This window comes from Carassius carassius, chromosome 8, assembly GCF_963082965.1.
Source record: "Carassius carassius chromosome 8, fCarCar2.1, whole genome shotgun sequence".
NCBI lineage: Eukaryota > Metazoa > Chordata > Actinopteri > Cypriniformes > Cyprinidae > Carassius > Carassius carassius.
Window position 1 is genome coordinate 29,248,245 of NC_081762.1, and position 216,970 is coordinate 29,465,214.

At 38.5% G+C, this 216,970-nt stretch overlaps 2 protein-coding genes and 1 pseudogene across 11 annotated transcripts in view; 1 reads left to right on the top strand and 2 right to left on the bottom strand.

Annotated features, from left to right (window-relative positions):
• Window positions 1-6,446, top strand: part of LOC132145693 (nuclear receptor subfamily 1 group D member 2-like) — a 16,167-nt gene extending 9,721 nt beyond the window's left edge. For both annotated transcript variants that reach the window (XM_059556896.1, XM_059556897.1), the window contains 4 exons: window positions 3,412-4,049; window positions 4,123-4,308; window positions 5,033-5,243; window positions 5,680-6,446. In XM_059556896.1, coding sequence (XP_059412879.1) covers window positions 3,412-4,049; window positions 4,123-4,308; window positions 5,033-5,243; window positions 5,680-5,876 — 1,232 coding nt within the window. In that variant the 3' untranslated portion in view covers window positions 5,877-6,446. The remainder of the gene's footprint in view (window positions 1-3,411; window positions 4,050-4,122; window positions 4,309-5,032; window positions 5,244-5,679) is intronic.
• Window positions 6,447-10,112: 3,666 nt separating this feature from the next.
• On the bottom strand, window positions 10,113-14,386 carry LOC132145697 (tripartite motif-containing protein 16-like; annotated as a pseudogene).
• A 23,589-nt stretch (window positions 14,387-37,975) lies between these two features.
• Window positions 37,976-178,563, bottom strand: LOC132145695 (thyroid hormone receptor beta). Of its 9 annotated transcripts, XM_059556904.1 has the most exons (14): window positions 178,376-178,563; window positions 102,314-102,469; window positions 100,297-100,357; window positions 80,557-80,623; window positions 70,184-70,235; window positions 69,997-70,061; window positions 67,751-67,801; window positions 54,579-54,679; window positions 54,117-54,264; window positions 52,716-52,921; window positions 51,059-51,145; window positions 50,227-50,373; window positions 43,747-44,005; window positions 37,976-39,103 (listed from the first exon to the last, which is right to left on the bottom strand). In XM_059556904.1, the coding sequence occupies exons 6-14, from the start codon at window positions 70,001-70,003 to the stop codon at window positions 38,862-38,864; spliced, it is 1,248 nt and encodes a 415-aa protein (XP_059412887.1). In that variant the 5' UTR covers window positions 70,004-70,061; window positions 70,184-70,235; window positions 80,557-80,623; window positions 100,297-100,357; window positions 102,314-102,469; window positions 178,376-178,563; the 3' UTR covers window positions 37,976-38,861. The 9 variants fall into 9 exon arrangements, with proteins under 9 accessions (XP_059412887.1, XP_059412886.1, XP_059412888.1 ...); XM_059556903.1 differs by lacking the exon at window positions 102,314-102,469; XM_059556905.1 differs by lacking the exon at window positions 100,297-100,357.
• Between the last annotated feature and the right edge of the window lie 38,407 nt (window positions 178,564-216,970).

Sequence of the window (216,970 nt, forward strand, 5' to 3'; positions counted from 1 at the left end):
GATAGATAGACAGACAGACAGACAGATAGAGAGCTAGAGAGAGAAAGACAGACAGATAGAGAGCTAGAGAGAGAAAGACAGACAAATAGAGAACTAGACAGACAGATAGAGAGCTAGACAGACAGACAGACAGACAGATAGATAGATAGATAGATAGATAGATAGATAGATAGACAGAAGATAGAGAGCTAAACAGACAGACAGATAGACAGACAGACAGATAGAGAGCTAGAGAGAGAAAGACAGACAGACAGACAGACAGATAGAGAGCTAGATAGAGAAAGACAAACAAATAGAGAACTAGACAGACAGATAGAGAGCTAGACAGACAGACAGACAGATAGAGAGCTAGACAGACAGGTAGAGAGACAGATAGACAGACAGACAGACAGATAGTCAGATAGAGAGCTAGACATATAGACAGACAGACAGAAAGAGAGACAGATAGAAAGATAGACAGAGAGACAGACATACAGACAGATAGATAGACAGACAGACAGACAGAGAGACAGATTAGACAGACAGAGAGACAGATAGACAGACATACAGACAGATAGTCAGATAGAGAGCTAGGCATATAGACAGACAGACAGACAGACAGAGAGACAGATAGACAGACATACAGACAGACAAACAGACAGATAGATAGAGAGCTAGACAGACAGACAGACAGACAGACAAAGAGACAGATAGACAGACATAGAGAAAATAGATAGACAGACAGACAGACATACAGACAGATAAAGAGCTAGACAGACAGGCAGAAACACAGACAGACATATAAAAACTAGACAGATAGACAGACCGACATACAGACAGACAGACAGACAGACAGATAGACAGATAGAGAGCTAGAGAGAGAGAGACAGATAGACAGATAGAGAGCTAGAGAGAGAAAGACAGACAAATAGAGAACTAGACAGAAGATAGAGAGCGAAACAGACAGACAGACATACATATAAAAACTAGACAGACAGACAGATAGAGAGCTAGAGAGAGAAAGACAGACAAATAGAGAACTAGACAGACAGATAGAGAGCTAGACAGACAGACAGATAGAGAGCTAGACAGACAGATAGAGAGCTAGACAGACAGACAGATAGTCAAAAAGAGAGCTAGACATATAGACAGACAGACAGAAAGAGAGACAGATAGAAAGATAGACAGACAGACATACAGACAGACAGACAGCCAGACAGACATATAGATAGATAGAGAGATAGACAGACAGACAGACAGACAGACAGACAGAGAGACAGATTAGACAGACAGAGAGACAGATAGACAGACATACAGACAGATAGTCAGATAGAGAGCTAGGCATATAGACAGACAGACAGACAGACAGAAAGAGAGACAGACAGAGAGACAGACATACAGACAGATAGACAGACAAACAGACAGATTGATAGAGAGCTAGACAGACAGACAGACAAAGAGACAGATAGACATACAGACAGACAGACAGATAGAAAATAGATAGATAGGTAGACAGACAGACAGATAGATAGATAGATAGATAGATAGATAGATAGATAGATAGATAGATAGATAGATAGATAGATAGACAGACAGACATACAGACAGATAGAGAGCTAGGCAGACAGACATATAAAAACTAGACAGATAGACAGACCGACATACAGACAGACAGACAGACAGACAGACAGACAGAGAGATAGATAGATAGATAGATAGACAGACAGACAGACACAGACAGATAGATAAATAGATAGATAGATAGATAGATAGATAGATAGATAGATAGATAGATAGATAGATAGATAGATAGATAGATAGATAGATAGATAGATAGATAGATAGATAGAGAGCTAGACAGACAGACAGACACATAGACAGATAGATAGATAGATAGAGAGCTAGACAGACAGACAGATAGAGAGCTAGACAGACAGATAGACAGACAGATAGAGAGCTAGAGAGAGAGGCAGACAGACCGATAGAGAGCTATACAGTCAGACAGGCAGGCAGACAGACAGACAGACAGATAGAGAGCTAGAGAGAGAGAGAGGCAGACAGATAGAGAGCTAGACAGATAGAGAGCTAGACAGACAGACAGACAGACAGACAGACAGACAGACAGACAGACAGACAGACAGATAGATAGATAGATAGATAGATAGATAGATAGACAGACAGACAGACAAACAGACAGAGAGCTAGAGAGAGAAATACAGACAAATAGAGAACTAGACAGACAGATAGAGAGCTAGACAGACAGACAGATAGAGAGCTAGACAGACAGATAGAGAGCTAGACAGACAGACAGACAGACAGATAGTCAAATAGAGAGCTAGACATATAGACAGACAGACAGAAAGAAAGACAGAAAGAGAGACAGATAGAAAGATAGACAGACAGACAGATAGACATACATACAGAGAGACAGATTAGACAGACAGAGAGACAGATAGACAGACATACAGACAGATAGTCAGATAGAGAGCTAGGCATATAGACAGACAGACAGAAAGAGAGACAGACAGAGAGACAGATAGACAGACATACAGACAGATAGACAGACAAACAGACAGATTGATAGAGAGCTAAACAGACAGACAGACAAAGAGACAGATAGACATACAGACAGATAGACAGACAAACAGACAGACAGACAGATAGAAAATAGATAGATAGGTAGACAGACAGACAGACAGACAGATAGATAGATAGATAGATAGATAGATAGATAGATAGATAGATAGAGAGCTAGACAGACAGATAGACAGACAGATAGAGAGCTAGACAGACAGATAGACAGACAGATAGAGAGCTAGAGAGAGAGGCAGACAGACCGATAGAGAGCTATACAGTCAGACAGACAGACAGATAGAGAGCTAGAGAGAGAGACAGGCAGACAGATAGAGAGCTAGACAGATAGAGAGCTAGACAGACAGACAGACAGACAGACAGATAGAAACCTAGACAGACAGACAGACAGACAGACAGAAAGACAGATAGAGAGCTAGACAGACAGATGGACAGACAGACAGATAGAGAGCTAGACAGACAGACAGACAGACAGATAGAGAGCTAGACAGACAGACAGACACATAGACAGATAGATAGATAGAGAGTTAGACAGATGGACAGATAGCGAGCTAGACAGACAGACAGACAGACAGAGAGCTAGACAGACAGACAGACAGATAGAGAGCTAGACAGACAGATAGAGAGCTAGACAGACAGACAGACAGACAGATAGACAGACAGATAGAGAGCTAGAGAGAGAGACAGACAGACAGATAGAGAGCTAGACAGACAGATAGACAGACAGACAGACAGATAGAGAGCTAGCCAGACAGACAGACAGACAGACAGATAGACAGATAGATAGATTCAGCAGAAGTGTGCTGTAGTCTGTGAGCTGACCATGTCTGTGCTCCTCAGCTGTGCGTTTCGGACGGATTCCCAAACGAGAGAAGCAGCGCATGCTGCTCGAGATGCAGAACGCCATGAACAACATGATGAACAACAGCCATGGTAACCAGCCGCTGAGCGACCAGACGTCAGCCACCGATGCAGCTTCAGAGCACAGCGGCTCGGGCCCTTCCTCCTGCTCCCCCTCCACCTCCCCCAGGAGCAACCGATATGAATCCAGCCCTGACCCCGAGCTGCTGAGTGCCATGGATACAAGTCAGAGCTCAGTCTCTTCCAGTGCCACTGACAGCGGGGAGGAGGAGGTCATTGGCACAGTGACTAGAGTGCACCAGGAGACCTTCATGTACAATCAGGAGCAGGCCAGTGTGCCTTCAGAGGGCCCCAACAACTACAGCCATTGCTCAGAGAAGACTCAGGAGGTCTGGAACCAGCAGAGCAATGTCTCCTCAGAGAGCGAACAGAAGCCTTCATCAGCCAGTGCTCCATGGGGGCCTGAAGACTCTGGCTGTCCTTTCAGACTGCCCAACAGTAGCTCCACTGGACCGTCTCTGCAGAACCTCTCTCTGAAAGCACATAATGACAATGAAACATATGTCAAAGGCAGCTCTAGTGTCCCAACATTTGCAAGGGTTAACAGGATGCACCTGGTGAGTTACACAGAGAACCCATACCTTAATTTCAGTTGAAGTCCATACAAGTACTCATGATTCTCATTCAAAGGTTTGCCCCATGAACACATCGCCCTATGTGGATCCTCAGAAGTCCGGTCACAGTATTTGGGAGGAGTTCTCCATGAGCTTCACCCCAGCTGTCAGAGAGGTGGTGGAATTTGCAAAGCGCATCCCAGGATTCAAAGAGCTGTCCCAGCACGACCAGGTCAGCCTGCTGAAGGCCGGCACCTTTGAGGTATGAACAAAATACAACACAATATCCACACAAGGGTCAGACTTTAATGAGGGCTTGCGCCAAAAACGCCTAAAACATGAACAAAAATGCCCCATAAATTCAAGACGAAGGGGCAAAAAATTTCCCCTGCACTATTAAACAATGTATTACGGTTGTTGCAATTAAAATTATTTGTGAAAATGTATAAAAAGTGTAAATTAAGATTTAGATCCACTCACACACTTTATCAGATTGTTTTTTTTACATATTGTTTTGTGCAGCGTTGAGCCTCATAACCAATCACACAGATTTCTGTTGAACTTAGGACTGCATTGGCTGATCAGAGGCACTGAGCTGTGATAAGTGCATGCTCGCAACTTTCCTCATCATAAACAACAAAGTGCAGATACATAAATACTGAGATACATATAATTACAATATAAAGAGCAATAATCTACAATAGTGATTTTGGTCATATTGCAGCCCTATAAGCTTTTACTTTTTTACATGTATCATTTTGATTTTTTTTTATTATTGTAGCCTATTGTTACTGACAACAGTTTAAAATGTTGATTTAAGTGATTGGGTATATTTAAGTATTTGACATTATAGACAAATATTGCCCTTTAATGGAGAAGTTAATTTCTGGCCCTACACTGAATGAAATAGTCTAAAATCATTCCTAAGAGTCCTGTGAATCGACCGGATAGAATTCAGTTTGACTGGTTTCTTGTTTGGTCTGTAGGTGCTGGTGGTGCGCTTTACATCCCTGTTTGATGTGAAGGAGCGCACGGTTACATTTCTGAGTGGCAGGAAGTACAGCGTGGAGGCGCTGCGCTCGATGGGTGCTGGAGATCTGCTCAACTCAATGTTTGACTTCACAGAGAAGCTGCAAGCGCTGAACCTCAGTGAGGAGGAGATGAGCCTCTTCACGGCCGTAGTGCTGGTGTCTGCAGGTATTAACGCCATACCATTATAAGACCATAGTGGTGTATCTGAGATAGGGTTGGGCAATTAGATATTTCACCAAACATTAGAATTACATCTTAACTCTCTGGCTCTCTTCGTTTGGGAGTCACATTTGGCTCCTTAGTTGTCAAAAGTGACCGAAGCCTTGAAATGTAAATTCTTTTATTTATTTTTTCAGGAAAATCTATTTAATACATTTTTGTTCAATAATATTTTTTTATTATTATTTAGAATTATTTCTAATTAGCCAAATAATTATTATTTTTTTAATAAATGGATTCCCATTGTTTTTTAGACATAATGTCTTCATTTTATTAGGTTTTGCTTGTAGATATATATTTAAACATTATAAAAAACTACTTATCCCTAATCTGAGCTGATGTCTTGACTTACTGTGTGTTAAATTAATTATGTTTCCCAAAGATCGCTCCGGTCTCGAGAACGTCAACTCGGTTGAGGCCCTTCAGGAAACTCTGATTCGAGCTCTGCGCAGCTTGATCACCAAGAACCACCCCAACGAAATCGCCATCTTCACTAAACTGCTCCTCAAACTGCCGGACCTGCGCTCGCTCAACAACATGCACTCTGAGCAGCTCTTGGCCTTTAAGGTCCACCCCTGACCACCCACCAGCCCCATAACTGTGGACCACACCCCCCATCCATCTCCAGAGCCTCCTTCCTGCGGCCCGTTTAGCCAGTGGGGAACTGTTATTACTCAGTGCCCCTTTTCTGACACTTCTCCCCATGACTTTCAAAGCACTGCTGGTTAAATATGGAGGTGGAGCGGGGATACAAGAAGTCATTGTACTGTAAAACGCCTGTATTGTACTGTAAAATGCCTCTGCTCATGCTAAAGCACACGTCTCGCTGACACAAACTGGAGGGTTTTCGTTGTAGATGCTTACGAGAGTTTGTACGGTTACACGGTTTGTGTGTGCGCAGAGGCACCTTGAATTAGTTTTTAGATTTATAAATCTGCCTGTGCAATAAGTGACGCGTTCACTGGTTTTGTGATTGTTCCTTGTTGGTCTTTTAATACTTTCAGAGAAGAGCACGTAAGGTATCTGTGGCACTTATGAATGCTTTGTGTTGCTAAAGGGAGATTATGAATGGATATTCCCACAAACAAATGGGAAAATAATTACATAGTGCACAGTTTGGCATCCTTTCTAATTCTGAGAGAATAAAAAGCAAAAAGCACCTACTAAGAAAAAGAAGAACGTGGAAGAAGAAAAGCTGCTAATCTAAGCTTTTTTTGGCAGAAAGACACAGGAATGTTTAATGGATAGATCTATTTTTATAGTCTGTTTTCTGTCTTAAAATCTGTAGTTAAATGCAGAGGAAGCCGCACTTAGGCCTGAAACATTTAGTAAGTATGTGAACGCAAATGCTTCTTGATACAGTGGATGGCTGCGTTCCAAAATGTGTTAAATTCTGTGTGCAGTGGACACTGACAAACAGTCTTTTTAGTTTTCTCTTCCAGGTAAATGATGAAGCAACAGTTTGAAGAGAATCTTGCTGAGCAATTTAAAGTTAGTTCAGCTGGTGACACATTTATAGCTAGCTACCTGACTAGAGATGCATTTGGTTTATTGGCACAGACATGATGTCCGCTTGAGCGTTTGTTACCGCCAAGATTCAGTCAGACCACGGGCTTGGCCAAGCATTTGTATTCTTGCATAGAGTATGTGTCTGATTGCGTATGGTGCATCAGTGTAGATGTCCTGATTCGTAGGGCTTTTAGTAATGACAAAGTGTGTGATGATGCTTAATGACAAAAGAGGAGTAGGACAGAAGGCGTATTATCACTATAAGGATTGTGAATGCTGATGGGACTCAAAGCCATCCACAAAGATGTCATAATGTCTGCATATATAGCTCTTCATTTCTCTTTTCTGAATGATGTTTTTTGTTTTTGGGCAAGTCTGTTCAGTGAATGTTCTTGTAGAGTGATTGTGTCTGTGTGATCAGCTGCAGTAAGCAAATAGTGTTGATACTCAAGCACCGCTGGACCAGACAGGAAGAGGAATTAGGAAATGGCCCAAAACGCCACTGAGTAACACCGTCAACGCCTCTCATCACCCTGCCAGCTCTGGGCATCTGAACTCTTCTCGGGTCGGTTCTGATATCAAAGCTGCTGTAGATGAATAGTCACCAAAAGAAGTATGTTTGTTTGGTGTTGGTGTTCCTCACTCAGTGTCATTGATGTGTTGCCATACTCCAGTCTGTCAGTTTTCTTCTTTGAAAGTTAGATTTCTTTATATCTCTCTATATAAATATATAATATAATTAAATACATATAAAAACAAGAAAATAAACAGATAAATGCTGAACTCATTCTTTCCATGCGTTGTCATTTTTGCACCTGTTTGTCAGACGTACAAATGTACAGACAAACCACTGAAGTCAAAAGAACAGACATGCTATCATTTTAAAATTTGAAATCTTTAATATGTTTTCATGTTTTTTGATGAAGTCTCTTATGCTCACCAGGGCTGCATTTCTTAGATTGTAAAAAGAGTAATATTGAGAATAATTACAGTTTAACTTAACTCAGCATTATTAATTTCACTTGTAGCACCCCCTGTTTTTTGATGTGTGTGTGTGTGTGTGGGGCGGGGGGGGGGGTTGTTGTGCTCTGAGATCTATTTCAAGTTTCAGTAAGTTTGGATGTTACTTTTTGCATTATCACCGACTTTATGTTAAGTCAGAATATTTAATTTTCTACTAGCTTTGCAACTCTTAACATATCCAATTCTTTTGATTGCTGTCTTACTGGTACAAAAATACCATTTTCAGAAAATTAAAAATAGTTGAAATTAAATCTGAGATATATTTAGTATTTTTGGGATTTACAGTAGGATTTAGTTTCTTGTTCCAGAGTTTGTGCTGATGATACCTAAATCTATTTGCAGACCGACAAAATGATACTCCGGCAATAAAATCTCTATTCATGTAAAATAAATAAAAATATCCTTAGTTGAAGGTGATTTTTGTTATTCCACAGACAATTTGCAGGCCACCAATATAGATAAAATTGTGATGGCACAGTGCCTCGGAGCTTCAATCTCAGAAACGGCGCACCTTGTGGTTTGTTCACACGCTGCTATAGTGAATATGGATCAAAAGTGGTGCACGGACGGCCAAACGACAAACTGTTGTCTACAGCTCACTGACATCGACCGCAGGGGCACAGTGCAACAAATCACCAGCAGCTACAACAGTGATGACCAGGACAATGTGTCCCAATCAAAACATGGGTTTGTGCTACATCACCACCACCCCACAATGTATGGGAACTGGAGCGCCTGCATTTTGATTTTTTTATTATTTATTTTAAATTAGATACTTTAAGAGAGTCCTACATTTAGAAATTCATGATACTATTAGGTATTTGTTGATAAAGAATAGATACTTTTTTCTATTTCACCAAAATCTATTTTCAGCTATCATTAAAAAAAAAATTACAAAAATAAAATAAAATAATATATATATATATATATATATATATTACACTGAGTGAAGTCACATTCAGCTCTGCTCCGACTGAAGCATCTGCTTTAACCAACGTTCATCAGCTGTTAAAACTCTTGATTTGATCCGTTTGGAGAGAGATTAGTGATTAGTGAAGATTTCAAGCTGAAACATCTTCAGACTGGACGTTTATGAGTTCAGAGAGAAAGAAAATATCTATATATTTCATCTTGCAGGAGGAATATGAAGACTCCAGCGGAAACGTGGTCAACAAGAAGACTTTTGAGGATCTGAATCGACAGGGGCTTCTGTAGCTCAACAAACAAGAGTCTGAACACACAAAACACTCACAGCGTGAATACTGAAGCAGAAATGAGAAAGAGTTTAGTCCTCTTGTGTTTCCCACAGTTTGGGAGGAATTTGATTTGTCTTTTTGAGAATGAGCCGTTTGTACATTTGTATTACTCTTTCATTATTCCTTATTTTTGCATTTACTGTCTTAAATGTGAAACAGAGACTTTCATTAATCAATCAAGTTTAGTACGATGTGTGAACAATGTTTTCTTGAGCAGCCTGCTGTTTGTAACCAGTCTGGAGACTTTAAACCTGCTGTAGAATAAAATCAAACCGTGAGATGGTTTTACTTCAGCAGCATCTGTCACTAAAATATATTCAGACCCCTTCATTTTATGTTGCAGTCTAATGCTAAAATCCTTTATTTTTCATTCACATCAATCTACACTCCATACATCATAATGACAGAAAATCAGATGTGATGACTGCAAATGTGTTGAAAGAAAGAACAAACAGAAAAACAGTGTCACATTGACTGAATTTAGTTCAGAAGCACCTCATTTCTCTGAATCGTCGAGATTAAAAATACAATTATTAAAATGCAGATTTCTGTATTTCAATGTTGAGTCCATCTTATTAAAGCTCCTCTTATGTGTAATAAGAGCACAGCTGTATCAGATTATGAAAATACAAAGCCATTCCAGAGACAAAGAATTTGACTTAGTTTATAATCAATATTAGATTAATCTGATGAAAAAGTATTCGCTCAGTTATAGTATTGTATAATTTATGTTACTGTCAGTGACAGAAGTTCAGCTCTAGTTTTGTTTTAAAGGGGTAAAGACATATATATACATATTTTTTTTATTGTTTTTTTTATATATGTACCTTGAGGTTTACTTATAATGTTTTGCACAAAAAAAAGATAATTGTTATTTAAGTCTTATTCTGAACCTCTGTCTAAAAAACATGTTTTAAGGGGTGGGTCCTTTAAGGTTTATCACCCACTGTAACCTCCCACTGTTATGATTGGCTAACATCATTGCACAGGAAACAGTATCAACACCCCTCACTATCACCTGTGAGTGTTTTGCCCTGGAGGTTTATTTACCATGCATCTCAGAGTTGCCATATAACTGTACAATGTGTAGATCTCTGTATAATCTAGATAGTTATAATAGTTTTGCTGATGATTGACGACTCCAAACATAAAACCCAGGATACAGCGGCTGAGTGAATGTGGTCTGGACTGTGTGGATGAGGTTCATTGGACTGATCATTACGTCCAAACACACACTCGTAACCAGATCCCTTCCTGCTGATGCTCTTATATGACACTGATATATTCACACCAGTCCCACTCCACTCAAGCTCCCAGTAACAGCGTCCACTCACACTCTCTCTACACAACACCTGACGATAACCATCAAATCTGTCTGGATGATCAGGATACGGCTGAGCTGTGCCAGTGTAAGTCACCAATCTGTTCCCTTCAGACAGAGAGAGATGTTTCTGTGCAGTGTTTGGATCCAGAGTGAACTGATGACGATCTGATGAAGAAACAAAACACTGTAATCAAGAGTTGTAAAAGATAAGCTTCTATCTTATTTATATCTTATCTATTCTTATGTATTTATTTTAAAGAGTGTTTTGATCTATCAGAGTTGTGTTATGATGTTCATGAATTCACTTCAAAAACTGTTCTTCTCACATTGAAAGTTTGCATCTGGAGTGTTTCATGTCCAGATTTCGCTTCTCTCAACTTACTTTCACGTTTATCCCAAATTTCTTTAGCATTGAAGCCAAATCCTTTTTTTTTTGTAGCTGAACTGTAAAAACTATTTGCACAGATTTAAAAAAAAAGTGCTTTTATCAAAAATTTATTAATTTTGTTCAGTAATGCGTTCTTTCTTTTACATAAACACAAATGCAAACACATTCACATGTTGGGCTGCAATTCACACTAACGGACAAAGATATCAAGCTGTATTTTTAGAAATGTACAGGATTGGTTGTTGTAATGCTGCTGGTGATGGATGAACTGTTGGGCATCATATGTTTTATTCGTATGCTGGTTTGTTAAATGAGTGTTAATTATTATTAATAAATAATCTGATTACAGCTTTAGATTAAAATAAAAGGAGTAATTCACAGTAAACATCAGTATGAATGTATCTTCTGTCAAACTAAACTAAAAGTGAGTGTGATTGTGTTTGTTAGTGACTTACATTGTAGGAAGTCCTCTCTGCTCCTGGGAACAATGTTACTGACTGAGAAAATAACAGATATAAACACTTAGACATTTCTCACATTTTCTTTATGATATTAGATGATGTTTGTCTCGTTACAGAGAGCAGATGAATCTCTAATATTTTACCAGATATCTTTTTCATCTCCTCTTTGCAGAAATCCTCCAGTTTGAGTCTCAGCTGACAGACAGATTCTCTCACTCCATCAAAAGAAAAGAGGAAACTGACAGAGATGTTTTCTGTAGATTCAGGAGGAGCTGAGAGAGACTGAAGACTCTGCAGGAATAACAACACACATGACTCAAAGACCTCACTATCTCACACTGTCCTCAGTAACCTGCTCTACAGTTGGGTTACCTGCAGGAAATGGATGTGATCGTCTGTGTGTGAAAGCTGCTCCAGCTCAGTGTTTCTCTTCTTCAGATCTTCAATCTCTTGCTCCAGTCGCTCCATTTGTCCTTCAGCTCGACTCACTGCAGTCTTTTCCTGATCTCTGATCCGCTGTGTCACCTCAGAGCGGCTTCTCTCAATGGAGCGGATGAGCTCAGTAAAGATCCTCTCACTGTCCTCCACTGCTGTCTGTGCAGAGCGCTGTGAGACACACATCACAATCAGCTCTTACTGCTTCTTCACAGCGGCTTCAGTGGGACTGAAAGAGGAGTCAAACTGAGTCTCAAACTTCTCTTCTTCTCCAAACTCACCTGATGAGACTCCACAGCGTCTCTCAGCTGCTCAAGATCTTTCTGTCTCTGCTGGATTCTCTGCTGGATTTCACAGTGTCTCCTTCAAGTGTTTCTGGAGGAGACATTCAAAACAGCAAACCTCACATATCACACAAAGCTATCACAAAAGCATGTAAAATTGTGCCTGTTTGATTAAAAATATCTTCTCTACAGTGTTTCTCAGAGTTTTAAGATAATTAATTGAATTTAGTTTCCATGAAGTCCTCACATATGAAGGAGGGCATATGTTTATTATCATCATTATTCTGCGATCAAGAATTAATGTGAGGGAATGGACAAAAACAATAACTCTAATGGATGCACAGTTATAGCAGAAATCTTGAGCGATGTGTCAAAGGTGAGTAAAGTTGAGCTCATGCTCTAATGCAGTGGTTCCCAAACTTTTCCATTCCACGACCCACCTAGACAAGTGTAATATATTTCACGACCCACCAAAATATTAAAAAAAAAAAAAGAACAACGAGTGAAATTACTTTAAACCTAATCTTACTTAAAATTTTTATGACAGAAATTAAGTATTTAAGAAAAATAACCATTTTATTTTAGAGTACAACTGAAAATTTCACTACAAATTTACAAGTTTTAATTTTTGTTTACTGGCGTTAAAATATGTAGTGTCCATAAAAACGTGAAGCAGGCTCACTCCAGTGAAGTGTGATCTGCGCTGCTGTGTTTTGTTGCATTCATGATCCTTCCGTGTGTGTCGGCGAGAACGGAGCACAATCCAACACTTTTTTAGAAAAGCATAAGAAGCAAAGCAGAACTATCTAAAACAGTTTGGAGATTAAAATAATTGTGAAATAGGTAAAAAAAGACCGATTGAACCTTTTAATGACATTGCTCTGAGACCTTCAAAACACGCAACGCACACGGACTTAATTGCAATTTGAAAATCACACTAAGGATATTGCAGTTCATTATTAATGTTGGTGGGCTATATCGTTGTGATGAGTGGGTTCCCAGTTCCCGCCTCCTTCTTCCTGTGATTGTGAAGATTTTAATGTTTTACACTGGTGCCGAAGCCAGGGAGGAAGGAGGGGCGCGCTGCCGAAGATCCTTCGCCGCTGGGGTGAATCCGCAGTGCCATCGAGCAGGGCGAAGGAGTCTGCCGCCGAGGGTGCTCGATGTGGTGGGCTGGAGTGAGTTGCCGGGGGGGGGGGGGGGGGGCGAACTCACTCCAGCCCACCGCCTCGATGACTCCTTCGTGGAAAGAGGTGGGAACCGGCGGACAATCAAACAAAGTTTTAATAACCAAATAAACACAAAACAGCGCGACAGCCCCTCTCGGATGACTGCCGTGCACAAATAAAAAACAAACACAAAATAAAACCCAGGCCTGGTCCTCTCTCGTCCTTCACTGTCATCGCTCCTCTTTTGTATCTTTCCGATCTCCTCCGTGGTTCTTGAGACCGGTGAGTGTTGCTCATTTCCCAATCACTCCACCGGCCTAGCTCTGTTCCCATGGCACTAGGCCCCGCCCCACTCGTCACATTCGTGCAGCCCTAGACTGAACTGTGTTAGTGTCTGTGTGTCATTGAAACGCAAAATTAGCTGCAGCCAAGTGACTTTGTGCGACCCACCTTGTTCCATTCCGTGACCCACGAGTGGGTCGCGACCCACAGTTTGAAAACCCCTGCTCTAATGCACAGAGTCATGTAGTAACTCCCAATGGGAGAGTAGATCACATGATGCACTCATGATACAGCTGGAGACTACAGTGAAGAGAAACACTTGAAGGGTCAGCATTAAATGTGTGATTTCAGGTCATACCTCTTTCTCTGTCCTCTCTGCTGCAGTTGACACAGTCTCGTGGTTTTTATGTTCATCCATTGCACACAGCATGCAAACACATTGCTGGTCAGTACGACAGAAAACCTCCAGAAGCTTCTCATGTTTCTGGCAGATCATCTGCTGCAGTCGTCCAGTAGCATCAGTCACTTTGTGTCTCTTTCCTGAACGAAACTCTTCATGACGCTCAAAGTGAGTTTGACAGTAAGACTCCAGACACACCAGACAGGACTTGACAGCTTTGTGTTTTCTTCCAGTACAGATGTCACACTCCACGTCTCCAGGTCCAGCAGGAACAGCAGCTTTTAGTTTGGTCTTCTTCAGTTTCTCCACCACTTCAGCCAGCATGGTGTTTTTAGCTAAAGCAGGTCTTGGACTGAAGGTCTGTCTGCACTTGAGGACAGCTGTAGACTCTCTTCTGATCCTCTTGATCCCAGCAGTCTGTAATGCAGCTCATACAGTAACTGTGTCCACAGGGAATGGCCACAGGATCCTTCAGGAGATCCAGACACACTGGACAGCTGAACTGCTCCACTGAAAAAACACTGGCTTCAGCCATTTCACTACAGCAATACGGACACACAAACAACAGCTCAACAGCAGAACAGTTTCAGTTTCTTTTAACTGAGTTTCCTGGTTCTGTGTTTGAGAGACGTGTGTGTCTGTAAATCTGAAAACTCACATACCGAAATGTCCACTAGGGGTCAGTCTCATACAGAAACTCAGAGTTAGTGAGAACACAAAGTGGGATAAACACCTTTAAAAATAATACTGCATCCAAATTACTCAGCATTATTAGAAAACTGAAGGCAGGAGAGTTTTATTAGGGCTTGAGCTAAACTCTACAAGACCAGAGCTGCTCTGACATTCAGAAAAATATCACGTTAAATAATTAGTAAGACCTTAGAACACTGTTCCATCGTTAATGGATAACTACACTATAGCTGTTTTTTATTTTCTTTGTTATACCAGGCCACCATACTGACGTGTGTTCTCTTGCCTCGATGCCCCTGATGTAGACTTCTTCTTGTATATTGCCAGGTATCACATCATCCAGCAGTCTTGAGCCTAGCAGACTAACTAGTGGCTTGTGATCAGTCTTGTACACAAAATCTAGTCCAAGAAGTTTGGAATCTTTCACTGGCCCAAGTGATTGCTAGCACCTTCTTTTAAATTCTTCAAGTTTTCAGCTTTAAGCAGGTCAAGAAAACACTGTAACAATAATTTTTCCACTGATTAAGAAATATTTTTGTTTGCTTGGGTGGTAGGCTAATATTAGGTCTATTATATTAATAAAGAGGGACCCAACAAGTTGTTTTGCCTTTGTCATGAAAATTGTTCAATGAAGCCCTGAGAGCAACTCGATCAACTCCGAAATGTGAAAAAAAAGCTAAATGTGGACATAAAGGTGAACCCTGATGTAACAGTGTAAAATAAACAATCACTTCACAATTTCGGGTAATTTTGATGCATTTATATAAATTATACGTCCCTGAAACTTTCCAAGAAAGAGTTACACTGATCTTACATTTTTTCTTTTTAAAACATGGCAGACACAAATCCCATGTTTCTATGGGGAGATCTATTATGTGTAACTACACAATGATCTAACAAATTTTATTGAAAAAAAAAGTGTCTCTTATTATTTGCCACTCCATCTTAAAGATCCAGCCGCTCTAAAAATAGTTTTTTTATTACAACAAATCTTAATCTAAAACTGCTTGAGGCTTCAAACAGTCAGGATTATTAATTAAAGGGTTAGTTCAGCCAAAAATGAAAATTAAGCCATAAATTACACAGTCTGAAGTCATCTTAGGTGTACATAACTTTCATCTTTCATTAATAGTTATAAAAAAAATTGTCTTTGATCTTTCAAGCTGTTTAATGCAACTCAGCGGGTATTGCATTGCATCGGTCCATGAGAAGTTTAATAAAAAGCTCATCCATTTAAAAAAAAAAAAGTGTCTCACATGGCTCTGGAGGATGAGCAATGGCCTCATTTAGCGAATTAATGTGTTTTTGTATGAAAAATATCCATATTCAGAATGTAATAATCACTTTAATCTAGCTTGCGCTCACAGTTGTAAACGAAGCAGTTCTGGGGGAATGCGTATGAGGTCAGATTAAAGTTTTAAAAAAAGTCGCATTTACAAAAACAACTGTTACTTACGTACTTGCGACATCATTAGAAGAATGGCATCTACGCTAATATTAGTCTGTTTCCCTCTTATTCCGAGGTCACCGTAGCCACCAGATCCAGTCTGTCCATCTGATCCATTTTCTGGAGCGAGTCTTGTCACCAAAACTGCCTTTCTGAGGTTCCCAGACTGGCACCAAACTCTGTCAAGATTCCCGTCTGTTCCACGCTCATCGAAAGTTTAGAACCTCTGGAGAAGCCAACCATTCCATCTGACTACAGGGCATTCCAGGATGGTTTCAGCAGCAGGCAGCAACCTGTTTACCAGCTCATCGGTCATGAGACTGTGCTATTGACCTGCTGCCTGGAGCTACACTCCCCAAGGGTAGAGTTGTCCATCCCGGAGTGCAAGGCGATGGAGGACCACATCCAGGAGGCTCTCCAGTAGGGGTTCATTCAACCATCCACATCACCAGCTGCTTCCAGCTTCTTTTTTGTGTGAAAGAAGGAAGTAGGATTGAGGCCCTGCATCGACTACCGTGCTCTGAACTCCCAAACTGTCAAGTTGTCTTATCCACTTCCCCTGGTCCCTGCTGCCCTTGAGGAACTATGTGGAGTTTGCATATTCTCCAAGCTGGATTTGTGAAGTGCTTGCAACCTCATTCAGATCTGGGAAGGTGACAAGTGGAAGACAGTTTCATCACTCCATCTGGCCAATATGAGTCTCTGTTTTACGGATGGACAGAACAGTTGAGGCTGGTAAATCCAAAGGTGGAGGAGTGTGTTTCATGATTAACAAGAAATGGTGTGACCCCAGGAATATCTCCACTCTGTTGCGCTCCTGCTCACCTCATCTGCAACATCTATCCATTATTTGCCCCTCATTCTATCTGCCCCGGTAGTTTTCATCGATCATTGTTACTGCTGTTTAAATCCCACCCCAAGCAGACACAGACACTGAGCTCCACGATGTGCTCAGAGGCAACATCAACAAACATCCTGACGCTGCTATTATCATCACGGGGGATATTAACAAAGCCAACCTTAGTCATGCCGATCTTATACCAACATGTATCCTGTCCAACCAGAGGACCGAATACACTAGATCATTGCTACTCTCAGTTTAAGAATGCCTACAAAACTCGCTCACTACCAGCTTTCGACAAATCAGACCATTCCGCCATTTTCCTCACACCAGAATATAAACACAGGCTCGTTCAAGAACCCCAGGTGCAGAGGGTGGTGACAAGCTGGAACATGAGTGAGTACAAAACATCAAGCTATGCTCTCCGACAGGCACCAAACACCAATACAGGGAATGCATAGAGTCACATTTCCAGCTAAATGACTCCTGACACATGTGGCTAAAACTAAGAACCATTTGTGCCTTTGGAAACAAATCATCTGCAGCTGTGATAGCAGAACCGTCGCTGGCTGATGAGTTAAACTATTTCTACGGCTGCTTTGAATGCAACCGCGGCAACGTGAGTCTGCCGATCAGCGCGTCAGGAAGCGGCAGTCAGAACAGTGATAATCATGTGATCACTGTGTTCTGAAGACCTGTGCTGATCAGCTCGCTGGTTTGTTTACATCTATTTTTAATTAGTCCATTGCTACCTCAGTGGTTTCCACCTCCTTCAAAAAAATCTGTCATCATCCCTGTGCTTGAGAACAATAACCCCTCTTACTTGAATGACTCTCGTCCCGTTGCCCTCAAGTCAACAGTCATGAAGGTCTTTGAGAAACTTATAAAGAACAACATCTGCTCCTCCATCCCTGATACTTTGGACCCTCTTCAGTTTGCCTATCGTCCCAATAGATCCACTGAAGATGTCATCTCTCACAACCTGCACTCTTCTCTCAAATACATTGACAGCAGCAATGGGAACTATGTAAGCCTGCTATTAATCGACTACAGCACAACTTTCAGTATTATAGTCCTCATAAAGCTAGCTTCTAAACTCATGGACCTCAGCCTGAATTCTTCACTATGCAACTGGATTCTTGATTTCCTCACCGGCAGACCTCAAGTGGTGAAAGTAGGCCAGTACACCTCCAACTCTATCACCCTGAACCTAGGAGCCCCACAGGGCTGTGTCCTGAGTCCCCTGCTCTACTCTCTCTACACACATGACTGTGTGTCTTCCCACAGTGGCACATCTATTATCAAATTTGCTGATGATACTGTGGTTCTGGGCCTCATTTCAAACAACAGTGAAGCTGCATACTTGGATGAGGTAGAGAAACTCACATCATGGTGCCAGGACAATTGTCTCACTATGAACGTGAGTACAACTAAAGAGCTGACTGGACTTCAGGAAGAGACAGCAGCAGACTTACAGTCCTCTTATGATCAGCGGGATCCCTGTGGAGAGGGCGAGCAGCTTCAAGTACCTTGTTGTAAACATCTCAGAGGACCTGACTTGGACTACCCACATTCAAACTCAGGTTAAGAAAGCCAGGCAAAGACTGTCCCATCTGCAACAGCTGAGAAAATTCAGGGTCTCACCAGCAATCCTGAATACTTTCTTTACAGGGGCCATAGATTGACATGGTGTATCTCATTGTGGTATGGGAACAGCTCCAGTCAAGACTGCAAAGCCCTGCAGAGAGTTGTACGCTTAGCTGAGCGCTTCTCAGGATCTGCTCTCCCCTCTCTGCAGGACATCTACCTCAAACCCTGCAAAAGCACAAATCACAAAAAAAGCACAAAAAAAAGGACACAAATCAACCTGGTAAATCACTTTTCATTTAGCTTCCATCTGGTAAGTGCTTCTGTTGCTTGATGGCAAAAACTGACTTAGGAGGAGCTTCTTCCATCTTGTACATTCCTGCTCATCTTAATATTTTTACAGTACACTGTCCTGCAAATTTTATTTTAAAAGCTTTTTATTTTATTCTTTTTTTTTTTTACTTTTTCCATATCCTATTTTTTGTACAATTTTCTTGTGTTTGTATTCTTTAATAATTGCACTGTTCATTGAGCTGACGTGTATTACATTTCACTGCTGATCATATGCTCTCCATATAACCATGTATGTGACAAATAAAAATCTTGAATCTTGAATCTTGAATCATGCCGTATGGGCTAGCAACCTCTCCATCAGACTTCCAGAGTTTTATGAACTAGGTATTCTGGGAGTTTCTCCACCAATCTGATGATGACTTTGACACTCCTGAAGTGTTTCCACTTTTGTGTGCCTTATGCATCAGACAATCAGCCAACAGTCCGTGGGCTTGACGTCTGAGGCCGAGACTACTTCTCATCAAGCTCCCTATACCTCTGCACTCCTCCCACTCTCTCATCGCCTGGTCTACAGTTTACATGGCTGTTAGTCCTGGTTCCTCACCTGCAGCTTACTGGTGATGCCTACCCCTGAGAAACTCCAATAGTCCACTGCTCCTCCGTTCCTGTGGAAAACCTGCCCAATTTTCATCCATTATCCTCTGCTTTACAAAAAAGCTGTTGTTGTGTTCATTTACCTCTGAGTCCCAAGTTTGATTGCTGACAGTGTCTTATTTATTTATTTGGAAATTTATTGTGGATTTCGATTCAGTTCTGTCTTTTAAATGATTTAATAAATAAAAACAGCTAATAGAAAAAGAATAGAGCAAGCTAGTGTTTTTTTCTTTTTTGCTTGTGTTAGTTGTATAACAAATAGAATATAAAAAGATTAGAAAAGCTAAGCTTTTTTAAAAAAAGAAGATTAAATAGAGATTGCAAGAGTTATAGGGTCAAATAAAGATGAAAGAGATGTGTTAAGCTGATTCTTGAAGATGGCTAAGGACTCAGTTGCTCGGATTGAGTTGGGCAAGTTTATGAAGTTAACTGTTAATACCAAATCTGTAAATCTGTAAAAACATTTTTTTTACCTGCTTTTCAGAAAAAGGTGATGGAACCTGATTTTATTTGTACTGACTTTCTAAATGCTGCAAGACTGACCAAAGTGCAAGACACAAGGCCACAGTAAACAAACAAAAGTTAGAGCTTTAAAAAACAACATCTAAGGTTACGTATGTAACCCTGGTTCCTCCAAGGAACGAGACGGTGCGTCGATTACGTTTGGGGAACGCGCCCAGCGTGACGTCTCTGAATAATGTGTATAATCAGTCCAAAGGAAGGGCGAGACGTCATAGGCGGGTGACGTCAGAGACCAGGAAGCATAAAAGCATGAGCGGCGAAGCCGGTAATCAGCCTCAAAGGATGAAGCAAGCGCCGGCCAGAGATGCCGGAAGTTTGGCACTGCGACGCAGCGTCTCGTTCCTTCGAGCTGCGTCGAGAACGTTTGGGGAACGAAAATGCCCACGCCGCCAGACTTTCAAATCTCTGCCTAGTGTGGAAGAGCACAGCTAAAGCAAGAGAAGGAACATGACAGAATTCGGGGACAACCCGTCCAATGGCCAAACTTCAGAAGGAGTGAGTCTTGACCCCCAGGAGAGGGGAGATCAGAGGACTCGAGGCTTAGGATAACATCCTGATCACCGCTTAGCATAAGCTTCTTCTGGCCGGAGGCCTCAGCCTCAGCACACCATGGAGGAAACATGTAACCAGAGGGTTTCTGCCCACTGACTGGCCACCGAGAGGGGCGCGGTAGGCCACCATGGCCGCCACGTAGACCTTCAGGGTGGAGTGGGTCAACCCTGCGGAGAGCCTGCAGGAACTCCAGCACTGTACCATACGGGCAGTTAACTGGGTCGAGCTGGCGGTCTCCGCACCAAGAAGTGAAAAGCTTCCACTTCAAGGCATACAGTTTCCTCATTGAGGGAGCTCTGGATTTGAGAATGTTCTTACAACCTCGGTTGAGAGACCGGAAGCTAAAAGTTGTGCCTCCTCAGAGACAGCACCTACAGCCTCTAAGCTCCATGTGGGGTGCACCCCCGCCTGCGAGAGGAGATCTCTCCTGACGGGAATCTCCCATGGAGTGCCGTCCAAAAGAGAAATCAGGCCCAGGAACCATACCCGGCCCGTCCAGAATGGGGCTACTAACAGCAGCCGGACTCCGTCCCGGCGCACTCTCTCCAGAACTCCCGAGAGCAGAGCAATTGGGGGAAAAATGTACAGATGAAGCCTCGGCCATGTCTGTACCATGGCGTCCAGCCCCAGTGGAGCTGGATGAGTCAGAGGAAGCCAGAGGGGACAGTGCGATGTCTCTCGAGTCGCAAACAGATCCCCCCGAGTCTGGCCAACATCTCTAACTCTGCTTCATCACCTCAGTGTGAAGCCGCCATTCCCCAGGCCTCAGCCCCTGCTTCAACAGGATGTCTGCTCCCATATTAAGATGCCCAGGAATGTGAACTGCTCTGAGCGAGAGGAATTCGTCCTGGGCCCACACAAGGATCTGGTACGCTAGTTGTATAAACGGCGTGAGTGCAGACCTCCTTGGTGGTTGATGTAAGAGACCACCGCTGTTGCTGTCGGTGCGCACCAACACATGGTGACCTCTAAGGTCTGGGAGAAAATAACGAAGTGCATGAAGCACGGCCAGCATCTCCAGGCAGTTGAAGTGCCATGTCAGATGGCGACCACTCCACAGACCAGGGGCAGGGTGGCCACTCATGACCGCTCCCCAGCCGGTGAGGGACGCGTCCGTCGCTAGCATCATGCGGCGACAAGGAGCTCCCAGCACCGGGCCCTGGGACAAGAACCAAGGCTTCCTCCACATATCCAAGGCACGTAGGCAGCGCCGCGTGACCTTTAGCATGCGAAGTGGGTTTCCACTCAGGGAGAACCCCTTGGTCTTGAGCCACCACTGTAGGGGTCTCATGTACAGCAGGCCAATAGTATTCACGTTGGACGCAGCTGCCATCAGACCCAGCAATCTCCATGACTGCTTGACAGTGAGTGACCGGTCATCTCTCACTCATGCGACTGCAGTGAGGACCGACTCGATCCAAGCAGGTGACATACGTGCCTGCATTGTGGTCGAATCCCACACCATGCCAAGATAAGTGGTTCTCTGCACTGGAGAAAGCACACTTTTCTTAGCGTTAAGTCTTAACCCCAGCTCTTTCATGTGAGCGAGAACGACACCTCGGTGCCGAACCGTCATCTGCTCAGATTGAGCTGATATCAACCAATCGTCAATGTGGTTGAGTCTTGAAAGTGTGGAGTGAGAGTGCAAGGCCAGTGGAAGATCCGTATTGGTAGGCTTTTGCCCCCAAAAGCAAACCTCAGGAACTTCCGATGAAGAAGGATGGAGATAAGTGCATCTTTTGATAGATCGTGACACACTAGTCCTCGGACTTGGCCTGTGCAGGCGTGCTAAACTTCAGTCCCTTGACTGAGAGGTTCAAAAGCACAGATCTAGAAAAGGACACAACACCTCATCCTTCCTCGGAACAGTGAAATACCGGCTGTAGGACCCAGACTCTCCAACCCAAGGAGGGACCACCTCGATGGTCTCCGTCCTCAGAGAGAGTCTACTTCTGTTCCATTACCAGAGCCTGCTTGGGGCCCACCAGAACTGTATTCTGTGGCCTCTCACTACAGTGTGCAGGACCCACTGAGACACATTTGGCAGTAGTTTTCACGCTGCAATATAGTCTACTAAGGGAATCAGCCTCTCAAAACTGATCTCTGGTTGCATCAGAGCAATTAGCTTGGTGCCCTGAAGCGGAGCACTGGCAGGAGGCGGCTGAACTAGCTGCTCTGGAAACCTCCCAGGAGGTCGCGAGCCTCTAAGCACTGCTACGTTTCCAGGCGGTAACTGAGAGAAGCGCTCGCTGGAGACCGCTGCGCCCTGGAACACCGGCAGGGTTGGTACACCGCTCTTCCCCAGAGGGGCCTGCCCTCCGAGGTCCTGAGCCGCAGCATCAGGACTCTCGTAGCTGAAGTCTCCTAAAACGACGGTCCTCAGACCCACATCGTCTGCTAGGAAGACTAGACCAGAGCCTGCTCAGGGCAGGACCCCGTGAACCCCATTGGCAGGGCCTCCCACACCGCCATGTGACCTCCTAAGGGAACCAATCTCCTGAGGGCACTGAGGAGAGACGGGCACCGTGTAATGCGGTGTACACCACTCTTCCACAGAGGTAGCTGGCCCTCAAAATGTCGTAGGTCTAGGCGTCAGGACGTTATGATGAAGGCTATCCAGCGAAAACAACGGCTTTCCACTAGAAGCCTTCGGCCTGGGAGCGCCACTTTGACTCTAGCGTCTGCGGAGTACAAAAGTGACACCCCCGGCACGTGGGGCTGGAACACGGTTGGGACTGCTCCGCCCAGCAGCCCCTGACTGCCTCAACCTCCTCAGAGGAAGAGCGGTACACACGTGTTCTCACACAAGAAATCACATCCCTAGAGCCCCTGTACATCTAACTTCACATAGTCAGATAAATATGTCATTTTATTCCTTAGAATTAAATGTAGTCAGCATCCAGACTAGTCAACACGGTCTGGTGTAGAAAAAACTCACATAAAAATAAAACAATGTAATACACGCGTTGCCTTGGCAGCGCTAATGTCTTTTTATAGATATATATTTATAGATATATATAGATATATATTTTTTATTTTATGCTACTCAAGATACTACTAAAGATGGATGCTGCAGCGAGCTGTCTCAGAGGGCGAAGAAACTGCTGCGCTGGTTTCCAAGCTTCGAGAACGAGCTCTAGATCTAGTGAACATGGGTGGAGATAGGACGAGCCGTCTCCAACCCGTTCACCAGATCATGTGCGAATCCTGCTATCGCGGTCGCCGCCGTGCCTCAGCAACAGCGCGACCGCAACTGCAAGATCGCATGCACGGACACAATCCTCGGAGCGTGCCCGGCGAGAGAGCATGCAGCAGCAGCAGCGAGCTGTCTCAGAGGGCAAAGAAACCGCTGTGCTGGTTTCCAAGCCTCTAGAACGAGCTTTAGATCTAGTGAACACGGGTGGAGATAGGAGCCGTCTCAAACCCGTTCGCCAGATCATGTGCGATTCCAGCTATCGCGGTCGCCGCCGTGCCTCAGCACCAGCGAAACCGCGACTGCAAGATCGCATGCACGGACACACTCCTCTCCGCGAGAGCGGAGCGCTTAACAGCGAGAAAAGCACAATCAGCCCCCCGAGAGCTGACTGCGCGAGCTCCACTCTTCATTAATGCTGCTTATGTTAATATTAATATGCTTGTGTGACTGGTGCTTGTGCAACTGGCGAGCTTATCGACGCCTTTCCACATCAATCTCCTCAGAGAAAGACAGGCAGCGCGTCGCGCCCTCTCATCGGGGAGGAAGTACCGCAAACGTGGGCTTCCGACCACCGAGAGCGGGCGCCGGATCTGGTGGCTAAGAAAGAAGATACGGACTTGCCCGTCTTACATTCCTTCCAGCAGATCTGAAAGCGAATCCCGCGAGCACAACCACCGTTCCGCCTCGGCGAAAGCGGGACTGGCACCGCGAGAAACACAGCTCTCTCCTCAAAGTGAGCCTTCTGAGAGTGAACCAAAGACTCGCATCGCAGCCGTCAACTTCCTCGAGAGGTGACACTGTGCGCTTCACTGTCAAGCAGACAACACACGAGCTGCATGTGTCCCTACCTTTTATTTTTTTTTTTTGGCAGGGAAAACAAATTCTCAATTCTCTTGATTGAAGCTTTGACAATGGAGTTTATCAGTGGACAAACGACACTAAATAAGACTCACAAACAGATAGCAACTGACACACACACAGAGCGCTTGCTGAAGACACAAGGCTGATTACCGGCTTCGCCGCTCATGCTTTTATGCTTCCTGGTCTCTGACGTCACCCGCCTATGACGTCTCGCCCTTCCTTTGGACTGATTATACACATTATTCAGAGACGTCACGCTGGACGCATTCCCCAAACGTTCTCGACGCAGCTCGAGTTCCTGAAGAGGAACTTGCTATGTGTACTGTGTTAGGCTTATTGAGACTTCTCATAGCACTTATATATCATTGCTCTTTTGTTGATTTTTGATTGCTTCTGTTGTCCCCATTTGTAAGTTACTTTGGATAAGAGCGTCTGCTAAATGTAAACGCAAACAAATACATTTCTGTAGTGCTTAGTATTTGCTTTCTTGGTTTCTCAACTTTCAAACAGTATAATTAGTGTTACATTCATTTACTGGCATCAACTTTTTCTTTTTTTAAGTTGGCTGTCATAAAATTATTTGAAATAACTATAAAAGACAACCATAAGAAAACAAGATCTGGAATCAAAAATGAAATATTGTATGATGTTTTAAGTTGACCAAAAAACCAGTCATGGTTACATTTTTGTACAAATTGAGACATATATATCATCTGAGAGCTGAATAAATAATCTTTCCATTGATGTATGGTTTGTTATTATAGGACAATATTCGGATGAGATACAACTATTTGAAAATCTGGAATCTGAGGATGCAAAAAAAAAAAAAAAAGAAAATCTAAAAATTGAGAAAATAACCTTTAAAAGTTGTCCAAATGAAGTTCTTAGCAATTCATATTACTAATAAAAAATAAAATTACAGTAGGAAATGTACTAAATATCTTCATGGTACATGATCTTTACTTAATATCGTAATGTTTTTGGCATATAAGAAAAATCTATAATTTTGACAATGTATTTTTGGCTATTGCTACAAATATACCCCAGCGACTTAAGACTACTTTTGTGGTCCAGGGTCACAAATATATGAGTTAAGTATTTTCCTGTTAATAACACACAAGCTAACAAAAGCCATACCACACAGCTGAGCTTAAATTCAAATTCAAAAGAACCAGTGGACTGAAATGGATAAAAATGAATTTAATTTATCTTGTGAAACAGGCTAATTAGATTTCTGATAGTAGCAGTCTGTTGCTACATGAATTTTTAATATGACGTTATTATTTTCACAAACATTAGCTTTTTCCCTTTATGTCTTTGTGATACATCATGTACACTGAAATCAGTTGATTTGAAGTGTAAACTAGGTGCCCATACAGTATTTCCAAATACTGCCGCTGCTTCGTTATATCTAAAATCATCTCCATCAAAAACTATGAAGTCATTTAAATGACTAGAGCAGGTGTTCACACTAACGCACTCTTACACACTCCGCTGATCAGCCGAGCTGCTCTGATAAAGATCCAGGTCAGGAGAGGCTCTCAGAGGAAGCGTTTTTCTGGTAAAGAGTAAAAGTATTTTCCTTTTCTTTTTTATTTTGTGCTCTGAACATGCAGATATTTACAGATATGTATTTGGCAGGTACATTTATCCCAAGTGACTTAAACTGGCATTCAAGGTATACATTTTATAAATGCATGCATTACTTGAGAATTGAAAACAATGGCTCTAGTGTTGGATTTGGCTCAACCATCATGTGTTTATAGCTGCTGTATTTTAAGCTTTAGAATCATTAAACTTCAAATGGGATTTTAAAGCAAATTTGGAAGCAAATCTGCTTAGATTTGATGATGAATCATCGATCGTCATTAAGTTAAATAAAAAGCAAAAAATGACATGTTTTGGTAGATGGATTTTAATGTGCAGCATTATTAATAAAGCGGTGAAATCAACTTCATGAAGATGTCATACCAGTTTCTTCCCCCAGGAAATATACCTCATGAACAGTTAAATGTTCCCCACTTATGCAATAAAAATGTGCAATATCCTTATATTTATTTGTTACTCCTCCATCCTAGTACATCCCTGCATCTTACTCAATTGTATTCCATTATCATGTATAGCACAATTGTTATACACTTATTTATTTGCCTAATTTATTTATTTATTTATTTTTTGTCTGTGTGTTGTTGTCTCTTTGTACTGGAAGCTTATGTCACTAAAACAAATTCCTTGTATGCGCAATTATTGGCAATAAAGCTCTTTCTGATTCTGATTCTAATTGTACTATTTTTCTGTCATGTCTTAGCAGTAGTCAGTAGTGTTCTAACATGCTATTCTGAATTCAGCTCGAGTCTTTCTTTCACATGATTTAAAACAGCTGATTTATTCAGGAACATACCAAGTCAAAGTCAAAGTCAAAGTCACCCTTATTTATATAGCGCTTTAAACAAAATACATTGCGTCAAAGCAACTGAACAACATTCATTAGTAAAACAGTGTCAATAATGCAAAAATGATAGTTAAAGGCAGTTCATGTCAATGTCAATGTGAATGTCAATTTTATTTCTATAGCACTACTAAACACAACACCAGTTGACCAGTGTGCTTTACATCAATACAAAATACAACTATAAAAACAATACAAAAATAGTACATTTCATCTTTAGCCATATGCTAAATCAAAAAGATAGGTTTTTAGCCTAGATTTAAAAACAGTCAAGGATGGAGCAAATCTAATACTAAAAGGTAACGCATTCCACAGTCTTGGAGCGGCCACTGAAAATGCACGATCACCCCTGCTTTTCAGCTTTGATTTCGGTATACATAATAATCTCTGGTTTGATGACCGGAGAGACATAGCTGGACGATGTTCTACCAGTAGATCCGAAAGATAAGTAGGGGCCACACCATTTAAAGATTTAAAAACCAACAGAAAAATTTTAAAATCCACACGGTATCGTACAGATAACCAGTGCAAATGACGTAATACTGGAGTAATATGGTCCCGTTTTTTAGTACCTGTTAGAAGTCTCGCCGCCGCATTTTGTACCATCTGCAACCGGGATAAAGCTGATTGGCTGATCCCATAATACAATGAGTTGCAATAGTCAAGTCTCGATGTCAGAAATGCATGAATTAGTCTTTCAAAGTTATTAAAAGATATAATTGTTTTTACTCTGGCTAAAAGACGGAGCTGGAAAAAGCAGGATTTGACCACTGAGCTTATCTGCTTGTCAAATTTCAAACCATCATCAAACACAACACCCAAGTTCTTTACACAAGTCTTTGCAGACAGTGTTACATTACCTAGGGTTATTTGAGTAAGAGTATTTGATGAGCCAAACACTATCATTTCGGTTTTATTTTCATTAAATTTAAGAAAATTTAGAGATAACCAAGCTTTCACATCAGATATACAGGCCCTAATTTTTTCCAGTCCATCACAATTTGATTTTAGGGGTAAATAAACTTGAGTGTCGTCCGCATAGCAGTGGAACGACAACCCATGTTTCCTAAAAATAGACCCTAATGGAAGCATGTATAGCGAAAAAAGAATTGGAGCTAAAATGGATCCCTGCAGAACACCACAAGACAGAAAAGCAGCCTTTGACGAATATTCCCCAATGTTAACGCTAAACTTCCTATTTGACAAATAAAACCTAAACCATTCTAAGGCAGGACCTTCATCATTGGATTCAGTTATGTCATCTCTGTTCAGTTAAATAGTGTCTGTGCATTTATTTGCAATCAAGTCAACGATATCACTGTAGATGAAGTGTCCCCAACTAAGAAAGCCAGAGGTGACAGCGGCAAGGAACCAAAACTCCATCGGTGACAGAATGGAGAAAAAAACCTTGGGAGAAACCAGGCTCAGTTGGTGGGCCAGTTCTCCTCTGACCAGACAAAACCAGTAGTTCAATTCCAGGCTGCAGCAAAGTCAGATTGTGCAGAAGAATCATCTGTTTCCTGTAGTCTTGTCCTGGTGCTCCTCTGAGACAAGGTCTTTACAGGGGATCTGTATCTGGGGCTCTAGTTGTCCTGGTCTCCGCTGTCTTTCAGGGATGTAGAGGTCCTTTCTAGGTGCTGATCCACCATCTGGTCTGGATACGTACTGGATCCGGGTGACTGCAGTGACCCTCTGATCTGGATACAGACTGGATCTGGTGGCTACGGTGACCTCGGAACAAGAGAGAAACAGAAAAATATTAGCGTAGATGCCATTCTTCTAATGATGTAGCAAGTACATAGGGTGTTATGGGAAGTGTTTCCGGTTCCGGTTTACCTAATTAATGCAGCCTTTAACGGATTTGGATATTAAAAGCATATTAGTATGTTATGTGTATGCCAGGTTAAAGAGATGGGTCTTTAATCTAGATTTAAACTGCAAGAGTGTGTCTGCCTCCCGAACAATGTTAGGTAGGTTATTCCAGAGTTTACAACCACCCAATAAAGCATTACAATATGCATGGATTAACATTTCTGCATTTGACATTGAGAGCATAGGCCGTAATTTAGATATATTTTTGAGATGGAAAAATGCAGTTTTACAAATGCTAGAAACGTGGCTTTCTAAGGAAAGATTGCGATCAAATAGCACACCTAGGTTCCTAACTGATGACGAAGAATTGACAGAGCAACCATCAAGTCTTAGACAGTGTTCTAGGTTATTACAAGTGGAGTTTTTAGGTCCTATAATTAACACCTCTGTTTTTTCAGAATTTAGCAGTAAGAAATTACTCATCATCCAGTTTTTTATATCGACTATGCAATCCATTAGTTTTTCAAATTGGTGTGTTTCACCGGGCTGCGAAGAAATATAGAGCTGAGTATCATCAGCATAACAGTGAAAGCTAACACCATGTTTCCTGATGATATCTCCCAAGGGTAACATATAAAGCGTGAAGAGTAGCGGCCCTAGTACTGAGCCTTGAGGTACTCCATACTGCACTTGTGATCGATAGGATACATCTTCATTAACTGCTACGAACTGATGGCGGGCATATAAGTACGATTTAAACCATGCTAATGCACTTCCACTGATGCCAACAAAGTGTTCAAGTCTATGCAAAAGAATGTTGTGGTCAATTGTGTCAAACACAGCACTAAGATCCTATAAAACTAATAGATAGATACACCCACAATCAGATAAGATAAGAGCAGATCATTTGTAACTCTAAGGAGATCAGTCTCAGTACTATGATACGGTCTAAATCCTGACTGGAAATCCTCACATATACCATTTTTCTCTAAGAAGGAATATAATTGTGAGGATACCACCTATCTTGGACAGAAAAGAGAGATTCGAGATTGGTCTATAATTAACTAGTTCTTTGGGGTCAAGTTGTGTTTTTTTGATGAGAGGCTTAATAACAGCCAGTTTGAAGGTTTTGGGGACATCTCCTAATGACAATGAGGAATTAATAATAGTCAGAAGAGGATCTATGACTTCTGGAAGCACCTCTTTTAGGAGCTTAGATGGTATAGGGTCTAACATACATGTTGTTGGTTTAGATGATTTAACAAGTTTATACAATTCTTCCTCTCCTATATTAGAGAATGAGTGGAACTGTTCCTCAGGGGGTCTATAGTGCACTGTCTGATGTAATACTGTAGCTGACGGCTGAATGGTTGCAATTTTATCTCTAATAGTATCGATTTTAGAAGTAAAGTAGTTCATAAAGTCATTACTGCTGTGGTGTTGGGAAATGTCAACACTTGTTGAGGCTTTATTTTTCGTTAATTTAGCCACTGTATTGAATAAATACCTGGGGTTATGTTTGTTTTCTTCTAAAAGAGAAGAAAAGTAATCGGATCTAGCAGTTTTTAATGCTTTTCTGTAGGATAGGTTACTTTCCCGCCAAGCAATACGAAATACCTCTAGTTTTGTTTTCCTCCAGCTGCGCTCCATTTTTCGGGCTGCTCTCTTTAGGGTGCGAGTATGCTCATTATACCATGGTGTCAAACTGTTTTCCTTAACCTTCCTTAAGCGTAAAGGAGCAACTTTATTTAAAGTGCTAGAAAAGAGAGAGTCCATAGTTTCTGTTACATCATCAAGTTGTTCTGAGGTTTTGGATATGCTAAGGAATTTGGTTACATCAGGAAGATAACTTAAAAAGCAGTCTTTTGTGGTAGAAGTGATGGTTCTACCATACTTGTAACAAGAAGTAGAATTTACAATTTTGGCTATATGAAGTTTGCACAAAACTAAATAATGATCTGAGATATCATCACTTGGCTGAATAATTTCAACACCATCAACATCAATTCCATGTGACAGTATTAAATCTAGAGTATGATTTCGACAATGAGTTGGTCCTGAAACGTGTTGTCTAACACCAATAGAGTTCAGAATGTCTATAAATGCTGATCCCAATGCATCTTTTTCATTATCAACATGGATATTAACATCACCAACTATTAAAACTTTATCTGCAGCCAGAACTAACTCGGATGTAAAATCACCAAACTCTTTAATAAAGTCTGTATAGTGCCCTGGTGGCCTGTAAACAGTAGCCAGTACAAACATACAGGGGATTTATCATTAACATTTGTTTCTCTGGATAATGTTATATGAAGCACCATTACTTCAAACGAGTTATACTTGAAGCCTGCCCTCTGAGAAATCCTGAAAACGTTGTTATAAATTGAAGCAACACTTCCACCTTTGCCTTTTAGAAGCGGCTCATGTTTATAACAGTGATCTTGGGGGGTGGACTCATTTAAAATAATGTAATCATCAGGTTTTAGCCAGGTTTCTGTCAAACAGAGTACACCTATATTATGATCAGTGATCATATTATTTACAAAAAGCGATATCTGATATTCAATAAGCCAAGCTTTATCATTTGTTTATCCATATTGCTTCTGTTTTTTATTTGTTGAACCTCAATTAAATTGTTAATCTTAACTTGGTTTGGACGTTTTTTGTATTTTCTAGTTCGGGGAACAGACACAGTCTCTATAGTGTGATATCTAGGTGAAAAAGTCTCTATGTGCTGGGAATTAACTGACCTCTGTGACGGGAGGCAGCTAGCAGACGGTCGGTTTAGCCAGTCTGTCTGCTTCCTGACCAGGGCCCCACTTAGTCAAGTATAAACACTAAGACTATTTGCCATATTTTTAGAGAGAAGAGTGGCGCCACCCCAGGAGGGATGAAGACCATCTCTTTTAAACAGGTCAGGTCTGCCCCAAAAGCTCGTCCAATTGTCTATGAAACCTATGTTATTCTGTGGGCACCACTTAGACATCCAGCCATTGAGTGATGACAATCTGCTATGCATCTCGTCACCACGGTTAGCAGGGAGGGGACCAGAGCATATTACAGTGTCTGACATCGTGCTTGCAAGTTCACACACCTCTTTAATGTTATTTTTAGTGATCTCCGACTGGCGAAGTCGAACATCATTAGCGCCGGCATGAATAACAATCTTACTGTATTTACGTTTAGCATTAGCCAGCATTTTTAAATTTGCCAAGATGTCAGGTGCTCTGGCTCGCGGTAAACATTTGACTTTGGTGGCTGGTGTCTCTATATTCACGTTCCGTACAATAGAATCACCAATAACTAGAGCACTTTCATCAGGTTTCTCAGTGGGTGCATCACTGAGTGGGGAGAACCTGTTTAATGTTTTGATCGGAACAGAGGAGCGGTGTTTTGACCCACAACTTCGCTGCCTCACCGTCACCCAGTTGCCCTGCTGCAGGGGCTCTGTTGCCGGAACCGAACAATGTACAGGAATCCCTGAGCTAGACGCATCCAAAGCCGTATCTAGAGCCCTAACATTCTTACTGTCCTCAATTAAAGTTTGGATGCGTGTCTCTAATTCTGAAATCTTCTCTGTCAGCCTAACTATTTCCCTGCATTTATCACATGTGAATCCCTCATCAGCGACAGAGATAGATAAACTGTACATGTGGCAAGAGGTGCAAATAACAATGACGGGAGAAGCCATTACTCACCGTGCTTGATGAAATATTCTTGCTGCGGTTGTTTGATGAACTTGTGAAAAACACTGAGTCTTTTGTGAACTGTTGTTCAGCTGTGGTTTTCAATAGTCAAATTATTTCAGCTCATCGTCATCAAAACAGTTACACACACACACAAAGATTTATCTTTCATTTAATCACACTGAATGCTCACAAAAAACTGACGCAGTCATCACATTTTCAGACCATTTCAAGTTTTACTCTGCTGTGACACAAAGTAGTGATATCTGAGCATGTGCGCTGTTTACTTAATTTATAATTAGTCAATAACACCATCATTTTTCTTCATTCAGGCCGAGAGGCTGGATTTATCGTATAACCCAATCATATTCAATCATATCCGATCATATCACGATGGAGACATTGCCTCCTCTCACATGACTTTCCTCCCATTTATTCTCAATTAAGACCCAGAGAGGTCAAAAGGGTCTCTGTTGAAAGTCATTGGGCTGAAGGGAGGCAAGCCTTTGCTGTAACTTTACCTGCAGGTGTCGCTGTTGGACAGTGTTACTTTATAAAAATGTGTGATTTTTATAATTTTATCATATTATATTTGCGATATATGTTTGTAATATTGATTATTTAGTCATCCAGTGTTTTGATGAGACACAAACACTTCTTTGCCTCCTGCTCTGGATAAGTGAAGGCCATCGACAGGTGTGTGAGACGTCAGGTGCTAGATAAGAGGATTGTTGAGAAGCACATGCTTCTATAACAACTCAGGATCAACTGTTAGGAAAGCGGTGGTAATGCCACCAATACAACATATTTAGTAGGTAAAGGTATGGCTTCATTTTAAATGTGTGTGTGATATTGTCCAGTAGATGGCCACATGATGGCCACTAATCAAATCAAACAGCAAATCTAGCAAGTTTTGTTTTTCATAAACAAAAAATAAAGGACAGATTTTTTACAATTAATTGTACTTGCATATTAAAAAATAATCTTAACTTAAATAGAGGTTATTTCATTTAAGTATAACTTTGGGGCTAAAATTAGCTTTGGAGTTGGTTTTTTTTTTAAAGCTTTTAATTGATTGTATTTGTGTCATAATATCCTAACTATCAGAGGCTCTAGGACACATCAAATATTAATGCAAAATTCTGACACCTTTACCCGAAATCCTGCAGCGGCTGATATTATGATTGTCTTACATTTAATATAGGTATTTATAGAGTTTCATCTTTACCAGTGTGTTGTTTTGATTAAACACTTTGGTTGTGATCATAGTGTTGCGGTCTGGTCATATGTTATGGTCATAAGGACAGATGAACATAGCTGTGACCAATCACATTCTGCTGAAATTGTCATCATCGGTGCATTCACTGAAGGTCAAGTTAAAATATCCGAGTGCAAACTGATTGGCTTGTCATGCAAAATATTTTGACAGTCTAAATGAAACTCACATTTATTATATTCAATAAAGACTGCTATATACAATAAAAATTCATTAAGGCCAAAAAATGCATAGAGTCTCACAAAGAACAACAAATATTGCAGGGGTTTCTCAAAACCATCTTTATTCTCCGATTCACCTTAGGTGCATTTGTCATCACTGTAATCATCATCATCATCATCATCATCTTTAACCAAATCCAGGATTATTTTCTAGTGCAATGTCTCTTCCAGGATGATCCAAACTCTAATTCAAGGCTCCACTGTCACACAGCAGGCTTGTGCAATATGTTCGTTTTGGTAAAAAAAAAAAAAAAAAAAAAAAACTGAAGAAGAGAGAGAGTAAATTACATTTTATGTCATGTTGGACAACTGATTCACATTCAAAATTCACTTAATCATGCCACCAGCATACTGTGGACACACAGAAACAGAAGTACATGTGCTTTAACTGTTTCAGTTCAGCTTGGTGAGATCTGGTCGGATTTTGTTGTTGTTGTTGTAATTATTAGATAGCATATATTAGTTGTCATTACCATGGTTAAACAATGAATTTGGAATGATGAAACGCACACTAAAGAGATCATTAAAGAGAGATTATTAAAAAACAGGTCTCTGGTTTCTGTTTGAGGATGGTGAGAGATTTTTGAGAAAAGATAGTCTTTTTTTTCCTTGTTGTAAAACTGCTCAAAAGTGTTCATATTGTGCATATAACATGTAAAAAATATCTGCAGTCTGAAAAAAATACAGCCTCTTTCCTTAACACCATAAATATCTTTATTTTTGTAGTGCGTTTGTGTATTTTTTTTACCTATGCGCTCCGAGGAAATAGTATTGACTCCCAGCGTGTCTGTGCATGCATGTGTTGATCTGTGGCCAGGGTCCAAAATGAGCATTTGCCAAGTGCTGACACAAAGAAAAGAAAAGGAAACTTGGCTTGTCAAGTACATAAGACAATACACATAATGTATGATTTAAATCAAATTGTAAAAACAGATATTCTGAATCTCACATGTGTGTGAGAGATTAAAATCAAATAAATATAAACTACTACAATAATTATTATAATAATCTGTCACAGACTGTGGTTTTCATGTATTATTTTTTTAAACTAAATTCATTTGTGTGAAAGCTGTAAATGAACTTTTACACAATTACTAAAACACAAATGTTTGTACGGGAGATTCTGTAAAGCTTGTCTGAGCAAACAACCATATACAGTGATGAGGAGCTTGACGAAGAGTAAACTGACAGGTGTGGCAAAGTATTCATTTTGGACCCTGGCTGTGGCCCTTTTACTCCCCTCTTTCTAAAACACTCTCTGTGAACACATTGATTGTCTGTGCAATGACTTTGAGTCTGTTGAATATCTACGTTGGCGTGTACGTTTGTATGTGTAATCCAAAACATGTAAAACCGCTGGAGCAATTCTATTGCTTACAAAAGGCATCACTATAACAAAACACTGATTGAACATGCTCTGTGTTTTGAGGTGAGAATCTGAATTCATGTCCATCTTTCAACAGTAAAAAAAAAAAAGGTCTGGCGGTTCCTGGTAATCAGTAGAGGTATGTGAGATTCAAACTCTCTTGCAGCACACAAGGACGTCTCTAGAAAGATTAAAAACTACAGTAAAAGAAGAAAACCAGAACAGAAACGGCTGAAACAACAATCACAGACACATCCGAAAGCATCCCCGTTTGTTGCAGGGTTGACCACTGACCTCAGCGTTTTGTGTATTTGGGCTCATCATTCTCCAGACGATTCGGAGGTTAACTGACAGCACTCCCGGAGGTAAAAATCGGCAAACTCATAGCACCAACAAGTTCAAGCAGAAGCATTGCCTTGGTCTGTCGTGTGACAGCTATAGAAGAGAAGAAGCGTTCAACTGAACAGAGTTGCATCCCTGCGGGTCAGAGATCTAGAGACAGATGGGTAAAAAATCATGACGTCAAGCTCCTCCGAGCAGCTCGACACAAGACCAAACAGAGAACGGATGTTTTATGGAGGTTTTTGGCACCTTAATAGAGGCATAATGAGTTAACGTTAGTGGCTGCGGGCTAGAGGCTATCTTCTTCTATTATATATTCTTTAAGAGCTTTAAGAGAGTTGATGGAAAGCAAAAAAACATAACATAAACAATTATGAATTTCTTCAATATGTGAACTCTAACTGCGGTATCATGAAGGTTTTTGCCTGTCCAAAAGCTTTTAGGTGCACTAATAAAGAAACAAGATTTAACTCAAGGGCACAACCAGCATCAAAACTGACATTTTACCTTGCCATTTAGATTTTTTTTATTTTAATCAGTTCTGATTCAAAAACCCAGTGAGCTACTTTGAAAAAAGCATATGTAAGCAACACAACAAAGGACGCATTACAAATGCAAAACTGTCTTTGAATATATATATATATATATATATATATATAAATATATATATATATATATATATATATATATATATATATCTTATGTGGTTATCTTATGCAAGGTATAAGCTACACGATTTTAGCCGACTCACTGCTTGATCACATGAGTGATGATTGCATAGTGTGTGTTATCAAAGACATGATTTTAGAGAAGCACAGATGTATTGCAAATGCCCAAAAATGTTTAGCAGGCTAATTATCTGGACCTGTCTGTGACTCAGGCTGTGTTCCACTCCACTTTTAGACACGCACTCGGAAACTTCCCTTAGCACTTCCCCTCGCGGGAATACCCTCTGACATTCTGAAGCGAAAGTGAAAGTAACGTGACATGTGACATTCCTGCTTTGCATTTATCCCATCCAAAGTGCGCGCACATACACACACACACACACCATGAACTCATACAGAGCAGTGGGCAGCCATTTTATACTGCAGCGCTCAGGGAGCAGTTAGGGGTTCGGTGCCTTGCTCAAGGGCACTTCAGTCGTGGTATTGAAGATGGAGAGAGTGCTGTACATTCACTCACTTCACCTACAATCCCTGACGGTGTGAGACTCGAACCCACAACCTTTGGGTTATGAGTCAGACTCTCTAACCATTAGGCCACGACTTCCTAAAGTGCCCTCAACCACTTGATTTTGACCGAGGGAGTGAGTCTGCTTCATATACACACTTCACAGAGACTGACTTACTGTAGGGAGATGAGAGGGTCTGTATGGAGAAAGCATAATGGTCAACTTGGATCACGTGTGCCTTAATAACCAATCACATTACAGCCCTGACGTCATTGAATTTCAGTCAGAGTTGTGCGACACTCAATCGCCATTTACGGATCCCACAGGAATCAATGAGAATTGCTATAAGCCGAATCCCAGCTGTTGCAATAAAAAAAAATCAGTGACTACGATTATAAAACAGCATTTTTTTTTCACTGTAAAGTCTACAAATAGTTAAATAGTTTCAAAGTATTGTTTAGTGTAAAACATGCTAAACATTAGCAGATAGGCTGTTGACTTATTAAATGATAAGGCGTTTCCCTTAAAAAATCTGTGTATTTAGCTGAGTGAAGACTCTCCTCCATTGACATCCATTCATTTAAAAAGAATGGCCTCTGGTCTCTTTTCCCACATACTGCTAGAACGGAAGTGTTAGCTTTAGCCATTAAACTTTTTCAGCTAATAGTTGCAGCCTTGCCTTCTAATGGCTTTGACACTCCAGGCCGTTCCAGAGACCACCATGCAACACGATTATGACGTCATCATAGATCATGTTCAATTTACCCCACCCCCAAACGCCTATATAATTATATATTATTTACATTTAGTAGACCAAGCATACCTATACATGTATAGAATGCTGCCCCAAACAAATTAATATGCAGAAAAATGTAAACAATGGGAAGACAGAGGGAAGTTAATGAGTGAAGGGCATAAACATTGAACATGAACGCAGCCTTAGAGTCTTGCTACGTGTTTTGACTTGAAATGCATCAGCGACGACCTACAGCCAATAAGAGATCTTCTCTGTATCAATTCTTATGAACGCATTTTGTAAATTATGTGCTTTGTTGGAGATTCTTCCTAATGAAATATTGTGCAATGTGTGAAACCAGCAAATAATACAAAAAAACAGTTGTGTAGTGTAAAAGGAACAGCGATCCGACAACTTTGAAACTCCTGACATTGTGGTTAAATTTTGATGTCAATTCAATGTCTAATGCCAATTTTTATTTGATGTCCAGTACCGACATCAGCTGACGTTGATGTTTGTTGTTTTTAGGCTGTGTAACCAAAATCCAGCGTAAAGTCAACATCAAATTGGAGTCAAATACTAACATCAACTCAGTTTTCACTCTCAACCAAAATGCAACGTCTGTCCGACATCAACCTGATGTTATAATGACGCCCAGCGCCTGCTGGGTCAAGTCACAATTTGCTTTCCATGTAGTAATCTTATCTAGAAAACACAATTGTGATATTCAAGAGCCCTCGTTTGTGATTGCTTTTTTACTGTCTCAATATAAGGATGCTCCTATTTTATCTTGAAATGTTGTCTAGGCAGGCAGCTCACTGGGGTTTGGACCAGAACTAAAAACAATCTATGGCTTAATGTGAGCATGAAAAGACCAACAGATAAAGGACGTGAAAGGAAACCAAAACATTGCTGTCCTCCTTCGCAGTGTGGTGTTCTTTTTTTTTTCCTTTCTGAGGCCTGGCGTGTGACATAAAACCCAAATGCATATTTACTATATCTCTGTTAAGTGGCATCAAAGACTATGATCAAAACAATTTAACATAAAAAAAAAAAACCTAGAGTAACAGAAAGCTGATTTTTCTTTTTACAAAGAGTTAAAGAAAAAAAAAAAAACTGTAACGCTATTCACATGTACCCGCTTTTTAAGAGGAATGGTTCCATTCAAAATAGGCCAGAGAGCTACTCCTAAATCTATGGAATGAAAGACGCTCAGTAGTGCTAGAACAGAGTCATGTGACCGGGAACAGGGAGACGGAGTCTGAGGGAGGTCAGATCTGTGGAGGTTGTGTTGGTGGGAGCAGCTTGGCCGACTGGTTGGCTGTCAGTCTTCGAACACTTCCAGGAAGAGGGGCGGAAAGAGCTCAGTGGGACACTCCACCTTCATGTGCAGGAAGCGGCTGGCATGGCAGGCACCGATCATGCGCAGGTCTGTCACCTTCATCAGCAGCTTGGGCCAGAAGTGAGACACCTTGTGCTTGCGGTAGTTGATGTAATGTTCGAAGGCCAAGAGGAACTCCTCCTGACAGCGCTCGATCCGTTCTACGCTCGTCAAACCTGGACGATCTGTTGGTGAAATAAAGGGGAAAAGATGAAGGGTTTGATTTCAAAATGCATTCAAACCATTTAAAGGGATAGTTCACCCAAAAATGAAAATTCTGTCATTAATTACTCACGCTCATGTCATTCCAAACCTGTAAGACCTTCATTCATCTTCGGAACACAAATTAAGATATTTCTGATGAAATGTGAGAGCTCTCGGACCCTCCCACAACATTAAAATAATCCATGTGACATCAGTGGTTCAATCGTAATTTTACAAAGCTAAAAGAATACTTTTTGTGCGCAAAGAAAATAAAAATAACGACTTTATTCAACAATTTGAACTCATCAAAAATATCTTAATTTGTGTTCCGAAGATGAACAAAGGGTGAGTTAATAATGACAGAATTTTCATTTTTGGGTGCACTATCCCTTTAAATAAAGTAAGGACTAGAAGGTGATGCCTTGTGATATTATAATTATTTTTCCTAGTCATTTAACTTCCAGAAGAAAAGTATGTGTAAAGACCAGCCTGCTGATAGCATTTATTTACATGTTGTTTTAAAGGGGTAGTTCACACAAAAGTCAAGATTAACATCCATTGTATGGACAAACAAAACTCTAAGACATTTCTCAAAATATCTTATTTTTTTTATTTTCCACAGAAGAAAGTCATACAACATGAGGCCGAGTAGATGATGAATTAAAAAAAATGAAAATAATGGGGTGAACTAACACCTTATATGTCACCTATTATGTCCCTTTTTACAAGATGAAATATTGGTGTTGGGTTTCCCCAGAATATGTCTGTGAAGTTTCAGCCCCAAATACCCAACAGATCATTTATTAACCCAACTGAGCCTGGTTTCTCCCAAGGTTTTTTCTCCATTCTGTCACCGATGGAGTTTCGGTTCCTTGCCACTGTCGCCTCTGGCTTGCTTAGTTGGGGACACTTCATCTACAGCGATATCGTTGACTTGATTGCACAGACACTATTTAACTGAACAGAGATGACATCACTGAATTCAATGATGAACTGCCTTTAACTATCATTTTGCATTATTGACACTGTTTTCCTAATGAATGTTGTTCATTTGCTTTGACGCAGTGTATTTTGTTTAAAGCGCTATATAAATAAAGGTGACTTGACTTAACTATTATAACAGCTGGAAAATGTAATTTTTGGGGTCTGTCTAAAAAAAAAGGTGTTTTGGAGTCTATCGCTATAAATGCAAATGAGCTGTATATTCCCACCCCGTCTCCAGAAGAGGGCGCTTCTCCCTGCATTGCATATCTACAGCAATAAACAGCCGGTAAACACAACATAATTCAGAGTGAGAGAACCGAGTTAAGCCGTAAATATGGGTAGCCAAATACACTAAAAGTGGGATGAAACAGCACGATGTTACAGAGCTTGTGCCATGCTTACCTGTCATCAGCGCAGATAAATTGACCGAGCCACGCAACCGTGCTACCGAATTAATCTCATGCTGCGAAGAGACGGTCCTCACTGCAGAACACAAGACCAAGGGGGTATGGTTGGATCCAGATCTAACTCCTGGATCCAACCATACCCCTTTACATAAACCTAAACCTACCCCCGTCTCCACCCCCGATCCCTAAACCCACCCATCTCCACCCCTAAACCTACCAATATCCACCCACTGTTTTGTGGATCCAACCACGCCCCCTGGATCTTGTGTTCTGCTGTAAGGGGCTACTGGCTACAAACAGCATGATCTAAATCTCACAAGCAAGGTGCTGATTGGTTAAAAAATGCTTAATGTACGCACACAAATATGGTTGAAACACTAAGCACTATTTAGGTAGCTTTTGAGGCATCCTCAGCAGCTCAGATGATTATGTTCTAAACTGGTGAAAGAATTTAAAATTAGGCAACTCTAGATTTCTGTACACAAAATTTTAAAAGCCAGTCTAAAATTACTGCTCACATAATGACAATTTTCCCCGTTTGTAAAACCCTTTTGACTGCCAGCTTACAGTGGCACTGAAATGAATGAATCCAGCACAATCTATGATTAGCTTCAATGGCATAGAAAAGAGGGAAGTTTGGCCAGTAAACAACGACATTTTAAATATTAAACACTGTTCCATCACCTGACTGCAAATCTGTGCCACTAGTGTGCTATAGAAATTGGACATTTGAAAAAATAAAATAAAATAAAATTCCATGTAGAATTACAAGAGACTATTGGAATATAGCTATTATTAGTTTTTGCATGACCAATAAAAACTGATTCCGTGTGTTAATGCAAAAAAAAAAAAGAAAAAGAAAAAGCGATTTAAAAAAGAAATTACACTATAGTCATTGCTGAGGTTCCCCCAGCTTTAACACTGGACAATCTGTTTAAATGGGCAGGAATCGATAACAGATCTGTTCAGGACTGGACATGGGCACTGAAGTCTTTACCTAGTGATTGTGACATTCTCAGTTGAAGTGTAATCCTGTTTTAACAGTGTTATTAAGAGGTTTCCCCTCAGTGGCCTGTGTAATCCTGGGTAATCGCACCCAGGAACAGCCTCTGCAGCTGGCCTAATAGCTTTATAATAGACTCCTGGTGGAAGTCATGGCTAGTATTCACATCTGGCATTAATCGCTCATGAAGGATAGACAAGACACTGCTTTATGCGTTTCATCAGATCTAGCAGTTCATAAGATTTTTTCACTGTTCAAAACTATAATTTTAGTTATAGTACATCCTTCTTTAAGACATTCATTTGCATGCATAAGGATATTCAGAAATACTTTAAGTACAGGTACCAATTCTCACTATTAACTAGTTGCTTATTAGCATGCCTATTATTAACATATCAGCTGTTTATTAGTACTTATAAAGCACATATTCTGCATGACCATATTGTACATCCCCAATTCTACCCAATACATTCAAGATTTGTATTAGTCACATACACGATTATATAGAGAATATATAACCAGAGTGAAATGTGAGTCAGGTCCGCTACATGGACAAAATACAACACAGAGGATATACATAAAATATACATATATATACATAAATATACATATGGGGTGGTGCTAGCGCAGTGGATAAGACACATGTCTTTGGTGTGAGAGACCCGGGTTCGAATCCACTGTGAGACACCAATGTGTCCCTGAGCAAGACACTTAACCCCTAGTTGCTCCAGAGGTGTGTGACCTCTGACATATGTGGCAATTGTAAGTCGCTTTGGATAAAAGCGTCAGCTAAGTGAATAAATGTAAATGTAAACATAAATATAGGTATGAAATAATGAAATAAAAGGCAAACCATACAAATATAAGAATAAAAGATAAAATAAAATGTATACTTGTAGACTTAAATATAGAATAGAAAAAAAATGTGCATGGAAGTATACTGTCTTAAATATTAAGATACACAGTAATGTATAAGAGGCGAATGTGCAAACAGGTTGTGACACTGTCAGTATGTCAATATGAGGTAGAGGATGATGAATATCTTACTGATTAAGTGATTATTAAGTGGAGACATTCAGATGTTAAGAGGTTGTGTTTGAGTTTAGGAGCCTGGGGGAAGAAACTCTTCCTAAGTCTCTCAGTTTTTGCCATCAGGCTACGGAAGCGCTTACCAGACGGCAGCAAAGTGAAAAGACAGTTACTAGGGTAGTTGGAGTCCTTGATGATTTGTACAGCTCTGCTTTTGAAGCGTTTGAGGTAGATTTTTTGCAGCGAGGGAAGAGCAGACCCTGAGATGTGCTCAGCTAAGCGCACAACTCTCTGCAGGGCCTTGCATACATAAACTTAACAACTACCTTACTACAACTACCTTTGGTAATGTTTTGATTATAAAGGTGCCACATAAATGTGCTTTAAGCCCATTTACCATTAGCTAATATTTTGTAAGTAGAAATCCAAAGACGACAAGTATAAAAGCTGGTTTCTGCCACTGAATAAAAATAAAAGTAATTGTGACCTTTTATCTCACAATTCAGACTTGTTTTTGTTTACTTCTCTCAATTGTGAGTTTACATCTTGTAATTCAGAAATTTTTTCTAAAACTTGAAAGATATATACTCATAATTGTGTGTTATAAAGTCAGAATTGAGATATAACCAGACTTTTTACTTAACGGCCTGTTTATATCAGACAATTTTGAGAAAAGAGGTGTCAGAATTGCAAGAAAAAAGTCAGTATTGTGAGTAACTATATAAATGCTCTATTGCAAGAAAAAAGTCAGAATTGTAAGAAAATAAGTAAGTAATTTTTCACAATTGTGAGTTTATATCAAACAAATTAAGATTTTCCAAGCAGTTTCTAGCAATTCTGCCTTTATATCCTGCAATTCTGACTGTATAATTTGCAATTGTGTATTTATATATTGGAATTCTGAATTTATAACTCAATTATAAGGTTATATCATGCTATCCTGAGAAAAAAAATTTTCTTCATTCATCGGCAGTAATAGAATTCAACAGACAATGAAATTTGCCTGCATCAGCTGAAATTTTGGACCATGTAACATTCTTAGGATTTTTCACTGGAACAAAAAACTCAAAGGAGAGCAGAGAGATTGACATTTTTGCAATTATATTTAAAAGTGCTGGTTATTGTGTGAACATATTTTACCATAATATGACTGACAAGAAAAAGAATGAATGATTTAATTGAAAGTGAAGATGTCACTGACCAGAGGAAAGCAAAATCACGGCTTGTAGCAACGCCACCTCTGAATCATCCAGGTTGAAGGAGGACAGCGAGACACCCAGATCAAAGATGGCGTCAGAGACCACACCCAGACCCCCATTCTTGAGCTGGCCCCGTGTAACAGCCATCTCCCCGTTCAGTGTCAGAGTCTCGCTCTCGGGATCGTATCGCACTGCTGCTCGCAGAGACATGATTTCCATACAGCATCCCTTCAGCAAAATGATCTGGTCCTCACAAGGCAGCTGAACAAGGACACAAATTACACATTAATTAGTCATCATATGTACAATGGTGCAACCAAACATGTAATCTCTTCTTTAAATGATATAATTTCCAAATGTGTATGCATTTTCGGTTTTGATCAATTCTAAAGCAACTTCAGAAAACACATGCAAATAGAAAAAGCACCAGCAAATTGAGAAAACATCTTCATCAGTTTAACAGCACATGTGCTGCAAAATGCTCACAACACAAAGAAACGTGCTGCATAAACAGACATGCTCTGCAAATGCTCACAACTGTAGGGGCTTTGCTCTCTGAGCTCAAATATCCTGCAGAATCACCACATTCCAGAAGAATCTAAGGATTCCCACTCCCAAACCATCTGCAACGCCAATAACGACACCTCCTTGTCAGGAGAACACTCTGCATTATCTTCTCAAAAGATACATAAAGCAGTGTTAGACCTTACTCAATCAACAAGTTTTTTTTTATTTTATGGGACACTCTCCAGGCCTGCAGGTCTGCAAACACTCAAACAGTGGTAATGTGACTCAATCAACCAAAGAGGAGAAAAGTACTCTGTTACTAACATAACACTGGTTCCCTGAGATTCGGAAACTAGTACTGCATAGGGCTGTAAATCTTAAAGAACCATAGGTTAGAGAGAGAGAGAGAGAAAAAAACCCACACTTTTGTAAATTGTTAAATGATAGTTTAATGATGCTATGGCATGACATGGCATACATAAAAATTTATATAAGCCAAGATTTAAAAAATGAGCTTTAAAAGTATTCTGTTTAGGCTACAGTTTTGTCACACCAGGGGCGCTATTATTTATTACATATCTATTTATTTATTATCTATTATTTTGAATTTGCTATAAGAAAATTAAATGCACTGCTGGAAGATAATCAATCATTTGTAATCTATAAATTAATCAAAATTGTCCTAATGGAAATTGTATTATTGTTTTATATATTACAAACAATTATTTCAATTTTCTACACAGAATAAGGTAGAAAATAAACATTATAATTTCTGTACTGTAATAAATGATATGTGAATTAGCACTGCATCATTCATAAATTGTATTCATTTATTGTGTTTATTGTCTGTTCTGCTTTTTATTCAGCTTAGCTGCAGATATAGCCTGGCACGTCTATTAGCACGAGATTACTTAACTTTTCCTATCCTTTGGCAAATTATTATTCTGAAAGAAAACACGCCGATGTCTGTTTACTATAGCAACAAATGTTACTTTCATGCATCTTATTATAAGATAAACCTTGCATTCTTATTTCAAGGTTACGTTTAATGCTGTGGTTATTTTAACAGTTTCCTTTGTACATTCAGTTCAATGACATTGTTCAAACACATTTATCATTCAATGGAACTGTGCGTATTCTTCAGACACCTACATTTCTGCTCCATTCGTGCAATAAATACGCAGCTTTCGACTGCTCAGGTAATGTCATCGGTAAGATGCTGAGAGCCATTTTAGCATTACTGGCCATGAGTACTAAGAAAAGATCACATATCTGTTTTCCTGTTTTCCTAATGAATGTTGTTCAGTTTCTTTTAATGCAATGTATTTTGTTTAAAGCGCTATATAAATAAAGGTGACTTGACTTGACATATCAGCTGTGTCAGACACGAACGGAGCGCAATCCTGTGCGTCACAGGCGGTAAATAGTGGAGTACATGAAGGAGAGATGCGAGGCACACTGTTCAAGATCTTTGTTTATTCTTGCTTGTAGTAATTTAATGTGTATATATTTTGAAAGCACTGAACAATTTTAGAAATGGTTATTCATTAAATTTTTAGCGTATTAAATCAGTTCGATCGTTGCATTTGCATCATCAGGGTTTGTAATTGATGCATCGATAAAACAAGTGAATCAATGGCTGCATCCAAAAACTTAAAAATGCTGCCTTCAGAGGACACATTCCAAGGTAGGAAGGCATCAAGGCACGTCCGAATTCAATGTTAGCTTCAGTTCCTGTCTCCTGAGATGCCTTCATCTGGCCGATTTTTGAAGGCAGCATAGATGTATCCTTTGACGCCTTTAATATTCCACAATTCCTATTCTGTAACAGTTAAGCTAAAAATTAAGATGGCATCTGAAAGTTGCGGTCGGGAAAAAGAGTCTGATGGAGTCAGAGGGACAGAGGGACGAGGCGAAGCCAGAGGAGTGGAGTCCCGAGGCGCAGGATGGTCGATGCCAGACCAAGGCGGAGCCAGAGGGGGGAGGGAGCCAGACGGAGCCGACGGGTAGGAGCTCTGGGGCTGGAGCCAACACTGGAGCAAGCTCTGTGGATGGAGCCCACACGTGAGTCAGCTCTGGAGATGGAGCCCACACTGGAGCGAGCTCTGGGGATCAGGAGCCCATCCTGGGCTTAACTTGGGAACAGGCACTGGAGAATTGAAAGTCCCCTCTGGGCTGGATGAAGAAACCAAGGATGAAGGAGGGCTGGACGGGACCAGCGGAGACGACGGAGAGAGGAGAGGGGGCAGTTCAACTTCCAGTTCCGATTCCCATTCTATGAGATCCACTTCCTCATTTTGGCCCTTTTGCCATGCCATATCCAGCTACCGTTTCTTGCCAGAGTCCACTCCACGGAATGCGGCAAATTCCTTCTGAGGACCATTTTCAGACGATGCTGCATGCAGTGTTGAGGCTAGCGTTATAGAACGCGCAGAGTGTGACGTCCGTGTAGGTGGTGAGATGGGCTGGCAACAGGAACTGCCCTTGTATGGTCCTCGAGAGAACGTCCTTACTGCTCCAGGAAACACTACAGAAAGAAAAAGGACTGAGGAAAACCCGAAACCAAATGGAGGGGAGACACACAATTTACATTTTGTAGGTTGGGCCTTCTGTCACAATACTGTGCCAAAAGAAACATGGAGTCGAGAATATTCGAGAAAGTCTTTATTAATCCAACACAGTGGGTAAATCCAGCATGGAACACAGGAGGAAGACACACATACAGACTTGTTTGTAGACCCGACTAAACTGAACTGAAAGGACAAGGCTTATAAAGACAGGATAATGAAGGGCAGACAGGTGTATGGAATTACTAAATTAATGGGGACATGGAACACATGGGAAAGAAACTAGACACACTTGGAATCAAATTAACACCACAGGAAACAGAAACTGGGTCACAGGGTGCAAAACACACACATAATGAGTCCAGGGGTGAAATACTCACTCAGGGCTGTGTATATTCTAATAGGAGAGAGAGCATCACAAATGGGTGGGACTTTCCCCAAGTATGACGTAATAGTAGTGAAAAATCTGGAACTGCTAGTGTAGAGAGACGGTTTATGATCTATTGGGATTATAAAATAATGGGTGGGTGGATTTGTACCATTATAGGCTGGTTGTTTTCACACTGCCGTCACACAACTATGTTCAAACACCTTATAAAAGTGATTTTCTCATTCTATGGCAACTTTAAAAGTTGCTATGGGAAAAGGCCTTTTTTCTCCTAAACTGAAGCCTTTTTTTCAATCACGCAGTGAAACTGCATGGCCATTGGTTCGAGCAGTATATTAAAAAATAAACCAATGTCTCGACAGAGGAGCTGCACAAGTCTATGGCGACAAAGCCTGCCAGAATGGGCGGGGTTATCTGGCTATATGAGCAGTAGATACAGTGAGGCGGTGAGGTGGATTCATCATCCTGGTCCCCCTCAAGAAGCAGACAACCAAGCTGTTCCTGCCGCTGATTGGCACACTATAGAGGCATGGGAGGCAACTATAGCTGCTACGCATACTTTGAGCGTGGATGGAGAGCCTTATCCCTTATCCAGCAGCTCTTCCAGGAAAGACAAATCCACTGATAAATCAGAGGTAGATGGGTCTTCACTGCAGTTTAGGCACCAAGCGGAAAAAAACAGACCACTCAGTGCTGTAGAGGCATCTTGCAAATTTTGCATGTAATAACCTAGAACATTGTCTAAGACTTGATGAATGCTCTGTCAATTCTTCGTCATCAGTTAGAAACCCTAGGTGTGCTATTTGATAGCTATCTTTTCTTAGAAAGCCATGTTTCTAGCATTTGTAAAACTGCATTTTTCCATCTCAAAAATATATCTAAATTACGGCCTATGCTCCCATTGTCAAATGCAGAAATGTTAATCCATGTCTTTATGACGTCAAGGTTAGATTATTGTAATGCTTTATCCACCAGATCCAGTCTGTATCCAGATCAGAGGGTCCCCGCAGTCACTCAGATCCAGTACGTATCCAGCCCAGATCAGCACCTAGAAAGGACCTCTAAAGCCCTGAAAGACAGCGGAGACCAGGACAACTAGAGCCCCAGATACAGATCCCCTGTAAAGACCTTGTCTCAGAGGACCACCAGGACAAGACCACAGGAAACAGATGATTCTTCTGCACAATCTGACTTTGCTGCAGCCTGGAATTGAACCGCTGGTCTGAGGAGAACTGGTCCCTCGACTGAGCCTTTTTTCTCCCAAGGTTTTTTCTCCATTCTGTCACTGATGGAGTTTTGGTTCCTTGCCGCTGGAACGATGGCGAGGAATGCTGGCGAAGGGCCTGACGGTGTCCCGGCAGGAACCATTCGTCCAGACGGCTGTGAGAGGGGTCCTCTGGTGGAGGCCACTCTAATCCCAGCTCTTCAACTGCTTTTGAGAGGATTCTGAGAAGTTCAGCACCCATCCCAACTTTGGCGGCGCTGGGTGCGGTCAGGCAAAGGGGGTGGGGTCAGCTACCATTCTGCTTCTGAGGCTGCCAATGACATGCTGTCATCGGGCAGCTCATCGTCACTTCCCCCAAATAAGACCAGATCACTCGCACTAGCAGAGGGATGCTGGTCAGCCTTGGTGAAGGGGACAGGGGAAACCTCTCTTAGTGGCAAGGGTGAGGCACGAGGGATCTGAGCTGACGTCCGCTTGTGAACAAGTGCTGAAGTCCTCTGTCCTGCTGTTTCTTCCTCACGTTCTTGGGAGGAAGGAAATAGGAGGGTGCGAGGGGTGGATTCGTTCTTTGAAAAGAAAGTAATACGCAAATGCAGAGGGGCTAGACTGATGTTGATGCAACGAGAACAGTCCATACCCGCAAACGTGGGATTTCCACAAGCAGGAAACGCACTCGCTGTGGCCGTCATCGGCATGCAGGGGAGGCTCGCATGAACCGCAATAAATGGTGCAGCATTTGAAACAACACCAAGCTCTTTTAGAAGTAAGCCAGGGAAGCAGGACCGGAACTGCTGCAGCACTGACGTGCAAGGAAAAGGCGTTGGATCAGCCAAGAAGAGAGATGGCTGGGTCCTGCATACTTATACAAATACCAAAAGAATGGTTAGTTTAGTAAATCCATGGTTTATTTGTTTATGGGTTGACTATAATAACCATTTTTGTTTTATTTATTTTTTATATAATAAATGCATTTAATTAATTTTAATAGTAAAATCATAGACTATGGTTAATTTTTGTAAGTAAGGTCTATGTGATTGCACCTTTTTTTTCTCTGCAAAACACAAAAGAAGATATTTTCGATGAATGTTGCCATAACCAAACTATATAGCTCCCATTGACTTCCAGTGTAGTTAATGGAAACCAAAACTGTTTAAATCTTAAAAATTCTTCTTTTATGCTCCACCGAAGGAAGTGACTGAGGTCTAGAAAAATGTGACAACGTATGATAATGACAAACATAAATAATTTGGGTGAATAATCTCGTTAAGGCTCAAATAAATGCTTAAAAAAGGTTCAAGACAAGCTTAGTTACTACATGCAATGAACCCATCATCTCCTGGCCACAGCATGTGTATTGCCTGCTAATGTTTCACATTTACAGTAATTGTGTATTTCGTCAACTTATTTAGGCGAACAATATCCCCACACGAAAAAGCTAAGGAATTGTATAATGGATGTCAAAATAAACAAAAAACTCACCTTTCAGAGCAAACATTAATAAATATGTCCCAGTCATGTTTGTCATTTTGCGGTTCCCTTAAACATTTCCGAAGTGGTCTCTGCCTTTTTGCAGCGTGCTCCTTTTATGGTTGTGTTGTGAGCATTTGCAGTGTGTGTGCTGTCAAACTGATGAAGATGTTTTCTTAATTTGCATGTGTTTTTTCATTTGTAGCACGCTGATCTCTCCCGGCCACTGTACATCGACCCACATTTACCAACCACTTGGTTGGATGCGAGCTCAGTTTTATTCCCTGTTTTTGATGCATGCTACAGTGGGCTGAGGTGCCATTCTTACCTCACAGAACATGGGCAGCTTTTTGGCAAAATCCACTACTCGAGTGATGGCGGGGGTGATAATTTTTGTAAACTGACTGAAGGCTTCTATGTCCACTTTGCTCCCCTCTGGTGCGTTGACGATGGGTGCAGAACCGATGTCCTCAGGCTGCAATGACAGGAAGGGGAGGGGCATCGTGCTCAGTAACACAGGCACTTACAGGAAGTGGACAATCACAGAGACAAAGGTGTGACACAGCAAATCCTCATTCCCCTCTAAAGCACAAAGAAGGCCAGAGATACAGCAAGACACATCATTGAAACGAGTGGAGCCCAGTTATTAAGAGGGAAAAGAGGAAAGATGAGAAACTTAAACTAGAAGATCAGAGCAGAGAAGCGTATCTCCTTCTGTGGGGAGTGTATTGACTAGGGTTGTCCACTGATATTGGAATGTTATTTTTTATTATTTTCTTTTCTTCTTTTTTTTTTTTGATTTGTGCCCTTTTGACCAGAAAAATGTGATGTGAAAGACAGAGCAACAAAACAAAAAACAAAGCCAGACTGAGGGTCAAATGAAGACTGCGAGCTGACTACAGCACAAAACCAGCCTGATGTTCCCCTTTGACATTAGTTAATTATTCAGCTTTCCTCTTCTGTGTACACCTTCATTCTGACACAGCGAGCAGAGAGCTACATAAACACACCAAACAAATGCCTTAAGCATTCAGCACATCGATTTATCCGCAAATAAAAAAAAAAAAACACGTGACAGAAATGGAAGCAGCTGAGAATTTGAGAGAGCGTTTCTTTTGGATAAAAACATAATTAAATGTGTTTGCTCTGCTGGTTCTTACCTTGGCTTCCTTCACCCCCACTGCACTCTGGTCAGAAGTACAGAATAAATTACATGTTATTTCATTAAGTAGCATTGCTTCCTCGACCTGTTGGGCAATCAACAGGGATCGTGAAGTTTCAATGAAGAACCCGAGTCAAGTCAACTATAAAAGAACAAGTTTAAACTGGACAGGTGAGAGTGCAGACAGAAAGTGACAGTGAGATATTAAGTTAGTGTGGAGTTTCCATGGATTTCCAGGCTTTAAAATAATCTTGCATTACACACGGAATAACTGAACGTAGATCGCTTTGATTTTTTTACAGTGAAATGGTTAGGAAAACTAATTTGACGTTCTACAACACAGTATATGGAAATTAGGACTAGGTGATTTAGGCTTTTTTTTTTTTTTGACTTTTGATAAACATTTCATGCTAATCTGAAGTGGCTTCACAGTCTGTTCACACAGACACTGGGCTCCATGCATGATTCAAAGCTATAAGTGGTAGCAGCAGTAACTAGTTACATTTAACAAAATTATGTAATTTAATTACAAAATAAATGTAATTGTAATCAGTTTCACAAAAAGTAATTAGTTAAATTATTCTAATAAAGTAATTTAAATGTTATACTTTTAGATAGGGTCAATTGTAATCTGTAACCTATAACATTTCCAAAGTAACCTTCCCAACACTGGCTATAAGGTTTGTTAAAATCATTTAATTCAATGCAACAACTTGTATACGATAGTTTTATTCTGTGTCAGTGTTTCATGAATGAGCTCCATTTTCGCTTTATATTTCAAATGTTATTCAAAAAGTAAAAATCTAATTTTATAGACCAATACACTTTAATGATGAGTAATATTTAAATACATTCATTTTTACATATACTTCCGAGAACATTTTTCAGCAATGTTAACAATTCTCTGAATCAGAAACAGAAATAAATTGAACTTAACAAATGCTTTTTTCCCACTGAAGAATAAGTGAAGTTTAACTTTGGTAGTGTAACCAAACACACGCACACAAAATGTCCTTATGTTGTTGTGTCTTGCTGCAATTGGTGGTTTAGTGTTTTAGAAAATACACAATTCAAATCAGAAAATATATTAAACCAACTCTATCTGTAACTTGCAGAACGTAAACATAATGGCGAAATTAAACATTTGACAACGATGAAAAATAATTGCGACCATTTTAAGAAGACAACTAAACGTCTCATGGAAACCCACAGCAGTGTTAAAAGAGTCCTCAAACAGAACTTCAATCTGTAGATGAGAGTTAGATTTAAGAGAACAGAAGAACAATTAGAAACTGGGTTAGAGAAAGAAAGAGAGAAGAAGATCAGAAAGAAACAAACATGAGATAGAAGTTTTAGTTTAGGAAACAGAGCTTGAGAAAAGAAGGACAAAGGTGTTCCATTAAAGTTAGTGCTGCTGCCTTTGTGGAAGAGACTCCAGCGTCCATCTAACACTCCCCACTCTACAAGGAGATACAAAAACACATATTAACATAGGAACCGCGGTGAGGAAGGGCTTGGGAATTGTGTGGGAAGGGTTGGGAAGGGAAAAAAGAAAAAAGACAAAAACAAAAACAGAATCCCACCCAAAATAAAGAAACATCCTTAACCACAAGAAACATCGCTGCGATGCGCTCATCAGGGAAGAGACCTCTCACCAGGAACTTGCGCTTCTGTTTCCAGTGGTTGCCTTGGGCGTTTGTGGCCATATGGGCCTCAGTGACGACCCGGATCAGCTCCCACTCCTCCTGTGTGGGCTCGGGTCGCTCCCAAACCGTCTTCTGCAGCTCCTCGCGCCGCCGCCGCTCGCGGTTCTCCTCGATCAGCTTCCGTTTGGCCAGACGCTTGCTGTCATCCAACACCACTGGAGGAGGAACAACGACATGTGTGCAATAACTACGCAGAATAGCTAAAAGTTACGAATTGAATGCAAAATTTGAATATCATGTTAAACATTTGTGAATATATAATATTAGTTTCCATCTAATGAGTTAAAGAGAATAAAAATCATCTCTTCCTGATTAACGTCAATATCTCAAAGAAAAATTACATACGCTGCAGTAGGAGAAGGCACTGGATAGAATCATTTTTGTATACAATAAATTATGAGCAGAGGAGGACAGTAGTGAAGTATTTTTATTTTGATGGGCTTTTTTATGCCTTTTTGTAGTGAAGCATTTTTACTTTACTCAAATAAATAATAATAATAATAATAAAAATAAAAATCTGTAGAATGTTTTTCTTTGGAAAACTTTCCTTCACTACATTCCAAAGAATAATGTCGTACTTTTTACTGCACTACATGTCATAAATAAAAGTTGTTGTTTGTTTTACCTTTAATACTTAAGTACATCAAAAATGTAGTACTTTCTTGTCCTTAAGTAAACCTCTGAATTACTTTTACTTGAGTAAAAGAAAGAACGTAATAGATTTAATTAAGTATTACAATAAATTTAATATGAAACGTAGCAATATTATGCTTTGGAATGTTGTGAAGTAAAGTTTTTTTTAAAGAAAAACACTCTGATAAAGTACAGACACTTGAAAAGTACTTTTAAAGCAGAGTAAAAATACTTCACTACGGTCCATCCTTGATTACAAGGAACTTGTTTTAGTGAAGCTCCACAGTGCAACAGAATTACAGTGACAAGACATAGACAATAAAAATAATAAAATACAAATATACAAAATAGACAATGTACAAAATAGCAATAATACAATATACAAAATAGAGCATTTATTATGTACAGGTATGTTAGGTGCAAATTTGAAATGTAATGCATTTTTAATGAGCATTAAGGAATTTATTTTGTGCTTTTGTCAAGGTTCACATGTATTTTTTCATACTGGATAATAAATGTAGTTTTTTTATGTGCATTTTTAGAATTGTTGAACATCTTTGCGTTTCCATCCAGCGTTTTTTTGTGCAATATCCCAAATTGCGCATAAAAATAGGTGGACAGAAACATAGTTATTGTCTGTCTGTTTATATACCATTCAAACACAAAATCAACTTTGGTTGGTAAAGTGCCTGTATTTGCAGAAGGTGTGTTACTCACAGTCTGTTGCCATGCCGACAGCAATGCATTTCTTGAAGCGACATTCTTGGCACTGGTTGCGCGTGACTTTGTCAATGACGCACTTTCCCTCGTACTTGCACGCGTATGTCGGGTTCAAGTTCTTCTGAATTGTGCGTCGAAAAAAACCCTTTAAAAACAAGAATTAATTTAATTACCAAGCATGAACCTTCCTCCAAATATCATAAATTAGTTTAAACAGAGTTTGATAAATGTGGCATGTAATTAATGTAATAAATAGTGTACTTAATGCACTTTTAAAAAGAGTATGTAAAAATAGGGTCCAGTTTACTGTTCGTGTAAAGAATTTTTTTATTTTTTTTATGCATTGCATTGTGTTGTGTTGTAGGGTTTGGGAAATATCTGTAAATTAAACAGAAAATTACCAGTGCGCTTTGCTACAGATTTTCTTACAGTGTGCTTTTCTATATCTGAAAAACTCACTTTGCAGCCCTCACAGGTAATGCAGCGGTAATGATATCCAGTCGCTTTGTCCCCACACACAACACACAGCTCATCCTTGTCCAGGTAACTTGGTATGTACCCTATAAGAAGTTACAGCACATTACAATACAATAAGCTAATTTGACCTGAAAATATCTGCATGAAAATAATTGAAATTGTTTGTAAAGTTTTAAAACTACACAAAAACTCAAAATACTCTAAATTTACCATCAAACTGGATTTTTCCCCCCAATTATAACATCTACATTGTGACTAAAACTAATAGTCTGCAAATAAATAAAAGTATAGGAGAAAATAGAGCAATGTGAGAAAGACGAGAAATAAAAAAAATAGAGGAAAAAGGATCATTTTAACTGAATGATTTTATATTGAGACATAAACACAAGGAAATACAAGTTTTAAGGCACACATATGTTTAGGCAGCTTGCAGCAGCTCACAAATCAATCTGAAACCTTTAGTGGAGGTCAGGAGGAGGACATGAGCTCAAACCTTCTGTTCCTCTGTCTGTGTCCTTACAAATCAATACAACACACAATACCCCAAACCTCCATCCTACACTGAAGATCAATACACTACACAATGTAGCTCCATGAGTATCTGCAACAGGTCTTTAAAGGAGTAACTCTTCAAGTTCAGTCCAGAAGACAGCAGCTTCACTATACTGTAATAAAAGCTTTTCCAATACTTACTCACAGTGCTGGGATAACGCATTATAATTATCACAGGTTATGAAACCGGATTACTCTTTTCAAGTTACTAGTAAAGAAAAACGTTTACAAGAACATTTCTGAGCTACTATTTCACATAAGTTTTCCCTTTGTTTTCTCATGTATTGACTGACACGTGGCTCTCCTGTCCACATTTTGAGGGACATCGGGAGTTAGTGCAGAGGCCTTGTGTGAACATGATGTTAGACTAGATCTAGACTAAATGTGAACATGCATTTACTCATCTCAAGCACACACAAACAGATTCAGTATTCCTCAAAATTAATAAAAAACAGTAAAATGCTGACTCGGAATGTGACGCAAACCTGCAATAACTAAATATGTTAAGTGACACAAATATCCTTTTGGATTTAATCCAATTACATTAAACAGAGTCTTCGCTGCTGACCTTCGATTATCCAGTTACCCATAAAAAGTAACACATGTAATTCCTTTTCTTTTTATGGAGTAACGTAATATTGTAATACGTTAATTTTAAAAATAACTTTCCTCAACTCTGCTTGCTAACATTGATTGATATTTCTGAGTGGCACAAATGAAGGATATAATGGAAAACACAGACATACAATGGCAGCAAAAACTATTCAGACTCTTAAGCCACACTTAAAAATTGTTGCATATAATTGCACTAGAATTAAGTTATTGTGTCAAGCCAAGTTGTTCAGTTTCAAATAAAATCAGAGTGTTTTCAACAATGTAAATAATAGTTTTAATGTGATGAACTAAACATGTGGTTACTCAGCTAGAACATCTGAGGAAAACAGACTTCACACGTCCTACAAAAACAAATCACCAAAACACCAGCTGATTACAAGCCTTTGAAAAATGTCTCGGACAAATGAAGTTAGTCCTGAGGAAAGCTCCTTCAGCTTGTCTTCAGTATCGACTGCAATGACACATTTGCGGAGTATCTACTGCTGTACATTTAATCAATCCCCAAACACCAGACAATAAAATACTACATTTAAAGTTGTAAAACAAAATGAAGAGGTCATTTGCAAAAACAGATTTTTTTAATGTATTATTTTTTATACAATTTTCAAAAATCACGCTTTTTCATTGTGCATTCCAATTAATATCAATCAAACTGCAGTTGGGTTATTTGGATAAGGTTAAAGACAATTAAAAAAATAAATAAAAAAACAGCTGACCAACACAATAAAACGTGGTTTTTGAAAATTGTAAAAAACTGAGTTATCTGTTTTTGCAAATAAACTCTTTAAATCTTCATTAATCCAATCTCACCTTTAAACACATAACTAACTTACTAAAATTGCTGAGTACATTCTTTTTGGACTGAGATATTAGACTATTACACATGTAACAGTGCCAACAGGCATCCACCTAAAAACATACCAATTATAAGCTTAAAAACAGCTCATGAAAAGAAAACTCTGGCACCAAATAGCACCTCTATGCTTCTCCTAGAGCTTGCGATACCTTTCTTGTGTGGCCCCTGCATCCACTGCATCTGAGAGAAGTCTGGCCTGCCGTCGCAGTAATAGTCTGGTTGGTGGTAGTGACTGAGAGGCACCTCCATAGAGCACAACTCATTCTTGAACACAGGGTTGCCCCCAGTGAACGGGCACCCATAGGGCTGGCTGGGCGGCCAGGCCTGCTCCATGCTGGGAGGATGGTGGTGTAACGGCTGTGTCTCACAGCGAGCGAAACCTGGCCCTTCTCCAGCATACATGCAATACTCTCCTCCGGGAGGCCCCGCATATCCCCCGCTCACACCGTGGCCTATGTCATACATGTCTGACATGCAGTAATTCATTACGAAAATCTTCAAAGGCACAACCACACACAAGCACAAAAAAATGATCTAAATAAAAATCTCAAGGTAACGCGACAGAAATGTCTGAGCTTAAAGCACTTGAGCAGAATGCGATCGGCAGTCGCATTGGCGACATGAAGTCGTAAAGCAAACTGCGTGAAAATTCCCTGGAGGACACTGGCTCTTATATATGGAGAATCCACCCGCCCACTCGCCCCTCGCCCTGCCAAATTGGGTGAATTGAAGATTTCTAAGCACGCGCTCTTAATCTGACACCGGACAAATCCAAGAGGTTGAACAGCCGGGGGACACATCCTCGGACGGAAGGCCATCATACATGTACATGACGCACCTTCAAACAGATCCCTGAATGCTAATGTCGCCATCAGACCCAGCCTGATGCTGAGATTACAATCACAATCCCAAAAAGCTGAAGTTTATTGATTTCAGATGTGAGGCGCTTCAAGCGCTGGTCTTAAGCTCTGATCAGTCTTATTGATTGTCATTTGGCCTAATCCTAAACGGAGCGACTCGTGACACATGTAAGGGTTTCAGACATTTACTAATGCATAACTTCATGCAAATAACCATGCAATGAATAAAATGTGTACTGGTCCTGGCATCAGTCCATTTACTGTCCTACAGAAAAACACACTTTTGTACATGAGCACTAATATGTCTGCAGAATCCAAATGCATTTTTACAAAAGATATAAGATTTTTTCTTTTGAAGCATTTGTTCGTACAAACACAATGTGCTCATAGTTGTGCACTTACAAATTTAAGTATACACCTTTTTATTTAAAGGTGTGCTTGTTACAGTGTAATTATACATTTAACTACTGAGTAATATTGATTAACTACATGTACTTACTATATACTGTAGTGAGGGTTTGGTTTGGGGTTACTTGAAGAGTATTTTTTTGTTGTTATAATAGTAAGTAAATGTAACGTGTAACAAGGACACCTTAAAATACATTGTTACCCATATTTTTCACCTGAAAAAAAAGAGGAGCAACACATAACAGAAAGGTTCCATTTATTAACTATAATTAACACATTAATTAACATTAACTGATAATAAGCAATGCATTACAGTATTTATTTTTATTTGATAAAGTTAGTTAATAAAATAATTTTAATAAATACAAAACTTTTGATTTGAATAATGTATTAGTAAATCTTGGAATAAACCTGAACTAAGACTAATAAATGCTTTAGAAGTATTTTCAGTGTTAACGTTAACAAATGGAACCTCATTGTAAAGTTTTACCAAATTAGTTCAACATTCTTGTCTAATCTTCTATATAACCTTAAAGAAAATTTAAAGTAACATTTAAATGTGTTATGGAACCCAACTTCCACCACACATTTCATTCAGCCAGCAAAACAAATGATATTTACTCTCCCTAGCTTCAACCACTGTCTATATACTGAAGTATCATAAAAAAATACTGAAGTCTTTATTATAAATCTTTAGGAATATACTATATAACAGTGCCTTGGATCAAGAGAACTCGTTGGTGGAAACTGGGTTATGACGCTCAGAGTTAAGACAGCCAAAGTGAGCAGCAGGTAACAGCTGTTTTTAGCAAGGGCTCCTGAGGCAAAGCCCCTCCACAACACAGCCTGATACCAGTTTAACTTTTTGATGAGGTGACCGTCTCACATAAGCCTAATCTTCACAGGGATTTTAATAAAGAATTAACCGCCAAAAACAACATTCAGACACATTAGCACACATCTGCTCTGTGCTTGAAAAAAAAAAAAAAACCTCCAAACATTTAACTAGTTGATTATTAGCATGCCTATTATTAACACATTGGTTTATTCTTAGTTTTTATAAAGCACATATTCTGCATGATCATATTCTAAATCGCGTATCCAATACATAAACCTAACAACTACCTTACTTACTATTAATAAGCAGCAAATTAGAGGAGTTTATTGAGGCAAAAGTCATAGTTAATGGTTTGTTAATAGTGAGAATTGGACTGTGAATGCTTTATTGATTTGCTTAATTTATATTATTATTTATTTTATTTTATTTTTTTAACCGAGTAGGCGCACATGTTTAAAGTGCTCTAGATCATGACAGGTAAACTGCATTAAACATCAAGCGTTCTGGATTAGAGCCTGTGGCCTTTGACAGCCCTTCGCCACTTTGGGCATTTCCACCTAATTGCATACGGTCATTATCCAATTGCCCAGTAATTAAAATATCCAGGACTGTTAATGTTCTTGACATTGCAGATGTTCCCCCTCGACATCCAAACCCAATACATCAGAACAGGTTTAAAACAAACACATACAGTTACTTTGGACTGCAGTTATCATAGCATATAATCTTACTGAAGAAACATGACAAACTTACCAAAAATAGCACTCCTAGATTTAAGGAAGAAACATCCTCCCACAATCCCAACCGCAGCCTCCTCAAAACCTCGAAGATGACTGATTCATCACAGAGCACTGCAGATCCTAAAGTTACCCAATAATCAGAAACACCTCCATAACCCTGCTGCTCACTCTCTGAGTCTCAAAAGACGGCTCGCTGGTTTATGTAGGACCCGTGTGCTCAGTTTGGCAGGTCTGAGTGATTATGCACTGACTAGCGTGTTTTCCACCAATTTATTCCCTCTGGGATCAATCACTTGAGGTCCCGGGGTTCAAGGCTGGTCATGTTCAGGTTTCGGATGGTGGCCCTCACAGCACTGGGGATAGGGCCTGGGTTGACATGGCTTCTTGAGCCAGATGTCCCCAGCCTTACCTGAGCAGAGAGCTTCGCTGAGGCCACCTTAAACACACGGCAAGGGTGACCTGAGGAAAGACCAAAACAATACGCTCTCATCCCTACAAGACTCACCCATGACTCCCAACAGCACAAAGACAAAAGACCCACAGTGAGGGACTCGTGACGGCTCGATGTGATTTACAAGAGAAGCCAAGCTACAAGCTGTCAAGGCAAGAGGCCTTGATCAATACTATTAGTGATCTAGACATAACTGATCAATATGGTTACTGATCTAGACATAATTCAGCCCCTGTTGAGAGCAAATCAAGGGCAGTGATCAATTAACTAATCATCTTAATTTCATAATCTGTGGGAAATAAAGACCAGCGTCAGGTTAGGACTGCTGCCAGAATATACTGATTCAGCGCACTAGTAAAATTGAAAAAAGACTTGTAATAAAACAAGCTTAATCTGCAAGAATGTAACTTTTTAGTATAGGGAGCAATTCCCACTTTAAACTAGTTGCTTATTAGCATGCCTATTATTAGTGCTTTTAAAGCACATATTCTGCATGACCATATGCTACATCCCTAATCCCTCTCAACACCTAAACTTAACAACTAGCTTACTAACTTTTAATAGTTAGGAGTTTATTGAGGCAAGAGTCACTGTTAATGATTTGTTAAAAGCGAGAATTGGACTAAAATAAAATGTGACCAAAACATGTATTGCCACAACAACAAGCTCTTTTCCAAATCTTAAATCTCTTTTCCATAGACAGCATTTTAAGGCATAACAAGCACATTTTCAGCATTAGGACTGTTTCAAAATAATACCTCATATTACCCTAAATCTTAAGCAGCACCACATATATACTTTGAGAATAATTACAGAGCAATTTTGCATTTGATAGTTGCAATAAATAAATGAATATACAAAAAAAAAAGGTTTGCACTTTGAACACAATAATAAAGTGAGGTGACATTATTTTACAAACCTTCAACCATTGATCATTAAAAGGAAATTTGAAAGTGTAACCGCATTAACAAATTACTTTCAACATATCACAAATAACTCCAAAAGAGCCTCCTAAAAGCCGCAGCAAAATTAAGGATGTGTTAAATATCATTATAGTAATATATGTCTGTATTTCACGATGCCATAGAAGAACCTTTTTTTCTAAATGGTTCCATGAAGATCCTTTAAACATCTGAAGAACCTTCCTGTTTCACAAAAGGTTCTTCTCAGCAAAATAAGGTTCTTTAGTTTATAAAAAGTTAATAAAGAGATGGTTCTTTAAAGAACCTTTGAATGAATGGTTCTTTTTGGAACCAAAAATGGTTCTATGGCATTGCTGGTTAAGAACCCTTTAAGCACCTTTATTTTTAGAGTGTAGTTTGACTCAGCACACACACTTAACCAACGATAAATTACGCAGTTATGAAATACCTTTCATATAAGTTAATCAAGCGATGTTATCTTAATATCCTCTCTAACGAGCTCCATAAAGGCAATCAAATCTTCCAACCCAACTGAACCAAAGAAATCATTTCAGTTTCAACCATGCAGGGTTGATCAAGTTTGAACACACTCCAAAACCTGCAGGACCCGGATGAATAAAAAAAAAAAATCGTCTTTTCAAAGAAATATACATCTATAGCCAAATGTCACACACTGTTGGAAACAATGCTTTGACAATGAGGTGATGATACTTGCAAGCAGGGGATTAGAAGAAAATTTGAAAATGACACTTAGTGTCAAAAGGGTTGCCCCCCTTGCTAAACTCCTATCCCTAAAGACCAGCAGGGCTGTGAACAGGGCGGGACGGAGGATTAGGAGGTTAATTAGAGGGTCAGAAGTAATCTCTATCTCACAGGATCAATAGAATGCTAACCAGATGCAGATATGTGGACAAGAACCTGAGGGAACTGGTTAACAGCATCTGGGATATGCCATAGCAGTACTGTGTTGACTCTCTTCAGATTGGCCTGCCAAAAACATCAGGATTAAAGTCTATCCACCTATTAATAAATGAGTTAATGCTTTATTTTATGGTGTCCTTACACATATTACATGCGCTTACTATTATAATGACTTTACATTATGCATAATTACATGCAAGGAATCCTAAGCCAAACCCCAACCATACAGTAAGTACATGTAGTTAGTTAAAGGGATAGTTCACCCAAAAGTGAAAATTATGTCATTAATAACTCACCCTCATGTCGTTCCAAACCCGTGAGACCTCCGTTCATCTTCAGAACACAGTTTAAGATATTTTAGATTTAGTCCGAGAGCTTTCTATCCCTCCATTGAAACTGTATGTACGGTATACTGTCCATGTCCAGAAAGGTAATAAAAACATAATCAAAGTAGTCCATGTGACATCAGAGGGTCAGTTGGAATCTGTTGAAACCTTGAAAATACATTTTGGTCCAAAAATAGTAAAAACTTTATTTTGCTTTATTCAGCACTGTCTTCTCTTCCGTGTCTGTTGTGTGAGAGAGTTCAAAACAAAGCAGTCTGGATATCCGGTTCGCGAACGAATCATTCAGTTCACCAAATCGAACTGAATCGTTTTAAACGGTTCGCGTCTCCAATTCGCATTAATCCACAAATGACTTAAGCTGTTAACTTATTTAATGTGGCTGACACTCCCTCCGAGTTCAAACAAACCAATATCCCGGAGTAATTCATTTACTCAAACAGTACACTGACTGAACTGCTGTGAAGAGAGAACTAAAGATGAACACAGAGCTGAGCCAGATAACGAACAACAGACTGACTCGTTCACGAGTATCAATATACTGCAGTGTTGTGAACTAGGGCTGTCAAAATGGCTGAAAAACTGAATTCGAATTTGCAAATAAATATTATATTGGAATTTAAAATGCATAATTTCAGTTAGGGTGAAGAAAAGCTTTTGGCTTCTCTTCTGAGGCCATAAGAGGGCGCATTGGGGAAAATATTACTGCGTTACTGCACGTTTCCGTTCAAATTTTTTTTGGACAGCCCTATTGTGAACGCACTCACAACAGACCCGGAAGTGAAGACAATGCTCAATAAAGTCGTAGTTTTTGCTATTTTTGGACCAAAATGTATTTTTGATGCTTCAAAAAATTCTAGCTGACCCTCTGATGTCACATGGACTACTTTGATGATGTTTTTATTACCTTTCTGGACATAGACAGTATACCGTACACACAGCTTCAATGGAGGGACAGAGAGCTCTCGGACTAAATCTAAAATATCTTAAACTGTGTTCCCAAGATAAACGGAGGTCTCACGGGTTTGGAACAACATGAGGGTGAGTTATTAATGACATAATTTTGATTATTAGGTGAACTAACCCTTTAATATTGCTCCGTACTTAAATGTATTCTTACACTGTAACAAGGACACCTTAAAATAAAGTGAAACCTAAGTCAGACACAAAATTTTAGGACTGGTAATATTTCTAATTAATCCAATTGCATGATATTTAAATAAATTCAATCACATGTATCAACACTAGCTCTTTAGTAATGAATCAAAGGAATTTAAGACAAAAGCCACGTAATAGGGACATCAGTTTCCATAAACACAAAAAACAAATGTGACATTATCAGCGGAGGCAGAAACAAGCAATTCTGGTTATATTATTAGATTAAACCTGAGTCGTCATGAGCTGGAAGAGAACACAAACAGCATCTCATTAACAAAGCAACTCAAAGATACAACACACAAACACGCTACAAAAAAACGTCTACTGCATATTTTCTGTGGTGAATTTACAAGCTTTCTTGGAAACACTTTCTATGAAGCCCGTATTCATAATACATTATAAGGGTATTCTTAAGTCATTATAATGAATGAATAATGCATTATGTTATTGTTATATCAATTCATGAATAATCATAACAATTATAATACATCATAATACTTACGCATTTGTGGTTATAAGTTTAAGATGATGATTATTTATAACACACAATGAACACTATATTAAATCTACTTCATTTACAGTATGATGGACTGTATAATATCTTGACATTGTTTAAGATCTGCACAGTATCTTACTACAGCTTGTGAGTGATGTTGAGTGTTATTTGAGTGTTTCTGTGGAGATAATGTTAATTCATTTATGTGGGATCAATACTCCAAGTGAAAAAAAATGCAATGATTTATATGGTTACATTTTATTTTGATGGTCCCCTTAATCAATCGACTATAAGCAACTTTGCCACTACATGCCAACTAACTCTAGTATGCTCAAGAATGGCAGAATCTAGTCTGGTAGAATAAATAATCAAACTGATATTACAATAAAATAGTTAAAAGCAAATGTGTCATATTACACATTCAACTTATCTGATATTTGATCTTGTGGCTGTTTGAGAAAAAAAATGCTATTATTAATATTATTATTACTACTTATACAAGAATACCCTTATAATGTATTATAAATACAGGCTTCATAGAAAGTGTTACCGCTTTCTTTGCTGCAGTGCATTGTGCAATTTTAATGTTGATCACATCAACATTAAAACATGCTCCATGCAGAACATCTGACAAGCGATCATTCACAGAAAAGACGGGCTGCATGGGCAGAAGCCAGGATCAGCACCACATGGTCTAAATTACACATCTGATGCAACAAAACCATTGGAAAAGATGATGAATGACATGCACAAATGGATGTTTTTCAATATGATGCTGCATCTGAACACAAAGATGCAAATTTACTAGCACTATCTTCTAATGTAAAAGCCTGCATCTTACCTAGTTTAAGCAGGTGCTATTAGTAACGTTTTAGCTCTCTACAAAGAGAAGTTAAATGAAAGCCAGTGCCATTCTTGCTCAAACTCTCAATAAAAGCAACAGTAATAATGATGAATAGTGATGCAAACACCACTAATCAGAAGTCGTGTGCTGGTTTATTTCTTTCCATTGACAGGATGGAGTCCATAGTGACACACGTTGACCTTAACATGGTCTGACACTCTTCTCAATAATGGCACACAAACACAAAGGCCGTTATCACGCTGAAGCGGGAGGATGTGTCACTCTCAATTAGCATTGGTGGGACGGCAGAGGCCCCGTCCCGAGGGGCCCATCATGCAACAGATGGCTGGCAAACAGCATCATGATATCATGCAGATCACACTCGTGCTCGCACACACACACACACACACGCACGGAGAACGAGACACACGGACGTCTCTCGTAATCTAAAAAGTCATTTATTGTTCTTCCAGCATGGTCTATGCATTGAAAATGAATGTATTAAAAACAGTTTTACATAGATATGCTAAAGTTCAGGGTCGATCAGACAGCACAGTGATGAATACTAAGAGGCTTTCTATGGGAATACATGTTAAAATTGAATTTATTTCTGTGATCAAAGCTGAATTTTCAGCATCAATACTCCAGTGTCACGTGATCCTTGCGGCTCAAGAAACATTTCTGATAATTATGTTGAAAACCTTCTGGTGAATAGCTTTCTGGAAACCATAATATATATATATATATATATATACATCAGGCTTTTATGGCCAGAGAGAACAAGGAGCGTAATCTCAAACAAAAAACAGTGTTTCATTCAAAAGCCCAATGTGACCAAAAATATGTCTAAAAGCTCAATGAGATTTTTATAACAGTGTGACACTGAAACTGGAGCGATGGCTGCTTAAACTGTAATAATATTTCACAATATTGCTGTTTTTACTGTATTTCTTATCAAGCAGATGCAGCTTCGGAGAGCACAAGACACTTCTTCCTAATTACAAAAAATATACAGGGCTAAACTTTCTTATGTATATATTTCAGTTTATCTGAAAGATTAACATCTGTGAAGATGTTTAAAATCTCAGTGCCACTGACCATCATGATTTATTCTTACCTTTACAGTCAACTGAAATGTCCATTTATGAAAAAAGTGATATTACAGTCGGAAATATGTAATACGAAAGGATCGCAGTGATAAAACGGTTTTGTAAAACTGGATGCAGGCTACATTTGTCCAATCAGTGTCAAGATCATTAACCCAGGGTTCAGGAATGTACCGTGTGAAACTTATGAATACCAGGTTTGATTGATAACCCTGGATAAATTGTGTGCAGTGAGAAATGAGAAGCAAGAAAAGACAGAATTCAGTTTAACCGGGTCTTAAAATGACCCAGGGTTAACACTCACATAATATTTTAATCTTGATTGTTTATAATTTCACAATCTGTAAACTATATTACCACACAGCTCTTATCTGCTAAATACAACTACAGCTGGAAGATATTCAGATTATCATCATCATTTTCTTTCAAATCTGTTTCGACTGTTGGACTATTTTAACTTGCTGGTTGTGCCAAAAACACACCAAACAAATAAATAAATAAAATCAACTCACTCAAACACGTTTGTTCATTAGGGCCTTTCCTTCATGCAATTTATTGTAGTTATTTCTATTCTGCATGAATTGTTTCCTGTGAATGCACACATGTATTCTGTAAAGCACTTTGCAAACACTGTAATCAATAAAGCCTTACTGACACTGACTGTTTGGACTTGCAGCTGGGCTGCAATATGCTTTTACTGCCCCCTAGAGGAAGACTGAAAAGTGCAGTATGTTGGATAAATAAGAATGAAACAATGATTTCCAGACCAATGTAGGCTGGCAACTTCCTTCTGGATCATGAATGAAGTGTTGTTCAATGATTTAACACTGTCATGAGTGTTAGAAAGCAAGGCACTGCAAAAGGGGCTCAGGAAAGAAGTTATTTCTCAGGAAAGCCTACAAGTACTATTTGTTTGGTTATTTTTGTTATTGATGCAATTAAATACAGACTTTTTGTGTCTTAAGTGTCCAGATCGTGTAGTTTATTATTATTATTATTTTAAAGAGTTTACATATTGTTTCAAATATCTGACATCAAAACATTGAATCGAACAAACATCTTGTTTGAAAAGTTTGCTTGTGCTGCCCTTAAAAATAAATGAGACCTTCTTTGTACATGTATGAGCCAACCATGATGTAAAAAACAGAATGACACCTCGACTGTCCACCACGGTTGCCTCTATCAGCCTGTAGGCTCAATTGTGTGTGGAGGAGTCGGGCCCGAATTGGCGCGAAAATTCACAAAATGTGACGTCATGCGCGTTCTCGTCTACTTGGGCTTACAACCGTACGGCACGCCAGCCATTATAGTAAGCAGCGGCAATAGTGTTTACAAATGGACTGCGGATGGAAAGAAGCGACCAGCCTCCAGCACAATTCAGACACCCACGGACACTCCTCGTAAGTAAAAAAAAAAAAAAAGTAAAAAAAAGAGCGTGCGCACTGAGAACGAGCATGAGACTGGCTGCAGTTCCTCTAACGGCCACTGGTGTCAGTAACGGTTAGAAATTTCAGAACCTACGCAATGCTCCTTTAAATTTGATCAAACTAACTTAAAAAAAAACTGTTGGAACCCAAGGAAACTGTTAAAATCAAAGAAATGCAGAATAAACACAATCACAACAATTGAAATAAACTCATTATGACCACAGTCATCGCACTGTGGAAAGAAAACAAAAACCAAAACTTGCTCCTTGCTGACTTTCTTTTACCACTGATGTAACTGATTCTGTCACGTTAGCCATTAGCCAATATCACGGTTTAACAAACTTACAGATATCTGGAATGCAACAGTCACTTCTTTACCATCCAATCAATTCCAGATGAATAAAATCATCCATCTCTACATTCTTTTCTTTTCTGGTTGAATGTACTGATTGCCTCACATTAGTAAATATGTCACATTAGTAAGTAAAATGAGGTTAACACTCTTCCATCTCTGACATGATGATCTATTTTCCCTCATAAAACACCCACTATAGCAGCACTTCACAAAAGAGAGAGAAAAGGAGGATAAATGGATGATGGAGGGTGTTACTGTACCATTCTGCATGGCCTCATCTTTCCAGCGGGAGGTGCATTTGTCTGCTTGCTCTAAAATAAATGGGAGAGCACATTATACTTTATTATCATGACATTTAGAGAAAGGGAGAGAGAAACAGCTTGTGAACACAATTTGGGAAACTCAACAAGAAGGGTCCAAGGTCTGAATTTATTCTTTTATTTAATATATTTAGGAGTACTTTGTTCCTTTATTTGCTTCAAATGTGCTTGCAGTGTCATTTCTGGCCTGGAGGACATGACTTCTACTATTTCCACCAGGGCCCACGACTGATTTAAAGAGTCCAGACAGACATTTGTTACCCCTTCTCAATGGGAAAGCCTAAAACTCTTAAAAACCTAAAATCAACCTAAAAATTGGGGTTGCATTTATTTGATCGAAAATACTGTAAAAATTCTGAAATATTATCACAATTTAAAATAACAGTTTTCTGTTGTAATATAATTTATAATGCAATTTATTCCTGTGATCAAAGCTGTATTTTCAGCATCATTACTCCAGTCTTGCATCCTTCAGAAATCATTTCTGATTATTATCAATGTTGAAAACAGCGGAGTTGCTGAATATTTTTGTGAAAACCATGATTCACTACCATTCAAAAGACTGTGGTAAGAAAACTAAATTAATTAATAATTGTATTAATTTAAGAATGCATTACATTGATCAAAAGTGACCGTAAAGACATTAATACTGGTACAAAGATTTCTATTTCAAATAAATGTTTGTTTAATGTTTAAAAACTTTCTATTCATGAAATAATCCATTTGTAATAATCTTTCAATTTTTTTACTGTATTTTTTGCAATGAAAAACTACAAAAATTTATATTCCATTCATTTATTTATGTATTTTATTATTGTCCCAGTTTAGACACTGAAAATATGGCCACAGATAAAAATCATCTACCCAAATGATCCGAAATGTGGCCCTGTCTGTGAAATCCAGGCTAAAGTCTCAAAATATAATTATGAGATGACAAGCATCAAAATTTCAATCCATTAATTTTTACTATGATTTCCATCTTTGACATGGCCTTACTCAGTCAATATTAAAGATATAAAGGTTATATTTTCACAGAATTTTCTACGCCTTTATGAAGGATGATTTTATATAGAAAATCACACACACACAAAAAGACTTTACCTGGGTTTTCATAGGCAGGGTCACAAATGAGCAGAAACATAAATACTTATTATTGAGCCCTGAAGACAGTAAGGCAAAAAAAGACTTGCTTTTGCTCTTTTTGGTACTCAACAAGGATCATGTGGTCAGAATGATCAGTGTGATGCCACAATAACAGAGCTGCTTCACTGCTGCTTTTAAAGAATGCTAAAGATAAGGCAATTAGGAATCAGAAAGCCAAACATGATTCAGTCCAAAGATCACAATCGAAGGAAGACGTGAAGCACTGCTGAACACACACATACATACTGAGATTACACACACAGGTACTGTAGGAACTGGGTCAAAGTAAAAGTGTCAGATATTGCTGCATTGTTGACCTAATACTCGTTTTGTTTTGATTCTTAATCCTAAATCTCGTTTTGTTTTGAATCTTAATCCTAAATCTTTCAAAAATCATGTTTTTTTTTATTGTCAGCTGTGTCTATATATATATATATATATATATATATATACATATATATATATATATATATATATATATATATGTATATATATATATATATATATATATATATATATATATATAGGATTAAGGATTAAGATTAAGGATTTAATTAAGGATTTAATTAAGGATTTAATTAAGGATTAAAATCTTTAGGATTAAGATTTAGGACAAACATTTTCTCATTGGTCTGAACAAAAACGGCAGCAGGCTGTGTGCCAGAATGTATGTACTTAATTGTATTTGTTTTAAAATAATGCATTTGTTTATTTTATTAATTACATTTTATGATTTAATTATATATATTTTTTATTTATAGCTTTTCATCAACCCACCAATGTCCTGAAATTCCATCTGGAACCCCGTTGGCTGGCTAAATGTTCTGGAACATTCTAAACTGGAACATACTGTACGCATACGAAACAAGCAAGATGCCAATCATTCCTTTCTCTTTTAAAACAAAGATGGTGAAACACCATCCTGGATTATTCTGGATTATAAATCACACACACACAAAGCGATTCTGCCTGAGATGGTAGATGCAGAAGGTATATTCTTGGGTTGAAATTTAACATTTATTTATTAATTGTTTTTACATTACCTGACATACTGCTGTGTATTAGGCCTTAAACATCATGCTGTTGTCATCCACAGACTCGCTGATATCTGACACACAAAGTCAAAGGAAGAACAACAAATAATAACAAAAACAGCAGAATAATGCAGTAATTAAGAAATCTTGCCTGTGGTCTGTTCTGTGGCTCAAAATGAGAGTTGCTTTGGCCTACCTTGTTCTTCGTGATATCGGAGTCGTCCCACAGCCGTGTGAAGCAGCAGAGGCTGAGGAAGACACGCAGAAGGACAATATGCATTAAACACAGAAGTATCAAAAACTAATTAATTTAACTACTTTGTTCATGTTATTATTGGTGTTTGGTAGGTCAAACAATGCTTTTCTCACACTTAGAGTTAGTCACCTGAACAAACTAGGACTGGCAATGGATTCAAATGCTGTTCAGTGGAATCAGGCAAAAAATTTTTTTAATTGTGCACTTTAGCTTAAATTTAGCTAAATTTGTTGATATTTTGGAACACAATTCTTAAACAACCTGTCAAATAACAGAGCATGACACTAGCAATGCCGCGGTTCTGAAAGAATGCAAAAACTCTCTTATTCTATATCTTCAATGCAATTTAAGTTGCTTTGTGTGCAAGGTTCTACACAATGCATAAGCATATGGAACTCAATGGAATTCTTCAAAACATCCTCTTTTGTGTTCAACAGAAGAAATAAACTTGAACAGGAGTGTGGAGGGTGAATAAAAAAAAAATTCATTTTTGGGTGAACTGTCCCTTTTTCAGGCTACATGTAAGAAAAGAAAGATCAATCCATCAATGTATTAATAGAAATTATCTACACAAAATTCAACTGCTTGAGTCTGTCAAGTGGAATTCATAGGAATCGTTTCATGCTCAGGTTAATGGTTCAGAGCAAACCTTGTTTGAGGAATATTTTCACTGAGCTGGAACACAGATACTGTAAAGGGAGTTTCTGTTGTTTCTCAGACCGAGGGTAAAAGTGCAGAGTGGGAAACTCGAAGTGCTGTTGTTACAGGACTCGCTGCTGCCAAGAGAACCTCAGAGTGAGGCGAGAACAAGACACGGTTTGAGAGAAAACAATCTACAAAGATCACATTTTCAATAACAAGCTCTGCTAAGCATCTACTTTAAAACCCTGCAATAAGACTGTTTACTTTCAGCTCTTCACTGGGGAACCTGCAGCACATACACTCTTAAAATAAAGGTTGATGCTATAGAAGAACCTTTTGTCTGAATGGTTCCGTAAAGAACCTTTAACATCTGAAGAACCTTTCTGTTTCACAAAAGGTTGTGGTGAAATAAGGTTCTTCAGATTATAAAAAGGTAAGAAAGAGATGGTTCTTTAAAGAACCTTTGACTGAATGGTTCTTTGTTGAACCAAAAAAGGGTCTATGGCATCGTTTAGAGAACTTTTTGAAGCACCTTTATTTTTAATAGTGTACAGTTGTGTGCAATGACTGGCAAACTGTTATGTCTTTGTCCATATTTTATATCTACTTTTATGTCAATATAAAAATCTGTCACCACTGGCAAAGTTATTTAGCAAAGCTTGGTGAATGGTAATGACAAAACAGTGGCAACAATGAGCAACCTATTTAAGCTTTTCTTTTTAAGAAAGACTAAATGTGATCATTCAAATTCAATTTTGCAAACAGCGAAAGTAATTCAATTGGAAAAACTGTTAGAATGCAAAAAAAAAGGCAATTTGCCTTTGTCATCACACGTTGAAAATAACATTAAAAACAACATAATAAATGGGAATTTCAGAACTTCCTGACTTTCTGAAGCTGATTAAGAAAATCTAAATGACAAAATGCATCATTTGTCAATTTAATCAACATTGTTTACATGCTCACGACAGAACTAATTCATCTGGTAGAAATATGTTAAATGCTTGCCCTTTTTTTCCAGAGGCAGTTAACAGGAAATGAGTCTATATCAGATATGACATTCTTTGAAGCAGTGTATTACCACACTTCCTTCACGTTGTGCTTCCTCATACCACTGAAGATCTACAACCACACACATGAACATCACACAGAACGAGCAGCACAATAAGTCACCAGGCCATGGCATTTCCCTGACTGTTCCCCTAACATGTTCCCAGAACAGATGTTTGGGGCACAGCATTGGCAAAAACAGAAATTATTCACCTTATTATAAGTCAGTGTGCCATCAGAATAACCTTTAAAATGCCTTACATACAGTTGTTTTCACTAGCTGCAACATAACCGTGCCACTCAACATTTGTTGAGTAAACTGCCTTCTTTCTATGCAAATGTACTTGACACATTGTGCTCTTACCACCACAAAAAAACTGGTGTGAACAGAATTTCATTTAATAAGGATATCTGTAATACAGCAGTAAAGTACACCGGATTGTGGTGATTAGCTGTATGCTGAAAAACAATCCAAACAGGCCTACAGTCTGGGGTTTTGTGCTGTGCAACCTGCAATTAGTAGTACTCGGTTTAATCAATTAGCATTTACTTGATAGGCAAAATTAGTTTTGAATAGACAATGCAGACAACATATGCAAAAAGGCAAAATTAGTTTTGAATAGACAATGCAGACAACATATGCAAAAAAAAAAGAAAAGGAAAAAAAAATCATCATATCAGTGGCAGAATTCATTTTTAGTGATTTTTCACAGAGGCTTCATTATCAGTATGTTGGATATATGCATTCTGCTTTGCAAACAGTAAGTTTCCTCCAAATTTTTAATTGAAACGCATAAAGATACATAGTACTACAGGTTATTTTGCATGTGTATTTAAGTCAGTCTCTCATGCAGTGTTTTACTAACCCCTTAATTTAACACAATGTGCAAAAACTTAAATTTAAGACTACAAAAAAAGTGTGTCCTTGTTACAGTGCAATTATACATTTGAGTACTGAGTAATATTTATAAACTACATGTACTTACTATATGGTTAGGGTTAGGTTTAGGGTTTGGCTTAGGGTTACTTGCATGTAATTATCCATGATCTATTGTTATTAAAATGGTAAGTACATGTAACGTGTAACAAGGCAGTGGCGGCGCCAGGGGGGAGCTAGGTGGTGCTGCAGCTCCCCCTATTATAGTCATAGCACCTGCCCAGCACCCCCAAGAAATGTCTGTAATTTTTTATATTTATATTTTAATGTCATGTTTGAATATTCTTTTTCATGTTTTTAAAATAGGAATCAAATAATACTTTAATATATATATTTTTTAGTCTTTAATAACATGAGGCCAAAACAGGTGATCTTCTTTGTCCAATGGGCGCAGCCCCCTGCGAACATTTGACCTTAATGCATTTCAGCTTGTTTTTGATAGCGAGTTTAAGCAAAGTAAAATACACCATGGATCGTTTTTTGCTCCCTAAACGTCCACGTTCTGAGTCACACCCTGAAACGAGAAACGAGACTGTGAAGGAGCAGACACACCACTCGTCGTCCAGAGCCCCAGGAACAAGAAAATCTTGGGGATGAACTTGAAGACGGAGGAGAATCGCCGGCGGCGGTTTCCATTGAGGATGCTAACGTTACGGTTTGGGCTGCAGCTGATATTAGCAACCATCCTCAAGAGGGCCCAAGAAGGCCAGTCCTTCAAAAATACCCCACACGGCAATTTGGGAATCAGCAGAGAAGTTTAAATAAAAGTTGGATGGATCAGTATTCATGGCTAGAATACAGCGTGATCAAGGATGCCGCATTTTGTTTTGCGTGTAGGCATTTTCTGAAACGAGGGCACGGATTTCATGTAGAGCCAACATTTACAAGCAGCAGCAACGGATTTAACAACTGGCGAAAAGCATCAGCATCTCTGAAGAGCCATCATGAAAGTATGGGACACAAATTTGCTATGGAAGGATGGAATGAGTTCAAGCAAAAAGAGACAAGCGGATCTAAAATAGCAAACCTGCTTGATAAGGGACATTCTGCGTTAGTTATGGAGAACAGAAAATACATGAAAGCTGTGGTGGAGAGCCTGCGGTTCACAGCCTGCCAGGGGATCGCACAGAGAGGTCACAGAGAGGGCGAGTCGTCACACAACTTGGGAAACTTTCGTGAGTTGCTGCATGTTATTGCTAAGTTTGATCCAACAGTGGACAAGAAGTTAGCTACCAACCCATCAAACGCTGTTTGTTGCTGTTTGCTGCTCCGTTGTATTCAGGGCTCAAGTGTGACATAATTGTGTGAAATAATATTTTCAGAGGTTTACATTAAAAGGCTTATGTATGTTGTATCTATAGCCCTTGCGTTGAATATATATGTATATATATATATATATATATATATATATGTATATATATATAGTCGCAGAATGAATATAGTTAATGCGGGCGTGTACGCATACCAAAGAGGGTCCAATGCGACCTCTATAATGAGACGCCGCAAAATTTAAAGCACCTTCTTTTAAGTGTTGAGCACCCCCATAGCACCTGCAACAGAAAATCTCTGGAGCCGCCACTGTAACAAGGATACCTTAAAATAAAGTGTTACCAAAAATCTTATTAAAATGTAATTAAATATAATAATACATTTATGTTCCACCAGCATTTCAGAGGCTGTGTGTGTGTAGACCAGGGTTGGAAATCAATAGGGGCTTTATGAACAAAATAAACCAAAATGCAGTGAAAATGCTACAAAAAAGGTTTTTGGGCCCTAATTACAGCCTGCTAATTGAAAGGGGTCCAATTCTTAAATTCAGATTTTTTTCCAACCCTCAAAGCAACAATTGAGCTTTGAATCACTGCCTGGTCTACAGAAAGAGATAACTTCCTCTAAACGAGGCCAAATGACTTTGATCAATAAGCATTTAGAGCTCAGTCTGAGATCTGACTCAGTAGCTCTGTTTATGTTAGCATGTCTATAATGAACTTGATGCAGACCATTAAAAAAAGTATTTGTGTTCATCAGTACTACTTCAAAAATCCTGTCATTGCAATCCTGACATCCTTGTCACTGAATGAATACCAAGACAAATAAATAACTGGACCCAGTTTAGACACTGATACAAAGCTCACAAGCCCAACAGACACACAGTAACACTGCCAGATACAAATATTACGAGACATGAATCAAATTCAAGTAACTCCTTTCAAAGGCCCTCGATGATCTCTCTGTGTGTGCTTGGTTTGCAGTTCAGAGAACTCATCGTCATGACTTAAAGCCCAAAACAGAAAGGTTTTATGACCCTGGGCCAAACTGGAACTTCTTCATGAAAACAGAGGCAAGCAAAGACAAACACATAGACCTGTGAGTTCAGGGTCAGAGTTGAGAACATCAACTCGGACACACAGTGAAAAAAATACAACTTTGCTTTTTAGTCAAAAATGTGGCAAAATCCACTGGTTCAGATGGGTTCGTCAGCTTGATTCAGTGCCATATGTTATTCCCATATTAGAGCAACGGAGAAAACAATGTGAAAACACAGAGACATGTCACAACGAAAAATGTATCTTTCTTTAGATGAGCACAAAGAATTATTTGCAGAGATACAATCCATCTTTGTAAGTCCATAAAATGCAGGTGTACTGGACCTCCAAGCTGATGAGTAAATATACAGTGAGCGGCAGCTCAAAATGAAGTGAAAATGCCTTGTTGATGTCAGAGGTCAAAAGAGGATAGCCAGACTGGCTCAGGCTGATTGAGCAGGTAGGTAGGAGAGCACTGACTTCAGACCAACTGGAAAAAACATCCTTTTTTTGGTTGATGGATGTAGTAATTCCACCACTTAGGCTTGCTGGAAAGCATGGCTCTCCAGAAACTAAACCAAAAAGTACCAATACAATTCACTGCAGTTTCCAGCTGAACACCAACTTTTATTTATTTCACACAAAATTAGATCCATGTGGTCTGTGCATAATACTATATTCTGATCTCAAACTGATAGTGCATAATTTCTAGACTAACACATTTTCACATTTGCCTCACATAACTTGGAAACCAAAGAGAAAGTCAGCAGTTTGCAATGGAGAAAACGTGTGACCCCAGAGTAAAGAATGCTTCTATTTTATAGCTCAAGAACAGATTCCAGACTCTAGCAGATACTGAGAACCTCACACAGGCAGTGAAAGTGTGGGACCAGATCAGAGTAGCACATTCTGTTACCAGTGAAGCATTCCATTAGAAAGCGGATCAAACAATGAAAAAAATAATAATGGCAAGACCAGACAAGTGTTCATGCATGGACAATATTACAAGCCAAGCGAAGCAGCAGCTGACAAACAGGAACAAGGTGTATAAGATCGCCAAGATAGCCTGGAAAGTATAGTGGAAATACTGATGTTCAGGGGTGACTTCTTACATCAGAAGCAGAACAGGACACTCAATTGGCAAAGCACTTAAGTGAAATCCTAAATAAACTATCCTCAACAGCAGAGATTGATCTAGATGTTAATATAGTCCCACAAGAATATAATATAGTCCTTTTACATTATAATCCTCTACGTCCACTACGTTCTCAAAACTCAGGCAATTTGATAATAGCTAGAATATCAAAATCAACTGCGGGCGGCAGATCCTTTTCCTATTTGGCGCCCAAACTCTGGACTAACCTACCTAACATTGTTCGGGAGGCAGACACACTCTTGCAGTTTAAATCTAGATTAAAGACCCATCTCTTTAACCTGGCATACACATAACATACTAATATGCTAATATACTAATTGGATATTTTATTATCCAAATCCGTTAAAGGATTTTTAGGCTGCATTAATTAGGTAAACCGGAACCGGGAACACTTCCCATAACACCCTATGTACTTGCTACATCATTAGAAGAATGGCATCTACGCTAATATTTGTCTGTTTCTCTCTTATTCCGAGGTCACCGTGGCCTCCAGATCCAGTCTGTGTCCAGATCAGAGGGTCACTGCAGTCACCCGGATCCAGTACGTATCCAGACCAGATGGTGGATCAGCACCTAGAAAGGACCTCTACATCCCTGAAAGACAGCAGAGACCAGGACAACTAGAGCCCCAGATACAGATCCCCTGTAAAGACCTTGTCTCAGAGGAGCACCAGGACAAGACCACAGGAAACAGATGATTCTTCTGCACAATCTGACTTTGCTGCAGCCTGGAATTGAACTACTGGTTTCGTCTGGTCAGAGGAGAACTGGCCCCCCAACTGAGCCTGGTTTCTCCCAAGGTTTTTTTCTACATTCTGCCACCGACGGAGTTTCGGTTCCTTGCCGCTGGCGCCTCTAGCTTGCTTAGTTGGGGACACTTCATCTACAGTGATATCATTGACTTGATTGCAAATAAATGCACAGACACTATTTAACTGAACAGAGATGACATAACTGAATCCAATGATGAACTGCCTTTAACTATCATTTTGCATTATTGACACACTGTTTTTCTAATGAATGTTGTTCAGTTGCTTTGACGCAATGTATTTTGTTTAAATCGCTATATAAATAAAGGTGATTTGACTTGACAAGACAAAGAAGAAATCATCAGATTCCTCAAAAACAAAATAGCACCTGGATAGGATAAGCTCAACACAGATTTTCAAAGCAGAATCTACAGCCAAAATACTATGAACACTTTTTGAAGCCATGTGAGAATAAAAGAAAATACCAGATGACTGGACAGATGGGATCATTGAGCAGATCCCAAAGCAAGGTGAACTGAGTAACCGCAAGAGCTGCTGCGGCATCACCCTTTTGTCAATGATTTTGCAAAGATTATCGTTCATTCAGCAGATCTCAGAAACAGTAGACAAAAAACTAAGGAATGAACAGGCAGGATTCAGTTAAGAAGAGGTCATGTTGTGACAAGATATTCACCTTGTGAAACATTGATTGGCAGATTTGACTTTAAATCAGCTTCTTGCAACTCGAGAGGGATTTTGACCACATCCCCAGGAACAGTCTAACAAAACAGATTTCTCTTTATATAAAAAGGTTTTACAGCAACTTTTCTTTGAAACTGTTGTTGTGATTGTGATTGTTGTTTCATACTTTGCATGTGAAGACAGAAGTCCAGCAAGGAGGTGCAACATTGTTATCGCTCTTAAACATCACCATCACCACTCTCTTTTAACACTGAAAGATCTTGACTTCATGGACTTCAACCAATAACATCAACAACACCAAATTCACTTGTTATCTTGAAAGAGGAGCAGCATCTATGCTTTTATTAGTCTGTTTGTTACCATAGTTAGCTGGATCTGGATCGTATTAATACCAGATTGTTGACCTACATTCAGAAACAACCAGAACACCGCTCTTAAATTTCAGCAAAAACTTTGGCGATTACACAAGCCCTCACGACTGATCCTCAGTGAAGACCTCAAAGTGCTCAGCATAGATCCTTATGGCCACTATGAACACTTCAAGCTAGACCAGATAGCACCACAACGCAGCTTATAGCAAGACAGACTATCATCATGCTTGTGGTCACAGCTCTACCTTCATTTATAACCTGCTGGCCAGACTACAACTCTTCCTGTCCCACATAATACCAAAATAATAAATCGTGATCTTCAAGCAGAAGGAGCTGGATGCAATCCAAAAAGTTATGTTTCCTAGCCGCCATCACCTTTGGCAAAAAGAGACTTTATGTAATTTTGTGCCTCAGACATGTTTTTCAATTGATCCTAGGTTGTAATTGCACACTTACTCCCTTTTGAGACAAAACATGTGGGACTGGAACAACGTGAGTGCAAATGAGCACGCAATTACATTTTTCCCCTCAAGTATTCCATTACTTAAAGTTTCACAGAGGTCAGAATGTGCAGCATATACTGTAATAATATCCTATGCTGTATTTAACTTTACGAGAGTCATGCAAGCACACACTGCTGACCCCTCTGCTTGTGTTTCCACAAAGGAAAGACATGTTTTGCTGGCCAGAGTGCAACACGCTGCCTCAAATCTTTTATGAATAATGATGCCATCTGTTCCCAGTGAGGTGGTGTGTGTGTGAGCTGTAACGTGGGAAAGGCCATCTGAGGAGAGCGCAGCCATGCAGAAAAACTCATGTGGGAACACAAGAGCACACACTCATGCTATGAAGAGCTGCACACTTGCCCTCACTGTCCTTACGTGACCAGTCAGAAGCAGGACTTTATGGAGCAAAATGCAGAACAGAGATATTGGTATAAATTATAGTCATATATATATATATATATATATATATATATATATATATATATACAGTACAGGCCAAAAGTTTGGACACACCTTCTCATTCAAAGAGTTTTCTTTATTTTCAAGACTATGAAAATTGTAGAAGGCATCAAAATTATGAATTAACACGTGGAATTATATACATAACAAAAAAGTGTGAAACAACTGAAAATATGTCATATTCTAGGTTCTTCAAAGTAGCCACCTTTTGCTTTGATTACTGCTTTGCACACAGGTTTTCTGGGTGCACACATCTGCACAGAAAGCACTCTTTCATGTCTTATTGCATTAAACTGTCAAATACACTACTGTCACTTGAGAAAACACAATGGTGGCACCGTGGGTGAAAACCTGCAGTTTAAGGAGCGTTAATATTATACAATAAGATCTCCTTTCTACATCACGAGGGAGCGAAATCTAAGCAGCTATTTTCTTTCATATATATAAATACTGGGTTCTTCTTTTTCACATTTTCTGGGTTGGTAGATGCACCGGGGATGCGATTATAGCACTTAAACGCAGAAACAGAAAGAAAAAAAAACCCATAATGAAAAAGATTTTAAAGTCAATCCTTCACCAATGTTTTTTTTTTTCAGTGTACCTACCACTGCAAAGAAATACCTGCATTTGGCTGGTGACGGCTGTTAATTTCTCACCAAAAACATATTTACATTGTACTTCAAATAACTTTAAAGAATATGTTGACATTGTATATGTGAAAATAGATAATAGGATTACCATGCTATTATTGGTCATTACTTGTTAGTACTAGTGTTATCCTGAAACAAAAGGACCACAAACAGAGCACTTGACTCGAGCAGGAACACAGGTGTATCTGAACAGCTGATGGGATGCGCTATTAGTTAATTTGGTAGCGAGGATGAAATGATTTTATTAAATATAGACTCATTGACATGGCAACGGCAGTGTGAACGAGGACAGCAGATGGTGTTTTCATTGGAAGAATGTCCTGATCATATTACATATTTCTAATGTCACTGCAGACAAACGCTTTCTATATGTAAAAAAAAAAACAATTGTTGAAAAATAAACCCAATCAGTGGAATACATACATAGGCTTTCACATCACAGTCACAGAGGTGCATTTCCAAGTGAAAACTGCCTTTCTGCGAGATTGTTTTAAAAAAGGGTAGAATAAGTCTGCATTAGTATACGGTATGACTCTTTTTGATATTTTTGGATTGGTAATAAGGTGTTTGTAGCACAATACAGTTGTGGTGCTGTTGTGTCAGGACATTGCTTACTGACCCAAGTCAAAGAATCCACACCAAAGTCTCTATGACATTATGGTCTCTACAACATAAGCCTTGTGTCTTTGCTTTGTTTTGAGGGTTATTGCATTAATTAGTTAACATTTTTGACTAAATTAAAATCTTCATTTAGTTTTGTATAAATGTGTTAAATCTGTTCTTACCAGAAAGACGGGGGGGCGTTTAGTCCTGCCAGGGCTGAGCTGCACGAATCCCTCCCAACATGAAAATCTAGAAAGAAATGTTGAGAGTCATTAGAATACATGGCCAAATTAATCTGTCCAGACACACAACAAATTAATAATCAAGAAGGTTATCACCAACCACCCATTTACTATGCACAATTTGTTCCTTAAATGTGTTTTTTCTTTACCTCTGTGGCGTCCTGCACCAGCTGGACAAGTGCCAGTGATAACAGAGATATAATGGATAGCTCTCTCTCTCAGTGTGGTACATATAAACTCACCCTAAATTTACACGAACCTGACACTGACAAGAGAAAACTGATATACCGATTATCAATTTCATGTTATTAAAGTACAGCAGAGCCAGTGTTTACACTCTTCTGAATGTCATCCAACGAATGGCTTAACTGGAGTTAAGTCTTAGAGTAAAACACACATGCACACAATACACCCGTATGATACTTTCACAGACACTGCCAAAAACAAAAGTGTAATATATAACCCCTCTATTATGCAACCTCCAGTTAACAGTTATCTGTAAGTCTGTGTTTGTATAGCAGGATATATGTTTATGGCAGAGCGCAGCGTTTCAGGAAACCAGCCTTCCAGATGCGGTTTTCCCCACCGCCCCGTCTCTCCCCTGAGGAGCATTACCATCTGCTTGACCTCTGCTGACAATCCAGACTGCTTCCACAAAACATCAGAGGGGGATGTCCTTCAGGAGCTGGCTCCTGTGATCTGGCCTCAAGTCACGTTCAAGTGAGAGAAACTGTTTAGAAGGTCTTTGAGGAGATGGCTTGGGTTTGCGAAACTGATCAACTAGGAACTCTCTCTGAGTCATGCTCATGAAGGAAGTTCACCCACAAAAAGAAAAGTGTCGTTTTTTACTATGTATATAAGCTAAGCTCTGAAATGGCACTCAAATCTGCATTTACTGTAAATCTGGCTCACACCAGGTGTGACATTATCGATTATTTTACGGTTTAATTTTAGTTCTGATCAGTGTCAGAGAAAGTTATTTTAATGTAATGCATTACAATATTGTGTTACTCCATAAAAAATAACTAATTGCAAAATAATGCATTATATCACTTTTGCATTCCTTTTCCCACCTGAGCTGGGTTGTTTGCTTATTTATTGAAAAAAAGTTTTTTTTATTGCAACCCAGAAATTGTGAAAAAGCAACCTAGTAAGCCTTTTTCTGCAAGCTTGTGAAAAAATGAGCCGCTCGGATTTCACTCCCCGTGACGTAGAAAGGGGATCTTATTATAATATGAGCGCCCCTGTCTGCAGATTTTCACCAACAGTGCGCCATTGTGTTTTCACAAGTGACAATGGTGTACCAGTTCTAATGCCACGGTGAAAGTTTGAGCAGAGCATTGCTAATTGTTCTGTCTTTAGCTGCACTGATGAGCACAGAATACTGTTTCGAGTCCCAGCCTCAGAGAGGACAAGAGAGCATATATATATATATATAATTTAAACATGTTTTTTTCACAACTGTTTACCTTGACAGACATAACCGACTGTTTTTGTAACTGGTGTGTTTTTATCCCTTAATAAAACATGAACAAATACATGGCGAACTTCTGTATTCTTTACAGTATTTTTATTATCTGACATGAATTTGAGTAATATTATTTATTTTCTTAAGCGAAAAAGAACTTCAAATGCAGCCAAAAATCTAACACCATAAACTAAAAAAGGTATTTTAGTTTTACAATATAACTGTATAAAAAACTGCAACAAATAAGTCTAGGAATATAAAAAATGATATATTAATCAGATAATCTCTTTACAACAAAACAAGCAACCGTCTATGCATAATTATTATTATTAATAGAGACGTATTATTATTACTACATTATTACTAAATCTTCTGTAGGCTACAACAGTAGCTTAATATATCGTCAATTTACTCATGTTAAACCAAACATTTATTTGGATGGGTTGCCATGAAGATCTTTGAGTGTCTGTGTTCATGACAGTGTATGACAGTTTTCTCAAATGAAACGTTAAATTCTCATGAAGTGACTGTATATGCATTCGTGTCCTCACATAGTGACACACGGCAGCGACTACAAAACAGCGAGCTCCCGCGCATCTGCGCCCGTCACCCACAGAGATGTAGAATTTGTAGGAGTAATATTTAAATAGTATTTTGCAGTTTAATATTCGGCTACAGTCTGGAGCCCTGCGCTTAGACTAACACTGAAGCGACTGAACGCAGCTGCAGGGACCGAATATACTCGGGAGTCGGTAACTTACTACCGGTTCTACAGAGACACTGGTATCATCACATTTTTTTAATTTTCAGCACCGACTTGGTAGTGAAGTGGCAGTACTTGTGGCATCCCTAGTCGCCGTTTTACTGTCTGGTTGGTCCAATCTGAAATACTGCTAAACAGCGGACATACTGCTAACTGCTAAATACTGCAGAAGAACCTTCTTTGCAGCGGTTAGGCAAAGCTAGCGGTCATAACTAGGTCTTGTTTAAGAAAATGGTATCGGATCGGTATATGGGTTCATGTACTCGCCGATGCCAGAATTTGTTGTGGTATCGGTGATATTTCCGATACTAGTATCGGAATCGGAACAACTCTATTTGACAGTTTAAGTGCAATAAGACACGAAAGAGAGCTTAGTTTAATTCTCACAGGTCTGACGTGTGACAGTCGCTTTCTGTGTGTGTGTTTCAGATTGTGTGCGCTCAGAAAACTCTATATTTTAAGTTTAATATACTTTAAAATGCATGATTTCAGCACGATAGACAAGATAATCAAAACCAAACAGGGATGCTTTTTTTTAGCAGAGTATCTGAGGAACAAGCTTGTATTCTGGAAAGGGGGCGGGGAGCAGCAGATTATTTGCATTTAAAGAGACATGAACAAAAACAGCCTGTTTCTGCTTCCACTCAAAATAAGCATTTCAAAATGATATAATAAATGATCTGTGGGGTATTTTGAGCTGAAACTTCCCAAACACATTCTGGGAACACCCGAGACCAATATTACATTGTGTAAAAAAGGGACATAATAGTTCTCCTTTTAGACTGTGTGCCATTAGTCGGATAAAAATGTTTATCTATGAAAAAGTTTTAATGCTTTTCTGACTTCTGCATATTTGACACCTTCATATGTTTCTTATTTTAAGCTTTTTTTTTTTCATTTTCATTTTTCATTTAGTACTGCTCTTCAAAAGCTCCATAATAATTTTCTCAGAGGATAAAATAAGTACAATTTAACCTGATCATCCAAATCAAAAAGTTACAGCCTCCATCTCTAAATGTATTATTTTGCATTAAAAAATGTTTTAACCTTTTGTAATAATTGAGTCCCTCAGTTATTTCCATTGTGATGAGGGATCTCAAAATCAAACAGTCACTGTTGGAAATGGCTCAAATATGCAGATGCTGTAAAACTGAAGAATGTGCAGAAGTTTTTTTCTGCAGAAATTGAACTGCTCAGGACAAACAAGAGACTCGTACACAACCATCACAAAACACAAAAACATTCATGGATCATTCATGTAATGACACAGCACAGCAGTACAAGGCAAGGGTATGTAAACCTTTGAATGTTTATTTTTTATAAAAAAAATTTTTTAAGTTATTTTGTCTTGTTGAGTGTATGCAATGAAACAAATTATTCAGCACAGTAGTAAACAAAAAATAACATGCATTTTTATGAGCAGAACTGTAAGTACTAAATGACTGAATTAAAATGATAGTAAAGTTTGTTGTGAAGTAGCAAGTTCGGTGCGGTTTAGGAATGTGCAACATTTCACACATGATAACTAAAGTGGCTAGAGAGAGAGAGTGTGAGACTGAAAGAGATGGAGAGAGAGATGAAAGCAGTAGAAAGCAAATGAGAGGTAAAACAGCTATTTGTTCATGCAATGTGTTTACCCCCAAAAAACTCCCAATCACATGTAATGGCTTGACTAATGGGCTGTTTTCTACTGGGTTTGTGAATGGAGAGACGGAGGGAACACACGCACACAAGGAAATGTATGCTGTCTAATGCAACTCTACTGAAAGAATAACCCGCCAAACTCAAAGTTTACCCTTAGGTTGAGTAATGCCTTTCCAACATTCAAATACAAATATATTCACAAAGCAAAACAAATCTTAAAGCTAAAACTGATGTCAGCTTTTACAAATGCATGATTGGAGATGCAGTTTCAAGTCTGGCTTGCAACAATTCCCCCATCTCTTTCACATGCAGTAAATTTAAACTGCAAGTTCAATATTAATAGATAATATTGGCTCTGTAGTTTCCATGGACAGTTACATATATATGAGTTATGCATATGACATTATGAATGAATTTTATATAAATACTGTAGATACACACACAATTAGGTTTGTCAAAAGACCCGGTACTTCGGTACCAAGTCGGTACTAAAAAAATGAAAATGTGATGGTAGCAGGTTTCTTTAAGTACCGGTGGTACAGAGTACCCGGTCAACCCGGTTCTTGACGCATACAGTGCTATGATTTCCGCGAAGCAGAAAAAGTGGACGGAATCTCAAAATCCAGTCATGAAAATGAAACTTACATTTTAACATGGACAGTCACGGAATTTGTCAAAGTTAGCATGAATTAATCAAATCAAATCTCCATATGGACCAATATCTGTCAATGTTAAGCCGCAAATGTTGGTTGAAATATGAATTCTGCATGTTCTGTGCGTCTCTGTGTGAATGAATGAATGGTTTGTTTACTACATAGACTGAAGCGTGTGACACTTGCAGTAATTTCAGCATCTGCCGTCTCAATGAGGACATGAATACATAAACAACATCACCAGAACTTCACAAGCATTTTACCATTTCATTTGAGTAAAACCAGTGTCAATTTAAAGATATTCATTGCAACCTGTCAAAACAAGTTAATTTTTACATAAAGGCATTGTGCTAGAAATATTACTATTATTTAGTAGAATGTATGTGATTACTGCTACTATAGTTGAAAAAAAAAACTTGATCTACACGCATCAAAAGAATGAGAAGAAATAAGGGCGTCAAATAAGGGCGATGATGTAAATCTAGTTATAGTGCTGCAGAGATATCAACCTTAATTAGCATTAACATTACTAGCCCCGGCTAGTAATACCAGTTTCGGCCATGGGCGGCGGTATGCGGGCAACATAACCACCAGCCAACCTGCAATACACGAATAACTCGCACGGCTTTTGGGCGTAATTGAACCTGATGTCAATCGTGTGTACAGCCCACTACTTCAATTCAGTTCAAGGAAGAGAGCGGAAGGATGACTGAAGCCCTTGGCAAGAGACCACCACATGCTACAGGGAAACAACCGCGCTCGGAATCACAAATCAAATCCGATAAGAAAAGGAGCCGAACCAGAGTAAACATCGGCATTGCTTTCAATCTCTGGAGACAACTGATTGACCTGAAAGAAATGAGGTCCGACACCGAACTTGCAACATTTCTTTTGGATTGGTAAGTTAGATGCTGTTAGTATTTCGCTAGAAGTTTGTTTTATATGTTTGTGTATTTTTTTTCGGGAAGTTATAACATAGAAATGTATCGAAGGCTGTTGATAAACGTGCTAATGTTAGCGATGGCTAACCGTGGCTGCGTTTGATAATTAGCTAGCTATAACTTACCCATTTTTTTATATCATAACTAACCTGCTCTGTCTAGTCTGTTGGTCTCCGTGTCCTCTTTGCTTCGTGGTTTTTTTGTACGTGAGAAAATTGATGTGTGGCGTGAAAGCATGTGAAAAAAAGTCAATTGCGTGTGTCTCACGGTGAATGCTTGAGAGTTGGCAGCTCTGGTTACGTTGGTTGGCGCTAGCTTGGTCAACATCAGCTGTCTGATGTTGACCAATGATGTTGACAGAATGCTGTCTGTCAAATTAATTTAATTCAAATAATGTGTATATACAACTCAAAATGTAATATGAACAAAACGAATATGAACATATTCACTGGTAAAGGTGAAGGGGAGTAGCTTGAAGATGTCATGTTTCAAAATCACTTGACATCACCCAACGTTCCTCTGGAGGCAAAACGTCCTCTTAGGCTTCGGCTATGGCTGTAGGGTTGTTGTGAAGGTAGGGACGGAGCATAGAGACTATGCTGTTGTCGTTTGTTACTCTAGAGTAGACCAATTCACTTTATTGAGGCATACTGTCCCCATCTGGTAATGGAATGTGGAGTATGACTTGATTTTTTTGCCAGACATGACAGATGGCACCTTTAAAGAAATAAATCACACACTATTTCTTCCATGTTTTAATTTTAATAGCAAATCCCCTTTATTTACCAAAAAAAAAATAAAAAATTCATTAATTAAAAGACAAATTTGGGTGAATTTTTTTTACTGTTTTTCATAATTGTATAACTTGTAGAAAAATCAGGTGATCGCTGCCCACTAGCCTATGTCTGTATTCACCTCCACTCTTCACTTCATTCTGGAGTAATCATGAATGGCCGTGCAAATAACAATATTCGATAAGTAAAAATTTCAGCAATTCTGAAAGAGAGTGGCTCAAAAAAAATGAAAAACTTAAGTTAGTCAGTAAAATCCCCAGCTATCAGGTTATTTTACTACAGCTGATAATGGAGTGGATGTTGCTGTAAATGCAAATGAAGCAGACACATAAAACAGATAAAAAACAGTGTCCACACAGATTTTAGGTTAGTTTGATTATTTACTGGATTTATATTGTTTTTGTGTTTGAACAAACTATATTCATTCATTCATTAAATCATTTACTGTTCTTTACTGAATAACTTTTGTCAAATAAATATGAATGAATGTATATTCAATTTAAACAGTGAAGACTATTCAGTAGTTGCAAATTTTCTTTATACAATATAATATGTATTATTCAGTGCTTTAAGTTTTTCAAGTGGGACGATTTTTTTTTTAACAATATTTGTTCCTTTGTAGGTTTATTTGTGACTGTTTACTTGTCTTCGGTAAGCTTACTTTTATTTAGGCTAGTATTATTTTTTGTGATATTGAAATTGGTAACAAAAATTATGTAATTTCAGTGTATCAAGAATTTTGATATGGGATAAAAATACTATTTATATCTATATATTAGTTAGCATTTTGCTTTCATTGTTCCCATTTCCCTTCCTGGTTTTGAGTTTATTGTTATGTTTTTTGATTATGTTCACTTTGTTAATTGCTTGTTTTCTTAGTTTTTTATTTATTTATTTATTTTGACATACAGCCAAGTATGGCTGGTCCATACTCTGAAATCTTACTCTGCATTTGGGGTCGACCGATTATTGGCCTGGCCGATTATTGGCGCCGGTATTAAGCATTTTTATGATTATCTGTGTGTCATTTTCAAAACCGATTAGCCGATAAAATAACTGAATTTTGAAATGTGCTAATTTGGCTCTGATGCAGCCTGTCAGAACTCACCAATCTGTGGCCCATCTGATTTGCTGGGAGTTACGAGTCCGACCATTCAATGTTGAATTCACTCTCACGCCGAAAGTGCTTGCTAACTGGAGCTGCTTCAGTGGTCACGCATCAGTTTTTTCTCAAAGGTAAGGCAGCAGCAGACATTGCTTAAGGTGCAATAAATCCCAATAACGTTACACTGAAGTAGCAAAACACCTCAATATTATAGATTTCTGAGATGTGGAAAATGCGAATGGAATCGCGGAATTCTGTCATATAAATCAAATTTACTGTATGACCTGAAATGACACGGAATTTGTTTGGATGAAACAATTTTTAGTGTTATAGACTATTGGCTGGTCTCCTTCTTGGATCATTATCTTACTTCTACAAAAATTGCACTTAGTTCCATGTCTCTCAACTACATATTTATTCCCACATAGCAACAACACGGTCTAAAGCAGTAAAACTCTATGTGGTCTTTTAGGAAGACAGACAGAGTAATAGCAAGGCAGGTCTGAAAAAATCTATCAGTAAAGGTCATATAACACCGTCCGAATCTGATACAATCCAACATCACAGTCTGAAGTACACAAAGAGCTCAGAAAGGGAGATACAAATCTCTGGGCATTTCTAAACATTCAGCAGCCAAGCAAATGCCAATAACAAGGTTATGGACAGAAACGCTGGTATATTTCACACAGCACTAGAGTGGCGAAAAACAGCACAATAAAGCTATGACCTTCCCCTGCTGCTCATCCACCCACACTGTGAGCACTTCACCAAACACTAACACACAACTGCAGTGTGCTGATGATGCCCAAAGAGTGTTTCTGCATTCAGACCACATGCAACAACACAAGACATATCCATTTCTGCAACAAAATAAAGACTTTACATCATTCTAACTTGAAAAGTAGTTATTTTAATGTAGATTCCTTTATTTTCCACATGGCACTTGCTAAAAATACTGTGGCTGCAGACAGTTCAGAGCATAATGAGTCCCAAACAAGTTTAGAGATGAAAAAACAAACACAGACAGCTAATTATTGCAGAGCAGTGTCATAACCTGCCATACTTCATTTTTTTGATATTTAATGACTTCAAACGTAGCTTATCTAATAAGACAGAAATATCAGTTTTAGAATATCAGTCCTTGAGTTTAGTGATGTGAAACTACTAAACTTCTTCGGTAACACTTTATTTGAAGGTGTCCTTGTTACATATGTTACATGTACTTACTATTATAATATATTATGCATAATTACATGCGAGTAACCCTAAACCAAACCCTAAACCTAATCCTAACCATATAGTTAGTACATGTACAAACCTGATTCCAAAATAGTTGGGACACTGTACAAATTGTGAATAAAAACCGAATGCAATGATGTGGAATTTCAAATTTTAATATTTTATTCAGGATACAACATAGATGACATATCAAAGGTTAAAACTGAGAATTTTTTTTTTTTTAAGGGAAAAATAAGTTGATTTTAAATGTCATGGCATCAACACGTCTTCATGGCATCTGCTCTTCTTTTTATGACAGTCTGCAAATGTCTGAGAAAAGTTGCTCAAGTTTAGGAATAGGAATGTTGTCCCATTCTTGTCTAATACAGGCTTCTAGTTGCTCATCTGTTAGGTCTTCTTTGTCGCATCTTCCTATTTGTGATCCAAATGTTTTCTATGGGTGAAAGATCTGGACTGCAGGCTGGCCATTTCAGTACCCAGACCCTTCTTCTATGCAGCCATTATGTTGTAATTGATGCAGTATATGGTCTGGCATTGTCATGTTGAGAAATGCAAGGTCTTCTCTGAAAGAGACTATGTCTGGATGGGAGCATATGTTGTTCTAGAACTTGGTTATAGTTTTCAGCATTGATGGTGCCTTTCCAGATGTGTAAGCTGCCCATGCCACACACACTCATGCCATGCCATACCATCAGAGATTCAGGCTTCTGAACTGAGCGCTGATAACAACTTGGGTTGTCTTTGTCCTCTTTAGTCTGGATGACATGGCATCCCAGTTTTCCAAAAAGAACTTCAAATTTTGATTCGTCTGACCACAGAACAGTTTTCCACTTTGCCACAGTCCATTTTAAATGAGCCTTGGCCCAGAGAAAACACCTGCGCTTCTGGATCATGTTTAGATATGGCTTCTTTTTTTACCTATAGAGTTTCTCTGAATCTTTGGATGATATTATGCACTGTAAATGATGATAACTTCAAACTCTTTGCAATTTTTCTCTGAGAAACTCCTTTCTGATATTGCTCCACTATTTGTCGCCGCAGCATTGGGGGAATTGGTGATCCTCTACCCATCTTGACTTCTGAGAGACACTGCCACTCTGAGAGGCTCTTTTTATACCCAATCATGTTGCCAATTGACCTAAAAAGTTGCAAATTGGTCCTCCAGCTGTTCCTTATATCTACATTTAACTTTTCTAGCCTCTTATTGCTACCTGTCCCAACTTTTTTGGAATGTGTAGCTCTCATGAAATCCAAAATGAACCAAATATTTGGCATGGCATTTCAAAATGTCTCGCTTTCAACATTTGATATGTTATCTATATTCTATTGTGAATAAAATATAAGTTAATGAGATTTGTAAATTACTCCATTCCTTTTTTTACTCACAATTTGTACAATGTCCCAACTTTTTTGGAATCGGGTTTGTAGCTACAGTTGGGGAGAAAAACACATACAGACAGCCCATAGGCGTGACATATCGCCCCCCCTCCCGAAAGGCGTGTCCTCGGCTGTAAGACAAAGTCCAGGGAGGTGCCAGGCCGGACCAGACAGAGACAGGAGGGATTTGGAGCAGGCGGTGCCAGGTGGGACCCAGGCCACAGCCATAATAGTGACCCACGATGGAGTCGAAGGCGGGAGGAGCCATGGTGAAAAGTGAATCTAAGTAAATACTTTTCATGGTTCATGGACCGACAGCTCTCGGTTGTAAAGGGTCTGTCACATACTGAGTGGTATGTAGTCTGATTTAATCAGAAGCGGCATATGGTTGAAATATTTTGTATTAACCGGAGCCTTTTTAACCACAGTAATGCATTCAGAGACCAAAAATAACTAATGTAGGAGAGATTAAAAAATGCTTTTCAGTGCAAGGCTGCTAAAAAAAGAAGCCTCTGGGATTAAAAGCGAGGTGATCTGACAGAGAGAGTGAGAGCGAGACGAGCAGGCAGCAGGGGTCATGGACCAGCCGTCTATGTTTTCACTGACCTCGTCTAGCAACAGCGCTCAGTGCTTGACATTTCATCTCTCAACAAACACCAACTATAAATCTAAGAATATCTTCAAGTCTTAACACTCATTTTTGCTAGACACAGGTTTCATTTAAAATACTCCCCTAAAAATAAAACTGCCCAAACCTGAATGCATTTCTTTCTGCTAAAGACAAAAAAGATATTCTGAAGACCATTTTTGGTCCCCATTGATTTCCATTGTATTTTTGTCCAAACAATAGAGAACAATGGAAACTGAAACTCTGGATTTTCTTCAAATGTCTTCTTTTACATCCAACGAAATGAGAAATGGATACAAGTTTGGTTGTGAATAATGACATAATATTATATTTTGGGGTGGACTATCCTTTTAAGACATATTTCCCTCCAAGTGTGTAAGTGCTTCTATTTGTGTGTTTACTACCAGCCACACTTAATGCAATTTTACTTTTCATGATCTAAAATCTACTTTTACTTTTTTTGGACAAATATATTGTGTTAATGTATGAAATTCTGGTTCTACAATTTACACTGTACATATTTACAGTAGAGTGTGCTTACACCCCCAAGCACTGAGTTGCTACTTAGTTCAATCATCAAGTTACTGTGATTACGTCTTGTATTTACAAGCATATCTGAAGCTCAAACAGAAGCACATGGTGCTTGTAAGTTGCTTTGGATAAAAGAACTAGCAAAATACAATATTTCATATGTACTTACTATAATAGGTGCATATATATTATAGTAAATACAATGTAGGAAAGTAGTTGTTTAATTGCTTCTATTATCCTCAAAGGTTGCTTTGGATAAAAGTGTCTGCTAAATAATTAAATGTAAATGTATATCAAGGCTGTATTTACAAGCAAATATATATTATACATATACATGTATTATAAATTAAAGCTTTGTTCTGACGCTGACAGTCAAGGAGAAGCATCCAAAAGATGTCTAGCATTAACAAACATGGGAAGTTCTTCAACAACTTCTACTGCTTAAAAAGTATCCCAGGACGCCCTTCATGAGGTTGTTTGCCCAGAGTGAGCAGAGCTGGGATCAGACCTGCTTTCAAAAAACAGGCAGAGAAAGACATTTCCTCCATTTCAGAACTGAGTAGTCTGGAGAGGACTGTAGAGGAGAGGATTTTCAGGCATCATAGGTTCATCACTGATGGAAAGGCTGTCTCAAAATGCATTTCATTAAGCTCAGTGAAGAAGAAGAAGAAAAAAAGTCAATCTAACACAGTCGAATAGTTGAGAGAAAATTTTATTTGCCATCCATCACAGAAAAAAAATTAAAGACCTGATTACTTACAAGACTCATTCTTAACTTTAAAATCTTTAAAATCATTAAAATCATTATGTTTTTAGAATATTCTTGTATTCTTTTTATTTTATTTGCCTGAATAGGGCTGCAAAATTAATTGAATTTCTAATCAAAAGTACAATTATGGATACCACAATTAAGTAATCGTTCAAAGCGACAATTAATCGTTCAAAGTCCACTTATTTTATTATGCATGCTTAACATGTTTTTTTTTTCTTTTTCTTTCTACGTTATCTTAAAGGTTTTTCCAATTGTTTTAAATTTTTAGATTTCATTAACATTATAATACCTTTCAAAATTGTACTTTTTTATCATTTAGGGAAGAAACCAATCCAATGCATATATGACATTTGAGGCTTAATACTATAGAAAAGTACTAAAAGTTTTTCAGTTAGAATGTTTTTGGCTTATTTATTTTTTTATATAAAAATACGGCATGCAGTTGCATTAAACAATGGTATAAATATAATGTAAATTGTGATAATTGTTATTACTGTAATAATCGCAGTTATTCCTGCCCTATGCCTGAATCAATAATACAATAATATATATACTCTCTAAAGTGTCTAATGGGAGCAGAACAGAGAGGGAAAACCTCTGGCCATCAATAAAAGAGATTTTAACAACAGAACACTGTAGCAGGATTTCTCAGACGCAGCAGTCCCAGTTTACAGTCCCAGACAATGTTTATGTAATCGCAGTGACCTCGGGAGACAGACATTACTACTATAAACCACTCAGCACACACATGTAAGCAATGCATCACCCTGCACCAAAGCTCAGCACACACTCACTAGAGTAGTAAAGGTTTTAAAGGAAACAAATCACTCTTTTCAGATGACTAGTCCAGGACATGCACATGAAGCGTAATGCACAAATGTTAAAGAACCCATTAAACAAAGCCTAGATTTTCCTGTGTTGACAGATTTGCTATTGACACAGGAAGTTTGGGCGGGTCACTAGCAATTCCTTTATGTCAGAGCCATGAACAAAGAATGATTTGCTACTTGCTATTGCTACATGCATCCAGCTGGTACTAAAAATGTATGTGTAATCAATTGTTTCATTGAATTAACAATTTAATAAATTATTAGATTTTTAACAATAAAATGTAGTGCCCTATGAAATAAGTTTTTGTCTGTTTTAATGGTCTAGATTCTGTTTAATGACTTATTACAAAAGTATAAATCAAATCCAATAATCCATATGAATTTATCTGTTCAATCCAAGTTGAACAGAACTTGTTTAGCTAGAACTTGTTTAATAAAAAGTGCTGTGTTTTCATTTACTTATTTTTAACTGTAGATTAAAGACACATCTCTTTGGCCAAGCATTCAAATACAAATAATGCATCTCATAATCTTGTAGTGCAGTTATATCTGATCAAATGCACGTTAATATTCTTTATCTTGGGTTAAACAAATCAATTTTGCTTGATTGGATCAGCAGCTGTGCTAATGATATCTCTATTTGTTTCTCTGTTTTGGTAACTAGGATTTACCCAAGCTCCAGTCTGGATCCAGAACACCTCAGAAGAGATGATGCTGACCTCAGAGGACCTCAGATGATGCTAACCCTGAAACAACATACAGAACTAACAAATATTGCTTTAAGTGTGATTGCATCATTTAATAATTATTGGTAATAGTGGTCATCGTTTGATTACATCTTTAATTGATTTTTTAATACATTTCCACCATATGCACATTAACTGACAGTCACCGCTAATAAACTACTACTAAATATTGTAGAAACTTAATTTTGTGTAAAGTTGCTTTGCAACAATTTGTATCATAAAAATGTTCTGGAGAGTAAAGTCTACAAATTATTTCATTTTTTGTGGGGGCTGGGGTGAAGATGCGGTCTTAAAAAAGGAAAAAGAGCCTGAGTTTATTGTAACATTATACATTTGAAAATGTTCAAATAATATTTTTTTTGTCAAATATGCACATTGTACGCCTAACATGCCTAAACAGCTGTGGTAAAATGTCTTGCTTCTCAAATTCAATTAAAAATAACATTACATGAATTAGGTCTACATAAATAATATATTAGACTATCTTGTAATTTGATACAAATTTAAGTTGCACTTTATTCTATAGTACGTGTACTTACATGTACTGACAGTGTACTTAAGGTGTACTTACCTAAGAAAGTACTGGTAATATAAGGTAACTAAATGGGGTAGGGTTAGGTTTCGGGGTAGGTTCAGGGTTAGTACCTAGTTATTGTAATAACATTAATACGTAAATAATATGCACATAAGAAACAGGACTGCAAAATAAAGTGCTAGACAAATTTCTGTCAAGTTTAACTACCTGGATCTTACCTAAGACTCTTTCACCATTAAAACTGCTCACCTCAAGTATTTTTAAGTTGATAAAAGCTGAGGCAGACCAGCCTCAAAAAAAAGGGAAGGGAAACTTGGTGGTTACAGCCCTACTGCATTGTGATATACAGTATAACATTGCAATGATGCAACATAGCTTACACACAATACTACTAATAATACTATCACATAGCAGGATATCAGTTTTTGGTCCATCTGCCCACCCCACTGTGGCCTGTAAATGACAGTGAGAGCATATGGCAGAAATACAGAAGAGAAGTGCTGGCGAGAGGTCAGCTGTGCCAACAGAGCTGTGACGTGACACAAGCTGTGCATTCACGTCACCGCGAGGAGTTTGCCATTAACATCTGAGAAAGAAAACAAGCACTGGCGTAGTGAATGCCTAGTGAGCAGGTGTGCATGAGATTCAACACTTCAAACAAAACACCAGCTTCAAATGAACAAAAACACACATTACTTCCCTTTTAAGCATTTCATGAAAGAAGAAAATAGATCTCTTGGATTTCAGTTCAGGTTTGTTAGCTTTAATGCCCTCTACTGTAAATGCTACAGTGTACTCTTGAATGTTGACACGATGTTTGCAATTAAAAATCATTCAGTAAAGTTCACATTCAATTAGAATTAAGGAGTAAAAATACTGATCACTCAGATTGCACTGCACAGATTCTTGTCCAATCAAATGCTCTCTAGAATGAGAAAGACCCTCCCCCAAATTCCACCCACACCTAAGCTGTGACCTAAACCCAAAGGTGTTACTTGAAAATAAAATATTGTGAAATAGCATTACAATTATAACAATTTTTAATAATGTTTAAAATTTTATTTAAAACAATGCTGTTTTATTCTTCAAAGTATACTGATTCTTTAGGATTTCTGAAGGATCATGTGACACTAAAGACTGGAGTAATGATGCAAAAAATTCAGCTTTGCATCAATTTTGAAGTATATTTAAATATACATATTATTGTTGTTGTTTTTTTCTGTATTTTTGATCAAATTAATGCAGACTTGATGAACATAAGAGACTTCTTTCAAAAACATAAAAAAGTACTGATGCAAGTGTATATACATGTCCATGGACATATTTCTTCTGCAAAGCACTTCATAGGCAACATATTAAAAGGTACTGTAGAAATAGAAAACCATTTATTTATTTATTTAGATTTAGATTTTTGCTGCAAAAACATTAAATAACATTAGTGGTCTCTGTGAAAAAAAAGATACAGATTACATAACTAAACAATTTGAAAATATGATCCCTTTAACAAATAATGAAGAAATGTGCCGGTTTAGAAGTGCTGTAATTTATGTCTGAATGAGAAGCAGGCCGCTTTTAAAGCTGGCTATTGTGTGATTCACTCTCACCTTGAATGGCCCTGATCTAGAACATTTTCCACAGTTTATTTCTGCCTGCCTCTCTTTCCATTTTCATTTCTCTTTCATAACACCCATCCTTCCATAATTGTATCCTCTCTTCATCTTGATTGCTGTACTGCTAATTTGATGAAGAAACAGATGTAATTTATAAGTATTTCAAATTCAGACGGCCCTGCCATGTTGTGAATTCAAAAGACTGCTGTTAGATTCACACAGCAGAGTGACTAAACTCACAATGTGTAGTATAGCACAACCTCACTGGTTTTATTAACCAATTACTACATTTCCCACAGGGCCTGAATTTCCTTTTGGAAGGGGGGGCGGGGGATTCCCCCTTTATGGGGGGGAGGCGTAAATTTAAGGGGGGAATTATTCTAATTTTTTAACTACAATCATCCAACCTAAATTTCATCACCCAGTGTATTTGTGTTTTACAATTTATAATGTTGTTGATTCATATTTATATTGTGAGATACTTTAAACTCTAAATTGAATTTAACAAAAAAAATGACAAGTAAACAGTAAGTAATAAAATAAGAATAGATTAAAGACAATAGAAAAATACAACTAAACTTCACTGTGCTTTAATTTTTTTAGGTAGGTTTCAGGATTTTAGGTCATATTCAGGATTCAGGATTTCACAGAAACAGAATAATCTACTTAACTTTAAAATAACACTGGCTAATCTTAAATGTATAAATCTCTTTGAGACCGCATGCATGGATCAACTGTTACACATACGTTTTGTTTCTTAACTGTTTCCCAGGGCTTTTAGGGCTCCATTTTGCAACCATTTTTTCTGCAACTAAACTTTGTGAAATATTTGTAAACTTTTGTTCAACGCATAAGTGCTGCCATTTCTGTTTCATTTGAGAAACATCAAACAGCAATCTAAACTGAAAGCATAATGAAATCACGCTACTCATTTGAACTGTGCAGTGATTCGAGTGTAGAGCCTCGTTTACACACGCTGCCTCAGCACGAGCGTAAAGATGCCTGGAGCAAACATTATGCAAATATTGATGAAAAGATGGATGGTTTTTATGCTACAGTAAAGTAAAGACCGCTTAAATTGGAGAAGGTGAACATGTTTGTATTCTTGTGGGAAAAACACTTGCAGCCGTCACCGACATCAAGTTTAGTTTTACTGTTCTTTTTGTTTTCATTTGAATAAGCTTGTTGTCTTTGCTGTTTACCTCATGTTGCGTTATGGAGGCTCTTTAATTTTTATTTTTTATTTTATTCCTCAGTGTTTGCTAAACGTTTTGTAAGTTATTAATGAGTAGCATATAATACAGCATTTGTTGTATGCCATGCCTCATCTTATACGTTTTTTGTCAATAAACATTTGTAAGCTAGTTTGCCATTGTATCTTACTGTTTTATTGTTGTTGTTGTGCTTTTTAATTAAGAATAACAAGGAATCCATCTCTTGTTTTAGTCTTAAAAATGTGAGAGGTGTCTATATGTATGTGAGCAAAACAGACAATTATCTTTTTTGTAAAATGTTACAACAAGATTGCAAATTTGAGCGTGAAAGTAAAAGCAACCCAAGCCCGGCTTATAACATGGCAAAATAACTTCCATTCACCAAATTCAAATCACAAATGCTACTGATGAAAAAAACGGGTTGAATGTTTACCACTTTCGTTTCCGTATACCTATAAACTATAAGTTCATCAGCATGCATTGATTAATCCCATGTTGTAGCTCAAAACAATAAAAAAATCATAAATATTGTGAGTGATGCCAAATCATGTTCTAGTGTGACCAACTGAGAAAGCTGGAAGACCAGTGGGAAGAATAAGTCGGGAGCCCTGGTTTACATTAACGTAATAGCCTGTATAATGACAGTGTTTAGTATAAATCGACTGTTTACATGAATACTCATCAAGATGGGCATTTTGATATATCTTTGTATGTATTTGGCCATGTATGTGCAATAAGGCATGCACTCTCAGATGCGTCTCTATGTACGTGAGCTATGGGTGTGTGTCGGCTCACAGAAAGGGTCTCACAGTCACAGAGAATTGAGCACTTGAATGTTTAAAATGGTAAGATTTAAAAGCACATGCAAATCATACGTTCGGTCATCTGTCACAAGCGTCTTTTACTTTAAAATATTTGTGGGAATTTCCAACGTTACAAGCGTGGAAACTGCGGGAATCAGTAGAAATATGTGCAATCCCCGTAATCCCGCACCGAAATTAAAGCCCTGTTCCAGATTATACGTTTTTGTGTCTTAATACTTAATACGAATATCGCTGCCTACTCGACATCATCAATTACTATATGAAAATGACTGGAACACTGTATTGACCAATCGTGGATGGGACTAGTTTTTTTAGAAAGAAAAAAAGAAATCAGAAATCAAAGAAATCAAGAGATTGAGCTGTCGAGCTGGTTTAATGTAAATATACAACATGGGTTTTAAATAGGTATGGTATACAGTATATAACAATAGGTTGCATTTGGAAATTCAAAGAAAAAGCGATCTGTATGAGCATTTGGACGTTTAAAGGGATCGTTCACCCAAAAATCAGCTTACCCCCAGGGCAATGTAACGTCACAAGCTGCAGGGTTTAATTTGGTTTTGTTTGTGTATGTTTTTTCACTCTCGAAAGCCGTGATTCCCATCCACTTCCATTATATGACTGACAGACTGCAACGGTTTGAGTTAAAAATCTCTGTTTGTGTTCTACTGAAGAAACAAATTCACCTACATCTTGGATGCCCTGGGGGTAAGCAGATAATAAACATCAAATATAAATTTTTGGGTAAACAATCCCTGTAAAAATTAGAATGTGGTCATGAATTGAGAAATCTACATTTTCTTGATCTTTTGACATGTGAGAGACCGAAAACATCTTTAATTGATACAAAGCTGACAGAATGACTTCCTTTCTACTACTATATAGAGTAGTTCATCCAAAAGTATATTTCTAAAAGTACGATTGTTTAGCTAATCGTTTTATAAAACAAAATTCCAAAGTTTAATTGCTTCTAATTGTTGTTTTTAATAACTACTCTTAATAACACATTCTTCCTCTTCTTCTGTATTTCCACATGAACGTATTTTAATACATGGTTTGGAAGGAAAGAATCACCCAGCAGATTCATCTAGAATGGTGAATAAACAAACCCAAACTCCATGAGCATGAGCGTTTGGACGCAAACCTTTCAGCCAATCAGAATCAAACACGCAGTCAGACTACAGCATAAGGGTAAGATAAATGAAGCTACCACAGCCATTACCATTTCTACTATCACACAGCCAAGCTGCTTGGAAAAAGTTACTATTAATTTTCATGAGAAGGGCAATTAGAATGGAGAGATGGGCGCAGTCCAAGGAAGTTTGGTCTGTATAAACACAAATAAAATTTAAAAGCTATGGTGGTGAAGACGATTTTCAGCAAAACTTGACTCATTTCTAATCCCCTTGTTTTACTCTATTTAATGTCTGATTCACTGCAGCTTCCCTCTGAAGTCATATTCTGCAGTTCATTTTCACATGTGCATTCTTCAAAAACAGCTCTGATTTATTGACACATTGAAATATGTAAGATGACATGTATTTAAATTTACATGGAAATGTAGGTCTGCTTGCTTTCGGCAAAAAGCATTAAGTCAGTCCACATCATACTAAAAAGAAACTGTTTCTAATCACAGGTTGAGAGCTTTAGTGTTGCCAAGCTGTTTGCGGATGTTTGTTGGAAATATGGTTTCAAAAAACATCTCATTAATGATGAAACTCGCGACCATGTTTAGATATCAATGGTTTTGGGAAACGCACCCTAGGTTTTAAATAACACGAGGTTGAATAAATGATTACATAATTTTCATTAATAAAAATAGTTAATTAAATATCAGAAATCTGTCAACATGACAGCAGAGCATCTGACATCAGCTGATGACGACAGGGAAATTTGGCTTTAATTCCACGGCACACATGTCTGCGATGCCCACTGCATGACATGTGAGCTCCACAGAAGAGCTGACATTACACAACCACAAACACACCAAAATAGACAACGATCACCTTACAGTACATCCTGCCTTACTTCACCCCAAAGCTTGTCATGAGAGCTGCCTAGCTTGTTCTGGCATGAAGTGAAAACAAGAAATACACAAACATGCACACATATAAGAGTCTCCATCATCATTTCATTCCAAAGGGAGGCAGACAGCTACAAATATATATGGTGGTGATGCAAAACACAGAATATTGTGATGATTTTAATGCCGTTACACTGGTTTAGACTTGCGTAAATTTTAGCCAGCTGGCTGGATTTTGCCCTCCATGTGGTTTAATCCAGCCTGTGGATCATTTATCCTACAAATGCTTGTTTTGCTTCTCCTTTCAATAGCTCCATTATATTGTAATACGACCTAATGAGTCTCCGCAAAAGTGTTGCCAGATCCCAGATCCAAACCACCCAGTCAGTGCATTAAACTTGTACAATTTGGGATTAGTCTAATTTTCTAATCAATTTGTCCAATCTGTCAACCATAAGCATGTGCCCTCTTTCCACTTGCTAGAGAACATCTCGATTTCCAGCATGATCCTCTGCTTAAAGAAATGTTGAGAACAACCACTCAACATTGTACTCAACAGCTTTTGCTGTCTGGAGTTACTCAATAAATGCAGGTGTGACATATCCTGATCTTAAAGCATAAGAGAGATGGAAATTGATGGACATTTCATAAAGACTTATAAATGAATATCAGTCCATTGCTTAACTCTATATCATTTATGTAACCCACACATTTGACTATGATGTTTCTAATAACTTACGGTGTATGTCTTTTTAATAACTATTGAATAGCTTAAGGATACATATTCATGTTTAGTATGTGTGTGTTTGAATCTTGCTTTAAACTATTCTGACAGTCAATTATTTGTCAAATGTATCATATTCTTGTTATAGGAATCATGTCCAAAATTATACCCTGCAAGAGCGGGAAAATTTAGCCCACATGAATGATAAGATAACATGATTTATGAACAAGAGAAACATAATTTTTTTTTGTGTGTTTGTTCAATCCAAGTTTCTCAGTGATAAACTTCATTTAATCCAAACACACACATCCACTGGTTGGCTCTACTTAAAATTACCACCTTAAACTCTGCTTTTGATTTTTCATTTCGTGTGTGAGAATAAAAAAATCAGTTTGCTTTGGATTGTGTGAATGTGAGTCCTGTGTAAATGCAGCTATTCCATCTATTTGCAGTATTAAATGAAAAATATCTATGAACTAAAACTATAATAGATCATTTCAATCTTGCAAGGTTATTATTATGATTTTTCTTTCTATTTGTAGAACTTTCATAAATGTAGGGAGGATGTTAATTAAAAACTCACCAGAGAAGGTAAAATAGACCATTTATAATCTCCTTTTTCAGGGTTTTCTAACACCTCTTTGCAGAGCAATACTTCAGGCAATGGCAGAATCATCCCATAAGTCAAAGACACACTTCATAAAACTGTGCATCATGTATTAGAACAGCTACACAACTGTTTCTGGGCTCGAAGGAATCAATCGAGGCAGAACATTATATTTATGAGGAATTATACTGTTTGGCCAAAGTACTATTTAAAGCCTAATGTGGCCCTTGTGCCAAAAGCTTTATTTCATGATCCTTCCTCTACTCATGACTCGAGAGAATACCAGCATCACAAAAGAGATGTTTTCATAGCGTCTCATTGATGTAGCTAGTACTGCGTTTATATGATTGTTTCTGCTGAAACTGTCCGTGTCAGTTTATTTCTTTTACAGGGTTCTCGAGAGAGCTGGAAGACCTGCTGGACGAGAAGCTAAACTGACTTACAAAGGTCTAGAGGGGTCACATGATGTTGCTAGAAAAGAACATTATTTTGTGTATTGGTATAATGCAATAGGTTTATGCGGTTTAAGGTCCAAAAAACATTATTTTCCACACACTGTAAAGCTGTGCGATTAATCAAAATCATCATAAAAATCACAATTTGAGCATGCACGATTTCTCATGTTTGAATCATCAGTGGCGAATTATTTAAATATCTAAACATACTTACAGATTGAGTCAGAAGCGCCAGACTGTCCTTGCAAAGTTGGAACTGCACCACTTTATAGAAACAGCTTTGTTTTTAAAGAAAACAGTGCATCCTTGTATTGCAGCTGACACGGCAGCGTACACCGTTTTCATTCAGCAGGTGTTTTCCCAAATGGCACTACGGTGATGTGGGGAGAGAAAGTTTTTGTTTTCTTGTACAAAAAGTATTATCGTCACCCTATAACATTACGGTTGAACCACTGATGGCAGATGGACTATTCTGATGATACTTTTCTGGACCTTGACAGTGTAATTTACTTAGTAGTCTATGGGACAGTCTCAAGCCTCCCAGATTTCATCCAAAATATCTTAAATGTGTTCCGAAGACGAATTAAGCTTTTACGGGTTTGGAACGACATGGGGGTAAGTGATTAATGACAAAAGTAAAATTTTGGGGTGGAGTATACCTTTTACCACTGATTTCTAGTTGTGTCCTCTTTTTGAAGGCCAAACAAAGTAGTTTTGCTTTCACAATGAAACACACAGTGTCTCCACAAGCCTTCTTTCTTTGTGTGAACATGTTAGAATGAGCCGTTTTAGGAGGGTGTGGTTGACTCTTAACTTTTACATAGAATATCTCTTTGGATTTGCAACTTTACATGTCTTCTTTATGCACCAACAGCTTGTAACAAAAAACTTTTAAATGTCAAGATGTATATTCTATATTGAACTATGTAACTTTTAGCAACGTTGCTCAGCCCTAAAGGAAATCTAGCTAACACTAATAGCTCAAATGTGTGTCTGTGATCATCTGCTCAGTGACTCTGTTCTTGTTGTTACAGAAATGACCACAGAAGTCATTATGTTGCCTGCTCTCCTTCCCCAATCATCCATCTTTCTCTTTGCCCTTCTCTATCCTCTGTCTTTTCGCTGTCCTTCAGTGCTTGAAGGCCATCCAGCGCACTGGCACACGTTTTTTGGCTCACACAGCATGTTTGCTCAAGCCCCTTATCCACTCTCCCTCTCTCTATACCCTCACTGCTTTTTTCTTCACACCACTTATTTAGATCAGCTAAGGAAAAGCTTAAATAAACACTCTTGGGAATAGTTCACCCTGAAATGAACATTCTGTTATTTACTCACCCTCATGTTGTGCCAAAACTGCTGTTAATGTTTATGACCCAGGTAGAAATAAAGTGTGCTTGAATGCACTAAAAATACAAGCAAGCACATCTGTAGAACATTCTTAATATTTTTTTTTGTGCTAAATACATTTTTTACAGTTATACAATATAAATACACTAATTAAAAGCATAATTCTACTTCAGTAGTACTTCAGTGGATTTGCAAAAGTATACTAAATACCACTGATATTTAAATAGATTTTTAGTGCACTGAAGTAAAATATACAATATCAAAAGATAAATAAGATCAGATTTTTTTTTTCACCAGTAGTTCAATTCATACAGCGCCTTTTAAAATACAAATCAATACAAAGCAACTTTACAGAAAAATTACATTTCTACAATATTCAGTAGTAGCTTATAAGTGGTGACTGTCAGTTTATGTGCATATGACAGGATTTTTCAGAAAAATTTATACAAGACGTAGTCAGCCAGACGATGAACATTATTAACAGCAATTATTATATGATGCTATTATTATATGACGATATTTTTTAGTTCTGTTTGTTGATTCAGTAGTCTGTTTCATTCAAATAGTTATGAACATTTTTGCATTTAGATACAGACTAACTTTGCCTGTTGAATATTAAAAACAAATGAACTAACAAAAAATCTGGATCTCCATGTCTGCCATGCAAATCAACTGTTCTTGCTCATCTCCAGACTGGAGCATTAATATTTTTATACTTAACTTTTTTGAGGGGGATCAAACTCTAACACTGTGTTGTCCCAACCAGACATGCCGCGATGCGATAAAAAGTTTCTTTTGCATGTAGTTTTTTTTTACCTTCAGTGACAGCAGCACGTGACAATAGGGCTTGGGCACCGCGTTGCATTCTGGGACGTGGCAGCCATGTTGATAGCCTCGCGAATGTAAACATACAGCAAGTTGAACGAGAAGAAGCACAGTTGGGAGAAAGAAAAAATATGTTAAAATCATGAAAAGGTTGTGGGATTTACGGGGATACGCTAAATAGCGATGCCAGAGACCGGTATGTGGAGAAAATCGGCACTATTAACGGTTTGGATCCATATGAAATTCCCAACAAATAGTGGAGTACCGACGACGACTTGCTGCCGCACTTTTGCAGTACAGATATCTTCTGCTACCTTGTTTGTTTTGTGAGCGCCTACACTTCAGAATAGTTCCGAAGCTATAAGTCATTGGAGTCTCATGTACAGTTCACAAATGGATGGGTTCAGGAGCTGCAGATCATAAAGCCGACAAACAGTATACAGTAATCCCGACAAAGGTAAGCTGCGCTCCACCTAGCTGCTAGTTTAGTAACTGTTAGTGTTAAAAACCATTCACACATGGACTTTTAATTTTCAAAAGTGTAGTTAGTAGCTGTCAACCCTCCCGGTTATTCTGGGGTTCTCATGTATTTGAGCTCTTTTCCCGCTGTCTTCCCGTTTTAGTATTTTCCTGTAAAATATCCCGTTAGCCCCTCCATCAAACCTGTCAAGTCTCTGTGCTGTTGTCCTGTTGCTACTCCTTGCCATTCCAGCGAACAGATGTTTTCAAAGCATCGTTTTGCTTACTTGAAAGCAACCTTAGCGTGATGTTGGGCTTTTTAAGATAGCGTGGCTGTTGTGAGAGCATGATTTCACACCAATCTGTAAGCAGTTATGTCAGACCTAGCTTCACAAATCGCTTAACGTTAGTTAATGCAGCAGTCTTGTAGTAATAATTTTTTATGTCAGCAGAGGGAGAGCAACGGAAAGATGAATGTTGAAATTACCCGTATTTTGGATGGGTTACCCGGGAAATTTCCCTTATTTTCAATGTTGACTTAAGCTATATAAATTAATATTCAGATGTTATGGTCTCCGTGGTCGCGCCTCCAAGCAGGAAAGCGGTGGAAAGTTAATCCATTCTCATTTTATTTTCCCCATGGCGATTATATGTTGCGCTGTTACACCCCACAATACAGCAACGGTTTACCATGGTTGAAATAGATTTTTAATTAATCAAATTAAGACACACGGATGAGAGGGAGTACGTCTAAACACTGCGCAGTAGTCCGAGTAGCAGTAAAGGAGGCCATCAACATGGCGGCCACGCAAAGTAATGACGTCACGACGCCCAAGCCCTATAAGCGACACGGAATTCTATTTCAGAAAAGTTTTTTTTTCTTTTCTGCGACATTGCGGCAGGAAAAACATACAAAATATGACCGTGATAATCTCAGGTAATGATTATGTGCTTTATTCAATGTTAAATCTGTCTAATGCAATTTTGAATATTATTTTGTGTGATTTTTATAGACATAGTGAAAGCAACAATAGATATTTTACCTCAAATCTTGAAAATAAATGAAGCAAACGTTAAAACTCCAGGACACTTCGCTCCATGTGACTAGTAAGACAATTCTCTAATAACTATTATGATGAGTTTTGGTCCACCCGCTTAAATGATAAAAGTACTTGCGCTGTAAAAACTATTAAGACTGTGTCTGTTCCCCGAATAGTGAGGTCAAAATATAATGTAGGACCTAGAAAAAATCTTATCGTAATTAAACCAGAAAAATGTAAAGTAAATGAACAAAAGCAATTTTTAAAGTTTGGGCTCATAAATATTAGATCACTCACACCCAAAGCAGTTATTGTAAATGAAATGATCACAGAAAATAGTTTTGATGTACTCTGCTTGACTGAAACCTGGCTAAAACCAAATGATTATTTTGGTCTAAATGAGTCTACTCCACCAAACTACTGTTATAAGCATGAGCCCCGTCAGACTGGTCGTGGAGGAGGTGTTGCAACAATATATAGTGATATTCTCAATGTTACCCAGAAAACAGGATACAGGTTTAACTCTTTTGAAATACTTCTGCTAAATGTTACACTGTCAGACATGCAAAAGAAGTCTAATGTATCTCTTGCTCTGGCTACTGTGTATAGACCACCAGGGCCGTATACAGAATTCCTAAAATAATTTGCAGATTTCCTCTCAGACCTTCTAGTTACAGTTGATAAGGCGCTAATCATGGGAGATTTTAATATTCACGTTGATAATGCAAATGATACATTAGGACTTGCGTTTACTGACCTAATAAACTCCTTTGGAGTCAAGCAAAATGTCACCGGGCCCACTCATCGTTTTAATCATACACTAGATCTAATTATATCGCATGGAATCGATCTTACTGCTATAGATATTGTACCCCAAAGTGATGATATTACAGACCATTTCCTTGTATCGTGCATGCTGCGTATAACTGATATTAACTATATGTCTCAGCGTTACCGTCTGGGCAGAACTATTGTTCCAGCCACCAAAGACAGATTCGCAAATAACCTGCCTGATCTATCTCAACTGCTATTTGTACCCAAAAATACACATGAATTAGACGAAATTACTGACAACATGGGCACTATTTTCTCTAATACATTAGAAGCTGTTGCCCCCATCAAATTGAAAAAGGTTAGAGAATAACGTACTGTGCCATGGTATAACAGTAATACTCACTCTCTCAAGAAAGTAACTCGTAGTCTTGAATGCAAATGGAGAAAAACTAACTTGGAAGTTTTTAAAATTGCATGGAAAAACAGTATGTCCAGCTATAGATAGGCTCTGAAAACTGCTAGGGCAGAGCATATCCACAAACTCATTGAAAATAACCAAAACAATCCAAGGTTTTTATTTAGCACAGTGGCTAAATTAACAAATTACCAGACGCCACCTGATTCAAATATTCCACCAATGTTAAATAGTAATGACTTTATGAATTTCTTCACTGATAAAATAGATAACATTAGAAATACAATAGCGAATGTAGATTCTACAGCGTCTAACTCTTCAGTTTTATCCATCGCACCCAAAGATAAACTGCAGTGCTTTACAAATATAGGACAGGAAGAGCTAAATAAACTTATCACTGTATCTAAACCAACAACATGTTTATTAGATCCTGTAACCACTAAATTACTAAAAGAGCTGTTACCTGTAGCCGAAGAACCGCTTCTCAATATCATTAACTCGTCGTTATCTTTAGGTCACGTCCCAAAACCATTCAAGCTGGCGGTTATCAAGCCTCTTATTAAGAAACCAAAACTAGATCCTAGTGTACTGGCAAATTATAGGCCTATTTCAAATCTTCCATTTATGTCTAAAATTTTAGAAAATGTTGTGTCTGCTCAATTGAGCACCTTCCTGCATAAAAATGATCTGTATGAAGAATTTCAGTCAGGTTTCAGGCCCCACCAGAGCACAGAAACTGCACTTGTTAAAATTACAAATGACCTGCTTCTTGCGTCAGATCAAGGCTGCATCTCATTTCTAGTCTTACTTGATCTTAGTGCTGCGTTCGACACCATAGATCATGACATACTCATAGATCGATTACAAAACTATACAGGTATTCAAGGGCAGGCTCTAAGATGGTTTAGATCCTACCTGTTCGATCGCTACCATTTTGTTTACTTAAATGGGGTGTCATCTCATTTATCATCAGTAAAATTTGGAGTGCCACAAGGATCCGTCCTAGGTCCCCTTCTATTTTCAATATACATGTTGCCCCTTGGTAATATTATTAGAAAATACGGAATTAGCTTCCACTGTTATTCTGATGATACTCAGCTATATATCTCAACGAGACCAGATGAAACTTCCCAATTATCTAAGCTAACAGAGTGTGTTAAAAATGTAAAAGATTGGATGACAAATAATTTTCTCCAATTAAATTCGGATAAGACAGAGATATTAATTATTGGACCAAAAAACACCACACAGAATCTTGTAGATTACAATCTGCAACTAGACGGATGTACTGTTACTTCCTCTACAGTCAGAAATCTGGGTGTTATATTAGACAGCAATTTGTCTTTTGAAAATCATATTTCCAATGTTACAAAAACTGCATTCTTCCATCTTAGAAACATTGCCAAGCTACGAAACATGTTATCTGTTCCTGATGCAGAAAAGCTAGTTCATGCATTCATGACCTCTAGACTGGACTATTGTAATGCACTTCTAGGTGGTTGTCCTGCTTCGTCAATAAACAAGCTACAGGTAGTCCAAAATGCAGCAGCTAGAGTCCTTACCAGGTCAAGAAAATATGATCATATTACCCCAATTTTACAGTCTCTGCACTGGCTACCTATTAAGTTCCGTATCAGTTACAAATTATCATTACTTGCCTATAAGGCCCTAAATGGTTTAGCTCCTGTGTACCTAACTAGCCTTCTACCACGCTACAATCCATCACGCACCCTAAGGTCACAAAACGCTGGACTTTTGGTAGTTCCTAGGATGGCAAAGTCCACTAAAGGAGGTAGAGCTTTTTCACATTTGGCTCCCAAACTCTGGAATAGCCTTCCTGATAATGTTCGGGGTTCAGACACACTCTCTGTTTAAATCTAGATTAAAAACGCATCTCTTTCGCCAAGCATTCGAATAATGTATCTCTTAAATTGTGAGTGTAGTTGCATCTGCATTTTTATTCTTTAGCTTGGGTTAAACTAATTTTACTTTGTTGGATCAGCAGCTATGCTAATGATGTCTCTATTTTGTTTCTATGTTTTGCCACGGGATTTACATCCCGTGGTAACTAGGATTTACACAAGCTCCAGTCTGGATCCAGAACACCTGAGAAGAGATGATGCTGACCCTCAGAGGACCCCAGATGATCCTAACCTTGAATCAACAAACAGAACTAACAATTATTGCTACATGTGTGACTGCATCATATAATTACTATTAATTAATAATATTGATAGTTCATCATCTAGCTGACTACGTCTTGTATTATTATTATTTTTTTTATTTTTCTAAAATCCTGTCAAACGTGCACAAACTACTAGCTACTACTAAATATTGTAGAAACATAATTTTCTGTAAAGTTGCTTTGTAACGATTTGTATTGTAAAAAGCGCTATACAAATAAACTTGAATTGAATTGAATTGAATTAAAACTGTGAACTCACTGCGAACCAACATCCATAACAAAGATGGTATGACTCACTCACTCGAAACGGTTCAGTCTATTCACATCTGAATCATCTATTTTCAGTGTCCACTTTTCTTTACTTCACACTTGCCATGTTTTTGCTGTCACATTGTATATCTACACTGGACATTGACAAAGCATTGCAAATCATTTGAACGTTGTGTCAGCATGTCATAAACGGAACGAGTAAGTAGTGTAGACCACTTCACTGATTATAATAAGTGCTGTTGTATTTTGTTGTGCCACGCCGCTCGCGTCTGGTGTAGTCACTAGGGATGCACCGGTTGACCGGCCATAAATCGGAACCGGACGGTTTCTTCTTAAAATACGTGATCGGCAATCGGCCAGTTTTTGGTCTTTTTTCGGCTGATTTTTCAGGAAGTGCGCTCGCGTGCACAGACTACATTGTAATTGTTCCCTATGTCATTTGTGTGGAAGAGTATTTCGAAATCTGTGTGCAGGACACGGGCAGCCGATCAGCACTGGAAATGCAGAGCTTCATGTCTGAGGCACAGATAGCAGGACGAGATCAGCCGTTGGTGTACTGGCGCACAAATAAGAGTCCCTTTCCTGCGCGCACTGAAGCTGCGCGAGCCTATACTGTACCCTGAACACGAGTAGACCGTGAAGAGATGTTCAGATCAACTTCTCACGTGTTGGATGAGAAACGAAACGGACTAAACGGTGACAAAACTGAAATGTTTTTTTTTTTTTTTTTTTTTTATTAGAACTTGCATACACGTTTGAAAAGCCAGACATAAGCGTCAGTTCTGCATTAGGATGATTATTTTTATTTTACCTTAAAATTACATTGACTTAATTTGATTTAAAAATCACCTGCTGTAGCACACTGAAAAAAGGTGTTTCATTCATCCAATTAAAACATTTTAGGGTAATGATTCACATCTATATTTTTTAACTTGAGACAATAAGTTATTTATTTTTCATTGGCTCAAGTAAAAAAAATATAGATGTGAATCATTACCCTCAATCATTTTTTTCTAAATTGGATGAATGAAATACTTTGCATCTTTGTTTTATTTGCACCAACATTATTTGATTTTAACATTTTGGAAAATGTATTTATATAGCATACTTTTATTTAGTCTCACTGCTAAAGACCTTTTTTTTATACTGAATGCTGATTAAGAAACCTCTCATTGAATATGTGTTGATTGTGTTGTTTGGATTGTAAAACTATGCAGTTATTGACTTTAATTTCACATGGTTACAGTTAATCTTTTCATTTAAGGCCAGGTCTCTGTAGTTTCAACCCAATTCAAAAACAAAAGCTGAATGCTGATGTCTGTACCATCTGTGTTTGTATTGAATGTAGGCTACTTACTGTGCAGTTACTGCTGTTAATTTCAGATGGTTACAGTTATTGTTTTCAATCGCCAAAAGCCAGTTTGGCCTATTAAATACCAAATAAACATCTTGTTTATGCACACTTTCCTTCTTTCTTGTTTGTTGCTTAAAAGATTTTAAAAAAATCGGAAATCGGTATCGGAATCGGCCAGTTTGCTCAATGTAAGTTAATGTCGCTTTCTGATGCTGCATTTGAATTTTATTGAAATTATTTGAAATTAGCGCGGGCCAAACATTTTTATCTCGCTGGCCGCCTATTGAGGAACCACCTTTACAGTCATCAAGTTTAAATGAAACTGATTTTATTTAAAATATTTTAGTAACGTAATAGTTATAAGTACATTTTCCCAACTGTGCTACTAAATGTGAGTACACATTATATAAATACTAAGGCTGGGAAAGTTACCGCTTTATTATCGCTTTAACACATTAATTGATTAACACAGACAATTATTTTGTTGCACGTTAACGCAGTTTTTTATTATTATTAAAGTCCATTGCTCACTGGCTCTGAATACACATACAGATAAATCATGGTGCACAGGAGGGGATGCTCCCGATCAAATTATTTAGGCTAAGCATCAACATTCACAAACCACTGTCCACTGTTATTTTTAACAGAAAAGAATGCAATGAGCTCATAAATCATGACTTTTTAAGTTGGAAATAGGAAGTTTCCGATAGCATGTGAAGACAGCAGAGAAGCGCTCTCGCTCAACACAGTGGAGTGCATCATTTTGTTAACTTTGTGGTTTATTACGCGATAAAACACGGCCCTCTCACAATATATTGCTTTACAGATCTACCGCTTTTGCAGCTCAGAAATATTCACGCAATCATTTATCTGATATCACATATCAGAAGATCTGCACTCCAGCGTGGTTAGCGCTCACACTCACTGATCTATATATAACTGAACCGTGCTCTTGGCCACCTCTTCCAACCAGAGTACTTTTTCTCCTACCACATGCCAAGTTAATAACATATGTAAGCATTAAAAGGTATAAATGCTGCTACCTATGGATTGATGCATTTCTTACAGATTTCTGCTCATTCGAAATCAGATACAGATGAAGTAGCAATGTAAGATTACATTTGTTTGAATGCATTATTGAGAGAGCGATTGCGTCTGAATAAGTGAGAGAAATCATAAACATAGTTAAGTATATCATGTAAAGGGAATATAAACAATTACAATACATTTGAAATTATTTATTCAATAAAAATATGTGGGCAATAAATTTTAAATAAAAAAATATGAATCTTATATTTTAAATAATTAATACGTGTATTTTCTATGTATGATGAGTATATTTTATATTATAAAATGGATAGTTTCCGGTCCTGTTTTTGATAGGTTGAGCCAAGTTCAAAGTTGTTGTAAATTGCTCTACAAACATACACCTTTGTTTACATTTGTGTCTTTCTCAGCAACCACTTTGTTGGAACCACAGATGATCAGAGTATCTCTATGTTTGGCGGAAGAATAATATTTTTTATTAATATCATTACACTTTATTTTGTGAAACCTTACTACATATGGAATAACCATTTTATAAAAGCAATAAGCCCCGTGAAGCCATGGCTTACAATTAATTTATAACAGCTAAGGGGCATTGGTTGTTCCAACCCCTGACAAAAACAAAAAAAAACAATTGCGCCGTTTAATTATCATAACAGTTGTCTGTATTATTTCTAATATTCAGTGTCTTCTGCAGCCACAGGCTTTGTGTGAGGAACATTCTGCTCCACTGCGGCTCTCAAATTTAATTCATATTTGCATTCAAATATAAAATGCCAGGTCTGACATAATGAACCACACCTATAGTAACTGAATTTTTATGCCAAATGTAAACTTGCTGCAAAGAAGATTTGAGAATATCTGTGAAGGGCAAGATTATCAACCAAGAACAACAGCCTCCATTTGGGTCTGTTCATCAATTGTTAGTGAAAGTGAAAAGCGACGTGACATTCAGCCAAGTATGGTGACCCATACTCAGAATTCATGCTCTGCATTTAACCCATCCAAAGTGCACACACACAGCAGTGCACAAACACAAACCGTGAACGCACACCCGGAACAGTGGGCAGCCATTTATGCTGCTGCGACCGGAGAGCGGTTAGGGGTTTGGTGCCTTGCTCAAGGGCACCTCAGTTGTGGTCCCTCCATTGAAGCTGTGTGTACGGTCTATTGTCGATGTCCAGAAAGGTAAGAAAAACATCATCAAAGTAGTCCATGTGACATCAGAGGGTCAGTTAGAATATTTTGAAGCATCGAAAATACATTTTGGTCCAAAAATAGCAAAAACTACGACTTTATTCAGCATTGTCTTCTCTTCCGTGTCTGTTGTGAGAGAGTTCAAAACAAAGCAGTTTGTGATATCCGGTTCGCGAACGAATCACTCGATGTAACCGGATCTTCTTGAACCAGTTCACCAAATTGAACTGAATCGTTTGAAATGGTCCGCGTGTCCAATACGCATTAATCCACAAATGACTAAAGCTGTTAACTTATTTAATGTGGCTGACACTCCCTCTGAGTTCAAACAAACCAATATCCTGGAGTAATTCATTTACTCAAACAGTACACTGACTGAACTGATGTGAAGAGAGAACTGAAGATGAACACCGAGCCGAGACAGATAATGAACAACAGACTGACTCGTTCACGATTCACGGAAAGAACCAAACTTCCCATCACTACTGGTGATCTGAAAACCGATGCAACCGGTTCTTGACTTGAGAATGAGTCAATCTTTTGTTCGTTATTGGCTTGGCTCGGTGCAAATGAAAGACAACCGGTGAACCTGAGTCAGGATCAAGGGTGCCCATGTGAGGAGTGAAGGCTATCCCATCTAGTCAGATTTTAAGTCAGTTATTTTTATGTTTTGTTATTTTTGTTTTTTTATTGTTTTTATTATTATTTTAATTTTAATAATCCAGTGAGATGTTTGTTTGCACAAGGAGTCTGACAACAGCCAGTGCTCCACACAGAGATCTGATCTCACCATCATCCAGTCTGTCTGGAATAACATGAAGAAACAGGTCAAACTGAAACAGACTAAATCCAGAAAAACTGTCGCAACGTCTCCAAGACACTTCAAGAAACCTGCAGAACTACAGTACTGTGCAAAGTTTTAGGTACTTGTGTAAAAATGCTGTAAAGTGAGGATGCCATCAAAAATAATGGCATAAACAAATTTTATTAATAACTTCTATTAACTTAACTAAATTAAATCAACATTTGGTTTGACCACACTATGCGTTAAAAAAAGCTTTTGTACTAGGTGCACTTGCGCATTGTTTTTCAGGTTGCTTTGCAGGTAGGTTTCTTGATATGTCTTGGAGACATTGCTACAGTTCTTCTGGACTCAGTCTGTCTCAGTTTGTTCCGTTTCTTCATGTTATTCCAGACAAACTGGAACAATTAATGGCAAAAATAATGTTTGGAAATGTAAACTGATATTTACTACTGACACAGTAAAAGATAGAAATAACTGACTTAAAAACATTTTTTTGTTGGTGAAAATACTTGTGGCCTAAGACTTTTGCACTGTACTGTATAAACTTAAGGTTTTGTCTGCCATCCCAAAATTAATTTGCAAAACTCCAAATGAAACTCAGGGTTCTTCCTAAATCAGGTTTGTCAAGCAACACTTAAACTTTCCCATCGAGCACCAGTGGAGCCAGACAGCTCGTAGAACAGCAGGGTACAGCAGATTCAGCCGAGATTACTCTGCGCCAGTTCAGGATCCTGCCACAAACACATCTCTGCCAAACCAGTATCACCAGAACTGGAGAGATAGTACACAAAACGAACAGCAAATCACATTAGCTTCCACGTGTGGCTTCTAATTATATAATTATATAATAGATAGAAGAAGAATATAGATAGAATAGAAGAAGAATAGCAAAAGCTTAGTGTTAAGGGGTCTTTTTTATACAGAAAAACAAGCAGTTAGAAAATGTTTTCTTTTTTAAAATAGAATTAGAACAGAGAGTGCTAGAGTTAAAGGGTCAAAAAAGATGGACGAGATGTGTTTTTAGCCGATTCTTGGAGATTGTTAAGGATTCAGCTGCTTGGATTGAGTTAGTCAGGTCTTTCCACCAGGAGGGAACAGTTAAAGGTGACATTATCATGAATATCTGGCTTTTCAAGGTTTTAAGTGCTATAATCAGGTCCCCGGTGAATCTACCAACCAAGGAAACGTGAAAAAGAATAACCCAGTAACTTTGTTTTGGTAAGCCTTTTTCTGCAAGCGTCTGAGAACATGAGTGCGTACAATTTTACACCCTTGGTTACTTGGCATGATAATCGGAACCAAAACAAATGTTTTTAGCAAGTCAGAGCTGAAAAGATGCAGCTCTATTCTGGAAAAGGGGGCGGGGAGCAGCAGCTCATTTACATTTAAAGATACAGGCACGAAAAACAGAGCGTTTCTGCTTCTACTCAAAATAGGCATTTTCGAAATAATATAATAAATGACCTGTGGGGTATTTTTTAGTGAAACTTTACAGACACATTCTGGTAAAAATGTGTCACATTTAATGTAAAAGTCAGTGAAAGTGACTTTGAGCCTCTTTGGAATGAACAAAGCGTAGTTCACTTGCAAAACACAAGCTTCTAGAGGGTACATGAGTCTGAAGTAATGAATTTAGGTAGAGGGGTGCAGAACTAGTGGTGGTTTTGTAAGCAAACATTAGTGCCTAATATTTAATACGAGCAGCTGACATAATTAATATCATGTATCAAAATATATTTATTTTAGAAGCCAAATAGTATACCATGTCTTGTTTACTGTAAAGTAAGTGATCAAAATGAAATTATTTTACACCCAAAACAAGAACAAACATCTATCAGTGAAGTAAGCCATGGGTAGAATGACTTCCTGAAGTGTGGAAACACTGACTGTTCTGCATTTTCAAAATACTGATCTGAAGGTTTGAATGGCCTGACCTGACACCAGTGCTTCCTGTTTGACTCTAATGAAGGCATAAGTGGTGAAGTTCACTGGAAACCAGGGCTGTTCCAGTGAGCATAAATACCCATTCACTGGGGGCCAGAATATCAACGGCAGCAGTACACTAAATACATTTTTGTACATGAAGGTTTTACGTGGACATTTGGACATAAAGTGAAGTACAAAGCTTTGCAAAGAAAATTAAGTTAGCAAGCAAATTAAAATGAACAGAACTAAAGCATGGGAGGAACATCATGATGCTAGTTCGTGAAGACTGCTGTGGTGAGAACCAGAGTTTGGTTGTGAAAGAGCGTTAGGATGTGCTGAAGGAAAAATCTGCCTGTTTACATTGATCATAAACTCATCACTCCAACCCGAGTCGAGTTTTACACCTAGCAGAACTCCAATTGTCTCGTGTAGCCAGACTGTTGACTGTCAGCATAAAGTAACATAGCAATTTATTCAGGCCAAATATCACCAATCTTGACAAGAAGAGACTTTTAAAACAACGTTAAGTTAAATGATGTACTAAGTATGTGCTGTTGAGCAGCAGGATTAACTGAAATAATTATACCAAACCAGACAGCATCAAAATACATTATATTTATTGCACAGCAGTGTCAGTCCTCAGTTTGGTTTTTGCCTTAATTGATAGGACAGAATAATATAATGGCAATACAGTGTTGATGATCATGTGCATCTTTGCTAATAAACAATTATTATTTTTTTTACGTTTTTTTCAGAGTTTGAAAATCGAGTAGCTCTCTTGCTTGCAGCCCATGATCACAAAGTACAAAAGCATAGCAATTACATCTGGCAAAGTCTTTTGTTACAGTTTGAAAACCTAAATGGTCAAATTAGCATGAAAGAGAAAAAGGAGAGGCTGAGAACCGCAGCAGAATAACAGACTGTCTTCCCTAATTTTAAGACAGAATCTTCTGCATATAATGGATTCTAGCGGTAACCTCTTTGTCATCTGGAGGAATCCAATGAGTTTATGAGGAGGTCACCAAGAGCTTGAGTCTAAATAAAGAAAAACATATTCTTTTAACTAAATCTTTAATGCTGAGAGGTTAAAGCGTGTAGACAGCCCTCGATGACTCTGGGACATCTTGGAAACATTGGGACACATCTGTTTTGAACAAATGAGTATGAAGCAGACATTCTGCAAAGCATCTCACCCACCTCTCCTTAAAGACAATTTGACAAATGTAATGGAAGCAGTCGGTCCATAAACCAAAGTGTTTTGTCAGTTCTTTCATTGCACTTTTGAATGGCTGTCAATGGAGAAGGATTTTTAACTGCAAAATGGTTATGGCGCTAACAGGGGCAAACTGTCAGACATAACCAGCCAAACCCTGACCCCACTATGCAAGGATCTTGGTGAACACCACTGAAATGAACCATCTCAACAAACCAATCTGATAAATGAATTAGATTTCCAATGTTAGTTTACAGAGGGAGGCAGTGAAGGAGAATGTGTTGAATTGTTGTCTTTGCTCACTCAGTATATATTACAATGCAGCATAAAAACCAGATGTACGCATCTGTCACACTAGACCGCTACTCGTGGGAAAACAAGGGGTAATTGTTACCAAAAAGGCTACAATATTTTGAAAACAGTTGAGCTACTGTGACATTATTAAAATGTAGCTACATGAGGAGTGAACAGCAAGACTTAAAATCACAATTTCTAAATTTAATCTTACAGTAGTGACAAAATTGTGATGGAGGCTAGTTTCCTTTGCTGGAAATTGTTTTTTAAAATGTTTTATGTATTAAATAACCAAGAGGTAATGCCTATATCAAGCATCAACATTCATTTGAATTAATTTGAAACTTGATGAATATGAGACAAATTAATCTCATCATTAAAATGGGTCATGAACTGTTATTTTGTACTGTTCTTGGAGGTCCACTTATAATGTTATCAAGATTTATTATATACAGTGTATATTATATATATATATTAGAGTTGTTCCGATTGTTCCGATATCGGAAATGTCACCAATACCACAACAAATTCTGGCATCGGCGAGTACATGAACCCATATACTGATCCGATACCATTTTCATAAACAAGACCTAGTTATGACCGCTAGCTTTGCCTAACCGCTGCACGGTTCTTCTTCGCTGCTCAGAATGCATTGCAAACACAGGAAGTTGTGCTGTGTTGCCACAAGCAACCCCTGTTTAGAGCAGCGAAGAAGAAATTAAAACGCATTAGCAGCACTGATCTATATATGACTGGATCGCTCATCGCTCATCAAATTTAAATTCTAGGCAAATTCTACATCTCTGTGGGTGACGGGCGCAGATGCGCGGGAGCTCGCTGTTTTGTAGTCGCTGCTGTGTGTCACTATATGTGGACACGAACGCATAAACCGCCACTTCATGAAAATTTACCGTTTCATTTGAGAAAACTGTCATATCCTAAACACAGACACTCAAAGATCTTCATGGCAACCCATCCAAATAAATGTTAACGTGAGTAAATTGACAATATATTAAGCTACTGTTGTAGCCTACAGTAGATTTAGCTATGTCTCTATGTAGTAATAACAATACGTCTCTATTAATAATAATAATTATGCATAGACGGTTGCTTGTTTTGTTGTAAAGAGATTATCTGATTCATATATAATTTTTTTATATTCCTAGACTTATTTGTTGCAGTTTTTTATACAGTTATATTGTAAAACTAAAATACCTTTTTTAGTTTATGGCGTTAGATTTTTGGCTGCATTTGAAGTTCTTTTTCGCTTAAGAAAATAAATAATATTACTCAAATTCATGTCAGATAATAAAAATACTGTAATAAATACAGTAGTTCACCATGTATTTGTTCATGTTTTATTAAGGGATAAGTCTGAAGCACACCATAAAATTATTCTAGCAATTTACACAGGGCTAGTAGTATATACAGCTGTATATACAGATACACACCCAGGTATCGGATCAGTACTCGGTATCGGCCGATACCCTGAGCCCAGGTATCGGAATTGGTATCGGGAAGAGAAAAAGGGTATCGGAACATCTCTAATATATATATATATAAACAATTTAGAAATAAAAGGTAATTGTTTTTGACCGCCTCACTTGTAGACTCAGAAGTAAATGCCAGCTGCGATGATTGGCTTAGTAAGAGTTGTGTATTTTTGACAGCGACATTCCTCAGATGGACGCTGCTGTGATTTAGGTTAAAACGCATGAATACATTTCCAACATTTCCTTTCCACTATATAAATGTAGAAGAAAAAAAGGAAGCTTTTTATGGGGCTGTACTTCTAGATCAAACCATCTTTTACCTACTGTCCTGAACGACAGGCTCACAGCACCTCTGAATGTTCCTGTTTGTCACTCATTGGAGGATACTGTATGTCCGCTCTCTGGACCTACTCCCACGATTTCCACTTTAAACCATCCACCAAAGCTTAACTAGGATTTTATTACTGATTTTGCTTCTTTCCTGACTCACCTTTCCACACTCTAACCAAACAAAATCCTACTTGGGGGTTTACCAAGTACGCAAAGTTCGAACTTGCGTCCTTGGTAGTTCGGACTTTGCAATTTTGACTCGGGAGTGCAAACTTTTTTTCTCTTCCTCTTCTATAAAGCAGCACAACATGGCCTTGTTTTGTTTTTCCAGGGACAGGGTTTATCTGGGTTCGTGACATAACAAATCCGGGAAGTAACTTATACGAACCGTATTTGTAGGCATTAAACTGACAGAATTTTAAAAGACGATATCCCGCTCTCATTGAACTTTCAGCGCAGCAACATTACACAATAACTAATGTTAAAAAAGTGAATTTGCAATCAACCACCCCTTTAATAACTTCACTCCACTCAAAACCAGGACTGTTTCATTTACTTAGTCTGCTCCTTGGTTCACTCCTATTCTTAGACAACTAAAAAGAAAAGGACAACTCGAAATACTTTACAGGAAAACTGGCCTCACTGTGCACAAGGACATGTATTCAAATCACATTCTTCACTATAAAGACTGTATTTCCAAAGCAACATACTACTCAAGTTCAATTAGCTCAAATGAAGGAAACTCAAAAGGCCCTTGTCTCCCATTTAATATGAAGAAATCTGAAATCATTTTACAATGGATTCAAAAATAAATGTGTAAAATAAACATACTTAGATGACAAAGTATTTTTCACAAATAAATACTTAATTAAAAAAGGAAGTAACCACTGTAACCAACAGAGCACTCGGTTATTTGGGAAGATTGTGTGCATTGCGAATCATATTTTTAAAATAAAGTCAAGGTAACACTCATTTTACACACAGCACACAGTGAAAGTGACATGAATTTTACAGTGAGCAAATGCATAAAGAGCAGCATGATTTGAAATCACGAGTTTAAAGTTTAAAGCAATCAATTCACACGGGCCGACTGTCACACAAAGAACACGCGAGATGCTGAATACACACTTCACAAGATCTCACAGCTGGATTCGACCAAGTTTGCAAAGTTTGTGAAATAAAATGCTCATTAGTCATTCAAATATTTGTTTACATGATATAAATGTGTATTTGCTTGCTGACAGCAAAACAAGAAAGTAGTATAATGTTTGCCTTTCTATTACTAATAATATTAAAGCAATCCTTATAATATTTTTTTGTAAACATTAATTCCTTTGTTTAACCGTTCTATCTGATTATTAGACAGACTTCTGTCCGTATTAGACATTACAACAGGGAGAATGTGATCACTATGTGCTCAGGCGCTGCTACTCTCAGCGCCGTCAAAATAAAAGTCCCGCTTCGAACACATCGGCCAAGCTGAAAAACTTGTCGGCCCTGGCGATATATTGGTCGACCACTAACCACAGATATCATTCACTCTTCCCTGACCACTGGAACTGTTCCTTCTCTCAAAACAGTTGCTGTAACTGAAACCTGGTTAAGATCCCAACAACCTTACTCATTTTCGTCCTGTCAAATCTTCCACTCATCTCCAAAATTCTTGAAAAAAAAAAAAGTTGCTGTCCCCACTGGATGCAACAAATGCCTCATTTATAATAAGTTTTATTGTTTTTCACGGCATCACATTATGTGAAGGGGTGTAACATTTCCGTCACACGCTTGAGGTATCTGACTAATCACAACGCATTAGATAGCTGCCTAATCAGAGCACACCTCGCTTTTCAGAAGGATGAGCTTTGTTCAAATCTACGCTTTTCAGAAAGGCAGGGCTAAGAGGAGAAACAATAATGTACAGTATGTGGAAAATAATGTTTTTTTTTTGTTTTTGTTTTTTTATACCTTAAACCGCATAAACAACATTTCAAATACACAAAATAATGTTCTTTTTTTAGAAATGTCATATGACTCCCTTTAAGTTCTGGTTCAAGTTGCCCTGAATGAAGGCCAGAGAGAGACATGAAAATGAGCAAATTAGCTTCTCTGGTTCTCATATCCTCCTCCCTGACCTCATCAATTATTCACTCCATCCATCCAGCCAGCCCAAAGAACATCAATACATTACTGCTGCTTTTCTAGACAACCATCCACACCACAACAGCTTTCTCTGCCTCTACACAATCTCTCTCTCTCTCTCTCTCTCTCTCTCTCTGGCCTAATCCTGACAATTCAAACGATGAGCATCTATTCTGACAACTTACAGTGCATCTAGATTTGTTTTCACTAATTATTTATTGATCAGGCATTTTTAAAGGGATAAAACTGGGAAGCTTGTGACTGTCCCATTGACTGCCAAGTAAAACACACTGTCAAGGTCCAGAAAAGTATAAAAAGCAACGTTAGAATAGTCCATCTGCCATCAGTGGTTCAACCATGTTATGAAGTGACAACAATACTTTGTGCAAGCGAATAAAACAAATGACGTTATTCAACAATTTGTCTCCTCTGTGTCACTCCAGCGTAGCGCCGTTTTGAGATTTGGAGCAGTACGCACAGTCACCTCATTTGTAAACATTGGCGTTGTCAATATTGCTTATCAATTTGAGCCCGACTGAAACGCGGAGGATATTAGTGAAGATTATCGTGCAGAACCTGTGCAAGCACAGCTCTTAATGGTAGGCCTACGTTTTTTGTTAGTTGTTGTCTCATACTTTTAGACATGCTGCTATTTGTAAATTTTTGTAAAGTTACTGCTTCGGTTAGCTTTTAATTTAGGTTTTATCCTGATTAAAGCTGTAATACAGTAAGGCAACTGCACGTGTGTCTATGTATAAAGCATATCATAGCTATGTGAAAATGAGTGTATTCACTGAGCTGATGATCTGAAAAATCAGTTTATGCTCTTCTGTGTCAGCCACGTCACAAGGATATGTTTTCTCCGTATATCCACACTTTGATTTGAAAGAAAAAAGCGCATCAAAGCAGCGTAGCTGACACAGAAGAGCTTAAGCTGCCGGCGTACGTCTACTAAGCTGATGTGGAGTGACACATGGACTAGTATAAATTATGAAACATGCTTAAATGACACTTCACTATGAATATATAGAACTGATCAAATTGAGTGTCTTGTTGCTTGATTTTAGTGTTCCGGTTTTTTTTTTTTTTTTTTGTGATTGACTTTGTACCTTCCAAAGAAATATTTTTACAATTATTCTTTAAAAAAATTCCCAAAAAATAAATAATAATTTTTAATAAACATGATGTGATCTTAATGGCAACAGGGGTGTGCTAAAATGGTAAAAAAAAAAAAAAATTACCCATCAAGCCCAGGCAGACTTTTTTTTAATTTAATGATATATATCTTAACTGAAATGCTTTTGTCATTTAAAATAAAATGAAATATTTTCGTGTGAGAGATTAATATTTAATTTTATTATTCTGAAACCAATAGCTTGTGCACTAAAAATGTCTCACGGTAGATTTTGGTGAGCTTAATAGGTACATTTACCCTAAATAATGCCTGTTTTTAATCATTGGCTGATAAACTGTTAGATTTCCCTCACCAGTGTCAGAGTCAGAGGCTAAGAACAAGTTTTTTCACAGCCATATTTTCACAGTGTGTTGTATCTTTGACCTCTTTATATTAGCACACTCAGACAGAGCGTCTGACAGGAAAGTAGGGCTGTGTATTGGCAAGAATCTGGTGATATGATACGTATCACGATACATGGGTTGCAATACGATATATTGTGATTCTATAAGCAAGGTGATATATTGGGATATTTCTTATTTTTGGAATAGAATATATTTTTAGGAAAGCTGTCATTAAGAACACACAATATATATATATATATATATATATATATATATATATATATATATATATATATATATATATATATATATATATATATAATAAATGTTTAACCAGAACACACTGTACCAATTCAACATTATTGAACAAGTTTTTGTGCAGTGGGGGGGAAATTCAAGTGCTTGCAGGATTCTTTAGTTAAATGTATAAAATTGATTTTATAAAAACACCATATAAATTATGCTCTTTTACAAAGTCTTGATTTTGTTTAGGGGGTGTACTAGAACAGGCTCTCATACTAGGTTGTTTGAAAAACACATTTTTCACATATCTTACATTATTACAACACCTCTCTCCACAGTCTGGCATGAACGGCTTGAATAGTTCCTGCATCAAATGAAGGCCCGCCTTCTGGAATACAATCTGTGCTGTGATTGGTTAGCTGGGCCAGTGTGTGTTATGATTGACAGCACTCAGCGCCTGGTCGGGAAATGCCCTGCCTCTTAACATAGCTAACTGCTGCAAGCATCCGTTTAAATATTGCGTCAAAATCAAATCAATTTCAGCACGATTTAAACCCAGCTGATTGTAACCACTCTAAGTTAGGGAACACTAGCGCTTCTCTGACGTAGTGATAACACTCGCTGTCTTCTCTAGTGCAACTCAACCAGGTCTCGACCCATTCATCGATCTTTGTGATATCACAAATCCCTGAAAAGTTGCGTTGTAGTCCAAACGAGTCTTATGTTGTAGTTTTTGAAAAGTGATTTCTGTTAAATAAAATATCTTCTTTTGAATTTGACTTCGGGCTTTGTAACTTTGCAGATATTTTTTATGCTCAAACAGCAACATTACAGACTAACTAAAGTTAAAAAAGTGGAAAAGCATAATAGCCTCCCTTTATGTTTACAATTGTGACATACAATGTCATAACATTACATCTGCTTAATATCGGTGACAAAACTAATTGTAAAATAATAAAATAAATACGAATGTTGAACATTCTCAGAACCTTTCAACTTGGATTATACAGGTTTTTCAGTTTGTATTTATGTTCTGCTTGGAATCAGCGAGATCGCGATGTGAGCACCGCCCAACTACACAAAACACCCCCACCAGCGTGACCCTGCTGCGCAATTTCATTTTCCTGTCGCTGTTTAAGTTCAGAGATTGAAGACTGTTATCTAGCAGTCTGTACAGTATATGAACTCAAAACAAAACAACTGCCATGAATATTGTATGATTTTTTTTTTTTTATATCAATATTACATTTTTGAGAATCAAACAAAATATCGTGATACTCACGTGTATTGATTTTTTCTCACAACCCCAACAGGAAAGAATGCATTCAATACTTAAAGTGGAAAAACTGCAGTTGTGTTTTCCCTCTTTACATTACACTTTTGTCATTGAAATCATCAGATTCGCAGCGTTCTCTGATGTACCGATAACTCTAGTGTACATGCTCGACTTACCATGGCTTTACAGAGAGAGAGAGAAAGCAAGAGTCTTACATGCCACATATAATTAATGTACTACATGTAAACAGTATTCTCATTTTTTTATTGTTTTTTTTCCTGTAAAAAAAATAAATAAAATCACAGTTTGTTTTGTAATTATTCATTACTTCAACCTTTTGCATCATTAAATGGGTCAAGAACTGCTTTTGTTTTTTATTTGGTATTGTTCTCTAAGGTCCACTTATATTCTTAAGATTTTTGGATAAAAATGTTAAAGTAATAAGCTGTTTTCTGTCCTGTTTTTAAACCCCTCATCAGACCGCTCTGTTTGAATAGGTGTGGAGGACTGATGACTGAGAAGTAAACAGCCACTGCTATGATTGGCTAATAGTTGTTGTGTATGTTTGATAGCGACATTCTTCATAGATGGACGTTGCTGTGATTTAGGTTGAAAAAAAAAAAAAAACCTTGTCTTTTAGTTTCAGTCTTTCTGAAAATCCTGCATCAAATGGTGCCTTGTTTGTAAACAAATCTATGGTAAAAATGAAGAGAACAAATTCTTACTGACACAGTCTGGAACTTCATTAAAAATAAAGTTCATCATGGGACTAAACAGACAGCGATAAATAATCTGTGGGCGGGGCTAAACAGGCAGTGATGTAGAATCGTGGAACGGGGCTAAATAGGCAGTGATGTAGAAGCAGGCGTTGGTCATCTTCTGTGGAGGCGGAGCTTATCCACACTATTACATCACAGAGTAGAACATTCCACAAGCTGTGGTTTTGGCAGACTGCCTTCAATATAAGCTGTTTTTAGAGTAAAACCAAAGTTTTGAGTTTTGAAACTTACAGAATGTTTTTTATAGTACAATGACCTCTTATATGTCAAAAGATCGAGGGAATTTTGATTTCTCAGTTCATGTCCCCTTTAAGACCAAGCAGAAACCTACGCCTTCCTTTGATCATGGGTGGAACTATTGTGCAAGCAGAAATCTTATTTGCTAATGCCCGCCTCCCACTACTTATTTCAGCCAATCGGTTTGGGCAAATGCAGTCAACAAAAATGACTTTGTATTAGGAATTAAGATGATTTAGTGCTCTGCTAGGCTTCAATACTTGGACATTTTAAAAACAATAAACATTCATATTTTTTTTTTTACTTTTCCACTCATATCACTTAGTTTATTACAGAGGTAGCAAAATAAAATACAACTCACTCAAGTAGAAGTACAGATTCTCATGTTTAAAAATACTCTGGTAAAAGTACTGACTACACTTTTTTTTTCTTTTTTTTTACTCGAGTTTAAAATCTAAAGTACTACTACCTGTTTTAGTGTCACGCTGGTAACTGGACCTCGCATCATACTGACACATTAATACAAAATAACTTGCATTTAAAATGTTGTTAGCTAATGAATGTATCAAGGCAGAACAAACACCATGCAGAACAGGGTAGAACTGGGACACAATTTCAGAGCGGGGAATCTCACACTCATCCAGGCCATGCCATACACCCACAACAAATTCTGAAACCACAGGCAACCGTATTTCTTTGTATGGCCATCATTTAAAAAACAAAACAAAAAAAACTGTCAATTTTTCCATCAGCCATCTATGGTTATGAACAGAACCGTCTCCACCTTTTTTGCTAAACAATCACCTCATTGTATTCCGTTAGCAATAACTTTAGTTCAGAATTTTAGGTCAATTTAAAGTATCACATTATGACTATGTGTTGTTTTATCTTAAAATGACTTAAATACTATAATTTAGCAAGCCTATATTTTCTAAATTACCTAAATGTGTACAATAATAATTACATAAAGCAATATAATTGCAGAAAACCCCTAATACTGAACATTTTATTGCATTATCACAATAATCATAAGTCATATTTTTCCTCTTACCAAAATTAACTATGGTTTATTACAGTAAAAGTATAGTAAGCATGTTTTTTTTTGCAGCCATTAGTAACCATGTAGTAACAGTTTTACTACAGATCTCATGGTTAGACTATGGTAAGTGTAGAAAAACCTTGGTTCATTTGTGTTTACCATGGTTTACCTTTAGTGACTATGGTTTTTGGTTAAAATGTTTGTAAGGGTTGTGTTTTTATCTGCCCTAGCTCCCTCTAAACATGTTTTATAACATTATGTTTGCTAAATTACTACTGTATCTTTACAGTACATAATAATAATGTCATTTAGCATACAGTATTTTGAATGATTATAGTAATTTAGTTTACTTTAGATTACAGTATTATTCATCCTCTGGCTGCTACCAAGAGTTTAATGCTTAACTAACCGAGACAAAACAGTAGCCTGTTTACAGATGAGATTGACCTGCATTTGAAGTCCTGAACAGGTCAGTAGTTTTGTCTCTGTGGTCCACTCCTTTCACGAGTCACTTGTAATGATTACTCTATAAGAGTAAAGATAGAAATCTTTTGGTGTGAACCTATTCGTGTTGCTAGTAAAGAAACGATTCATGCTGTATTATCGAATGGTGATCCACCCAATGCAGATTAAAACTAAATGAGACTGTTTTGAATATGTAAGAAGCAGAAAGTACAGATATTGGTGTTAAAATGTAAGGAATTAAAGTAAAAAGTAGTGAAGTGAAGTAGTGCTACCAGAAAAATCCACTTAAGTACAATAAATAATTATTTGTTCTTTGTTACTTCCCATCTCTGTTTAATTATTATTTTAAAGATAAATGTCACTTTAAATGACATAATTGAGATGAAATTGTTAAGTTCTATTCTTATTTAACATTCATAATTTCATGTTTTTAAAGTCATTAGGTTTAAAGGCATACCTGGACTCCATCACAAAAATCTGACTTAAAAATAGTGTTTAATTAATTTACTGCTTAAAGAAAAATGATACAGTAGATTTTGAATGCTGTTGAAATTGTCAAGTAAGATATTTCAAATCTTCCAGCTTGAATGATTTATTCATTTAGCACAATGCTATTTATTATTACTAAATTAATGTTAAAAATTATTCACTTTACTTTAATAATAGCCTCTTTCCAAAATGGAAATGCATCTAAAACTTGAATCTAACATTCATTCTGCAAGACTTTATCAGTTAGCAAAGATGCTGAATTTCAGGGTTTGTCTGTGGGTGCTAATGATGACAGAGCTTTTTACTAAAACCTTTAATCTATCAGAGTCTGGAGAAATCCCTTGCCATCCCCAGAAACACCCATGTTCTTTGGTGTTCCACATTTATGCACCAAATTGCCTTTCTCTGGGGTGATGGGGGACAGTGAGATTGTTTTCCCATTCTCTCTCTATATTGTTAAAATAATATAAAAAAAGAAGTCCCAAAGAACATGCCTGCACATGTCTAGTCTAAGACAAGACCAGTGGCATTCAAGGGCTCAGAGTAAAGACTGGGGTCATGTTTAGAGCTCAGACAAACCGCTGCCAGCTGCTCGGAGATTCCCCGACATGCTCATCAAGCTATCAGTTCTGGGCATGAGGAGCACAAAGCAAGCAACTGCTCCAAAGAGAAAGGCGCCCATCACGAGGAATACAAATCTCATTGAATTATGTCTCTGAGAAGCGCCGCTATTTCTGCTCACAGAATCCATTTCCCCAAAAAAACACTCAAATACTTCTCTGTAGAGACGCAATGTTTCATGTGTTGCTTCTGAGTTTTAACAGCCGCCGACGATGTTAAAGAAAAATATTTTATTTAATCAAAAATAAACATTAAAACTTAAATGAACTAAACATTAAAACATTAAACTATTTAAAATATAATAAACTAATTTGATGAAACCGAGATGAAGATTATGTAAGGATTATAATTATAAAAATTGCCCTGGTTATTAGTATTATTGCAATATTGTTAAAAAAGCCAGAAATCCTCAAAATATTATAAAAAATTTAGATATATTTTAATATTTTTTTCTTTAATTAATATCAACTTCTGCCTGAATTTCTCCATCCATTACTTTGGATGTTTTCATATTCACTTTAAAATAAAAAATCATACTTTCAGTTCATTTGCTATTTTGTGTTTTACAATATATAATACTATAATAACAGTTGCTGTCTGCTAATAATGCAGTGTATACTATCAAGCCAAGTATGTTAACTCTATTCATTAATAAAAAAAAAATATTCCATGTGATAAATGTTTTATAATAAAGTGGTTTCATTTTTTATGATTTATAGTATTCAAATAGTGAATATATCATCAACTCACTGTGCTTGAAAAGTCAAAACACTTTAGACGCATAATCCACAAAGATCCAAACAGTTGCTAATTTGCAGAAAGTTGCAAAAAAAGGCTATGAGGATGAAAAACAACAAAAAAGCAAAAGCAAAATAAAACCAACCCTACACACATAACCTTTATATGCTTAGTTATGTTCACTAATATAATATAATATAATATAATAATATAATATAATATAATATAATATAATATAATATAATAGTCATGATAAGACTTATCATGATTATGTAATTGGTAACACTTCATTTTAAGGGTCCAGGATTATGACAACACTAGATTAAATGAAAATATAGTAAGGGCATTTTAGCCATAGAGGGATTCCCATTCATGTGATAAACAAGATTAAGCTAGTAATTAATGATTAACTGGGTGTAACTGAGTAAATGCCTATTAGCCATTATTTACAACTTAGCAAACCATATATTATTTTTGTGTAGTAATGCACTTGAGTTTAGTTCAATTATTCAGCATCTATAGCCAAGTTTCCATCCAGTTTTTGCGCTGTTTTGTTATCAACAAAGAGAAATAAAATTGCTGTGTCCAGCCTGTTTCCATCCAACTGGCCTTTTACAGATAAAATGGTGTGTGTGAGGACATCATCTCTAAAAAAAACTAATTATCATTATATTTATTAATTATAAAATAAAACTGCCCTTGAGCTGTTTCCACACATAATTTCACCTATTGCGCAAATTATATTGGCTAGCAGCTTGTTCTTCATCCATTTGAAAAAAAATAAATAAAAAAATAAACCTACTTTAACTATTATATAGCCTATTATTAAATTATAGGCCTACATAAAATTGTCACGTTGTCTGGTCTCTGTTTCCCTGAGTCTCCACTAGTGGTCTCACTTCCCCATAGGCACCTCACCGCAGGCACTACAATTCCCACAAAGCCTTGTCCCTTCATCACAGTAATTGCACTCCTGTTAATTGCACTCAGGTGTCTTCACTTGATAATCATTACCCTGCCTATATAATTCAGTCTGTTTCCATTTGTTTTCATGGAGTCCTTTCCTTCCGTCACCCAGTTTCCTCGCCTTCCGAGTTCCTCGTCTTCCGAGTTCCTGTTCCTGTTCCCGTTCCTGTTCCTTTCCTGTTCCTTTCCTGTTTGTTTATTTGTTCGATGGATTATGGTTTTGACCCCTGCTTGTTGATTTCTCTTTGGATTACCCATTAAAACCCATACTGCGATTGGATCTCTCGTCTCCTGCGTTTCACTGGGTCTCCGATCGTAACAGAAGGACTCCATCCATGTCAAGATCCAGCGGTGTGGGACTTCATACCCGTTCCCCAGCCAGTATGGTGGAACGAAGGGCACGCTACGTCAAATTGACCACCCTCCGCCAAGAGGGGATTGAGGTGGGTGCTATGGCACAAATGTTCTGGACCCTAGCTGAGGGTATGGGATATAATGATGCGGCCCTAAAGGACACTTTCAACACCGGGCTGGATGACCCAGTTCCTCGAAATGAAATGGAGCAGTTGGACGCTCATAATTTCTGGGAGTATGTATTCTATTTACGACATCGGTCTCCGTGGAATACCCCAGCCACACCTGTCTCTCCCGGTGGGATGGCCGATTCTAGGCTGGGGTCTACAAACTGGAGGACCGCCAGCCCAGCGCCACAGCACAAAATGGCCGCAAGCCCAGCGACACTGCCCAAGATGGCCACCGGTCCAGAGTCATAGCACAAGATGGCAGCTTGTCCAGCGCCTCTGCACAGGATGACAGCCACAGTTGACTCTCCAAAGTCGAGTCAGGTTCCCGTTGACCCTCCAGAGTCGAGTCAGGTTCCCGTTGACCCTCCAGAGTCAGGGCTAGTCACCGTTGACCCTCCAGAGTCAGGGCTAGTCACCGGTGACCCTCCAGAGTCAGGGCTAGTCACCATTGACACTCCAGAGTCAGGGCTAGTCAACGGTGATCTTCATGGGCAAAGTCAAGTAACCAACTATCTTCATGGGCAAAGGCAAGTCACCATTGATCTTCATGAGCAGAGTCATGTCACCAATGATCTTCATGGGCAAAGGCAAGTCACCATTGATCTTCATGAGCAGAGTCATGTCACCAATGATCTTCATGGGCAAAGGCAAGTCACCATTGATCTTCATGAACAAATGCAGGTCACCAATGATCTTCATGAACAAATGCAGGTCACCAATGATCTTCATGAGCAGAGTCAAGTCACCATTGATCTTCCTGAATCCAGTCTAAACACCACGGAACTACCAGAGCTTCCCTGCGTCTCTGTGAACCTTTCAGAGCCTCGTCACGTCTCAGCCGAACTCTCTGAGCGCTCGACTGATCCTGTCGTGGCTACGGAGGCCACCCTTAACTTGTTCATGTTCTCTGTTTCAGACTTGACTAACCAGAATTGCTCTCCGGTGTCATCGATCCCACTGTGGTGGTCTTCTGCGCCGCCCGGGTGGGCTTCTGTCTCGACCGCATGGATGTGGTGGTCTTCTGCGCCGCCCTGGTGGGCTTCTGTCTCAAACGCACGGAAGTGTTGGTCTTCTGCGCCGCCCTGGTGGGCTTCTGTCTCCACCGCACGGATGTGGTGGTCTTCTGCGCCGCCCTGGTGGGCTTCTGTCTTGACCGCACAGATGTGGTGGTCTTCTGCGCCGCCTTGGTTGGCGTCTGTCTCGACCGCACGGATGTGGTGGTCTTCTGCGCCGCCCTGGTGGGCTTCTGTCTCGACCGCAGGGCTCCAATTCCACCTTGCTCCTCTCTGGATTCCTGCCCTTTCGGTTCCGCCCTGGGGACTGAACGTTATGTACTTCCTGGACTTGTGTTTTGTTTTTGTTTTTTGTTTTTGCTCCTCTTCTCTCTGTTTCCATCTATGGACCTGGCCCTCCGTCCCTCCCCCTGATCCTCCGCCGGTCCACCTCCCTCCTGGGCTCCTTGTTTTTGTTTTTTGCACTTCTTGTCTCTGTTTCCCCATTTTACCTGGCCCTCCGTCCCTCCCCCTGGTCCTCCGCCGCTCCACCTCCCTCCTGGTTCCTTGGTCTCTTCTTGGGTTCGGGTGGAGCATCTGGTAGCTGCTCCGTGGAGGAGGGGGTAATGTCACGCTGTCTGGTCTCTGTTTCCCTGGGTGTCCACTAGTGGTCTCACTTCCCCATAGGCACCTCACCGCAGGCACTACAATTCCCACAAAGCCTTGTCCCTTCATCACAGTAATTGCACTCCTGTTAATTGCACTCAGGTGTCTTCACTTGATAGTCATTACCCTGCCTATATAATTCAGTCTGTTTCCATTTGTTTTCATGGAGTCCTTTCCTTCCGTCACCCAGTTTCCTCGCCTTCCGAGTTCCTGTTCCCGTTCCTGTTCCTTTCCTGTTTGTTTATTTGTTGGATGGATTTATGGTTTTGACCCCTGCTTGTTGATTTCTCTTTGGATTACCCATTAAAACCCATACTGCGATTGGATCTCTCGTCTCCTGCGTTTCACTGGGTCTCCGATCATAACAAAAATGTTCAGTGTATTTTTGTATTTATTTTTTTGGTACTTTGTAATAGACTATTTAGATTCTTGATCTTCAAGCAATATTCATAAGCAGGTGTGGTTTTATTATTTTTTATTATTTTTCTAATTAAGTTTTATTAGACTGTATTGCAAATAGTTTATTTTGGTTATTTTATTACGTTAAGCCATTATTTACCATTAACCGAGAAGATTATATTAAATTACAATTAAATTAAATTTGAATTGATACATGGTTGTGACTGATTAAAAATTCCTGAATAAATTTATTACACATAAAAAGCAGCATAAAAAACAGAACGTGAGGATTCACATGGTCACCTCACGCACCGAGCTTCTGCGAACAGAGAAAAGCATAAACTTATATATAAAATAAATAAATAGGCTTATATGCTAAATATATATTTTTTTAAATGATTAATACATTTACAAAATGAAAGAGAAAATAGAGAAATGTTACATCCCTAAACCCAACCCCAAACCTTGATCATTCAATTCTCTTACTGTTTTAAGATGACTCTTAATTGGAATTGTGAATTAGGCACTGAGGAAGGTCCTAAACATTTGTCTTTTCTTGGTAAAGCTGTGGTTTTCATGTCATAATTGCTTCTTTGTTGTATTATTTCATCCACATCATGTGTAGCCTTTTAGTGTTTCAAAGTGCCTCCAACTGACCATTTGATACTGTACCATCACAGTACTTTATTATAAGCAATTTAATATCTTTGATCTTGCATGTGGTGACAAACAGGCATTTGAGCGAGAAACCTCATTCTCCACATGGAAAATTTCTGACAGAGCCGCCACTGTCTGACACAGGGTCTTGCTCTCTATAGATGCATTAGCACATACACCACATCTAATGAAGAGCCAGAGATCAGTGCTTACAGAGTTCAACATTTTCACACTAAATTATTTCAAGAAGAAAAAAAGACTATTCATCTATTTCTAAACATTGTGATAGTAGTTGTGGTTGACAGGATTTTTTTTTCCCATGTAGACCATCTCAAGTCATTTGTGGCTAAACATAGAGCTGTGCTCTATAACCAATACCTCAAACAACAGTGCAAGGAATGTGACTGGATTCACACAGAGCTGATAAATGTACAAATGTGCTCCTGCCCATATTAGCATCTACAATCAATCACAGTTCAGCCAAACAAGGGCAAACGCTCTCAATGCCAAATCAGCCCTGTCACTAAGCAACTCGGCCTACTTCAATCTGTATGCATTCACAAATTGCTAACAGTATCCTTTACCGCAGAAAAATGAACCCTTCTGGAAGATTCTGTTGTTGTATTTTCTTTTAGCACTTTTAATGCAGATGTGGAATAAAGAAGCGTCCAGGAAACAAATCCAGGAAAACAAGATCAAACATCACCTTTAAATAACACAAGCCCACTGTTCAGAGACAAAGAAAAAATCCCAGGATTATGGAGAACAATTTAATTGTTCAGATTCCCTTCAAATCTAATTCGCTTGATGTGGCTCATAGTGCTGGAATCCCAGTCAGAGCGAAAACAAACAGTTCATTCTCTCCAACCGGCTCAAACAAACACCACTGTAAACAACAGCATTTTGTTTCACTCATTTCTTTCTTCTCTGCAGCCTTTCCATAGTCTTTACAAAGTGATACGGAATCAAAAACATACATTGACATCTGCACTTTACTAACTGTTAACCAGTGTTCCTTCTGATGGCAGTTCAACAAATATTGATAATACTCAAAATACTCATGAGGCAAAAAGAGGGCACATCGAGCAAAATATTACTAATTCACGTTGCTTCAAAGCCATAAAATAACATGGCAACTGCTGAAAACAGTGCATTGTTTAAAATAATGTATATAAACCATTGAATTGCTTAAACAATTAGAAACAAAACAGCATCATACATGTATGTATAGTTTAATATAAAGGACCGAAAATCACAAAAAGTGTAAGATGCATTGGGATGGGGAAAAACTGCCATAAAGTTGAGACATTTTTTAAAAGTTGAACTTGTATTCATTTTACATGGTTTTCTAAACATGCGGCTCTCTTGTGTGAGATGCGAGTGCAATGGTGATAGATGTTCTTCTTGAAAAGGCGATAAACATGCATTCTGTCTGAATGGCTTGGTTTCAGTTTTGACTTAAACAATGTCTCCGCATTGATGGTCTCTTTTTCTGCAATATTTGTAATAAACAACGTAGCAGTGGGTTCAACTGGATAGGCTAAAAAAAAAAAAAAAAAAAAAAACATTAAAATTAAAAACATTAAACTAACATTAAAAACGCCTACATCATCATGGCATCTTGTGTGCCACTGATAAGGCTGTCTGATGCACACCTTAAAATTGCAATGCATGTAATTTCGACAGCTAGAGGTTTAAACAGGTACTGCAGTCCAAATTTAATAGAGTCTTGTTTCTCCCACCTCTTCCTCAAGGCTCAACACGGGTTGCCAGATGCAACAAGGAATGAGCACAACTGCTAATGTTAGCCAATGAGCCTTACAGCATAAGACAATGAGTTGTTTTATCCTTGTTTAATATTCCTCTGAACATAGAGCTTTTTAAGATGGTGCCGAGGCTTTTTAAGTCGGGTAGAATCTGCGATTTCAGCTTGTTTGCTGGCTTTAATGGCAGGAATACGCAGTGTATTTCAACAACTGGCAACCCATGGTATTGAAACCCTATTGGACAAACTGTCAGTAGGCGGAGTCAAACAGACCAAAACAAAAATAGAACATTCCGACACGGAACACACATTTCAAAAGCATAATAACTGGTCAACTGACTGCGACTAGTAACTGAGTAAAATAAATAAAGGTTAAACAAGAGACTGTATCATAGTATTGAGAGTGCTCTCATTAGAGTTACAAAGGATGTGCTCTTATCATCTGATAATGGTTGTATCTCTCTATTAGTGCTACTGGATCTTAGCACTGCGTTTGACACTATTGACCACAACATTCTTTTTCATAGACTAGAAAACTTTAAACTTTGCTAGCATTAGTGGAAATGCATTAGCATTACCCTTGGGAGATATCATCAGGAAACACGGTGTTAGTTTTCACTGATATGCTGATGACACTCAGCTCTATATAACTTCCATATATATAACATACCAATTTGAAAAACTAACAGAATTCATAGTTGATAACTGTTTAACTGCACTTGCAAGTTAATCTCAAGTTATTCTGTTGGATAATTAAATATATTCTAAATAAACTACAAACATAAAATATATAAATTTATTTTGTCCTTACATTCTTTCTTGTAACTCTTCCCTCTCAGTGACATACAGCTGACTGAAAGGCTCATTATGCAGCTCATTATGCAGGCCTTTGTCTTCTCAGGTGTAAATCACAACATAATGCTGATAGTTCACGCCCTCTCGCATAGACCCTTTCTACACAAAAAGTGTCTTAGAAAATTTTAATCAATATATTGTTTTCTGTGAGTGAGTAAACAAGATGATTTTCACATCATTTAGAAAGAAAAATTCTAGGTGACAAGCTCCAGTTCTCAAAAGTCCCAGGAACCATTGTTCTTTATGTGTTTTATGGCCTTATTCAAGTGATTTAACATTTTTAGTTTTCACTAACCATGCATAAACATTGTTTTCTAAAAAACACAATCATATACATACATGCTGCTCACATATTATTATAGCCCAGTATGTGCTGATTACAGTGAGATTAGACTTTATATTTAGAGATTAGACATTTAGATATTCATATGAAACTGAAATAAACACAAATGTCAAGGGCATGACAAAACTTCTCCTGGCCCAAAAAATACCCTTAGAGGGTTAATATCCAGTGACATTGTTGACTTGATTGCACAGATACTATTTAAACTGAACTGAGCTGGATGATAACATCACTGAATTCAATGATTAACTGAAAGGCAGAATTTGAGAAAATTGAGTGTTTACTATTGTCATTTTGCATTATTGACACACTAATTTCCTATTTAATACTGTAAATCTGTTCATCACTGAATTCAATTATGTCATCATCCAGCTCAGTTCAGTTTAAATAGTATCTGTGCAATCAAGTCAACGAAAATGCTGTAGATGAAGTGTCCCCAACTAAGCAAGCCAGAGGCGACAGCGGCAAGGAACCGAAACTCCATCGGTGACAGAATGGAGAAAAAAACCTTGGGAGAAACCAGGCTCAGTTGGGGGGCCAGTTCTCCTCTGACCAGACGAAACCAGTAGTTCAATTCCAGGCTGCAGCAAAGTCAGATTGTGCAGAAGAATCATCTGTTTCCTGTGGTCTTGTCCTGGTGCTCCTCTGAGACAAGGTCTTGACTGTTGATCACCTAGATGAGCCCCAGAGAGCATTATTTTTGCGTCTCATTTGCATAAAATGGAGCATTTCTCAACCTTTGACTCCAGTTGCTGTGGTCTGCTGCCAATCCCACAATCCCTGTACAGGCCTGCACAAAGCTCCCATAGAGAATGAATGCGTACTTTGGTTTTGGAGTCACAAGGCGACTATTATCTTGGTATAGATGTGCTATTTTGGTCTATATGGACAGCAGTGAAGTGTGCATATATCGCAAAGCTAAGACATTGAAAATGTAAAACCGGCAACATAGTCAATGCAGAGGCAAATTCCTAGCCGGTGCATTGCAAGTGCTTGTCCTTCTCTATACACTGTGCTTCTTTAGGCTACTTTAGTTACAAAAAAAAAAATGGTAATATCCGGTATTCAAGGGGAAACAGAGTGACCAATGTCCAGTGTTGGGAAAGTTCACTTTCTACATGAACTAGTTCAAAGTTCAATTCACAAATTTTAAAATGAACTAGTTCAGTTCATAGTTCAAACTATACAATTTTGAACTAAGTTCACTAAGTTCCAAAAATGAACAAGTTCATAGTTCTTTTTTTCCATATGTTGCTGCGAGCTATTATTTTTCTAAATTATTGCCACAGCCCATATAGAATCACAGACAGCAATTATTTTATCAGTTTTAACAATGAAGCTATGCGTCAGATTTCATCTTCATATCCATTTTTGAATCCTTATCCAACCAGGGTTTACATTAGCATTGAGGGGACAGCATTTCCCCATTGTTGCTTTAATGCTTTGTCTCCCATTCTCAACGACCTTGTCATAAACATCATAAAATTATTTTAAATGTTCATACGCCTTCTTGCTACATGCTGCTGTCGCCTCCATGCTTTTTTTTTTTTTTTTTGATGACGCGTCATGCATGCGGCGGTGCGACACTGGTGGTGTTGCCAGATTGGGTGTTTTTCCGCTACATATTAAGACCCGTTTACGGTGTGTTTTAGCCGGGTTTTCGCCTGGAAGGCTCTATAGAAATCTGGCACCCTATTGAACGAAGTTAACCTGAGAGAGCATGCCATTCACAGACACCAGAATGAACAAGTTGACAGTAATATTCATCAGGCATTAATACAGCACGTTTAGTTCACGTTCGCCCAAAATATGAACGAGTTAATGAACTATCGTTCAATGAACGCGTTCAGGCACAACACTGCCAATGTCTAATACCACACACTAGGGGTGTGCGATATTGACAAGAATATAATCTCACTATTTTCTGGGATTTTAGCAACAATGATTTGATGATATTTATGCTCCATGTTATTGTGCTGGTATCTTAAGAACTGTCATGGACAGCTGACTCTTAAAGTTTCTGATATTCTTCATATTCTGTGTGGTGGTCAGTTCACACAGATATAAATGTATATTTTCCAATAAGTTAAAACTAATTTTTACATTTTATGGGCATTTTCACCTTTATAAAGCCATTTTTTTCTAACAGTGTCCATTATCTTTTGAGTAAAATTCTTACATTTAATCAGTGATTTAGAATAATAAGACTTTTGGGCTGTTACCAAACAAATAATATCTGTATCAACAAAATTCATATTTGCAATGCAGAGAAACACAGAAGCTGCATCTGAAGTGGCATTTAAATGCAGATACACACTGTTTAACGCAATATATGAATGTATTTAACCTGCAATTATAAATGCATAAATCATGTTTTCATAAATTAAGCATAAAACGTTAAATACCAATATTTTAAATTATTTAAATAATAAAAGATTCTCTGAATGTGAAATTAAAACTGCCAGTAGGTGGCAGCAAGTCACAGTAGAAAGCAGTAAAAATTAGAAGAAAAAAAAATTAGGGCCAAAAAGGTGGTATGGTTAACCCTACTCCACGCACACGCACTAGTCTAGATTTCACTGAATGAATGTGTGCACTCTGTAGGTTTGTTTTGAATGATTTTGCAAAATGCATGATAATGGCAAATCGGGTCATTCTCACGAAACTGTTGAAATGCCATGGCACTAGTTATTTTAGATATTAAACATGCAATTTAGTAATATATAAAAACACCATAATAAAGACAATACTGTTCTCTACCTTGCACAAAGATTAATTTCAACATAGGAATGAATTATTTTTGCATTTTATTGCATTTTCTGCTGAAATTCTCATTACCGCAATGCGTCCAGCTGTATCTTAACTTATGTTATGTTGTAATTTAAACAAATTACAATTAAAATATTCTGAAAAAAGTAAATGGATATTCTTCTATAATTTTTCACATGACAGAAAAATGACGGACTGAATATTCATGTATAATAATAATGATACAATAGTGGAGATATAAAGTGTCCATGACTAATGTTCTCATCCACCGCAATAATTTGAGGGTCATTTACGCACATTTTTTTTTAAATATAAATCTTGATTTTAAATTAAGCAACACATGAGGCAGAACCTTCAAAATACCAACAAGGTAGGCAGATATCTTCATATTGTTCCAGTTAAAAGTTTAAAATTCTCGTCAGAACGTGTACATGACAAATTGATTATCATCACCGAAACGGGTAGTTTTCCACATTTAGAAAAATATTAGATAACAAATTTTCTATGAAAATATACTTCATTAATGCCTGATTATATACACGGAGTAAAAAATTAGCTAAATCATCATGGCTTCTCTGTTGTTAGCTAAACATGCTAAGACACCTCATCCACCGCAACACCACTTTCACTCACCGCAACAATTTAAGGCCAGTTGCGGTAGAGAGAACCTCTTTTTCGTTAATGAGAATTTAATCATACAGACTATTTTTAAATGTATATAATGAGTTATTAAATTAAATATTATTTATTAACAAAACAAAAAAGCTTAAGCAAAGGCTAGGGTGACCAATTTCAGAGAAAACGTTTATACCAACCCACCAACTCCCAGGAAGGAGAGAGACATTATGGGTTAGAGGTTACACCAGGAGTAGTTATCAAAAATAGTTGGGAAGCCTACACAAATGTTGGTGCATCTATCATTATGAGGACTTTCTATAAGTGTAATGATTTTATACTGAGCAACAGAACTTTGTGTGTGTGTGTTTACTGCTGTGTGTGTGCACTTTGGATGGGTTAAATGCAGAGCACAAATTCTGAGTATGGGTCACCATACTTGGCTGTATGTCATATTAGAATAATTTCTAAAGGATCATTTGACACTGAAACCTGGAGTAATGATGCTGAAAATTCAGCTTTGTCAACACAGAAATAAAATTCTGGTTTAAAGTATATTAAAAAGATAACAATCACTTTATCATAATAAAGTGTTTTTACTGTACAGTAGTTCTGATCAAATAAATGCAGCCTTGATGAGCAGAAGAGGCTTTAAAAAACTTTTTATATTTTTTATTATTGATGCTAAACTTTTGAATGGCAGTGTTTTTAAATATGAAAAAAATGCAGCAGTTTTAAATTCTAATTCAAAAACAATTATTATAGAATGGTTAGGGTTAAATTGAAGAAGAACATCTTTATGGAAAAAAGAAAAATATATTGTGAACCATCCTTTTAGGAATGAGCGATTTTGGGAAAACTTTAGATGTTCACACTTGGGTATACTCTTTACCAGAACCAACTCTTTCAGTAGCCATAAACAAAAAATCCACTTGAGTTATCAAAGACTACATTCCCACTGTCAATGATTATTAAATAATAATTATTACATAATTATATGATTATTACATAAAATATAAAATAAAATAAGAAACATTATTTTGTAATAATGTATTGTGAATCATTTTTTAATAATAAAACTAAAATTACAATACCAATATTAATGTCTTCTTTGTTTTCTAACATTACACTATTAAGTATTTATTTTTGTGGAAAACCACAGGGTGCCCTTTAAACTGCTTCTTTGCTCAGAACAATATAATATTTTTTATTCACAAAACCTTTTTTCTTGCCACTAAGAGTTCTCCTTAACAGCAGTAAAAGTCTTTAGGTTTTTTTCTCATAAAACCTATTCATAAAGCAGCTGAGACAGAATTTACTAAGGAATGGGGAGAAATCTTAAGCTAAGAAAAAGAGTGAAGATGACCTTTTTGGTATGGATGATGTCAGCATGATTACTAACTACACCCACAGTGATTGGCTGATAAAGGATGGGTCTCTGTCAGTTATTTTATAATAGAAATATTGTAGAATGAGATATAATGTTGCCATAATCAAATAAAGATTTCAAAATAAAAATGTTGCAATATCCAAATAAAGTTTTTAAAATATAGGCTGCTAAGTGTCACTAATTAAACAAGCATATGTTCAGCTAATTGTCAGCAACATGTCTGCATCTTATAAATAATTGTTATATGTATAATCAGCCTTTTAATTAACAGACAGACTAGAATAACTATGGCTGATATGACAGTAAGATTTAGTACAAAGGTAAAAGAAATCCAAACTGGATTGCTGTGTAAACAGCCATTTTAGGATTGTTTATGATTTGGTCTTTGTGATTTAGGTGTCCTCTGGACTACCACTAACTTTTCACAGATTTAAGAGCTGATTTTTACATAAAAACACTTTGTGAAGTACTCTAAGAACAGAAAATTAGGAGTTCTAAAGATGTGGAGTTAGGAGCAACATTTAGTTTCACTTAAAAATATTTTGTGAAAATGGCCCCTGGTGTTTTTACCCTATGTTATCTAGTTTTGAAGCACTGCAAAATAATTTATGCCAATATTATCTAATTTATTTTCTACATTAAATATTATTTGTTTGACTATACCACATACTTAATATGCCTATTATCATTACCAAAATCATGAACCGCATTTTCGTAACCTATGTATCATTACCGCAACATGTGTTCTTTTAATATTTAAGAAATTGAAAAATAGTAGTCTGCTTTTAAATGTATGTGCAGAATGATATGCAGGTTTGTCACATCATTTTGAAAATATTTCAGTTTTCAATGAAAAAAAAATTAATTGCCTGCAAAATGCAGAAGGTGTTACGGTAATGAGAGAAATCATTGAAAATCAAATAAAAATGTTATTATGAAAATATATTTTATTTCCGAGTTTCAAGTAACTGTGCATGACTGTTAATAAACCATTTTTAAAAATGTGAAAATGTATTATTTTTCCCCATGGCACTGGACTTTTCAGAGTGTTACGGTAATGAGATTTTTAAGGACATGTTTTGGAAAATATGTTCAAAAAGTTAAAAATATGTTCAAAAAGTTAAATTGTCAGTAAAACTTTTTTAAATTTATGGTTACCGACACTTCAGACCTGGCTCTTAATGCTTAAAAAGAAAATTTGTTGATACAAACATTTTTTTAAATGTCATATATGAAATCTTTGAAACTACGATTTCGTGAGAATCACCCAATCGCACAATGTTAACACAGCAATAACATAATATCATTGCAGACAATATATACTGCACATCCCTATCACACCCTGCAACAGGCAACTATAAAGCACAAGGAATTGAACACTGTATTGTAATTGTGTTGTCATTATAATGTTATGTATTTGACAGCTCATGCATTGCATTTTATACGTTAGCATATTTACCATGATTTTTCATCAAATACAGTTTTAATAATGATTAAAATATCTAATGGTAAATAAAACTATCAGGACTTTTACTGTGGTAAAAAGGTAACCATTTGAAAGAAGCCGTGTGTTGGCATGAATTCACATGTATTATTCCAAACCAACTAAGGCGAAAGAAAAAAAAAAAAAAATTAAAATCCCAGTAAAAAATGTAAAAATTAATCCCAGTTAATGCCAATGTTCAGATGTGCAGCATCTGTAAGCAGTGTTTGTGAATGTGTGTATTATTTGTGAGTAGGTTTACAGTTGGTGTGAACAGCTGCAAACTGGGACATCAAGCAGTTATGAGAAACCTAGTGTTTCAGTCAATCATTTGGACCACATTCAAGCAACTGACCAACTGCTTCCTTGGCCACCATAATCACAAAGCTAATAGCAGAAACAAGCTTCCACTGCACAATTGACTGTTAGATACTGTCCTGGTATTCGTTTAAGCACTTTATAGCAACATGTAAAAACCTTGTTGTATGAATATTAGGGGTATAACGGTACAGGTTTCGTACTGAAAATTTTCAGTACTGGTCTTTTGGTTCGGTATACACGTGTACCAAACGAATTGTTCAATTTTTTCAGGAAATTCAGACAATAAATGTTGTTTTGGCACTCTTTGGTGTGGCACAATGGTGTATAACTGTAAACAAGCCTCAATTAAAACGAGTAAACGTGATCACCTCTTCCACTTTACTATTAGTTTTAACGCAAAATAAATATTAATTAATATCTCGCCCCTCACATAACCACTCACTTAAAACGTGAACGTGAACGTAGTAAGCCCAAGTGCATTTTATTTAAACAAGGTGAATTCCAAAATCCAAACAAACGAAGACTTGACTTGAAACCGACTTGGCTTGAAACAGACTAGGCTTGAAACAGAAACACAACTCATTGACATCAGGTTACACAGTACAAAGTTAGACAAAGAACAAAGGCAATATGAGGGCTATTTATATCAAACAATGAAAGTGAAAGTGAAAGTGACATACAGCCAAGTTTGGTGACCCATACTCAGAATTTGTGCTCTGTGGATGTTAACCCATCCAAAATGTAAACACACAGCAGTGAGCACACACACACTATGAACACACCCGGAGCAGTGGGCAGCCATTTATGCTGCGGCACCCGGGGAGCAGTTGGGGCTTCGGGGCCTTGCTCAAGGGGACCTAAGTCATGGTATTGCCGGCCCGAGACTCGAACCCACAACCCTATGGTTGGGAGGCCTAACCACTAGGCCACAAGACACATGAACGAAGGAACCAATCAGAACATAACAAACAGACAAGGGTACTAACAGGAAACTAACTAAGGACTAACACGACACTTGTTGCTGCTGCTAACCCAACCCCAGATGCAGCTAGCGTGAGCTCCAGCGAAGGAGACGGAGCCACTCTGTTAAAATAAACACATTGATTGCAAGGTATGTTGTTGAAAACATGCTCCCCCTGTCCACTGTGGAGTCTGAGTCATTCAGAGCTATCCTTGCTAAAATACCAATATGAGGAGGAGGAAGGGGGGTTGCCCCTTGCCGAAACACTTTTGCTAAATTTATAGACAGTGTATAAGAAAAATTTATATTGAGCTCAAAACGTCATTTGAGTTATTAGAGTACATTTCAACTACAGCAGACATCTGGACTGCCCACAATAAAAGTTACCTGGGTGTGACAGCACATTGGATCAATCCAAATAACATGGAAAGAGAGAAAGCAGCTCTTGCCTGCAGACGGTTTAAGGGGCATCATACTCGTGACGCCATTGCAGTTGAGCTTGACAATATACACTCAGCATATGGGATAACACACAAAATCACAGCAACAGTGACTGATAATGGCTCTAATTTTGTTAAAGCATTTAAGAGGTACCAGCCACTTGAGGAAAGTGATTATGAACACAGAAGTGAGCTGTGTTCAGAATTGGTGTCCTGCGGGTGTCCTGCTGGACAGTGTTTTCTCTACTTCCTGTTGGCCTTCTGTAGCAAATCGTAGCTCCGTGTAGCTGTTATTTTATTTTTTCTCTAGAATCTTTATCTTACTATCACTCTCTGTTTTTTTTAAAAGTGGTAAAATATAACTTAATTCACACCATATTTCTGATATTATCGATCAATCTTATCAGATTAACTTCGATCGTTCACTTTTATTTTATTTCCGTGAGTGCAGTACACCTGCAAAGCGTTAGCACTCGTTAGCTTGTCATAAGTGTTTTCATTCGAACCTATCGCTGTATTCTTTTCTCCTCTCGCTCCAGTTTTTCAAATGTTCATCAAACAACTGCAGTATAGAAGTTTCATCAAGCACGGTGAGTAATGGCTTCTCCTATCATTGTTTCTTGCACCTCTTGCCACATGTATAGTTTATCTATCTCTGTCGCTGATGAGGGATTCACATGTGATAAATGCAGGGAAATAGTTAGGCTGACAGAGAAGATTTCAGAATTAGAGACACGCATCCAAACTTTAATTTAGGACAGTAAGAATGTTAGGGCTCTAGATACGGCTTTGGATGCGTCTAGCTCAGGGATTCCTGTACATTGTTCGGTTCCGGAAACAGAGCCCTTGCAGCAGGGCAACTGGGTGACGGTGAGGCAGCGTAGTCATGGGTCAAAACACCGCTCTTCTGTTCCGATCAAAACATTAAACAGGTTCTCCCCACTCAGTGATGCACCCACTGAGAAACCTGAAGAAAGTGCTCTAGTTATTGGTGATTCTATTGTACGGAACGTGAATATAGAGACACCAGCCACCATAGTCAAATGTTTACCTGGAGCCAGAGCGCCTGACATCTTGGCAAATTTAAAAGTGCTGGCTAATGCTAAACGTAAATACAGTAAGATTGTTATTCATGCCGGCGCTAATGATGTTCAACTTCGCCAGTCGGAGATCACCAAAAATAACATTAAAGAGGTGTGTGAACTTGCAAGCACGATGTCAGACACTGTAATATGCTCTGGTCCCCTCCCTGCTTACCGTGGTGACGAGATGCATAGCAGATTGTCATCACTCAATGGCTGGATGTCTAAGTGGTGCCCACAGAATAACATAGGTTTCATAGACAATTGGACGAGCTTTTGGGGCAGACCTGACCTGTTTAAAAGAGATGGTCTTCATCCCTCCTGGGGTGGCGCCACTCTTCTCTCTAGAAATTTGGCAAATAGTCTTAGAGTTTATAGTTGACTAACTGGGGCCCAGGTCAGGAAGCAGACAGACTGGCTAAACCGACCGTCTGCTAGCTGCCTCCCGTCACAGAGGTCAGTTAATTCTCAGCACATAGAGACTCTTTCACCTAGATATCACACTATAGAGACTGTGTCTGTTCCCCGAACTAGAAAAAACAAAAAACGTCAAAACCAAGTTAAGATTAACAATTTAATTGAGGTTCAACAAATAAAAAACAGAAGCAATATGGATAAACAAATGATAAAGCTTGGCTTATTAAATATCAGATCCCTTTCTACGAAAACACTTTTTGTAAATAATATGATCATTGATCATAATATAGATGTACTCTGTTTGACAGAAACCTGGCTAAAACCTGATGATTACATTATTTTAAAGGAGTCCACCCCCCAAGATTACTGTTATAAACATGAGCCGCGTCTGAAAGGCAAAGGTGGAGGTGTTGCTTCAATTTATAACAACGTTTTCAGGATCTCTCAGAGAGCAGGCTTCAAGTATAACTCATTTGAAGTAATGGTGCTTCATATAACATTATCCAGAGAAACAAATGTTAATGATAAATCCTCTGTTATGTTTGTACTGGCTACTGTATACAGGCCACCAGGGCACCATACAGACAATATTAAAGAGTTTGGTGATTTTACATCCGAGTTAGTTCTGGCTGCAGATAAAGTCTTAATAGTTGGTGATTTTAATATCCATGTTGATAATGAAAAAGATGCATTGGGATCAGCATTTACAGACATTCTGAACTCTATTGGTGTTAGACAACACGTTTCAGGACCTACTCATTGTCGAAATCATACTCTAGATTTAATACTGTCACATGGAATTGATGTTGATGGTGTTGAAATTATTCAGCCAAGTGATGATATCTCAGATCATTATTTAGTTCTGTGCAAACTTCATATAGCCAAAATTGTAAATCCTACTTCTTGTTACAAGTATGGAAGAACCATCTCTTCTAACACAAAAGACTGCTTTTTAAGTTATCTTCCTGATGTATCCAAGTTCCTTAGCATATCCAAAACTTCAAAACTTGATGATGTAACAGAAACTATGGACTCTCTCTTTTCAAGCGCTTTAAATACAGTTGCTCCTTTACGCTTAAGGAAGGTTAAGGAAAACAGTTTGACACCATGGTATAATGAGCATACTCGCACCCTAAAGAGAGCAGCAAGAAAAATGGAGCGCAGCTGGGAGGAAAACAAAACTAGAGGTATTTCGTATTGCTTGGCGGGAAAGTAACATATCCTACAGAAAAGCATTAAAAACTGCTAGATCCGATTACTTTTCTTCTCTTTTAAAAGAAAACAAACATAACCCCAGGTATTTATTCAATACAGTGGCTAAATTAACGAAAAATAAAGCCTCAACAAGTGTTGACATTTCCCAACTTCACAGCAGTAATGACTTTATGAACTACTTTACTTCTAAAATCGATACTATTAGAGATAAAATTGCAACCATTCAGCCGTCAGCTACAGTATCACATCAGACAGTGCACTATAGACCCCCTGAGGAACAGTTCCACTCATTCTCTACTATAGGCGAGGAAGAATTGTATAAACTTGTTAAATCATCTAAACCAACAACATGTATGTTAGACCCTATACCATCTAAGCTCCTAAAAGAGGTGCTTCCAGAAGTCATAGATCCTCTTCTGACTATTATTAATTCCTCATTGTCATTAGGATATGTCCCCAAAACCTTAAAACTGGCTGTTATTAAGCCTCTCATCAAAAAACCACAGCTTGACCCCAAAGAACTAGTTAATTATAGACCAATCTCGAATCTCCCTTTTCTGTCAGGATTTAGACCGTATCATAGTTCTGAGACTGCTCTCCTTAGAGTTACAAATGATCTGCTCTTATCATCTGATCGTGGGTGTATCTCTCTATTAGTTTTATTGGATCTTAGTGCTGCGTTTGACACAATTGACCACAACATTCTTTTGCATAGACTTGAACACTTTGTTGGCATTAATGGAAGTGCATTAGCATGGTTTAAATCGTACTTATATGACCGCCATCAGTTCGTAGCAGTGAATGAAGATGTATCCTATCGATCACAAGTGCAGTATGGAGTACCTCAAGGCTCAGTACTAGGGCCGCTACTCTTCACGCTTTATATGTTACCCCTGGGAGATATCATCAGGAAACATGGTGTTAGCTTTCACTGTTATGCTGATGATACTCAGCTCTATATTTCTTCGCAGCCCGGTGAAACACACCAATTTGAAAAACTAATGGAATGCATAGTCGATATAAAAAACTGGATGACGAGTAATTTCTTACTGCTAAATTCTGAAAAAACAGAGGTGTTAATTATAGGACCTAAAAACTCCGCTTGAAATAACCTAGAACACTGTCTAAGACTTGATGGTTGCTCTGTCAATTTTTCATCATCAGTTAGGAACCTAGGTGTGCTATTTGATCGCAATCTTTCCTTAGAAAGCCACGTTTCTAGCATTTGTAAAACTGCATTTTTCCATCTCAAAAATATATCTAAATTACGGTCTATGCTCTCAATGTCAAATGCAGAAATGTTAATCCATGCTTTTATGACCTCAAGGTTAGATTATTGTAATGCTTTATTGGGTGGTTGTTCTGCACGCTTAGTAAACAAACTACAGCTAGTCCAAAATGCAGCAGCAAGAGTTCTTACTAGAACCAGGAAGTATGACCATATTAGCCCGGTCCGGTCAACACTGCACTGGCTCCCTATCAAGCATCGTATAGATTTTAAAATATTGCTTATTACCTATAAAGCCCTGAATGGTTTAGCACCTCAGTATTTGAATGAGCTCCTTTTACATTATAATCCTCTACGTCCGCTACGTTCTCAAAACTCAGGCAATTTGATAATACCTAGAATATCAAAATCAACTGCGGGCGGCAGATCCTTTTCCTATTTGGCGCCTAAACTCTGGAATAACCTACCTAACATTGTTCGGGAGGCAGACACACTCTTGCAGTTTAAATCTAGATTAAAGACCCATCTCTTTAACCTGGCATACACATAACATACTAATATGCTTTTATTATCCAAATCCGTTTTTTTTAGGCTGCATTAATTAGGTAAACCGGAACCGGAAACACTTCCCATAACACCCTATGTACTTGCTACATTATTAGAAGAATGGCATCTACGCTAATATTTGTCTGTCTCTCTCTTGTTCCGAGGTCACCGTGGCCACCAGATCCAGTCTGTGTCCAGATCAGAGGGTCACTGCAGTCACCCGGATCCAGTACGTATCCAGACCAGATGCTGGATCAGCATCTCATCTCTACATCCCTTAAAGACAGCGGAGACCAGGACAACTAGAGCCCCAGATACAGATCCCCTGTAAAGACCTTGTCTCAAAGGAGCACCAGGACAAGACCACAGGAAACAGATGATTCTTCTGCACAATCTGACTTTGCTGCAGCCTGGAATTGAACTACTGGTTTCGTCTGGTCAGAGGAGAACTGGCCCCCCAACTGAGTCTGGTTTCTCCCAAGGTTTTTTTCTCCATTCTGTCACCGATGGAGTTTCGGTTCCTTGCCGCTGTCGCCTCTGGCTTGCTTAGTTGGGGACACTTCATCTACAGCGATATTGTTGACTTGATTGCAAATAAATGCACAGACACTATTTAATTGAACAGAGATGACATAACTGAATTCAATGATGAACTGCCTTTAACTATCATTTTTTCATTATTGACACTGTTTTCCTAATGAATGTTGTTCAGTTGCTTTGACGCAATGTATTTTGTTTAAAGCGCTATATAAATAAAGGTGACTTTGACTTTGAAGAAGACGATGAAGATGAGGTGACGTTTACAGACATTAAAGATGCTCTACATGCAACTAATGATAATGATGGTGATGTTGTGATCACTTTGCCCCCCCCACAAGAGATGTGCATCACACGTACTAAACCTGATTTCATGCACAGATGTTGATAAGTGGCTGCTGTCAAAATCTGCAACAAAGGCTGTTTATAGAAGTGCTACTGCCAAATGTACTGCCCTATGGAACAAGACTAGTCGATCAGCTTTGGCTGCTGAAACAGTTGATGAGTTGGTGTCAAAAAAGCTACTTGTACCTTGTACAGTACAACACGATGGAATTCGTTCTATGATGCCTTGGCTCGAATCTGTGAAATATCCATGGTAGACCTTAACACCATTTCCTCCAAATTAGGACTGACAGCAATAACAGAAAGGGAACACCAGTTTTTAAAGGAGTACTGTACTGCAATGAAGCCCCTTACAGTTGCCTTGGATATACTTCAGGGAGAAGACAACTGTTTTCATGGTACACTCCTACCAACGATTGAGACATTAATGCTGAAGACAGAAGCCCTTAAAAGTGGCCTGCAAATACTGAGGGACCTTCCAGACGCCATAGTCACAGTAAGAACTTGAATTTAATATTTTATTATTTATTAAGTGAACATTGCTGTAGTACTCATAATAATAAATACAACTACTACTAATAATAATAATAATATCACTGATTTGTGTTGATACATACATTTAATGTTTTTATTCTTAACATTTCAGTCTATCAAAACCAGATTTGCTGATGTCCTGGGAAATGAAGAGGTTATACTTGCTGCTGTAACCCTTTCAAAATTCAAACTTCGCTGGCTGCGGTCACAGGAGTTAAAGGATAAGGCCAAGTTTGCTGGCAGAGTGCCGAAGAATTGTCCTCGAAGAACCACAGCCAGGTACCAGCACATCTTCACATCACACAGATTCAGCCAAAGAGAACGATTTATTTTCCTTTGAGGAGGATGAGGAGGAAACCTCCTCTTCAGCTTAGGGCTGTCGCGATAAGCGCAATATTGTAATACATTGACAAGCAAACCGCAGAGGAAAGATAGCAACCGCAGAAACCGCAGTGTTCAGTAGTTTTTTTTTTTTTTTTGAGGCTGTGTTCTTCATGTTTTTTTCAATTTGTCACTGTGCATTCAATGTTAAATAAATTAATGATACAATATGGTTACGACTGTAATTTTCTCGTGAGCTGTTGTAGCTTTATGGTGCACCGTTTGCTTTAGGGCTGCAACTAACGATTATTTTGATAATCTATTAATCTGTCGATTATTTTTACGATTAATCGATTAATCGGTTTATGTACTTATATTTTAGTTTTTTCCATTTTTTCCCCAAGTAAATTATTAATAAATGGTCTTTATCATTCAGCATAGATTTAAGAGATTTTAACCATTTTGCATTGTCATATCCTCATCAAAAATATACCTGGAGTTGTTTTATTGTGTTAGTAATCCTTTGTCGAACTCTTCTGCAATCAGAACACTGACCCATACTCTAGCAAATTTCACAAGGAGATTTCAAATAATGTTTTCATCATGGCAGTCCTTAGAGCTCCTAAAGTAGTTTAACATCCCGAACAAAGCTTATTAAGGAATCTTTCAGAACATATTTTCACGAAGAATAAGGATAAAACAGAATAAAATTGCAGTGCATTGTATTTTATTATATACTGGGAAAAAGCTTTATAGCTTTTGCTGTGAAATTGTAAACAATCCTTCAAAAAAGTGCCAATGGCATGAAACCTGAATGGAACTCACAATTTAAAGTAAAATCCATCAGAAGGTTGTCCAGAAAAAAATATTGGACACACACAAAAAACCTGCTGTGTGAAAAAGAGCAGTGAATACTTAGAAAAAAAGTGCATTTCAAATATCTACATTTACCTCTCTCATTCAGTCATAATTAGGCTGCACGACTGAATTTTGAACTGGTAAACGACAAACTGATCACAGAACATGTTTGTAAAGCTTTAAATGTTAACTGTTAAAAAGCAATGTTATCAGCTTTTACGACTAAACATTTGCAAACAACATTGTACTGGAGAATCTGCACAAATGAAAGTCTTAGGGGCCGTTCACAAATCGCGCCTAAAAACGCGTGGAAAACGCTAGGCGCACCGCTTTCTCCTTCTTTCCAAAGCGCTGGGGCAGAAGCGCCCCTGAGGCGTCTGCCTTTGCTAAGCAACCATGACGTGCTCTCTCCTTGAAGACGCGGAAATTTCAGCAAAGGATAAATGGATTTGCAGCTCAAAAAATCGCTTGCAGTAGCTCTGCTACTAAATGTATTTCAAAATGGAAATCCATATACAACTATGATCAGCTGTTCCTTTCATCTTAACTGAGCTTTTAACGTTGTTACGGGAAAGGATGAAGCTGATTGGTTAGTTCTTGTCACATGACCAGCGGTGCGGTTGCTGCATTCTGAAAAGTTGAAATGTTTTTAACTCGATGCGGTGCGGTGTTGGAAATAACGAACTTGAGCGCGCAAAAGACGCGTTATGTGAACGTCCCCTTAAACAGTTCAGTAGTGCAGAGTTTACAGGTTACTCTTCTTTTTTAAAGGCTCAATGTAAAGTACTTCCACATCACGCTGAATGCTGCAGATGATGTCTATGGCTGCAGAGACGCTGTTCGGGAAGCACGTGACATAAAACAAGGCCAGCTATTGGCTATTCGCTACTTCTCCTCTTGTACTGGCTGAGTAAAACCTCCGGTGGCTCATTACTGCCACACTTTGGTCACCGCAGATTTGAAATATGCACGAAATGAGCCGCTTACGGCAAATAAAAGTTATTTAGCAACGAATCGATGACTAAATTAGTTGACAACTATTTTAATAATCGATTTTAATCGATTAAATCGATTCGTTGTTTCAGCTCTAGTTTGTTTTGAATAGGCCGGCTGAAACGATGGGAGGCGCTCGATCTCGTCCCAAAATGACCTAATGTGACCTAATGTCACGTCACCAGTTTGGGAACATTTTGGCTTTCAACCCAATGAAAAGGGCGAGCCAGCGAATATAGATGAGCCGATATGCAAAATTTGCTGCAAAAAGGTTCCTGTGACGCGGCAATACATCTAATTTACATTATAATACATCAGCACGTGGAACAAATATGTTTTCACGGTTGCTTGGGCTGAACACATGGCTACAAAGATCTTATAATATAAGTGAATTTCATTGACAACTTCAATCTTTTCTGGGGTCATAGACAATTGTTTAAACCGGATTGCCTCCACCCAAACAAACTTGGTGCTAGAGTGTTTATCAAACTAAAATTGATGTAAAGACACAAAGCACAGCCATCAAGTTAGCATCTTTAAACATTTGCTCACTAAAAAATAAATCATTTCTAATCAATGACTTTATAACCACAAACAATCTGAATTTTATGTTTCTAAATGAAACATGGCTTGAAGACAGCTGCAATGCAACAGTCCTTAATGAAGCAGCCCCTCCTAACTTCACTTACACGGGTGTCTGCAGGACTGTTAGGAGAGGTGGGGGTGTAGCTGCTCTATTTAAAGATGTCTATCAATGCAAGCAAGTGTCATTTGGTCAGTACTTGTCTTTTGAATATCTAGGGATTGTGCTGAAAGGTGCTCCACGTATTCTGTTTATTATTATTTACAGGCCTCCAAAATACTCTCCAGCCTTTGTTGAAGAGGTCACAGAAAGTGTTATATAATCCTCAGAGTTTGACTATTTTGCTATTGCAGGGGATTTTAATATTCACATAGATAATGCAGAAAACAAAACTACAAAAGAAATGATAACGGTTCTAAACACTTTTGACTTGACTCAGCATGTGCATGGACCCACACACAAAGGTGGACACACTCTAGACTTAATCATCAGTAGGGGTCTAAACATCTCATCCATTGTTATTAAGGACATAGCACTATCTGATCACTTCTGTATTTTCTTTGATATTTTGATGTCTTCTACAACTGAATCTAGATCGGTCTCTGTCAGAAGGAGACGCATTAACGAGAACACAAGTGTACTGTTTATGGAGGCTATATCTTTAACACCAAGCATTTCTGCAGGCTCTGTTGATATTCTTCTTGATTCCTTCAACTCAAAAGTTAAGAATGTTATTGATGATACTGCTCCAATAATAGTCAGTAAGAAAACAAACAGACAGAAATCAGTTTGGAGAAGATCAACAGCAGTTCAGACTATGAATAGACAATGCAGAAAAGCAGAGCGGATGTGGCGGAAGACAAAACTTGAAATTCACTATAGCATCTATAAAGACAGCCTTCATGCTTTTAATGTGAAACTAGCCACAGCTAGACAGAATTTCTTCTCAAACCTTATAAACAGTAACTTAAATAACACTCGTACTCTTTTTGCCACTGTTGAGAGACTGACAAAGCCCCCAAGTCAGATTCCCAGTGAAATGCTCTCAGACAGCAAATGCAATGAGTTTGCATCCTTCTTTTCTGAGAAGATCATCAATATCAGGAAGGCGATTAGCACATCCTCAAGTAATGCAGAGGTCAGACAGATTAGGCCACAATATCAAAAAGATACTATGTCTATTTTTGAAGCAATTGATAGCAAAATTCTGGAAGACATAGTGCAGCACCTAAAATCGTCAACCTGCTATCTTGACACACTTCCCACATCTTTTTTCAAGAGTGCGCTTAACTGCTTAGAAGCAGATCTTTTAGAAGTGGTGAACGCCTCACTTCTTTCTGGGACATTTCCAAACTTCTTAAAAACTGCAGTTGTTAAGCCCCTCCTGAAAAGAGCAATCTTGATAACACCATTTTGAGCAATTTTAGACCAATATCTAATCTTCCTATTATAGGCAAAATTATAGAAAAGGTGGTTTTTAATCAGCTGAACAAATACTTACACTCAAATGGATACCTGGAGAATTTTCAATCTTGTTTTCGACCGCATCACAGCACAGAGACAGCACTCATTAAGATAATAAATGATATTCGCTTAAATTGTGACTCTGGCAAAATATCGGTGCTGGTATTGCTAGATCTCAGTGCTGCGTTTGACACTGTCGATCATAACATACTACTAGAGAGACTGGAAAACTGGGTCGGGCTTTCTGGGATGGTACTCAAATGGTTCAGATCATACTTAGAATGGAGAGGCTATTATGTGAGTATAGGTGAGCATAAGTCTAAGTGGACGTCCATGAAATACGGATGTCCCACAAGGGTCAATTCTTGCACCGCTCTTGTTTAGCCTGTATATGCTCCCACTAAGTCAAATAATGAGAAAGAACCAAATTGCCTATCACAGCTATGCTGATGATACCCAGATTTACCTAGCCTTATCTCCAAATGACTACAGCCCAATTGACTCCCTCTGCCAATGCATTGATGAAATTAATAGTTGGATGTGCCAGAACTTTCTTCAGTTAAACAAGGAAAAAACTGAAGTCATTGCATTTGGAAACAAAGATGAAGTGTTCAAGGTGAATGCATACCTTGACTCTAGGTGTCAAACAACTAAAAATCAAGTCCGGAATCTTGGTGTGATTCTGGAGACAGACCTTAGTTTCAGTAGTCATGTCAAAGCAGTAACTAAATCAGCATACTATCATTTAAAAAACATTGCAAGAATTAGATGTTTTGTTTCCAGCCAAGACTTGGAGAAACTTGTTCATGCCTTTATCACCAGCAGGGTGGACTATTGTAATGGGCTCCTCACCGGCCTTCCCAAAAAGACCATTAGACAGCTGCAGCTCATCCAGAACGCTGCTGCCAGGATTCTGACTAGAACCAGAAAATCTGATCATATCACACCGGTCCTCAGGTCCTTACACTGGCTTCCAGTTACATTTAGGATTGATTTTAAAGTACTTTTACTCGTATATAAGTCACTAAATGACCTAGGACCGAAATATATTTCAGATATGCTCACTGAATATAAACCTAACAGACCACTCAGATCACTAGGATCGAGTCAGTTAGAAATACCAAGGGTTCACACAAAACAAGGTGAGTCCTCCTTTAGTTACTATGCCACCCGCAGTTGGAATCAGCTTCCAGAAGAGATCAGATGTGCTAAAACACTGGTCACATTTAAATCTAGACTTAAAACTCATCTGTTTAGCTGTGCATTTATTGAATGAGCACTGTGCAATGTCCGAACTGATTGCACTATATTTTCACTGTTTTTTTATTTTATTTTATGTAAAATCATTTTCTGTTTTAAATTCATTTTAAATAAGTAAATTTTTTAATAATTTTAAAAGTTTTAAAATTGCTTGTTTTATTCTTGTTATTATTTTTCTTCATTTTTTTTTTTTACTTTCTTTTATGTAAAGCACTTTGAATTACCATTGTGTACGAAATGTGCTATATAAATAAACTTGCCTTGCCTTGCCTAATTTGAGGTCATCGGGACATTCTAAAACGCTTAACGTGGTTTAATGTACTAATGAGGTGATATTAACAGACCAAACTCACTTAACATCATATTAATAAAGTATACTATCTACAAAAAATCAGATGATCCCTGAATATGAATTCAACGCGTTTAATAACACGTTAAGCCTTTCCCTCCCATAGAAAACCATCATAAGGCTTAACGTGTTATTAAACGACTTGCATTCATATTCAGGGATCATGTGTTTATTTTTTTTTTTTTGTACATCGTATACTTTATTAGTATAAGGTTTAGTGAGTTTGGTTTTTAAAAATCACTGTCTTAGTACATTAAGCCACTTTAAGCGTTTTCTTATAAGGGTTTTCTATGGGAGGAAAAGGCTTAACGTGTTATTAGAGTTGCATTCATATTCAGGGCTCATCTGATTTTTTTTTTTTTATAGATAGTATACTTTATTAGTATGATTTTTGTGAGTTTGGTCTGTTAATATCACTGGGTTAGTACATTAAGCCATGTTAAGCGTTTTTCACGGTAAGCATTTTAGAGTGTCCCCTGTCATCCAGCGCAGCTGAGCTGTCCCCTCAAGCATCAGGTCGCGGAGCAACATCAAAAAGAAATCTGTAAAATACAGCCGTGAAAGTAACAGGCATACCTGCTGAAGTCACGGACAACCTCCGCGTCAGTGCCCATACCCAAGAGAGCATGAAAAGATAACGAGCTCACACTCTATCTGCATGAGGAGTGCATCGACTCCAACGTGAATCCACTGTCCTGGTGGATCAGTCTAGATTTCCGCTGCTGTCCAAAGTCGTGCGCAAATACGTGTAATACATGTTAGAACTCTTTGATTTCCTCAAAAAAAATTTATTGGAAAACGCATGTTCTTGTTGCTGTTTGGCATTTAAAAATAAACAAAAATTATTTAAAACGTGTCTCTCTGTCAGTTAAAAAACCAACAATATATGCTACATAACTCAACGATAGAGCTTTGTCAGGATAAATTAGGTATGTAAAAAAAAAAACGGCAGTAATACCGCATATCGCGCTATTGAGCCACCCATAATAACCGCAGGGGAAATTTCTTAACCGCGACAGCCCTACTTCAGCAGAAAACCAGGTGGCAGACTATATTAGATCTTCAGCACAAAACTAACTATCTGTATGGATTTGCTCTCATCAAGAAAATTTCACTACGTTACAATGATACTACTCCGTCTAGTGCACCTGTTGAGAAACTGTTCAGCGTGGGGAAGTCTTCTCTCCAAAGAGGAACAGACTTGTCAGACAAAAGATTCGAAAAGCTTCTCCTTCTACGTAACAACCACTGGTTTAGTTGTTAGATGAGAGGAGTATTTTAGTATAGATGTACTGTATTGTTCATTTTCACTGAGAACGAACAACATGTTAATCTACATAGAGAGTTGGATAGTGTTCTGTTTATTGTGCAACAATATACAGGTACAGAGATTTGCACTACTTAATGGCCAGATCTTCCTTTGTTTCTTTTTACACAAGTTTACATTTGTTTGTCTTACTTTTGCACTTGATTGCAAAGTGTGTGAACAACTGAATATTATTTATTTTCAATATTTAATTTGTATTATATTACTGAATATTTAAGAGTTGGATAGTGTTCCGTTTATTGTGCAGTATTATACAAATACAGATAATTGCACTAATTAAAGGCCAGATTTTCCTTTGTTTTTTATTACACAAGTTTACAGTTGTGTGTCTTAGTTTTGCACTTTAATGGAAATTGTGTAAACTATTTATTTTCAATATAGAATTTTATTACTGTACTGAATATTTAAGAGTTGAATAGTGTTCGGTTTATTGTGCAGCAGGCCTAATATACAGGAACAGAGATTTGCACTAATGGCCAAGTTTTCCTTTTTTTCTATTTTCTAAGTCTTAATTTTGCACTTGAATTTTATTTTCAATATTTGTTTCTATGCATACCATATGGAAGCATGCAATCTATTGAGTTCAAATAAATACCAAATGTTCTAAAATACTGTATGTAGTGTTTTTATTCTTCAATCATTTAATATAAACATCTTTGATATTAAAGATATTATAGAACGTAATAGCGTTATAGAACATAAAAAATAACGTTACAGTTACTTTGCTGAGTAACTAATTACTTTTACAATGTGGTAACAGAGTTACTAACTCAATTACTTTTTGGGAGAAGTAATTTGTAACTGTAACTAATTACTTTTTTCAAGTAAGATGACCAACACTGGACAGTGCACTATAGACCCCTGAGGAAGGGAAGGGAAGTCCTGGCCTAATGGTTAGCGAGTCGGACTTGCAATCGAAGGGTTGTCAGTTCGAGTCTCGGGCCGGCAGGAATTGTGGGTGGGGAGATTGCATGTACAGTGCTCTCTCCACCCTCAATACCACGACTTAGGTGCCCTTGAGCAAGGCACCGAACCCCCAACTGCTCCCCGGGCACCGCAGCATAAATGGCTGCCCACTGCTCCGGGTGTGTGTTCACAGTGTGTGTGTTTGTTCACTGCTCTGTGTGTGTGCACTTCGGATGGGTTAAATGCAGAGCGAATTCTGAGTATGGGTCACCATACTTAGCTGAATGTCACATCACTTTTTTTTTTTCAGGAACAGTTCCACTCATTCTCTACTATAGGAGTGGAAGAATTGTATAAACTTGTTAAATCATCTACAGTAAACCAACAACATGTATGTTAGACCTTATTCCATCCAAGCTCCTAAAAGAGGTGCTTACAGAAGTCATAGATCCTCTTCTGACTATTATTCATTCCTCATTGTCATTAGGATATGTCCCCAAAACCTTCAAAATGGCTGTTACAAAGCCTCTCATCAAAAAAACACAACTAAACCACAACCCCAAAGAACTAATTAATTATAGACCGATCTCGAATCTCCCTTTTCTGTCCAAGATACTAGAAAGGTAGTATCCTCACAATAATATTCCTTCTTAGAGAAAAATGGTATATTTGAGGATTTCCAGTCAGGATTTAGACCGTATAATAGTATTGAGACTGCTCTCCTTAGAGTTACAAATGACCTGCTCTTATTATCCAATCGTGGTTGTATCTCTCTATTAGTTTTATTGGATCTTAGTGCTGCGTTTGACAAAATTGACCACAACATTCTTTTGCATACACTTGAACACTTTGTTGGCATTAATGGAAGTGCATTAGCATGGTTTAAATCGTACTTATATGACCGCCATCAGTTCATAGCAGTGAATGAAGATGTATCATATCGATCACAAGTGCAGTATGGAGTACCTCAAGGCTCAGTACTAGGGCCGCTACTCTTCACGCTTTATATGTTACCCTTGGGAGATATCATCAGGAAACATGGTGTTAGCTTTCACTGTTATGCTGATGATACTCAGCTCTATATTTCTTCGCGGCCCGGTGAAACACACCAATTTGAAAAACTAATGGAATGCATAGTCGATATAAAAAACTGGATGACGAGTAATTTATTACTGCTAAATTCTGAAAAAACAGAGGTGTTAATTATAAGACCTAAAAACTCTGCTTGTAATTACCTAGAACACTGGCTAAGACTTGATGGTTGCTCTGTCAATTCTTCGTCATCAGTTAGGAACCTAGGTGTGCTATTTGATCGCAATCTTTCCTTAGAAAGCCACGTTTCTAGCATTTGTAAAACTGCATTTTTCCATCTCAAAAATATATCTAAATTACGGCCCATGCTCTCAATGTCAAATGCAGAAATGTTAATCCATGCATTTATGACCTCAAGGTTAGATTATTGTAATGCTTTATTGGGTGGTTGTTCTGCACGCTTAGTAAACAAACTACAGCTAGTCCAAAATGCAGCAGCAAGAGTTCTTACTAGAACCGGGAAGTATGACCATATTAGCCCGGTCCTGTCAACACTGCACTGGCTCCCTATCAAACATCGTATAGATTTTAAAATATTGCTTATTACTTATAAAGCCCTGAATGGTTTAGCACCACAGTATTTGAATGAGCTCCTTTTACATTATAATCCTCTACGTCCGCTAAGTTCTCAAAACTCAGGCAATTTGATAATACCTAGAATATCAAAATCAACTGCGGGCAGCAGATCCTTTTCCTATTTGGCACCTAAACTCTGCAATAACCTACCTAATATTGTTCGGGAGGCAGACACACTCTTGCAGTTTAAATCTAGATTAAAGACCCATCTCTTTAACCTGGCTTACACATAACATACTAATATGCTTTTAATATACAAATCCGTTAAAGGATTTTTAGGCTGCATTAATTAGGTAAACCGGAACAGGGAACACTTCCGATAACACCCTATGCACTTGCTACATCATTAGAAGAATGACATCTACGCTAATATTTGTCTGTTTCTCTTTTATTCTGAGGTCACCGTAGCCACCAGATCCAGTCTGTATCCAGATCAGAGGGTCACTGCAGTCACCCGGATCTAGTACGTATCCAGACCAGATGGTGGATCAGCACCTAGAAAGGACCTCTACATCCCTGAAAGACAGCGGAGACCAGGACAACTAGAGCCCCAGATACAGATCCCCTGTAAAGACCTCGTCTCAGAGGACCACCAGGACAAGACCACAGGAAACAGATGATTCTTCTGCACAATCTGACTTTGCTGCAGCCTGGAACTACTGGTTTCGTCTGGTCAGAGGAGAACTCGCCCCCCAACTGAGCCTGGTTTCTCCCAAGGTTTTTTTCTCCATTCTGTCACCGATGGAGTTTCGGTTCCTTGCCGCTGTCGCCTCCGGCTTGCTTAGTTGGGGTCACTTCATCTACAGCGATATTGTTGACTTGATTGCAAATAAATGCACAGACACTATTTAACTGAACAGAGATGACATCACTGAATTCAATGATGAACTGCCTTTAACTATCATTTTGCATTATTGACACACTGTTTTCCTAATGAATGTTGTTCAGTTGCTTTGACGCAATGTATTTTGGTTAAAGCGCTATATAAATAAAGGTGACTTGACTTAGTACTATTGGATCTTAGTGCTGCATTCGCCACTATTGACCACAACATTCTTTTGTATAGACTAGAACACTTTGTCGGCATTAATGGAAGTGCATTAGCATGGTTTAAATCATACTTATATGACCAGCATCAATTCATAGCAGTGAATGAAGAAGTATCATATCGATCACAGTAAGTCACAGGAAACAGATGATTCTTCTGCCAATCTGACTTTGCTGCAGCCTGGAATTGAACTACTGGTTTCGTCTGGTCAGAGGGGAACTGGCCCCCATACTGAGCCTGGTTTCTCCCAAGGTTTTTTTTTTCCATTCTGTCACCGATGGAGTTTCGGTTCCTTGCCGCTGTCGCCTCTGGCTCGCTTAGTTTGGGTCACTTCATTTACAGCGATATCGTTGACTTGATTGCAAATGATTGCAGAGATACTGTTTAAACTGAACTGAGATGATGACATCACTGAATTCAACGATGAACTGCCTTTAACTGTCATTTTGCATTGACAAACTGTTTTCCTAATTAATGTTGTTCAGTTGCTTTGGTGCAATCTTTTTGTTTAAAGCGATATATAAGGGTGACTTGACTTGACTTGATTGTTGGGTACATACTATTCGTCCAAACACCAAAGTATTTTTTTTTTTGCTATTTTCAGCCGAATAAATCCGGCTGCCAAATATTCAATGCATCCCTTAATTATTACAACATTGAACATAATTTTTTATTACCATGCTTTTTTAAAACCATCTAGGATGAAAGATATCTGCCTTGTGGCAGAGAATGCATCTGAGCATCTTATGATGAATTTGGCAGAATCAGCACTTGGAAAGTTTAACATTTGAATGGACTCAAGCATTATAATGAAACTACTGTATTCAATAGAGCTGCTAATAGCTGAATTGAACTAATAATTAATTAATTTTTCAATGTTATTGAACAGAAATCAACACAGAGTAAATGCAAACACAGAGTAAATGCAGAGCAGATGCAGTGTAAATGCGTGTTAAACGCAAACAAGTTCAAAGGTTTATTTTAAGGTCCAATTCTCACTATTAACATCAATGTTTGCCTCATCTAATTAATTCTTATTAATGTTGTAGCTACAGGTGCATCTCAATAAATTAGAATGTCATGGAAAAGTTCATTTATTTCATTAATTCAACTCAAATTGTAAAACTTATGTATTAAATAAATTAAAATGTACAGACTGAAGTAGTTTAAGTCTTTGGTTCTTTTAATTCTGATGATTTTGGCTGACATTTATCAATCTCATCAAATTAGAATATGGTGATATGCCAGCTAATCAGCTCAAAAAACCTACAAATGTCTCCTGAGCCTTTAAAATGGTCTCTCAGTTTGGTTTACTAGGCTACACAATCATGGGAAAGACTGTTGATCTGACAGTTGTCCAGAAGACAATCATTGACAGCCTTTACAAGGAGGGTAAGCCACAAACATTCATTGCCAAAGAAGTTGGCTGTTCACAGAGTGCTGTATCCAAGCATGTTAACAGAAGGTTTGAAGTTAACAAAAAAGTGGAAGGAAAAAGTGTGGAAGAAAAAGATGCACAACCAACCAAATGAACCGCAACCTTATTAGGATTGTCAAGCAAAATCGATTCAAGAATTTGAGATAACTTCACAAGGAATGGACTGAGGCTAGGGTCAAGACATCAACAGCCACCACACACAAACATGTCAAGAAATTTTCTGAACCACAGACAACTTCAGATGCATCTTACCTGGGCTAAGGATAAGAATAACTGGACTGTTGCCCAGTTGTCCAAAGGACTCTTTTGGGGTGCAATGTCATCTGCTGGTGTTGGTCCATTTAGTTTTTTGAAAACCAAAGTCACTGCACCCGTTTACCAAGAAATTGTGGAGCACTCCATGCTTCCTTCTGCTGACCAGCTTTTTGAAGATGATTTAATTTTTCCAGCAGGATTTGGCACCTTCCCACAATGCCAAAAGTTGGTTAAATGACCATGGTGTTGGTGTGCTTGACTGGTCAGCAAACTCACCAGACATTAACCACATAGAGAATCTATGGGGTACTGTCAAGAGGAAAATGAGAAACCAGAGACCAAAAAGTGCAGATGAGCTGAAGGCCACTGTCAAAGAAACCTGGGCTTCCATACCACCTCAGCAGTGCCACAAACTGAACACCTCCATGCCACACCAAATTGAGGCAATAATTAAAGTAAAGGAGCCCCTACCAAGTATTGAGTAAATGTACAGTAAAGGAACATGTTTTCCATACTTTTTTTATTGGTCTTATGAAGTATTTTAATTTGTTGAGTTGTGAATTGGTGTATTTTTTATTAAATGTCTGCCAAAATTATCACAATTAAAAGAACTTAATCTACTTCAGTCTGTGTGCATTGGATTTATTTAACAATTTGAGTTGAATTACTGAAAGAAAATTAACTTTTCCATGACATTATAATTTATTGAGATGCACCTGTATGCTTAGGTATGGGGTCAGATTAGAGGCATTTTGAATATATGGTCATACAGTACAAGGCATTAATATGTGCTTTATAAGTACTAATAAACAGCCGATAAGCTAGTAATATGCATGATATTAAGCCACTAGTTAAAAGTTGGTCCATAAACTGAAGTGTTACCATTTCAATTAATGTCAAAATCAATGTATTATATATAATAATCATAGTAAAGCCATTATAAAAAAAAATTTTATGTTTTTTTTTTTTAATGTTTACCTACTGAATAATTTCAACCACTGTTTACTTGTGAATTTCATAGTAAGGCATTGACTGCAATTGTATCCACAGACACTGCAGATATTCTCCTATGTCTTTGTTTAGGTTTTGGGTAGGGTTCAGTGTTCAATGTTATTTTCACATGTGATAAATTATTTTAGCCTTTTGACATTTCAATTCCAATTTGCTGGATTATGTACAACAAGCATAATTAAACATTGCCTGAATCATGTATGCATGTTTCAAATAAACCCATATGTGCTTTTCACAAGCCATTGTACATTTCACTTAGAATACGTAGAAAATTTTATATAATTTTTTAATTAAAAAGTCATCACAGGCACATTTTTTCTTTCCAATAAGCCAAGCTTGACAGACAGGTATTGCATTATTTAACTAATAAAATGTAAACTGTTCAGCTTGTTAGTTTTCAGTGAGGTCAAATACTGTTGTTACTTTTAAAAAAGTACTTTTAAATCACTGAATCATATATACTTTTAAGAACTGAAAACTATGAAGTCAACAAAATGAAAAAAGAATGGAAGGAAACAAAGAGATGTTTGTGTGGGTTTCACCTTTAGCCCTGAGGTCTTATCTAAAAAAGCTTTTTAAGGCTGAGGTAAAGCTGCTTTTTTCAGTGTTGCATAATTATTAATGGCCCAGCTGATTAAAACGATAGAACAATGATAGACATGGAACTTGCAGGCAGGCCAGTCAAAGGTGCCGATACATAACTGTAGGACAGGCTGATGACGCAAGAAAGGGAGAGAAGATAGATAAGCCACTGATTGAATAAATGAGCAGCTGAAGAGACAGACTGATGCCATTTTGCCTCAGTCCTATCTGACAACGACAAGGAAAAACTTTCCGCCCTTAAAAACATGAGCGCTAAATGCCTTAGGCTTTTTTCATGATACACCCAATTCTGATTTGGTTTTCAAATCAGATATATTGTACATCTCCACGGTTCAAGAGATGAAATCTGATCTGTTCTTTTAGATAGTCTAATGGTGAATATCTAGTGTATCCACATTGGTTGCCATAACAACTTTGGGCATTTCCACAACAGAGAGATCTCTGGGGAGGCGTTTGACGACTGGATTTTGCAAGCTCTGGTTTGATGGTGAGGAAGTAGTTGGCTCAGTTTGAATGAAGTGGGAATTCCTAAAGCATAACTGGAACCGTTTCTTTGGAAGTCCCCACTGGTGAGATGGATGTCTACATCACAGTGCATTAAAAGCATCACTTTTACAAATATTTGCATTTTTATAAACATCCTTGTCATGCACCATCTCTACTGAAATTAATCTGTTTGCAGAGTTCTCTAAAACAGAGTAAACTCAAGTTTGTATGGCTTTAGTATGCCAAGAGACTACCCTCAACTGTAGCAGTCAATGTGGAAAAATGTTTTTTTAATAAAAGTTTATAAGTAATGTGTATTATACCAAAAAAAGTTGTTTACATAATGTGTACTGTGTATTTTATTATATGTATATAGAAATACACACACATGCATGTATATATTTCTGAAAAAAAGAGCTATGTTTAAATATTAAACTGGGTGTCTATTTACACTAAGTGCAAGTAGCCCGCCTTGTTGGTAGAGGCTATTTACACCAACTCTGTCTACCAACATGTGATTGGGCAAAACAACAATGCAAAAGACAACTGTTAAACATCAGTTCCCAACCCTCTACATTGCGAGTAAATCACTCGCATATACGACCAAATTTTCATTCTGGGCCACAAAAAAAATTTATGTCTAATATTAATTAGTTCACGCGCTACATGTAAACGATATTCTTTGATGTATTTTCCTGTCAAAATAATGCCGTTCCTTTGGAATTCTTCAGCTTTTTTTCGGTAATGGGTGGAACTAATACACTAATGGCAATCTCATTGGCTGGCGCTCATCTATTATCGCCCCAGTTTTGATTTCAGCAAATCAGTTCGAGCAAACGCACACAACCTGATTAATATTCATGAATCCAGCAACTCATTAATCCTTAGTAATCCTTGGTGCATTTTATAGTTCTTATTAGTAGAATTCGTATCATTATCTTAACAGTACTTTTGTTAGGATTTTTGTTCCCAAGGGTTTTTTATTTTTTTAGGTTTTTTTTACAGAAACACTGAAAGACCAGAAAAGCACCACCACCAGTCTAGTTAAAATGTTTAGTTAAAATGACTAATATGCATTCAAACATGGCTAGCAGTCTGGCGAGTAAACTAAATCATTTACCAGCCAATGGTGATTAAATTGCCAAGGTATCCATAGAGGGTTGGTTCCAGTGGTGTAGATGCAAAGTGCGTACTTTTTGACACAATCAACCAGAGATCAAATCCGCCTTTTGACAAACTTTTTTTTCTCCCTTTTCAAATCTCATATCACATTAGAAAGGCATTTATTTTCAATAAAAGTTGGTGCAGGGAGGGCATCCATTTAATAATTCAAATGATCATTTACACTCAATACATTATTATTGTATAGTGTTTTATAATGTTTATATTAATATTTGCAATAATTAGTATAAACAGCAGAAAATCCTGCTATTTTAGGTATAAATAGAATTTAAAGCTACATGCACTTAGTGTAGAAATAGCATGTCGCTAAAATCCTAAATATCATCTATCGCTAAAAGAAATATGCTATTTTTACTTAGTGTATAATATAATATAGCATATAATAATATAATATATAAAATGTCAGCTGTGTGGATTATTTTTTTCTGGATTTTATGACTTCATTTTGATGAATCGATATATCAGAAGATAAGATTAATAAATCTGCCCTCTCAAACTTTACGATTATCAAATGTAAAAACACTACACAGGTTTATCAAGTATCAGCCAAACATTTGTGCTCGGAAATGACATCTACAGAGAAACACAGAATTTTCCTAAAATTACATTAGAGGAAAGAGCTCAGATCCAAAAACTAGCGAGATGTTTACTATCTATAGTTGTGTATTGCTTACATACTGTAGGCAGCTAACTTCTCAAGCTAGTCGCACACCAGATGAAAAACATTTTGCAGACCGGATGTGTCCTCCAGTATTTGCATACTCAAATTCAACTTCATGGAAAAAACATGCACAACACAAACAAAAATGTTAGAAAGTACATTATAGTATGAAGTTTACATTACAAAATGTATCACATAGCCAAGGATGAAGTCAGTGTACATTAACATTATGCTAAGCAGCTTCTGGGGTCATAGCTGGATGCTTATAGAAAACAGCATGTTAAATTTTTAAAGATCTGGTGCATCATGGTTTACACAGAATTTAAATCATTCACTTAACTAATTTATTCAAAAACAAATTTATTCAGGAACGAAAAACCATAGGTTTGCTCAGGGATTTGTATGGAGCCATTTTCATACATTTTCACTATTTTCAACATTCACTGCCACCACCTTTTGCTAGTATTGTGTTCATAATGCAAAGAATATCACAGTACAAAAACATTTCCCAGTGTAAAACCATTTTGTATTCAGCCCAGTCTGGCTATGAAGACACACAGACTACTCCTCCACAAGAATGCATGTAAACAAACCAGACTTACCTGTTTTTAGGTGAACTAATGCACGATATAGACAAAGATGACTTTAGCCTGAAGAAATGACAATGCTTTCACTTTCCACAAGTAAATCTTCAGAGAACCTTTCACAGACCTTGTTTTTTTTTTTTTTTTTTTTTTTACAGAGCTAAATTAAACTAGGCATGAAAGAAAAGCCGCCAAATTGTGTTTCCTAATACGATTCTGCAGTTAAATCCATTCCCTTATGGAACAGAAAACAATCTCTGCCACATGAATACGACTACTGTATTAGAAATGCAGAAATCCAGAGTAATTTGAGGAATTATTGATTAACAGTCACTGGAACACAAGGCGGGCCACAGAAAATGCCAGACATGATTTTAGGGACAAGGGAGGTTAAGATAAGGACATATAAATCAAACATTTTTAACATTCAATTACAGTTTGTAAAAAGACGGAACTGTGTACAGCATCATGAGAAATATCACACCGACTTGATGGAAATAAATGGATTTTGTATTTTAATAGATGCACCGATTGGCCAGGGATCAGAATCAGACGCTTTTCCTCATGATCAGCCCGGATCGGTGACCGGCCAATCAGTCACACTTCTTTCCAATTTAGAGCCAATTGGTTTTGTTACCAGTGGCACAGGCAATAACATGACATCAGCCCCGCATTCTCACTCCCGGTTACATAGTGCTTGTATTGCACATTATTTTAGTCATTCCAGCAGGTTACACACTTACACCAAAAGCACGCGCAGTGCGCACCACCACTGATCTATATTAGTGGAGTACACAAGCTGGCCAGCACTCAGTCGCAAACAGCTTGTGAGCCACAAATACCAAAACGAGTGTCTAACTGCGTTAAAATATTAAAATACATACAAAATTGTCAAAATGGCCATCTTGCCAAGTATCCAGTTAAACACAGTCAGTTTTGGAACGTTAAATAGTTGAGAAAGAGAACATGTGTAGTGAAACAGTATATTGAGTCCGTAGTCTCGTGTAGCCAGACCTTCAGACTTACAGCTGTAGGTCTGGATTCTATGGCAGCTTTCGTTGGCTAAGGCCCACCCACACGTTTGACCAACATGTCAAACAACCAATAACAGTTAGTTTCGTTCAGCGTCACGTTTCGGGGCGTGGAAATGTCGCCACAATAACAGGTGTGTAAAACTCTCAGATGTATTTTAAAGATTCTATGCCGTGAACATTAAATTTTTGACATACTTTTGACTATCCAACGTTTAATTGATCCTGATAAGCGCTCATCGTCACAAACTCGGTGGCTTTCTTCTTTCATGATGGGGTTTGGCGCCACAGGATTTGTTTCCAGGTGGAATGTTAAAGAATGCAACACTCACGTGTGATGACGGGAGCTAGTGTAACGTCATCACTACCGTGATATCGGGAGCATGTGAAGTCTGTACAAGCAACTGTTTTATGTCTCTTTACATTTGCTATTAATGTTTTTGTATTTCTGGTGTCAGTTGTATTTTAAGGTTGCAGTTTATTAGGTTTAAGATACAACTATGTTTCATCTGGGTCATTATCCTTTAATGTTTATTTAGAATACAGTTGAAGATAGCATGCGGATTGTGTTTATTGCAGATAGGTGCACAGATCATGTTATGTCTAGCTCCCCTATGATATTTTATTTTTTTCACATTAACCACACAGAGACAAATTGTAGTTATGTGTTATTTATTATTTCAAGTTTGTATTTATCTCCACATTGCAAACAGTTACCTGGCATGCTGCATACTCACCATATCCTGGTCCTGTGACTACTCAATGGAAGAAGCAGGGCTACAGCTTTTCTTTTTCTTGTGTTGGGTTAAACCATTTCTACTAATAGGGAAGACACTGATCTCTTGGTGATGTAGACATGAAGAGATGACTTATGGTGTTGTTTACATTTTGCTTATGTTGAAGATTTGCATTTATGTTTTAATTGGAAGTTTAATAGTCTAACTAGCTAATTGATAAATTGTGTCTATGCTTCAAAGATATCTGGTATTGATGTCCCTGCAGTTGGTATGGTCTTGTGTGTAATGAGCCTGTCTTAGGCTATATAAGCCAGTCTAAACTGAACCTTGGAAGAAAAGGAGGGGGCATAATGTTTTAAGTGTATATGTCTATGTTTTGCTGCATATAGCAATTTTTCTTTTGTTGTTTATACATCGAAGTGGGCATTGAGTTAAGAGTCTATTTTTATTTTTTTAATTTAATTTTTCTTTGTTTAGTTTCCTAACTTTGTTTGTATTTTTTTACACATACTGTGAATATGTACACCTCTACTTCTTCACTGGCATTTAATAAAAGTCCTCTTTGGATGAAATCTGGGTTCTGAGCCCATCTACCACCTCCCCTTGATCACCACTTAAAACACGTTCCCCGGAAATCCTGTATAATTCAACCAATCCGATATTGACTTTGACACTCCTGAAGTGTTTACACTGTTGTGTCCCATATGCATCAGACGTTTAGCCAACGGTCAAAAAACAAAAGACAAAGAAAATCACTTTCTGCTCTTGACTGAATACGTTTTATAACTTTAAGGGTAAGCATTAATATAGATTTTTTACAATGAAGACTACAGAAATTACATTTGATAATATACATTTGATTACTTTAATTTCTTTAGTATTTCTTACCTGAATAAAAACTTAACATTAAAACTTAGTTTTCATAGCTCTCTTTTTTCTATTGCATTTATTTGTGCTGTTGTTTGCTTTTTTTTCTTATTTGTGACCCTGGACCACAAAACCAGTCTTAAGTCGCTGGGGTATATTTGTAGCAATAGCCAAACATACATTTACTGGGTCAAAATTTATTTTATGCCAAAAATCATTAGGATATTAAGTAAAGATCATGTTCCATGAAAATATTTTGTACATTTCCTGCTGTAAATATATGAAAACTGAATTTTTGTTTAGTAATATACATTGCTAAGAGCTTCATTTGGACAACTTTAAAGGTACAGGTTGTAGGACCTGCCACTAGAGGGCGCACAATCGCGTGGTTTGATGACGCCAAGAAAGAGCATGGAATGATGGGATTTGTTGTCTTCTACCCAACCGCAATCAAACGGAAAGATAAATCATGGACTTAACGGATGAGGTAAAGTTTTATAAATGATGTGTTTGATGTCATAATTTTATTATATTGAATTAGACCCGAGTAATGGAAGGTTTACAACTAAATACATAGCAAACGCGAGTTCAATGATTTGCGCGAGTAGATTAACGTTACATACAAAGTCAAGACGCGATCAGACTATGGATCAGATGCGTCCTCGCTCGGGTCTAGAGACGCGATGCCCCGCGCTTCCCCTGTATGCCCCATGATACTAATCTTGTTGATCGTTATAATAGCATACATTTTCTCTAAAGATACGAATCAAGCAACTCACCTGTCGAGTAAAACACAAGCGAGATCGGCATCTCTTTCTAGTTGACGTTTGTCGCGAAGCTCTCTCCATCTAGAAAATGCAACACCGATACTGATCCTCGCTCTTTTTCTCCTCTTGTCCCAAACTCTTCTTGGTCGTTTGGTTGGCCCATACGCTTATGTTTACGGGAGCTGTCCTTGTCGACAGAACCACCGGCAGACGGTAAACAGTAATTATGTTCCATAAATAAGTAACACCATAAATGTGCAAGAAGATGTGAGAAGTTTGTCCTTTGCTTTTTTTATTACTGACAGTTTAATTATTTTCAGTAATTTTCAATAATTTTGTGGACTTTTTGTTTGTTTGAAATTCCGCTGGTCTCTACAATGCAGATGTCATAGCAACCTTATTTACAGAAAATACATATTTGATATGTATCACTTTCTTTAAATAAATCACTCATATAAAGTTTTGGTCATATTAAATAATCGTGATTATGATTTTTGTCATAATCGAGCAGCCCTAATATATATATATATATATATATATATATATATATATCAAACACTTAATGATGTGACAGATATGTAATGTAATTCAACTTTAATTAAATTAAATTCCATTCTACTTTATTCCGTTGAAGTTTATTTCACTTCGGAAAATTCATTCACGGATTTGAGCTACAGTATTCACAAACAGACGAAACTTACAAGAGAAGCGTGAAGTGTGACTTAATATAATGGAGCGTGGGGCACAAAGTAATTTTAGGTTAATTTTAGCAAACAATTATCTTACCATAGTAAAATTTTAATTCTGGCTTAAGAAAATTTAATCTCAGTTTTTATTATTCATTTAAAATGAGACAAATCTGCTATTATTTTAACCTCCAATCTTATTTATTATTTGTAACACAGCATTACAATGTGCTTTAATATAACATTAGCGATGTCATCTACACCATTTACTTTCATTTCAATGAGAAACAACGAAAAACAGGTGAATAAAGCATGATAGTCAATGTTTAATGTTTAGAAATTATTATTTCAAGACATGTAAAGAATTTTTGCTCATTTATGTGGGCCGACCCAAGCATGGTTAAAATGTGTTCATTGGCTAGCTCTAAAATCAGATTATTTTTAATTAATAAAAAAGCCCCATTATTTTATTTGAAGAAAAAATATATATATTATTAATAATAATAATAATATTAATAATAATTATAATTATATTTATATATATTATTTTATTAACAAAATATTTTAGTTTGTCTTGTATATTTTTTGTTTCAGATAAGATTTAAACTGTCATATGGTCAAGTTACAATGTAACTAGCACCATATTCACTGTAACGGATATGCAGGTCATCGATTCATTGGTTCTGACCTAATGAATCACGGTTCGTTGAATCTAAAACAATGCAAACCCAAAACTTGTAGATTTTGAATTCAGGCATATAAACCCAACTTTTTCTAAGCTAAATGCCTGGCCTGGCGCCAGCCTGGCTGGATTTAAATTATTTACGACACTGGACGAGACATTCCAAAGTCACGTGAGCAGCCTCAAAGGAGAAACGAAACACATTCCACAAGACACACACACACATAAGCACACACACACAAACAAACTTTTCTTTAGGCTCTTTATGTAAGTCCTTAATAATATGTATCTTGAATAGGTTTGCTTTGCATAAAATGGTTAATCCTTGTTATGTGAGGATTACAAGTTGCTAATTTATAAATTGGAAATGTTTCTCCTAATTTTAATGTTCTCAGATAAAATCATGTTCTATCATGTATATGAGTTGTACCCCTACCCCCTTAGCAGGTCGTAAAACTTTATGACCTAACAAACAGGACAGGAAAGCTAACTCTTAGAAAAGAGAATAGTACCCTTTTATTTTCTCAATGTATTCTAAATGTATTAAGTATTGCTTTTTGGTGCATTAGATGTTTTCTACAATTAGTAGAGTATCTACAATTTTATCATGTGTTAATCTTTAAATGTGTGTAATTCTGCATATGAATGTAACGTCGTGTTTCTATCAGTTATATATGTAATTTTTGGTATCTTTGGAATCGTCATGTTGTGACCCAACTATCCACCTATATGAAAGGTGTGTAAAATGTATTAATCTGGAATTACGAACTTGCTAGAATATCACTGCTGAAATCTGATAAGCCAGAACTTATTAGAGTGGGTGTTTCCCCAGAGACAAAGGAACTTTTTACATTTACATTTACATTTATTCATTTAGCAGACGCTTTTATCCAAAGCGACTTACAATTGCTATATATGTCAGAGGTCACACGCCTCTGGAGCAACTAGGGGTTAAGTGTCTTGCTCAGGGACACATTGGTGTCTCACAGTGGATTCGAACCCGGGTCTCTCACGCCAAAGACGTGTGTCTTATCCACTGCGCCAACACCACCCCCGCTTTTCCCGCTTCAGATCGCGGACGTTCATTGGTTGTTTATGCGAACAGAGGTGTGAACCAGGCGAGCTATAAGGACTGACCCAGGAAGTTCCTCGCTCTCTTGGCTCTTACTCTTGGCTCTTACTCTGACTCTTACTCTCATGGCTCCTTCGGGAGCTTTCATCTCCGTTGTTTTCGTTTCTTTTCATTACTAAGTTTATTCGCCTCTCCACACGAGGAAGACGAATTCTGAAACATTGCTTTGTTGAACCTTTCAAATATATCGCGCGATTCCGCAGCAGCATTGAAAGACACGAGAGAACACGCCTAGCTACAGGACCACGCTCACGCTGCTCACACGCACGCTGGTCTGGCGAGCCACAAAGAGACAAGTGCAAGTATCATTCTCTATGGAGATTTAAATGCTGATTAAAGTTTGTCTATTACCTTTTCAAGGTGATTTGATTCGTTTTTGTCTTTCAAGGGTTACTGTCTGTGAGTTTGCAGAACTGAGCGTGTGATTCTGTGATCACGCCTATTCTCTCATTCATCCTCTCTCACTCATTCTCTCTCTCTCTCTCTTTCTCTCTCTCACTCATTCTCTCTCCCGCTCTCTCTCTCCCTCATTTGGATTCCGTTATGTCTTGTACAAAGTTTACTGTCTATATTGTCGTATGCGTATTTACTCTGTGTGATTTGTAGTTTGATGTATTATTAGTTAAATTATTAAAAACCAATATATATTCATGATTGCCTCTGACTGAAACGCTCATTTCACGAGTTAATGAAATGTCTGATCTTTAGCTACAAGCTCTTTACTTTTTAGTAACTGAAAGTTCATAATGATAGGATAATGTTTTCATGGCCAGAGAATATTTTTCCTTGAATTATAAGAAGTGATAACTTCATTGGAAATTAGAAATTGGAAGTTAATCTTACGGCCGTTTGCTGGACAAACCACTGTTTGATTTGCGGTAATTTACAGTAAGAGATATCACTATAATTGATATGAAGAATGGAATATTGACATATTAATGAGTAAATTACAGTGCCTTGTAATGAGTTATTGATATATGCAATTAAGCTATTTTTCATCTTCAATAATTTTAATGTAACTGTCATACGATATATATATATATATATATATATATATATATATATATATATATATATATATATATATATATATTAATCATATTCCTGATTAATTATTCAAATTTCCTATATATCATTTGAGTTAATTATTATGTACAACCCAGTGCGGCTACATCACCGATACAGATATATCGGTGACAGGCTCATATCAGCTGATAATATCGGCAAAACTATATATTGGTCTGGCCCTAATAAATAGTATAGACTGCAGTCCACACAGTTGGAAAACTATTTTAAAAATGTATATTTTAATAATTTAATTGTACAGTATAGTACACTACATGTGTGTTGCATTCATATCCGATCTTGTCTATGTTCAAGGAGGATATGTTACGACATCCTTCAAGTGTTGGACATATTGTGTGTGCTCTGGTGCACATTTTGGCTATTTTATTTGGTCATCAGGGTAGGGCTGGGCGATATATCGAATATTAGCAATAATATCGGAATAATTTTGACGACGATGTACAATTTGAATATATCGGGAATATCGAATTTCAAATTCAAGCATACTTCCCAAAAGAACGCGCCGAATGTCCAAAAAAGGAACCTGTAACTGCTGACTGCTCTACGCCCCTCTACTACGTGAGCTTTAATGATAGCGGTTGCCAGATAACAAGAGTTTAAATCTCCGAATCAGAGCTCCACTGTTACAAGGATACATTTTCTGCCCGGTGTTTGCTTATTTTAAGCAATCTGGCAACCATGAGCACGTGCTCACTCCTCATTGCGGAAGAGCCGCCGACGATAATCTGAAAACACTAAAAAGCTGGAATTGAGCGATCTAATGAAAGCGTCGTTCAGCCGGTCTGTGTTCTGTCGTGAGATCTCAACTGTATTGTTTGCATTTGTGATCCCAAAATAAATGCACTTACTCGACCGCTGATGTTTGAATAGAGAAACATAGGCTATGCCATTTGGAATTACTATTGGGGAATTTCACCGATATGTTTACCAGTTTCCATAATATAGACAGAGAGAATGCAAAAGTCTTTGGTATTCATTTATATATATTTATATATAAGAAATAGCTATGTGCTTCAGCAACTAGCTCCCCATCTAAGAGGGTTTTTAGTGTCAGTAGGAACATAGTTTCATGCCACAGAGCTTCTCTTAAAACCACAGACAGTTGACAGACTTGTGTTCTTAGCTTAAAAACTTGTTAAAAAAATTAAAATAAAATACTTATCCTAGTTGCATAGTTTAAATTGTGAATTACATGCACTAAAAAGTTGACAGAATGCACTTTCTGTAACTGTTACTTAATTTGCACTGCTTCAGTTACATATAGGCCTACATGTATTCATTTAATAAAAAGCAGTAAGTGATCTTGGTCTAGATTTTTTAACTGCTTAAATTAGCGGTTTAATCTAAATAGTTTTTTTTTTCTTTTTTAATGGGCAAAAGAAAATCATGTTTTATTTTTTATTATTTAAATGCAAATGCAAACATATCGAGATATATATCGAATATCGTAAAAATTGACAATATCGAGATATAATTTTTTTTTGTATATCGCCCAGCCCTACATCGGGGTATTCTATTCATACAGAAAATTTGCACACTGTACACACACTGCGAAAACATTACCAGTAGTATGGGAGCATACTATTCCACACATACCACAGATATGCTACTATTGGAATTTGATAGCAACAACAAATGCTGTAATTACTATGTGGACAACCTTGAGGAGAGATTTGGGAATGGCTAAGCAACTTTGAAAGACATGAAAACATTGTTGTGACAAGTAATGACACAAGAAGGTTGATGAAAGACTAGACAGCAGAAGTCCCAATGGTTTTTATGGAGATATCTTACAAGAAGTTGTTTTGTTGGGTGTGTTCCCAAGAAGCTATTTTTGTGAGTGATTACAGTATGCAATGCTCCCCTAAGCACAAGTGACAAATGGCAAGTTCAAATCTGTAATTTGTGTTTTGACATTTGAGTCTATCTGCATGTTGCAGGATGCCACTAAACCGCCAAAACGAGAGTTTCCTCCATGTTGCATTTTTAGCCAAGAATTTATGGGGCCCTATTTTAACGATTTAAGCACATGGTCTAAAGTGCACGGCGCAGGTACACTCAGGACATTTCTGAATCCACTTTTGCTAGTTTAAGGACGTGAAAACGGTCGGTGTGCCCAGGCGCATGATCTAAATGTGTTGTCCCTATTCCTGAATAATGGGTGTTTTTGGGGCGTAACGTGCAATAAACCAATCAGAGTCTCCTCTTTAAAACCCATTTGTGCTTGCGCCATGGCAGGTTACATACCGTATTTTCCGGACTATAAGTCACACTTTTTTCATAGTTTGGCTGGTCCTGCGACTTATAGTCAGGTGCGACTTATTTATCAAAATTAATTTGAAATGAAACGAGAGAAATGAACCAAGAGAAATGAACCAATAGAAAACATTACCGTCTACAGCCGCGAGAGGGCGCTCTATGCTGCTCAGTGCTCCTGTAGTCTACACTGAAGACATAGAGCGCCCTCTCGCGGCTGGAGACGGTAATGTTTTCTCTTAGTTCTTGGTTCTAAATAAATACGACTTATAGTTCAGTGCGACTTATATATGTTTTTTTCCTCATCATGACGTATTTTTGGACTGATGCGACTTATACTCAGGTGCGACTTGTAGTCCGAAAAATACGGTATATTCATTTAGCTGACGCTTTTATCCAAAGCGACTTACAATTGCTACATATGTCAGAGGTCGCACGCCTCTGGAGCAACTAGGGGTTTAAGTGTCTTGATCAGGGACACATTGGTCTCACAGTGTATTCGAACCCGGGTCTCTCATACCAAAGATTTTTTTCTTAAATGTTTGTTTGCTGCTGTCCGTCCCAGTATGTGTAATGAGCAAAGTGTATGCACATTGTGCACCTGCCTTTAGGCAAATATTACTAGCGCACTTTAAATAAAAATGAAAAATATTGCGCCAGACTACAGAACTTTTCAGTTCCTCAAAATAGCAATGCGCCTTTTTTTAGACCAGCACGCCCATGTGTGCACAAATGGGCACAAATGTTTTTTCTTTGCGCCGGGTGTATTATAGGGCCCATGACATTTAAATCTTTAATTGGTCCAAAGCAGTCTCACTAAATACATTCACAGGTCACCTCATTTAAACTTGACTATTCTATGTATATTCTGCATACATATTCACCATACTTATAGAAAACATATCATACAAAGAGATCCTTGCATCCCCTTTTCCAGTGCAAGTAAATCTACAAAAGGTTGCAGTCAGCCTTGATGGTAAATTGACATGAAATGCTCTTTGTTACAAAGACTCATCTCACTGATTGCAGTTTTGCCCAGGCTTTTAAATGGATTCACCAATCCACATGGCACACAGCTGACCTGAAATAACCCTCCAGCTGCAGAGAAATTCTCATCTACAGCGAGTCAAGAGGAACACTAATAGTCTTCATATTTCAACATCCCCTTTCCTTCTGCTTGCCTTTTAAAAACCTTTTATTATAAATCTTTATATCACTTATTCAGTTACACACAGAAAGGTGATAAGCTGTTCACTGTCCTGACACACACCTTACTGAATGATTGCATTTATAGCAGTAGATTTGGCTATTTCTTACGTCATGGACTACTAGAATAAAACTTTCTGTATGCTTCATGCATAACACACATTTTTTTATGCATAGTGTGCTCTATGCAATGACAAGTATTTCAATCAGTAGTACATAAACTGTAGTCACAAACTATATATGCTACATTTTTAATTCAGCAAATACTTTCCGTTTAATGGGCACAATAAAATGTTAAGTATAGTACATACAGTTTACAGTTACATGCATACTACAGTTTATATTTCAGATACAGTTTTACTCCATGCAGCCTGTTGTTGTTGCATACTGCATATTTGGCAAAATGCAGAAGGTCATCTGGGTATTCCATGTATAAAAGTACACATAATGCATTCTACAGAAATAATAAGCACAGTATATTAGTATTACATTGCAAACAAAGTAAATCATTACAGATATAACATAATTGGCCTTCCCCTATATATGCAAAAATACATTTAAAAAAATGTTTTAGTAATCACACCATGCAGCCAGATTAAAAGGCAAGTATTGTATTTTTGGCAGTTTTGGGCTAATATAATCACGTCCTGGTAAATAATGATGACATTTCTTCAAAAATATGTTGAAAGGATGCAGTTTCTGTAAGTGGGTCAAACCGTTGGGCTCTGCCCCTGAGCCAGTCAAATAACATGGCCAGTTCTTAACACATTTAAGAGCAAAAAGCGGTCGGATGTCATAAAAGTTTCTTGTAACATCTGACTAAAGTTTGCAAAGGGATACACGCATGCACGAATGCATGATCGTATGCGTGCAACCATAACTTTAGCAGCAACAGCAACGACAACAACAGTGCAGAGCACTATATATGAGGATATTGTTTTAATGACACTCCAGAAAACATTCATATGAATGTCAACAAGGATTGTTTTTGCTTTGGGGTAAAGCAGGCTAAGGTGATGTTTTCAAATGCCTTCACGACTCTACATGGTTTTGCCGAAAGACTCTAAAAGTACAGAAACCCACATCCGCTTGAAAACACACGTGAAACATGAAATAAGCGCTATGACGTTTCATGGCAGCTTTATATCTATCGGCGCGATACCGAGTTGCACTTGGCTCTAGATGTTTAAAACGGATACATTTTACAGCAAAGCACTGCCGTTTTACTTCACACAGACGTCAAACACAGGAACAAATGACTCACCTCGAAGCTGCAGCTCAGTCTGTTTGTATGTCCTTTATTAAATATGCCTGTAATACCAGCGTTTGCTCCTGTGATCGGACAGACGTGGCCTGAAATGACCCAGCAGCAGATCAACGCCAACATGGACCCGAGACTCGCAGAGAAACGTGCAGCTCTCTCATCTGATCGCTGTGGGGAATCAGAGAGCATTTGACGTCTGGCCAAAGATGATTTAACCCTTTACAGTGGCCCAGATACTATAATGCACTCTTCAAATGAATAAATGCCATTGCTTTAGATATATAATAGGGTGAATCTCACGAAAACTAAACATTCCTAGTCATATTTCAGGCAAAATAAAGAGATGAGCATAGATAGAACATTTTTATTTATTTTTTTTTATTTATTTATTTATTTATTTATTTATTGTGCACTGTGACTTTTATTTTATTGACACAATGCCGTCAATTCTCAATATACTAATGTGAAAAAAAAATATTTGTAAAATTGTATGATTTAATAAAGCAATAAGCCCCAAAAAGCCGTGGTTTACAGTGAATGCATAACAGCTAAGGGGCGTTGTTAGTCAGGACGCGAAGCGGAGTCATTTACAACAGCTTCGAACTTGGCTCAACCAATCAGAATCATGGACCGGAACTATCCGTTTTATAACGGGTATTTTTTACATCATGGTAGTGTGAGATGCACGCTAATTTATGCTGATTTAAATAGCAAATTGTTATTTACTATAAGAATAATGAGATGATTATAATGAAATTTGCTTAATGTCATATCTGGATGAGGGTGTGAAACAGGGTGGTGTGGTCAAGTTGTTACTGATATGAAGGTGCAAAGCCCATAAAAGCTGACTGATGATGAGCTATAGTACTGATCCATGAACTATCAACAAGATAAAGATCATGAAGCACTAAACCTGAACTGAATATAAGTGTTCTTACTATAGGTTAATTTGCTGTCTTGATAATGTACAGTACATTCAGCTGGTCCTTATTTCAGAATAAAATCCTTTAGTATGATACATGACCTGGGTTTATCCTGTAAATAACAGCCATCTGACTGTGCATTATCACTTACAGTACAGCAGCTGCTTTACACTATAGCTTATTGGCTGTTCAGAATGAAATAATACTATATTAATTCTGTGCAATTAATATATGTAATGTATGAATTAATTCAAATGTTGAAATAATTTAAGTCAAGATTTTCTCGCTACCACTGATGGGCTGGATGCTCTTTGGAATGTATTCAAAACAGACTGTGTTCATGTCAGCACAAACTGTCATTGTGCTTAAATTTGTAAGACATTCATCTCTTTTGTCTCTCTGACATTTGAGTGGTTTCTCATCTCTATTGTTTCTGTAACATTTCACTAAAATTGTTATGATGAGAGAAAAAAAGTAAAATATATGTTGCAAAACTTTATTTTATTTATATACAACCCGAATTCCGGAAAAGTTGGGACGTTTTTTAAATTTTAATAAAATGAAAACTAAAAGACTTTCAAATCACATGAGCCAATATTTTATTCACAATAGAACATAGGTAACATAGCAAATGTTTAAACTGAGAAAGTTTACAATTTTATGCACAAAATGAGCTCATTTCAATTTTGATTTCTGCTACAGGTCTCAAGATAGTTGGGACGGGGCATGTTTACCATGGTGTAGCATCTCCTTTTCTTTTCAAAACAGTTTGAAGACGTCTGGGCATTGAGGCTATGAGTTGCTGGAGTTTTGCTGTTGGAATTTGGTCCCATTCTTGCCTTATATAGATTTCCAGCTGCTGAAGAGTTCGTGGTCGTCTTTGACGTATTTTTCGTTTAATGATGCGCCAAATGTTCTCTATAGGTGAAAGATCTGGACTGCAGGCAGGCCAGGTTAGCACCCGGACTCTTCTACGACGAAGCCATGCTGTTGTTATAGCTGCAGTATGTGGTTTTGCATTGTCCTGCTGAAATAAACAAGGCCTTCCCTGAAATAGACGTTGTTTGGAGGGAAGCATATGTTGCTCTAAAACCTTTATATACCTTTCAGCATTCACAGAGCCTTCCAAAACATGCAAGCTGCCCATACCGTATGCACTTATGCACCCCATACCATCAGAGATGCTGGCTTTTGAACTGAACGCTGATAACATGCTGGAAGGTCTCCCTCCTCTTTAGCCCGGAGGACACGGTGTCCGTGATTTCTAACAAGAATGTCAAATTTGGACTCGTCTGACCATAAAACACTATTCCACTTTGAAATAGTCCATTTTAAATGAGCCTTGGCCCACAGGACACGACGGCGCTTCTGGACCATGTTCACATATGGCTTCCTTTTTGCATGATAGAGCTTTAGTTGGCATCTGCTGATGGCACGGCGGATTGTGTTTACCGACAGTGGTTTCTGAAAGTATTCCTGGGCCCATTTAGTAATGTCATTGACACAATCATGCCGATGAGTGATGCAGTGTCGTCTGAGAGCCCGAAGACCACGGGCATCCAATAAAGGTCTCCGGCCTTGTCCCTTACGCACAGAGATTTCTCCAGTTTCTCTGAATCTTTTGATGATGTTATGCACTGTAGATGATGAGATTTGCAAAGCCTTTGCAATTTGACGTTGAGGAACATTGTTTTTAAAGTTTTCCACAATTTTTTTACGCAGTCTTTCACAGATTGGAGAGCCTCTGCCCATCTTTACTTCTGAGAGACTCTGCTTCTCTAAGACAAAGCTTTTATAGCTAATCATGTTACAGACCTGATATCAATTAACTTAATTAATCACTAGATGTTCTCCCAGCTGAATCTTTTCAAAACTGCTTGCTTTTTTAGCCATTTGTTGCCCCCGTGCCAACTTTTTTGAGACCTGTAGCAGGCATTAAATTTTAAATGAGCTAATTAAGTGGATAAAAGTGTAAAATTTCTCAGTTTAAACATTTGCTACGTTATCTATGTTCTATTGTGAATAAAATATTGGCTCATGTGATTTGAAATTCCTTTAGTTTTCATTTTATTAAAATTTAAAAAACGTCCCAACTTTTCCGGAATTCGGGTTGTATATATCATATACAGTATATCATATCCATTTTATTTGGTCCGTACCATAATTCTCACAATATGTCATAAAATGTTGTGAATGTTTTTTGTTGTTTTTTGTGTATTTTGTCTTCTTTTGTATTCACAGTTTAAGTAAACATACTAAAGACAAAAAAAATTTATTTCTTCATAACAAAGAATTTTAAGGAACACTTTGTCCATCTGTAAATATACAGTATATGAAGTATGTTTTTATTAAAGTGATCGACTGCGTCAGAACACATTATGACAGCGTTCCACGTTCGCATAGGAGACCAAAAGAAGAGATTAAACAAAACCCTTTCTAAGAGCAGCTGGTTACAAGGCCTTTGAACCTTGCACCTGATTAAGGTTTACAAACTCAATCATCACATGATATCGCAACAAAAATCAAACTTGGCGCTTTCCCCAAAAATGGTACACTCTGATGTCCCGTCAGAAGCACAAATACGTTGTTTTTATTTTTACTTGTTTTTACTTATGTAACTTAAATTTAGTTAACTATTAACTAGCTAATTACTTATAACTTCCGATTCTGGCAGATTTTAATTGAAGGGTTTTCACACCTTTGCATCTGCGTGTTTGTCAGCAGATCATTTTTATTTTGTCTGAATCCTATACAAGATATGAAAAACTGTAACTCTGTCTTGGCAGGACATTTGTTTGGTATGTCTTCACTTAGATATGTTTGATTTGGTGGAGCTCCAAGTATGTCACAGAGTGTTAACAGTTGAATTAATGTGCGCAATGGCAAAGAAAAGGGATAGCACACATATTTTGTTTCAAGGGGCAATACAACATGAAGAGAAGATGTACATTTCCAGTCAACAGAACTACTTTCACCAACATAAACATTCCTATACAATTTTTTTAATAAAAATTAATGTAAATATGTCATTACAATGAGATGAAACATGCTTTTTATTAAAGTATCCTAGCTTGAAGTTGTGAAGTTATGAAGGAGGTTGAGAATATCCAGAATGACTAGTGCTGAAATCAGGTCACTAAATTATTGCCATGGTCCCTGTTTCATGCCATATTATTTTCCTGTTATCCGAAATTGTATATCATTTTACAGTTTATATCTATACTGAACATGCATACAAGCAAAAAAAAAAAAAAACTTTATTTCTAAAGTGCTTTATACAATATAGATTGTTTCACATTTTCACAACAGTAGCAACTTCACAATCTGCTGTAAAGCAGCTCTAACAAGTCAATAGTGTCATTATACAGCTCCAAGTCAGTTGAGTATTGATTCAGTTCAGTTGCATTAAATCTGTAAAATTCATCAGTCATACATACTGTATATACAGTGTATATGTGCATATGCATTAAACTCCTGTTGTTGATGAACAAAATGTATAAGAATCACACACAGATCATATTTTCTGTAACAATCACAAGGGTAATAGAAAAATCTGATTGTTTTTTTGTATGTTTTTTTTTTTCGGAACATGGTGAAGCTAAGTAAAAAAAAAAAAAAAAAAAAAAAAAAGATGTCATCACTGCAGTACTATTACACACTGCACTTTTAATTATGGCATCTTGTACAAAGTATACATTTCCATGACATAATGAAAATGAGCTTTCACTAGGTATCATAAGCCTTCTTGCTCCCTTCCAGTCACTTTATCACAGATTTTGTTTTTCCCATGAACATTTTGTTGAAAACTAACACCACAAGATAAATTTTTTTTTAAGGAATTGCAACCCCTTGGTACAATCAGTTGCTTTAGGTTATTATTCCTTATTATTCCTGTCATACATTAACATTTACAATATACAGTCAAATACATATTACCTGCTTAAAGAGTATTGTAGTAAAGTGAGTATATTAGCAGTAGAGAATGCATTCTGCCAGCAGACCTGCCAGAAACTGTGCCAAATGAAAAGGATTGCAGCTGTCTTTATGCAGTGCTAACTGGCCATCAAAGATTCATGCAGTCTAACAGCAGGGTGCTGGGTGTGTAGTTTCTACAGAGTTGACAGCAGTTTAACTAGAGTGCAGCATTATGCAGTTATATAAGGTCATTTCTGTAGCCACACTCTACTAGGGGAAAAGGTCATGGCTCCAGCTTTTCTGCAGTCCATTCCAGCACCGCTCAAATGCAATGTAAATATGCAATCAAAAATGGCTCTTTTGGGTAACAAAAAAAAAAAAAAAAATAATAAAAAAAAAAACACGTCGATTTATTTATATGGAGAGATGTCGGGGGGCTCTGGTATTTTTATGTCCTCCCACACCTGCCCTCACAGAATAATGGAAAATAACCAGACACAATAATCAAAGCAGCAAACATTTGTAATAAATGGCAAAATTGGTAACATAACAATGAGGCACTTAATGTAATGTTTTTTGAAAGCATGGTGAGTAATGGCTTCTCCTGCTATTGTTATTTGCACCTCTTGCCACATGTACAGTTTATCTATCTCTGTCGCAGATGAGGGATTCACATGTGATAAATGCAGGGAAATAGTTAGGCTGACAGAGAAGGTTTCAGAATTAGAGACACGCATCCAAACTTTAATTGAGGACAGTAAGAATGTTAGGGCTCTAGATACGGCTTTGGATGCGTCTAGCTCAGGGATTCCTGTACATTGTTCGGTTCCGGAAACAGAGTCCCTGCAGCAGGGCAACTGGGTGACAGTGAGACAGCGTAGTCGTGGGTCAAAACACCGCTCTTCTGTTCCGATCAAAACATTAAACAGGTTCTCCCCACTCAGTGATGCACCCACTGAGAAACCTGATGAAAGTGCTCTAGTTATTGGTGATTCTATTGTACGGAACGTGAATATAGAGACACCAGCCACCATAGTCAAATGTTTACCGGGAGCCAGAGCGCCTGACATCTTGGCAAATTTAAAAGTGCTGGCTAATGCTAAACGTAAATACAGTAAGATTGTTATTCATGCCGGTGCTAATGATGTTCGACTTCGCCAGTCGGAGAATACTAAAAATAATATTAAAGAGGTGTGTGAACTTGCAAGCACGATGTCAGACACTGTTATATGCTCTGGTCCCCTCCCTGCTTACCGTGGTGACGAGATGCATAGCAGATTGTCATCACTCAATGGCTGGATGTCTAAGTGGTGCCCACAGAATAACATAGGTTTCATAGACAATTGGACGAGCTTTTGGGGCAGACCTGACCTGTTGAAAAGAGATGGTCTTCATCCCTCCTGGGGTGGCGCCACTCTTCTCTCTAGAAATATGGCAAATAGTCTTAGTGTTTATACTTGACTAACTGGGGCCCAGGTCACGAAGCAGACAGACTGGCTAAACCGACCGTCTGCTAGCTGCCTCCTGTCACAGAGGTCAGTTAATTCTCAGCACATAGAGACTCTTTCACCTAGATATCACACTATAGAGACTGTGTCTGTTCCCCGAACTAGAACAATTTAATTGAGGTTCAACAAATAAAAAACAGATGCAATATGGATAAACAAATGATAAAGCTTGGCTTATTGAATATCAGATCCCTTTCTACGAAAACACTTTTTGTAAATAATATGATCACTGATCATAATATAGATGTGCTCTGTTTGACAGAAACCTGGCTAAAACCTGATGATTACATTATTTTAAATGAGTCCACCCCCCAAGATTACTGTTATAAACATGAGCCGCGTCTAAAAGGCAAAGGGGGAGGTATTGCTTCAATTTATAACAACGTTTTCAGGATTTCTCAGAGGGCAGGCTTCAAGTATAACTCATTTGAAGTAATGGTGCTTCATATAACATTATCCAGAGAAACAAATGTTAATGATAAATCCCCTGTTATCTTTGTACTGGCAACTGTATATAGTCCACCAGGGCACCATACAGACTTTATTAAAGAGTTTGGGGATTTTACATCCGAGTTAGTTCTGGCTGCAGATAAAGTTTTAATAGTTGGTGATTTTAATATCCATGTTGATAATGAAAAAGATGCATTGGGATCAGCATATAGACATTCTGAACTCTATTGGGGTTAGACAACACGTTTCAGGACCTACTCATTGTCGAAATCATACTCTAGATTTAATACTGTCACATGGAATTGATGTTGATAGTGTTGAAATTATGCAGCCAAGTGATGATATCTCAGATCATTATTTAGTTTTGTGCAAACTTCATATAGCCAAACTTGTAAATTCTACGTCGTGTTACAAGTATGGTAGAACTTTTACCACAAAAGACTGCTTTTTAAGTTATCTTCCCGATGTATCCAAATTCCTTAGCATATCCAAAACCTCAGAACAACTTGATGATGTAACAAAAACTATGGACTCTCTCTTTCCTAGCACTTTACTTACAGTTGCTCCTTTACGCTTAAGGAAGGTTAAGGAAAACAGTTTGACAGCATGGTATAATGAGAATACTCGCACCCTAAAGAGAGCAGCCCGAAAAATGGAGCACAGCTGGAGGTAAACAAAACTAGAGGTATTTCGTATTTCTTGGCGGTAAAGTAACCTATCCTACAGAAAAGCATTAAAAACTGCTAGATCCGATTACATTTCTTCTATTTTAGAAGAAACAAACATAACCCCAGGTATTTATTCAATACAGTGGCTAAATTAATGAAAAATAAAGCCTCAACAAGTGTTGACATTTCCCAACACTACAGCAGTAATGACTTTATGAACTACTTTACTTCTAAAATCGATACTATTAGAGATTAAATTGCAACCATTCAGCCATCAGCTACAGTATCACATCAGACAGTGCACTATAGACCCCCTGAGGAACAGTTCCACTCATTCTCTACTATAGGAGAGGAAGAATGGTATAAACTTGTTAAATCATCTAAACCAACAACATGTATGTTAGACCCTATACCATCTAAGCTTCTAAAAGAGGTGCTTCCAGAAGTCATAGATCCTCTTCTGACTATTATAAATTCCTCATTGTCATTAGGATATGTCCCCAAAACCTTCAAACTGGCTGTTATTAAGCCTCTCATCAAAAAACCACAACTTGACCCCAAAGAACTAGTTAATTATAGACCAATCTCGAATCTCCCTTTCTGTCCAAGATACTAGAAAAGGTGTTATCCTCACAATTATATTCCTTCTTAGAGAAAAATGGTATATGTAAAGAGATTTCCAGTCAGGATTTAGACAGTATCATAGTACTGAGACCACATTGACCACAACATTATTTTGCATAGACTTGAACACTTTGTGGGCATTAATGGAAGTGCATTAGCATGGTTTAAATCGTACTTATATGACCGCCATCAGTTCGTAGCAGTGAATGAAGATGTATCATATTGATCACAAGTGCAGTATGGAGTACCTCAAGGCTCACTACTAGGGCCGCTACTCTTCACGCTTTATATGTTACCCTTGGGAGATCTCATCAGGGAACATGATGTTAGCTTTCACTGTTATGCTGATGATACTCAGCTCTATATTTTTTCACGGCCCGGTGAAACACACCAATTTGAAAAGCTAATGGAATGCATAGTAGATATAAAAAACTGGATGATGAGTAATTTCTTACTGCTAAATTCTGAAAAAACAGAGGTGTTAATTATAGGACCTAAAAACTCTGCTTGTAATAACCTAGAACACTGTCTAAGACTTGATGGTTGCTCTGTCAATTCTTCGTCATCAGTTAGGAACCTAGGTGTGCTATCTGATCGCATTCTTTCCTTAGAAAGCCACGTTTCTAGCATTTGTAAAACTGCATTTTTCCATCTCAAAAATATATCTAAATTACGGCCTATGCTCTCAATGTCAAATGCAGAAATGTTAATCCATGCAAGGTTAGATTATTGTAATGCTTTATTGGGTGGTTGTTCTGCACGCTTAGTAAACAAACTACAGCTAGTCCAAAATGCAGACTAGAACCAGGAAGTATGACCATATTAGCCCGGTCCTGTCAACACTGCACTGGCTCCCTATCAAACATCGTATAGATTTTAAAATATATTGCTTATTACTTATAAAGCCCTGAATGGTTTAGCACCTCAGTATTTGAATGAGCTCCTTTTACATTATAATCCTCTACGTCCGCTATGTTCTCAAAACTCAAAACAATTTGATAATAGCTAGAAAATCAAAATCAACTGCGGGCGGCAGATCCTTTTCCTATTTGTCGCCTAAACTCTGGAATAACCTACCTAACATTGTTTGGGAGGCAGACACACTCTTGCAGTTTAAATCTAGATTAAAGACCCATCTCTTTAACCTGGCTAACACATAACATACTAATATGCTTTTAATATCCCAATCCGTTAAAGGATTTTTAGGCTGCATTAATTAGGTAAACCGGAACCGGGAACACTTCCCATAACACCCTATGTACTTGCTACATCATTAGAAGAATGGCATCTACACTAATATTTGTCTGTTTCTCTCTTATTCCGAGGTCACCGTAGCCACCAGATCCAGTCTGTATCCAGATCAGAGGGTCACTGCAGTCACCCGGACCCAGTACGTATCCAGAGCAGATGGTGGATCATCACCTAGAAAGGACCTCTACTGCCCTGAAAGACAGCGGAGACCAGGACAACTAGAGCCCCAGATGCAGATCCCCTGTAAAGACCTTGTCTCAAGGGAGCACCAGGACAAGACCACAGGAAACAGATGATTCTTCTGCACAATCTGACTTTGCTGCAGCCTGGAATTGATCTGCTGGTTTCATCTGGTCAGAGGAGAACTGCCCCCCCAACTGAGCCTGGTTTCTCCCAAGGTTTTTTTCTCCATTCTGTCACCGATGGAGTTTCGGTTCCTTGCTGCTGTCACCTCTGGCTTGCTTAGTTAGGGTCACTTCATCTACAGCGATATCATTGACTTGATTGCAAATACAAAGACACTATTTAACTGAACAGAGATGACATCACTGAATTCAATGATGAACTGCCTTTAACTATCATTTTGCATTATTGACACACTGTTTTCCTAATGAATGTTGTTCAGTTGCTTTGACGCAATGTATTTTGTTTAAAGCGCTATATAAATAAAGGTGACTTGACTTGACTTGACAAGTTGGTTAAATGACCTGGTGTTAATGTGCTTGACAGGCCAGCAAACTCACCTGACCTGAGCTACATAGAAAATCTATGGGGTATTGTCAAAAGGATAATGAGAAACAAGAGACCAAAAAATGCAGATGAGCTGAAGGCCACTGTCAAAGAAACATGGGCTTCCATACCATCTCAGCAGTGCCATAAACTGAACACCTCCATGCCACGCCGAATTGAGGCAGTAATTAAAGGAAAATGAGCCCCTACCAAGTATTGAGTACATGTACAGTAAATGAACATACTTTCCAGAAGGCCAGCAATTTATTAAATATATATATGTATATAATATTTTTTTTCGTCTTATGAAGTATTCTAATTTGTTGACAGCCAAAATCATCATAACTTAAAGATCCAAAGACTTAACCTATTCGTTCATATGTGCATTGAATTGATTTAATACATGAGTTTCATAATTTGAGTTGAATAACTTTCCCACGTCATTCTAATTTATTGAGATGCACCTGTATGTTACTAATGTTCTCCAAGGCAGCTAGACGCTGTGTCGAGAAACACTTTGGGAACATCCCCTGCGTGACTGCATTCTGAAGTACATGTAAAATCAGCCCAATGGAGCAGTGACACATCACAAGCGGGGGAGATGTGAGCAACCAGGAAGTATAAAAGCGCATCCAGCAGAGAGCAAGTTAGCTTCAATTAATTAGCACCTGCAGTGATGCAGGGAGTATGACAAAGAGACGCAGTGTCTCATTCCCGTAACCTGGAGAAGTTCCCCTTCAGGAACCTGAGCTGAGTCAAAAAAAAATGCTTTGGCAACGATAATACCCACTGTCAATTTGTATTTCTTGAGCACATCACGAAGCGAGAACTTGGGACCCTGGGGTAAATTCCAGGTCTAGGTTATAGAAGCGGACAAAAGTGTGCAGAGAGGACCAGCGAACCTCAGCACAAATGTCCTGCAAGGCCACACCCAAGTTGAAAGATGTGAATCACTCCTGCAAAAACTCCAGAACTGTACCATCTGGGCAGTTGACTGGGTCTTGCAGTCGCTGTCCACATCATGAAGTGAAAAGGTTCCACTTCAAGGTGTGCTGTTTCCTTGTGGTGGGAGCTCTGGACTGAAGTATACTCTCAACAACCTCTGATCCCCCTGATGATTCATGTAGGTGACCACCGATGTGTTGTCTGTGTGGACAAGCAAATGATGACCCCTTAGGTCTGGGAGGAAGTATGTCAGAGCTTAAAACACAACCAGCATTTCCAGGCAGTTAATGTGCCAAGTGAGATGATGGTCTTCCCATAGACCCAGGGCAGAATGGCCACGCATGACTGCCCCCCCCAACCCGTGAGAGAGGCATCTGTCATTAGCATTACATGATGACAAGGAGCCCCTAACATCGTGCCTTGAAACAGGAACCAAAATTTCTTCCACATGTCCAGGGCACATAAGCATCGCCATGTGACATTGATCATGTCAAGTCGTCACCTTTATTTCTATAGCACTTTAAACAAAATACATTGCATCAAAGTAACTGAACAACATTCATTAGAAAAACATTGTGTCAATAATGCAAAATGACAGTTAAAGGCAGGTCATCATTGAATTCAGTGATGTCATCTCTGTTCAGTTTAAATAGTGTCTGTGCATTTATTTGCAATCAAGTCAAAGATATCGCTGTAGATGAAGTGACACCAACTAAGCAAGCCAGAGACGACAGCGGCAAGGAACTGAAATTCCAACGGTGACAGAATGGAGAAAAAACCTTTGGAGAAACCAGGCTCAGTTGGGGGGCAAGTTCTCCTCTGATCAGACGAAACCAGCAGTTCAATTCCTTCCAATTAATGCAAAGCGGATTCCCCCTCTGGAAAAATCCCTTGGTCCTGAGCCAACACTGCAATGCTCTCGTATACAGCAGGCCAAAAGGTATCACGTTGGTCACTGCTGCCATCAAACCCAATAGCCTCTGAAACCGTTTGACAGTGAGTGACTGGGTTTCTTTTACTCTCTTGACTGTCCTGAGAATTCACTCTGAGACAAACATGCCTGCATCGTGGTAGAATCCCACACCACAACTAAATAAGTTGTTCTCTGTAGTGGAGAAAGTACATTCTTCTTGGAGTTAAGTCTTAACCCCAGTATCAATCAAATGTCTGTGTAATTGAATATGGGGATGCCCTGTAATCGTAGAGGAGCCAGAACAGCATCCACACACTTCGTGAAAGTGCAGGGGGAGAGTGACAGACCAAAGAGAAGAACTAGATATTGGTATGCTTCGCCCCCCGAAAGCAAGGCAAACTTCCAGAAGGATGGAAATATGTAAATAAGCGTCTGTGAGGTCTATCATAACAAACCAGTCCTCGGACTGGATTTAAGATACTATCAGTTTGATAGTGAGCATCTTGAACTGAAGCCACTTGTTATTGCGATTCAGAAGACATACGTAGATCTAAGATTGGACGCATCCCTCCATCCTTCTTTGGAACAATGAAGTAACAGCTGTAGAACCCAGACACTCTCTTGAGAGGTGGAGCACATTCTATGGCCTCCTTCCTTAAGATAGTTTCTACTTCTTGTTCCATTACCATAGCCTGCTTGGGGCCCACTAGTGTGGGAATGACCCCGCTGAAATGAAGCGGATGAGAACTGAACTGGATTCTTTAACCTTTCTCTACAATCTGCAGGACCCATTTTGAGAAATTTGGTAGAAGTTTCTAGCTCTCAAGGCTGACATCTTGTGTTACTAGAGGACCCAGTTTGGTGCCTTGAAGTGAATGAATGGCAGGGAACGACAGACCTGACTGCTGTAGCACCCTCACTTGAGGGAGCGAGCTCTCCTGTAATTTTGCTCATCTGAGTTCACTGAGCCATGAAGCACCGAATTTGGTGGGGGTATCAGCGAATCTCCTTGAGGTCCCTGAGGAAGATTGGGCACTGTATACTGAGGTGTTATCCTTTCCTCCCTAGGTGGGGCCATCCTCAGGGACCTGACAATGTTTGGCGTCAGATGACGTCCTCTTCGACAAAATAACGCTGATCCGTTTTATATAAGGTTTACCAACCAGACTCAATGTTAGTGTAACGGTCCTGGTAGGAAGCTTTGGGGCTTTCTAGGATGATAATGAGGATGGGGAGAGATAGCTCACAAGCGTCTTCTCCACTACTGGCACCACCCCATATCCCTTCTCATTCAGCCCCACGACTATTGTACAATTTGAGACTTATTTTCTGTGAAGAGCAAATGTTATGTCCATTTGTTCCTTTACAAGGGATCCATTGGGCTTTGTCTTCTTCATTTCATTTACAAGGACCTGACAAACTGTTTCCAAGGTTGTGGTCATCCCCTCTTGGTTTTCAGGTAAGAAATGTATTTCCCCTTTCCTTGGCTTCTTGATGTCTTTGTTGGGAGGGTTGCCAATTGTAGTGTGCCTCCCACGCTTAACAGCATTGAAAATGACTTCAAGTCACCCAGTTGGCGCATTTTGTTCCTATAATTTCCCATTTTGAATTTTAAACAATTTTTCCATCCTTCCCAACTGGATGAGCCTGGCTCTTTAAGACGTGGGTAAGTTTGTACTAACACTTTTGCAACAGCATCAAATTCTTCCTTAGTTGGATATGCTTTATATTAAAACATGGCCTCAGTCAGTTTCTCAAGAATATCATGTTTCATCTCTTTCGTGACTTTCAGATTTGTTGCATCCTTTAGATACAGCAGGCTACCTTGACAAAGTCGATAATAACTAAAAAATTTTGAATGCTTAATGCATCTGGCCACTGAGAACTTCTATTCAGAGAGGAGATGGACAGGATCTTATTGTAAGCATTCAAATTTAGCAGATACTAGTGAAAGTTAAATGGTCAGTTTCTCTGGTAGCTCTGTGAGATCCGCAAGACTGCATAGTTCATTGTTAAATTCAGGATCTTGGTACTGTAAAGTGAAGCTGCAGTTTGTTGCCTTTGAGCCACCCAATCAAATCTTAAATTCTGTCAGATGGTTCTGTCATAGTCATTTTTCTTATGACGTGACATACAGCCAAGTATGGTGACCCATACTCAGAATTCGTGCTCTGCATTTAACCCATCCAAGGTGCACAGACACACACACACCATGAACACACACCCGGGGCAGTGGGTAGCCATTTATTCTGCGGCACCTGGGGAGCAGTTGGGGCTTTGGGCCTTGCTCAAGGGCACCTAAGTCATGGTATTGCCAGCCCAACACTCGAACCCACAACCCTAGGGTTAGGAGTCAAACTCTCTAACCACTAGGCCACAACTTCCCCATGACTTTTATCTCCATCTGAGACAATAAATCTCATGGTTTATTTCTGTTGGACAGCCATCTGGGGAAAAATAAATAAATATTTTTAGCAGATAACATCATCTCAGTGTTACCATAGCTTACACCTTGTAAGCCAATAATGGGAAGACATCTGTGATGAAACCAGTGGGGCTGAGAGCAGTGGGAATGGAGCGAGACTGGTGGAGTTATTGATAATGCACAACACCTGCGCCACTCACCGGTCTCAAGTCCCATGGAGGAACTCCGGAAGGGTAAAAGGAGGATTGACTACAGTGCAAGATGAGAGAGGACCAGGCCTGAACTTTATTTTGTGTTTTGGTTACCGTTTGTGTTTATTTTATTATTAAAGTTTGAATGTTTTCTGGTTCCCGTCTCCTTCTTCCCATGACTATGAACTTCGTTACATTGGTGCCAAGGGGGGCAGGTGGTGGAAGTAGAGCATAGGGTAGTGTTCCAAATAGTGATGTTTGGGCTTTAAACGAAAATCAGGAAGGGTTTACTGGAGCAACTGTCTGTGCTCTGCTATCTTACGTTACAAATGCAGTGTCTCTTCAGTATGCCTAGGTGCCACAGCTAGCTCAGTAATGTCTTTGAGAAGCTTGCTAATTTCCCAAGTGTCATCACCCTCTGGGACATAGCTACCAATGAGAAATGGAAGTAGCTGTATGAGACACCAATCCTCATGTGCATACCAATAGTACATTGGATGGAAAATCCCTTTCCAGTCACCTGCGGCCTGTCCGTTTTGTCAATAAATGTGTAATTAATGTACTTGATAGCATGATTTAACACATCTGGAGTGAAATAAGTTGTGCCTATCAGGTCTATAAGACACAGGGACAACTTTCACACCATAAATTCAACTGAATTTTGGGTCCTTTTCTCACTTCCAGCACCTGCCTATCATGAGAGTCTTTGTCTCTAAGTTTAAAGAAATTAGATCATACCTCTTGCTGCTGAGTATTACTACCGCTTGCAAAAACAGAATCTGCAGAACTTTTCAACAGAGAAGTTCTCTAGGAATCCTTTATGAGAGAGGGCAACTATATTATTTGCTGAAATGAATAATGCTGTACCTCTCACAGTTTGATCATGTTTCTCCAGGTAAACACCATTTTGCTCCAATAACTTTAGGACATAGATTTTACAGATAGAGTTTACAGAATATTTGTATAACCACGTTTTTTTGACTGTTGATGTTTTGCATAGTAGAGCAAGCTGGATTGAGTTGAGGGTTGACCTATATTTTGCAGGTATGTTTGCAATGACCCAATACACAGCACACATTTTGTGTATTAGCTTTGATGTTCCTGAAGGATTGACAATTTCAAAGTCATCGATGTAAAGGCCTATAGCAATTGTGAATTTGTCACTTGTAAGAAGAGAGTTTTCATTTAAGTACTGACCATCAACATATGATCTGTATTTCTGCAGCACATGGACATTTCTTGAAAAGCTCTATTTAAAACCAGTTTTGTTAAACTTCTTCAGCATGGGAAGAATGGGAACAAATGCAAGTGGTTTTTGACGTTGATTCACAACAAATTCAATGGTGTTTACCAGTGGAAACTCTCTGTGAACATAGGCTTCTCTCCTTTTAGCAGTTCCTTAGGGCTCATCTTTGGCAAAAATATTAATCGTTACTTTCTAACACAGCAATTGTAACCTCTCTTACAATGGTTTCATTAGTGTCAGCATATTTACTTAACACAGCCCTGGCTCTGTTGAGCAAAAGGCTGTGATAGCTTATGAATTTCTTAAAGCTGTTCTGTGACTTCTTACACAGAACTCTGTGGTATGTGCAGAATACTATGCATCTTCAACAGAACAGATGCCAAATTGAGCTCAAGCTGTTTTTCTAAAATCAGGAAGATCATTATTTCTGACTTCCTCACTCAGCTCTTCTAACTCTTCAATATAATCAGCACTTGTGGAGCATCACGTCAGGGTTTATGTAATCATGACCAGTGATTGCTGTGTCATTTACTTCTTGTGAGCTTTGAAAGTGGAGTTGACACCACTTTCAAAGGTACAGTTTTTATAAGGGCACACTATTTTATGGTGTACTTAAATGTGCAGTACGCAGGTGAATTAAATAATCAGCCTTAGAACAATGCTCTGCAAACCCACACGACAGACAGCTAAACTTAACTGACACATATTTACTTGGCTGTTGATCAGACAATTTTTTGTGAAAGCAGGATAAGTGCACTTTTAAGGCATTGAATGATTTAAATGTATATAAACATTCCTGATGCAAGGAATGGCTATTTTCTAGCATAAATTCCATGTTTCAGTATATAATTTTTAAATAGCTGATCTTTTTTCACAGTTAAAAGGACAAAACTTAATTGAACTTCAACTCACTCTATTTAAAACAATGCCTGTATCCAAATAAAACATGATAAATTCACTCACCAGATTTACTAAACTCTGATCATCCTGTCGCACTGTCTGTTCCTCTGGAACCACGTTGTGGTGCTTTGCATCATATCTGTGTCAAACAGGGGTTAAAATGGACCATATCCACCGCAACCTTACAAACTATGTATGCCGATTCGCCTGTCCGGAGTTCAAGCAGGACCCACGCACGAGTGAAAAAAAGTTAAACACTACTTGAAACAACTCACTAACAGCCTTTCGGTAAAAAAAATAAAAATAAAACAATTATTGCAGAAAGAATGGGAAAAGGTTAAAAAAGGCAGCCAACACTAAAGCACACATTAATCACAAGAGAGGATGGATAGTGTGGTGATTACTTTGTTAACACTGGAGTATTGTGCACTAAATTGTGGGCTGGCAATGGTTGGCAAGCATTTAGACTGCAGATGCTTATGTGGAGAAGTGGAAACTGTGAAATGTAATAATGGAGGGTGCTTTTCTTTTCATGGTACCCCAAGATCATGTTTTCTGAGCTGTTGGAATTTCTGAGTTTTATCTATATCTTTAAAATCAATTATTAATTAAAGCTGCAAGCAGCGATGAAAGGGCCCTCGCACTCGGGCTCACCACCACCCGGTGCCCATAGGAGGACAAGTGAACGTTGGGCCATATGCTTATAAAATAGTAAATATTTGTGCCACATTTCCTGCTGCCAACAGGTGGCGCTATGATTATAACTGAATATCCACATGTAAATGTCTTCAGGCCAGGACTCTTACCAAACATGCAACGTTTCGGGCAGACCAGACAAGTCATGTTTAAGTTAGTATAAAATAAGTCATTTCCTGTTGCCAGCAGGCGGCGCTATACCTATAATTGAATATTGGCCTTTAGTTGTGTTCAGGCCAGTACTCTTATAAAACATATGATGTTTGGGTAAGATTGGGAATTGTATGCATGAGTTACAACAACTTCCTGTTTTATAGTATGAATAGCATCATTTTGCACATAGTAAGTGTTGCTAGAATGTTTGAAAATATTTCTAGCATGATTAGCACACAATGGCTTATTTTACTGTGTTGCAAATAGTGCATTTATTTAGGACAGGACCCTTGTCAAATGTGTGAAGTTTGGGCAGATCGGACATTGCTTGCCTGAGTTACAGCAACTTCCTTTTTCACTGCATTGGTAGCATGCTTTAGCACTTAGGTAAGTGTTGCTAGCAAGTTTTTTTATGCTTCTAGAATTTTGCCAGCCTATTTAACTTGTTTTACTTGTTGATGCTTTTTATTATTTTGCAAGGAGTCCATAACAGTGTTAACATTGTCACTTCCTGTTACCAGCAGGTGGCGCTATGACTATAACTGAATTTGGTCATGGGTGTTTGTTTGGAGCAAAACACCTATCCTGTTGCCAGTAGATGGTGGTATGGCTATAACCAAATACAGGCTTGTTGATGTGTTCAGTACAGGACTCTTCTCAAACGTGTGAAGTTTGGGGCAGATCGGACATTGCTAGTCTGAGTTACAGCAACTTCCTTATTCAATGCAATAGTTGCATGCTTTAACACTTAGCTAAATGTTGATAGCATGTTTAATTATGTTTCTAGAATTTTGCCAGCCTATTTAACCTTTTTGACACGTTTTAATTTGTCCCTAGGAGTCCATAACAGTGTTAACATTGTCACTTCCTGTTACCAGCAGGTGGCGCTATGACTATAACTGAATTTGGTCATGGGTGTTTGTTTGGAGCAAAACACCTATCACACGTGTGAAGTTTGGGGAAGATCGGACATTGCTAGCCTGAGTTACAACAACTACCTTTTTCACTGCCTTAGTAGAATGCTTTAACACTTAGCTAAGTGTTGCTAGCATGTTTTTTTTTGTGCTTCTAGAATGTTGCCAGCCTATTTAACACTTGTTGATGCTTTTTATTATTTTATGGAAGCATATGGGTAGCATTATTCAATTTGGAATGTAATATGCAAAATGACAATGCAATATGTAAAATGACAATGCATTTCTGTATTTACATTTACATTTTCCAATACATTTGTGCAACGTTTGGTGCAAAATGAAAATGAAAATTAAATTACATTTTCATTTGCCATTTCATACACCATTTTTAATATGTAAAATGAATACTAATTTTAACGCTTTATAAGTTGCAAAATTAAAATGAAAATGTATTACAGAAATGATTAGATATGTCTAACATGTTCAAGCAAAAAATGTGGCAAAATGATCATTTAAATGCTATTTTTCTTAAATGCATTAACACTCACAGTCAAGACACTTACGATTGAATTTTCATTCAATGTCCCACAATGAATGTAGCAAAATTCAATGTGCACATTGAAAATGCATTCCGAGCCGATCACGTGTCCGCCCCCTCCTGACACGTCAATCACTGCGTGAACAAGGCGGGGCTTGCAGAAGTTCTTGAGACTCAAATCTCAAAAAAATGGATTCAAGTGAGAGAACATGGACAAGACAGTTGGTCCGTGTACGTTTTGATAATTTCGGTTAATAATTTGCAGGTCTCAGCAGCACGAATTATGTGCCCAGCTACATCTGATTCAAATATTATGCTAATTAACAGTAAGCGGTGGTTTCAGATATTACAGTGCTTCACTCGCACTAACTCTTATTCTGCCAGAAAGAATGAAAAGACCGAGCTGAAGGTTGAGCGATTCGACCAATCAGATGAAAGCAGCATTTCAGCTCCGCCCACAAGTGCGAATGAAATATTGAAGCCATAAACCGAAATGATCAAAACGTACATGGACCAACTGTCTTGTCCATGTTCTCTCACTTGAATCCTCTTCTTGAGATTTGAGTCTGTGACCTTCTGCAAGCCCCGCCTTGTTCACGCAGTGATTGACTGTAACTAAATTTGGTCATGGGTGTTTGTTCAGAACAGAACACCTATCACACGTGTGAAGTTTGGGGAAGATCGGACATTGCTTGCCTGATAATTTTACAGCAACTTCCTTTTTCACTACATTAGGCTAAATCACAATTCTACCCCTTAGCCCTTCCCCTTTCCGATTCCCTGTCTCGATTCTCTTTTTGTTGGAGGGGTAGGAGTAACATGTTACTCAAATAAATCTTTGCAAAAAATCGCTAATGTTTGCTAACGTCATATCATTACAGACTGCATGATAGTGCCACAGCATATGTCTGATCAGGGCGATAACTGCCATAGACTAATCCCCCCAATAATTAGAAATCGCTAAACCATTTTCCCAAATATTGCCTATTCTAGAGAGTGAGAGAGAGAGAGAGAGAGAGAGAGAAAGAAATGGAAGTTGTGTGTATTTGCTTCTGTGCGTTTATCTTTTTAGAGAGAGTTTACTTAAAAACAGTGATTGTATCCTCTCGTCGCTGGAAAATATAATGTAGCGATTCAGTATTTAAACGGTATTATGTTGTGATTTACACCCGAGAAGACGAAGGCCTGCATAATAAGCCGCATAATGAGCCTTTCAGTCAGGTCTGTGACCGACAAGGAAGAGTTACAATGAAGAATGTAAGGACAAAATAAATGTTTGTATTTTTATGTTTGTAGTTTATTTAGAATATATTTAATTATCCCACAAAATAATTTAATATTCACTTGTGAGTGCAGATAAACAGTTTATTAGGAACAATCAAAGCTGAATTTGTAGCATCATTACTCAAGTCACACACTGATTTTCTACAAAAAAATAAATAAATAAAATAAATAAATAAATAAAAAATAAATAAATTATAAATATTTTTATAAATTTAAATAACAGCATTGTTACATTTATATTATTTACATCAAGCTTTTGAATGGTATAGATTATGTTATTGAAACTTGATAATGTTTCACTTGATTATACATTTAATCAGCAATTATAGTTTGGAAAAAGTCCAACTCGTAAAATGTTTACATGTTATGTGAAAACTAGTACAAGTATATAAATAAATAAAACAACACTTACTCATGTTTATGATCTCTGCTGGATAAAGCGCTTCATTTTTTTCTCAGGAAATCTAAAACTCAAATCCTGAGGTAATCTTCAGTACATCTTCTTGGGGTGAATTATGTCTTATTCCCTCAGCGCGAAGCAAACTGTAAAATAAAATAAAACTTGAAGAACAGTCTTGCTGCTTTGTTTTCTGTATGGCCGTTTAAAAGCCGCGAGCTTCAAGTCAAACATTATAATCTCAAAAGCGCGTTCAGCGAGTGGGCGTGGTCGCATTAGAGATAATGAAGAGAAATATGAAAGACGGACATTGCTTTGTTTTCATATGGATTACTTTATCACAGAATATCAAGCTTTCAATAAATATATATCTCATGTCTCTTCGTTGAGTATTCATTGACAGTTCATTTTAATGATGCGTTTCTAAATGGAGATCACCACAGACAAAGGCTGCAACAGCACACCTTGTTTGTTATCTTTATTTTATAAATGCAAAAAGTTTTGTTGTCATTATGTCTGTATACAAATAAAAGTAGACCCTTTACAGATTCGATTGATGTATTGCTCTTATCTGTACGATCAAAACTGAAAGTGTAATTAATATAAGTTCTTTTTGAGGTTATCAGGAGAAGATGCCTCATCACGGGTATATGCGGGGATAGACTACAGATGGTTTCAAATCAAGCCTTCTTTTGTGGGATATTCACCACTGGTCCCTGAGGGTTTTGAGTTTCCCATCACAAGGATATGGTGTTTTTTCTTTTTCATTTATTTGAGGATTACCGGATGAGATTCACCTTTTGTTACTATGTGGGTTTTTTTTATGACATTTTACCAAAAACTAAATGATTATTGTAATGAATTACAACCTTTGTAATCTTCGGCAAGAAGGAGGCGGGAACCGGCGGACAATCAAATGAAACTTTAATAACAAAATAAACACAAAACAGCGCACCAGCCCCTCACGGACGACTGGTGCGCGCAAATAAAAACCAAAAAAAAAACTAAAAGCCCCGGCCTGGTCCTCTCTTGTCCGTCACTGTCGTCGCTCCAGTTTTATATCCTTCCATCTCCTCCGTGGGCCTCGAGACCGGCGGGTCGAACAGGTGTAGCTCATCTCCAATCACTCCACCGGCCTCGCTCCCATGTCCCTCGGCCCCGCCCCACTCGTCACAATTATCATCTGGATTTTTAATTTGTCTTTGATCATTGATCATTGACATTTTAATGGACTTCACACTTTACTCTTATATCACCAACCTCCATCATCCAAGTCTACAGCCAGTGTTGGGGAGTAACTAGTTACATGTAACGGCGTTACGTAATTCAATTACAAAATAAATGTAACAGTAATCAGTTACAGTTACTAAGAAAAAATGAGTAATTAAATTACAGTTACTTATGAAAATTGTAACGATTACAAAGAGGATTACATTTGAATATTTACACACATCCACATACAGCGTATTTCTTTCCCAAATTGCACTAAGACATATGGCCCATAATCTCCGAGACGCGGAAAACACATTCGTAGAATCCAGTCATAAAAATGGAATTCAGCCTATAACGCGGACAATGCCACATTTTGGACGAATAAATCAAAAGTAGGTCGGTACACTTGAATCAAAACCCGATATGGACTGATGTCTGTGAATATTAAGCCGCAAAAAGACTGAATATGAATCCTGCACTTTCTGCGTGTCTGTGGAAATCAGGCGCTGACTGGACATCGGGAGAACCGGGACTATTCCCGGTGGCCTGGCAGACGATTTGGCCTTCTACTTTAATATTGTTATTGTATAATTGCAGGCCGAATATACTAAAGCTATTATTTCCGAATCCGCCATTCGATAATTACATTTCTAATAAATCATGAATCGGTTAGTCGTGACTGGCAATGGTTCTCCGCGCCTCCGCCGAACGGTTTGGATCAGACTCCGAGTAATCAATGCGAGAGAGAGAGACCGGAGTGAACTGTGTAAGCGCACAGCTGGAGCAGAGAAGCGACACTTCTGTTCAGGGTTTCAGGTGCAGGTCAGTTTCATCTGTAAATATGCTAATGTAGTTTTGTCTTTGTTTACTTAGTCAAGCAGCAGCAGCACATTGCTCGCAATCACTCAAAATACTGTATAAACAACGTCATTATTATCTTTTGTAATGTTACAGTAGTAAGTTAGCATACAAATCATCATATTTTATCATAGGTTTAGGGGGAGCTAGTGGATACAAAAACACAACCCTTAGGAAAATTAATATAGCCTATGGTATGGCACTAACCGTGGTTTAATTATGGAATTTGTAGTAAAAATAAATACAAGTGGTAATTCATTTGCCAAAAAAACAAAATTGTACTTACAAAACATGGTAAAAGTCAAATAAAAATCTTCAGTATTAAAGTCATGAGAGAGATGGATGGATAATGGAAGTGAAGGTGCAGTTTAGGAGAGAACTCTTGATTACGTTGCAAGTCCCCCAACCTAAGGATTCAAATCTTTTTCATGTCAGGTCCAAAAAAAAAAATAGGGTTGTCCATGTTTCAGAATGGGTTGTGGGTGTATGAGTGTGAGATTTCCCAGCCTATTTTTTTCCCCAGTCCGCCCCTCATGGAAATTAATCTCTAGAACAGTCACTTCATGAGCATTTTTTACTTATTTTGAGAAACTATCATCATATCATATACAAAGAGACAGCAGTGTTTCAAAAAGACACCAATGTTTCAGGAGTTTAGTACACAAAATAGGACACATGCTTATTAGATAACCGTATTTGAGTTGATGTATATGCTTTTATTAAACCATTGTTAGATGCAGTTAGATGCCTGTAGTTATGCAAAGATTTGGTTTCAAAAACAGTATCTATAAACTATTTCTTTTGATTTTAAATCTGCTTTGGACTTCAGATCAATCTCTAAGTAAAGTCTGATTGTGTGGTGGATGTGTTCAAATGTGATCATCTTAATTTAAGTGATGAAGGATGGTGAAAGTCTGACAGTATTGAGCACTACTGTAAGGTTAAACCTGCATGGTGTAAAATGGTTGAAGATGATTAACAGTTGCAAATTAACATTCATTAGAAATTTATAAAAGTAATCAAAATGTACTCAAAAGTAATTAGTTACATTACTTTATTAAAGTAATTAAAAAAGTTACACTACTATTACATTTTAAATAGGGTAACTTGTAATCTGTAACCTATTACATTTCCAAAGTAACCTTCCCAACACTGTCTACAGCTAAGTTTATTTTTGTTTATTGGGTGCTGCATTTGCTCATCTCTCACCATTTTTCAGACCTGCATTCATCCCGCTTTCTGTTTAATAGATTCTAATCTCAATGTAGTCATTTATTTTATTTGTTCAACCTATTATATTTGTATATATTGTTTATTTCACATTTGAAACCATGTATACACACATACACACACACACACACACATATATAAGAATGCAAAGTCAATTTATTTTGTGTATGTAATTCTGTGATCTCACATAGGGAAAAACTAAAACATTCTAAACAGCAACTAAATCCAAAAGCTTGGCTGTCTCCTCCCAAATTAAATATCTATAACTTAAGCCCTTACAAGGTAGCTATTATAAAGCAGAAGTTACTGTTGACTGTTACAGTGGTGTTTAATGGTGCACAAATTACTGGGATAGCTTGATTGACACTCAGGAGGTCAAACTGGATACTCAGGTAGAAGATAGCCTCAAGCTTCACAATACAGGCAGAGACAGCTGTGTATCCAGTGTTGTTTTTTAGAAGGTGACAGATGGAAAGTGTGTTTTAACAGTTGTGAAAGCAAGCTTTTTTACAGTACCTTGTTTTGGAAAATGTGGGCATTGAATGTATATTGAGAGAAAGCACTAAAAAGTTATTCACATTCCTGTTTCACTCACAGTGGTAGATGTTTTTTAACTTCTGTTTTTACAAATGCATATAAAAAAAGAAGAATGTCACCTCAAGTGCCAGTTGCTCCATTCTCCTATGTGAACACTGATTTACTTTACTGGATATGACAAGCCAAAGTCTGTGAGGAAAAAAACTTTCACTTTCCATAAAAAGGTAGCTGTCTGGCTCCCTGATACCAGAGCAGAGAACCGTTGGAAGCATGTTTCATACTGAATGCCATATGTGCTGCAATATACAAACAGCTCTTTATGCATGCATCAGACCTTTTGAACCATACCTTTTGGTGACATCTATAAATAAAAGATCCTTGTCAAAATGAAAGTCCTGTCCCTGTGGTTTATGTGGACTGTCACCGGTTATTAAAATCATCTTCTATTCAGTCACAAACAATTAAAACATATCAATAAACCTATGCTATTAATGATTATTTGGTACAAAACAAAAATCTGACCCATGATGCCACTAAAGCATTGGCATCTATCTGTTCAGTCAGCCTGAGAGCAGCACACATTTTTTTCCGGAACTTGCTGGACCGGGCAGCGGAGGACGAGAGAGACGGGGACTCGTGGGAGTAATGAGCTGGAGAGCTGCCGAGCGCGAGAAACGAAGACTGCCATAGTGAAACGTCGAAAGAGACTGTGAAGTGCGCGCACCTGCCGCGTTTGTTTGCTTTGTGATATTAGTGTTTAAATAAAATATCCCACAAGCCCCGTACGCCGACCCCGGTCTCCTTCCTCTTTATTGGACTGAACTTACTACACTGGTGCCGAAACCCGGGAGGAAGGAGAACGATTCCGCCATGCAGACTCCGTCAGGATCATCGACATCGCCATTCGCGGACATCATAACATCGCTCGCGGGCCTGCATCAGGAACAACACAAAGCCCTGCTAGATCTGCGGGCCGACCATGACCACCGGTTCCAGGCCATGATGCAGGCCCAGCAGGAGGACCGCGAGCTGTTCCGGAACTTGCTGGACCTGGAGGGTCGGATGACGACGGCCTCCCCCAGTGCCGGCCATGCCCCCCACATGCCACTCACAAAGATGGGGCCAACCGATGACCCGGAGGCGTTCCTCGACCTCTTTGAAAAAACGGCGGAGGCATGTGGGTGGCCGATGGACAGCTGGCCCGTCCGGGTGATCACATTGCTGTCGGGGGAGGCCCAGAAGGCTGCCCAACAACTGCCCGTCCTGAACCTCCTGGTCTATACCGACCTTAGAAGAGCCATCCTCCAGAGGGTCGGCATCAGTCCCGAACAACACCGTCAGTGCTTCCGGTCGCTGGAACTGGCCGACCCTTTGTCTTCAAAGCCTGATACAATCCGGGGCATTGGATACGGGCCGCATGGTTAAGGTGAGGTGTGTGCACGGGGATATAGTGGAATACCCCGTAAAAGCCATAGCCATTAAATTTAGGGGCCAAAAGCATAATGTGGAGGTGGCCGTTAGTTCGCGCCTCCAGCATCCGCTAATCTTGGGAACTAATTGGCCAGCGTTTCAGCAATTATTGGGGTGTTTGACAGTGGATGCCATCGGGGGAGATTTGGACCGGGGAGCGGGGCGAGCGCGCAGGTGGGAGAATCTGTGCCAGGACCTAGCGGGGCGGTGTCAGGGGAACCGAGCAGCGTGGCGAGGCTAAACCTTTCCAGTCGCGATGACTTTCTCCTGGAACAATCCCAGGACGAAAAACTCAAACATGACTTCGAGCAGGTGAGGCTATGAGTTGCTGGAGTTTTGCTGTTGGAATTTGGTCCCATTCTTGCCTTATATAGATTTCCAGCTGCTGAAGAGTTCGTGGTCGTCTTTGACGTATTTTTCATTTAATGATGCGCCAAATGTTCTCTATAGGTGAAAGATCTGGACTGCAGGCAGGCCAGGTTAGCACCCGGACTCTTCTACGACGAAGCCATGCTGTTGTTATAGCTGCAGTATGTGGTTTTGCATTGTCCTGCTGAAATAAACAAGGCCTTCCCTGAAATAGACGTTGTTTGGAGGGAAGCATATGTTGCTCTAAAACCTTTATATACCTTTCAGCATTCACAGAGCCTTCCAAAACATGCAAGCTGCCCATACCGTATGCACTTATGCACCCCCATACCATCAGAGATGCTGGCTTTTGAACTGAACGCTGATAACATGCTGGAAGGTCTACCTCCTCTTTAGCCCGGAGGACACGGCGTCCGTGATTTCCAACAAGAATGTCAAATTTGGACTCGTCTGACCATAAAACACTATTCCACTTTGAAATAGTCCATTTTAAATGAGCCTTGGCCCACAGGACACGACGGCGCTTCTGGACCATGTTCACATATGGCTTCCTTTTTGCATGATAGAGCTTTAGTTGGCATCTGCTGATGGCACGGCGGATTGTGTTTACCGACAGTGGTTTCTGAAAGTATTCCTGGGCCCATTTAGTAATGTCATTGACACAATCATGCCGATGAGTGATGCAGTGTCGTCTGAGAGCCCGAAGACCACGGGCATCCAATAAAGGTCTCCGGCCTTGTCCCTTACGCACAGAGATTTCTCCAGTTTCTCTGAATCTTTTGATGATGATATGCACTGTAGATGATGAGATTTGCAAAGCCTTTGCAATTTGACGTTGAGGAACATTGTTTTTAAAGTTTTCCACAATTTCTTTACGCAGTCTTTCACAGATTGGAGAGCCTCTGCCCATCTTTACTTCTGAGAGACTCTGCTTCTCTAAGACAAAGCTTTTATAGCTAATCATGTTACAGACCTGATATCAATTAACTTAATTAATCACCAGATGTTCTCCCAGCTGAATCAAAACTGCTTGCTTTTTTAGCCATTTGTTGCCCCCGTGCCAACTTTTTTGAGACCTGTAGCAGGCATTAAATTTTAAATGAGCTAATTAAGTGGATAAGTGTAAAATTTCTCAGTTTAAACATTTGCTACGTTATCTATGTTCTATTGTGAATAAAATATTGGCTCATGTGATTTGAAATTCCTTTAGTTTTCATTTTATTAAAATTTAAAAAACGTCCCAACTTTTCCGGAATTCGGGTTGTACCTCGGAGCTGTGGGGAAATGCTTTTCCACACGGCGCACTGTAATCTTATGGCAGGGCACTTAGGAGTAACGGCGACACTAAATCGTCTAACAACCCGATTCTTTTGGCCAGGCATTCACGAGAACGTGCGCAGGTGGTGCGCGTCTTGTCGGGAATGTCAGTTGGTAAACCCACCGGCCACCCCAAAAGCGCCATTGCGCCCTATTCCACTAGTGCAGGTCCCTTTCGAATGAATTGGTATGGACCTCATCGGGCCGTTAGAACGATCGGCAATCGTTTCGCGTTGGTCTTAGTGGATTACGCGACACGATATCCTGAAGCAGTGGCGCTCCACAACATCTCGGCGAAGAGTGTGGCGGACGCCCTGTTTCGTTTAATCTCCCGCGTGGGAATCCCAAAGGAGATTCTCACGGACCAGGGCACCACGTTTATGTCACGCACGTTAAGCGAATTGTACGGATTGTTGGGCATTAAAGCGGTGCGTACCAGCGTCTATCACCCACAAACGGACGGCTTGGTCGAATAGTTTAATCGCACATTAAAAACCATGATCCGGAAGTTCGTACAAGAAGACGCTAAGAATTGGGACCATTGGCTAGAACCCCTCTTATTCGCTGTGCGCGAGGTCCCCCAAGCCTCAACGGGGTTTTCCCCCTTCGAGCTTCTTTATGGACGTCAGCCCTGGGGGGTGTTGGAATTCCTGAAAGAAACTTGGGAGGACGGACGCTCGGATAGCAAAAATGAAATTCAGTATGACCTGGACCTTCGAGCAAAAGTCCATACACTGGGGCAGCTCTCTATGGAGAATTTGCTTCAGGCCCAGGACAGACAAAGCCAGCTGTATAAAGGGGGGACTAAGCTGCGAGAATTTGCACCGGGAGATAAAGTGTCCATATTACTGCCAACCTCTAGCTCCAAATTACTGGCCAAGTGGCAAGGGCCCTTTGAGGTCACACGGCGGATAGGAGATCTCAATTATGAGGTAGTACGAACAGATAGAGGCGACTCACGGCAAATCTACCACCTCAACCTCCTTAAATAATGGAGCGCGGAGGAGTCAGTGCTGCTAGCGACGGCAATGAGTGAGGAGGAGGATCTCGGGCCAGAAGCGATTACTAAAGAGAAATCCCTCGCACTGGCCCTAGGAGGGGATCACCTCTCTGTTTGCAGGTAGAATTTGCGGACGTGTTTTCGCCTCTACCTGGTCGTACTGACCTGATTCAGCACCACATTGAGACAGAGCCGGGTGTCGTAGTTCGCAGTCGGCCGTATTGATTGCCTGAACACAAGAAAAAAGTAGTTCAGACTGAATTAGAGGCCGTGCTGGGGATGGGAGTAATCGAGGAGTCACACAGTGATTGGGCGAGCCCGATAGTTTTGGTGCCTAAAACGAACGTCTCGGTGTGGTTTTGTGTAGACTATCGCAGGGTGAATGCAGTATCCAAGTTTGATGCTTATCCAATGCCGTGGATTGACGAGTTGCTCGATCGGTTAGGTACGGCTCGCTTTTACACATTGGACTTGACAAAGGGATATTGGCAGATCCCCTTATCTCCCATGTCCAAAGAAAAAACAGCCTTCACCACGCCGTTTGGATTACACTAATTTGTTACGCTTCCTTTCGGCTTGTTCGGGGCCCCAGCTAAGTTTCAGCGCCTCATGGATCGAGTGCTGCGAGCCCATGCTGCATATGCCGCGGCCAACCTGGATGATATTATCATCTATATTGGGGACTGGCAACGGCATATGGAGCATGTGAGGGTGGTCCTCAGGCCGCTGAGACGGGCGGGGCTAACGGCCAACCCGAAGAAGTGTGCAGTTGGGTGGGTGGAGGTAAAGTATCTGGGCTTCCACTTGGGCCACGGGCAGGTGCGTCCCCAAATTGATAAGACGGCGGCAATTGCGACCTGCCCCAGGCCCAAGACCAAAAAGGAGGTGAGGCAGTTCTTGGGGCTGGCGGGATATTACAGGAGGTTTATTCCTCGTTATTCGGACCTCACCAGCCCGTTGACTGACCTCACTAAAAAGGAGGTACCGGATACGGTCCAGTGGACGGAGCAATGCCAACAGGCCTTTAACCGAGTTAAGGCTGCCCTGTGTGGCAGGCCACTACTGCACTCTGTGCTGTACATTAGTTGGAAGCTCTCAAAGAGAGAGACTAAGTACAGCACCATAGAGAAGGAGTGTTTGGCCATCAGGTGGGCGGTTCTCACCCTTCGCTATTACCTCCTGGGCCGGGAGTTCACCCTCTGCTCGGACCACGCACCCCTCCAGTGGCTCCACCTCATGAAGGATACCAACGCGCGAATCACCCGTTGTTATCTAGCTTTACAGCCATTTAAGTTCAAGGTGATTCGCAGATGGCTGTGGCCGACTTCCTCTCCAAGAATGGGATGAGTCTGGCGGTGGTGGTATGTGGTATTGGCGTGGGGAACCGGCATTTAAGCCGGCGGAGGACCAGCGGAGGATGAGAGAGACGGGGACTCGTGGGAGTAACAAGCTGGAGAGCTGCCGAGCGCGAGAAACAAAGACTGCCATAGTCGAAACGTCGAAAGAGACTGTGAAGTGCTCGCACCTGCCGCGTTTGTTTGTTTTGTGATATTAGTGTTTAAAGAAAGTATCCCATGAGCCCCGTACGCCGACCCCGGTCTCCTTCCTCTTTATTGGACTGAACTTACTACAGTGATATAGCCTATTATATATATATACCGTAATAAAAACCGGTAGTCAAATAAACATCGGGCCTCTTATAGTGGCTGGGGGTGTGGTCAACACGGACAAATAAAGGCCGGTCTTAAATAAAGGCCGGGGGAAAATTTGTGCAGCAGAGCCAGAAAAAGAACGTACACGCCCACTGCCGAAGCGTTTCTCGTTCTCGAGCCAAGAACCGGTTGCATCGTTTTTCGAATCATCAGTACACTGAACCGAGAACCGTTTCTGTTGGACGCGTCCGATTCGAGAACCAAGGAGCTGATGATACTGCACATGTGTTATTCAGTGTGAAGCAGACCGACACACAGAGCGTCTGAGCCGAACTGATTCTTTTGGTGAATTTTTCCGAACGGATTCTGTGCTAATGTTATGATCTCTGTCCACAGGAATGCTATAGCCCAAGATGGTTGAGATTACAAGTGGGGGGGCCCTTTAATCGTCACCACCTTTCACCCACTAGTCACAGCTCTGCTGATGGCTATGGACAATAAATAAATTGTTAGCGGAGTAGATACATATGGACCCTTTCCCCACTCTTTCCTACGTTATAAATTTACTTTTTTTTTTTAAAGAACTACTCCGGTGGTCCAAGTTTTAAAGAAGATTTAGAGCTGATAAAACCAAACAAATCCAACCAGGTTTAGATCGGGGTCTGTATACCGTGAAGACATTTTTGGCAGCAGGAAAAGGGGTTTGCTTTCAGCGGCGTTCATCACAGTAGTAACTTACTCTTCACAGGTTTCATGCTGGGTAAGAGATCCTAAACTGAAATTGAAATAAAGTCACTTCTCCAGTTTAACTTGATCTATGTCACTCCATAATAAAATAAATTTAAAGACAAAAATATTCTATATTGTTTATATAATTATAGTACACTTAATCTATTAAAAAAAAAAAAAAAAGGGGAATCGAAGTTCCTCTTCAGGAACTCGAGCTGCGTCGAGAATGCTTTGGGGAACGCCTCCAGCTTGACATATCTGAATAATGTGTGTAATCAGTCAAATGGCTGGGCGAGATGTCATAGGCGGGTGACGTCAGAGACCAGGAAGCATAAAAGCATGAGCGGCGAAGCCAGCAATCAGCCTTTTGTTTTCAGCAAGCGCTCTGTGTGTGTGTCAGTCGCTATCTGTTTGTGAGTCTTATTTAGTGTCGTTTGTCCACTGATAAACTCCATTTGTCAAAGCTTCAATCAAGAGAAGTTTTGGGCGAGAGCAGGTAGCGTTCAGGCTGTGTGTTTTCCCTGCCAGCAAAAAAGAACAAAAAAGGGGTAGGGACACACGCAGTTCATGTGTTGTCTGCTTGAGAGTGCAGTGCGCAGTATCAGCTCTCAAGGGAGCTGACGGCTGCAATGCGAGCATTTTGCTTCACTCTCAGAAGGCTCTCTTTGAGGAGGGTGCCTTCACTGGCGTTTCTCGCGGTGCCAGCCCCGCTTTCGCTGAGGCGGAGCGGTGGTTGTGCTCGCAGGGTTTCGCTGTCTCTAGACAGGTCTCTAGAGAAGCTAGTCCCCTGCCGGTCTGTCTCTTCAGGGCACCGAGCTAGTGGCTCTAGGCGCACCAGAGGCCAGTCTTGTGAGACTGGTTCCCTTAGGAGGTCACATGGCGGTGTGGGAGCCCCAGCCAACTGTGCTTCATGGGGTCCTGCCCCAAGCAGGCTCTGGTCTTGTCTTCCTTGCAGATGACATGGGTCTGAGGACCGTAATTTTTAGGAGACTTCAGCTACGAGAGTCCTGATGCTGTGGCTCAGGAACTCGGAGGGCAGGCCCCTCTAGGGAAGAGCAGTGTCTCTCCTCAGTGCCCTCAGGAGATCGATCTGCCAACCCTGCTGGTGTTCCAGGGTGCAGCGGTCTCCGGCGAGCGCTTCTATCAGTTACTGCATGGAAACGTAACGGTGCTACGAGGCTCGTGACCTCCTGGGAGGTTTCCAGAGCAGCTAGTTCGGCCATCTCCTACCTGTGCGCCGCTTCAGGGCACCGAGCTAACTGCTCTGATGACACCAGAGATCAGTCTTGAGAGGCTGATTCCCTTAGTAGACTATTTGGCAGCGTGAAAACTACTGTCAAATGTGTCTCATTGGGTCCTGCACACTGTAGTGAGAGGCCACAGAATCCAGTTCTGGTGGGCCCCAAGCAGGCTCTGGTAATAGAACAGAAGTAGACTCTCTTTGAGGATGGAGGCCATCGAGGTGGTCCCTCCTCGGGTTGCAGAGTCTGAGTTCTAAAGCCGGTACTTCACTGTTCCGAGGAAGGATGAGGTGTTGTGTCCTTTTTTAGATCTTCACTTTTTGAACCACTCAGTCAGGGGACTGAAGTTCAGCACGCTTGCACAGGCCAAGTCCGAGGACTGGTGTGTCATGATCTATCAAAAATATGCACTTATCTCCATTCTTCTTCATTGGAAGTTCCTGATGTTTGCTTTTGGGGGCAAAAACCTAACAATACGGATCTTTCTCTGGCCTTGCACTAACACCCCACACTTTTACGACTCAACTACATTGACGATTGGTTGATATTAGCTCAATCAGAGCAGATGGCAGTTCGGCATCCAGGTGTCATTCTCACTCACATGAAAGAGCTGGGGTTAAGATTTAACACCTTGAAAAGTGTGCTTTCTCTAGTACAAAGAACCACTTATCTGGGCGTGGTGTGGGATTCGACACGTTGCAGCCACGTATGTCACCTGCTCGGATCGAGTTGATCCTCACTGCTGTCGCGAGAGTGAGAGAAGGCCGGTCACTCATTGTCAAGCAGTCTCGGAGATTGCTGGGTCTGCTGGAAGCTGCATCCAACGTGAATGCTATTGGCCTGCTGTACATGAGACCCCTACAGTGGTGGCTCAAGACCAAGGGGTTCTCCCCGAGGGGAAACCCACTTTGCATGCTAAAGGTCCGGGCGGTGCCTACATGCCTTAGATATTTGGAGAAAACCTTGGTTCTTGTCTCAGGGCCCGGTGCTGGGAGCTCCTTGTCACGATGTAACGCTAGCGACGTATGCATCCCTCACCAGCTGTGGTGCGGTCATGAGTGGCCACCCTGCCCGTGGTCTGTGGAGTGGCTGCCATCCGACATGGCATATCATCTGCCCGAGGATGCTGGCCATGCTTTGAGCACTACATTACTTTCTCCCAGATCTAAGAGGTCGCCATGTGTTGCTGCGCACTGACAACACAGCACTGGTCTCTTACATCAACCACCAAGGAGTTCTGTGCTCACACCGTTTATAGAAACTAGCATACCAGATCTTTGTGTGGTTCCAGGGTGAACTCCTCTCACTGAGAGCAGTCCACATTCCTGGTCATCTTAATATGGGAGCAGACGTCCTGTTGAGGCAGGGACCGAGGCCTGGGGAATGGTGACTTCACACCTAGGTGATGATGCAGAGTTGGAGAGGTTGGCCAGACTCGGGTGGATCTGTTTGCAACTCGAGAGACATTGCACTGTCCCCTCTGGCTTCCTATGACTCATCCAGTTCAACTGGGGCTGGACGCCATGGTACAGACGTGGCCAAGGCTTCATCTGTAAATTTTTCCCCCGATCGCTCTGCTCCCAGGAGTTCTGGAGAGAGTGCGCCGGAATGGAAACCGACTGCTGTTAGTAGTCCCATTCTGGCAGGGCCGGGTATGGTTCCTGGGCCTAATTTCTATTTTTGACGGCACTCCATTGGAGGTTCCTGTCCGGAGAGATCTCCTCTCGCAGGTGGAGGGTGCACCCCCGCATGGAGCTTAGAGGCTGTAGGTGTGGTATCTAAAGGAGGCACAACTCTTAGCTTCTGGTCTCTCAACCGAGGTTGCTGAGACCGTTCTCCAATACAGAGCTCCATCATTGAGGAAACTGTATGCCTTGAAGTGGAAGCTTTTCACTTCTTGTTGTGGAGACCACCAGCTCAACCCAGTTAACTGCCCGGTTGGTACAGTGCTGGAGTTCCTTCAGGCTCTCCACAGGGTTGACCCACTCCACCCTGAAGGTCTATGTGGTGGCCATGGCGGCCTACCGCGCCCCTCTTGGTGGCCAGTCAGTGGGCAGAAACCCTCTTATTACATGTTTCCTCCATGGTGCACTGAGGCTGAGGCCTCCGGCCAGAGGAAGGTTATGCTAAGCGGTGATCAGGATGCTATCCTAAGCCTTGAGTCCTCTGATCTTCCCTCTCATGGGGGTCAAGACTCACTCCTTCTGAAGTTTGGCCATTGGACGGTTTGTCCCCGGTTAGGCTCCTGTCTCCTTCTCTTGCTTTAGCTGTGCTCTTTCACACTAGGCAGAGATTTGAAAGTCTGGCGGCATGGGCATTCTCGTTCCCCAAAGTGTTCTCAACACAGCTCGAGTTCCTGACAAGGAATGTCTGAGGTTACGTATGTAATCCTGGTTCCTTGAAGGAATGATACGCTGCGTCGCAGTGCCACACTTCCGGCATCTCTGGCCGGTGCTCTCTTCATCCTTTGAGGCTGGTTGCCGGCTTCGCCACTCATGCTTTTATGCTTCCTGGTCTCTGACGTCACCCGCCTATGACGTATAGCTCATCCATTTGACTGATTACACACATTATTCAGAGACGTCACGCTGGAGGCGCTCCCCAAAGCGTTCTCGACGCAGCATCTCGTTCCTTCGAGGAACCAGGGTTAAATACGTAACCTCAGATGTTTCTCTGTATTTCAAGACTTGTGATTGGCTGTTCGCTACTGATGACAGATTTTCATATGCACACACCCCATAGTTATGAGTCATGAGCTCAGGATCAGAGCCTAAGTTGACAGAGTATGTTAATTATCACCATCATTGTACCAACAAAGCCTGATTGAACTGGTTTTGTGTTGTTATGTCAACTCAAAACTAATCCCATAACAGGCATCATGGTACAGGCCCCAGGTTCAGTGGGTTTACAACATTTGCTTAAATTGTTCTCTGTCTACTAAAGGGTTTACGATTTATTCTGGAGCATGTGCACCTGAAAGTTTGACATGTGCACAAGAACATCAGTTTGATTCACTTCTCATAGGTAAGTCAGCTCAATACGCTTCACTGCTGAAGACTTAGAGATTGTTATGAAAAAAAAGATAAATTAAACACATTTGCATGACATGAAAAAAAAACACTGAGTAGGGCAGAGTAGATAAAATATATGAATATTTAATTACAAATTCTTCCCAGACATGAAAATGTCTAAACGATGTGTCATTAGCAACCCCCTTTTTTAAGGATGTTTATGGAAAAGTCTGTGAAGATTTGTGTTTAATGGTCACATGGGATGTGGGATATGGGAAGTGTAAACTGAACTAAAATATGTCTGCAGTCAATCAAAGTTCTTATATAGCTCAGCCCAGTTATTACCACATTTGAAACTCTGTTTCATCACATTCTAGGTTAACTATTATATGTAAAAACTATTATACAACACTGATATAATGGTATACTGAGATAAAGGACAAAAAAGTTATCTCAGTGGTCACTATTGTTGCCATCAATGTGTTTACTCACTCTGTGACCACACTCAACAAAAATGGATAATTGTATAAACATATACGTATTAATACTAGACACTTTAAAGATAACGTGTAACAGTTTGACCTAACCATGTGGCACTGAACATATTTTTAACCTTAAGGTGTTTTTTTTTTTCATATTTGCAGAGAATGCACTAAAATACCAGTCAGTAACATTTGTAGAGCCTCATAAATGAAACCGTTCCTTATGGTCACCATTGTGACCGATGGGATTAAATTTAATGCATTTGAATTAACGGAATTCTTTTTTTATTAGTTTTCAAAGCTTGTTTTTATGTGTAGTTATTTACTGTATGCATTTAAAAGTTAAATATTAATTATCAAAACATTATTGTTTATGCCTAATGTACTTATAATGTAGTAAATAAATAGATAATTAATCTAAAGTCAATTTAATATGCCAGTAAATGCTTTCACTGTGAACTCTAATTTGATACAGATGAAAACAGAGTAACATAACTACATCAGGCATATGTCATGTGCTCACAGCTGATTGATGATAGCTGATTTGCAATCTCGAGTCTGTAGCACTTGTTAATGGGTTATAATAAAAAAAAATTAAAGTCAGTTTATTAGGTGGCCATCTTCATAATGCACTCAAATGGCTATTTTTAGTGATGCAAATACAGTTTCACACCAAAACAGCTTCTTTTTTCCCCCTTTTCGGGAGCCTGACAGCCTGTCCACATTTACTTTGTGAATTCTTTAGATGGTTATTGGTCTGGGTCACCGTGATTTTGACAAGTAAGACGTTCCTGGATCAACATCTTTTGCTGATCCTGGATGAACATTTTTTGTTGATCCTGGATCAACATAACTGTCCAAAAATATAGACTAAATCCCCAATCCCTACCCCTAAACCTAAACCAACCCATTATTTATTCCTAAAATCAGTGGGAAATGATAGCTGATTAACAAGGATATAGAAGCATCTTACCCTAATCATAAGCCTAAATTTCCTGAAAAGTTATCCCTCAGTTCTGATTGGTTAATTGGAATGTTGTTCCAGGATCAACAAGGATGTTGATCCAGGAACATGTTGTACTTGGAGAAATCAGAATCACCTATTGGTCTTACATTCTCATTGCAGACCATATATTGAATGTCCATATCTGACTATACTGGCAGAAGTTTACTGTCTCTGTGATAAGCATTCATGTACGGGCTGTGTTGTGTCTTTATATTCAGAGCTATAGCAACTTATAGTCCATCCTTTCAATCACTACTTTTGTGTCTGCTTGAAAACCCAGCCTAAATACATTCATTTTCACTCCGCTGAGTCCCAAACAAAGACAGTCAAGAGATTTATTGTGCTTTTCCTCTTTTCTTTCCATTTCTTGTTGTCTTTCCAGCTGAGCCACCCAAGACTCTGATCCAAACAGCTGGCCAGAGACTACACACAGACAGTGAAACTGGTTTGTTTACTGTTAACCCAGTCAACTTTGTGTTTTATCTTATAAATATATATATAAACACACGAGACGTAAGTGGCATTTTAAACTTTTTACTGTGGGCATTTGTTGCTGTTTTGTTTTTGTTTTTCACAACAGTTTTACTATCCATAATAAGCCTGTATTTAATCATAATCGAACAGTCATTCCATTTCTAGTAATTTAAGATCCTCTTATAAAAGGCAGAAATGATTCCAGCTGAAACTTCCTCAAATGAAATGAACCTGAAGCAGGAAATAACTCTGTGCTGCCATCTCGTGGTGTCATTGATACAAACACTGTCTCAAGCTCTATGGTCTCAAGACTAAAGATGGTGCTACAGCAAGCATGGACATCCACTGCTTTACAGCCAGAGGCCATGTGATGTGCGGCTTTGAGTGTACCAACACATTTTGATAATAACTTTTCTGACTTTTCCGTGGCTTTTCCATGTATTTTTCTGATGTTAAGCATTATTGATAGCCAGATTTCTTTTTTTAAATCATTATTTTATGGAGACAGTTTGCCTGATTTCTTTTCTTTTTCTTTCCTCTCTTTCTTACATTGGGAATCACAATAAAAAAAAAAATCCTAATATGACATGTTTTGAAAAAAATGTTCTTTGTGACCTCTACTAGAGCATAGTTTGATTTAAAATCATATTGAAAGAGTGTTTGTGCGTCCCTACTCTTTTGGATCAGGGATGAATTTGACGTTGAGTTCTTTGCGATGTTTAGCTTTTTATAAAATAATTTTTTCTTCAGTTAAACAACAGAATGTGTTAAGGCTGGAATGCACAATACAAGTTTTGTCCCGATTTACAGTCTAGACAAGTTGATGCTAGTTGCAGAAAGTCAAAGCCAGTCTGATTTCATAGAAAAAATGCAGTGTGTGATGTCACAGACTTCATTTCTTAATTTTAATTTTATTGTTTTTGTTTGACATGTCTCCTAGCAACAAGGCATGCAAGTTTGTTGTGTTAGGAACTGCTTGAAAGGCTTTGTGTAAGCCTCAGTCTTTATTAAATGACAAGTTTCTCTTTAAGATGGCACTCTGATTTTCCTGCCACTGGAGGGCGCAACACCTCACAATGACTGCAGAATGAACAAGCTAATGATGGCCATATGTTACTGTTTTGAGGCCATCATGCATCAAATACTGGTCTTTTTACTCCTAACAGCCCTAAATATCACCTTTTTAAGCATTTTCCATTTGCATACTGCTGATGTGAGCTGTCACAGTCACATAAAGGTGTTTGAATGCAATGCGTGGCCTGCTTGAAGAGATAACACATAATGCACTGAAGAGTGAAAGCTGGGAAAAACGAGAATGATGTCTTTCAATTATTGTG

Coding starts and splice junctions, on each gene's coding strand:
- LOC132145695 (XM_059556899.1), bottom strand. CDS start 57,105: ATGAATTACTGCATGTCAGACATGTATGACATAGGCCACGGTGTGAGC. Junction 51,146..52,715: donor AACAGAAGCGCAAGTTCCTG/GTGAGAGGTCTC, acceptor ATTGCCCAACAG/GTCGAGGAAGCAATGCTACT. Junction 39,104..43,746: donor CGTGATTTTGCTTTCCTCTG/GTCAGTGACATC, acceptor TTTCACCAACAG/ATCGTCCAGGTTTGACGAGC.